The sequence below is a fragment of the Microcaecilia unicolor genome, chromosome 11 (assembly GCF_901765095.1).
Source record: "Microcaecilia unicolor chromosome 11, aMicUni1.1, whole genome shotgun sequence".
In the NCBI taxonomy this organism is placed as follows: domain Eukaryota; kingdom Metazoa; phylum Chordata; class Amphibia; order Gymnophiona; family Siphonopidae; genus Microcaecilia; species Microcaecilia unicolor.
In genome coordinates, this window is record NC_044041.1 from 73,083,129 (window position 1) to 73,371,486 (window position 288,358).

The 288,358-nt window shown below is 45.7% G+C and overlaps 3 protein-coding genes across 11 annotated transcripts in view; 2 read left to right on the forward strand and 1 right to left on the reverse strand.

Annotated features, from left to right (window-relative positions):
• The first annotated feature begins 23,747 nt into the window (after positions 1-23,747).
• FCHO1 (FCH and mu domain containing endocytic adaptor 1) lies at positions 23,748-118,020 on the forward strand. 5 transcript variants are annotated; one of them, XM_030217910.1, is made up of 29 exons: positions 23,748-23,835; positions 39,354-39,429; positions 40,176-40,268; positions 71,867-71,958; positions 72,796-72,870; positions 74,674-74,815; positions 75,452-75,604; positions 75,787-75,891; positions 76,775-76,873; positions 80,360-80,456; positions 81,755-81,799; positions 82,242-82,314; positions 83,481-83,505; positions 83,616-83,673; positions 88,720-88,898; positions 89,038-89,077; positions 100,868-100,924; positions 101,281-101,332; positions 101,416-101,507; positions 101,934-102,629; positions 103,112-103,230; positions 112,950-113,067; positions 113,253-113,364; positions 113,699-113,854; positions 114,185-114,317; positions 115,244-115,443; positions 116,288-116,349; positions 116,733-116,897; positions 117,690-118,020. In XM_030217910.1, the coding sequence occupies exons 3-29, from the start codon at positions 40,242-40,244 to the stop codon at positions 117,710-117,712; spliced, it is 3,195 nt and encodes a 1,064-aa protein (XP_030073770.1). In that variant the 5' UTR covers positions 23,748-23,835; positions 39,354-39,429; positions 40,176-40,241; the 3' UTR covers positions 117,713-118,020. The 5 variants fall into 5 exon arrangements, with proteins under 5 accessions (XP_030073770.1, XP_030073768.1, XP_030073771.1 ...); XM_030217908.1 differs by lacking the exon at positions 23,748-23,835 and adding an exon at positions 24,016-24,165; XM_030217911.1 differs by lacking the exon at positions 23,748-23,835 and adding an exon at positions 24,016-24,165 and having other exon boundaries at positions 89,038-89,062.
• A 15,843-nt stretch (positions 118,021-133,863) lies between these two features.
• B3GNT3 (UDP-GlcNAc:betaGal beta-1,3-N-acetylglucosaminyltransferase 3) lies at positions 133,864-169,502 on the forward strand. Of its 2 annotated transcripts, XM_030218569.1 has the most exons (3): positions 140,761-140,773; positions 153,135-153,140; positions 167,989-169,502. In XM_030218569.1, the coding sequence occupies exon 3, from the start codon at positions 167,997-167,999 to the stop codon at positions 169,152-169,154; it is 1,158 nt and encodes a 385-aa protein (XP_030074429.1). In that variant the 5' UTR covers positions 140,761-140,773; positions 153,135-153,140; positions 167,989-167,996; the 3' UTR covers positions 169,155-169,502. The 2 variants fall into 2 exon arrangements, with proteins under 2 accessions (XP_030074428.1, XP_030074429.1); XM_030218568.1 differs by lacking the exons at positions 140,761-140,773; positions 153,135-153,140 and adding an exon at positions 133,864-133,934 and having other exon boundaries at positions 167,992-169,502.
• Positions 169,503-191,151: 21,649 nt separating this feature from the next.
• Positions 191,152-288,358, reverse strand: part of JAK3 (Janus kinase 3) — a 102,015-nt gene continuing 4,808 nt past the window's right edge. For 2 of the 4 annotated variants that reach the window (XM_030218806.1, XM_030218807.1), the window contains exons 3-24: positions 286,475-286,598; positions 283,227-283,344; positions 278,306-278,451; positions 277,025-277,319; positions 276,497-276,619; positions 272,535-272,692; positions 268,488-268,599; positions 264,241-264,424; positions 245,025-245,146; positions 241,673-241,804; positions 240,749-240,833; positions 238,532-238,665; positions 236,105-236,243; positions 235,359-235,510; positions 232,169-232,319; positions 227,657-227,796; positions 222,152-222,341; positions 211,988-212,112; positions 207,123-207,295; positions 196,099-196,216; positions 195,811-195,921; positions 191,152-192,056 (exon numbers count right to left, since the gene is read on the reverse strand). In XM_030218806.1, the coding sequence (XP_030074666.1) occupies positions 191,952-192,056; positions 195,811-195,921; positions 196,099-196,216; positions 207,123-207,295; positions 211,988-212,112; positions 222,152-222,341; positions 227,657-227,796; positions 232,169-232,319; positions 235,359-235,510; positions 236,105-236,243; positions 238,532-238,665; positions 240,749-240,833; positions 241,673-241,804; positions 245,025-245,146; positions 264,241-264,424; positions 268,488-268,599; positions 272,535-272,692; positions 276,497-276,619; positions 277,025-277,319; positions 278,306-278,451; positions 283,227-283,344; positions 286,475-286,598 (3,137 nt within the window). In that variant the 3' untranslated portion in view covers positions 191,152-191,951. Of the gene's footprint in view, positions 192,057-195,810; positions 195,922-196,098; positions 196,217-207,122; positions 207,296-211,987; positions 212,113-222,151; positions 222,342-227,656; positions 227,797-232,168; positions 232,320-235,358; positions 235,511-236,104; positions 236,244-238,531; positions 238,666-240,748; positions 240,834-241,672; positions 241,805-245,024; positions 245,147-264,240; positions 264,425-268,487; positions 268,600-272,534; positions 272,693-276,496; positions 276,620-277,024; positions 277,320-278,305; positions 278,477-283,226; positions 283,345-286,474; positions 286,599-288,358 lie in introns of those variants that run through there. The other 2 variants (XM_030218808.1, XM_030218809.1) reach the window with 2 other exon arrangements.

Genomic DNA, 288,358 nt, shown 5'->3' on the forward strand with positions numbered 1-288,358 from the left:
GCAGCTTTGTACCCCTCCCGCTTCGGCGGTGTTAGGGTCAGTCAGCTCCTCCCGCGTCGGCGGGTGTGGTGTCCCTCCCCCGCTCCGCGGGGATGAGCTGGACGGATTCCCTTCCCCCACTTGTGTGGGGATGAGCTGGGTTAATTCCCTTCCCCCGTTTCGGCGGTGGTGAGCTGGGCAGAGTGTCCCTTTGTGGGTGTAATTCTCTAAGTGCTGAGTCCTGCGGATGGAGCTTGGATATCGACATACTGAGGAGTTTCCGGCAGCACATGACTACATATAGGAAGGCAAAAGGATTGCTCTATCTCCACCTGCTGGTAGATGGACACAACCCACCAGTCTATGGATTGATCAGCTATGATTAATGGAAAGAAAATTATCAGGTATGATACATAATTTTACCATTTAATAAAAGGTATTTATTGTGACTTTTATTTTTATTTTTTTTTCTGTGTGTTATCAGACAATTATGGATTTAAGCTCCATCCCTGGCCCCACCCCTAACCCCGCCCCTTTAGCCTCCCCAAACAGTTGGGCCACCGACCGCCTATGGAGCTAAGGAAGTTACAGAAAGCTTCTATGGAAAATTACAGAATGCTTAACGTGATCACATGCTTTCCCAAGTCCAGGTGTGCCAAGCTGGGCCTGAGAAATAAGTGCCATCCTCCCCTTTGCATACCAAATTAGTTAGAACTGTATCTTATCTTCTGCATTCCAACTTGTTTTTTATATTTACAAGAAAAGTTACTTTCGGTCAAAGTCAAGATTTCAAAGTGTATTATCAGACAAAAGCAGAGTTGAAAAGCAATCCTTTAAGGTAACACTTAATCATTTTTAAACAGAATTACTTCTAATCAACAATACAGACCCCGAGTGCACTAGTCGTTCAAGACAGGGTTGAAAAACAATCTTTTAAAATTCACTTCCATTACAGGCCTCCCATTGCTAAGGCAACTCAACTGCTTGGTATAACCTGTTACAAATATAATTTACTGAGAAGAGGTGTGGCAAGGACCCTATTGCAAGTCTCCATCACATATGAAGGACCCTATTGCAAGTTTCCAGCACATATGCAGCACCTATGATTGCTCACCACAGGCTTATAAAAGTACGCTGTAGACAAAGAAACTCTGAAATAGCCTGGCTGGCAGGAGAGCTTCATATCCTTGCCACAGCCTATTTCCTGAGGGGGTATTCCCCCCCCCCCCCCCCCCCCCGGAAGAATAAATTCTTTACAGCTAAGAATCTTTCATTCATTCTTTCTTTCTCTTCTTTCTCTCTGCTCTGTGACCTTTGTATGACAGTGAGGAATAAACTTTCCTTCCTCCTTTTTCTCTTTTCTATTTTCAGCTGTGCTTTATATAATTAAACAAAACAAAACAATAAGATCTGCTGTCATTCCTCTCGGGCATCTTTATATAATTAGCCTGACTTTTTATAATTACCAAAGCTACCAATGTTAGATTTTGTAAGTTTGCTATTATTTTTCCACAACTTGCTACTGATATCTGATCCTGTGCTGGTGAGTAATAAAAGACATTTCCTCCTTCTGATTCCTGTCTTAACTTTTTTTTCCTGTAGTTAGAGAATGGCATAGTCAAATGCACGCAGCAGAACAGATGCTGGAGTGATTAGTAATTATTGGCCAAATTTACCTTTTATAGCGAAGGTGATTGAAAAGAGTGTTCATGATCAATTGATTGAATTTCTTGATATTCATCAAGTTTTACACATATTTCTGTTTGGTTTTCGTAATGATCATGACACTGAAACATTATTATTATCCTGGTTGGATACAATCCATGCTGGATTGGATAAGGGATCTTGCTTTCTGTTGGTATCATTGGATATTTCCACTGCTTTTGATACCATCAACCATGAGATTTTGTTATGCCAGTTAAAGTTGATTAGGATAGATGGTATTGTTTTTGAATGGTTTGTTTCATATTTCTCAGAGAGACAATTTTGTGTGATACAGGGTCAAGAGCAGTCATTGTTTATGAATGTTTCTTCAGGTGTTCTGTAGGGGTCAGCTTCATCAGCAACTTTGTTTAATTTTTTTCTTAAACCTTTATGTATTTTTCTCAGTACATTGAGCTTAGATTATCAAATTTATGCTGATGACATTCAGTTTCTTTGAAGAGCAGGAGAGCCATTTACTGGTCTTTTATGGATCTTGAGAACATCTGTAGATCATTACCTCCTCTAGAGAAGGAAGCATCAGCTTTTATTGCCAAATTCGAACAGATTGCATCAGGACAGACTTTGACTGTGGGAAATGTAAAAGCATTGTTGGCCAGGATAGTGGGGTGCACTACTGATGAACCTTTTAGGATGGCAGGATTTCCAGGGGTCACACTGCAGACCTCCGATATTGATGGAGCTGCTTTTGGGCCCCTGCGCAATGCTTTATGGGGAGTTTTAAGACAGAGATTTAGAGATACCTGAAACTTTGGAAATGTTTCTAGCAGAATAATGGCTCCAGGGGAGGACATACACCTGTTCATAAAGACTATTACAGGATTTATGGATTCAAGAAGTCGGGAGTGCTGGGACCAAGGGAACTCCCACATTTTATTTTATTATATTTTAAAGAAGGGACTTCCCATAGAGGTACAGAAATCATTAGATGGAGTGGTAGCCATAGAACATAAGCCGTGGGCGGAGATTCTGGCCCACACTGACCATTTTATGTAGAGAACACAGTAGTGGCGTAGCCAGAAGGCAGTTTTTGGGTGGGCCAACAGGTTGGATGGGTGGGCAGTAGAGTTGCCAACTTTTTGAAAGAGAAGAAAAACAGTCATCTAATGCACCCATGTTTTGTCCCTACCCCACCCCATACTCCACCTCTACCTCACTCCCAATTACTTCAGTAGCAGTGCAGGCTTCAGTGGCCAACTGAGAGATAAGGGAAGTACTCTTCTTCAGCCCCCATTGAGCCACAGTCCTCCAAATACATTCCGCCAAATACATTCCGCATCCAGAGAACCTCCTGGCCTTCTACCAAAAATGGATGCAGAGCAAGGATATTTCCCCATAAAACTCACCATACAAAGAAATTTTGGTAATCTCAACAATAGACATATTGTAAAGTAATTTTTAAAAAATCTGTAAACGAAAAAGTCACTCAGAATCTACAGCAAATCTACCATGCCAGCACTAACTTCCAAAACAAGGATCCTACCCAGTGGTGTGCTGGAGCCAGCTCGCAAGAGCTGGTTGTTAAATTTTTTGGCATCTTGCAAGCCAGTTGTCGAGGGAGTGTGAGCCGGCTTGCCTCTCCTCCCCCCACCCCACGAGCTGCAGGGTCACAGACTCCCAGCGCCGGCTTACCTGCCCGCCCTCAGCTCCCCGATAGCCCTCCTTTCCTTCCTGCCGCCGCCCTGCCTTTAAATATTTTATTTTACCTTGCATCACAGCGCTGGCACTAAAAGGAGCAGGCTCGGCTTGCCTCCAGCCTTCTCTTCCCTTCCCTCTCAGTGTCCCGCCCACTTCTGATGTATTTCCTGTTTCTGCTAGGGCAAAGGAAAATTGCTGGACATGGAGGGGAGAGGGGAAATCGCTGGACATGGATGGGAGAAGAGGGCAGGGGAGAGGGGAAATCGCTGGTCATGGATGGGAGAAGAGGGCAGGGGAGAGAGGAGAATCGCTGGACATGGATGGGAGAAGAGGGCAGAGGAGATAGAAGAATCACGACATGGATAGGGGGGGAGGATAGGGGCAGAGGAGAATTGCTGGACATGGATGGGAGGGGAGGGCAGAGGAGAATCGCTGGACATGGACTGGATAGAGGAGAGTTGCTGGACATGGATGGATAGAGGGGAGGGGAGGGGAGGGCAGGAGAAATGCTGAACCTGGATGGAGAGAGAAGACAGGAAGGAGATGCACATGAATGGAGGGGAGGGGAGAGAGGAGAAATGCTGGACATGGATGGAGTGGAGGGAAGGGAAGAGAGGAGAAATGTTGGAGGGGAGGAAAGACAGAGGAAGGAGATGCACATGGATAGAGGGGAAGGCAGAGAGGAGAAATGCTGGACATGGATGGAGGGAAGGGAGGGAAGACAGAGGAAGTAGAAAGGCTGGACATGAATGGAGGGTAGGGAAGACAGAGGAGGAGATACACATGGATTTAGGGGAGAGAAGAATTTTTTTTAAATATATTTTTATTAACTGGAGAAATACAACACACAAAAAGTAAAACACAATATAACACCAATTGTGTACAAAAAGTACAAATACATGCCACACAGGGGCACAACGCAATTACAGCATTCTCTGCATTACCAGATCATACTCAACACGTCCCCATTGCCCTTTGTAGTGACCAGAAAATCAAACACTTTGCACAAAGGTTTGTCTCTCTCCTTTTACTTTTAATCCTGAGGGATAGGAATTTCTCCCGCTCCATCTACCAACCCCCCCTTTACCGACCACATTCCACTCCCCCTCCCTCCTTCCTCCCCTTGACTGAACAAGACTCTCATTCCACTGTATGGGATGCGTTTTGTGTGGGAGACACCTATGTGACCGTCGCCTTCCAGTGCCGCCAAAGGCTATTGTACAAATTATCACGCCTATGGGATGGGTTCCTATCCCCCCTCCCACTCCACCATCTGTAGCATACTGGCCTGCCATTTAGTTAAGGGAGGTGGAGATTTATCTACCCACTGCTGCAAAATGACTCTTTTAGCTAGCACTAAGGCCAGAAGGATGAACTTGCAATGATAAGCAGAGAGCCCCTGAGCTACAAGATCAGAATCGGAACCTAATAATAAAATACCATATGACTAATCCATCTGGGCATGAAGAACCCCCTCCAATTTGTCAAGGACTCTCTTCCAGAAATCCCACAAAACCCAGCGTTCTAAGAAATGGTGTACTATGGTGCCTCTGCCCTGCCGACATTTATCGCATTCCTCAGTCCCATAAACCCATCGCCTTACCCTTGCATCTGGTGATATATGCGTTGTGTAATGTTTTAAATTGAATTTCGTGAAGCCCAACATTGGGAGTGATCCTAAAGGCCAGGGGAAAACATTGCAAAAGTTCCTTTTCTGTCACCTCCACCCCCAAGAGTAAGCTTCATTGCTTTGCTAGCTGGGCAAAAAATGGTGGCGGTCGCCAGGCCAATCCTGTCCGATACCAATGGGATAGTCTATTTTGCTCCGTGGGCAACTGCATAAATACTGTATCAAGTGTAGTAAATGTTGGGTACGTATTGCCTGGGCCTCTCAGTGACTGAACATAGTGCACAAGTTGTAAATGGGAGAAGAATAATTTCTGTGGTAAGTGCCATTTGGACTGACAAACCGTAAAAGAGAGGTGGCAACCCCCACCCGTAGCAACCAACTGACCTACATACCGACACCCGAGTTTAACCCAAATCTGAAAGGATGACCTCCATGCCTCGCAGGGAACTGTGGGTTATTCTGTATTTCCAGAAACGGAGAAGCTCCACCTGCCAAACCCCCCCCCCCCCACCCTGGCCCGCCAGGCCAGTTTAAGCGGTCGCAGGAGCGGAGATAATTTAACGTGCGAATCTTTATTATGTATAACTGAAAAAACCGAAAATGGTGCGGCAGCAGTTTCCCACACGCGACCCTGTATGTACCTCATGAATCCATCTTAAGACTGCCGCAACATTGTATAGTCTAAGATCAGGTAATTTGACTCCTACTACTACTACTTATCATTTCTATAGCGCTACTAGACATACACAGCGCTGTACACTTGAACATAAAGAGACAGTCCCTGCTCGACAGAGCTTACAATCTAATTAGGACAGACAAACAGGACAAACAAGAGATAAGGGAATATTACTACTACTACTACTACTTAACATTTCTAGAGCGCTACTAGGGTTACGCAGCGCTGTACAATTTAACAAAGAGAGACAGTCCCTGCTCAAAGAGCTTACAATCTAATAGACAAGTGAACGGTCGGTCTGATAGGGGCAGTCAAATTGGGGCAGTCTGGATTCACTGAACGGTAAGGGTTAGGTGCCGAATATTAAGGTGAGGATGATAAAATAAGGGTTCTGAACAAGTGAACAAGGGTTAGGTGTTAAAAGCAGCATCAAAAAGGTGGGCTTTTAGCTTAGATTTGAAGACGGCCAGAGATGGAGCTTGACGTACCAGCTCAGACAGGAAGTCTATTCCAGGCATAAGGGTCTGTTTATTATACCCAATACGTGCCCTCCGCATCCCCCATATAAAGGAGGAGATTACTCCCCAGAATGCTCTCTCATCCCTACCTGTGATCCATAAAGGCATCATCTGTAGGGAAAAGAACCATTTTCACCAAAGCCACTCTACCCAGAAAGGAAATGGGATAGTCCTTTCATCTACCACAAAAGCCCCCAAATCGCCTCCAGCTTGTCAGAAACATTCTTTTTGTACATTAGGGGGAAATCTTAAGTGCAAGTAGACTCCTAAATATTTCAAAGGGCCCACTGACCAGGCTAGGGGAAAATTTGGCAATTGCCCACATGCACAGTTAAATGACAATGCCAAGACCTCTGACTTCTCAAAGTTAATCTTGAGGCCTGAAAAAGTCCCAAATTGCTGAATAAAGTCAATGAGTAGGGGAAGCCCCCGAGACGCATGGTCCAAAAATATCAACGTCGTCTGCAAAGAGATTAATTTTATATTCATGCGCCCCGACCCGTATCCCCTGAAGGTCCAACGATTGCCGAATCTTACAGACTAATAGTTCGATAGCGAGAACAAATAACATGGGAGACAAAGGGCATCCCTGTCTCGTTCCCCTCTCTAATGCAAACGTGTTTGACAATTCTCCATTTATCAGTATCTGTGCTGTGGGTTTACTATACAGTGCTCTCACCCCCGACAAAAATTCACCAAAGATGGTCCTAAAGTATTTTGTCAAAAGCCTTTTCACCATCTAGGCTGGCAATAATGGCATCTCCAGGCCTTCCCCCTTTAACCTGCATAGCCCTCAAGATGTTTGTAGAAGCATATCTGTTACGTTCCTCACCCCACTGAGGAAGCTCCCGCGACGTGGAGCACCGGCCATGTTGGCAGGCCCGGTGCTCTGGCAATCTTCTGCCTGCCACGACGCTCCAGGGCCGTCCCGACGTTCCGGCGATCTCCTGTCTGCCATGACGCTCCGGGGCCATCCCTGTTCTTTTGCTCTCCTCTGCCACGTGGAGCGCCGGCCATCTTTGCTGCTCCGACGCTCCAAGAACTCCTCTGCCTACCGACAACGTGGGATGCCTACCTCATCGCTCCGCCTCCCTCTCTGCGGGATTGGATCCAACTCCCCCTTCTCCTTTGGCTAGTCAGCCAATGGGAGGCTCGCTCTGCCAGCTGTTTCTGATCTAGCGCCACCCTCTCCTTCGACCAGCCTCCATCCGCGGCCCTCCCCTACATTGGCCCACCCATCCCCCTACATGCACGTTGCCCCCCTCCAATATCGCCAACCCTCCTCTACTACCCTCCCCTGCCCCCCTCTTACCGGGGTCCCGGCGGTAGCAGTGAAGAGCGAGCAGGCTCGGTGAGTCTGCTGCCTTTCCTTCTCTTTGCTCTGACTCTGGTCCCGCCCTCATTTCCTGTTTCCGCAACACTATCTTGGGGATAACGATCCACAAGACAAAGATCCTGCCCCGAAGAATCCACTAGACCACCAGGGATGCTGCCTTCAGGTATGCGCTGGGAGTGGGAACCTTCGGCTCTGGGGATCGGGGAGGAGGTCTGTAATAGGTAGGTGAGGTGAGGTGGGGAGGGGAGGATACTGTGAAAAAAAAAGATAAATTCTTAAAAATTCCGCTGCCTTGTGCATAGGGATGTACACAGAGGAAATATAATAAGAGAATAACTTTTCATAGGTAGAGTAGTAATTTGTTATAAATTGTAATCAGTGTGTCATTTGGAGGGGCTGGTTATAGGGACACCTAACCCTGTTATTGGTGCAGAGATTTTTTTTTCTCCTGGTAAAGGGCTTCTAAAACACACATCATGTTATGGGAATCAGGTGCTCAATGTTCAGAGTTTCTTTTTATTTATTTACTTATTTATGGCATTTTATCCCACATGAATTAGATTGGAGCCTGGAGCATTTAAAAAAAATTGTTCCCAGAGAGAGTAATGCATTGCCCCCCCCCCCCCCCCCAGGCTCTCTCCCCGGGTATAGCCAGCTCTGCAATTTTTTTTTTTTTTGGGGGGAAGCAGAGGTGGACGGGGGGGGGGGGGGGGGGGGTTAGGGGTGAGTACCTGTTGTTAAATATTTACCAGCACACCACTGATCCTACCAATGAAAAGGTAGTGCCCTAAATATTACAGAATACTACATAGAATGACAGAATACCTCGGGGTCACACACACAAAACACAAATGCCAAATACAGAATAAGTGACAACAAACTCTATAAATATAAATTAAATTGAAACCCCAAGAAGCCAGACCTTATATGTAGTACAACATTACAGAAACAAGAAAGCAAGGCATTTCCTCCTGTGCAAAATATAAAGATAGCACATGCCAGGGATGGTGTTTAAGGGGGGAGGGGTGCATCTAGGGCAATTGTGCTTGGCTCTCTGGCCAGAGAGAACCCCAAGCCTGCCAGAAGCTGAAGAAGGCGCAGCCTGGTAATGGACTTTGGGCTTCTCTCCCAGATTTCTTCCCTGGGCCCCTGCCATGTCTAACACCAGCTTTGGCAAGACGTACATGCCAAATCAGACATATTCTAATCACAAAATAGAAAATAAACATATTTTTGTACCTTTTTTGTTGTCTGGTCATTTTATTTTTCAAATCATATTGGTCCCAGTCTCTGGTTTCTGCATCCCTCTGTCTTTCCTGTCCATTTGACATTTCTTCTGTCTCCATGTCCACCATCCATCTCCCATCTCTGTGTCCCTATATTTCCTTGTCCAGCACCTCTCCTGTGTTCATATCCCTGCATCCATTGTCATTCCTTTGTGCACCCATGTACTTCATGCCCAACATCTCCCTTCTGTGTTCTTATTCTCCTCCTTGTCTTGTATCTCCCCTCTGTGTCCATTGTATCTCTATGCCCATATCTCCCTCCCCCCTCCCCGGTGTCCATTGTATCTCTGTTCCTATATCGCCTTCCTAACCCTATGTCAGGCATTGCCCCTCTGTGCCCATATGCTATCCCAATACAGCATCTCACCTGTGTCCCTGTCCCCATGCTTCCACCCAATGCCCATCATCTCCCTTCTGTTTCTCTATACCTCTCTAGGTCTCCTTTCTCCCTTCCACCACACCAAATGTGCCCCTGTCCTCTCTGACCCCACCCTAATCTGCTCCTCTCCTTCTCTCTGCCCTCCTCCTTATGCATCTGGTTCATTCTCCCACTGTGGGTTCAGCATTTGATCCCCTCTTCCTTTATTATCTCCTTGGTTCAACATCCCACTCCCTACCCTCTAACACTAACCCCTCCCCCTCCCATAGGTCTAGCATCTCTCTCCCTTCGTTCTAGCCCCCCTTGCAGATCCACATCTTTCCCCCTTCCCTCAGCCCTCCACTGCATATCCAACACCTCTCTCCCTTCGCTCCAGCCCCCTTTGCATGACCAGCACCTCTCCTCACCTGCCCCCCCCCCCCCCCCCACATATCCAGCACCTCTGTCCCCTCCCCCCAGGGCCGTGCCGACACGGTAAGCGAGGTAAGCAACGCAGGGGGGCGCCGACCTCTAGAGGGCGCCACTTACTTGCAAAATCTTTTACCTGAAGTTGTGATTCTCCTCTCTCCCCTGCCCTTCCCGCATCAGGAAGTGAAGGTAGCCCAGCAGTGCTGAGACAGACACGCTGCTCTACTAAAGCTATTTCAAAGAGTACAACCAGCAGCTATTTATGGCTTTGGTGTGTGAACAACTTTCATTCAGGGTGAGCTGGAACAACATTCAAATTAAAGAGAACAGGTTTGGAGGCAGGTGTGCAAGTGAGACTGGGGAGAAATAAAAAATAAATAGTGTAATTGTTATCTGTAAGTGGTTCAAAGTTTTTGTTTTTTGAGCATGCACACAGAGAGGAGGGTATGACTGCAATGATGTGTACATAATCATCATATCTACAGCTAAAATCCATTTAATTGGCTGAGGTTCAAAGAGGAAGTTTAGCTGACGTATAGTGTAGAATAGCTGGTAAGTAAAAATCTGATTGCTTTTTTTGTGTGTTTGTTTTTATATAAAACATTCTGCTTGGATAGGGAGAGTTTGTGATATTTGAAAATACATTTTGCTTTAATGAAATTGCTAAACTAGAGTCAGAGATTTATCAATGAGGGATACATACAGTGGAAAGGAAGCCCTGGAAACAGAGTTAAGAGGACAGATACCAGCAACAGAATCAGATACTGGGCCAGCATGATCAGAAAAAGAAAGTCACCAGCCAACAAAGGTAGAAAAAAATCGTTTTATTTTCATTTTAGTGTTTGGAATATGTCCACTTTGAGAATTTACATCTGCTATCTTATTTTGCAATGTATAGCAGTCTCCAAGAGACTGGGCTCCCAATGAGCCAGGGAGGTCAGACTATGTAAATAAGATGAAGAGACCCACCCCCCCACCCCCACTGTAACAAAGACAGGAACATGCATAATCAAAGCTTAGGTCTCTGCAGTTACAAGGGCTGGCCATTCCTAATTATGCTAATAGTTTTTAATAGGCTAAGTCCCACTGAAAAGCCTCTTTATAAAGGCAGTGCTTTCTCTGGAGAGCAGTGTTAAGAAACAGCAGGAATTGTGTTTATTTTTTTAAACTGCTTTCCTGTGTAAGCTAATTTACAGTTTTCTAGTATATGCTTGACATTGAAGGGTGTGGTAGACCCTTTTGTCAGGTCTGGCTGGGCCTGTAGTTTTCAGTCTAAAGGAAAGACAGGTAGCAATGGAGAAACATCTAATGAAGAAGCGAGATGGGGGGGGGGGGGTCGGGGGCACCAACTGATAGTCTGCAGGGGGGCACCAGAGACCCTTGGCACAGCCCTGCCTCCCCCTACATCTCTAGCACCTCTCTTCCTTCCCTTCCCTCCCCTCACAGTTCCACATCTCTATCTCTTCCCTCCAGCACCTCCTTACATGCCCAGCACCTCTCTCCCTTCCCTCCAACCTCCCGCATGCTTGCATGTCCAGCGCCTCTTCCCTTCTCTCCAACCCCTACATGTCCAGTGCCTCTCTCCTCTCCCACAGTTCCGGCACTGCCACCCCCGTGTCTTCCTTAACTTCCCCCCATCCCCACCGCAGCGCTTGCAGTTCATGCTATCATCGCCACCCAGCAGGAACTCCACACAGGACTGCCTGCTGCGTCAGAGCCTTCCCTCTCTGCTGCATCCCACCCAGCCTGCATAAACAGGAAGTTGCATCAGTGGGCAACACTTGGTAGAGGGAAGGCCTCGACGCACTATGTGGAGCTTCTGCCTGGCGGCATGATAGCATTAAAGTGCAAGTGCTGCCGTGGCGGGGGAGGGTAAGAAAGATGTGGAAGTGCCAGAACTGTGTGAGGGGTGAGAGGCGCTGGACATGTGTTAGAGGGGAGGAAGAGAGGTGATGTTTTCGTAGCTTTGCCCCTGGAACACAGCAACAGGCAGATAAAAAGGCAAATAAGGAGAAAGGCTTAGAAAAAAAATTCCTCAGTACACAGATAGAGCAGGCAGAGACGCAGCTAGTTCTGATTAATGCCCCCTGGAGTACGAGGTGGGCCGAGACAGGATCAGCAGGGAAGAGGCAAACAGGATTTTTCACAGATACAGTGCTGGAACTGGGGGAAGTTGGGGACATATGAGCAGGGAATGTAGGATGAGGGGGCAGCAGAATCAAAATCAGGTTCTGGGATATCAAACACAGGGAGGGAACATCTAACCCCCGCGGAATGGACCACGGGTGGTCTGACTTTCCAATGACTAGCACAACAGCATGTTCTGAGGGTAGAGATAGGACTCGAGGGCCCAGTGGTGGAAGGGACAATTGCCATTGTGCCAGTCCAATTTCTGATTGACACTAGGGCCACAATATCTGCCATAGGGTCCGGCCAGAACACATATCCTTCTCCTCTCTCCTTAGAAACCACTAGTAAAGTAGGATTTTCAAGTCAGTCCCAGGAGTTAAGCCACACAATGCCTTTGAACTTGCAGTTAGGAAGTGCGCAGGTAGAAGCCAAATTTTTATATGTCCCTGATTCCCCTGTAAATCTGTTGGGCAGAGATTTGGATTTGAAAAGAATGCGTAGCTCCAGTGCTCAGGTGGGAGCCTGAGCCAGGGCACATTGAAATGATGACCCAAGCAGTTGCGAGTCAGTGGAACTTTGAAGAATTGGATATGATTGCCTATAGGACTGGTGCCATGCGACCTCTAGTGGGCCAAGATTTATATGCAGCTCAACCGCAAGTACATTTAACAGGCAGATCTTGCCTGTTGGGAGAAGAGGGAATATTTTTGTGGGCGGCCCTGGTGGGTGGCTGTAATTGGGCAACTGATAGGTACTTCCTCAAGAGGACAGTGGGAAAAGATTAAGAAAGGGAATGTGGATGATTACACTGTTTGGATATGCTCGTAGTGGGACTTTACATGCAAGGTAGTGTCAGCCCTATGCAATTTAGTGGTGGAGCCTAGGAACCAGATGTGTGGAAAGATGCACCACCCTCCGTATGGGTAGCTCCCCAACAGCCCTATGGAAAGGTAAATTCTATAGAAAGTGCCTCTGCATTTCTGAAAAAGGGATGCAGCAGCCCACAGATTAGACAGTACACTTTCTCAAAGCAAACAATAGAAGGGATCTGGGAAGAGATACATACACTTTTACAGCATGGCATCATAGGCCCCACTTTCAGTGAGTATAACACCCCTCTGTGTCCCGTCCGTAAACCTAATGGGAAGTGAAGAACTGCAGGATTTACACAAACAATGAAGAAGTGCAGGCAGAATTTCCTGTAAGGAACCTGACCCCACTACTTTAGCAACACAGGAGATCCCTGAAGTTTTGGACCTTAGCATTGTGTTTTGGTGTGTCCCAGTCCAGTAATCTGTCCAGGAGCTGTTGCTTTCTCTTATGAGGGGCAACAGTACACTTGGACCCGATTACCTCAGGGTTACTGTGAAAGTCTATTTTTAACATGGTTTTGTCTGCAGATTTACAACTTGTACAACAGCAGTTGCCTTGGACAGTGGGCCTGTATTAAAAGGTTGATGACATCCTGGTATTCGCCCCTGACCGACAGCAGTGTATAGCAGCTACTGTTCAGGTACTTAAGTTCCTAGACCATTTTGGGTACAAAGTAAACAAGTCAAAGGCCCAGTTGTGTAAAACACAAGTGCTTTTTCTGGGAACTACAATATCAGCAGGATCACAGCTAGTACATGACAGCTGTAGGTCAGGGTACTTATGGGTCTATTGAACTTTTGTAGAAGTTGGATCCCAGAATATGCCACTGTAACAGAACCCATTCATAGGCTTCTGAAGGATGCTCAGCCTGGGGATGGCTCTAAGCGAATACAGTGGTTAGCTTTTCTCAGTGTCTTGGAAATCCTGGGAAAGGCTCAGCCACTTTTTACACTTGTTGCTGGGCAGCCTTTGCAAGTTTACACTTTTGCAGATGAAATTTCTATGCATGCAGTGGTGACACAGAAGTAGGAAAATTTTCAGAAACGGATTATGTTTTGGTCTGTCCTTTAGGGACTGTGGAGCTAGGATACTCCAAGTGTTTGAAGCAGCTATGGCTGTGCAACATCTGAATGCTCTGTTTTTCCAAATACAATTAGAACTGTATGTTCCCCATTGTGTTAAAGCAGTTATGAAGCAGTGTACAGGATTTGTTTTTTTACTTACACACCCCACAGTAACTTTGCACAGCACCGTGGATGCAGAAATCCCTTGCGGTGCTGGCACATATAAACATCTCAGACACAAAATTGTATATATGTGCTAGTGAGACACCCATCCCGGACAGTATTACCATCTTTATTGATGGATCTGCCTCTGGTTCACAGGATTGGCTTTGTCAGGGCATATCATGATTCCATGCATAGGGACTGGGATTTGGTACAGGTAGAATCTCTGGATCTAGCTAAACATACAGCCCAATCTGCAGAGCTTTATGCCTGCAGGGCAGCACTTAATTCATTCACCCAGTTAACCCTTACGATTTACACTGATTCTCAATATGTGCATTAGGTATTGACCAAGAATCTGGAAGGGTGTTGGTTATGGAGATGTACGCTCACACTGCAAGGTACACGTGTCTCACATTTGACCGTTGTTACTGACATCATTTGGTTGCTGCATCAGAGATTAGAGCATCAGGTTCCAATAGCTGTGATTAAGTGTCAGGCACACAATGGAGACAACAATTGGATCTATTTCATGAATGATATTTGTGATCATGAGGCAAAACTGGCTAGGGAGGCATCCTGGGAGGAGGAAGCTAGGCCTTTACTGTTGATCACATTATGGTCAGGGAAACAGTTTCAGCCTTCACAACCTGTAGATATCATAAAATAAATACAGTCATAGGACCTCCAGACTCAGCTCAGAGACGAAAGTGCAGGAGGTGTCAGTCCCACGAGGGGATAAGGTTTAATTCCTCTGGTAACCCTTGCATTTCTATTCAGGATCTGACAATGATGTTAGGCCAAAGGCATTTGCCACTACATCTACCAGCATCCACCTTGGTAAGTGACATACGACAGAAATGGTGGGCTCCAAATTGGAAGCAAATTGTACAGAATTGTTGTTTTCCTGTTCAGTGTGCCAACAAGCTATCCCCAACACAGGAAACAGATACCTTCGCTTTCTGCAGTTCTACCAAAGGCAGCAGGGCCTTTTCTGGACTTAAACATTGATTTCCCAGATATGCAGACTCAATGCCAGGGCAAGAGATACCTATTGGTCTGTGTATACCCATTCTTGCAGTGGGTGGAAACATTTCTGTGCTCCAATGAATCTGCTAAATGCAGTGGCAAAATGTTTACTAACTGAATTTTTTCCCAGGTTTGGCTTTCCTTCCAGGACACATACAGACAATGGAACACTTCCTTAACTCTCTTTTACAGGAGATAACTGATGGGCTGCATGTCCAACATCACTGCGTATGCATGTACAGGCCCCAGGCTAATGGATTGGTGGAGCGCACCAATAGTATTAAGGAAAATCCTGATGGAAACTCCATGCATGAATTGGTTGCAGGCTTTGCCACTGGCACTCTTTTCCCTCAGAAACAGATGTCTGAGATCCTTCTCACCTCACTTTTTAACCATGCCAACTGCCGTGTGGCTTTCCTTTTGCCTTTTTTAACACATGGAATATATCTGGTCTGGGCTTCCAGGAGGATTTTGAAAACTTCCAAACTTGATGTACATTTTTTACTTTTGCAGCTACTCCTCTAAAGCGCCGACGCACAAAGCTTACCATGCTAGGAACATCCGATTTTGATTGCTTCAATCCAGTTTAGCGTGCCCATCATTCAGTGAATAATGCACAAAGGGGGGCACTGCATGGTTTTTACATTCGCGGTAGGAACCAAGAATTGTATGCAAATATATTCCAATGAGTTGATTAGTATTAAAATGAGCATTCCGAGAGATGCACAGCAAGGAGCGCTTACCTTTAACAAGCAAATTTTTACGGGAGGTTGGGAGCTATTGCAGCATGATGAAGGCTTCTCGGTGGTCCAGTCTGCTGTCATATTTAAATAGTATTTGCACGTGTGTGTGATCCACAGATAACAGCACTGTGAAGTTGTTGTCTTGGGAACAAAAAAGCACATTGTGGAGGCGCATCCATGGCACCCGCATTTAAAAAAAAAAGCTACACATGGTTTTCATACATGCACTTACAAACAACAAATACCCCGGGGCATGAAAGTTGGCATGGAACCCCACAAAAAGAAACTTTCATGCCCTGGGTGGTTTATTGCTCATATGTGTGTATATGAAAGCTATGTGTAGCAGTGGAATTCTGTGGAGGCGTGTCCATAGCACATGCAGTTCTAGACATGCTCATAGCATCGACGCTCAGCGACTCATTGCTCTATGTATGTGCTGATGCTTTTCCTACTGTAATTGTGAGCAGCTCATTTCCATGAGATTTCCTTTGAACATCACTCGCTATTTCAAACTCAGTAACCTTTACTGGGGCTCTTAATGCACACGGTTTTTTATGGGGACTTTTGTGCATCAGCACCTAAGTTATTTTTGTTTGTTTGTTTGTTTTTTTAACCATTTTCCTCATTTCATCATAGTCTCCTTTGTGAAAGTCAAATGCTAACCTACTGGTTCATGTATCAGACATTCAACAATTACAAATAGTACAAAACATGGCTGTAAAACTAGTTACCAATTCACGTAAATCTGATCATATCTCTCCTCTGCTTCATCAAGAGCATCAATTACCAGTTAGCCATAGAAAACATTTAAGATTCTGATGCTAGAACATAGGGTTCATCACTCAGGTCTACAACCATTATCTATCATGATTACTAATTCCATATGCCCCTAGTAGAATATTAAGATCTTCACAACACAACTGTTTAGTTATTCCCTCATTTCGTGTTATTTGTCTTGACACTATTAGAACAAAAATGTTATGTGTGACAGGCCCTTCTCTCTGGAATTTTCCCCTTATATCATTAACATAGTAACATAGTAGATGACGGCAGAAAAAGACCTGCATGGTCCATCCAGTCTGCCCAAAGACTAGAACACTTTCTTCAAACCTTTAAACAAGGTTTAAATTTAAAAAAAACCTTCCTATTTCAAGATACCTTTGGCAGTTAATTATTCTTTACCTCCTTCAGTCCCTCTTGGAGGATAGGAAATATATCACTTATATATTAATTTATTTTAGGGGTGGGCATTTAACGCGTTAATACTGCCATTAATGCATTACATTTTTAATGCAGAGATTTTTAACGCTGGCCCTTTTTTTTAACGTCGACCTGCCCCTCTCCCCCCTTGTTTACATCTGCTGCTGAATTTTTAGTTTCTTGGCACAGTGGTGCAGGAAGTAGGGAAGTCTTTGGTTTTGAAGCCCTGTGAGACTTCCTCGATTCACCAGAAAAACCCTCCTGACCCTGCTTAGAGGCGTTTCCAGCAACTCCTCCAGCGCTGCTTCCTAGTTTCTCTCCCACATGGCGCAGCTTCTGAGTCTCCCATACTGGCACACACACGGTGCATTTTGGTGCTGCTTCCTTGTTTCTCTTTCACATGGTGCAAGTTCTCTCTCTCATTCCAGCACATACACAGTGTATTTTGGCGCTGCTTCCTAGTCTCTTTCTCACGTTATTAGCTATGTTTGAAATGCCCAACGATTTTTCTACATTTTGCTAGACTAACTTCCAAGTTGATTGCTTTAATTGTGGCTTTTACAAAAAGCTGAAGTGAATGTGCCATACATGGAACAAATTGGTATGGCAATGCTGTGGTAAAGTGTGATAAATCACGAGATTAAAAATGTTAATCACATAATTAATTGTGATAATGTCACGTCTGTGGCCGTGACCACCCTCAGCCTTACCTTCTTTCTGGGGGTCAGCAGCTCTGCTGGCTTCTGTCTGTGTTTGTGTCAGTGGCGTAGCCAGACAGCCAATTTTGGGTGGGCCTGAGCACAATGTGGGTGGGCACAAAATTTTCTCTCTCCCCCCCCCAGCCAAGCATCTGTTCCCTCTTTCTACCCTCCTCACCCTCATAGCCTATTTCCCTATACATTTACCTCCCACCACCAGCATCTTCCTGTTCCATCCCTCCCCCATTGTCCAGCATTTTCCCTTTCTCTTCCCTACCATCCATTGTCTATCTTCTCTTCCTGGATCCATCTTCCCTCTTTCTCCCCTCCCCCGCTTGTGCATCTCTCTTTTCCTCTCCTCTTCTCCACCTTCTTCATGTCCAACTTTTCTCCCTCTCCCTGCCTTCAGCCCCTGGTTTAACATCTCTCTCCCCCCCACCCCCATCTCTCCATCCTTCCTTTCTCTCACCTCAATGCCATGTTCAACATTTCCCCTCTCATCTCTCCCTCCCTTCCACTTTCATGTCCAACACGTTTTTTTCTCTCATGCCCTTTCCCTCCCTCTCCCCATCCCACCCATATCCAACCGTTCTCCCTCTCTTTTCCCTTGCAGCATCTCTCCGTCCCTCCCCCTATCTGTCTCACTCCCTCATCCCAACAGTGCTCCTGTCTCTCCCTGACCCCCCCCCCCCCCCCAGTACACACACACAACAAACCTACCACCCACCAGCATGCTGCAGGTTTTTTTTCCCTTCCTTTCCCCAGACACCACTCACTGACATGCTGGCTGCAGGCCTTCTTTCCCTCGGGCCCTCCCTCCCTCCCCTTCGGGCAGCGCCGCAGTCTACCTGTACAGGAAAGCTACACGGCACCGGGTCGTCCTGCCGCTATGCTGCTGCCCTCCGCTCCGTTGTCATCATCTTTCTGGCACAGAGATCTTCTGCTGCTTATCTGCAGCGGATCCGCGCGCTGCCAGGGCTGTATGCTGCTGCGACTGGTTCCTCTGCGCTGGCCCCGCCTTCCGCCTCTTCAAGAAGGCGGGGCCAGCGCAGAGGAAACAGTCGCAGCAACATACAGCCCTGGCAGGTCGTACATAATGTGGAATAAATCTTGAAATCTCTTTAACTTCTCTTACTTTAACTACTCTTTCCTATCACTTAAAATCTGTATTTATTTTTCAGTCTATTTGATTTATTATTTTATCTTAACTCCACTAATGAGCGCTATATCAAATATTTAAGAACATATTAAATCAAGTCTGATCATATTATGATCACTAATCTGTCTATTCCAGTCTCACCCCATCCCCTTCTGTCTCTGCAGACTTCTGTGGGAGTGGAGGGGCTGGATGGAGCAGGAAGCCCAGGGCTGATCTCTGCAAGACTCTGGCTAATAAGAGCTGGGTCAGCAGTTTTGCATTCTGTGAGACAGAGAGAGAGACACACACACAGCAATAGTGCACTGTTCTCTCTAAAGCAGCGATGGGCAACCCTCATACAGAAAGGGTCGCATGAATGTCAGTACTAACCCCTGGTAGGCCATAACATTATGTAATGTCAGAACTGGAAATGCACAAAGCTCCACAGACCTGTGATAAATAATTAAAAATGATGGAACTGCTAGAGTGGCTATTCTGAAAATATTGGCAAAATACAATATTTAAAATAGCCAGAACTCTGACTGATGATGTTTTCTCTGTATACATCCCATGTTCTTGAGGGCCTCATAAAAATCAATGACGGTGTACATTTGGCCCATGGGCTGCAGGTTGCTCACCCTTGCTCTAATGTGTGCATGAATGAACACAATCACACCGCATTTCTCAAATAGCCAGGCATGTTGTACCTCATAGAGGAGCAAGAGGCGCTGCCAGATTTTATCCTGTTGCTGCAGCTGCACTCTGCTGGCACTGCAAGCTTGTCCAAAACTCACAGATGGCATTTTCTGTGCACTGATCTCATGACGTGCCAGACCAGCACACAGAAAATACTATCTACAAGTTTTAAACAATCTCAGAGTGCCAGCAGAGAGCAGTTGCTCAGGATGAACGCTGGTAGTAAGTGCAGGTATGCAGCAGCAGCAGCACAGAAATGATGAGGTGAGACACTCTGGTGGCAGGTGCAGGCATGGTGTGCAGCAGCAGGGGCAGCAATGGTGGAAGAAACTGGTGCTACATGCAGGAACGGAGCAGCAGCAATAGTAGCATGGGCATGGATGGTAGAAGAAACTCTGGTACACACCAACAAATAAGGAAGAAGCAAGGGGAACTAGAGTAGTAGGGAAGGGGTGTGGGCCAACCGATCAGTTATAGTGCTCTTACTTTTCACAGGCTCAAAGCATTTTTTGGCTTGACTAATTTTATCATGCTTGAAGTATACGGATGATTAAAACAGATACTTGACTCATGAGGCAGCCAACTTTATTGCTGAGACACGGTCCATGTCGAGTCCATTGTATCTGGTTTCTCAATAAATGTTACTACAGTCAACCTCTGGAGAGTTGACTGATTGGTTGGCCTACTTCCCTTCCCTACTACTGTAGTTTCCCCAGAAGAAACTCTGGTGTCAGGTGCAGGCATGGAGTAGCGGCAGCAGTACAGGAGTGGTGATGGTAGGCCAGACTCTGGTGGCAGGTTCAGGCACAGAGTAGCAGCAGTGGCAATGGTGGAACAGACTCTGGTGGTAGGGGCAGGTGGCAAATAGCAGCAGGAGTGGTAATGGTGGGACAGACCTTGGTGGTATGTGTATGCATGGAGCAGCAGCAGCAGCAATAGTACCAAGGGTGGTGATGGTGGCAAGTGCAGGCATGGAGCAACAGCAGTTGGTAAGAAATAGCAGTACATGGAAGAGAGTGTTGTGAGGCAATTTACTTTTTTTTTTTAGGAGGAGGTTGTTAAAAACAGGGGAGAGAACATATACTGGGGGAAGCAAGAAAGAGGCCGTGGGGGGAGGGGGAATGTGAGAAAGGGGGTATACACCTGGAGGAAGGGGAAGGAGTCATGGGAGTAATTCTAGAAGGGAAGGAAGGAAAGGGGGCAGATGTTTGGGAGAAGGGAGGAAGAGGATGTCTGTGGAAAGAGGTAAGGGATAGAACGCTCTCTCTTTTCTCTCCCCCCCCCCCCCCCCCCCCGCCCAAGCAAGTAGGGAGGTGTAAAAGAAAGGAGGAGGAAGATGCTGAAGGAAGACAAAAGGTGTGGTACTGGTGGCAAGAGGTGTATGAAAATGGTGGTGATATGGAAGAAGGATAATCTGGAGATGAAAGAAAAATTATTTATGAAAAATCTCAAGGCCTTTTTTTTTGAGCAGGCATTTGGGCTAGGGCCTGAGGCTGAGAAATTCTGATTGAATGACTAGTTTATGTTGTTTGATTTGTTTTGTTTGCTTAATTGTTTATTTAAATTATAAACTGCCTGAATGGGCTGTAGTTTCCAAAGGCGATCTAGAAAATGTTTGTAGTAAAATGTATGGAACAATGGGGAAAGAATTTATTTATTTATTACATTTGTACCCCGCTCTTTCCCACATACAGCAGGTTCAGTGCGGCTTACATAGTAAAAGAAAGCATCTTACATGGAAGAAAATAAAGCAAAACAAGAAAATGTAGGAAGAGTATTATAAGCTGGGATGATCATAACTACTTACATAGTGAAAAAGCATTACAAAGGACATGTGAAAAGAATATTATGAGCTGAGAAAAACACATTGGCAACAGTGCCCAGGAATGTATGAGTTGGAATAGGGAAGGTAGACAAGGATAGGATAGGTGAAAGGGAAGGAGATTGGGAGAGAAATGGTAAAAGGATGGAGGGGAGAAGATAAGGGATTGATTATAAGGAGATTAGTGAATAAGGTCAGATGTATCATTGGGGTCAAAGTTAGTGTCGATGTCGTAGTAGGAGTATCGTAGGTGGGCTGGTAGAATTAAGTTGGTCTATTAGGGTAAGCTTGCTTGAAAAAAATGGGACTTTAACATTTTCCTGAAAGGTAAATAATTGTTAATTGCTCGGATGGGTCTTGGAGAGCATTCCAAAGTTGACTACCCAGGAAGGAGAAACTGGATGCATAGTATGTTTGTATTGATACCTTTGCAGTTGGGGAGGTGTAAATTGAGGTATGTTCGTGATGACGTTGTTCTATTTCTAATTGGAAGGTCAATCAAGTTGTTCATATAGCTGGGGGACTCTCCTGATATGATCTTATGGATCATTGTATGGACCTTGAAGTGTATTCTCTCTTTGATGGGGAGCCAGTGAAGCCTTTCTCGAAGGGGTGAGGCGCTTTCAAATCTTGACTTGCCAAAGATAAGTCTGGCTGCCGTGTTCTGGGCAGTTTGAAGACTTTTCAGGACTTGGGATTTACAGCCAAGGAAAACACTGTTGCAATAATCAACATGAGTGATGACTGTGGATTGAACCAGGTTCCGGAAAGTGTCCAAGGGAAGATAGGATTTCACTCGCTTCATATTAAACATTTTCTTCGTGATGAGCTTAGCGTGATTCTCGAAGGATAAATGGCTATCTATTGTAACTCAAAGGATCTTTAGACTATTGGAGATGGGGGATAGTACATCTGGGGTGTTGAGGGTGGCCAGGAGAGGTGGGGAGTATTGAGACGAAAGGACTAGGCATTGAGTTTTTTCTTTATTTAATTTATCTTAAAGGCATTAGCCCATGAGATCAAGGTGGACATGCCAGTAGTAATTTTATCGGATATTTCGGATAAATTTGATTAAAGGGAATAAAAATGGTTACGTCATCAACATATATCCATGATTTATTGTAAGCCATATTGTAAGCCACATTGAGCCTGCAAAGAGGTGGGATAATGTGGGATACAAATGCAATAAATAAATAAATATATATATATAAAGGGATTAAGGCCATGTTTGGCTAATAACCTGGCCAAGGAGATCATCATGAGGTTGAAGAGTATCGGGGAAATAGGAGATCCCTGTGGTACCCCGCATTCTGATGACCAAGGGGATGATATATTTGTGGTTCCTTTAACTTGATAAGACCTGGTTGTGATGAAGTCTTTTAACCAATTGATAATATTGCCGCCAATTCCAAGTTTGTCCAAAAGTTTAGCAAGAATGTTATGATCTACCATGTCAAAAGCGCTTGACAAATCAAATTGCAAAAGGAGGATATTGTTTCGTCGCGATTTCCTGTTTGAATTTGGTTATTAGAGTAAGAAGGACCGTTTCAATGCTGTGGGCAGAGCGGAAGCCCGATTGTGACTCATGAAGGATGGAAAATTTCTGAATATAATCATTGAGTTGCAAATGAATGAATGGGAGAGGGTAATAGACTGAAGGGTGCTTGAAAGGTGAAAGTTGTGAGAAAGTATGGGTAGGAGAATAGTTAGATCTTGGGTCCCTGATGGTGGACTAAAGCTAAAGGTAAGTGTTAGTATTATAACATAAATCCTTCATGGAGAAAAGAGGGATGAGGGTAGAACCCTTCCTCTCTCCACCTTTCACTTGTAAACATGATGTACCCACCACAAATGCCCAGGAAAAGATTTGAGGGAACACACTGCAGTAGGGGAGAGAGAGGAGAGCAACTAAGCACCAGCCCTACCTCCCTCTCCAGGGAGCTTGCTTCTTCCTTTCCTATGACAAAAGGGTTAAAGGCAGCAAAGCAGGTAAGCGATATCTTATGCCTCCTGAGGATGGGGAGAGAGGGAAGGGAGAATGAGGGATTTATCAAGTCTGTATTCTGCAGCTGGTTGCAGGGTTGGGGCTCTATCATGGCAGTGCAGGGCACTGAATTACCCTGCTTTATTGCCACCTCACGAGTAGGCGGCACTTTGGGGGAAAAGCTGTTACCTATGTTTGGTCTATTAAAACAAAATCAATTAGATGTGATCCTGCAAACCCTAGGCGGATATTTTACAGGACTGTATAATGCGGAAATGCCTTATAAAAGAAACTGTAATACAGGGGAGGGCTTGCAATTGATTAAAAAAAAAAATATATATATATATTTTTTTTTAATCATATATATTAGTGACCGAGGAGGGAGCACACCGCACCTTCTACAAAGGAAACGAAAATCCAGCAACGCATCCTGTTCTCTCGGTCAGTTTTCAGTAAAGTAGTGCTATTTTCTGACCAATCGGAAGGCAAGAGCTTGCTCACCAACCAATCAAAATAAACAATTTCTTTACCCTGCTCCATTGTAGCCCGCCCCCTGCCAATTGTCAGGGAATAGGAGGCAGGTCTCGGATACTCACGGAGGAGCAAGTTAACCAATGAGCGGGCGAAGGGCAGAGCCTGAGGCCGTCTGCTGTATTTCACGCCTCCCGGTCCGTTCGGGTCTGAACTGAAGTCGATCGGAGAAAGCGCAGGAGCGCGGCAGGAGGTGAGTGCGCGCGCATAGTGGTACATGGCGGAGGGAGGGAGAGGGCAGATAGAACACGCGCGTGTGTAGGTATATGGGGAGAGACGAGGAGATGCACGAGCGTGTAGCTTGCAGGTGCATGGGATGGGGGAGGAGGAAGTGCGCACGCGCGTGCAGGTGCATGGTAGAGGGGAAAGGGAGGTGGGCGCGCGTGCGCGCCTCTTTTGCTGGAGAGATGGATGGCGGCAGTGCGTTGTATCGTGCAGCTCTGTGGCCGGCCCGGAGGCGCCCAGACTCCATAAAGCACTGAAGCAGGTGCACTGGAGCCAGAGCTGGGAACTGAACGCTGAGGTAAAGGAAGTGGGTTATATTGGGCTTTATACGCAGTTATAATATGCCATATTATAGGTGTCAGCTCTGTGGGTGTTTAAGCACCCTCAGTATTGAGTAATTGTCTTCATTTTGTTCAAAGAGAGAGAATTTTGTGATGAGTTTAGTACTCTCAATTATCCTGAGACGTGGGCTCCTATGACAGCTACCCGGTGAAGGGGATCTAGAGCTGTGCTGGGGGGGGGGGGGGGGGTTCTAGAGCTCAAGGACGCAGATTAGATGAGCTAAGTGTCACGCTGTGCTTACGCGAGTTCTAGACGTCAGGATCTTGGTGTTCTTTTTTTGGGTGGGTGGGTCTAGAATTGATAGTGCTCAGGCCTCTAGGTTTCACCACCTCCTTTCTGCAGTGCATTTACTGGGCTGACTTATATTCCTGTTTGGGTTTTGCTGCTCCTGTGGCTCATGGAGGGAAGCTGCAATGTCTGCTATAATTTCAGTATTCGCAGTAAGAGTGTGAAACTGTGAATCACATTTCTTGGCCTTACGGCCTCCTGAGGCAAACGAAATATCTGTCACCTGTGATGAGGCCACAGCATATCAGATTTATATGTTCCAGTCATTGGATACAGTTAAAGCCTGGATGCTTTTGTGATAGCAATAGAGAGTAGTAACACAGGATGATGGGTCTGTTTTAAGAGTTCTGATTATTGTATGTGTGCTCTCCTAGCCCAACTTTCTCTTCTGTTTCATCCTGCAGTAGATGATATGATTTCATAAGCATAATAAACTCTATCACATTAAAGGGTTGAGGGTATTCTGAAGGATACCTCTTGGTGTTCCCACTTTATCTTTATTTGTTTAAATAAAAACATGCGTGTAGAGACCACACATCCAACCGAAGGCTGTACTAAGTGTTTAACAAAAGTTCATTCTAAAAAAAAAATCCCCAGCCCTACACTACTTTGAAAACTTATTAAAAAATTAAAACTATTATTGCAGAGCAACAGAAAAACATTTACATTTCTGAGAAGGAAGATACATCTCTTTCTCTGAAGTAAAATGCTGGGTCAAGACACTTGTTTGAATGGGAGCTGCCTGTCCTGCTTGCTCCTGTCTGATTGTGTTATGCATAGGAGCCAGTTCTGTGAGTGCCAGTGGTGCTCCAATATTGAGCAAGGTCCTTCATTGTCCCCAGTAAGGGATAAATTGTACTCTTTGAGTCTCTCAAGCATTTTGACATGTGACCTATTTGTGCTTATGGAGCCATAATCCCTTCTCGTCTCCTATGTCCACTTGATCTTTTTGCTTTAATACTTCTGTTTTCTGCTTGTTCAGTTCTGCATTCTAAGTGAAGTGTAGAGTTGACAAATAATTATAATGAAACACAAAAGCATAAAAGAAAGAAACCTGTAGTTACCTAAAAGGTCTGTGCTGAGAGGAGGAGTTTGAATTCCCATTTGTGGGGTTTGAAAGTCAGTTTGAGTGGGCCACAGAAGGTCTGAATTTAGGAATAGGTAGGTACATAGAGATCTAAATGCTAAAGGTGCCCCAAAATAAATTTTGCTGTGGGTCACACACCTGTCCTCGTCTCCTTGGTTTTCTGACACCTAGTGCTACATGGAGAAACCTTGTGGTCAAAGAACAGACCTTGGGCAGACTTTTATTTTATTTTTGACAGCATTTCAGGCTTTGTCAAACTGTGTCTGGGGGTGGCAGGGGAGGAGTTAATTCAGGTCTAAGTCCTATGCTTCCCCATGTCCAGGGCTTTCGGAGTAGGTAATAGATATTATTTGAAGAACTTGACACTTGATGTCGTCTTCGGCACTTGCTTGGGTGATATCTAAAGGCTAGGAATCCTGTTACATCTTCCCCCTCCACCACTCTGTTTCTGATAGTCTTGCTGGCTGTTCCCAGTTCAAGAAACAATCATGGCCTGGTGGTATATCCTTGGTTGCCAAAGCAAGTGGTACAGAGAAGACTTACAACATGTAGAGCAGGGGGTAAACAAAATTATTCTAGGTGAATACTTGTTTACTGGACTAACCCAGGGGTGGGCAGCCTGCGAGACCATAGAAGTGTACACCAAAACAATTATTAATTTTTACAATTTTAAGTAAAATATTTGCAAAAATACAGTATTTATCAGAGAAGGTCTAGAGCTATGTGCATTTCCAGTTCTGACATTATGTAATGTTGCATCCCACCAGGGCCCTCTGTGTGTAAATGTTGCCCACTAACATGATGAAGACTTCAGCTACATCCTGTTTTGATGGTATGGGAACCAGAATACTCTAAATGTAGAGAAGAGAAATAGGACAGTTTTGGATTCTGGTGTTGATTGTCCCTGGTCAGGTTGTTTCTAATTTGGTGGTGGGATATATCGTATTTAATGTAATATGCATTTTTATGTATTACTACATACCTATTGCTGAGACCAAAGCTGTGTTTTTACATATAACAAAATCTAGCTTTTTTTTTTTTGCTGCTCTCTCTCCTCCTTCTCTCAGGATTACAGGAATCTTCCTGTTTTTTTTCCCCCCCCCCCCCCCCATGGAAATTTCTTTTCATTCTGGAAACTGCACATCTATTATATTTGTGTTTTGCATAAATGTTTGCTTTTCTTTTTCTAGTGTTGTGCTTCAGGCAGAGTTGGCTTCTAAGGGTTTCCACTTCTGTTCTTTGCACATTTCTATTTTCTAATATCTGATCGCTATTTGGTGAAACTCCTCTGTTTTCCATGTGCTAGTATGTAGTTTCTATGTAGGGATCTCTAGCAAGTCTTTTTTTTTTTTCTTGTTTTCCTCATAGGAGGTGCACTGGTGTTTTAGGAGCTGCAGTAATATTTGCATGTATTGGGTTATTGCTGTTTGGATTCTAGAAATGAGGGCTCTTATGATTTTTTTTTTTTTGTTACAGTTGTACCCCGCGCTTTCCCACTCATGGCAGGCTCAATGCGGCTTACATGGGGCAATGGAGGGTTAAGTGACTTGCCCAGAGTCACAAGGAGCTGCCTGTGCCTGAAGTGGGAATCGAACTCAGTTCCTCAGTACCAAAGTCCACCACCCTAACCACTTGGCCACATATATGGTTCCCAAACCATCCAGAATTGTTTTTTGCTTTTCTCCATAAGGCAAGCATCACAAACTTTTAATAACATAAGATTATGAAAAGCAGTCTGCCATTGTCAATAAGAAGGTGGCATCTCTAGAAGCCAATTTTGAGGCATGTACTTTTTCCCTACAATACTCGCCTTACCCAATAAAGTACAAACCCCCCTCCCCTCCCCAGAGACCCACAAATATCTGACTTACCAAACAAGCCTATCGGAAAGGCTATGAGTGCTCTTTTCAACACTCTGTCCTGCATAACACTACAAATCCAGAAAGCATGTGATAATATATTACTTGCTTCCCCACATTTTACACAAATAACGGAGGTTTAACACATTTTTTCTCCCATCCTACACCCCTTTCTCACTCTTTGTATACCTGATCCCACACCTTGTATTTGCCTTGTAGTCTGTAACCTCTCACCCCTCCCTTCCTCCCTCCTTGTGGTTTGCTGGCCCTGAACCAACCTTCTGGGTTGAGTGGAGGTGCCCATAGCAATGAGGCCTGTCCTCCCATCCTTGGCGAGATCAGCCTGCTTCCTGCACCTTCTCACTGCTCTTACTGTGCCAACTGATGCAGCTTGTCCCAGGGAAAGGTTTGTAATTAGAGCAGTGGTAGCAATAATGCCCTAAGATTTCCACTCTATGGAACAGATTCTGTCTCAGGTCGGAATTCTCCTGGGCTATTTTGAGTACCACGTGTAGGAATTGGTGGCAGCACCACATTTCCTGGTGCCACTCCTGTTTGCCGTGGAGAGTAGATGCTGGTGTCTGTTCTGTGATGCAGTGCTAACAGACCTGAGGAAAGGAAACGGATGCAGTCCAGTAATAGACGTTTGACATTTTAATTGAGGGGGGGGGGGGGGGTCATGGCTTAAGATGCTGTATGCCCTTTTTGTATTTTGAATACCTGTTACTATGCATGGATTGAGGGCATAGTGGGAGGTGTGGGTGCTAGAAGGGAACAGAATTTGAAGTACATGAGGTGACACATGTAATGTCATTTTAGTTATTGGGCTATGATGGAATGAAATCAGACATTTCCACTATTAGATGGTAGTACATGGTAGAACTGCTGGTCAAATTGTGTCCTAAACCTGTCTGGAGACTCCACAACCTGTTGAGGATATCCATAATAAATATGCATGAATTCAATTTACATACACTAGAATCCATTTGTATGCAGACTTACATCATGTTTAGTTGTTGTAAATATCCTGAAACCTGACTGGCTGTGGGGGCTCCATGACGGGTATAGAGCACCCTGCCCTGACTGTGCCACTGCACCTGTGTTTGCATGTATTGGTACATGGGACTGAGCGTTTGTTTTGTGTTGCATGCTGTTTGAAAGTATGCATCACATCTGTACCAATGTCTCATGTGCATATACACATTAGCAGGGTATTGTCTCTTACCACAACCCCTTCCTCAAATACTTGGTGCCAGCTATCCCAGAGCATAGACACTAACATTTCAAAATAATTGTTGGTGCCCAAAAACAATTTACACCTCGTGGGATACAGTGAAAGAGTGGGTAAACATGTCCTGCTGCACATACTGCAGCAGGGCATGTTTATCTACTCCTACCCAAGCTGAGATAATATTTAATTACTTCTCTGACCTCATGTGCAGCTTTCTTTAAATTAGTCTACTTATTTTCTAACTCCTTTTACTTTCTGATCTATGTATGTTCCATCTTTGCTTATACCCTATGCTATTAAAATGTTTTATTATGCTTTGTGTTGAACATTGTAAGTAGTATACTATGCCATACGTTGTATTATTTGAATATTTTTACTTCTGTAATTGTTGCTTATGTTTTTTATTCTTACTGTATACTGCCTTGAGTGAATTCCTTCAAAAAGGCGGTAAATAAATCCTAATACATAAATATGAATAGTATAAAACAATGCAATTATGCATTTAGCTTAATTAGGGAAAAGATAAAACTTGAATCTCTTACGGAACTGTGCCAAGGTGATGTGGAGGGGCATTTTCGAAAGAAACGTCTAAGTTTAGATTTGGACGTTTTTGTAAAACGTCCAAATCCGGAGGCGGGGAAAAGGTCATTTAAAAAAAAATGGATGTCCATCTTTCGTTTGGAAAATACCTAGGACGTCCTTAGATTTAGATGTCATTGACTTTCAGCAATTTTCGAAACCAAAGACGTCCAAGTCAAAAATGTCCAAATGCAAGCCATTTGGACGTGGGAGGAGCCAGCATTTGTAGTGCACTGGTCTACCTGACATGCCAGGACACCAGTCAGGCACCCTAGGGGGCACTGCAGTGGACTTCATAAAATGCTCCAAGATACATAGCTCCCTTAGCTTGTGTGCTGAGCCCCCCCCCAAAACCCACTACCCCCAACTGTACACCACTACCATTGCCCTTACAGGTGAAGGGGGGCACCTAGATGTGGGTACAGAGGGTTTCTGGTGGATTTTGGAGGCTTGCTGTTTCCTCCGCAAATGTAACAGGTAGGTGGGTATGGGCCTGGGTCCACCTGTCTGACGTGCACTGCACCCACTAAAACTGCTCCAGGGACCTGCATGTGCTGTCATGGACCTGAGTATGACATCTGAGGCTGGCAAGTAATATTTTTAATAATGTTTTTTGAGGGTGGGAGGGGGTTAGTGACCACTGGGGGAGTAAGGGGAGGTCATCCCCAATTCCCTCCAGTGGTCATCTGGTCACTCAGGCACCTTTTTGTGCCTTATTCATAATGAAAACATCCAAGTTGTAGTCATGGACGTCTCTGCTTTTTTCAATTGTGGGTCAAAGACGCCCAAGTTCCGCCTTCACCATGCCTCCGATACACCCACTTGAAATTTGGATGTCATTGCGATGGACTTCAGTTAGAGACGTCCAAAATCGGGTTTCGATTATACTGATTTGGAGTCTCTGAGAGATGGATGTCCAAGTACGGATTTATGTCAGAAGATGGATGTCCATCTCTTAAAATGTGCCTGATAATCTCTTAATTCATGTGCCAATTTATTGCACCACTCAGCAGCCGCAAGTCTAAATTTTTTTCTCCCTTTTTGTCTCGCTAGCATTAGAGTTGAACTTAAAAGAAAGTTCCTTTGAGAAGACTGTAGTGGTCTGAAAGGTCTATAGGCTAGTAATTGTTACCATAATTGATCTGGTCTATGATTATGAATCAGTTTAGAAGTCAAAACTAGAGAGCTACATGGGAACAGGGATTGTGGATTCCCAAAGGAATGGAAGAAGTTGCTGCGGGGATCCCTGCGGGAATGTAGTCAAAATCTCTGGTGACACTAGAATGAGGCTTGACTTTCACTGAATGAGGCAGTTGGAGTGGCAGAATGAGGCTTGGAATTTGCAGAGAGGCAGACAGAGCACTGGCTTGAAATACTCTTTGGTTGGATAATGAATCCCATGCAAAAAAAACAGCTGGGGGCTGTTGGGGTTGGGAGAAAATGGAAGGCTGCAAGTGAGTAAGTAATAGCATTGACTCTGCTTCCATCCTCAGCAGTACCCACAATTAATTGTGGTGTTAGGTTCGGATGGAAATGGATCTTAGCAGGTATTGGTGGGTGTGGGTTAGATTCCAGTTGGGATAGATTATATTTCTGTCCCTGTGCAACTCTCTGATCAAAACCATCAGTTTAAAAATAGTGTTCTTTGCCGGTAACCAAAAACATTTTTTCAGCAAAGGCCTTGCGGTAGCCCTTTATGGCTAACCCAGCTGTGATATTTTGCACCATTTGTAATTTATGCATTTGGAGGCATATTTTCAAAGCACTTAGACTTACAAAGTTCCATAGTAACTTATGGAAATTTCTAAGTCTAAGGGCTTTGAAAATTGAGCCCCTTGGTCATTTACATTTGGCACCTTTTCTCCTGGCGTCCAAAAAATGTTCCATCTACCCCATTATGTTTTTCCCTCGTCCCCCTTCCATTGGTGTACCAGCCAGCCTCAAGCCTGTGATTCTCAGATTCAGAAGCAGCCACCTTCCAGGTAGAGCTATTCTGGGTTACATGACTGCATACACCATATCGGCTTAAAAAAAATAGCTCTTGTTACCCTGCCCTCTAAAGTTGGTTCTGCATGAGAACTGGCACTTTTATTTTCTTAGAAAAAAAGCAGTGGGTATTACCAACGAGTACCAAGGCTTGACTGTATTAAAAGGATGCGCTCCCCACCCCCAGCAGCTCAGGGAAATAATTTTTGCTTTTTATTTATTAGGATTTATTTACTGCCTTTTTGAAGGAATTCACACAAGGCGGTGTACAGTAAGAATAGATCAAACATGAGCAATAGGCAATTACAGCAGTAAAAATATTCAAGTAACAATCAAACATATAAATGGCAAGTGACCGACTCACCTGCAAATGCGCAGTACAGCCCGAACGTTGAGACGTCAAAAGTCCAAGCCCCGCCTCCAACAGCTCCAGAACCAGAAAGGAGGAGGAGTCAGAGGCGGGGCGAGGGGCGGAGAGTACACTAAACAGCCCCAAAGGTACGTGGAGAGGACGGGGTGTGGGAATCGGAGGGGGCGTGGAAATCAGAGGGGGAAGGAGGAACGAATGAAGGCCCCCCTCCCCGACGTTGCCGATGCCGCTGCTCCTGCCTCCCTGTCACAGTAACACCTATACAACACGGCCGAGACCACAATCAAGTCAAGTGCAACGGGATAACAATTACGCTGCGCGCGACACAAATGCGAGAGGTTCGCCAACCCACGCGACTCTTCCATTCATACTTCCACAGCCGGCCAGCGCCCTGCCTTCCTCTCCTCTGATTGGCGGAGCCCCGAGGGGAGGAGCCATGGCGGCGGTGACGTTTCACCCCAAGAGGCGTGGCCCCGGACGCAGACATCGAGTGCTGCGGTTTCGGGGGGAGGAGCCATGGCGGCGGTGATGACGTTTCACCCCGAGAGGCGTGGCCCGGACGCGGACATCGAGTGCTGTGGTTTCGCGTGGGGGTAGGGGGGGAGGCCAAGGGAAAGAGGAGGGTTGCTAGACATGGGGGGAGGGCAGGGGAGAGAGGAGGGTTGGTGGACGGGGGGAGGCCTGGGGAGAGAGGGCTGCTGGACATGGGGGGAGGGCAGGGGAGAGAACAGGGTTGCTGGACATGGGGGGAGGGCAGGGGAGAGAGGAGGGTTGGTGGGGGGGGGAGGCCAGGGGAGAGAGGGCTGCAGGACATGGGGGGAGGGCAGGGGAGAGAACACGGTTGATGGATGGGGGGGAGCCCATAGAAAAAAAAACTCGCCTGTTTTAACAGGCTTAACGGCTAGTACAAAATATGGCATGGTATACTACTTGCAATGACAACACAATATGTAATAGAACATTATAATTGGTAGTGAAGGGTAAGGCAAAGTTGTAACATATAGATGAGTAAGAAAGTAGGAAGACTTTGAAAGTAAGGTGACTGATTTGAAGAAAGTTGCACATGAGGTCAGAGAGATGGTTAAATATTATCTCAGTTAGGCTAGGACTGGATAAACATGTCCCGCTGTAGTATGTGCAGCCCGAGTCAATCCTTGTGTGTGTGAGTGAGACTAACAAGTTAGTTACTTCTTCCATTAAAGGCTTGGTTGAAGAGCCAAGCTTTCACCTGCTTCCTGAAGTAGAGATAGTCTTGTGTTAAGCGGAGCCTTTCAGGCAATGCATTCCAGAGTGTGGGGTCTACTCCGGAGAAGGCTTGCTTGTGGGTATTACATTGTGTAATGTCTTTTGGAGAGAGTGTAGTTAGTGAAAATCCTTGGGAGGACCTTAGTGTCCTTGGCGGTGTTTGAAGGATCATCCTATTCTTCAGATACTTGGGGCCATTTCCTTTCAGGGCCTTGAAGATCAAACATAAGAGTTTTAAATTTAGCCCTGTATTGTACTGGTAGCCAATGAAGTTTTTGCAAAAATGGTGTGATGTGGTCATGTTGCTTGCAACCTTCTATGAGTCTTGCTGCTGCATTCTGAATCTACTGGAGCTGTTGCAGGCCCTTTGTAGTCAGACCATTGTCTAGTGCATTGCACTAATCCAGTCTTGTTATCATGGCATGCACAACTGGGATAAGATTTACCTTCTCGATGTAAGGAGAGAGGCAGCATAGCTCTCACAAATAGTAGAAGCAGCTCTTGAAGGTTGCTTGGATTTGGGGAATCAGAGTAAGTGTTAAATCTAACTGTATTCCAAGGTTCCTGACTTGTGATTTGAGGGGGGGGTTCATACTTCCCAAAAGGGATTTTGATGTCAGTATGTATCCACTTGTGTTAGGGACCCAGAGAAGCTCGGTTTTACTTGGGTTCAGGCAAAGCTTGTTGTGTTTAGCCCATTCTTGAATTGATGTTAGACAAGTAATCAGTTTATTCAAGGCTGTAGGTAAGTCAGGTTCAATGGGTATGAGTAGCTGCATATCATCCGCATAGATATGGAACTGAGTGTCCATTGACCGAATCAGCTGAGCTAGTGGCTTGAGGTAGATATTGAACAGAATAGGTGACAGTATCGATCCTTGTGGTACCCCGGTGGTGATGAGTTGCTGCCAAACATTATGGATTGTTGCCTGTCTGATAGATATGATCAGAACCAGGCAAGTACTGTACCATTGATGCCTGTTTCTGTCAGTCATGCTAGCAAGATATCATGATCCACAGTGTCAAAAGCTGCTGAGAAATCTGGCAGTACTAACATCGAGGCGAATCCCTTGTCTCGGTTTCTGTGAAGATCATCTAGCAGGGATATGAGGAGCGTTTCTGTTTCATAACCGCGTCTGAATCCAGATTGACATGGATCTAGCCAGTTACTCTTTTCTAGCCATTCATTAAGTTGAACACAGACTGCTTGTTCTATGAGTTTCCCTAGAAACGGGATGTTGCTTTGTTCTGAGGGGTCTGAAGGAAGCCAGCACATGGCAGGATGTCCCTTGACCATTGCATGAACTAGGTGGGTTGTCCAAACTATTGTCTGGGTGGGGGGGGGAGGGAGGAGGAGGAGGAGTGCTGATTGCTGATTCTGTCTATCCCACTGCTAGCAATAAACAAGCTGAAGGGGGTGAAGAGAACTGCCTTCTTCATTGTAAGGTCAGCATCTCTACACATCCCCAGAAAGAGGAACTAGCAGCCTTGCCCACTGCAGAGATGAGCAAGCAAGCCTTAATTCCCCAGGGAAAGTCCAGAGGCTGTGCACAGCAGGGAGTTTCTGCTTTTGTTAGCTCCATACAAACTGGAATGCCCATACCATGTGAAAGAAGGGGTCCAGGCAAAGCATTTATCTTCAGTCTGAAAGCACTAACGTATGTCTGGATGAGAGAAAAGGTACAGAGTGGTGCATGGCACTTGGGTTTGCTTAATGGCAAAACTAATTCTGCAATACTTCAGTCAGATGTTTCCTGTTGGGGCAGTGGGGAGAGGACACAGACTGTAGAGCACAGTGCCCCTCCCTCCCTGCATTACTGGTCACATGCTGGGGGAATTCTTCCTTGTTTTCTCTTTTTGGAAATTTGACAGGTCTGATGTCAGTATGCAGCGGCAGCCCGTTCCTCGCTCTGCTGTACCATCCGAAAATGAGACCCAGGTGGTCTTCTGATATCATATGACATCACCATCTCCTGAGCTGTTCTTGCATTGGTCCAGTCTGCAGGATCAGTCTGCACAGGATTTTCTCTGGTCAGAGCTGCTCTGCTATCCTGCTAGTGTGGCTCAAGTCTGTTCATCCAGAGTGCTATGTGGGTTGGATTCTCCGTGTATACTCAAACGTTATTTGCTTGAAATGGCTGACATTGTTGGGGGGGGGGGAGGGTAATTTATACTGTTCTGTTATACACAGAATTGAGAAGGAACAGTTGACATCACCAGATTTGATGAAACATAGTAACATAGTAAATGACGGCATATAAAGACGGTCCATCCAGTCTGCCCAACAAGATAAACTCATTTTACATGGTATGCAATACTTTCTTTATATGTATACCCGAGTTTGATTTCTCCTTGCCATTCTCGGGGCACAGACTGTAGAAGTCTGCCCAGCACTCTTATACTAAGGGCCAGATGCACTAAACTTAACGAGCCATTAACGAGCAAGTAGTAAACCCTGGCATGCACTAAAGACTTTTCCGACAGTAGCAGCTAACGAAAATGGAATGCAGATGAGCAAATTGTGTAGAAACCCTATTGTAATGAGATGCAGTAACCTTTTCCGATTGCCTTAACACTGGAAAATTTAACGAGAGGTCTGTACCTCTCATTGAGGCTGCGCAGGATTGAAAAACTGCTACAAAAGTAAAAAAACAAAAAATCGGGGGAAAAAAGTCAAGTGCTCGTCAGTGCAATAATAAAAACGTCTATTTTGGCCATCATTCCCCCTCTGCAATAATAAAAACTGTCTTTTTTGGCAGTGCTTCACTCAGCTGAGAGACCTAGAAGTCCCTGAGCCAATCACAACGTGTTTAGCTGAGCTAAACGTGCTGTGATTGGCTCAGGGACTTCCAGGTCTCTCAGCTGAGTGAAGCACTGCCCAAAAAGTTGATTTTATTATTGATTGGGGGGCGGCAGGGAGGCTGGGGCTGCAAGGAAGCTGTCATTTCAATGCAGGGGGGAGGGGGAAGCGGCAGCGATCTCGGGGAGGGGGGCGGCGATCTCGGATGTCCTTGGCATGCGCAGAGCAGCCCGCATAATGCTTGGCTGCTCTGCGCATGCTCGACTGGCTGACTGTTTAAGACGAAATACAGAATGCAAGTGAGCTGCAACGAGCAGCTCATTTGCATTCCTGTTCCTTGATGCATGCCCGTTCCTTACCGATTCGCTAAGGGAATCGGTAAGGAAAGGGCTTTAACGAGTCTTTAGTGCATCTTGCCCTAAGTTCTGAAGCTAAGAAGCCCCTTAAAATTTACACTCCAGCCCATTCTTATCTATTCAATCACACATTAGAAGTTAGTTCTTCTGCTTTAGTTGTGCTCCTGACCCCTGCCTGTGGAGTGCCTGCCTAGTTCATAGGTGCTTCTGAGACCTGGCCTTTAATTGATGATGATTTAATTATGGATGTAGGTTGGCCTGTCTGGGGTGCACTGGTTTGAGATTAGTGTACCAGCAATTGAACTCAAGATTGTCACATGGCAACTAATCTGAGGTGCAGCTCAGGGTTTTGTTTTGTTTTTTCCACTCTATACTGCAGAGAGGAAGTGCTTCAGATATCACTGCTGTCAACTTGTTTTCTACTGGAAAAAAAATCAGCTGATACATTGACAGCATGGGCAAAAGTGAAAAATTTGGCTTTACAAACGCTGGCCAAATTCAGGGGTCCTTTTACTAAGGTGCTTCGAAAAATGGCTTGCGGTAATGTAGACGTGTGTTTTGGGTGCGTGCAGAATTATTTCTTAGCACACCTACAAAAAAATACCTTTTTTTTTTAATGCAAACGGACGTGTGGCAAAATGAAAATTGCCACGCACCCATTTTGGCCCATTTTGGGTCTGAGACCTTACTGCAAGCCATTGACCTAGCGGCAAGGACTCACGCAGTAACTGGGCAGTAATGGTTTATGCGCGTCAAATGCCACTTGATGCACATAGCTGCCATACGCCAGAAAATAACAAATATTTTTCAGACACACCTAGCGGATGCGTGCCAAAATTGAAATTACCGCAAGGGCCACGCGCTAATCGGGCGGTAACTCAAATTTGGCGCACATTGGGCACGCGTAGGCACCTACGCAGCTTAGTAAAAGGGCCCCTCAGAGAATAAAATGCAAGAAGTTTAAAACGAGAGATATTTTTACTAAAAGATTTAATTTTTAGGGATTTCTGCAGCTTCTGAAAAGGGTGGGGGATCAGATTTGGAAAATTCCTGGAGGAAAAGTTCATAAACTTGTTAAGGTGACTAGCTGTTAGACAACAGATTTTTATGTTCTTGGTATGGGGAGGGGGACAAAAACTAGCAGCTCTGAAAAAACATGCTGGGTAGAGGGGGTACCTCCTTGTCACCAACTGGAGGATATATCTCAAAAAGGATAGATAACCAGAATGGAGTGGGGTCTGCATCTGAAGTCATGAGACTTGGACAGAAGAAATGGGGAGGGGGGAATATGATAAATTAATAATGCTCCAAAATGCAAACCTTTTTCAATGGAAAGGAAGTTCTGGAACTCATTGTCATAATATGGAGTTCAAGGGAGGAGGACTTAGGAAGAACTCTTGGAAATATGGTGGATGCCAGAAAATATCCTCCCAGAAAAGACTGAGACAAAAACTGTAGCAGAATTCAAGAAAAGTATGGGATAAATGCCAAGAATCCCTGGAGGCAAGAGGATGGAAATAAAGCTATGGGTTAGCCATTACCAACACAGTCCTCAGAGCACATCTAATCCTGTCAGGTTTTCAGGATATCCACAATGAATATGCATGAGAGAGATTTCCATTCACTGCCTCAATTGCATTCAAATCTAACATGAATATTCATTGTCGGTATGCTGAAAACAGATGGGACTAGGGGCCAGATGCACTAAACTTAAAAAGCCATTAACGAGAAAGTAGTAAACCCTGGCATGCAGTAAAGACTTTTTTCCGACGACGGTAGCAGCTAACGAAAACGGAATGCAGATGAGCAAATTGTGTAGAAACCCTATTGTAATGGGATGCACTAACCTTTTCCGATTGCCTTAACGCTGGAAAATCTAACGAGAGGTCTGTACCTCTCGTTGGGGCTGCGCGGGATTGAAAAACTGCTACAAAAGTAACAAAACGTCCATTTTGGCCGTCATTCCCCCCTCCCTCCTGAAGATGCCACGCTGCTCACCCCCTCCGATGCGGCTCGATCACTGCAGTTGAGGGCGCCCATCCAAAAAAAAAAACGTCCATTTTGGCCGTCATCCCCCCTCCCCGCAATAATAAAAACGCCTTTTTTGGCCGTGCTTCACTCAGCTGAGAGACCTGGAAGTCTTTGAGCCAATCACAGTGCGTTTAGCTTGGCTGCTCTGCGCATGCTCGACCGGACGATTGGCCGACTGTTTAACGATGGAATAGAGAATGCAAGTGAGCTACAACGAGCAGCTCATTTGCATTACCTTTCCTTAATGCATGCCCGTTCCTTCCCGATTCGCTAAGGGAATCGGTAAGGGAAGGGCTCTAACGATTGTTTAGTGCATCTGGCCCTAGTGGGTTTGGAATGGCTGGGATAACCTGGTAGGGTGATAGTTACAACCATAAAACCAAAGAAACAATATGACTGTGCAAGTTACCCCCCCCCCCCCCCCCCACACACACACAAAATGCTCTGAGTGGCAATTACAACCCTAAAACCAGTGTGTCTGTGAGAAGGCATTAGGGGAGGGTAACTTGTATGGTGTGAGTTAGTCCTAAAACCTGTATCTGTGAGAAAGCATGGAGAATAGGAAGGTAACATGCACGGAGCAGCAGTTACAACCCTAAAACCAGTGGATGTGTGAGACAGCTTGTTGGAGTTGGGGGGACGCTTGACTGGTTGTACCTGTGAGAAACATGGGGGTTTAAGGATTACTACAGAACAGCAGTTACAAACCTAATACCAGTGGATCTGTGAGGGAGCAGGAGGGTAACTTGCATGGAGTGGCAGTTAAAGCCTGAAACCAGTAGAGCTGTGAGAGCATGGGGGGTAACCTGTACAGAGTGACAGGAGCAACCCTAAAATGCAAAGGTGAGACAGAGGAAGAAGGATCTTGGTGTTGTGGTCCATATGGGACTCTGTGTACTCATTTATCCAAAATGGACAACTGCTTGTTAATGGGCAGACTGGATATGTTGACTGACGCCCTGGGCCAGAAGACATTGGATTGGATGGAGTTAAGCTGCAAAATGAAGACTGTCATAAAGTCTAGAATTGAGAACTCCATTGCCAAGTACACCTCCATCCATCTTTCTCCCTCCCTTCTCAGATCTCTCATCTCCCAGTTCTCTCTCCCTCCCACCTTTCCTCCCTCCCCTTCCCTAGAAGGAGTTTTCGTCGTCATACTGCCTGTAAATAATCCAGCTCTGTGTTGCTGTCTCTTTGCTGGCGGTCTTGCTGATGAAAGCTCCCCCCTGAGGTGCTTCCTGGGGGGGGGGGGGGGGGGCAGTTCTTTTTGGCCTGTCCTTACCTGACTTGTTCTTGTTCATGCTCTCCCCAGGGAAGTAGCAGGGAAGCTCTAGCAGCTGGGAGTGGAGAGGATGAGACCAACCCAGCCCAGCAGACAGTTGCTGCCGGTGAGTTCTTGGGATTATTTTAGTGGGCCAGGCTAGCCCTGAAACTTGGAACAGGTTAGCAGGAGGTGAAAGGGACACCCTGAGTTGTGGAAGGCTTATCCTGATTTCTCAACAAAAGCATTGTATTACAGACTGTGTGGAGAAAGGAAACTGACCTGGGGAGCACTGGAGACAAGAATCTTAAGGAAGAGTACCATGTTCTCTTCTAGGAAATAGCTGCAATAGCCCAATTATGTGGGGATCAGCACAGTACTTCATAGAAGGGGGGGGGGGGGAGTGACACAGGGCAGGACTGAGATGTTGAAAGTTGAGCCCCAATATTTGAATAACAGAGGGTGCTCCATAGCAGGAGTGAGATGTCAGCAGGAGTGACCGTATATTGGAGGGGGGGAAGGGGTTGTCTTTGTACTGGACTCAGAGGGAGGGCTGTAAAAGAGGAGTGGGGTATATAAGCATATATTTGCCCTAGATGCTTGGCAGTGTATGGCAGTCTGAGGCCTGTTTGTTTCACAGGCACCACCTTGTAGGGCTGTCTAGTTTTGTTTTTGTGCTTTCCTGACTGGGCTGCAGGCTCTGGTTTCCTTGTCACCCTCCAGTGCTCCCTGCTATCCTCTTCCTGATCCTCTGCTGGCATCTGTTTTGCTGCATGATGGCTGTATCCTGGCTTCTGTGACTGGGTAGGGCTGGTCATGGTTCTACCATTCCAGGATCTGCACAGTTTCTCACCATTCCATTGTTTTTTACAGCATTCCCTCGGCTGAGCCCAGCACACTTTCTCTGTCCTGCGCACACTATCACTGGACACCTTCAGGATGTCATCCTTTGCTGAGAACTTCTGGGTAAGGTTTATACAGAGCTATGGGTATAGAAAAGGGAGGGATGGGACAGGTGAATGTAAAGTCTTGCCCTATCCTTGGTCTGTTCTGCAGTTTTGTTTTGTTTTTTTTTTGGGGGGGGGGGGGGGTATGACTGTAGCACCCTTGCAGGTTCCAACTCCTGCAGAAAGAAATCAAGACCCACTTTCCGTTCCACAGAGCATCACTCACTGTTCAGCTTGTCTGTAATCCCATAACCTCCATTTGTAAGTGATTTGGAGTAGAAATGCTGTAACCTGTGTGCCTCCTGTTGTAGGGACAGTGTCCCCAGCTCACTAGATAGCAAGAAGGCAGATTTGCTTTTCTCCCAGTCTCATTCTGTATGGTCCCGGTGAACAGCAACTACGGATCCCAGACAAACTGGGACACTTGCTGTGCAAGGAGATTAACAGTCTTATTTTCGAAAGAGAAGGGCGCCCATCTTTCGACACAAATCGCAAGATGGGCGTTGTCCTCCCAGGGTCGCCCAAATCGGCATAATCGAAAGCCGATTTTGGGCGTCCTCAACTGCTTTCCGTTGGGGGACGACCAAAGTTCACGGGGGCGTGTCGGAAGCATAGCGAAGGCGGGACTGGGGTGCGCTTAACACATGGGCGTCCTCGGCCGATAATGGAAAAAAGAAGGCCGTCTCTCACGAGCACTTAGCCGACTTTACTTGGTCCATTTTTTCTTGTGACCAAGCCTCAAAAAGGTGCCTGAACTGACCAGATGACCACCGGAGGGAATCAGTGATGACCTCCCCTTACTCCCCCAGTGGTCACTAATCCCCTCCCAACCTAAAAAAAATTTTTAAAAATATTTTTTGCCAACCTCTATGCCGCCTCAAATGTCATACCCAGCTCCATGACAGCAGTATGCAGGTCCCTGGAGCAGTTTTAGTGGGAGAAGTGCACTTCAGGCAGGTGGACCCAGGCCCTCCCCCCCCCCCCGTTACACTTCTGGTGGTAAATGTGAGCCCTTCAAAACCCACCAGAAACCCACTGTGCCCCCCTTCACCCATAAGGGCTATGGTAGTGGTGTACAGTTGTGTGGAGGGTTTTTTGGGGGGCTCAACACCCAAGGTAAGGGAGCTATGCACCTGGGAGCAATTTATGAAGTCCACTGCAGTGCCCCTAGGGTGCCCGGTTGGTGGCCTGGCATGTCAGGGGGACCAGTGCACTACGAATGCTGGCTCCTCCCACGACCAAATGGCTTGGATTTGGTCGTTTCTGAGATGGGCATCCTCGGTTTCCATTATCGATGAAAACCGGGGACGGCCATCTCTAAGGTCGACCTAAATGTTGAGATTTGTGCATCCCCGACCGTATTATCGAAACGAAAGATGGCCGCCCGTCTTGTTTCGATAATATGGGTTTCCCCGCCCCTTCGCAGGGACATCCTGCGAGGACGTCCTCAGGAAAACTTGGGCGCCCCGTTTGATTATGCCCCTCCACGTGTGTTAGTGGATCCATGAGAAAACATAGGGGAACTAGGTGTCAGAAACACCATGTTTCAGATCTTGGCTGCAGGGTTGATGTTCTGTGTGACCTTGTGTAGAACACGTTATGTATTTGTGCCTCAGTTCTAAATCTGGCTCTGCCACCAATTCTGTGATACCGGGAAAGCTATAAGGATCACCTTTGAAACGGACCCTGGAGGGGGAGGGGTTGCTGCACCCTGTGTACCTAAGGGTCTGCAAGTTTTTTTTTTTTTTTAAAGAATATTTTTTGTGGTGCTTCTGTCTGAAAATCTGGCCCTGTGTTGTGTGCACTGGATGGAAGTATCCATGTACTCTTGCACCTACATTGAAGCAGGTACATAGAGGAAGTTCAAAATTAAATCTCAGTATGTACTTTGACTCGCCTGATCTGCCCTCAGCCCTTTATCCCTTTTGCATACAGTTCATCCATTGTGTGTGTTTTTGGTGGGGGGGGGGGGGAGGGGGGAGCTGGGTGTGTGCACAGCCAAATTTAAAAAAAAAATACCTCCGATAAACACTCATTTACTTGTTGAACTCTTTTATTGTTGCCCTTTTGTGGGATGGGGGGAATAATTTTCAAACTGAGTGCATGCACAGATAGTACACACATGCTTTTCCCTTACCAGGTATCAGTGAATTTTCAGAATGAAAGCAGTTATATGCTTCAGCCTTGAAAATTACCCCAGGGAATTTACACACTGACACACCTTCTCTTTGGCACACTGTAATTTTTGGGGTTATTTTACATGCATGCATGTGTATTTTTAAAAGCATGTTTGTATATGTAAACTTCTCCTCCCCCTTCCACTGGGAGTGCCTTCACTCAGGTTAATCTATGCTTGTATAGGCTGTATGCGTTTAACTCATGCTTATACTGGATGTGCAGTTATAACTGCCTGCCTGCTTCCATACATAGTGTTGCTTTATCTGCAAAAATGGTTCTCTTAATTTTCCTCGTGCCTGTTTATTGGTTGTTATAGGACAAGGATGGTATTAGTCCTATTCTGGTTGCTTGGAGGCTTGCCTGAGTATGCAGCTTTATATAAATCCCTGCTTCATAAGAGGACTGTAGCTTGCTCTTCACTGGACTTCGCTTCTTGGTACATTTTTCACCTCTTATCCGAGAGCTTCTTCTAATGCAATGCCTGTGATGACCACTAGGTGTCAGTGAGAGATCAGGGCTTGGTGTTCTTAGGGTCAGGGAGCTGAGGATGGAAGGAAAACCAGGTGACTGCAGAGCATCACCTCTTGGGGCTTCATGTGGGCTCCTTTTGATAAGCTAAAGCAAAATGTTTTGTGTGTTTTTTACCCACCAGGGGACATGTTTCTATTTTTAAATAGAATTATTCCTGCATTATAGCTGAGAACATTTGGAAGATAATTTGAGTTCTGAAAGTGATTTCTGTTTTCTGTTTGCTTTATTTCTTTTTCATGTCATGAAAAAGAAATCTGCTTTCAGAAGAGACTAAAATAGGGAACCATTTTTAGCTGTAAATGCCGAGTTGAGCGTGCACGAGTATTTTTGTTTCTTGTGCCAGCAGTGAAGGTATTTTTACTCTGTCCTTTTCAGCACAGCACACTGCCATGCTTTCTGAAGGAGTTGGTGTGGGAGTAACAGCAGTATCTTTGTAACCATCTGCTGGGTTTGATGCATGTAGCCATTGTGGGAAATGTGGGAGGCGTGTACACACCCACCTGAGTGCTCCCTTACGCTTTGACTCTTTTTTTTGTGTCTCTTGATAGCTCTCTTCTCCCACCCCCCCACCCCCACCACTTCCAGAGCTTGTAACAGTCCAGAGTGCTAGCTATGTATCCAGAGGTTGTCTGTTCTGGGGGTTGGCTGCAGCAAGGCTTTTCAGAAAACCAGACCAGTACAAATTAGACACTACAGACCAGGAACTTGTAGTTAAAAAAACAAACAAACAAACAAACTATTGTGTGTATAAGCAGTTGACAGATTTTTAGCTGCAGAAGTGTGCAGTATTTGTTTTATTTCATAAGTCTCTACAAATAACAATAGGTATAACAGAATTCTCCTTGGGGAACTAGAATATTTATAGCAAAAAGAGTGCAATTGAGACTGTCATAAAACCTCCTTCCCCCACACCTTTACAAAACAGACATTTAGCTATACAGACAGAGGACCTGCAATTTTAAAGCCCTCTCTAAGGCAGCACAGAATATAAAACCCACCCACCCATATCCCCCACTTTCCCTCTTTACCTAGCTCAAGAAAAGCCTCCTAATATATAAAAGAATCCAGTGTAATAAATGTTGGTGAAATCATCCTAGGACATTTAAAATCTGACTTCTTGCCCTTGGTGAAAATGATTGAAGATAATAAAACCCAGGTGTTCATAAATCTTTTTTTATGTCTGTGGGGGCTTTGCACTCTCCCAAAACTCCAATATATAAAGATTATGCAGCCTATTTCTCCACTCCCAGTGGGAGGGCGGGTCAACCATTGTTTATTGCTACATAGTAACATAGTAAGCCACAGCACATAAAGACTTGAATAGTCTGTCCAGTCTGCCCAACAATCGCATTCATACTCAATTCTAGATTAAATCAACAATGAACATGATATTATGTAATGATCACGGTCTGTTGTTTTTGGGACATAGACCGAAGAAATCTGCTCGCGATCGGTCTAGATTTCTGATCCAACAAATGCTGCTTCTTCCCCTGCACTTCTGGAGACCTTTCCCAGCCGAGAATCCATCCCCATGGATGAGACGGGAGGGATTGTCTTATAATACCATTAAGAAAGCACACAGTTGTTCCCAGTAGTCTAGGGGACAATGCTAGAACATGTGCCCCAAATTCCCTTGAGGATGGCCACATTTAGGGCATTGAGGAGGAGTCATGCCTCCCATCTTATAACCGTTCCAACATTCACGTAACCACTATATTAGAATGATGACACCCAAATATTTTTCCAAATATATTTATTTCTCAGAGTATATTTTCTACTCCTTTTTGGTACACAACAGTCCTCAATTAGCTTATCCTACTCATTCCTATACTAATTACACCATTCATTCCTTACTCTCATCATTACATTTGAATTCCATGTTACAATGTACTGTCACAGATTCAAGACTGTTGAGTGACAACTCTTAACAATTTCAACCGGGGAGAAATATGCTTTATGTAAGACCCTATACCATCATTCCCTATAGTCTGCACTGTATAGGCCCTGAGGAATATGTTTGACAATGCTGCGGTAATCTAGATCCCTTCCAACCGAGTTCAACTTAACTTCCTATTTACCCTTAAGACCATCATAGGTTTTAGAGGTACCCAAGTCCAGTAGGGCTTTGTGTAAGACAAAAAAAACAGATGGCGATTCAGGACTATGACTACTAAACAGAGCCCTTAAAAGGATAAGAAAACTGAAGGAAAGTGAATTGGATTTTAAGGATGAAATGTAATGGCACAGCTGACAGTAAACAAAGGCTTCCCCAGGAGGGTGTCCCAGTCTGTCCGTCTCAAAAAAAAAAAAATAATGAATGTAATCATCCATCGTCTTGTGTACAGTGCTCTAGGAGGTTCAACCCTCTGGACTTCCATTTAACAAATACCAAATTATCTTGGCCAGGCGGAAAGTCTAAATTCCTTCTTAAAAGATAGTATGAGTGAATTGCAGGGATCCTGTTTGTGTTAAGATGTTAAAACTACCCAAAGTCTCCTAGGTGGTTGTAACAATATACTGCACTTTAACAAAGATTGGCAGAATCTGTTTTTGCACGTAACAAGAAATTTAAATGCAAAGGGGCCAAATATTCTTTCTCCAAATGACAAGGAGTGTAATCCTGTGTGCCATTTATCCAGTCTCCCAAATGTTGCAACAGATAAGCCCAATTATGAGACCTAAAATTGGACAGTCCCAAGCATCCCTTAGGCCAATTACTGGCTAAGAAATTGAATCAAAGTCTTGGTTTCTTTCCCCTTCAACAGAACTGCCCAAGTTTCCTATGTAGTACTACCAGATCAGTTTGCAGGACATACAGCCACTTAGAAAACAGTGGGGCTCATTTTCAAAGCACTTAGCCTTCCAAAGTTTCATAGAAACCTATGGAACTTTGGAAGGCTAAGTGCTTTGAAAATATGCCTCAGTGTCATTTTTCTTGACATAATTCTGCCAGTAAGAGAGAGGGGAAGATTCTGCCAGGCCCATAATTACGCTTTAGTTTGGGTTAGCAACTTAGCAATATTGAGTTTGTATATTTTCCTAGTGTCCTTGGACAATACAGTGTAGGGTGAAGGGTCTTCTCCAGGTCATCCAGATCTTATCATCTGATGGCAGCACTTTGGATTTCTCCCAGATTTAGTTTAAAGCTGGAAAAGTAACTATATTCCTGGAAACTCCCAAGGGCTCCAGGGAGTGTTCAGGGACTGTCAGATGTACTAGTAAGTCTTCGAATGCAGCTCTTTTGAAGAACTGGGATCCTATGAGGCATATTTTCAAAGCACTTAGCCTTCCAAAGTTCCATAGAAACCTATGGAACTTTGGAAGGCTAAGTGCTTTGAAAGTGAGCCCCATTGTGTACACCCCGGTTTTCCAGATTATTCCTATCTTCCCTGGAGAGGATCCAGCATTAGAACAAACAATAGTGGAGAGAGGGGGCAGCCCCGGTGAGTCTCTCGACTGATAAAAGCACGTTCACCCAGACCCAAGCTTTCGGGGAACTATAAAGGATCTTCACTGCTTTAATAAAGAAATCTTCCAGCCTACAGGCTTTCAAGGAGGCAAGCATGAAAAGCTAAGAGACCCTATCATAGGCTTTTTCATCATTGAAACTAATCAAAAGCGAAGGGGTCCCATCTTGCTGCACCACCTGCAGCAAGGTCAGTATCTTAGGTAGATTTTTAGCCACTCTTCTATCTCTGACAAAAGCCCACCTGTGGGTCTGGTATCAGATGAGGCAGCAATTGAGCCAGATGGTTTGCCATGATCTTAGACATTAATTTTGCTTCAAAGTTGAGCAAGGATATTGGGTGGTAAGATTCGTTGGAATAACCACGATTTGTGCCGTAGAGTTTAGCATTCGCTTCTTTGCTATTAACATATGAAGCATTTCTGTTAAGGGGTAGCAATATAATCCTGTAACCATTTTTCTCCGAGGACAAGCAGGCTGCTTGTTCTCACGACTGGGTGACGTCCGCGGCAGCCCCCACCAACCGGAAAGAAGCTTCGCGGGACGGTCGGCACGCAGGGCACGCCCACCGCGCATGCGCGGCCGTCTTCCCGCCCGTGCGCGACCGCTCCCGCCAGTTCCTTTTTTTCCGCGCCTGGAGAGAGTCGTGCTTTGCCGCTCTCTCTACTTCAGCCGCCGGATTCTTGCGATCGCGTATACGCGGATCGCGCTTCGTTTAATTAATTTCCTTTTAGTATTTCTCTGTTAAAAAAAAAAAAAAAGAAAAAAAGAAAAAAGACTGCGCGTGTGGAGCACGCGCTCCCCTTTTCCCTCGCTTCCAGCGGGGACGCCTCGTTGCGGCCTAGTGGCCGCTCGGTCGGCTAGTTTTTTCGTGGTGTGATTTTAGCCACCATTGCCGACTTTGACTTCGCCGACGCGATTTTTCCGTCGATGTCCTCGAAGGTCCCGAGTGGATTTAAAAAGTGTGGTCGCTGCGGCCGGCCGATCTCGCAGACCGACACCCACGCTTGGTGCTCCAGTGCCTCGGGCCGGAGCACAATCTCAAGTCGTGTGCGCTGTGTCTCGGTCTCCGGAAACGGACTCAGGTTGCGAGGCAAGTTCTTCGGGGACCGTCTTTTTGGAACTTGCGCCGGCCCCTCGACGTCGACCTCGACGGCATCGGTATCGAAGGCCGGATCTTCGGTACCGGTATCGATGCCCGAGACATCGGCACCGATGGCAGCGACCCCAGGAGAACAGGTCCCGTCGGCCCGCCGGTCCGCCGGTGAGAGTGGGGTTGAGAGGCCGCGTGGGCTGTCGGCCCCGGTCACTCCCTCAGCTCGTGAGCCACGGGACCGAACCCTGTCGGACCCGGTACCTCGAGACCGAGGGGGATCGACCTCCTCCTCCTCCATGCCCTCCGGCGCCGGTGACGTGCACCGGAAAAAAGGACAAGAAGCGCCGTCACCGGGAGCCCTCGGTGCACCCTGAAGGGGAGTCGACGCCGAAGCGTCATCGTAGAGAGGAGAGATCTCCGTCGGTGGTGGAGGTACCGACGCGTCGGGGTTCCGGCACCTCGGTGCCGTCTCCTGGCCCCCAGCAGCTTCTGGCACCGACACCCTTACCGGCCCCACCGCCTTTCCCGGCAGCGGGCCTGGACGAGTGCCTCAGAGCCATCCTTCCGGGGATCCTGGAAGGGCTGATGCGCCAGGCTGTGCCGGCGTCGGGGGTGCTTGCGCCCCCGGCGCCGATGACTGTGGCGCCGGCGAGCTCTAGCCCGGCGCCGGGGCTGTCGGACACCGCCGCCGCTTGCGGTGCCGGTCTCGACCGCCACGCAGGTGGAGTCCCCGTCGACGTCGATGGAGGGAGCTCCGTCCCCGCCGGCGCGGGAGTCCACCGCTCGACGACACCGAGGCCTCGGTGCCTCGACGTCGAGCCGGGCCCGGTACCGGACTCAGCTACATGAGCTAATGTCCGATACCGAGGATGAGGACTCGTGGGGGGAAGAGGAAGACCCGAGATATTTCTCCTCAGAGGAGTCTACGGGCCTTCCCTCGGACCCCACGCCATCACCGGAGAGGAAGCTCTCACCTCCTGAGAGTCTCTCCTTTGCCTCCTTTGTGCGGGATATGTCCATAAGCATTCCCTTTCCCGTGGTCTCTGTGGAAGAGCCGAGGGCCGAGATGCTCGAGGTCCTCGACTATCCATCACCACCTAGAGAGTCCTCCACGGTACCGCTGCACAATGTCCTGAAGGAGACGCTGCTTCGGAACTGGGTGCGACCACTAACTAACCCCACCATTCCCAAGAAAGCAGAGTCCCAGTACAGGATCCACTCTGACCCAGAGCTCATGCGGCCCCAGTTGCCCCATGACTCAGCGGTCGTGGATTCTGCTCTCAAGAGGGCACGGAGTTCGAGGGATACCGCCTCGGCGCCCCCGGGGCGGGAGTCTCGCACTCTGGACTCATTTGGGAGGAAGGCCTACCAATCCTCCATGCTCGTGACCCGCATCCAATCTTACCTGCTCTATATGAGCATCCACATGCGGACCAATGTGCAACAGCTGGCGGACCTGGTCGATAAGCTCCCGCCGGAGCAGTCCAGGCCTTATCAGGAGGTGGTCAGGCAGCTGAAGGCGTGCAGAAAGTTCCTGTCCAGGGGGATTTTTGACACCTGTGACGTGGCATCTCGTGCTGCGGCCCAAGGTATAGTGATGCGCAGGCTCTCATGGCTGCGTGCCTCTGACCTGGACAACCGCACCCAGCAGAGACTGGCTGACGTCCCTTGCCGGGGGGATAATATTTTTGGCGAGAAGGTCGAGCAGATGGTTGACCAACTGCATCAGCGGGAAACCGCTCTCGACAAGCTCTCCCACCGGGCGCCTTCAGCACCCGCCCCCCGCGGGCGGGCGTTTTTCCCGGGCCCGGCAGGCTGCACCCTATTCTTTTGCGAAGCGTAGGTACAACCAGCCGGCCCGAAGGCCTCGTCAGGCACAGGGACAGCCCCAGCGCGCTCGTTCCCGTCAACAGCGTGCGCCTAAGCAGCCCCCTGCGCCTCCACAGCAAAAGCCGGGGACGGGCTTTTGACTGGATCCATGGGAACATAGCCGCCCTACAAGTGTCCGTACCGGACGACCTGCCGGTCGGAGGGAGGTTAAAATCTTTTCACCAAAGGTGGCCTCTCATAACCTCCGACCAGTGGGTTCTCCAAATAGTGCGGTACGGATACGCCCTGAATTTGGCCTCCCTGCCTCCAAATTGTCCTCCGGGAGCTCAGTCTTTCAGCTCCCATCACAAGCAGGTACTTGCAGAGGAACTCTCCGCCCTTCTCAGCGCCAATGCGGTCGAGCCCGTACCACCCGGGCAGGAAGGGCAGGGATTCTATTCCAGGTACTTCCTTGTGGAAAAGAAAACAGGGGGGATGCGTCCCATCCTAGACCTGAGAGGCCTGAACAAATTCCTGGTCAAAGAAAAGTTCAGGATGCTTTCCTTGGGCACCCTTCTGCCAATGATTCAGAAAAACGATTGGCTATGTTCCCTGGATTTAAAGGACGCATACACTCACATCCCGATACTGCCAGCTCACAGACAGTATCTCAGATTCCGCCTGGGCGCACGGCACTTTCAGTATTGTGTGCTACCCTTTGGGCTCGCCTCTGCCCCACGAGTGTTTACAAAGTGCCTCGTGGTGGTAGCGGCCTACCTACGCAAGCTGGGAGTGCACGTGTTCCCTTATCTCGACGATTGGCTGGTCAAGAACACCTCGGAGGCAGGAGCCCTCCGGTCCATGCAGTGCACTATTCAACTTCTGGAGCTGCTGGGGTTTGTGATAAATTACCCAAAGTCCCATCTCCAGCCAACTCAGTCTCTGGAATTCATAGGAGCGCTGCTGAATTCCCAGATGGCTCAGGCCTACCTTCCCGAAGCGAGGGCCACCAATCTCTTGGCCCTGGCTTCGCGGACCAGAGCGTCTCAGCAGATCACAGCTCGGCAGATGTTGAGACTTCTGGGTCATATGGCCTCCACAGTTCATGTGACTCCCATGGCTCGTCTTCATATGAGATCTGCTCAATGGACCCTAGCTTCCCAGTGGTTCCAAGCCACCGGGAATCTAGAGGATGTCATCCGCCTCTCCACCAGTTGCCGCACTTCACTGCTCTGGTGGACCATACGGACCAATTTGACCCTGGGACGTCCATTCCAAATTCCGCAGCCCACGAAAGTGCTGACGACGGATGCATCTCGCCTGGGGTGGGGAGCCCATGCCGATGGGCTTCACACCCAGGGTCTGTGGTCCCTCCAGGAAAAGGATCTGCAGATCAACCTCCTGGAGCTCCGAGCGATCTGGAACGCACTGAAGGCTTTCAGAGATCGGCTGTCCTGCCAAATTATCCAAATTCGGACAGACAATCAGGTTGCAATGTATTACGTCAACAAGCAGGGGGGCACCGGATCTCGCCCCCTGTGTCAGGAAGCCGTCGGTATGTGGCGTTGGGCGTGTCGGTTCGGTATGCTTCTCCAAGCCACGTACCTGGCAGGCGTAAACAACAGTCTGGCCGACAGACTGAGCAGAGTCATGCAACCGCACGAGTGGTCGCTCCATTCCAGAGTGGTACGCAAGATCTTCCGAGAGTGGGGCACCCCCTCGGTGGATCTTTTCGCCTCTCAGACCAACCACAAGCTGCCTCTGTTCTGTTCCAGACTTCAGACACACGGCAGGCTAGCGTCAGATGCCTTTCTCCTTCATTGGGGGACCGGGCCTCCTGTATGCTTATCCTCCCATACCTTTGGTGGGGAAGACCTTACTGAAGCTCAAGCAAGACCGCCGGCACCATGATTCTGATAGCGCCCTTTTGGCCCCGTCAGATCTGGTTCCCTCTTCTTCTGGAGTTGTCCTCAGAAGAACCGTGGAGATTGGAGTGTTTTCCGACTCTCATTTCGCAGAACGACGGAGCGTTGCTGCACCCCAACCTTCAATCCCTGGCTCTCACGGCCTGGATGTTGAGGGCGTAGACTTCGCTGCGTTGGGTCTGTCTGAGGGTGTCTCCCGGGTCTTGCTTGCCTCTAGGAAGGATTCCACTAAAAAGAGTTACTTTTTCAAGTGGAGGAGGTTTGTCGTGTGGTGTGAGAGCAAGGCCCTAGAACCTCGTTCTTGCCCTGCACAGAACCTGCTTGAATACCTTCTGCACTTATCGGAGTCTGGCCTCAAGACCAACTCAGTAAGGAATCACCTTAGTGCGATTAGTGCTTACCATTATCGTGTGGAAGGTAAAGCCATCTCTGGAGAGCCTTTAGTCGTTCGATTCATGAGAGGCTTGCTTTTGTCAAAGCCCCCTATCAAGCCTCCTACTGTGTCATGGGATCTCAACGTCGTCCTCACCCAGCTGATGAAACCTCCTTTTGAGCCACTGAATTCCTGCCATCTGAAGTACTTGACCTGGAAGGTCATTTTCTTGGTGGCAGTTACTTCAGCTCGTAGGGTCAGTGAGCTTCAAGCCCTAGTAGCTCATGCTCCATATACTAAATTTCATCACAACAGAGTAGTGCTCCGCACTCACCCCAAGTTCCTGCCGAAGGTGGTGTCGGAGTTCCATCTTAACCAGTCAATTGTCTTGCCAACATTCTTCCCCAGGCCGCATACCCGCCCTGCTGAACGTCAGTTGCACACATTGGACTGCAAGAGAGCATTGGCCTTCTACTTGGAGCGGACACAGCCCAACAGACAGTCCGCCCAATTGTTTATTTCTTTCGACCCTAACAGGCTAGGGGTCGCTGTCGGGAAACGCACCATCTCCAATTGGCTAGCAGATTGCATTTCCTTCACTTACGCCCAGGCTGGGCTGACTCTTGAGGGTCATGTCACGGCTCATAGTGTCAGAGCCATGGCAGCGTCAGTGGCCCACTTGAAGTCAGCCACTATTGAAGAGATTTGCAAGGCTGCGACGTGGTCATCTGTCCACACATTCACATCACATTACTGCCTCCAGCAGGATACCCGACGCGACAGTCGGTTCGGGCAGTCGGTGCTGCAGAATCTGTTTGGGGTGTAAATCCAACTCCACCCTCCAGGACCCGAATTTATTCTGGTCAGGCTGCACTCTCAGTTAGTTGTTCTTCGTAGGTCAATTCCTGTTGTTTCCTCGCCGTTGCGAGGTTCCATTGACCTGGGTTCTTGTTTTGAGTGAGCCTGAGAGCTAGGGATACCCCAGTCGTGAGAACAAGCAGCCTGCTTGTCCTCGGAGAAAGGGTATGATACATACCTGTAGCAGTTGTTCTCCGAGGACAGCAGGCTGATTGTTCTCACCTACCCTCCCTCCTCCCCTTTGGAGTTGTGTGTTTCATCTTTTGCTAGTCATTCAACTGGCGGGAGCGGTCGCGCACGGGCGGGAAGACGGCCGCGCATGCGCGGTGGGCGTGCCCTGCGTGCCGACCGTCCCGCGAAGCTTCTTTCCGGTTGGTGGGGGCTGCCGCGGACGTCACCCAGTCGTGAGAACAATCAGCCTGCTGTCCTCGGAGAACAACTGCTACAGGTATGTATCATACCCTGTAGAATTCAGCCCTAAACCTGACCGTCCCTATCACTTTTGAGTAGGGCTCTATCAGATTACCAGCTTGATCTTGTCCTCGGAGATTGGGAGACTGCACAAATACTTCAACAGCCCATTTAATGAAAGGAGATGTAAGGTGATGAAGTAGGCTACATTATCTAATGCTCCCACCCCTGCAGAACGACAGAGTAGCATAAAATTTCTGGAAGATGGCATTAATCTCTTTATCCTCTTACCATTATTCCCATGGATTTTTTTTTTTTAAGAAATTCCTTCCCATTGCCTTGTCAGTTTGGCTTATAATGCTCCACTTTTATATTTCAACGGTTTTTATTGATGACAAGTCAAGAAGAACAAATCCACTTCAATACAGTAGCCTCAATACAACATTGCAACCTGCATGGTGATTACATAACAAGTAAACCTCTCCACTTACTGTCATCAAACATTTTACATTTTTACCTCCTCCTCCCACCAGTGCCTTGTTGTTTATTTACCACCCCCCCCCCCCACCAATTTTATTAATAACAATATTCTTAGTATAACTGCACCAAAGGTCATCTATAATTCTCTGAAAATGCTCCACTTTTATTACCATGGCTACTAAAATGGTCACTGGTCTTTGTCATTAAGCGTATGGGGACAGACTTCTAAATATGTATACTTTGAAAGAAATGCGGGGGAGGGGAGATATGATAGACATTTAAATAGTTATGCAGCATAAATGCACAGGAGGCAAGTCTCTTTCAATTGAAAGGAAGCTCTGGAATGAGGGGACATAGGGTGAAGGTGAAAGGGGACAGATTGGGAAGTAACCCGAAGAAATACTTCACGGAAGGGGTAGTGAATTTGCGTTACAGCCTCCCGGTGAAAGTGGTGGAGATGAAAACAGTATCTGAATTCCAGGGGGCTTAGGAAAAGTTATTGAGATTTATTTACATAGTACATAGGATCTCTAAAGGAGTGATAGGGAGAATAGATGGCATGGATGGGCAGACTGGATAGATCATATGGTCTTCATCTGCCTATATTTTTCTGTTTCTTTATTATTTATATTTATAGTATAATGGGGATTTCATTGTTCTTTGATGTAAGAAAATATTGAACAGACTGAGATGCAAGTAGCTGCTCTATATTATTCCGAGAAGGCACCACCCCATAAACCCTGCGTTGATGGTGGATTTAAACGTTCCAGCCAAAGGCTTTCCCAATCCTGAACCCTTTTTGTGAGCTACATACGCTATGATCTTGCCTCTCGAGACTGTTTAAGCCCCTTCCCAAAACAGGACTGTTGCATCATGGTGTTTGGAATTGAGATGCTCATAATTTTGCCATTTTGCTGCCAAGAAATCCTGAAATTTAACATCATAATAAAGGTCCAGGGGGAACTGCCACACCAAGTGTTCTCTCCACTGCTCGAGGCCCCCGGGTCCAGACATTCTTTATAATTTAAATAAAAATCCTGTATCTAAGTTTTACATAAGAACATAAAGTATTGCCATACAGGAACAGACCGAAGGTTCATCAAGCCCAGCATCCTGTTTCCAACAGTGGCCAATCCAGGTTACAGGTACCTTGCAAGATCCCAAAACAGTACAATACATTTTATGCTGCTTATCCTAGTAGTGAATTTTCCCCAAGTCCATTTTAATAATGGCTTGTGGACTTTTCTTTTTAGGAAGCTATCCAAACCTTTTTTAAACCCCGCTAAGCTAACGGCTTTTGCTACATTCTGTGGTAACGAATTCCAGAGTTTAATTACACGTTGAGAGAAGAAATATTTTCCCTGATTCACTTTAAAAATAAATTTTAAATAGTTTCCAAAGGAAGGACCGTTTCTGTTCGAGGTCTAGTCCTAATGGCCCTGGGCTGCAGATAGGTGCTGGACGTTTAGATCAGGTGTATTGAAATATGTTGCATGGGACAAGCAAGATCAAGATGAAAACAGACTTTTCTATAGCTTTAGCTTCTTTTGGTTTCACCATATGTTTCCTTGTCATTCAAGTGTGCCATCTCCCAGACATGTGGTCACATGCATCCTCTCCCCCCCCCCCCCCCCCTCAAGCTGGCATGCCAAAGTGCCCTTCCCTCATCATCCTCACGATAAGGCATCTCACTCCATTCCCCGCGGTCCTTTAAAACCTTGCCCTCAATCACTGGTAACCATAGTAGCAGAAGTGCTGAAAAACAGGCTGCCTGTCAGTAGTCCATGGAGCTTTCCTCCTGCCTGTCCCAGCCTCCAGAAACAGGAAGTAGAATTAGATGAGGCGGGACTGGCAGAGGTAAGGTCATGTGGACTGGTGCAAGCATCCTGTTTTCAGTTCTGGCAATCAAGGGCAAGCTTTTAAAGAACTCGGGAAGCAGAGAGATGCCCAACCGGGGGGGGGGGTGAAGGGAGTGAGAGATACAGGACCCCTGGTTTGGGGGGGGGGGGGAATAATTCCTGACTTGCGGAGTAAGAAGGAGAGATATAGTCCCGCAGGTTGGGGGGGGGGGGGCAGGAGAGAGGGACATTTCTAAATTCCTGGAGAGGAGGGGGAGAGAAAGGGAGAGTTGCTGGACAGTTGGGGGAGGATAGGAACACAGACTGGAACCAACATGAGTAGAAACATAAAATGACCAGACAAAGGTAGAAAAATGAATTTGATTTTCTAGGGGTTTTCAACCCATTCCTTAGGGTACACTCAGCCTTCAGAGTGTTCAGGATATTCTCATTGAATTCAATGGGGATATCCTGAAAACCCTGACTGGCTGAGTGTGCCCCGAGGACTGGATTGAAAACCTCTGGATTAAAATGTCAGGTTTTATTTTTGTTTTAATGTACATCTTCAAGAACTGTTCTTGCTGGCCCCAGCCATGTCTAAAATAAATCTCCAGATTTGGGTTGGGCCACTCTTGGCATCTCTGCACCTCGTGCTCAATGCCATAACATGTTAGGGGCTGTCACTTCGAGAGGGTTTCTTTTGCCATGCTCTGATATTGGGGATGGTTAGCTTTGCTTGGTGGTGCTTGTGGGAAATGAGCCTTCCTGGGGTGCAGCTCAGTACCCTTTCTTCTGTTGGACCCTTGACCCTCAGTCCAAGAATTTAGAAAGCAGAAAGCTCAGATTCCCTTGGAGAAAGACACAGCCAGCACAAGCTGGAGCCTGACCTGGAGATAAGGGACAGCGGAAGCCTGACATTGATTTCAGTAATTCATTGCAATCTGATGCCCTGTTAATTCTATTGACCTTAACAAGTTCCTGTGCTGATTGTCATCCAGTCTTCCTGAGCGATTATAAAGTTTTCCAGTGTGAGTTGGTTTTATAATTTAATTTGATTACATTATTTTCCAGTGGCTTCCGAGGTATCATTAAGGGTTGGGGGGGGGGGGGGGGGGGTTGATGGGATCTATCTGTTTCCAGCATGACTTTCTGTTCCCAACTAGCATTACCATGTTTTCTTACTGGCAAATTTGCTGTTTATTTTTAAAAGGTTATAGTCCGCTTAAGCAATGTCCTAGATGGAGTAAATTAAAAACATATAAAATTAAGACACAATCAACAAACAATAGCCTAATAAGAAGCACCAAAAAAAATCATACATAAAGTTCATTTAACAGATGACTATACAGAAAAACAACCCCTCCCTAAAGGAAAAAAAAAGTATAAAACGTACTTGGGCTACAGCCTCCCTCCCCCAAATCCAACCAAGCTATACTCGAGAAATATCAAAGGTCTGCATATACAACAGTGCACTCAGACTTTCTATGAAGTATAGTGTATTCACACCCAATTTTTAATACAGATGAGTGTGGTAGCCGTGTTAGTCCACTTTTAAGGTTATCAATAGAAATCAAACAAAATAAAACATGGAAAAGAAAATAAGATACCTTTTTTATTGGACATAACTTAATACATTTCTTGATTAGATTTCGAAGGTTGCCCTTCTTCGTCAGATCGGAAATAAGCAAATGTGCTAGCTGACAGTGTATATCAATGATATGCTTTGATGTCCCCATGCATACCTCCGACGCACCCCCATCCTCCCACCCTGTCAGACTGTCATAGTAATGCTTGAATGTTTTCACTTATATACACTGTCAGCTAGCACATTTGCTTATTTCCGATCTGACGAAGAAGGGCAACCTTCGAAAGCTAATCAAGAAATGTATTAAGTTATGTCCAATAAAAAAGGTATCATCTTATTTTCTTTTCCATGTTTTATTTTGTTTGATTTCTATTGATAACCTTAATACAGATGGAAACATGTTCAAAAGTAAAGGTCCTGCTACTGAAAAGGCAGATGATTAAGTCATTACTAATGTGGCTGACTTTACCAAATTAGTTAGTTCCAACAGAACAATAGAATAAGTAACTTTACAAAAGATGGACTATCAACCAATAAAGTATGGGAAGTAAGGAAACATATCTTTAACTGCTCACGCTGTTGAATAGGAAGTCGGCGCAAGGCCTAGTTGCAGAGCATGAAGTGGCATCTTCACATGTCCAGGATTCATTTTTTTCCCAGTAGTTTTTGCTGCTGTTTTTAATTCCAGACTATTCTGTATTCCCTCACATCTCTCTTTCCTGGCAGTGCAATGATTTGTACTGTCACACATCGGGGTACCTTCTGGAAAATGATTCCTAACGTAGGGCCAGATGCACTAAACTTTACGAGCCATTAACGAGCAAGTAGTAAACCCTGGCGTGCACTAAATACTTTTTTCCGATGACGGTAGCAGCTAACGCAAATGGAATGCAGATGAGCAAATTGTGTAGAAACCCTATTGAAATGAGATGCACTAAGCTTTTCCGCTTGCCCTAACGCTGGAAAACACTGGGAAATTTAATGAGGTCTGTACGGGCTTAGAAAACTTATAAAATATATAAAAAAAAAAAAATCGGGAGGGAGCAAAAACGACCAAGTGCTCGTCAGGAGCATCCTTTATGGATGGCCTTGCCGCCCCCCTGCATTGAAATCAGAACTTTACGCAGCCCCGGCCCCCCCTCCCTCCCTTCCTTCCTTCCTTCCTTCCTTGAAATGACAGCTTCGCCGCCGCCCCCCCTCCTCCACCTGCCCGCCTCCGTCTGCCACCGGGCCCTCACAGCGCCTCTCACCTCCGTGTGAAGGCGCTGCACCGGCAACAACAGCTGATCGCCAGGGAGGAAAGGAGGGAAGTCCGGAGAGGCGATCAGCTGCTGTTGCCGGTGCAGCGCCTTCATACGGAGGTGAGAGGCGCTGTGAGGGGCGGGTGGAGGGGGGGCGGTGGGGGCGTGGCCACGGGGGGGTGAAGGATGGCGGGGAAGCTGTCATTTCAAAGAAGGAAGGAAGGGAGGGGGCTGGGGCTGTGTAAAGTTCTGATTTCAATGCAGGGGGGAAGCGGGGAGCAGCCAGCATAAGGCTTGGCTGCTCTGCGCATGCTCTACCGGCTGATTATCCGACAGTTTTACGAAGGATTAGAGAATGCAAGTGAGCTGCAATGAGCAGCTCATTTGCATTCCCTTTCCTTCATGCATAGCCGTTCCCTACTGATTCGCTATGGAGTTTGGTATGGAACGGCTCTAACGACGACTTTAGTGCATCCCCCCCCCTCAGCCCGTTAGGTATCTATCTGCATTGCAAGGTGCCTGGGAGTCGCTCTTCACTGCATCTGCAGCTTGGTCAGCTCAAGGGGACCTAAGTTGCAGTCCAGATACACCAGACTCAAAAGTTGTGCTTTCCAAACACCCCAATGTCGGTAAAATGGGGAAATACCTGAAAGAGGAGCTGGCAGGAAATAAGGGAAGTGTGTGGGTGGGGGAGGGGAGGGAACAGGCTAAGGGGCAATGAAAAGGGCAACAGAGCTTCATTTAAGGAAAGTGCTTCTGTGTACAAAAGAAGAGCGGGATTTGGGAGTGATTGTGTATGATGACCTTAAGGTGGCCAAACAGAAAAAGTGATGGTCAAAGCCGGAAGGATGCTTGGGTGCATAAGGAGAGGGATGAGATGACAGCAGGAAAAAAAGGAGGGTGATAGATAAGTCTCTGGTGAGGCCCCATTTAGAGTACAGTTTGCTATTTTGGAGACTACACCTCCAGAAAGATATAAACAGGATGGAGTTGGTCCAGAGGGCGGCTACAAAATTGGTAAGCAGCCTCAGTATAAAACATATAGGGACAGGTTTATGAACCTCAACATGTATACACGGGAAGAGAGGCGGGAGAGAGAGGAGATATTATGGACATTTAAATACCTCAGTGGCATTAATATACAGGAGGTGAGCCTTTTTCAAATGAACAAAAACTCGGGAATGAGAGGGCCTATGATGAAGTTAAGAGGAAATAGGCTTAAGAGAGATCTGTTTTCACGGAAAGGGTGGTGAATGCGTGGAATGGCCTTCTGGTGGAGGTCGTGGAGTTGAGGTCTGTGTCAGAATTTAAGAAAGCATGGCACATGGTATCCCTTGGAGTTAGTGGTTATTGATGGGCCATGTGACCCTTATCTGCCGTCATGTTTCTCTGTTTCTAATTAAAAGCAAGAGGAAAAGGAAACTGATTTGGTTCATCAGTGGAAATTTCTGCAAAAGTCAAGGCAAAAAGGTAAGCATTCAGAAAAGGAGAAACACAAACGAGACTACCACATAAAAGCTGAAAGTCAAAGAAATCAGGATGGCAAAAGCATGGACGGGAGTAAAAAAAAAAAAAAAAAAGGCTAAAAATATGAATTTTTTTTTCAGGTAGGTTGGAGAGAAAAAAGAAGGGCTAGGGTTTGAATTAAACTCAAAAATGCCGAGGGCTGATGTGTGGAAGGTGCTAAATGTTCAATACTTCTGTTTAATGTTCAGGGAAGAAAGACCTGGAGAAGGTCCACAAGATGATTGATGGATACATATGGTGAAGTTGTAGATATTGCCTCATTCACTGAAGAAGGTGTCTATGAAAAGCTTGAAAAACTGGAAGTAGACAAAGCTATAAAACTGGCAGCCTCATGATCAAAAGCCCCGCGCTGTTCCAAATAGCACTCTAAAAATAGCGCTGGAACAGCGTGGGGCTTTACCGCACAGATGATCAGAGATAATGCATGCAAATTTAAGCAGCGCAATTATCCCTGATCATCGGTTAGAAGTGCAGGCGAATTGTGCCGAGCATTCGCTTAGCACAATCCTCCCGCACTTGTTTGACAGGTTGGGCTGTCAAAAACCCAAACCTGTCAAACACCCTGCCCCCACCCCCCCAGGTTCAGGGAAGGCTGGAGATCTGGTGGGTCTCCAGCCCCCTCCCCCGCCCCCCAAAATTGGTCCATGGTGGTCTAGTGGCTACTGACAAAACCCCTTTCCACCCACTCACCTAGTGAGTGACGGAGGGGGGCTGGAGGTCCTTGGCTTGACGACAGCAAAATGGCGGCGCTCAGCCCTGCCCATGGTCTATAGCCCCGCCATTTTGCTGTCAAGCCAGGGAAGAGGAGAGAGGCAGGCTGCATCCCTCCTCCAGCTATAAGATAGGGGGCCGGGAGGGGGCTGTCCTTATGCTGGACCACCAGGGATTGCTGGGACAATGTTTGGGGGGGGGGGGGAGTTGGGGTGGGCTGGAGGTCTGCCGGACCTCCAGCCCCCCTCTGTTGCTTGCTAGGTGGGTGGGTGGGAGGGGGTTTTGTCAGCAGCCACTAGACCACCAGGGACCAATTTTTTTTTTTTTTGGGGGGGGGTCTGGAGACCCACCGGATCTCCAGCCCTCCCTGAACGTGGGGGTGGGATCGTCGGGGGGGGACCGGAGGTCCACCGGACCTCCAGCCCCCTGTTAGCGTTTGCTTTGGGGGGGAATGGGGTCCTGCCAGCATGCAACTGCATGCTGGACAGGGCTCACCATTCCTCCCCAATGATTGGCAAACCCTAATGCCAGCTCGGAGCTGGCGTAGGGTTTGCCGCGGCCAGCGATCCAAATTTTGGCGTGCTGGCCGCTGATCATTGGGGAGGAATACCTAATGCCCTGTTTAGCATACTTTTGCATGCTACTTGCGCTACGAGCCCTTGAGTGCGTTTTCACGCGCTCGAGGGCTCTGATCATGCGGGGCTATGAAATGCCGGCGCTAGTACGGTGCTAACAGCCTCTAGCACCAGCGTTTGCTTTTGATCATGAGGGCCTTGATGAGATACATCCCAGGATACTGAGGGAGTCGAGCTGTTGGCAGGTCCTCTAAAAGATGTTTAGTAGATCCCTATTCACAAGGCATTCCCAGAAGAGGTGGGAAACTACAGACTGCTAAGAACTTTGGTGGTGGGAAAGGTAATGGATATGCTGCTGAAGGAGAAGCTAGTGAAATTTTTGCAATCCAGTGTGATGCAAGATTTCAAGGCAGTATGGCTTCACCAAAGGTGGATTGTGGCAAACAAATCTGGTTGAATTTTTTTGGGTGGTAAAAGAATGGATTGAGGACATGCACTGGATATGGTCTACTTAGATTTCAGTTTCCAACAATTCCACCAGACTAAAAAAATATATAACCCAGCTAAAGAACCTTTTTTTGTTATTTTTAAATTGCAGTGCTCAGTAGTGCTGTAGTGTCCTTTAGACCAAATATCTCTGGTCCAAAGGACACTATAGCACTACTGAGCACTGCAATTTAAAAATAACAAAAAAAAGTTCTTTTAGCTGTGTTATATATTTTTTAGTCTGGTGGGATTGTTGGAAACTGTTGATTTACCCACACCAGGTTGATTTCATTGAAACCCTTACATTTCTACTGACTACTTAGATTTCAGCCAAGCCTTTTAACACTGTTCCTTATAGAAAGCTCATGAATGAATTGAGCAGCTTGAGGAAGGGATTCAAAGTGAATCAGAAATTGGTTAACAGGTGATGGAGGATGGTTGTAAATGGAATTTGCTTGTAAGAAAGAAAGGTGATTAATGAAGTACCTCTGAGATCCGGCCTGGGGCCAATTCTGTTCAGTGTTTTGGCAAAGGGTTAGAAGGAAAAGTGTGCCTTTTAGAGGATGACTCGAGGATTAGCAACAGAATAGAAACCTTGGAAGGTGTGGCAGGCTTAAATAATAAACAACAATTAAACACTTGGGCAAATGCAATTAAGCTTTAATGTGAAGAAATATAGGATGATGCATTTGAGGTGCAGAAATACAAATGATTTGTATGCAATAGGAGGCGAGACTGCAGTGCACAGACCAGGAAAGAGACCTTGGTAATAGTGTCTGAAGATCTCAAGGTGGCAAACAATGTGTTCAGGCAGTGTCAAAGGCAAGAAGGATAATGGCAAAGGAGGTGATGATGCTCTTGTACATGCAGTTGGTGAGATCACATTTGGAGTACTGATCAATGTTGGATGCCCTATCTTGCTAAGGACGTAAAGACTCAAAGTGGTTCAGAGGAAAGTGACCAAAGTGGTATGGAGTCTCCACCAGAAAATAAGAGACTTGAATATGTATATTCTGGGGAGATATGATACAGATGTTTAAATACTTGAAAGGTATCGAACAATTATGCAAAAATGGAGAGACTATAGAACTAAGAGGACATGAGATGAAGTTGCAAGGAGGGAAACAAATTCAGCATCAGGTGATACTTTTTCACAGAGGGGCTGGTTGAATACCTGGAATGCTCTTCCACAGGAGGTGGTAGGGATGAAAACAGTGATACAATTCAAGTAAGTGTGGGATTCACAGAAGTTCCCTTCCTTATATGGGAAGAGGATTGAATAAGTATTAAGTATTTCCACTCAAATAAAACAGAACTGACTCGCACACAAAAAAAAACAAATGAAAAGAGCATAGAAAGGGGTATCATGTATGGAGCAGCAGGTGCAACTCTGGCCACCTTTCTGGGCAGACTGGATGCACCATGGTGGCTTTTATCTGCTGTCATTTACTGTTTTACTGTGGCAGACATCCTTGGCTCTGTGTGTATAAATCACATTTTTAGTAACTAAGTTATTTCACTTCTTTAACCTGCTTTGTTTTCAGATTATAAACTGCTTTGGTGTTCCTGACAAGAAAGATAGTATAGTTTTAATAAACATAATCACATGTATGCAATGTAGAGGCTCTGTGAAGAAACTGTGTTTTAGGCCTGTAAAATGTGTTAGATATTTTCCTGTTTTAATTATGTCGTGAAGTGTATTCCTCCTGTTTTGGCCAGCAGATGGGTTTCTTTGCTGTAAAGCTGTTATAGAGAACTGAGGGGCCCTTTTACTATGCTGCTTAGGCGCCTATGCGTACCCAACGTGCCCAAAATTGGAGTTACTGCCTGGTTACCGTGTGGCCCTTGCGTTGATTTCAATTTTGGTGTATGTCTGCTATGCTCGTCTGAAAATTTTTTTTTATTTTCTGACGCGCGTAGACCATTACCACCCAGTTACCGTGTGAGACCTTACCACTAGGTCAATGGCTTGCGGCAAGGTCTCAGACCCAAAATGAACACGCGGCAATTTTCATTTTGCCGCACGTCCATTTTCGGCAAAAATTTTAAAAAGGCATTTTTTTGTAGGAGTGCAAAAAAATTATTCTGCGTGTGCCCAAAGCATGCATCTACACTACCGCAGGCCATTTTTCAGCGCACTGTAGTAAAAGGACCCAGAGTGTTTTTTCTTTAGTTTTCCACAAACAGGAAACAAGAAGCAGTATGTATTTGAAATCTTGTTTAGTGGGCTCTGATTGGCCCAGGAGCTCATCTCATTTGGACATTGCTGGTTTTCAGTTCAATTTCTGCCTGGGAGAAGAGAGAGAAAGCTCTTTGCTGAAGCCCTGTAAAAATAAAAAACCCCAGTTATATTTGATAACTGGTGAACAGCTGTATATGTCCTAATCTCTATATCATTGGACAATATTTCAGCGAAATGAAGCTCATTATTGGTATGTCCTAATCTCCCCAGGTACTTTCTAGGAAGTATGCAAAAGTTTAGTTAGTTTTTCTAATTAACAAGTAACTGAAAAATGAATCACAGTTTGCTAATTGCACAATTTCTTTGTCCACTGTTCAAGTTCTGAGAATAAACACATTTGTTTGTTCGTTCTGCCTTTCTGGACTGATAAAAGAATCCTGATGGTTTGTGTGTTGGGTTTGTGAGTGCTTTCTGGGAACTGGGGGACCACTGGGAGTGTGGCTTCAGAAACCTAGAACTCACTGGGGATAATTGGAGACTTGCCTATAGGCGGTTGTGACTCAGTTGGTGGGAGGAGGGTACTAGTGTAGAACACAATCGGCAGGTGCAGGCGGACCTGAGCTGTTCTGGGGTAGACCCTCTAAGTGACTGCGGGTTAACCCCAGGCGGGTGGCTAGGCGTTTTATGACAGACCTCAAATGTGCTGTCCCCAAACAATATCTGACTTTGACAGTATTTTTTGGAAAACATGTTAAATTTGATTCAGAAATAAGGGTTAAGTAAGTAATTTCTCAAATAAATATATTGCACACTGTGGCCATCTCCCCTGTCCTCCTATTGCTGATCTCACATGCTGTAGTGCAGTCAGTAGGCGTCAGTTGTTGAGAATTCAGGTGTTAGATTGAAGCTTGGTGATGATCTGTGCTTGTTTCATGCCTTTTTATAAATAGGAAGAAAGGCATGTGAATGAGACACTCGCATCCCCCGACTGCTTGGGTGGTGGAGGCATGTTCTGTGCTGCTAACTTATTTTGGTGAGGCCCCAGAGATGTAGTAAATATAATCTAAAAAACTGGGGGATGGGAGTGGTCAAGATGGCAGTTTCAGAGTTAGCAGTGTGTGAGATATTTCTGATCCTATGTAGGTGCTGTAAAACTTTGATTTTGCTTGTTTGATGTGATGTTTGTAGGATTTTGTTTGTCTCCATGTTGACCAGGTGATGTCTGACATGAATATAACTTTATGAGTTGATAGTCTGTGTGAAAGGGTCTAATAGGTAGCCCTTGCAGTGTAGAGTTCACTGGTTTACTCGTTCCAAAAGTACAAAGACTAGGGGACACTCGAGGAAGTTACATGGAAATACTTTTAAAACAAATAGGAGCAAATATTTTTTCACTCCATAAATAGTTAAGCTCTGGAACTCTTTGCCAGAGGATGTAGTAACAGCGGTTAGTGTATCTGGGTTTAAAAAAAAGTTTGGACAAATTCTTGGAGGAAAAGTCCATAGTCTTCTATTGAGTCAGACATTGGAAGCAACTGCTTGCCCTGGGATTTGTAGTATGGAGTGTTGCCACGATTTGGGTTCCTGCCAGGTACTTGTGACCTGGCTTGGCCACTGTTTGGGAAACAAGATACTGGGCTAGATGGACCATTGGTCTGACCCGGTATGGCTACTCCTATGTTCTTATGTAGTTTGGACTTAACAGCTTTTTTGGAACATTCAGATTCTGAAGTGGTTTTTCGTGCTACGTTGATTACCTTTGTGTTTCCTCGGGACCGTAATCACATTTTGTGTTTATATTTAAAAAGTGAAAATACTCTATGGGACAAAAATTATGGATTTTTCCAGATTTAGCTAGTTACTCAAAAATGGGAAACATTTTTAGTGCTCTGACAAGGAATTCAGGTTCTCAGTAGAGCACTTCATCTGTGTTTTCCGTGTAAATTTGATAATGATTTATTCTATAAGATGTTTTCTTTAGTGCTGAGGGAACTATAATTTTTCGTAGATTGTAAGAAGCAGTTGCTTCCCGTTCAGACTCCAGGGGATGAAGCTGTTGATGTTGGAAATTAAGTTTAGGATTGGATTTTGATTTTCTGCTCTTAGACTACTTTCATTTTTCTATTTTCTATTTTGAAAGTGAGAACCTCCTATAGGCTTTGGAGGTTATTTCTTAGTTGGTGTTTTTCCTCATTTTGTGGGTTAGGTAGCACATTATTATTTATGTAATGGTAATGTAAATTTTTTGATTAAAGATTGTTAGAAGTGCTTTTCTTTAAAGTTTGGTTCTTGTACATTAAAATTATAAGCAAAACAAAAAAACCTATGGTGGTCCTTTTGTGCATGGTGAGGGTGGGGGAGGAATGATGGCAGGAAGGAGTGATGAAACTAATGTGTGACTGATGTGAGCCTAAAGCCTTTTGTATGCCTTGAGGGGGCACATGTAACCAGGCAACTTGTTTCCATAGCAATGGGGCCTGCTGGCACAGTGTTGCCTCATGAGGCCTCTGATGATACTTCTTTCTCCAGTCCATTTCCTTGTCTGCATGCCTTCACTGGCTGGCTCAATTTAGGGCAGCTCCTTTGAGTTTGCCCCAAGCAGGATTGTCTTAAGGTATGAGCCAGTTGAAGCACTGAAGCTCAAGGATGCCAAAAAGCCTGCCTCACTGGCTCACCTTCAGTTCATATTACAATGTAACTCTGGGCAGTACAACTCCTTAAACCAGCCTTGGCCCCAAGATTATTTATTGGGATTGTGGATGATAGGTCTCCCTAATACCTTTTTCCTTGTCTTGTAGGAATTAAGGTTATATCAATAAAGTGCAGAAATAGAGTAGTTCACACAGCACACAGACTTTGGAGTGTATGTCTGACTATTATGGTGTGTGTGCATGGCCCCAGTTAGCTTTCTGCATCAGCTGTTTACTTGATGTCTAGCAGCAACCTCAACCCCTCAGACCCCCCAGGAGCATACCTTTTAAGAGGTAGGAGCATTCCAACTCGGTCCCGTCCCAGCACTGCCATCGTGGAACATTGCAGCACTGACCTTGCCTGGTGCGTCCTGGGATGGACCAAGCAGGACCTGTCTGCTGTATAAGAATTTTTCTCTTATTTGGTTATCAATAGAAATCAAACAAAATAAAACATGGAAAAGAAAATAAGATGATACCTTTTTTATTGGACATAACTTAATACATTTCTTGATTAGCTTTCGAAGGTTGCCCTTCGTCAGATCGGAAATAAGCAAATGTGCTAGCTGACAGGTATATAAGTGAAAACATTCAAGCATTACTATGACAGTCTGACAGGGTGGGAGGATGGGGGTGGGTAGGAGGTATGCATGGGGACATCAAAGCATAGCATACCACAGGATGGGTGTGGATAGGTGAGGAGTGGGGTGATCAACAGAGACATACAGCTTTATGGTTTATAATGGGCTAGGAACCCCAGATCCTTGTTAAGTCCTTTCTGTTGGGTGTTAAAATATTCAATCATTCTGACTTCAAAGGTCTTACGTTCTTGTATGGTTTTAAAGTTACCTTTCAGGATTCTCACTGTGAAGTCACTGGTACAGTGTCCTGGTCCTGTAAAATGTTGACCAACAGGTGTGGGAACCCTACTGGCACCAGCATTGTTCATGTGATGTCTATGTAAATTGAATCTTGTCTTAAGCATCTGGCCTGTTTCTCCAATATAGCATCCTTCATTACATTTTTTACACTGAATGATATATACCACATTGGTAGATGAGCAAGTGAAAGATCCCTTTATGTTGAATATCTTTCCTTTGTGGATGACTTTGGGGTCCTGTGAAATATTTTGGCATAGTTTGCAACTGGATAAATTACAGGGAAGTGTGCCCTTCTGTTCCTTTTCAGTCTGTGATGGAAGTTACTTCTGATTAGCTTGTGTTTTAAGTTGGGTGGCTGTCGGAAGGCCAGTACTGGTGGGGATGGGAATATCTCTTTCAGTAATTCATCCTCCTGGAGTATAGGTTGTAGATCTCTTATGATTTTCCTCAGTTTTTCCAGCTCTGGATTGTATGTCACTACAAGGGTGATTCTGTCTGTGGATTTTTTCTCCTTGTACTGTAGCAGATTCTCCCTGGGTGTTTTGAGGGAGGAGTCTATATTCTTGGAGATTATTTTGGGGTTGTAGCCTTTCTGTTTGAAGGATGCAGTCAGGCTTTTAAGGTGTCTGTCTCTGTCCCCTGGGTCAGAGCAGATACGGTGGTATCTTGTGGCTTGGCTGTAAATGATGGATCTTTTTGTATGTGAAGGATGTAAGCTGTAGTTGTGGAGGTAGCTGCATCTGTCTGTGGGTTTCTTGTATATAGATGTTTGTATACAGCCATCACTGATTGAGACCGTGGTGTCCAAAAAATTGACTTTTTCTGGGGAGTAGTCAATTTTGAATCTGATTGTAGGATGGTATGTATTGAAGGCAGAATAAAATTGTTTCAGAGTTTCTTCACCCTCTGTCCAAATCATAAAAAATGTCATCGATGTACCGGTAGTATTTTAGAGGTTTGGTCTGGTGTGTATTCAGAAATGTCTCTTCCAGCTCAGCCATAAAAAGGTTGGCATATTGGGGTGCTGTCCTGGTGCCCATCGCAGTGCCCATTATTTGTAGATAGATATCATTGTTAAAGCGGAAGTAGTTGTGAGTTAAAATGAATTTGATTAATTTGTAATAGTTTCTGGTGAGTATTGATGGTCCAGTGTGGATTTTTTTAGGAGTCTTCCACATGCAGCTATGCCATCCGCATGTGGAATGTTGCTGTATAGTGATTCTACATCCATAGTGACCAGAAGGGTGTTAGGTGGTAGTTGCTTGATATTTTTCAATTTAATCAGAAAGTCTGTGGTGTCTTGTATGAAGCTTAGTTTTGTGTACGAGAGGTTTCAGAATTCTCTCTATGAATCCAGATATTTCTTCCGTGAGTGTGCCAATACCTGATATGATTGGTCTGCCAGGGTTTCCCGGTTTGTGGATCTTGGGTAGCATGTAGAATGTGCCCACAGCAGGCTGGTTTGGTATGAGTTTCTTTAGGTGAGGTTGCGCTTGTGTAGGAAATGTTTTGATAAGGTCTTTCAGCTGTTTTGTGTAATCCTGTGTGGGGTCCTCAGTTAGTTTCCTGTAGTATTTATTGTCTGAGAGCTGTCTGTGCCCCTCTTCAATGTATTTTTGTATGTCCATAATTACCACTGCGCCTCCTTTGTCTGCGGGTTTCATGATAATGCGTTCGTTAGTTTGTAGGGTTCTTATGGCCGCTCTTTCTGGTGGGCTAAGATTGTACAGGATTCTCTTTTGTTTGTTGGAAAGTTGGGATTTCACCCTATGTCTGAAACTTTCTATGTAATTATCCAGCTTGTAGTTTTGTCCCTCCTGTGGGGTGAAATAAGTGTTCTTTTGTTTAAGACTGTATTCCGGTCTGTTTGGTGTCCCTTTAGTATAGAAATGTGTTTTAAGGCGCATTTTTCTAAAGAATTCTTCTAGGTCTGAGTATAGTTGGAGTTCATCTAGTTTCCTGGATGGGCAGAATGAGAGCCCTTTGGATAGCACAGATACCTCATGCTGTGATAATTGATGGTTCGAGAGGTTTATTATCCCCATTTGGTTTGCATATGTAAAGGTGTGATCAGTATTCCCTGGTTTGTTTGGGCTCTGATTGTCACATGCCTCAGATGTGTCTCCAAGGTGTCTGGGGATGTTGGTTCTGCAGAGCTGTAGCTATTCAAGGATAAGCAGTTTCTCTCTCTCTGATTTTGAAGAAGAGAATATAGCTTTATTTCCTTTTTGCGGATAGCAATGTATTGTTTTTCTCCTTGGATGTTATGTAGGTCCTCTTTAAGTTGGTTCACAAGGTGTTGATCACCCCACCCCTCACCTATCCACACCCATCCTGTGGTATGCTATGCTTTGATGTCCCCATGCATACCTCCTACCCACCCCCATCCTCCCACCCTGTCAGACTGTCATAGTAATGCTTGAATGTTTTCACTTATATACACTGTCAGCTAGCACATTTGCTTATTTCCGATCTGACGAAGAAGGGCAACCTTCGAAAGCTAATCAAGAAATGTATTAAGTTATGTCCAATAAAAAAGGTATCATCTTATTTTCTTTTCCATGTTTTATTTTGTTTGATTTCTATTGATAACTTTAAGAGTGGACTAACACGGCTACCACACTCCTCTCTTATTTGGTAATGTGGGCAGAGACTACCAAATAAGGGAAAAATTCCCTTGTTTGTCAGACTGACTCCCATGTGGTGCATCCCAAGATACAGTGAGTGGGGTCAAGCACCACCATTTTCTAAGATGGCAGTGCCAAGGCAGGAGCGAATAGGTGTTGCCCCTGCTTCTTTTATAGGTACCACCTGTGGAGGCCAGGAGGGGGATTTGAGGGGGGTGCTGCTAGACATGAAGGATTTTATTTATTTTGAGGGCAGGGGTTTTGGGTCAGGGGACAGAGGGGTTGCCGTTGGACACCTGGGACAGTTGGTTGATACAGAAAATGATTGGGGGCAGGAGGGTTCCTGACTTGTGACAGCATGTGTTTTTGTTTTGTTACCCTTCCAGTCAATGAGTGAACCAATTGGCTCTCGTGCACTTTCAGGAAGGGGTGTGTTTCACAGTGAGCTGCAGCTCACTGGAGGAGTGGCCTAGTAGTTAGAGCCACCACTCTTGCAATCCAGAGGTGGCCGGTTCGAATCCCGCTGCTGCTCCTTGTGATCTTGGGCAAGTCACTTAACCCTCCATTGCCTCAGGTACAGACTTAGATTGTGAGCCCTCCTGGGACAGAGAAATATCCAGTGTACCTGAATGTAACTCACCTTGAGCTACTACTGAAAAAGGTGTGAGCAAAATCTAAATAAATACTGCTGTGTGTGTTTCATTTAATGTGTCAGTTATGTGCATACTCACTACTTGCTGCATGGCTGCAGTATCTTTTGTTTTCATTAATTCGCAGTAGAAGCTGCTTAGCTTTCTGCATCAGCCCTTTCCTCTATACCTAAGGTTTGCTTCCTGTATGTGCCTCTTTTCCTGTGGTATAACTAAGCGGGCTAATTACTCCTTGAAAATGTTTTGATGTGGTTCTTTTCTGTCTTGTTATTAAGATTTCAAATGGCACCCTCTCCGCTATTTTTCTTTTGACCGTTGATGGCTTCAAAGTGTGTATGTGTTGTGCATCCCTGCATTTTGTACATATTTGCACAGGTGGTCCAATGGAGGCAAAAGGGAAAAGCAACCCCCCCCCCCCCCCCAAAAAAAAAAAAAACACATCCAGGGGAGTGTTCTTTTTTTTGTTGTTGTTGTTAATATGGTTTCAAGTATGTGCATTATAGAAGCCCGCAAGTGCATTACTTACGTTTCAGAAGGTTCCATTTCAGTCGGGATTACTTAACCTAGGTAAATATTCTTATGGAAATTGATTTCTATTGGAGCATTTTTTAACATGTATGTAGAGTCTGGCAGCGGTGTAAGGGGGGAAACTCCCTATGAAGTTCCCTTGAAAAATCTGGGCTGCCTGGTGCTTTGGAATTCTGTTTACAGGAGATGCAAAGTTTATGCTGTAAAGGAAAATCCTGCAGAATTCCAGCTTTGCCAGCCCCTCACCCCTTCCTTTGTGGTCCTAGTGCTTTTATGCAGACAGTGGGAGGCAGATTTCAGGAGACTCCCCTCCCCCCTGCCATCTTATATTGGTAAAATCCATCTGCAATGCAATCTGTGTGCACCTGTATCTTTATGGGTTGATGAATGCAAGTGTCAGAGATGCACAAACGTGGCGTAATGCACAGACAGGAGGAGACCAATTTACAGAACCCTCTTGTAAAAAGAACTGAAGGAGACCACCATGAATTAAAGCATGGAACAAACTATACTAGGACGGAAGAGAAAGCAGAAGGGGGAAGACCTGCAATGGGCATGTGGCTATATTGAAACAAAGCTTGTGTTCATACAGGGAAAGGAGAGAATCTTTGAGGTGGTGGCACACTGGCTTTCTCTGTTTACACACTTGGGTGCACACAGTAACTAGAAGTAAGAAACCGTTCAAGCAGCCATGCATCTGTCCCAGGTTCCTCCAGGGCAAGCTGTTTCCTGCAGCTGGTTGGATGTTTTGGTTGTCTCTAAGTAAAAAACTGTGGGACAGGGTGAGAAGCTGGACATTATCTTGAGGAGGGAATAAGTGCATGACAGGAGTTTAATATGGGGAGACTGGATGGGTGTGGGTTGGCATCCTTATTAGCAGAAAAGCCAGGGGGACTGAGTTGTGTGCCCATGGGCTCTTGTAATTGCCCAGGCTGTGACTAAAGCAGGGCTCTGTCTGTTTCTGTGCAGGGAGATAAGAACACTGGCTTTGGAGTTCTGTATCAGAACATGAAGCAGGGCCATGTCTCCACCAAGGAACTGGCAGACTTTGTGAGAGAGAGGTACTGTGTTTGATCTTTTGCTTCATTTTACACTGATGTCTTTATCTACTTAGCTTTATGCCTGATATTCAGTGGCTCTTTCCACTGACTATTCTATCCTAAATTTAAATGGGTAAAATGGCTGGCTGTTCATTCTTGCTTAGTGCATAGTGTGTGGATAGCTGTTCACATCACCAGTAGTCACATTCATTTTGGCCTCTTAACTTGCCTTCTTGGAAATATGTACCCATCTATCAGACAGGAGGGCCAACCAAAAGTTATGCTTTTGGCTGTTGCAAAATTTTGGAAAAAAAAGCCCTTGTGTGGTTAGTACCAAAGCTGGCTATGTGAGTCCTTTTGAATGCTGAACCCTTAATATATATCGATAGCCATGTTACATATTATAAATACTCGATCCTCATTTATTTTGTTATTACTACTTAATGTATACTATCCTTCATCACTTTTTGCACTGTTAATTACAATGTTGTTGGCCACATTGATCCTGAACTATTGGGATAATGTGGGATATAAATGAAATAAATGTGCTGTAGAATTTCATTCCTTGTTTGCCTCCAGTTTCCATCCAATACTACCAGTGCACCTCACTCCTGCCCTGCATCACTCCCTGCTGTTCCAGTACTTGAGACCCCCTCCACCCCCAAACACACACAGCTTTCAGCTAATGCACCTCATGTCTGCCTTGTAGCACCCCACTTTCTCTGGGGTAGTATACAAAGCTCTGCCAGTGTATTTCTGTTGGGGTGGGGGTAGGGTGCAGTGGTGGTTAAGGTTTCAGCATGTTTGTTCACTGAGTGATGGTCCTTTTTTTTTTTTTGCCTTTTACTTTCATTAAAGGGCTGCCATCGAGGAGGCATATTCTAAATCCATGGCTAAATTATCCAAAATGGCCAGTAACAGCAGCCAGCTCGGGTAAGACGTGTATTATATGTATGCATTTAATTTGATGATAAATATCGAGTATACAAGGTATGTCTACACAGCATGCATATATAGCTCAGGTAAAAGAAGCATATTACACACATGCACATCCCTTGAGTATCCTTTTCTCTCACGCACCCCCCTTCCCCTGCTTTATTCTGACACACAGCATGCATGTTTAGCTCACAGAAGGAGAGGTGTTTATTTAAAATATTTATTACCCGCTCAATCCATAATGTTCTAGGCGGCTTACAATTAAAACATCAACAATATGTCAACAATAACAAAAAACAATATAAATTGTATAGGACATCATCATATAAACAACAATAAAGCTGTCTCCTTCTTTAAAAGGTATTCATCACTGTACGTTCCAAAATATTTAATCTATCTGCCATCTAAAGATGACTTAGTCACCATATGCTTCCAGGAACAATAAAGTTTTGTTTTTTTTAGTTCTTGCTTAAACTAATCAACAGCTGTTATAGATCTTATAAGTCCTCAGACCTTAAAAGTTGATGTATAACACTTATCTAATTTAATAACCTTAAACGATGGGTCATCAAAAAGTTTGCATGGGAAGACCTCATAGCTGTAGAAGATTGATAACATTCATAAAGTTGATGCAATCAAGGGAGAAACCAAGTTATTCCATACCGTAAAAACTAACAATAAAATTTTAAACACAATTCTCTAAATTGAGGTTGAAAGGGTGCAGACTCGGGAATAATGTTGGAAAGTATTTTTTTCACGGAGAGGGTGGTAGATACCTGGAATGCCTTCCCGCAGGAGGTGGTTGAGATGAAAGTGGTAACAAGAGTTCAAAAGTGTGTGGGATAAACACACAAAGGAAACAGGATTCCTTTGTTTAGAAAGAATGGATCCACAGAAGCTTTGCAGAGATTAGGAGGAAACACCTGTAATTGGGAAGCAAAGCCAGTGCTGGGCAGACCTTCTATGATCTATGCCCTGATCGTGGCTGAATAGATTTGGGTGGGCTGGAGTTGAGCTTTTCAGGGGCTTTGATGTTATCTTCAGAAATTTTAGAACGAAGACAGTGCTGGGCAGACTTCTACAGTCTATGCCCTGAAAATGGCAAGGACAAACCAAGATCAGGTATGCTCATATACCATATGTAATGAGTTTATCTTGTTGGGCAGACTAGATGGACCATACAGGTCTCTTTATCTGCCGTCCTCTACTATGTTACTATGTAATAGGAAGCCAGTGAAGAGTGTTCAAGGTTGGGGAAATATGTATGTGCCAAGGGTAACCCTAAAGAATCCAAGCTAAAGCATTTTGAGCAACCTGTAGAGCTTTTAGAAGACCTCCACACAAGCCTATTAAAAGGCCATTACAATAATGAAAACATGGCATGACTATACTTGGGTCAGTTTAAAGTTAGAAAAAGTAAGAAGATCCTGTAATCGCCTAATTAGCTTCAATCTAAAAAACACTTACACATAGGTCCACATGCATTTACCCCTGCTGTTTCCCACAGTCATGCTACTACAGCATAAGTCCTGATCAGGGCCAGCATTAGGGGGTCCTAAACAGGGCAATTGCCCTGGGTCCCCCATACTACAGGGGACCCCTAAACCTGTCTCAAGCTGAAGAAGTCCTAGGCTGAAGACCAGCTTTGGGGCCTCCTTCCCAGTTTCTGCCCTGGGCCCCTGAATGTCTAACGCCAGTCCTGGTCCAGATGACTCCGGTAAGGACAAGGAGTTGATTCTGTCTGATGGAATATTGTTTGATTTGGATGTAAATGGCGGACTTTGGGGTGTTTTTTCCCAGCACCTTTGCTCCTATGTGGGATGTTTTCCGGGTTTCCTCAGACAAGTTCTCTCTCTGTCACATGGAGCTGATGAAGAAACTCCAGGACTTGATCAAGGAAATTAATCGCTATGGGGAGGAGCAGCTTAAAGTTCACAAGAAGGTATTGGTGGTGGGGAGGGTGGAGGCTGGGTGGGAGTAGGGGGGGTAGTCAGATACGGGAAGGGTGGGTACAATAAGCAGAGTAGCAGACCTGCCAAGTCTCCTGCTTTCATTGGTCATTTCTCGCCAAGAAATCGGGATCTTCTGTTGAGTGGCCTCCTGTCCAGCGACAGCAGGAAGTGCCTTCATAAAGCACCATCTCCTGCTACCACTGATCCCACAGCAGCAGGAAATGTTTTATTGTTGGGCAGACTGGATGGACCGTACAGGTCTTTTTCTGCCGTCATCTACTATGTTACTATGTTACTATGTATGACGGTGTTTTCTGCTGCTGCTGGACAGGGAAGACCACACCTGTATCTGCTGGCTGTGAATCAGCTGTGCTGGGGCAGAGAATTGGGTGGAGTTCTAGGTGCAGCTGGATGGAGCAATGGGTGGGGGCAGGGAGGGGCGGAGCCGGTGGGCTAGGGGTGGACTCTAAATCTCCCGCTGAGTTCGGCCCCTTGGCAGCTCAGGGTGGGGGGGGGGGGGCAATTGGGATGAGTTTAAAGAGAGGGAGGATGGGACGTGGCCAACTATCAATTGGGGATGATGATGTTACCACTTCCTTTGACTCTCGTGCTCTGACTCTGGTCAGTGCAAGGAGGAAGCTTCGGGGACCTTGGAAGCGATGCAGGCTCTGCACAGCAGCTCCCAAGTCCTGCACAAAGCCAAGGAGAACTACTACAGCAAGTGTCTGGAGTATGAGCGCTTGAGGAAGGAAGGAGCCAGTCAGAAGGAGCTGGATAAGGTGAGATGTGCTGTAAGGGTTATAGTAAGGCTGGCAAGATTTGCTGCCTTGGTGATGTACTGTCACTTCCAGGTGATCCGGCTGCATGGCTACCTGTTCTTTGGGCTACTGGCCAAGGCATTTATAGCCAGGGTCCTTCTGGGTGTTAGACATATCTGCCTATGGTGCTCTTTCTCCCACAGGCAGAGCTGAAGGCCAAGAAAGCTGGGTCTGTTCTTGGGGCTTCAGCGCAGAAATACAACATGGTTCGAGCAGAGTTTGAACAGAAAATGGTGGAGTCTGCTCAGGTATGTACAAAGAATGTCAGCTGGGGAATGAGCAGCACCAGCAGTGAAGTGGTTAAGGCACTATCTCATTAATAAGTACATAAGTAATGCCACACTGGGAAAAGACCAAAGGTCCATCGAGCCCAGCATCCTGTCCACGACAGCGGCCAATCCAGGCCAAGGCACCTGGCAAGCTTCCCAAACGTTTCTTCTGTTTCTCCTTTCCCCTGGGTTTTGCAGACTAATGCTCCACCTGTGCCCCACAGGAAGTGAACTCTGAGCCCACCTCCCTTTTTATACTGAAAGTAGATTTCAGTAACCTCAGTTCCCCTGTGCTTCAGTAGCTGAAGTCCTGGCACTGGCAGGCCATCTCTTGGCAGAGTCTCTGGCCTTCTTCAAGGGCTGAGCCTGCACAGACAGACACTGAAGCCAGAAATTGTGTTTATCAGAAAGAGATCTCAGTTGTTGACACAAAGAGACTATGGAAGAACCCTGACAGAGAGCACCCTCTTCTCCTCCCCCCCCCCCCCCCCCCCCCACTCTTTTCTGGGACATCAAGCAGGAAATGTTATACTACTCTAATAAATTGCCTATTACCCCACTTGTTTGTGTGGTCTGCTTATCTGCACTGCTTGACCATTTGCAGATCCCTGCTTCATTTTGTTCTGCTACTCCATGATTATTTGGCGGGAAATATCATTTTTCAGTGGTGATGTCTGACAAGATGCACTCTTCCCCACTATAAACTCCCTTAGGCCTACCCTGCAGTAAGCTCTGCAGTTCTAGTTCTTACACCCCCCTCCTCCCCTAAAAAAACCCAAACCCTGAGCAGTGGGAATGAGGGAGGCAATGAAGTTGCATGTGCTCTCCGTTTTCTCAGGGTCTCCCCTTTTCCCTGTATTAGAGGTTCCAGACAATTGAAGAGGTGAACCTGCAGCACATGAAGGAGCTCATGGGGTCCTATGTGCACTCCACTGAAGATACCCACGTACAGATTGGGCAGGTAAGTGGGGCTAGTCGCTTTGTGGTGATGCAGTCAGGGCTTGTGGCACATGCTTTAGAGTGGAAGTTGACTGTACTCTTGAGTAAAAGCTATAATATGGAATCTGCCAGTGATTTCACCTTGTTTAATTTGCTATTTCTTATCGGCACTCCAGACCAGTCCAGATACCTGGGTTAAGAAACATAGAAACTTGATGGCAGATAAGAGCCAAATGGCCCATCCAGTCTGCCCATCTATGGCAACCACTATCTCATCCTCTCCCTAAGAGATCCCATGTGCTTGTCCCGTGGTTTCCTAAATTCAGACACAGTCTTTGACTCCACCACTTCCACCGGGAGGCAATTCCACGCATTCACTACCCTTTCCTTAGATTACTCCTGAGCCTATAACCTCTTAACTTCATCCTATGCCCCCTCATTCCTGAGTTTTCCTTCATTTGAAAGAGGCTCACCTCCTGTACATTAATGCTACAGAGGTATTTAAACATCTCTTATCATAAGTACATAAGTAATGCCATACTGGGAAAAGACCAAAGGCCCATCGAGCCCAGCATCCTGTCCCCGACAGCAGCCAATCCAGGTCAAGGACACCTGGCAAGCTTCCCAAACGCATAGACATTCTATACATGTTATTCCCGAAATTGTGGATTTTTCCCAAGTTCATTTAGTAGCGGTCTGTGGACTTGTCCTTTAGGAAACTGTCCAAACCCTTTTTAAACTCTGCCAAGCTAACCGCCTTCACCACGCTCTCCGGCAACGAATTCCAGAGTTTATCCCCTCTCTCCTGCCTTTCTTCTAATGTATACATATTGAGAGCCTTTCAATTTCTCTGGCTCGACTACATTTTTTCAAAATTAGAAGCGCAGGCTATGACAGAGTTGTGACAGAATTGGGAAGGTGCATTTCTGTTAAAACGAACAGCCACTTTTTGCTATTTAGGCATACACCTTGCATTGAACCCCGATATTTGTATACTATAAATTTACAGGAACTGCTGGCTTTGAAGAGGCCGCAGCTGGAGTAATCTTTCATTGTCTCAGAGTGAACAGTTGTCTCTTCCGGATGTGTTTGTTTCCAAAATGGTTGAATGCACTCTAGCCTCTCCCTTTAAAACTGTTACATAAAGATATTATGATAGTCTGAAAATAATTGTTGTGATTTTGTTGGGGAGGGAAGAAATATAAGTGAGATAGGAAACAGCATAAGGAATGGCAAGTCAAATGCAAAGCACTGATAAGGAAGGCATATACATGAGTGTTGCCACACTGGGACAGACTGAAGGTCTATCAATCCCAGCATCCTGTTTCCAACAGTGGCCAATCCAGGTCACAAATACCTGGCAAGATCCTCAAAAAAGCTTAATACATTTTGTGCTGCTTTATCCCAGAAATAAGCAGTGGATTTTCCCCAAGTCAATTTAATAATGGTCTATGGAATTTTCCTTTAGGAAGCCATCCAGACCCTTTTTAAACCCCGCTAAGCTAACAACTTTTACTATATTCTCTGGCAACGAATTCCAGAGTTTAATTACACGTTGAGTGAAAGAGTTTCTCCGATTCGTATTAAGTTTACTACTTTGTAGCTTCATCGCATGCTCCCTAGTCCTAGTATTTTTGGAAAGAGTAAACAAATGATTTACGTCTACCCATTCCACTGCACTCATTATTTTATAAACCTCTATCATATCTCCCCTCAGCTGTCTCTTCTCCAAGCTGAAGAGTCCTAGACACTCAGCCTTTCCTCATAAAGAAGTCGTCCCATCCCCTTTATCATTTTCGTTGCCCTTCTCTAATTCCACTATATCTTTTTTGAGATGTGGCGACCAGAATTGAACGCAATATTCGAGGTGCAGTCACACCATGAACCAATACAAAGGCATTATAATGTCCTCACTTTTGTTTTCCATTCCTCGCCTAATAATAATAATACCTAACATTCTATTTGCTTTCTTAGCTGCCGCAGTACACTGAGCAGACTTTGAAAAGAAGATTGTGTTAGAGGCAAAAAAAAACAAACAAACAACACTTAGTGTAAACTTTTCTAGATATATTAGAAGCAAGAAGCCAGCAAAAAAATCAGTTGGACTGCTAGATGATTGAGGGGTAAAAGGAGCACTCAGGGAAGACAAGGCCATAGCGGAGAGATTAAATTAATTATTTTCATTGGTCTTCACCAAGGAAGATGTGGGAGAGCTATCCGTGGCACAAATGGTATTTAATGGTGATGAGTCAGAGAAACTGAAACAAATTTCTGTAAGCCTGGAAGATGTAAGGGGCAATTTGACAAATTGAAGAGTAGCAAATTGCCTGGACCAGATGATATACATCCCAGAGTACTGATAGAATTGAAGAATGAACTTGTAGAGTTATTGTTAATAATATATAATTTATCTTTAAAATCCAGCATGGTACCAGAAGATTGAAGGGTGGCCAATGTAGCACCAGTTTTTAAAAAGGGTTCCAGAGGTGATCTGGGAAATTATAGACCAGTGAGCCTGATGCTGGTGTTGGGCAAAATGGTAGAGACTTATAAAAAAAAAAAAAAATTACAGAGCATTTACATACATAGTATGGATTAATGAGACAAAGCCAACCTGGATTTAGTGAAGGGAAATATTGCCTCATCAGTCTACTACATTTCTTTGAAGGGGTGAATAAATATGTGGATTCAATTGATTCACAAACCTCCATATGATAGAAAATACAAATATTGCAGCAAATTTTCTACCACTAATTCAAAAAGCAAAAAGTACCGTTACATACATAGTGAGGGTAGATAGTCAGTACTATTTAATCAGGTAGGAGAGGCTTCTGTAGTTAAACAGCACTGACCAGGTTGGGGCATAATATTCAGCAGCACTATCTGATTATTATGTTTGACTACTGTTGCCAAGGAGGTTTAATGACAGGAGCCAAAATGAGGTCAAAGACCTGAAGCAACTCTCCTGCACTGCCACCATATTGACCAGAACAAAACAATTGCTATCGCTATTGAAAACAATAGCAAACTTGTAAGGTTTAATTAAACCTTGCTTTTGCATTCTTTGTTAGGAGGGGGTGGGGTGGGGAGTTTCTGAGGGATCTGTGACGAGAGGGGTAGGGTTATATTCAAAATGTATTTGTCAGTGCTCCAGAGCTTGCTTTATTTGCAATGCTGTATTGTGGATTTCAGTGCTGTGCTTATATGCCTTTATTTTTTCTTATGATGACAGTAAAGGTATTTCTAAATAAAAAGGAAAAAATGGTTATGAGCAGTTTAATTAAAGGATAAGTTTGGATTGCCAGCAGTATCTGTCGTGCTGAACAGTGGATACGGTGCTTTACCTGGGACATAGAAATGCAATCCTTATATCTATAAAAGGGTCTTGCCTGCCATTGTGTGATGGTCACAGTTGTTCAGTAGGATAAAGTGTATTAAAGAGGATTTCTGTAATAGCACTGGGATTCTGCTGTATCCACACTTCCACTTTCCTTTATTATCCTTATAGGTACAGGAAGAATTCAAGCAGAACGTGGAGAACTGCAGCATTGCAGACCTGATCCGAAGGTTCATCGAGAGTAAAGGGACTGGCAGAGACAAACCAGGTGATGGAGGGAAGGAAGTCTGGGAACTCCTGGCACTTGGGTAGGGGTTGAGAGGGAAAGAGTTGAAGGATACACTGAGAAACCACTTGAAGGTACAGTGGGTAAGGGGCTGAATACTCTTTGAAGTGTGTGTCTGTGTATAGATGATTTGACATGCTGTATTCTGTGACCACTTGACTGGAGTCAACTGAAGATGAGATTTTGAGAGCACGGTACAGGAAGAGGCAACTGCATGTTTCTGGTTAGACCCTCGGGGTATTTGGGTATCCAAACCCAACAATTCAGAACATATTGCACTGCTTCTGGGATAATATAACTTGCTTATGGCAGTATGTCCCTTAGCTTCCATGGTTGCACTTTGATTATGCTGTAATTAATTTTGACTTCTAGTGTCTGAGACCTATCAGTATTAGTCCATAGGTTCCCAACATGAGGTACGCATACCCTAAGGGGTACATGAGACAACAGCAGGGTGTATGTGGCACCTGGCAAGAGAGAAAACCATCCAATGTAAGTGCCAGTTTGTCGCTGCTGGTCACTCTAGGTCACTCCCTGTTCTCCCTCCTACAGTTAGTTATCATAGGGGGCTTGTATAAGAGGCTTGAGAAAGCTAAGCCTCCTCAACCTGACCTGTGGCCTTCCCCTGTCTCCCTCTGCCTTCTCAGGTGAGCGGCAGCAGTAAAATTAACGTGTGGTACCTCTTCCATGGATGTGCCACTGCTAGCTCTTCTGGTCACCCCTAGCCCCTTGGTGTAACTTCCTGCGTCAGAGGGGGTGTGATTGGCAAGGCTTGCAGTGGTGCGTGGAGGGAAATGGTTCCATGTGCTTTCACGTTGATCTTTCAGCCTATCAAAGTCATTGGTAAAAAGGGGAGTGGAGGGAAGGGGAAGAAAAGAGGCAGTGTGGATTGGGGTGGTGGTGGCGGCTGCATGACAGGGGAGAGATAGATGATTGGCATGGAGAGAAGAAATGTCAAATGTACAGGAGACCTGGCAGGAGTTGCGAGAAGACGGAGGAAAGCAGAAACCAGATACTGGGACCAATACAGTTAGAAAAAATAAAATGACCAGACAAGGTAGAAAACTTTTTATTTCTATTTCATGATTAGAATGTCATGTTTTTTTTTGTTTGTTTTTTTTTGAATGTACGTCTGCCAAAGCTAATTGGAGCTCAGGGGGACTCTGTTGAAATTTGTTCAACTTTAGGAGGTATTTTGGCTTGAAGTTGAAACACTGTTAGTGAAACTTTACAAAGCCTGTGGTGTCATGTAATAAGTGCTCCTCTTCCTTCCACCCCAGGAGTGCTGGACCCTGATACCCTCCCGGTTCCTGCAGCAGTAGAAGGTATAAAAATCTGAAATTTCATGGTAGCAGAGCTGTGAATTGAGGATGGCAGTCGGGCAGTGAACTGGCCCTTGGGAGATTCTTGCTGGTGCAGTCCCATGCAGAGGCAGCAGCTCCATAAGGGAGTGAGCCTTCTGTTGGTACATAGTGCTGCTGCTATGCTAGTTCTGGCTCTGCCTCTTTCCAGGGTGCTTAGGAGGGTGAGTCCATTTTCCTGGGACTGTAAGGTTTGGTGTCATGTCCCACATTCGGTTATATCATTGGGGAGTGGGTAGGAGGGCCATGCCTGCTGATGGTGCGAGAGCTCGTAAGGGTTCTGTTTCCATCACCTAAGTAACCTAAATCCAAACACTTCCCCTCCCCCTCATCTTAGTACCTCTAGAGATGCAGCTTTATGGCATTGATTTTCATGTCTGCCTCTGCACTGTGCTTTCTCCCCCAGGGGTGAAACGGACCCGCTCGAAGCCTTTCCGCATCCCTGGCCTGAGCAGAAAAGAAAAAACCAGTGAAACCCTGTAAGTATTGAGCCAGAATATCATAGTAATAGCCTATCCTGTCCACATGTCTCAGGATATCTCAAAGCGCTAGCCACAGAGTATGGATATCTGCAGGATCTTCCTTCTTATCCAGGATGCTCTCCCCCCCCCCCCACTGTGTGTTTCATCATTCTGGGTAAAAAAAAAAAAGCATACAAGATCCCATATAGTTCTCTAGTAACCACCTTTTTCAATATGTAACCAATAAGCCCAGTAATAATCTAAATGGCCAGCAATGCTAATGAGATGGCTGCCCAGACATCAGTCCTAGGTTTTCTGCATTGCCTGGCAGATAAGCCCCAGCTGCTATCTGACTCTGCCATCATAACCTGTATTAATATTGGAGCATAATATTCCAGCAGCTGCGATAGTTGTTGTTGAATCAGGTGAGTGTAGTACTATGTATGCTAAAAACACGTCCTGCTAGGTTGCACTTTATGCTCCCTCTATTCAAATCCCCCAAAGTCCCTAAAACTAATCTTGATGGTTGAATATTGACTGTCCTGCAGTGATGTGGTGATATTCTCTGGATCTTACCTTGGTGGACCTGGCCCCTCCCTCTGGCTGCTTCCTCTATTGCTTTGCCCCCAACCATGGCCCTGGAGGATGTGTAGCTAGTGTTTCACCCTTGAAACTGTATGGACATTGATAGATTTCCTCGTTCTTGCATACACTTTATGCATTGGTCAGTGGAGATTTTAATAAGAATGTGAATTTCATTTGCATACTAGAAATTAGGGTAGAAAATGAATATCTACAGAAATCGATAATGCCTTTTTATTCCTATTATTATTCAGTGTTAGATCTGCTTAACTGCAGATATTCTTAAAGAAGGTGCTATCCCACACCCATTTGGGGAAGTGGATAGTTTTATGGAGGCAGGAGTGTAAGAAGCTAACAAGATTTTACTTCTAGGGCAGGGGTTCTCAGCCCAGTCCTTGGGACACACCCAGACAGTCAGGTTTTCAGGATATTCAGAATAAATATGCATGAGAGAGATTTGCATACAATCCTGAAAACCTGATTGGCTAGGTGTATCCTGGGTATTGGATTGAGAATCCCTGTTGTAAAATGACCCCAACACTCCTCTCCTGTGGGCAGCACATGACAGTTCACTTGAAGTCTCACTCCTTTGTTCTCTGCAGGGACTGCCCAGATGCTGACTCTCTGGTAAGTAGATTTTTCTGACTTGGAAGTCTTGGGCTGGCTCTCGCTTCTGGACCCTTGGTGATTCTTCCCTTGGCATTTTGCCCTAGTAAGTGTTGCTGCATCTCTTCCAGAGCTGCCGTGAGGTGGATGAGGAAGGCTTTACCCTGAGGCTGGATGTGAATCGGACTGATATCCTTTGCTTGTTTTGGCGCATAAGAACAATCATAACAGATACTTCTGTAGACCTGATGGGGCACAGTGTTAGAAACATGGGTTACAGTATGTTATACTTCTGAGAGGGTACCAATTAATGGTGCATAAGCCACATGAAAAAGTGTTCAAGAGGCTGCCTGCAGGCATGTTCCTGAGGTGAGGATGACTTAATGCCTGTACATCAGAGGGTAGATTTCAAAAGCTTCAGAATAAAATTGTATAGTTTCAGTTGGTTTCAAACAACCACACAAATGTGTGTGTGTGTTTGTATCCCACCTAAAGGGCAATTCTGTAAATGTATGTCTGCATATACATGCCCCTTGCTCATGTTAGTGTACAGAATACGAGCACTTATGTTTAAATATATTTTATTGAAGAGACAACTTCCATTTTGCAACTAACACAGAGAAATAGAACAATTACATTTGCTCTCCAAGAACATTTTACATTTTTCTTCCCTCCCTTCCTCCCCCCTCCCCCAAAAGTCTCCAACAGTTTATTGATGGTACTTCAGAAAAAACATTTTCAAGTAACAAATGGAGATAAGACATACAGTACAAATGCGTATGCGACTCTCATAGAATAGAACAATCTACCATCAAACATTCCTCCCAGTATTCTCGTCCCTCATACACTGCTTTTCACATTATATTGAAGTCCATTTATGACCCTCTAACATAAAACTCTATTGCAATACTGCATTACAAACATAAATAGTGGAGCCTTCAACTATCACAGCAGTATTTAAAAGTCGCTACTCTAGCGGAGTGCCTGAACTCTGATGACACTCTACCCTAATTTAGTAACCATCTATTAACCCCCCCCCCCCCCCCCATGACCCTATCCAAACCCTCACTATGAATGCAATTTCCCATTTTCTGTATCTTTATTCTTCCTGACTGTTCACCAAACCAAAAAAAAAACAACACACACACATCTCTTCCTATCAGAGCTTGTTAAATATTAAACTACGAGCTTTATGTGACAAGGATTATATATAGGGTTCCCACACTGCCAAAAATGCTTTTCGCCTTCTGGGGAAGACCCAACCCCCCTGCGCTCCAACAATAAAAGTTCATGTAATTTGTTCCTCCAATGCCAGTAATCTGGTGGGGACTCACTCGTCCATGCGCCCATTATGAGCTTCTTCCCAACCAGACTAGCCTTGCGAATGAGCTGCTGGGTCCCTCTACCATGAAGTCTAAATACTTCATACTTATCCAATAATACCCCCTGAGGTGAGAATGGTATCCGTAGCTTCACCAGAGACTCTAGATAAAGAAATATCTGCTTCCAAAATGCCTGAATCTTATGGCATGCCCAAAGGGAGTGCACTAGCGTACCCTCCCCCTGCTCACATTTCGCACAAAGCGGATCTGCAACCCCCCCAAATTTGAATAATTGACTTTTGGCCATATACGCCCTGTATATTATACGGTACTGACACTCCCGAAGACCTGCATTAACCGACAACTGAGGAATGCGAGCTATCAATTTAGGGAAATCTAATTGCAAGTTTGGTTGTCCCAAATCTACTCCCCATCTTTGGCGAATAACCTCCGTATTCCTCTGTCCCTCCTGCACCCCTATAGCTTTCTGCAGGCCCGATACTGACAACCTATCTCCGGGGACTATCCCAAAAAAGGCCCTAATTCTACGCCCATGCCCACTTTCCAGCTTACTTTGGTTCAGAGACCGTACGTAGTGAGCCAATTGATGATATGCGAATAGGTGATTCATACAAATGCCTACTCCTAAGGCTCCTAATGATAGGATCTTCCCCCTTGTATCCAGAACATGCTCAAGCCTCGTGATCCCCAAATCCGCCCATTTGCGAAATATTTTATTTTCAGACCCTGGGGCAAATTGTGGGTTGTCCTGCAGTGGCAGTAGGTCTGATACATCTGCCTCCAAGCCCCATATCCTATTCAAGTCCCTCCAAACCTCCCTCAAGGGGCCCAATAGCACACTATTTCGCATGTATATCGGAATTGCTCTCCTTTCGCAATGCAATAAGTAGTGTGGATGAAACGGTTTAAAAAACTCATATTCCATATCCCTTGGTGTATAGTCCTGCCTCCCCATTAGCCAGTCCCCTAAGTGGCGCATCAGACAAGCTTGGTTGTATCTGCGGATATTAGGAAGTCCCATACCTCCCTCCCTCCATGAGCCCATGAGTAAGTTCAAAGGAAGTTTCGGTTTAGCATCTCTCCATACAAACCTCCTCAGGTACCTATAGAGCTGACTCAAGTCTTTACGCCGAAGCCATAGGGGTAGTACCTGGAATGTGTATAGCCACCTCGGGAATTCAGCCATTCGAAACAGATGTATCCGCCCATGTAGCGTAAGCGGTAATGTCCCCTACAAGCTCAATCGACTCTTTAGCTTATCTAACAGATGATTGAAATTTAGTTGGTATAACAGGGACATTCTCATAGAGACTCTCACTCCTAAATAAGGAAGAAAATCCGAAGCCCACTTGAGTGGGAATCCATCTCCCCACTCTGTCTTCACACTTGTGTGAGCTGTCAATGCCAAAGATTTAGAATAATTGATTTTGAGCCCTGCAAAATCGCCGTACTCCTGAAACAATTCCAACAGAGCTCTCAACGATCGAGCTGGGTGTGTTAGATGTACTAATATGTCGTCCGCGAACGCGGAAACCTTGAACGATGAAGTGCCCCATGTCACCCCCTCCGCTTCTGGGTGGTTCTCAATTTCCCTGATCAAAGGGTCCAGAGCTAACACAAACAGCAGTGGGGACAATGGACACCCCTGCCGTGTGCCTCTTCTGATCTGAAACCGTGCCGAGTTCTCCCCGTTGACCCACATGTAAGCCTGTGGGTTAGAGTAGAGCGCACCCACTGCCCTCCGAAAAGAATACGAGCACTTAATGCACATAAATGTACACTTTTATCTGTGAAAAGTGCCAGCATGACACTGAAGCACTGTTTTTTTTAAGAGTATATGTAAGTGTCCTAGCGCAGAAATGCAAGGGGTTTCAAAAAGGAAGCTTAGCTTAGCTGTGGTGTTCAGAGTTGTTTTTGATTTGGCTCTGATGCCAGTGGCTAGCCATGGGGGGCCTGGGCCTCCTCTGCTTTGACCTGGGCCCCCTCTGCTTTAATGGTTGGTGGAATTCTCCCATGCGAGTCCCACTTGTGCTGTCTGAGCATCATTTGTCAGCTGGTGCACATCAGTCACTAATGCCAGTTCTCTAGTGCATGCTCAGTTCAGCAAAACTCTGCCACTGGCTGAATATCGGGCCTATAGTAGGGAATGGGATTTGATATACCTCCTTTCCATAGTCAACAATCAAAGCGGTTTACGTATTGGTGAGAACATACATATATTTCATAAATTTCACTATGTGAGTTTTTACCCACAGAAAAAAGGGGGAAGAGAATATGGGTGTATTAGTTTCAAACATATGCACTCATTTTCTGTCATATAACTTGAGCCACACATAGAGCAATTGCAAGTTCAGACATCATCTTAAGTTTGCTAAAAGTTACATAAGTGCAGAGGTAGTGTCACATGGCCGGATGAATACTTTTTTTTTTTTTTTTTTTTTAATAATGAAAAATGTACAGTGCCATCTCTACACAGCATCATCCCTTGTGGAATTCCCTGTATCTGGTTTCTCCCCCCCCCCCCCCCCCCCCCCCGCCCTCTTCTGCATGGCTTTCTTGTGATGTGGTCAGGGCTGCCGAGAGACACAGCCGGGCCAGGGGCTTTACCGCTGCTCCCACCTGCCCACTTCCTGTGTCCGACTGCTCCTCCCTCGTTTTCATCCAACCTCCTTTTCTCCTGCTCCTGTTTGCAGGGACCCTGATGTTTGCATTAACGCGGTAACTCAGGTGACCCGGGTTATCACGTTAGTACAATTATCCGGGACCTGGCACACAGGAGCAAGAGAGAGACAGACCTGGAAGCAGGCAGGCAGGAAGAAGATTGCCGGCTCCAGGCCAGGGGATTTTACCCCCTCCCCCCTTGGCGGCCCTGGATGTGGCTTCTCTCATTGTTAGCTGATGAAGGAGCGGTGACACACTGACACCCCATCCTGATTGTTCCCCCCCCCCCCCCCCCCCCAACTAGTGTCGTTTTCCAATTTTCTTCTTGCTGATTCTCTCTAATCTGTCACTGCATGTAGAAATATAAGGTCTATGCATGAGCTGTGGCTGAGACCTTTTCATTTGACAAACTGATGTGCTTTCTAGAATTTTGCTCCCTTTACCAGCTCTTTTTAGGACAAGCTCCTGCTGAAAGGAACACATCTTGAAATTGGATCACAAATGTGTGAAACTGGAACAGTGAAAAGATTGACTATACTAAAGTAATCTCGCTTTTAACTTATGGTCATATCAGGGGCATAGCCAGACCTCGCCAGGAGGGGGGCCAGAGCCCAAGGTGGGGGGGGCACTGTTTAGCCCCCCCCCCCCCCCCCCCCCCGAGCCGCCGCTGCCACTACATCGGACCCCCCCTGCCGGCCTGCCCACGATCCCCTTCAACCCCCCTTCCGCCACCAACTCTCCTCCTCCGCCGTCGCCGCCCGCCCCGTCGCCGCAAATGATACCTTTTTTGAAGAGAGACTTCCTTCCGCGCTCGAGTAGCGCCTTTCTTCAACGAAGTTCCGGCGATCAGCTGCTGCCGGCGTCGAAACAGCTGATCGCCGGAACTTGGTTGAAGAAAGGCGCTACTCGAGCGCGGAAGGAAGTCTCTCTTCAAAAAAGGTATCATTTGCGGCGACGGGGCGGGCGGCGACGGCAGGGGAGAGTTGGTGGCGGGAGGGGGGTTGAAGGGGATCGTGGGGCAGGGGGCCAGGGCCAAATCTACGGGGGCCCGGGCCCCCTCAGGCCCCACATAGCTACGCCACTGGGTCATATCCCAGTAGCCAAAGATGGCCTGCCAAGACTTTGTTCCTTTCATGGGTACTGGTGGCACCTAGTGGCCAGCGTGGGGAACTGTGGGTATCTGGTTTACCTGTTATATGTCTTGAGGGTAAAATCCTTAATGGCTGAACACAGGAGCCTGAGAACCACCTCTGCTCCTCCAGTGACTCAGACTTCGATGATGAAGAGCCACGCAGGTTCCGGATTCAGATAAAACCAGTACAGTCCCACCATGAAAATACTAATCCGGAGGCAGCTGTGGAGCAGCTGAGAATCACTGTCGGAAACTTGATCCTGCCCCCAAGCAGCACAGTAAGGAGCCAAGCAGGGGTGACATACTGCGAATATGTGACATAAAAAATGCTATTGTACTGCCCCTATCTATGCTGAAAGTTTTCAGGTTCCAAATGCAGATTGGCTAGTAATACATTTTTCTATTTCTTCCCCACAGGCATCCATCAAGAGGCATTCCTCAAGTAAGTCACCTTCAGGTGAGACACACTTATGCTGTCACTTTTTGGTTTTTCTGTTAGTAGTATTTGTAACAGAAATAAGGGGGGTAGTGGGGAGGGTCTGCAATGATTTTGGATTTTAGAAACCTAGAAAATGACAGCAGATAAAAGACCATATGGCCTATCAAGTCTGCCTATCCATGCTATCTACTATCCCTTCTCTTACAGATCCTATGTGCTTGTCCCATACTGTCCTTGAGTTCAGATACAGTCCTCATCTTGTTCACTTCCACTAGGAGGCTCACACATCCACCACCCTTTCCATAAAGAAATATTTCCTTAGATTATTATTCCTGAGCTTTCACCTTCTTCCAGTGCCCACTCATTCCATTTGAAAGACTCTTCTGTTCATTTATGTCATGGAGGTATTTAAATCTCCTATCATATTTCCTCTCCCTGCCTTTCTTCCACAGTGCATATATATTGAACTTTTTAAAGTCTGTCTGTACACACTTAGTGAGACTACTGACTATTTTAGTAGTTGTCCTCTGGACCAACTCCATCCTGTTATTCCATTTTGGAAGGTGTGGTCTCCAGAATTGTACACTGTACTCCAAATAAGGTCTCAGTAGAGACTTATTCAGAGGCGTTATCACCTCCTTCTCTCCTAAAGCGCACATGCAGCCTTCTGGCTTTTGCTGTTGTCTTTTCTACCTGCTTGGCCACCTAAGATCATCCAACTTGCTTCCAATTCTAACTGACAACTGTTTTATGTTTTTGCTATTCTTGTCAGCTGTCCTGCTTATAAATATTCCCCCTCAGTTCCCTCAGCTGATGTCTTCGTTCAGTATTTCGTCTCGAAGGTTGAATCTTTAACATCTACTCTTTGATCAATTACTTCTAGTTCAGAATTAGCTCCTTCACTTCCCAGTTCTGTGTGGGACAATTTTAACAACCCATCTTTAGATTCACTTTCTCAGTCTGTCAGGTATGAGCATCACTTTTTGTAGTCTTGACCTCATACCTTCTCGTTGGCTTAAGTTATCTCATTTGGGCCTGCTGCCCATACTTCATCAATTTGTAGAACTTAGTTTGACAGAAGGGCAGTTACCTGACACTCTGAAGATGGCTATCATATGTTCTATCCTGAAAAAGACTTCATTGGACCCTTCTCTCCCCTCCAACTAGGGCCCTATTTCTAATCTCCCTTAGATCACCAAAGTTCTTGAAAACAGATTTTGCTAAACTTCAGTCACATTTGGAATCAATGCTTGTCTTTCATCCTCGGCAGTCTGATTTTAGTACTGTGACTGTTCTGACAGCACTTTTAAGTGAGATTTATAGTAAGTTAGATGATGGCTTCATTGCTGTAGCAACTTTGTTAAATCTTTCGGCTGCCTTTGATACGATCGACCATTCTTTTTTATTACAGCAGCTCCAGGATGTTGGTATTGGTGGTACTGTTTATTCTTGGTTTTCCTCTTTTCTACAATCGCAATCGCGTACCTTTCAAGTTGCTGTGTCAGGAAATACTTCAGCCACTTATTCTCTTTCACAAGATGTTCCACAAGGATCTATTCTGTCACTCATTCTGTTAAATTTTTCTTAGTCCTTTAGCATCAATAATAACAAACTATCTTGATTTATCTCCTTTACAAAATTGGCTGTTGAAAGTGGCCAACTGGCTAAAAAAAAATCAGTTGGTGCTAAACCCAGAAAAAATGACTGCTTGTTGGCTTACTGGTCATGTCTCACCGCCTGCTTGGGCCCCTTACTCTTTTCAATTTTGATAAATTTAAACACTTAGGTGCCTGGCTCAATTCTAAGCTAACATTCCATTATGTAGCTTACCACTATTCCAGAACCTGTGGGTTAGTTCTGTCCATCAACCAGCAGGTGAAGATAGAGAACTGAAAACTGAGTTGATATATCTTCCTTGGCATCCAGTCCAGCTCCCTAGAATTTTCTATCTCCAACAGGTGGATGGACACATTTTTCAGCCACTGGATCTGAGTGATTTGCTCCTAGTCCAGTTGGTCAAGTGGTCACCAGTTGAGCTTTACGGGTGGCTTGAGTCTGCAGAGTCATATCTGGAGGGATTCAGATCCTTGTCTGTAGTGTCCTGCAAATTTACTTCTAACTTCCCTTCACCTCCCCCCTGTTTCCTATGGAGCTCTCCTTTTCCAGCACAACAACCTTGAAAAAAGAGAGGTTTGCTGGAGAGGGTGGGACAGAGTATCAGTCCTGAGCCTTTCTCATCTGTATTAAGACTTGTGGAGACTAGGAGTTTGGGGGGGGGGGCATCCAGCAGTGCTAAGTCTGACTAAAGTTTGACTTGGAACCACTTGGAGGGCTGTAAGTTCTAGTTGATGTCGGGGAGGGATCCTGACTCACTGCTTGGGACAATTTGTGCTGCACTGGTGATAGTCGGGATGAATGGTGACTCCTTCGGAGGCAGTTAAGCGATGTTCCCACTGTGAGATCCACTGGCCAGTGTCGGGGCATTGCAGTGCTTGCAAGCTGGGAATCTTGTGGAATATAGAGGAAATGGTCGGTGGCTGCACATCTTTGGATTCGGTGTAGCATCCGAATATGTCTGTTTTTTTTGGACTCTCCAGTAGGGCCAGCATGCAGTTTGACGCAGGAGAGTTGTAAGAACTGTCTCCATTTTGTCAGAGCTGATTGACAGGAGCAGCCTCTAGCTGATCATGTGCGGAGCACAGCCGCCATCTTACAGCTTCAGAGCCTTACAGAACATTCAGCTGTATCGGGAATTTGGTTTTCTACAGAGTTTATATTGCTCTTACACCAGGCCTATTTACTGAAGCAGGTAGAGTTGCAGCAAGGTGCTTCTGTTTCTCACCCCACTGCATCTCCAGCTCCTAAGAGACCCCAGCCTTAGGAGGCTATCTTTGCTTCTCCTTCCTTATGTGATGTGGCCTCGGTCTATTCAGAGAAGCGTTGGAAGGAGCTCCTTCCTGAGGAGGGGGATGAGCCAAAAGTATGGAGGTTGTTTTGTAAAGGGGAGCACAGGACTGTTATTTCTGAGACACTGGCGGTGCTTTCCATTGAGAAGCCTTCGGCATCAGGAGTTTCTTGGGGGGGGGGGGGGGGGGGGGCTTACAGGCCCTTCTAAAGCCTTCCCGATGCATCCAAACATTCAGGATCTGATTTACAGCAGAATGGGTCTCGCCAGACATGGGGCTTAGAGTGGTAAGAAAGTCCCTAAAAAACAACAGGGCAGACGATCCGCAAACTCCAAGATGAAAGGAAAAGGAGCAGATCAGTAATAGATGTATACAAACTTTCTTAAAACAAAAAAAAACAAAAAGGCACACAACTGCTTACAAAACAGTAGATAAAAAACAACAAAGCAGTGGAATCAAATGCATTTATTGGAACAATAAATGCATTTGATTCCACTGCTTTGTTGTTTTTTATCTACAAACTTTCTTAGTCAATTTGCATAGAAAACAATTCCCGACAGGCTGTGTTTCTCCCACCAGGGCTGCATCGGGCTACTCAGTGATCCTCTCTATAAAGCTTTTATTAAGGAGCCATAAACATTCCAACAATCGTTATCCAATTTCTACTTCATTAAGGTCTAAAAAACCAGCACAGATCTTACATATATGTGTCTTATGATCGACTTCTAGTGGCAGTCATTCGTCACTGAGTAGCCCCTGACGCAGCCCTGCTGGGCGAAACACGGCCTGTGTCGGGCATTGTTTTCTATGCGAATTGACTAATAAAGTTTGTATACATCTGTCATTGATCTGCTCTTTTTTTCTTCCGTCTTAGAGTGGTAAGAGCCATGGTTCGCCTTTACTTGTTAGTTCTGGAGGAGAAAGATAAATTGCAGCTTCCCAGGGTGAGCTCCCTGGTTTGGGGGCACTGCCCTAAAAGATCTACAGGTTAAGAAGCTAGAAGGCTTGCTGAAACAAGCCTTTGAAGTGGCCTTTTTGGGCCTTCAAGTAACAGTGTACAGCTTGTTCATTGCAAGAGCATGCCTGAAATGGCATCAGCATTTGGCAACACAAGACAAACACCATAACAGCTAGCTGGAAGTGGGGTAGGCCTACTTGGTGGGTGCCATTTATGACGTGTTATGGCCTATAGTACATCGTTGGCTGTCACGGCATGTTGGCAACTCTGGTTGCAGAATTGGGCAGCAGATACAGCGTCAAAGTCAAGTTCAGTTAAACTGCCTTTTCGGGGTAAGTGACTGTTTGGAAAAGATCTCAGTAACTTGGTGAAACTAAGCCACAGCGGTTGCCGGAGGATAAGCCAAAAGCTTCTGGTCATCTGTCTTCAGAGGGCTCTCGATCTTGATTTGTAGACAGAAGGCTGTGCAGACCTGGTCGTCAGCAATATAAGTTACGTTTTCAGGTACGCCAATCTTCATGTGGACAGGAAGTGCTCCTTTCAGTCATCTAGAGCACCCAGTGCCTCCAGAGCTTTGCAGTGATGCGAGGCTGGTCCACTCTTCTCTTCCTCTGGTGGGAAGGACGTCTTCAGGAGTTACGGAAAGAGTGGTCCAAAATCAAGTTGGACCAGTGGGTTCTGGATATTCTTACAGAAAGTTTCAAGTTGGAGTTTTCTCACCCAGTCACTCTTCTTCTCCGAGGACAAGCAGGCTGCTTGTTCTCACGACTGGGGTTGACGTCCACGGCAGCCCCCACCAACTGGAAGAAAACTTCGGGGGCAGTCCCGCACGCAGGGCACGCCCACCGCGCATGTGCAGCCGTCCCCGCTCAGTTTTTTTCTATTCCGCGCTGGAGAGAGACTTGTTATCGTCTCTCTCTCTGTCAGCCCCGGAAACCGGATTGCGGCCTAGCCGCGGCTTTTTTTCTATTCGCGTACGCGTTCGCGTATTTTTTCTATCGCTTTAAAAAAAAAAGTTTCCTCGTTGTTCTTAGCCGCGAGGGCGCTTCGTCGCGGCCTTGTGGCCGCGCGGTCGTTTTCTTTTCGGGTGTGCTTTTCACCACCACCATTGACGACTGACTTCGCCGATGCGATTTTTCCGTCGATGTCCTCGAAAGTCCCGAGCGGATTCAAAAAGTGTGGTCGGTGTGGCCGGCAGATCTCGCAAACCGATACCCACGCTTGCTGCCTCCAGTGCCTCGGCCCGAAGCATAATACCAAGACATGCACCTTGTGTCTCGGCTTAAGGAAGCGGACACAGGTGGCGAGGCAAGTTCTTCGGGACCGTCTTTTCGGAACTTGCGCCGGCCCTTCGACGTCGACTTCGACTGCATCGGTGTCGACGGCCGGATCTTCGGTACCAGTACCGATGTCGATGAAATCGGCGCCGACTCTGGCACCGACCCCAGGAGTACAGGTACCGTTGGCCCGCTGGTGACGGCGGGGGTGATCGGCCGCGTGGGCAGTCGGCCCCGGCCACTCCCTCTACCCAGGGCCATCGGGACCGAACCCTGTCGCCGAGCGCCGATGACGGGCATCGAAAGAAAGCGAAGAAACACCGTCATCGGTCGCCCACGGCGCACGAGACTGCCAGCTCCGGTACCTCGAGGGATGACTCGACGCCCAGGAAGCGGCAGTGCTGAGAGGAGCGTTCCCCCTCGGTTGAAGAGGTGTCGCTGCGTCAGTCCGCGGGTACTTTGGTACCGTCTCCTGAACCTGAGCAGCTTCTGGCACCGACACCCACACCGGCCCCCCTGCGTTTCCTGACAGTGGGCCTTGACGAGTGCCTCCGAGCCATCCTTCCAGGGATTCTGGATGGGCTGATGCCGCCAGGCTCTGCCGGCACCGGGGGTGCTTGCGCCCCCGGCGCCGTTGATGGAGGCGCCGGTGTGCTCTGGCCCGATGCTGAGGCCTCCGATGCCGCTTGCAGCACCGGGGGCAACCGCCACGCAGGTGGAGTCGACGTCGATGGAGGGAGCTTCGTCCCCGCCGCCGCGGGAGTCCACCGCTCGACGCCATCATCGAGTACGTGGTTCCTTGCAGTCGGGACGGGCTCGGTTGAGGTCTGAGCTGCAAGAGCTCATGTCCGACACCGAGGAAGAGGAGGCCTCGTGGGGGGGGGGAGGAGGAGGAGGACCCCAGATATTTCTCCTCAGAGGAGTCTGTGGGCCTTCCCTCTGACCCCACTCCTTCACCGGAGAGTAAGCTCTCGCCCCCTGAGAGCCTCTCCTTTGTCTCCTTTGTCAGGGATATGTCTATTTGCATTCCCTTTCCCGTGGTCTCTGTGGATGAGCCGAGGGCGGAGATGCTCGAAGTCCTCGACTATCCATCACCACCTAGAGAGTCTTCCACGGTGCCGTTGCACAATGTCCTGAAAGAGACACTGCTTCGGAAGTGGCTGAAGCCATTATCTAATCCCACCATCCCCAAGAAAGCGGAGTCCCAATACAGGATCCACTCTGACCCAGAGTTGATGCGGCCTCAATTGCCTCATGACTCGACGGTCGTGGACTCTGCTTTCAAGGGAGCACGGAGTTCGAGGGATACCGCCTCGGCGCCCCCGGGGCGGGAGTCTCGCACTCTGGACTCATTTGGGAGGAAGGCCTACCCAATCGTCCATGCTCGTGACGCGCATCCAGTCATACCAGCTCTACACGAGCATTCACATGCGGAACAATGTGAGGCAACTGGCGGACCTGGTCGACAAGCTCCCCCTGGAGCAGTCCAGGCCTTTTCAGGAGGTGGTCAGGCAGCTGAAGGCGTGCAGAAAGTTCCTGTCCAGTGGTATCTATGACACCTGTGATGTGGCATCTCGAGCTGCGGCCCAAGGTATAGTGATGCGCAGACTCTCCTGGCTGCGTGCCTCTGACCTGGACAACCGCACCCAGCAGCGGCTGGCGGATGTCCCTTGCCGGGGGGATAACATTTTCGGCGAGAAGGTCGAGCAGTTGGAGGACCAACTACACCAGCGGGAAACCGCTCTCGACAAACTCTCCCACCGGGCGCCTTCAGCATCCACCTGTGCAGGTGGAAGTTTTTCCCGGGCCCGGCAGGCTGCACCCTACGCCTACAGCAAGCGTAGGTACACCCAGCTGGCCTGAAGGCCTCCTCAGGCACAGGGACAGTCCCAGCGCGCTCGTTCCCGTCAACAGCGTGCGCCTAAGCAGCCCCCTGCGCCTCCACAGCAAAAGCAGGGGACGGCCTTTTGACTGGATCCATGGGAACATAGCCGCCATCAAAGTGTCCGTGCCGGACGACCTGCCGGTCGGGGGGAGGTTGAAAGCTTTTCACCAAAGGTGGCCTCTTATAACCTCCGACCAGTGGGTTCTCCAAATAGTGCGGTGCGGATACACCCTGAATTTGGTCTCCACCCCACCAAATTGGCCACCGGGAGCCCAATCCTTCAGCCCCCATCACAAGCAGGTACTTGCAGATGAACTGTCCGCCCTTCTCAGCGCCAATGCGGTCGAGCCCGTGCCTCCCGGGCAGGAAGGGCAGGGATTCTATTCCAGGTACTTCCTTGTGGAAAAGAAAACAGGGGGGATGCGCCCCATCCTAGACCTGAGAGGCCTGAACAAATATCTGGTCAAAGAAAAGTTCAGGATGCTTTCCTTGGGCACCCTTCTACCTATGATTCAGAAAGACGATTGGCTATGTTCCCTGGATTTAAAGGACACTTGTACTCACATCCCGATACTGCCAGCTCACAGACAGTATCTCCGATTCCGTCTGGGGACATGGCACTTTCAATATTGTGTGCTGCCCTTTGGGCTCGCCTCTGCACCACGGGTGTTCACGAAGTGTCTCATGGTGGTTGCGGCGTATCTACGCAAGCTGGGGGTGCACGTGTTCCCGTATTTCGACGATTGGCTGGTCAAGAGCACCTCAGAGGCAGGAGCTCTTCGGTCCATGCAGTGCACTATTCACCTTCTGGAGCTGCTGGGGTTTGTGATAAATTACCCGAAGTCCCATCTCCAGCCAGTCCAATCTCTGGAATTCATAGGAGCTCTGCTGACTTCTCAGACAGCTCAGGCCTTTCTTCCCGAAGCAAGGGCGCAGAATCTTCTGTCCCTCGCTTCCCAGACCAGAGCGTCTCAGCAGGTCACAGCTCGGCAGATGTTGAGACTCCTGGGTCATACGGCCTCCACGGTTCATGTGACTCCCATGGCTTGTCTTCACATGAGATCTGCTCAATGGACCCTAGCTTCCAAGTGGTGCCAAGCTACCGGGAATCTAGAAGATGTCATCCGCCTGTCTGCCAGTTGTCGCAATTCGCTGCACTGGTGGACGATTCGGACCAATTTGACCCTGGGACGTCCATTTCAAATTCCGCAGCCCACGAAGGTGCTGACGACAGATGCATCTCGCCTGGGGTGGGGGGCTCATGTCGATGGGCTCCACACCCAGGGACTGTGGTCCCTCCAGGAACAAGATCTTCAGATCAACCTCCTGGAGCTCCGAGTGGTCTGGAACGCACTGAAGGCCTTCAGAGATCGGCTGTCCTACCAAATTATCCAAATTTGGACAGACAATCAGGTTGCAATGTATTATATCAACAAGCAGGGGGGCACCGGATCTCGCCCTGTGTCAGGAAGCCGTCGGGATGTGGAGTTGGGCTTGCCAGTTCGGCATGCTTCTCCAAGCCACATACCTGGCAGGTGTAAACAACAGTCTGGCCGACAGGCTGAGCAGAGTCATGCAACCGCACGAGTGGTCGCTCCATTCCAGAGTGGTACGCAAGATCTTCCGAGAGTGGGGCACCCCCTCGGTGGACCTTTTTGCCTCTCAGACAAGCTGCCTCTGTTCTGTTCCAGACTACAGGCACGGCAGACTGGCGTCGGATGCCTGTCTCCTTCATTGGGGGAACGGCCTCCTGTATGCTTATCCTCCAATACCTTTGGTTGGGAAGACCTTGCTGAAGCTCAAGCAAGACCATGGCACCATGATTCTGATAGCGCCTTTTTGGCCCCGTCAGATCTGGTTCCCTCTACTTCTGGAGTTGTCCTCCGAGGAACAGTGGAGATTGGAGTGTTTTCCGACTCTCATTTCGCAGAACGACGGAGCGCTTCTGCACCCCAACCTTCAGTCTCTGGCTCTCACGGCCTGGATGTTGAGGGCGTAGATTTTGCTTCGTTGGGTTTGTGTGAGGGTGTCTCCCGCGTCTTGCCTCTAGAAAGGATTCCACTAAAAAGAGTTACTTTTTCAAGTGGAGGAGGTTTGTCGTTTGGTGTGAGAGCAAGGCCCTAGAACCTCGTTCTTGTCCTACACAGAACCTGCTTGAATACCTTCTGCACTTATCAGAGTCTGGTCTCAAGACCAACTCAGTAAGGAATCACCTCAGTGCGATTAGTGCTTACCATCATCGTGTAGAAGGTAAAGCCATCTCTGGAGAGCCTTTAGTCGTTCGATTTATGAGAGGCTTGCTTTTGTCAAGGCCTCCTGTCAAGCCTCCTGCAGTGTCATGGGATCTCAACGTCATCCTCACCCAGCTGATGAAACCTCCTTTTGAGCCACTGAATTCTTGCCATCTGAAGTACTTGACCTGGAAGGTCATTTTCTTGGTGGCAGTTACTTCAGCTCGTAGAGTCAGTGAGCTTCAAGCCCTGGTAGCTCATGCTCCTTATACCAAATTTCATCATAACAGAGTAGTACTCCGCACTCACCCTAAGTTCCTGCCAAAGGTGGTGTCGGAGTTCCATCTTAACCAGTCAATTGTCTTGCCAACATTCTTTCCCAGACCGCATACCCGCCCTGCTGAACGTCAGTTGCACACATTGGACTGCAAGTGAGCGTTGGCCTTCTATCTGGAGTGGACACAGCCCCACAGACAGTCCGCCCAATTGTTCGTTTCTTTTGACCCCAATAGGAAGGGGGTCGCTGTTGGGAAACGCACCATCTCCAATTGGCTAGCAGATTGCATTTCCTTCACTTACGCCCAGGCTGGGCTGGCTCTTGAGGGTCATGTCACGGCTCATAGTGTTAGAGCCATGGCAGCGTCGGTGGCCCACTTGAAGTCAGCCACTATTGAAGAGATTTGCAAGACTGCGACGTGGTCATCAGTCCACACATTCACATCACATTACTACCTCCAGCAGGATACCCGACGTGACAGTCGGTTCGGGCAGTCGGTGCTGCAGAATCTGTTTGGGGTTTGAATCCAACTCCACCCTCCAGGACCCGATTTTATTCTGTTCAGGCTGCACTCTCAGTTAGTTGTTCTTTGTAGGTCAATTTCTGTTATGCCCTCGCCGTTGCGAGGTTCAATTGACCTGGGTTCTTGTTTTGAGTGAGCCTGAGAGCTAGGGATACCCCAGTCGTGAGAACAAGCAGCCTGCTTGTCCTCGGAGAAAGCGAATGATACATACCTGTAGCAGGTGTTCTCCAAGGACAGCAGGCTGATTGTTCTCACCTACCCTCCCTCCTCCCCTTTGGAGCTGCGTTTTACTCATTCCTTTGCTTGTCATTCAACTGAGCGGGAACGGTCGCGCACGGGCGGGAAGACGGCCGCACATGCGCGGTGGGCGTGCCCTGCGTGCGGGACCGCCCGCAAAGGTTTCTTCCGGTTGGTGGGGGCTGCTGTGGACGTCAACCCCAGTCATGAGAACAATCAGCCTGTTGTCCTCGGGGAACACCTGCTACAGGTATGTATCATTCACTTTCTTGCAATCTCCTTGTTGAAAGGGAACCAAGTTAGACGAGGTTCAGGCCACCATAGATTCCTTGCTGATGCTCTAGGCCATTGTTCAGTTTCCCAGACCAGATACTCCGTCTACTTCATTGTCCCAAAGAGGAAAGGCACCTTGAGTCCTGCCACGAAATGCCTAGCCACTTGCCTGGGGTTACCCCACAGTCACTTAGAGGGTTTATCCCCAGCACAGCTCAGGTCCGCCTGCACCTACCACTTGTGCTCTACACTAGCACCCTCCTCCCACCGACAGGGTCTTAACCGCATCTAGGCGAGTCTCCTGTTCTCAAATTATACCCAGTGATTTCTAGGTTACTGGAGGCCACATTCCTAGTGGTCCCACAGTTCCCTGAAAACACTCGCAGACCCAACATGCAAACCACCAGGATTATTTATCAGTCGAGACAGCAGAGGGCAATCAGGAAATATGCGGCTCACAAATTATCAAACATAACTGATCACAGAGCCTCAGCAAAGAGATCTGTCTCTCCTCCCAGGCTAAGACGGGAGTGGGGGGAAGCCAGTAAAATCCAAATGAAAATAAGCTCCTGGGCCAACCAGAACCAAGAACAACAAGTTTTAAAAATAGCTGGTTACATCACTGCAGGCATTTCCTTTATCTGTGTTAACTAAAGTAGGAAAGGTCAGTTCTTTGTAACAGCTTAAAACATAACATGCACCACCTGCTGGCCAAACTGAAGAAGTACACTTCAAGAATTAATTAAGGCAACTTTACAGGCTTAAAACGCACTGTTCTGTCACAGTACTAAAATCGAAATCCAGCAAAATCTGAGTGGTTAGACTTAAGCCTGCCATTGCAGCTAATTCTCTTTACCAGGAGCACACTGATTTTGAATGGCAGTGCATGTAGTTTGAGATACTGATGTAGTCATCTAATTCTGTTAAGTAGTGGCCCTTACAATAATGGTGGTTTTTGTTTTGTGTGTGTGAATGTAACTCAATATTTGTTTCCCCTTCTCTTCTTCCCAAGGTCAGCACTAGTTAAAGCCTGTTGCAGGATCCTCTGTAATGAAGCTGAAAAGTTATTTGAACTTTTGAAGACTGATCCTGCTGCCAGTTGGGCAGTCTGCCCCCTTTATGTATTCATTCTTTTTTTGTAGTATCCTAGGGCAGGTCTAGTAATTGAACAGTTTGTGTAACCTCTGATTGTGTTACATATTTCTGAAGAATCTCTGCTTTGGTTTCTGTGGCACCATTAGGAGAGCCTCCACCTCTGCCGTCTGTAATGGGGGATGTAGATTCAGATGCATTAGCGGGTGAGTTGACATGTATTTGTCTATTGAAGGTGGCTTTGCCTGAATTCTGTGTATGGCTGGCTGTTCTGAGATTAGCTGTTCAGTTATTTTTTGCAAATAAAGTTATTGAAGGAGGCTTCTGATTAATGCATCTTATGGCAGTTGAAGTGGAAATAGGTGACTGATATATCTGTTATCTCTCATGAACTCTGTTCTAACATCTGACACTGACAGGTCTGTAGGTGTCTGTAGTTCCCTATCATGTTCCCCAGTGAGAGGCAGAAGCCAGGGGATGTCCTAATACAGTGCTGGTCAAAGATGGATGCTAGCTCAAAGCAGTTTAGACAGATTAACCCTGTACTCTGATTCCTTTCCAGGCACAGAATCTGGGAAGATTTCAGTACCCCCTCCAGCTACTGACATACACAGGTAACTTGCCTATATATGTATGTAACACTTGGAACAAGCTTGTCTCTTCTACCCTCACTCCTGTTCCTGAATTCTGTCTGCAGCTCTTCAGTCCAGTCCAGGGTGGCGGGGCTGCCCTCCCAGGCACTGTTTGGGCCTCCTCTAGAGTCCATCTTTCAGACGGATGATTTAACAGGTGATGTACTGAGGAAAAGTACATTGTTAAAAGGGAAGGGGACCACCTTTTACATGCAGGAAATAAGGCTCCTATGTGTTTGTCTCCTTACTAGGAAGCCCTTTCCTTGTACAGAGGAAGGCTTGTACCAAGAGTGGTAGAGGGGGATGGAAAGGTTAAAAGGCTTAGTATGGCTAGTGGGGGGTGAAAGGGGCTAAGAGGGGAGGCTTTTTTTTTTTTTTCTTCTTCTAGATGTCCATTATAATGCTTGGCCAGTCCACATTGTCAGCTCTGCAGGAAAACACTTTCTAAAAGTGCCTGCAAGGTCTGCCAGACAGTCAAGTGACTGAGCCACAGGGAGCTTACTTTTTCAAGGTGTTAGAACCTGTAGGTTGAAGGAGGGATTAAGGGGGAACAGTACAGTAATGCTTTTTCTTCTCTCTGTAGCCCGTGGTGTATATGGTTTGACCTCCAGTCCATCCCCTTTCTCCTCCTCCTCTCCTGAGAACGTGGAGGACTCTGGCTTGGATTCCCCTTCACATTTGACCTTGGGTCCTTCCTCTGACTCCAGACCATGGACCCCACAGAGCCCTGTCACAAGCAGATTAGGAAAGAGGCCTCCAAGCTTCTCTGAGACTCATCACGGCGTGCGGGTTCTCTGCAGACACACAGCCAAGTCTGGCTCCCCTCCTGCCTCACCCAGCAGCACTTATGGGGAAGGATTGAGCTCCGCTGTTTCAGAAGCAAACCTTGAGGACTCTGATGCTTGGTCATTGATTGGTGGGACACTGTGTGGCAGATTTCGTGATACCACAGGGCCTCGTGGGATGTGTTCAAGAAATACTTTTTTCCCAGCATTCAGCTCTCCAGAGACTGTTGGGATTTCTACATCCTCCTCAGAGGGCTCCAGCCCCTGGACAGCACGACCTCAGAGCCCTCCAACTGATCAAGTTCTGGAGATCTCCGAGCAAGATACCTATCTGTCCTCAAACCCGACATCCTCCTGTTCACCTTCAACCACTCCTCTGTGTGTGGAAACCTTCATACCTTCTCCATGGACTCAGCCATCAGACCCTCCTCAGACCACTGTCCGCCTGTCATCTGTAGGCAGCTTAATGGCTATGAACACCTCAGAAGATGGAGGTGTGTGAAACATTCAGCAGAGCATCTGCCATTCAGTTCATGTCCCAGAACCAGGATGCAGTCGCATCTAGATCTTGGATAAGGGAGGTACAATGTGATCTGAAGTTTGGTGGGGGGAGGGCAGAAAGAATGAAGGATTTAGGAAAACATGGTGAGCTTTTTACGTGCTGAAGTGCAGTAATAGTAGGAGGAGGAGGAGTATGATTGGAACCTGTGGCCACCTTCCACAATCAGACTAGCCAGCAAGTCTTTGTGTGCTCATTCCATAGCCCAGGAACATTAGCTGGGGCACCTTAATGGAAGGAGGACCAGGATCTTCTAGGGATACAGGCTTGGTTGCTATGTCCTCTCACCTGTTAGGGTAATATAGCCACAGTGAATATGCATAAGAGATGTGACCATTAAGGTTGGTAGCTGCCCTTTAGATCAGGACCTGGGTTCAACAACTTAATTGTATCTTCTCTTGCTCCTCCCTCCCCCAGTCTCTTGCTCCTGTCCAGTGATCTCCACTACAGACCCTGACGTGACAGAGATGGCACCACGTCTGCACTCTTGTGTGAAACTACCCCATTCCAGCCAGCTGGTGAAAAATAGTGAGGCGGTGAGTCAAGCTGAAACAATTCTTTATGGGCCTAGTCAAAGGGTTACATAAAGTACATAAGTGTTGCCATACTGGGACAGACCGAAGGTCCATCATGCCCAGCATCCTGTTTCCAACAGTAGCCAATCCAGGTCACAAGTGCCTGGCAAGATCCCAAAACAGTACAATACATTTTATGCTTCTTATCCTAGAAATAAGCAGTGGATTTTCCCCAAGTCCATCTTAATAATGGCTTATGGACTTTTCTTTTAGGAAGGTGACTGAGAAGGATATGAGGCATACTGGTCTTGCTGCACTTCAGCCTGCAAGTCAGTCACTGAACTCACAGGACTATCCTCTGGAAAGCCCTGTCCTATTAGATATCTCAAATCTGACCCTAGGGACCATCCCATCTGTCCTTTCTGAGTCTTGCAACAGTACTCTGTACCCCTGCTGATCTCAGGCTTCCTGCTGATCTGTGTATCAATCCCAGAGTGTTTTATTAGTATGTCACATACTGCACCACATTGCATGAGCTTTCTATCTTGCATCTGCTGTTCTGAAGGACATTGATCCCATGCAACACCCTGGAAGCCTGTCTCCTGGGAGTGGCCATATTGAACTAGTGTCACAAGCAGGACTTTTTTTGAGGGAGTACTTGGGGGTACTTAGTACCGGAACCTTTTCCATTGTCTGCTAAATTTGACCCATGGTCCCCAAGTTTTAATGAAAGATCTCAGGCTTTACACACCAATTCTGCCTTGTCATAGATTCTGTGACTGGTTGCAGGGGGCCTGGCTATTGTGGGGTGGGTCTCTCAGTGATCACCCCACCCCTGAAGGGTGTCCTGGCATTTGAGTACCGGCACCTTTTTCACTAGAAAAAATGCACTGGTCACAAGTGACATTCTATGGAATGGAATCTGATGGGTGCAAGCTACATGTGCATGTATGACACAGTTCTCCAAACATGGCCACTCCTTGATTTTGAACCAGTGCTGCCACCAGAATTGCAACAGAAATACACAACTGAGAAAAAAAACAACAAGCTGGAAATGTATTCAGGCTGTGTGACTGTTTCCTTTTATTTTTTGAAATTTACATTCCAAACACAAAGATTAGGAAAAATTAAACACCTGTCTCCAAAAACAGTAAGTGTAAAGTAACCCACCTCATGTGGGGTACAAATGCAATAAATAATAAATAAAAAGGAAAAATCAAATAAAGAGAAACTAAGATTCAACAAAATCTCAAGTTCTATATGCTGAAATAATCCCTAAACCTTTTAAGAAACCCTCTGCTAAATTCCCTATAGAAAATCATTTTGAAGACTTTCTCCAAAACAAACTTTTCTGTGTGGGGTAAAAAAAAAACTAATTTCCCTGTTAAGACACCATGCATTTGTATGGGAACCTTGAAAAAAAAAGTCCCCCCTCTTCCTCTCCCCCCCCCCCCCCCCCCCAATTTTCCTTATTTGAGTGGCACAAGCCACATCAGGAAATATTTGAACCTGTTGCTCACAAAAAAAAAGTGTATTTTTGAAATACAGTAGGACGCTGATTATCCAGACTAACTTCTGCAGTCTGGATAATCCGGATGATTTGAATATTCCTGTTTGAAATGAGCACCACTTTGAGCATTACATGTTGAGCATTATTTTGATTTCAATAATAATTGGGAGGGCAAAGAACCAAGCTATTCTTTTTTTTTTTTTAGTTTGTCAGGCTTAATGTGAAAACTATGATGCAGAGATTGCAATAAAATAATTTTAAAAAATAAAGAACAGAAGCAGTCAGGATAATCAGAGTTCAGTTAATCAGTGACCTACTGTAAGTTGATTTTGAAATTGTATCCTCTGCTGAGGTTATGACTAGGAATGTAGCCCTAGTAGAAATAACATCTGAAGAATGTACGGCTGTTTAGTCACCAAAAAATATTTTCCGCCCAGTTTATATAGTGTAGGTAGTAGAATAGTAGCAATTTGCACATAACTTTGTTAAATTAGATGCTAATTGGCACCAACATCCAGCAATAAGCTATAATTGGAGTTAATTGGTGCTAATTTGCAGTTACATATATATCTGGCCTTAGTTATAACTCTGTAACCTTAGGTTGTAATTCCTTTAGCATACAACTGCTGGGAGTGGGATGAAGAAGGGGCCTTGGGGAGGGGGGAGGGGGGTCCAGGGGTGTGACCAGCATTTATGCACTAAAGTTACAGAATATTCTGTTATGCATAAATGTTTACATCGGACTTGAGCTAGCATAAGTGCTGGCACCTAAAGTTACACGGAGAAAAAGCATGGAAATGTCTTCAGGCTTGATTGAGGAGACATGCCTTGATACAGCATTAATTGCGAAACATGAGTTCATGTCGGATTGAGTGGTCTCCGAGATGAGTGATCGTTTTAAATAAAGTAATAGAAACGAAGGAAGGGTGACGTCACAGGGAAGCATGGTCGCCTAGCTTCTTGGCTCCCTCACCCTCCACTGAATCATTGGGAAAAAAAGCGATCTAACGAGAGAGAGGCATATTAAAAGCTAGCGGATTCCTCCTCTAAACATCTGATAACATGAGTAAAACCGTTTCTACGCGGAAAAAAGAAGCGGAAAAAGCGGAGAAAAGCATGGCGAGTAAGGCCGCAAAGCACCGCGAATCTCCTGAGCGCGCCTCCCCGTCGGACTCGGATTCAGCGCTATCCATGTCTGAAACGCGAGCCCCTCCTCCAAAAAAAGGTATGACCGGCGAACTCCGCAAGTTTCTCTCCAATATTCAGATGGAGATTAAACATTCCAAAGACGAAATATTGGAGCGGATGGACACGCTCAGTGCCGACCTTAGGGAGCTGGGGGGCCGAATGGAGGAGGCAGAACTGAAAATAGACGAACACGCTGAAACTATACATAAACCTGCAACTCTGCTACAAGAGATGGAACATAAAAATGCGCATTTGGAGTACAAATTAGATGACATTGAGAATCGGGGACGGCGGAACAATCTTCGCTTTCGTGGCGTCCCTGAGGGCGGCGAAATTGAAAATGTAGTGGAGATAGTGCAAAATCTTTGTTCCACCTTGCTGGGCCTGAGGACGGAGAATCCCGGTGTGACTTGGACAGAGCACACAGAGCACTGGGGGCGCGAAAGGAGCAACAGACACGTGACATTATCGTGAAGTTCCATAAATATGAGACCAAGGAGAGGATTTTGGCATCGGCCAGAAAGAATAAGACCTTGGAATACGGAGGAGCTCAGATCCAGGTTTACCAAGACCTGTCGCAATACACCCTCCAGTTAAGAAGGCAGATGAGACCAGCGCTGGAGATCCTGAACAAACATCAAATACAGTATAGATGGGGATTTCCCTTCTCCCTGAATTTTACGTTGAAGGGCACTAAGCATCGGGTGCAAACCCTACAGGAGGCATGGGAGGCCTTGCATGCTGCTGACCTTGTGCCTGCAAGAGCCCCTCCTGGAGCGGTGGCGCCCGCCACAAGGGCGAAACTTCAACGGTGGCAAAGAGTTCCAGAATCACCTAAGAGAAGCAAGCAGAACCGCTGAGCAGGACTGTGTAGGTTCGATGGGGAAGCAGAGACTGTGTTTTCAAAGATCTGGAGAGTGGAGGGTTGTCGTGAGCGCCGGTTCTGACCGGTGGATTGTGAGGCCTGTGAGGAAACGGCCTCTAGCCATATCCTTAAGACTTATGTGAAGAAATGAATCGGTAATGACATGAATAAGATGTATATTGAACTATAAGGGACCTGGATGGGGGCTCAAGGTGGGGGAGGAGGGGGAATTAGTGACTGTTTAGATCTGTTAAGAGTGGAGGGGGGGGTTGGACTCGGGGCCGGGGACTGTGTGGGAGCTGGGTAACTTCCTCGATTCCCACTTGAGGGTCATAGGCCTCTCATGTGGTGAGAATGATTGGGATGGGGGGAGGGGGGCTTCAAGGGGAAGGGGCGGGAGGGAGAAGGGGATATTGGAAGGGGAAGGGGAGGACAGGGCTGAGAACAAAGCTGATGTGGTACAGAGGGGTCATGGAAAGATGTTACAGGCTAACCCTGATTAATTAACCAGTGATGGGCACAGATTTAAAGATAATATCCTATAATGTAAAGGGGCTAAATATGCCACAGAAACGACAGAAATTTTATACAGAATTGAAACAGCTTAGGCCACATGTGGCTCTCCTGCAGGAAACACACCTGAGGGGTAGACATGAAAGACTTCTCTCCCATTCAGAGTATCCAGTGGTGTACCACGCCTCAGCAGCAGAATCTAAAAAGTAGCGATATTAATCCATGGAGCAGTTGGGGCACAGGTGATTAAGGTAAAGAGGGATCCGGGAGGACGTTATATCTTTTTACATATTAGAATTGAACAGGTGGACCTAACAATTGCATCTATATATGCACCAAATACTGGTCAGGCACATTTCCTTGAGAGAGTTAAGAATTCTTTGGCCACTTTTGCACAGGGCTCCCTTGTCATTGGTGGGGATTTCAATGCTGTGATAGATTCGAAACTAGATCGTACAGGAGTCCCTAGAGCTGAGGGTCAGAAGGACTCAGCGGCATTGAGGTCTCTAGCATTATCACTAGGCACATTGGACTTGTGGAGGGTGAAACATCAGAGAGAGCGGGATTATACATTTTACTCACCAGTCCACAACTCCTACTCCCGTATCGATTATATTTTTCTAGATGCCACACTAGTGGAGTGGGGACCTGCAGCGGGGATAGGTAGCATGACCATTTCGGACCATGCCCCAGTGTGGGTAACTTTGCCAAATATCAGAGCAGAGCATAAGGATAAAAGATGGTCGTTAAACTTAGGCCTACTGCAGGTAGGGGAAGCGGTGGAAGGCTATAAAAAGATGCTACAAGAAGAGTTCAATCTGGAATCAGGGCCCCCGCTTAGCACGGTGTGGGATGCGATGAAGGCTGTGTCTCGGGGTTACTTTCTGCAATTGGCTAGCAAACAATCCAAGACCCGTAAGGCACAGATAACGCGTTGTACGGAGGGCATTCGCCGGTTAGAGGCTCAACATAAGGCTAGCGGGTCTGCACGAGTCTTGTGGGAGCTTACTGCACAGCGGGAGCTACTCGATTCTATCTATTCAGAACAACTTGGTCTGTTACAAGCAAAGATAAGAGTGAGCTCGTATGAATTTGCCAATAAGGCGGGGCGTCTCCTAGCCATCAGAATGCGTCGGCAAAAAGCTGAGCGGACTATTTTAAAGGTACGTGAAGTAGGGGGGAGGGATTTAGATAAATCTGAACACATACGTAGGCGGTTTAGGGAATTCTACCAAGAATTGTATGCCCAAGAACTTAACCCATCTCTGGACTTGGTAGACCAATATTTACAAGGCAGTGAGTTGTCCTCTTTGAGCCATCATCAGCAGACTTTTTTAGAAGAACCAGTAACCCCCAAGGAAATTCAGGAGGCCATTCGTAGCTTGCCATCAAGTAAATCACCTGGGTTGGACGGCCTGCCCAACGAATTTTATAAGAAATTCGCCCCAGAATTAGCTCCCCTTTTAGCAGATTTGTTTAATCAGGTGGGGAGAGGGGGACCTCTGCCGATGTCTATGATGGAGGCATGGATAGCAGTATTACCTAAACCAGGAAAAGATAAGTGCGAATGTGGATCCTATCGACCTATATCGGTCTTAAATGCGGATGTAAAAATCCTGGCCAAGGTGCTGGCCAACCGGCTGGCCCCTATCCTCCCAGTGCTTATTCACCCAGACCAGACAGGCTTTGTCTCATACAGGAAAGCGATGGACAATATTAGGAGAGTGGTGGACATCATGTATCTAGCTAAGCGAAACCAGAAGCCGCTCTGTATTTTAAGCCTCGACGCGGAGAAAGCCTTTGACCGGGTTCACTGGCCCTTTCTGCATAAGGTATTGGAAACCATGGGGTTTGGATTGCAGTTTAGGAGGTGGATTCAGGCTTTCTATGAATCCCCAAGGGCCTGTGTCCGGGTCAATGGTGGAAATTCTGAGATGTTTACGTTGTACAGAGGCACCAGACAGGGGTGCCCACTGTCACCCTTGTTGTTTGCCATGGTAATGGAACCCTTTGCAGCCCGAGTGCGCTCGGATCCTAATATCTCTGGAGTCAGAATAGCAGATAGAACCCATAAAATAGCCTTATTCGCTGACGACGTACTGATGCTGATAACACGGCCTTTAACCACCTTTCCACATCTTGAGAGCATAATAGCGGAATACTCTGCAGTATCAGGGTTTAAAGTTAACATGGCCAAATCAGAGGCCCTGAATGTGACGCTTCCTGAGGATGTGGTGGCAACTCTAAAGATCTCCACTCCATTCCGATGGGCTCATAAACAAATCAGGTATTTGGGAGTCAACCTGACTGGGGATTATTTGGAGCTCTTTAATGCCAACTATAAGGGTTTGGGTAAAATTATTGCGGAGGACCTAGAGCGTTGGGGAGAATTGGGAATATCATGGTTTGGGCGAATAGCTATTCTTAAAATGAACATACTACCACGCCTACTCTATCTTTTCCAGGTGCTGCCTGTGATGATGCCCAGGCGATTTATAGCATCCTTACAAGATAAAATGGTGCGGTTCGTCTGGGCCGGAAAGCACCCTAGGTTGGCGAGGTCTCTGTTATACAAGGAGCGGAAGAGGGGGGGGCTGGGGGTGCCCAATCTTGCTTGGTACTATAGAGCAGCACAAGGGAAAGCGGCACTCGAATGGTATCAGCATTATCCTGACCGTCAGTGGGTGCATATAGAACAACACTCCCTGGGCGAGAAGCCGCTGAGTGCAATTATGTGGTTACCAAAGTCTTTCAGAACTCTGGAGGAGCGAGCCTGCCCCTCTATAACTACAACACTTTATTACTGGGACAGCTTATTCCCTAAGAGACAGTGCATATTGACCCGAGAAACTCCTATAGCCTTTAATCCTGTATTCTTACCAGGTACCACTAAGGGGATATTTACTAAATGGTACGAGACAGGGGTGAGAAATTGGGGTCAAATGTTTGACGGGGACTCATTGCTGTCTTTTCAGGCCTTGAAGGATAGATATCCAGGGGTAGAGGGGGGTGAATTTGCATATCGTCAATTAGCACATTTTCTCCAGACTAAAGCGGTACGAGAAGTGATGAAACGTCAAACGCTGGAGCTGGAGGAAGTGTGCGAGAAGTTTGCTACCTCTCGAGGCCTAATTGGTCACCTGTACCTCATCATAAGTAAGCAAACAATTTGTAGTGAGGAGCACAGGAATAGATGGGAGAAGGAACTGGGCAAGTGCTTGGAAGAGCCTGAATGGGAGAGAATAGAAAGAAGCGTGGTGAGAGTGTCGACACATGTACCCCTGCAGGAGAACGCAGTGAAAGTATTATACAGGTGGTACCTTACACCTGCTCGTTTACAGAGGATATTTCCGTCTTCCTCGGGTATGTGCTGGCGGAGATGTGGCCATAGGGGCACAATGGGGCACATATGGTGGGGTTGTATCAAAATTCGTGCATTCTGGAGAGCGGTCCACTTTAGGATGCAGAAATGGTTGGGAGGTACAATACCATGGGCCCCTGAGGTGTTTCTGTTCTCTGCTCGGATTGCAGGCTTAACAGCATGTAAACAGATCCTGGCGAAACATGTAGTGGGAACGGCAAGGGTGGTCGTAGCCTCACACTGGCGAAGGGAGGGGGTTCCCCCAATAACAAAATGGCTTCGCAAACTGAGGTATGTAAGTGAAATGGAGAGACTGATGGCTGAACGCAAAAATCAGATGGGAAAATGGAAATTGGTTTGGAACAATGTCCCCTCTGAAGATCTATCAGTATAGCATGTTGATTATCCGAATGTACCATGACTGTTAATGGTCAGCTGTGTCCTTTTGGAGGGAGGGTGGGTAGTAGGGGGGGGGGATTGTTAGATCGGGGGGAAGGGAAGGGGGAATAAAATGGAATAAAAGATAAAATTTGAAGTTACGCGATGTTAATAATTGAATGATGAAACTGTTACTCACCACAGTGAAGAAACTGTTATTAGATTCTTTGTACTTACAATAGAGTAGCACTTAATTGATGTTTGTGCAATGTATGTTATGTTATGTTATGTTTCATTGAACAATAAAGACTTCTTTCAAATAAAAAAAAAAGAAACGAAGGAAGAAAAGTATAGTGATACTACATTTTAAGCTAAGTACAGTTTAAATTAAAAATTAAAGATGGCTATGTTTAAGAAAATTAAAATTTGGGTCAAATGAGGAGTATCTGCCCACCATAAAAAGTGCCTGGCTCACACTATAGCCTGAATGATGGTGACAGAGATATCTGATAGATCCTATACAATAATACCTACTAAAGTTATATATAGAGGATGTTAAAATAGCGTGTGAGTTGGGTAATGATATGTGATTTATACATGAGTAACCCCCTCTATGAAAGATAATAGCGATACTGTATTAACTGGATAGTTAGTGGGGTTCCTCAGGGGTCTGTTCTAGGACTGCTGCTTTTTAATATATTTATAAATGATGTAGAGATGGGAGTAACTAGCGAGGTAATTAAATTTGCTGATGACACAAAGTTATTCAAAGTCGTTAACTCACGACAGGATTGTGAAAAATTACAGAAGGACCTTACGAGACTAGGAGACTGGGCAGCTAGATGGCAGATGACGTTTAATGTGAGCAAGTGCAAGGTGATGCATGTGGGAAAAACGAACCCGAATTATAGCTATGTCATGCAAGGTTCCACGTTAGGAGTTACGAACCAAGAAAGGGATCTGGGTGTCGTCATCGATAATACATTGAAACCTTCTGCTCAGTGTGCTGCTGCGGCTCGGAAAGCGAATAGAATGTTGGGTATTATTAGGAAAGGTATGGAAAACAGGTGTGAGGATGTTATAATGCCGTTATATCACTCCATGGTGCGATCGCACCTTGAGTATTGTGTTCAGTTCTGGTAGCCGCATCTCAAGAAAGATATAGTGGAACTGGAAAAGGTGCAGCGAAGGGCGACTAAAATGATAGCGGGGATGGGACGACTTCCCTATGAAGAGAGACTAAGGAGGCTAGGGCTTTTCTGCTTGGAGAAGAGACGGCTGAGGGGAGACATGATAGAGGTATATAAAATAATGAGTGGAGTGGAACAAGTGGATGTGAAGCGTCTGTTCATGCTTTCCAAAAATACTAGGACTAGGGGGCATGCAATGAAACTACAGTGTAGTAAATTTAAAACAAATTGGAGAAAATGTTTCTTCACCCAACGTGTAATTAAATTCTGGAATTCGTTGCCGTAGAACGTGATGAAGGCGGTTAGCTTGGCAGAGTTTAAAAAGGGGTTAGACGGTTTCCTAAAGGACAAGTCCATAAACCACTACTAAATGGACTTGGGAAAAATCCACAATTCCAGGAATAACGTGTAGAACGTTTGGGAAGCTTGCCAGGTGCCCTTGGCCTGGATTGGCCGCTGTCGTGGATAGGATGCTGGGCTCGATAGACCCTTTGTCTTTTCCCAGTGTGGCATTACTTATGTACTTATATGGATGGCACCTAAAGTTAGGCACGTAACTGGATTTGCGATAGTATTTTATTATGATAATTACGCATGTAATCGCTGATATAGAACTGGTGCTTAGGCACTAAAATGCTGGGTGCTAACTTTAAGCAGTCTTTTATAGAATTATCCCCTTTGTGTCTTCTCTGTATTCTTACTTTGTGGTTTTTGCTTATCTGTGTTTCTGTTCAGTGTTGCGCCCTGAACCCTTCCCGTCTGCTCAGCCCCAGTCCCTTTCTGCCACTTCCATCCACCTTGACTGAGAGGGCCTTCCTGGCATCTCCACAGCTTGGGACGGCAGCTGTGCTTGGTACGTATCGAGCTTCTATTTGTGCACCAGTGTGAGGGGCTGCCGTGGTTCTGTACAGAGGCAGTTGCCTTCAATTTCGAATAGATGTCAAAAGATGATATCTTTACGATATAAAAGCTAAGCAAGAGGGAGGATGCCTAGGATTAAGACCATAAAGACAAGTTGACTTCTCTCCTTGCCCCCAGGCCTCTCCAGGGGACCAAGCCCTGTTGTTCTCGGTTCCCAGGATGCTCTACCTGTGGCAGCTGCCTTCACAGAGTACATAGATGCCTATTTCAGAGGAGGAGACTTTGAAAGGTACTAGATGGGATAGATCTGTTTAATGTTTTATCCTTTGTTCTGTGGTTATTCTGTGTTAAAGGGAATGATTAATTGTAGTGGTACTGTTACAGTAGGGAGGGGATGCTGAACACCTGACTCTTTGGACCTGTCTCTGGTGGGGGGGGGGGGGGGGGGGGCATGTGCCTGGGAATAAATTTGGGCATCACTGACCTTAACAGAGTCTGCTGTTCTGCAGGCACGTGGTTGCTGATAATTATCCCAGAACTCATATCTGCATTGCCCCTGTATTAAGGATGTGCTATTAGTGCCTCAAAATGAATATTTATTCACCCTCGCTCTCGTTCTGTAGCTGCCTGACTAGAATCAGTGGTGAGATGGCTATGTCCTTCCCTGCTGGTATTATCCGGATCTTCAGCTCCATTTCTCCTCCTCCTGTGCTCAGTTTTCGGCTTCTGAACACTGCCCAGGTTGATCAGTTTATACCAAATGCTGCCCTCCTGTACAGGTGAGAGCTCAGGTTCCCCGAATTACATTTTTACAGAGAATTACCATTCAGGGAACATACATAATACTATTTCATAAGTCTGTGGCACGTCGGCCTCAGTCCAGAAGTCATGAACGTTCCCAATTCAGGACTGAATTTCCTTTTTCTCTGCCCTCTTCTGCAGTTGGTCTCTCTGTCCTTACAAGGTCACGCAGAATGTTAGTGTTAGATTTTTGAACCATGACGTCCTTGGTTCAACCCATTGCTCTAACCACTAGACCTTTCTTCTCTCTTCTCCTTCCTCTATCTTGCTCTCCTATCTCCTACACTTCGCTCTTTCTGTCTCTACAGTGACCTATCCCAGAGTGATCCCAGCACCAGGGATTTCTGGCTGAATATGCAGGCACTGAGCAACCACCTGCAGAGACAGGCCGAAGAGAGCCCCAGTGCCTCCTACTATAATGTAACACTTCTCAAGTACCAGGTAAGAGGATCTTTTCTCTAGTCATGTTGCTTTTGTGGCCTCCATCCCCCCCCCCCCCCCCCCCCCCCAAAAAAAAAAAAAAAAAGATTCTGTTGCCTGGCAGAAGCTTGGTGACTCTTGTTTGTTCCTGTGACCTGTAGGACATTGACAGTTCCTTGTTGTTGGCACGGTACCTAAGTTTGGATCTGGTCTGTCGTGTGCCCTTCATGTGTAGATACTGTGGTCCTGCCCCTCTCGTCGTGAATAATGATGTATGTTCTGCTGGTTACTCAAAGTTCAGTCAGGCAATCAAAGTGTAACTGTTAATTCCATTTTTTTGTTCTGCATTTTCCAAAGTAGCACAGTGGATTACAAATAAAATTCTACATTAAAGTCCGTAAGAGACCCAGAGCATCACCATTTAAACACATTTAACACTAGGTCATAGGCACAAATATTTTACAAACATTCATGTCACATGGCAAAGTTAATATCAGCTTTGCACAGCTCTTCCCCACTAAAACAGTAGGTCATAGGCTCAAATATTTTACAAACATTCATGTCACATGGCAAAGTTAATATCAGCTTTGAACAGCTCTTTCCCACTAAAAATAGCCTCCATGGAATAGCTCAGAGGTGAGCAATCTTGTATGCAAATAGTTTTCATGCATATTCATTGATGAGTTTCTGAAAACCTAACTGGGTTGCAGCCTTCAAGGACCAAGGTTGCCCACCCCTAGAATAGCTGAACAAGACATTTTTCAACCATACTTTCAACATATTGCAGGCAGGCCTATCCCACTGACAAATACAAATCCCTCCATTGTCCTTGACTGGCTGTAAAAAGCCTTTAAAAAAAAAACAATAGATTAGTGGCTGCCTTGCCTGTGAAGTATTCTCCAGTGTTATTCCTTTTAACATGACTCTGCTTCCTTATTCCCCCTCAGGTCTCTAAGCCGGGCCCCTTGGCAGCTCCTCTAAAGTTGATGGTCTCATGGAAGCGGACTATTGTCTCTACAGAGGTGTCAGTGGAGTACAGATATAATGGGGAGGCTATGGCAAACCCCACCCCACTTACTAACTTTCAGTTCCTGCTACCTGTGGAGGAGCCTGTCGCCAGCATGGAGTTGCAGCCCATGGCTAGCTGGTGAGCTTGAAGTAATGAAGGGTGAGGGGACTAGGATTTTTCATCATCTGTTTGGGGCATGTGATGCTCACGTCCCGAACACTACAGTGGAAATCCATGAATTACTAAAATGATTTATCAAATTTTCAGTTTGATTTAAAAATGCTTCCCATTACCTCGCACTCTCTGATTCAGGAAACTATCTTGGCATCTCCATTTGCACGCAGGACAAGCTCTACCATTGGTTAACTGCTTTTTGCATGTGACCCCCATATTGCAGCTCCTGTTGACTTGTGCAGATAAAGCCCCACCATAGTGTGTCTGCACACGGCCCCGCATCTGCAACAGGCAGTGCCTGTTTGCACATGACAAAAAATGGATAGTTATCACGGTAGTAATTTAAATACAAGGGGCAATTTTCTTTAGTTTTATCTAGGAGCAAAATCCGTAGAATGGGAAATTTGCAAAGGAACCAAGCATTGGATTGTATTTTTTTTTTTTTTTTTACTTTTTTGTTTGTTAAATCTGCTTATACAGTACCTGGTTTATGGGTGGGAGAATTAGAAGGAAGTGTGTGCACAAGAATTTGAAAATGCTGCTATAAGTGTGGCCTTTGTGCTGAATTTAACCATTCTGAGGACAGTTTACATGCTCATATAGTTTTGAAAATTGCCCCGCTCATGTGCAGAGAATGGTAACAGTGACAGTTCTGGGTTCTAGTACTGGGTAGGTAATGTTTCTGGTACTGTGTTTTTTTTTTTTGTATTTTTTTGCTGCTGTTTCTCTTCTTTCCCCAGGGATTAGTTTTCCCTTCTTTTGAGGGAAGTCCTTCTTTTAATTTTCTTTCTTCTGTACTATCCTTTAGGAACTCTGAGGAGAAGCGGTTACTGTGGCGGCTGCCGGATGCCTACGATAGGGCACCTGGAGGTAACGTACAGCTGTTAACCCCTCTTCCTTTTTCCCCCCTTTCTCTGGTGTTAAATGGATCCAAAAGGCTTGTCCCCAGGGTAGCTGCAGTCTGCCCGGACTAAGGACGAGGCCTACCTGCCTCTTAGGTCAGGGCAGGTAATAAGGGGACAGTCTCCCTATTTATACCATCAGGTCAATAGTGCTGGGGGTATCGACCTACCAGTAGTATAAGTTTGGATGTGGTGGTACGTGAGTGGGGGAAAAGGAGATTTGAAACTTACGCTGCTCCTAGGTTAGTGGGGTTTTCCTCTATTCAGGTCGCTGTGACGCTGTGTGCTTAGCAGGTAACTGTTGCCTGCTGGGGACTGCTAAGTCTCGGCCTCTGTGCTTCTCCTCCGCAGGTTCCGGCACCCTTATTGCCAGCTGGGAGCCTCTGTGTGGCCCTACTACACCATCCCCAGTGGCTGCTCAGTTCATAAGTGAGGGCAGCACACTATCTGGCATTGGCGTGGAGCTGGTGGGTAGTGGGTACAGAATGTCTCTAGTGAAGAAAAGATTTGCCACAGGTAATTGAGAAGATTCATTATTTTGACTCGGGTGGTACTTGATTAGTGACAACTCCCAAGACACCAGACCTACCTTCAGTTCCCTTCTGCAGCACCAGTTCTGAGACCCCCTACCTCCCCTCCTCCAAACACACATGTGTAGATAGAGCTCTGTCAATGCACCTTACTTCTGCCCTGCTGCACCCCTTGCTTTTCCATTGAGACTCCTCACGCACTTCTGATATGGCAGGGCATGAGTGAGGAGGTACACTTGCTGCTCATGCAGTATTGCAGCTTACACACAGTTCTGCCAGGGTACTTCACTTCTGCCCTGTAGCACCCCAGCCTTCACACACAGTTCTGCCAGTGCACCTTACTCCTGCCTTGCAGAAGCTGTGTATGTGTGATTGGTGCCGTGAGCTTTCTACAGGCCATAGCATGGCTTATTCAGGACTGGTGCAAGGATATGGGGCACCATAGATGAACTTTCAGCCTTTTGTGTTGCCCCTTCCCCCCCCCCCCCCCCAATAACTTTCAGGCCCATATTTTGTTCCATACACCCGACTTCATGCACATGTTTTGTACCTAGGTCAATGGAGTATTTGAAAATTGTGTACTCTTCCTGCAGCTATAAGTACACATTGCTGGTTCTTGAGTTTGTACAACTTTCATGCTCTATTGTTTTTGTATTGACTGCAGCTTTTCGATGCTGCCCTTAGGTGCCTACCTAGTCATGCCTAATGGTTGGGCTCGTCCTGGGTTTATGCAGGTACTTCTCAGCCCTGACTGTCCCTCTCACTGTCTCTTCTTTAGGGAAGTACCTAGTGGGTTTCTGAACTGTACCTCATTCCAGCCCTCCTCCTATACTGGGAAACCAGACTGTTTTGCACTTTGGGGCCTTCTTGGCGTGTGGTGGTAATTGGAAGAGAAGCTTTCACCTAGGAATGTTTCTGGATCCATCCCATCAGTAGTTTGACCAACGCTTCCTGCCACAGAATGGGACTTGTGTGGTGACAGGATGGGGACCATGAAGCCTGCCCAGGATGAGGGATACTCCTCTCACTGATCTTACTTGGACAAGACACAGAATGTATATAAATTTATTTGCAAAAAATAACAGAATAAAGTCTTGCACTGAAAAAAACTTGCCTTTTTCTTGTTACAGCAGACAAACCCCAGAGCCTGAGGAGCATTGATATCTCCTTTTTAGCTTGCATTTCCTAATATAGTCAACCAGAGATGGTAGGAGTGAGGGAAGGGACATCTGATCTGCTCTAGCAAACTAATAAGGAGTCTGAAGAGTTTATTAAATCAGTGCGGGGAAACACTGACTTTCCCATCTCCCCATGCCTGTACAGTTTGAGCATCCAGAGGGAGTACCTAGTGTTGGTTTGTGCAATATTCAGTCCACTCCACCTTATATACTTGGGGTCAGTGAAGGGTTGGAAAGATTGCTCCTCCTGCACTATCCAAAATTGCTGGGTATGACTCTTGGCAATAGTTGATGTCTGTGTTCTAGAACATTCATAGTTCCTTGGCAGCCAGAAGAGCTCTCCAGGGAAGGGGGAAGTCCATGCTTCCCTGGACTTTGTTATGCAACTGGTCTCTGCTCTTGGCTAGAGTTGCTAAAATGAGAAAGAAAAGGGAGAAAAACCCTAGTGTTTAAATAGTTGGTGAGGCCCCACTCAGAATATTGTTCTGGGTTTTGAAAGCTGTATCTCACTAAGAATAAAAAGACTTGAAGTGGTTCAGAGGAAGGTGACCAGAATGGTATGGAGGTTGCATCAAAAGACTTCTGTGAGAAATGACTTGAAGACCTGAACATGTAAACCCTAGAGCAGTGTTTTCCAAGTCTGGTCCTAGAGTACCCCTTGCCAGTCAGATTTTCAGGATATCCACAATGAATATGCATGAACTCGATTTGCATACATTGCTTCCGTTATATGCAGATCTCTTTCATGTATATTCATTGTGGATATCCTGAAAATCTGACTGGCAAGGGGTACTCTAGGACCAGACTTGAGAAATGCTGCCCTAGAAGAAAGGAGGTACAGGGATGATATAATACAGACATTAAATACTTGAAAGTTAACAGTATACAAATGAATGTTTTTCAGAGAAGGGGAAAAGTAAAACTAGAGGTCATAAGATTCTAGTAGAGGGGAGAGATTAGGAGAAGAGAGGTGGTACTATGGTAATGCAGGGCCTGCTGAAGAGTCAACAGCAGGATCCAATCTAACTCTAGACGGGTAGTAGAAGGGAGGCTAGGACTTGGCTGGGGAGGGGGAGACGGTGTTACAATTTTTGTTGAATGTTTGGTTGTTCCAACTGTTCGTAGAATTCTTTCAGTAAAAACATCTATTGCTTAAAAATACAGGACCTGAACTGAGGTTACAAGATGGTAGACTTAAGAGTAACATCAGGAAATACTTTTTTCATGCAGAGGGGAGGTGGTGGGAACAAAAGTGGTGACCAGATTAAAAGAAACACCACAGAATAAACAGATAATCCGTGTATACACAGCATAGAATCAAAAGCAAAAAAATTAAAATGACCAAATTTATCAGCTTTTAAGTATTGTAACTGTGTGACTCTGAGGCCAGCCCACTCTCTAATTAGGCACGTTATTTTTATTTAAAGATTTTCTTTTTTATTGAACGAAGACACATCAATACAAAAGAAGTGCAATAACAGTTCAAACCAAGAAAAACTTAGGGCCCCGTTTACTAAGCTGCACTAGAAGCACGTTAGCGTGCACTGATTGTGTAGATGCTCATAATATTCATATGGGTGCCTACATAGCGCATACTAATTTTTAGCACACACTAAATATGCCAGTTCACCTTAGTAAACAGGGCCCCAAGTCTATATCAATCACAACATGAAAAGTGCAGTCATATGCATTATGTTCATTCCTTCTAATATTCATCCACCTTCAAGAATTGGTTCCCCCTCCCCCTTTTTTTTTTTACCCCAAGGACAGTAATATGAAACTAACAGAACCAGCTGCTAATAATAAGGATACACAGCAAACTCATTAAGGATTTCTACTCCTTACTCTTGTAAGCAGTAATTGAATGTATTCCTCTCAACTAGACAAGAAGAATTTCCTCCTTTTAAATGATAGATGAGCATCTCTACATTTCAAAGTCATAAGATCATACAACTTACTTCTCCAAAGCCAAAAGAGGGTGGATCTGATTCTACCTAATATTGCATTATATACATTTTGCAATGACACTAAACCAGTCAAGTAGTGAAAATTGTATCTTATTATAGCTTCAGAGGGCATGAGTTGAGGAACAATCTCCTGCTCCACATTTGGGACAGTTTGGGAATTGGGTGACTCCAATTCTAAATGCTTGCCTGGTGGAAAAATATGCTCACATTAGTGTGTGGAAGTGGCATTCCTTCACACTGGCTCAGCAAGAGATAGAAGGGGGCTGTTTTAACAGATGAAGAAATTCTTTGTCACATGCCCAATTCATGATTTCAAAGCCTGAGTCTCTCTGAGTAATTCTTTGGAGGTAGTAGGGCATAGAGCTGTTTGTTCAGCATTGAGATGAACTGATCTCGTAGGGTCTCCATCTGATAGAACTCAGTAAGTTTCCTAAATACCCCTCTAAAAATTGTCCGCTCTCAATGAGACCACATAGTACTCCAGCTGCTTATACACAAATATTGTGCTCCACTCTCTCTCCTCCCTCCCCCAGGAAATTCTGTGACAGGGTAGCATCGAGCCATCTTCCTGATAACCCATCTCTGAAAAATGTTAGTATCCATACCCAGCTGAAAGGTTGCATTGCCCACAATGGAAAGAAGATCACTAACAAATGGATTATATTCCATAAGTTGCATGAGCCTCCTCCAAGTTTCCCTAGGGGGATGTAGAAGAACACTTTCTCTTATATGCAGTGGAAATGTCGGGGAGCAAGCATGCAACAGATAGGTCAAGTGATAAGTTGTAGTCATAGCCTGTTCCACAACCAGTGAAGTATATGTGGAAGTCTGAAGCAACCAGTCTCTTATATAGTATAGTTAAATATGCTTGTGTGTACCATTTAAGATCAGAGAGGCACAGCCCTCCACTTCTCCAGGGGCTGTATATATTTATCTGCTTGTAATTTTTTTTTTTTGTTTTCTCCTACTAAATTTGATAATCTGTTGATCACCTTTAGATCCCTATGTTGAAGGAAAATAGGCAATGTCTGAAGCAGGTATAGCCATTTGGGGAAAATAGTTATCTTAATTAGATTAATTTGTCCACTAAGCGATGGGGGCAGGGTCCTCCAGTTCTCCAACCAACATCTAGTAAAATTGTTGAGCTCTGGTATGTTATAGTGTCTGAGGATCAAGATAAATCCAAGGGTAAGGCCTACGATTTCTGCTTTTTTAGTATAGATCTTGAAAAGTCTCCAAATTCCTCCATACTCTCCCGGAGAGTCGAGAGGGAGCCTATCAGGTCCACTAAATGTACCAGTATATTATCAGCAAACACAACTATCTTAAACTCTTTGGGCCCTAAGCGCAACCTCAAATTTCCAGGTTGACCTCTATCTCCAAAATAAGAGGATCTAATGTCAACACAAAAAGTAATGGTGGTAAGGGGCATCCCTACCACGTCCCCTGCTTGATAGGGAAAGACACACTACGAGCCCCATTTGCCACTATGAAGGCCATTGGAGATTGATATAGGGTTCTAACTGCATTGAGAAACCTCCTCGTGAGTCAATATCTCTCAAGAGTGCTATACATAAATTTCCATGACACTCTGTTGAATGCCTTCTTCACATCAAAACTCCCAAGCAGAGAAGGTGTGTTGTACTTTATGGGATTGTGTGCAATTTTATATGTTGTTTATATAAGGTCTCCTGAAGAAGTTATAAGAAACACGGCCTGTGTTGAGACCAAGAGAGAGGTGAACTGTTGTTGGAACGTGTGGAAATATTCAGATGGAGTCCAACTAAGAGATGTGCCTTTGATGGATTTGGTCTCAGCTGCTGTGAAAAATTAAACGATAATATGGAGGTGGTCTGTGTTTAGAACAGAAGAGTATCAATAATTAAATCCTTTGATTCACCATTGCTGCTTGGATTAGCGATTTGGTGGCACAAGGTGAATACGTTGGGTCGTTAAAATCACCAAAACATTCTCAGTTGGACACACAACGTTGGAATACGCTGTTACATCAAGATTATATGACTATCTTTAAGTTAATATACAGTGTTGAACATTATTACAGCTGTTTGTGGGTAATTTGTTTATGGACAAATCTTAGAAGGGATTTTATCTGGGTAGTATGAGCCGGTGGTGGGAGGCAGGGCTAGTGCTGGGCAGACTTATATGGTCTGTGCCAGAGCCGGTGGTGGGAGGCGGGACTGGAGGTTGGGAGGCGGGGATAGTGCTGGGCAGACTTATATGGTCTGTGTCAGAGCTGGTGGTGGGAGGCAGGGCTAGTGCTGGGCAGACTTATATGGTCTGTGCCAGAGCCGGTGGTGGGAGGCGGGACTGGAGGTTGGGAGGCGGGGATAGTGCTGGGCAGACTTATATGGTCTGTGTCAGAGCCGGTGGTTGGGAGGCGGGGATAGTGCTGGGCAGACTTATACGGTCTGTGCCCAGAAGAGCCCAGGTACAAATCAAAGTAGGATATAAACAAAAAGTAGCACACATGAGTTGTCTTGTTGGGCAGACTGGATGGACCGTGCAGGTCTTTTTTCTGCTGTCATCTACTATGTTACTATGTTATGAGTTAATGTTCAATAAATACAGCATGTGTTGTGGTTGATATTATTGAATGTATACATGTGGAATTTATTTAAGCTAATATTAGTCAAATATTATGGAAAGATGATACTAGCTAAGGGACATCTGTGAATAATGAGAATCCTGAAAGTTCTAAAAGAGCCAGTGCTCAAAACCATGGAAATGCGGAAGGGCCAACCCAGCTCTGACTACTCCCTTATCTAGAAGAGAACAGATGGGTCCAACCCTATGTGTTCTCCTCTCCAGTGCTCCCACAGATTGCCAAAACCCAATCATTTTGGTGTTGACAACATAAAAAATTTTTTGCTGGTCTCAAAATCCCATGTGCACCATCCTGCCCAGGGTCATTCCCCCGTTAGACCACCAACCCCCAAAACCCAAGTCAGCCCTCCCCCACTATACAAACACCATGCCTGTAATAAAACTTCCATGACAGCCCTGAGTCATGCTCCCCTCCCATACCCCTTCCCTCCTCCTGACAACCCAAACAACTAAACAAGATATCTACAATCCCTATAAAAGATTCCACACTAACATGCAGAGGGCTATTAAAAATTTAAATAACTCCTTTCAATAAGAGCCATTAAGCACTGAGAACAGCCTCATCACCACTGCAATTGCAAGAGGTCGGGTAGTTTCACATAGGCCAAGGTCCCCAAGGTCTGGTAGCTCTCTTAAGAAACACCAGGATCCTCTTCAGCAACATGAGTACAGAACAACAAGAAACCTTGCAGAAATAAATACCACACCTTGCAGAAATAAATACCACAAAGGAAACAGCAAAGGTGACTCAGTGAAATGATGATGCTGTATGTGGCCTACAAGGTTTATTGAACAACAGTAATGACTCTAGTGATAAGTGACTCTGGGCAAGTCACTTAACCCTCCATTGCCCCATGTAAGCCGCATTGAGCCTGCCATGAGTGGGAAAGCGCAGGCTACAAATGTAACTAAAATAAATAAAATAAGTTAATACTCAAAGGAGATTGGAGGGGGAGAGTAGCTCAGGTCAATGGCCTCCCTCAATCTGTCCCTTATCAACTAGTTGCTCTTCACCCTGACCCAGAGAATCTTCAGGGCTCAAATTACTTGCTTCAGAGTGAACAGGAGGAAGGGAGAGGGTTCAGAGCAGCTTCAAGGTAGTTAGCATAGAAGTGTGACATATTCAACACAAGGACGAGTTGGAAGATTCTTTTTCACGCTGATCAATTCTGCAAGTCTCACTTTAAGCTAGCTTCATTTCTTAATCTTTCTTATGCTTGCTTAAAATGTTCATAAATTTGCCAGTACAAATACAGTTTCTCCTGAACCTCTCTGGCTGTCTTCGCTGTTTTGTCCTTGTGCTAAAAGCAAGGTATTCAAGTCTCCCCTAGCAGTGATGTCAGCCTCTCAATGACCCGAAGTGCCACTCATTCACCAGGTCCTGGCCATGCTCTCCATGGCTCAATATTACAAATGCAGGAACTGGCTCTCATTCACTGGCATCAGCTCCAAGGGCCCTGATAGGCATCTGGTGTACTGCACCGCTGTATTTCTGCTCCAGTGCCTCGGCCAGTGCACCTGGTCGCTTCCACCAGGCAGCATACCTCTCTGCTGTGGCCTCCGGCACTTGCAGCTGCCTCTGCTGCTGTCTTTTGGGAGCTGCATGGCATGCGGTCTGCTCCATCTCTTCCTCTCGGTGCTACACTGCGGTTGTTTCCAGTCTAGGTTGCCCAGTCTTGCTACTGTGCTGTACACCATGCAGTGGCCCCATCAGTGAGAGGAGCCTGGGGTGGTACAGCGGTGATTCTCCAGTGCCACACTCTGCATGTGTTACGGGTAGGCTGCTCACAGTCCCTGGTGTTGGAAAAAAAAAAAACACCTCATGGCTGTCGGGGACAGCATCATGATGGGGGGGGGGGGGGGGTCATAGCAGAGCTCAGACAACTGTGGCCCTGCTGGAATTTATATTGTTGATTTCACATATATGCTTAAGCCAAGAGTTCTGGACCCAATCTTGGAAATCAGTGGCTTCTCTAGACAGAAATATTTAGGGTGGCAACAGGAGACAAGCTAGATGTGTGGGTGGAGGAAAAGTGAAAGCAACATTTCCAAACATAACCACCTCGCCACCCCCCCCCCCCCCCCCCCCCCGTTAGCAGTCTTCTATATGTAAAAGAAACCCCACCCCCACCCCAGCTAGTTTCAGCTACCCAGTAAAACCACCATTATAATTGATAGCACCATTCAACAAATTTGTTTGTGGGTAAGGAGTTTGGATTCTATAGGACTGGTCAGAATCTCAATATAAACCTTGAAGCTCCAGTTCTGGATCACAAACTCCATATTCCCCAACAATGCTTACAATGCGCCGCACACACACAAAAACATGTGTATTCAAGTCATGATAATCACCTCAGAAACAGCACATGCTCTTTCCACTGCCAGGTACTTTGCTTAAAGAAGGGGTGGGGGTGTTGTGTGGTGACTCTACTGTGGTGCTTCTCAACTCGGTCCTTGGGGCACACCCAGCCAGTTGGGTTTTCAGGATAGCCACAATGAATATGCATGAGAGAGATTTGCATACACTGTCTCTAGACCGCTCATGCATATTCGTTGTGGATATCCTGAAAACCCAAGTGGCTGGGTGTGCTCGAGGACTAGGTTGAGAATCACTGCTCTACTGGATAAGAACATAAGTGTTGCTATACTGGGACAGACCGAAGGTCCATCAAGCCCAGTATTCTGTTTCCAACAGTGGCCAATCCAGATCACAAGTACCTGGCAAGATCCCAAAAGAATACAGCACATCTTATGCTGCTTATCCTAGAAATAAGCAGTGGATTTTCCCAAGTCCATCTTAATAATGGCTTATGGACTTTTCTTCTAGGAAACTATCCAAACCTTTTTTTTATACCCTGATAAGCTAACTGCTTTTACCACATTCTGGCAGTTAAATTACATGTTGAGTGAAGAAATATTTTTGCTGGTTTGCTTTAAATTTACAACTACTTATCTTCATTGCATGCCCCCTAGTCCTAGTATTTTTGGAAAGGGTAAACAAGTGATTCACGTCTATCCGCTCCACTCTACTCAGTATTTTATAGACCTCTAACATTTCTCCCTTTGGCCATCTCTTCTTCAAGCTAAAGATCCTTATCTATTTTAGCTTTTCCTCATAGGGAAGTTGTCCCATCTCCTTTATCATTTTTGTCACCCTTTTCTGTACCTTTTTTAATTTCACCATATCTTTCTTGAGATGCAGTGATAGAATCGCACACAGTATTCGAGGTGGAGTCGCACCTTAATAATAGCAATACTGGGTCAGACCTATGGTCCATCTTGCCCAGTATCCTGCTTCCAACAGTGGCCAATCCAGGTCAGAAGTACCTGGCTGAAACCCAATTAGTAGCAACTTCCATGCTACCATCTCAATAATGGACTATGAACTTTTCCTCTAGGAACTTGTCCAAACCTTTTTTTTTAATCCAGATACGCTAGCTGTTGTTGCCACATCCTCTTTCAGAGAGTTTCAGAGCTTAATTATTCTTTGAGTGAAAAAAATAGTTCCTCTTATTTATTTATTTTTTTTAAGTATTTCCATGTAATTTCATTCAGTGTCACCTGGTCTTTGTACTTTTTGAATGAGGATTTTATAGATCGCAATCATTTCCCCCTTCAGCCGTCTCTTTTCCAAGCTGTAGAGCCCTAACCTCTTTTCCGCATATGGGAGGCGTTCCATCCACTTTATCATTTTGGCCACTCATCTTTGAACATTTTCTAATTCTGCTATATCTTTTTTTGAGATATGGCACTCAAGGTGAGGTAGCACCATGGAGCGATAGAGTCATTATAATATTCTTTGTATTATATTGTATCTCTTCTCATAATAATTCTTAGTATCTTGTTTCCTTTTTTGGCCACAGCTGCACACTAGGCAGAAGATTTCAGCGTACTGTGTACGATGATACCTAGATCTTTTTCTTGTGTGCTGACTCCTAAGTTAACTGATTCGGATTATTTTTCCTAATGTGCATCACTTTGCATTTACATAAGTATATAAGTATTACTATACTAGGACAGACCAAAGGTCCATCAAGCCCAGCATCCTGTTCCCAACAGTGGCCAATCCAGATCACAAATACCTGGCAAGATCCCAAAAAAGTACAAAATATTTTATGCTTCTTATCTTAGAAATAAGCAGTGGATTTTCTCCAAGTCCATTTTAATAATGGTCTACGGACGTTTCCTTCAGGAAGCTGGGCAAACCTATTTTTTAAACCCCGCTAAGCTAACTGCCTTTACCACATTCTCTGGCAATGAATTCCAGAGCTTAATTACACGTTGAATGAAGAAAACATTTCTCCGATTTATTTTAAATTTACTACTTTGTAGCTTCATTGAATGTCCCCTAGTCCTAGTATTTTTGGAAAACATAAACAGACGCTTCATGTCTACCCTTTCCACTCCACTCATTATTTTATAGATCTCTATCATATCTCACCTCAGCCGTTTTTGCTCCAAGCTGAAGAGCCCTAGCCGCTTTACCCTTTCCTCATAGAGAAGTCATCCCATCCCCTATCATTTTTGTCACCCTTCTCTGCACCTTTTCTAATTCCACTGTATCTTTTTTGAGATCCGGTGGCAAGAATTGAACACAGTATTTGAGGTGCGGTCACACCATGGAGCAATACAAAGGCATTATAACATCCTCATTTTTGTTTTCCATTCCTTTCCTAATAATACCTAACATTCTGTTTGCTTTCTTAGCTGCCTCAGCACCCTAAGCAGTAGGTTTCAACGTATCATCAACGACGACACCTAGATCCCTTTCTTGGTTGGTGACTCCTAACGTGGAACCTTGCATTACGTAGCTATAATTCGGGTTCCTCTTTCCCACATGCATCACTTTGCACTTGCTCACGTTAAACTTCATCTGCCATTTAGACGCCCAGTCTCGTAAGTTCCTCTTGTAATTGTTCTCAGTCCTCTCGTGATTTAACAACTTTGAATAACTTTGTGTCGTCAGCAAATTTAATTGCCTCACTATTTACTCCCATCTCTAGGTCATTTATAAATATGTTTAAAAAACAGCGGTCCCAGCATGGACCCCAGGGGCAGCCCACTAACTACCCTTCTCCATTGAGAATACGGACCATTTAGTCCTACTCTCATTTAACCAGTTTTTAATCCACAACTGGACACTACCTCCTAGCCTATGACTCTCCAATTTCCTCTGGAGTCTTTCGTGAGGTACTTTCTCAAATGCCCTTTGAAAATCTAGATGCACAATATCAACAGGCTCACCTTTATTCACATGTTTGTTCACTCCTTCATTTGGATGCTCAGTCTTCCACTTTCCTAAGGTTTTCCTGCAATTGTTGACAGTCCACATGTGGTTTTGACAACATTGAATAGTTTTGTGTCATCTGCAAATTTACCCCCCTGTTTACTAAGTCACATGGCAATGCCAACACAGCCCATTCAAAGTGTTGGCATTAGCACATGGCAGCTGCTTGTGTGGCTTACTAAATGGGAGGGATAATCGCCTTGCATGTTGTTCAGTTTTCCAGCTATCTGCATGCCTACTGATTGAATCTACCGCGTGAATCGATACTCTCATATCACCCCTCTCCTCAAGTCACTTCACTGGCTCCTGATCCGCTACCGTATACAGTTCAAGCTTCTCCTATTGACCTTCAAGTGCACTCAATCTGCAGCCCCCCATTACCTCTCTACCCTCCTCTCCCCGTACGTTCCTACCCGTAACCTCCGCTCTCAGGACAAATCACTACTATCTGTACCCTTCTCTACCACTGCTAACTCCAGACTCCGCCCCTTCTGCCTCGCATCACCTTATGCCTGGAACAGACTTCCCGAGCCCATACGCCATGCGCCCTCCCTGCCCATCTTCAAGTCCTTACTCAAAGCCCATCTCTTCTCCCTTGCTTTTGGCGCCTAACCACCTTCCCTACATAGCTTATAACCTTTAGATTGTAAGCTACCTACATTGACTACATAAGTTGTAAGTTACCTACACTGACTACATAGTTTGTAACCTTTAGATTGTAAGCTCTCTTGAGCAGGGACTGTCCTTCCCCATGCTAAAATTGTACAGCGCTGCGTAACCCTGGCAGCGCTATAGAAATGCTAAGTAGTAGTAGTAGTAATCACCAACTACAACAGCTGTCCTAACCTTTCCCTCCTGGGCAGAAGCTCCTGGAGACGTAACATTCTCATTTATGTTGTCCATTTCTTTCCTAAAAACTCTTAACATTCTACTTGCTTTTCTTAGCTGCTGCACATTGGGTAGAGGGGTTCATCCTATCATCAATGATGACACCTAGATCCTTTTGCTGGTTGGAGACTCCTAATGGTGAGCTTTTTGCATCACTTAGCTTTATTTTGGGTTCCCTTTTCCCCCTATGCATCACTTTGCACTTGCTCACTAGTCCTCACCCCACCACTCCTGAGCATTTTTAAACAGGTCAGACATGTTGCACAGTGGTATTCAAAACCTACATACAAAACTTAACAAACCTTAATCACCCTAACCCACCTATGAAAAACATGCCCTAGAGCACCAATATTTTTGCTATTGGGATTCTGGAACAAGATGGACTGTTAAAGATCCCTACACAGACACCACATGCCAGCAGAATCCATCACCTTAGTTTCATATTCAGAACATGATTCTCACCTGATACAAAATAAGGGACCACAAAAAACTTTCAGACCATAACTGAAACCAGAGACTCTGCACGTTGTTCAACACCAGGACAACGTATGTCCTTCTGTGCAGTGCAAAATAAAGCTGACAGATGTAAATTCTCCACACTACTATCATTCAATCACTAAAATGAAAATAAAATCACTTCTCCTGCCTTTGTCTGGTGATTTTATTATGCTAATCATCTTGTTCCTAATTTCTGGTTCTGTTTTCCTCTTGTCTGTGCTCTTAACTGTTTCCAGGCCCTCCTTTTCATTTGTTATTTCTTTTCTCACTATCTCTCTGTGCTATATCTGGCACTGATTTTTCATGTTCATATTTATCTTTCTTAAATTATTCTGCTTCCTCAAATCTAGTTTTCCTTCTCCCCTCTTCCCTTCCTATGCAGCAACTTCTTACCCTTCCTTATTGTGCAGTATTTTGCTCGCTTTCCTTGTGAGGTATTGTCTCTTTCTCTTCTATGGGTCCAATTGTCTTTCCCTACCTTCCTCCTCCCTCCCCTTTGCCCTGAGTCTACAACCTTTGTTGTGGATGCTGGCAGTGATTAGATCAGGCCTTCCTCTGGCTCCCCTGAGGCTTTCCCTCTACTGCATCCCTGCCTGTGTGACAAAAGTTGTGACAGAGGGAAGGATCCCCTAGAGCTGGCCTCCTGATCTGATTGCTGTCAGTGACTGCAACAAGTTTGCAGACTCTTGGAGGAGACTAGGAGAGAAATCAAAATGGGCAACTGAGCAAACTGTCCTATACTGAAGCAGAGATTACCAACCCTGTCCTGGGGGTACCCCAACCAGTCAAGTTTTCAGGATTTCTATAATGAACATTCGTGAGGTCAATTGGCATACCCCTTTGTACGCAAATCTCTCTAATGCATATGTAAGAGAGGATATCCTGAAAACCTGGCTGGTAAAGGTACCCCCCCCCCCCCCCCCCAAGGACAGGTTTGGGAATCACTATACAAAGGGGATAGGATAGCTTCTCCTCGCACCAAGAAGGAAACCTTGTTAAAGAACAGGAGAGTTATCACATATCCCCATCACCATGCCCATACTACACCTCCCAATATTCCAAAGGAACAAGTCAGTAATTGCAGTTGTACGAATACAGCCTCTCACTTTACCAAAAGTAGAGGTGAGTTACACCAAGGGACTGAATGGAAGAATGCAGGCACTGTTTGAGATTCCGACTGGAATGGAGAGTAGGTGAGGTCTGGCCCAGCTCACTGGCAGATAACTTAATATGAGCAAGTGCAAAGGGATGCATGTGGAAAAGAGGAACCCAAACTATAGCTACATACTGCAAAGTGCCACAGTAGGAGTCACAGACCAGGAAAAGGCTCCTAGGCGTTAGTTGATGATACATCGAAACCCTCTGCTCAGTGTGTAGCAGCAGCTAAGAAAGCAAATAGAATGTTAGGTATTATTAGGAAAGCAATGAAAAACAGAAATGAGGGCAATATAATGCCTTTGTATCGCTCCATGGTGCCATTGCACCTCGTGTTCAATTCTGGTCAAAAAACATATAGTGGAATTAGAAAAGGTACAGAGAAGGATGACAAAAATGATAAAGGGGATAGGACACCATCCCTATGAAGAAAGGCTAAAGCTGCTAGGACTCTTCAGCTTGGAGAAAAGACAGCTGAGAGGAGATATGATAGAGGTCTATAAAATAATGAGTGGCGTGGAAAGGGTAGACATGCATCGCTTGTTTACTCTTTCCAAAAACACTAGGACTACGGGACATGCACTGAAGCTACAAAGTAGTAAATTTAAAACGAACTGGAGAAACTTTTTCTTCACTCAACATGTAATTAAACTCTGAAATGTGTTGTCAGAGAATGTAGCAAAAACAATTAGCAGGGTTTTAAAAAAAGGGTTGGATAGCTTCCTAAAGGAAAAGTCCACATACCATTATTAAAATGGACTTGGGGAAAATCCACTGCTTATTTCTAGCATAAGCAGCATAAAATGTATTGGATTTGGGGGGGGGGGGGGGATCTTGCCAGCTGGGCTTGAGGGACCTTCCGTCTGTCCTGTCCTACCATAGCAATACTAATGTACTTAACTTTCTGAACACTGGCTTGTTTTTCTCTATTTTGTGACAATTCCAACAAGGAGAGGGTAGGTAACCTTAGAGCAGTGGTTTTCATTTTTCAGAGAGGACCTGGCCAGTCCCGTTTTTAGGATACTGACACTGAATATGACAAATATTTGCATGCAATAGGAGAAGGGCATGCTCATACATCTTATGCATATTCATTATGCATAGTCTGAAAACTTGACTGGCCAACTTGGCCCTGCCCTAAAGACGAAATGAAAACTACTACCTTTCACTGGTCAGGGCCCAGGTAAAAACTAAACAGTGTTTCCCAAGTCAGTCCTGGAGTAGCCCCTTGCCAGTCAGATTTTCAGGATACCCACAATGAATATGCATGAGAGATTTGCATACATTGCCACCGCTGCATACAAATTTCTCATATGAATACTCATTGTGGATATCCTGAAAACCTGACTGGCAAGGGGGACAAGTTTGGGAACCACTGTAGGAAATGATAGCAGAAGCCCTGCCAGTCAGTCTGCCTAACATTTAGCCAGAGTATAGCTTAATCCAGCGGTTCTCAACCCAGTCCTCAGGATCCCTGCAATGAATATGCATCCGAGATAAATTTGCATGCACCACCTCCATTGTATGCAAATCTATCACATGCATATTCATAGCAGGGATTCTGAAAACCTGACTGGGCAGGTGGCTGTAGCATAGGTGCAGATACAGGCGGGCAAAATTGCTGAGCAGATTTGATGGGAACTTATCCAAAGTTGCTTTATTCAGTTCCGATGTGCAAGTGGATGGTGAAAGTCCAGAATATTATCACTGAAAAACTGCAAAATATTATCTCCCTCTCCTGTCTTCCCCTAGGGAATGCATTTAACCTTTGATTTATATTGTGTAGTATATTTTCTCCTTATCTCTCAGAACTTTGAAATAGAAGCAAGGTACCTTGGAACAAAGACATCCGAAGCAGCAATACGGTGTAGATACTTTGAAAGCGGTTTCTGAGAAATCTAAACCATGAACCATCGTTGCTGCCCTGAAGAAGAGGGGTTAACTCCTGAAAATTAGTCAAAAGTGTTATCTGCATTAAAGCGGTACTGCCTTAAAGTTTGTATTATCCTTTATTTCTATGCATTCAAGTGGCCTTGCATAGGAACCAAGCTATTTTTGTCCAAAATATTACTTCAAAATGGACAAGCTAGGGTCAGCCCTCAAGGAAGGAGATTGTGCCACCGTGAGCCAAAGTATGCACACGCCTGAGCTGCTGCACACAGAGTGAACTGAGGGGCCGATACAGAAAGCCATGCTGGCTTCTACCTCGAAATTACAGGGGGGGGGGGGGGGGAACCTATGCCACGGCTATTCAGCAAGCAATGAGCATGCAAATTACTGGAAAACACTGTCAGGAGCAGTGACGTCAATTTGCATGCTCATTGCTTGTGGCACATCTGCGCTTGAGGGATGTTTTTGAGTTAACTGTGTGATGTGATAGTAGAACCGCTGTACTAAGCCGGCTCATCCTATACCTTTTTGTGTGGGTCCCTCACTGTAGTGACTGGGAGATATAAGGGGAAAGATCCCAAGCATTTAGGCTCTAAATGTCAGATCTCAGTCCTGCTTTAGACTAAGCTGGAAGTACAGAGGGGCAGGAGGAAACATCAGGAAATAAATAACAGCTGATCACTTAAGGAAAGAAAAATGATTTGGATGAGAGCAGGAACGAACTAAGGTTTAGGTACATTCCGATTTTGTTGAAAACCTCACTCAGATTAATGACACAGGCCAGAAACTCTTCTCTGCCCCCTCCTTTTCTCATTTCTCTCCAGTTTATTTCTGAACTTTTCTTACTGATTTAAGTAGAGAGGTGTGGTAGCCGTGTTAGTCCACTCTTAAAGGTTATCAATAGAAATCAAACAAAATAAAACATGGAAAAGAAAAGTACATTTTTCTTTTCCATGTTTTATTTTGTTTGATTTCTATTGATAACCTTACTGATTTAAAAAGATAAAAGTATGCATCTTCCTTTGTGGTCCCCTGCCTGTATGACCTAAAGCACCCAGGTCTCCTTTCCCGTCTAAAGCTGCTCATACTCCCATCTCGATTCATGCTTTAGAGTACTTTATAATTGCCTGGCGTTTTGATCATGGCCAGCACAGCCAAACACTCTCTGATCGTGACCTTCAGGCCTGGAACCGCAGCTCACACTTTTGAGTTTCCTCCCCCCCCCCCCCCCCCGAGCCTGGGAGAAACCTTCAAAGACACATTCCTGAAACGTATCTTTGGGAATGAATGCTGAAGAAAATGAGGAGAGTCACGGTTACCTCACTGCAGATCAGCCCTGAATTTTCATTTCCTTTATCAAACTGGAATCTCCTTGGACCGCTGGGCATGTTTGGCTCCACCCCGACCTGTTGCCTTTTGTGGGGTTTGTGGTGCTGCTAGTGCTCCAGTTCCTGTCTGGTAAGCTCAAAGATTAGAAGTCGAGAAACCCCGGCTGCTTCCAGGAGGGCTAGTAGCAACATCGTGATTCTTCACACGTAAGTGCCACGGTTCTGTCTCTTTCTCTGCATGTATTTCTGGCTCTTGTTGTCTTGGTCCATACGAGGTAGCAAACTGACTGAAGATGAAACCTTTTTATTGATCTAACTTAGTGCTTGTGCGACCGCTTTTTATTTCTCTGAATAAGTTGGCACTGTAGTTACACAGATAGACTTTCGGGTGGGGGTGTAGATAAGACCACCCTCCACCGCCACCTGTCTTGAATGAGGTGAAAGTAGGGATGCTTCCTAATTGTATATTTCCAGGTTAGAGAGAGATTCATTAGGTAGGAGAGAATTCACACTAGGAACATCTCTCTTTTGCCTGTGTTTATCTTAAAAACCATTTCCCCTGCCCGCATCCCAAACCCCACCACTTGGATGCTTTGTGGGTTGGGGGGACTTTAATTGGGTCGATCTAAGAGAATGCCTTCTTGGACTCTTTGGGGCCATGGATCTCTTTTTCAGGTGTGATACTATTTGCGCCCGCTTTCACAGTCTGCAGGACCCCTATGAGTGCTTAAAGCGTTAATCTTCCAGATGTGGGGGTAGTGAGTCGTCCAGAGGCTGCCGATGTTATTGGTATCAAGTTCGTGTAGGTTTAGCTGGAATGAGCTGTGGACATCAGAGATCTGATAACAATTCCAGCAACTGTTAAATGTCAGAACAATAAGGAAGAAAGAGAGAAAATCAGAGACCCCACCCTGTAGCTCGGGTTACTGCCTTCTGTGACATATGGCCTCCGAATCCCCTGTCCTAGCTCCACACAGACAAAAGGAGGGTGGGAAATCTACCTTCACACAGCAGGAAAAGCCCTGTATCCCAGAGGCGTTCCCCTTAAATATCCCTAACCTTATTCCCTCTGGCTGCCTGGCCAATTGGGCTCACCTTCAGCCTGGCTTACATTCGAATTGCCCTATGGTAAGCCAGACTGAAGGCGCCCCACCAAGTTGCTCTCCCACTGACCAGACCCTTCTTTTGTACCCAGATCTACTGCCTTGACTGCTAGCTGGTATTGAGGGCCCCCATCCTCCAGACAGGCTCTCGGACTAGGTACTTCTCTCCCCTCCCCACTTTGAGAAGTCCCTGCTCCTGAAATGTGGTCATGCCATTTATGCTGGAGCTTGCTGCATCTCCCTAGAACTGTAGTATTCCTTCAGATTAGTCATTTTAACCAAATTTATTCCCAAGTAGGAGACGACAGCTTAGACAATGGTTTAGAACTGCAGATTTGAAAAAAAAAAAAATCTATAGAATGCAAGTCTGCTCCTGGACTGCAAAGGTGACTTTAGTCTCTAGAAGTGTGGTTTTATAGACTGGATGGCTCTGTGGAATTGTGAAACTGGTGTAGCCTAGGTAAGTAGGGAGTTTAAAAGTAGGGAGGGGGCTATATATGCTTAGAAATGCCTAGTGTGCCTTGAGCTACTACCGAAAAAGATGTGAGCAGGGACACATCTATATAAAAAAATATATTTAAGGAGCAAGTGAAACCAATCTGTTTTCAAGGGGCATTAGCAGCAAGCCCAGTGTCCCTGGGATAGTGAGAAGAAATTGCCCCAGTGTGATCCTTCCATCCCCTCCCCCCCTCACAGAGCAGGGGCAGTACCTTGTTTGTGTCTCTCAATGAGGCTGTCAGTTTGGAGCAGGGACTGTCTCTATCTGTATAGCACTGTGCACTCTAGTAGTGTCAGTTGGGTCATCAGATTGAGGCCCTTTAAGGTCAAACCAGGAGAATGAAGGGGATGGTTGAAGTTAGTACAGGGTGAAGCATCAATCTACCTCCATCAGCTGCAAGGAACTGGAACAGGATCACACTGGATCTGTGGCATTGCGAAAAGTGACAGGGGTGTGAAAAAACATCAGGAAGAGCAAGGGAGAGCCCCGCCCCACCCCAAACCAGAAAAAAATCATATAGCAGCCAGCCTTGCATATGGAAACACTCACATCCAGCCCCACACAAATCTGTGATTCTCATCATTGATGACCAAGCTGGATGATGAGCAGGGAGAGTTAAGAGTTATGGGGCTCCTTCCCTGTTATGTACTAGGGGACCAGTTTGACAGGTTTAGATCAAAGAGGAGCATGTCAAGAAAGATTTGTTCTTTTTTAATTTACATTTAAATTGAGAGTAAGCCAATCAGATAACATAAAGCCACGTAATCAATATGAATACTAGATATTTTTTTACAATAACAATACCCACCCCAGCACCCCACTCCTCTCCCTTCCCTAGTTAATGCAAAGTCACGAGGAGTCCAAATACTTTTGTAGTAAGGCCCACTAAGGGCCCAGTTTGTCAGTTTGGTTCCTCTCGAGAGCTATCAATTGTTCCATTACAAAAACAAATTTTAACCTTTGGCGCCATCTCATAGCTGAGAGTGGGTTACAGGGTTTCCATTCAGCTGCAATCACAAAGCGAGCTGCATATCTTCCACACTTTAAGATCTTGCATGTACAAGAGTCCAACCCTGGAGGGAATACTTTAAAAAGACATAGTTCCCTGCTTGATTCAACATACACACCTAAAATAGTGTCACACACCCCTTGCACATAACTTCAGATCCTTGATGAAGCCGGGCAATCTCCCCACATACATAGGAGCCAACTTTTCAAAATTATTGGGGGTGCTAAGCCCAATGGAAATAATCCCTCCCTGGACACATACAAGGAATTTTTCCAATATTGGGGGTGCTCAAGCACCCACAGCACCCACAGAGTCGGCTCCAATGCCCACATATGTAGTAAAGTTCCTCTGAAACTACATTGTCTCCAGCATACCAGGTCTGGCTTCAAGCCTCTGCAGCACAACTATAGAGGCATGACAAATCAGTGCTTCAGTAATTTCAGGCCATTTTCCTTAATGTGCGCCGAGATGGAATAAGAGTTGGTGTTCCGCATTATCTGTTGCCATTTTTGGTAAATAAAGGTGACGGATAGTTCTGTTGACCAACTATCCATAAATGAAGCCTTTTAAATCCATATAATCCTTTTATTTTAAAAAAACACAGATATCAGACCCCTGGTAAGACCAAGCTGGGACCATAAGTCTTCATATGGATGCATCTTCCAGGCTGTGACGTTGTTGCACTACCCAGAGGATAAACAGTGACTAATACACAAATACAGATAAAAATCTGATCATTGTAGCTGAAACTCTGTACATAATAACTCAAAAGATTTCAAATGGAGTGGAGGAGTGGCCTAGTGGTTAGAGCACTGGTCTTGCAATCCAGAGGTGGCCAGTTCAAATCCCACTGCTGCTCCTTGTGATTGTGGGCAAGTCACTTAACCCTCCATTGCCTCAGGTACAAACTTAGATTGTGAGCCCTCCTGGGACAGAGAAATATCCAGTGTGCCTGAATGTAACTCACCTTGAGCTACTACTGGAAAAGGTATGAGCAAAAATCTAAATAAATAACATAAATGACCATTAGAAATCAGTTGCATGGAGCTCATATTGAGGTTTATCCCCCCCCCCCCCCCAATAGAGAAGCCAGTGCCGTAAGCCATGACCTCCAACTTTTACCAATCATAGTACAGGTCACTAACTTCCATCCCTCCACCCTAGTGGTCTTGCATACCCATCCCAACCCCCCAACAGAAGAGGGCTGGTGGTCTAGCACCCCCAAATCCTCCCTGTACCTTGAAATGACAGAGGAAGGAGTAGCCTCTTTCCTTGCAGCACTGCCTCCTAAATGGCGACACCCTGCCCAGTGCATATTGGGATACACTGAGTGGATTTCCCTACCCTATAAGAGAGTTTCTCCCTTATATGGTAGGGAAGTCCCGTTCAGCACATCCCAGGATGCATTGGGCAGGGCAGGGTGCTGCCATTTTGGAGGCGGCGCTAGAGTGTTACTCCTTCCTCTGTCATTTCAAGGTATGGAGGGATTTGGGGGGTGCTAGACCACTGGGGAGGCTTGAGGTCAACAGGACCTCCAGCCCTCTCTTCTGTTGGAGGATTGGGGGTCTTCTATCCGGGGGGGGTGGGGGGGGGGCAGAGGAAGGTCAGGTTGTGTCTTCCATCTAGGGGAGGAGGGGGAGGGGCCATCAGATCTTTCTGTCTGGGGTTGGTTGGGGAAGCCTGCTAGTATGCAGATGCATGCTGGACAGGGCTCCCCATTCCTCCCCAATGCTCTGCAAACCCTAATGTCAGTGCCAAGCTGGTGTAGGGTTTGCAGGGGTAGCAGCGCCCTTGTTTGGTGCACTGCCCACTGCGCATTAGGGAGGAATAGTTGATGCCTTGTTTAGCATGCATTTGCATTCTACTTGCAGTCAGAGCAAGTGAACACGTTTCATGCGCTCGCCGGCTCTGATCATGAGGCAGGAGCAGCCTCTAGCACCTGTGTTTGCTTCTGATGATTGACCTGTGGGCTTTTCCTTACAGCCTTTCATCCCCTGCTGCAATATTTCCACAGGTCAATGAAGGAAGCAAAGAGGTTGGGTTATCACCGTCATGGAAGTAGGCAAAAAAGAGACCTGTTTATTTATTAGGGTTTATTTATTGGCAAGAAATTCACTCAAGCTGTAAAGCAAAACTAAGTCAAATATAGGTAACAGACAATTACAGCTGTAAAAATATTCAAGTAACAATACAAGGCATGGCATAAAGGAGGAATAGCCTAGTGGTTAGAACACTGGTCTTGACATCCAGAGGTGGCTGTTTCAAATCTTTGTTACTTCTCATGTTCAAGGGCATGTCCAATAACCCTCCATTGCCTCAGGTACAAAATTAGATTGTGAGCCCTCCAGGGACAGAGAAATGCCTGGTGTATCTGAATATAACTCACCTCGAGCTACTACTGAAAAGGTGTGCGCAAAGTGTAAATAAATAAATAATATGCTACATATAGTAACATAGTAAATGACAGCAGATAAAGACCTGAAAGGTCCATCCAGTCTGCCCAACAGATACTCATTTTACATGGTATGTAATACTTTATATGTATATCTGAGTTTGATTTGTCCCTGCCTTTCTCACGGCACAGACCGTAAAAGTCCACCCAGCACTGTTCCTGTACTAAAGGTTCTGAAGCTAACGTCGAAGCCCCTTAAAATTTACACTCCAGCCCATCCATATCTATTCAGTCACGATCAGGGCACAGACCGTAGAAGTCCGCCCTGCACCAGTTTTACTCTCCAAATACCGGCATTGCCACCCAATCTCCGCTAAGATTCCATAGATCCATTCCTTCTAAACAGGATAAACAGGAACAATCAAAACATTCCCTCAAAAAAAACAAGAAGAACAAAACTAGTAGGAATGAGCACACAAACTGACCTGGATAACTTTAAAAAATCCTTTGGAGACACTGGAGTACAAGCATGGAACAAAAGTAGAACTGCAGCTGACTCTGGATCCATGCAGGGCCAGTCTTGGCAATTGCAGGGCCCTGTGCAGATCAGTTCAATGGGCTGCCCGTACCCGCCACCATAAGCCACAATTTATCAGAGTTTAATTATGCGGGACTGGAGACGAGCAGATGTGGTCCCTCTTCACAAAAGCGGAGACAGGAAAGAAGTGGGAAACCACAGACTGGTAAGTCTCACGTCGGTGGTAGGAAAAATAATGGGTGACCAAAGAACTGGATGAAAGACGTGCGCTAGATGTAATCTACTTGGACTTCAGCATGTTTTATATTACTAGTCTTTTTACCACCTCCCCAAATTATTGCTCACCAGCCACCCGCAATTTAGAGAGATAAAAGACTAGGAAGGGCACATGTATGAGAAAAGCAATTCTTTAATTACTTACCAAGAGAAAGTTACAATTACAAATCCTAGTTTCTCATGTGGAGAACAGGGGACACAAACATGTGGTCTGCCACTGTATCTCCAACGTAATGCTCTGGTTCAGTTGTTTATATACCTTTTGTGTTAAGCAATGCTTCACATTACTTCAGCACTTATCTTCCTCAGAGATCATTCCATTCTCACAATCTATTTTCCCTTAAGTTGCTAACTCACATTCTTCTGTCCATCCATAATTGCACCTTTCCCATGCCAGCTTGCCCATAAGAGTATCATAATAGATCATAAATTTCTGAGTTTACATAGGCTCATGTTCTTTAATAAATTACAGGCTTCTCAATCTCTGATAGATTCCAGAGTTGCACCGGATTGCCAGCCTCTGCCCTTTTTGACCTGTGCTGGGGTGCTGACCTGTGCTCATGATTCTACATCAAGGTGCAGTATCCTGCTAGCGTGTAATATTTGCAGCCCTTTTTGTTTTGTTTTTTTCACGAGGTAGTGTAATGGTGTTTTAGAGCCTGGTGTAATTATAGTGCTGCCTTTCGACGCATAAGGTTGTAGCTCGTCCTGTCCTTGGAATTAGTGCTGTTATGGTTTGGTAAAGTTATGAGTGTGTTTTTGCACAAGTTTGTGTATAGTGTTTTGCAGTGGAGAGATTGTGTGTCCGCACCTCTGACCCCCACAGGGTTATGAGAATTGGAACTACTAATTGTAGTGTACTTGAACTGAATAATTTCTGGGGGAGGGGGTTCATGATAGCATTGTGCTTATTATTTCAATCAGTTTTTCTGTACAAATTTAGCTTCATTTGTCTTTATTTGAAATTTCATAAATAAAAAATGTTGTAAAAATTTAATAATCAATGGAATGGAGCTGGGGTGGGGGCGGGGCTAGGGTGGGGGCGGGGCTAGGATGGGGCCCCACCAAATTGGTCTGCACAGGGCCCCGCACTTGCTAAGACCGGCCCTGCAGGATGTTATACAGCAGCCAAGAAGTACAAATACAGCAATAATGATTATCAATGTGGTGAAGCATGGTGAACATTGTATAAGCAATTAACATTAGCAGTGCATAAAACAGCTTGTGATGTAAGGTGATAATTCAGTAAGAAAAATAGAATCTTTGGAAAAGTCCATAATGTGGTTTTAAAATGTAAGCAGTTAGAAATCAGGTAATTCAAAGTCACTTAAAATTTTGTTGATCTGATAAGTAGACAATCTTGGCATCAGAGAAATTTATAAGTCAGTGTAGGTTCTGGTATTGTGAAACAGCAGTCTGTATACTGTTGGGAGGCTCACACGGACAGGCATCATGTTGCATCCAGAAGACTTCCACTTAGAGCATCTCATGATTTCTAGCAAGTTAAATAGTCCATATAATACTTGTCCAATTCATTAGTAACATGTCATTAACTTAAGGGTGTTCTCAGATTTTATTCTTTGCAGAGTTCAAGGCATATGTAGGATATAATAAAATTCTTATGTGAACAGAAGCATTATCAAACATGAAACAATCAGTTGCTTTAGTAATATTAAAGCTGATTATGTTAACTGAATAAAGGGATTAACATATGAGTTTACACCTAGTAAGCAGAAAGGATTAAGGGTCAGAAGAAGAGAACCAAAGAAAGAAATCATCATAACTCAAAATGTAACTTAATTAATTAAAGATTATACAAAAAAAGAGTAATATTCCGTCAAGTCAAACCAACAGTTTAAATGCTGGGGTTTAACAATTCACCCAATAAATGGAGTAGGTCTTTAAATCACACAAATGAGTCCAAGTAAACGTCTCCTTCCAGCAATGCAGCTGTAGGTGTCACTGTTTGGATACTATACAGTCCTGTATAGATTGGGTCTTGCCACGTTTTATGGGTGAAATTCTTCTTTTATACCAGCTGGTCAGGCTGATATTTGTAAACAGGATAACATGATGCTTCTGAAAGGTGTCAACTTTAGAGTAAATAAGGGTGCTTTGAATGAAAACAATAAAACAATTAAACAGATCAATGTACTTAATGTCTGCCCAGTTCCGTAACAAAATGCCATTAGCTCAATGCTGTTTTCAGGTTTTATACTTTATGCAATTCTGGTTATAGTTAATTTAGAATAAAATCAATTTGCTATTCTGGTCTTAACTAAAAGAATATATCATAATTCATATACATATCCCTGTTCAAAGACTTCCACATATATATACATTTCTCATTCTTTCTAGCTAACTTACAATATCTTTTCTATACATGCTTATACCATCATGCCCTCCTTCCATGTGACTATTCACAGTATGTACCGTTAAACAGTTCACATAACTTGCCTATTTTTAGCTCATTACAAATAGACCTTCTCATTTGTTTAAACATTTCTGTAACTTTCTACCTAAAATTTTCCAAAACTGATTGGGAAATTGCTTCCAACTTCTTCACAAGGTTTCTCCATTCAATTCAAAACATAATTTTAAATCTTTACCATTGCGGTTTTCTGGGTAATCAGGTCTGCTACAAATAAGCATCTGCTTTAAAATCATTAGACAGGCACATGTCATTAATAGAAAAACAAATTAGGGAAAAATAAAAATACAGAAAAAAAAGAGGAAAATAGTTTAACATAACAGCTGTTTATAATTACCATCAAAAATTGTATATATGTTATTTTAAAGCATCCCTCTTTTCTGAAATAATATGGTGAAAGAGAAAGTAATTAAATCAATTTTCTGGGGCAGTACAAAACATTTTCTTTCAAGGCACATAAAATAACTTCTTAATCTAAACATTCCATCTAGATTCACTTTTCCTGTGAGGTAGTTTCTCTAGAATCTCAGCTACCTGAGGTAAAGTAACACAGATATTAATGAACTAAAACACATTAAGTAAAACAGGATACAAATGTTACCTTGCATTATTAGCAAAACAAAAATTTCAGCAGGACTGTTGCAAATCCTGTGTTGATGAATCTCACTTGCAGGAACCTTACAGTAAATCTCACAGTTAATGTAAAATTTATCCTTGTAAATCAGAATCCAAAAGTGAATGTTAGGTTTTGAAACCAATCTAAGAAAAATCAACTTTAAGAAAAGTCCTGATGAGGCAGACAAAAAGCTGTATCCTTGACTGACCTTTACAAAGATTCACATAAAGTGTATTCTTAAGGAAAAAGAGACCGTAATTCTGTACGGAATGTGAAAACATTACATTTTAGCTATAACTAATACGTTTGCTACCATTCCCCCTTCTGTCTGGCGTTTTCTTGGAAAAGGCAAGACAGATAGATAAAAGGTTGCAAATTAGATCATGCTATTGAAATGCAGTACTGGGCACATCCTTCAAACAAACATGGTGTTATTCACAAGTATGCATGAGAAATTACCAAAACAATGTCCTAGGGCTAGAAGTATATGAGATAGCTACTCCAGAAGGAAGGAAAAAAAATGTACAATAGTACTGTTTAAATGCTCCATTGAGATTCCGTATCTCTGCAGCTGATCAGAAATCTTGGTGGAGTGTATTGAAGTAATTAAAAAGAAAATATTTCTTTATATTCCACTGGTCTAGCTATGTCATTTTTTTTAGGACACACATGTACATGTGTTTGATTATAGTTTCTCAAAAGAAGCAGGGGGAAAATACCATAAATTTTTATAATGAAATGTAGACCAAATAGTTCTAATAGGTTAAATATCCTGAAAATAAAATTGTAAAATTCGTAGCAGAAAAACAAAATTGTTATCTAGAAATTTAATCCTTATCAGTAGTTCTGGATTTCAGAGCTCACACAAAGAGATAGCCAGACTGGGAAAACCAGTTTATCATTTAACTGAAGACAAAATTATTTACAAAGGAATGTTGCTAAGTAAACATGACAGAGACACAAACCATTCATTCCAAACAAAAGAAACAATTCATCTATTCTCGCAGAAGAAAAATAAAAAAGGTATTTAAAAGAAAGATGCTGCTTACAACTAGAATTAAACATATGCCTGGTTACAGTGTGTTAGGGCCATGAAATCGAACAGGAAAAAATGAAGATTTGAACAGAAGTCAAACTACATAAAAATATATTTAACAAGATTTATTACAGCAAATATCAAACAGTTATTCTGAGTTGGCTCTGGGATGTCAAAATTAATTAAAAAGTTAAATTGTGTCAATAAGGCTCTGCCTAGTAAATTTACGGGGCACAGTGCGGCAGACAATAAAAGAACTATGACTTCTTAGCCAGAGAAATGAATTTTAACAACCTCAAGTAGGGACCCCATTAAAACCCATTTTGGTAACATGTTCATTGGATAACTTTAATTTTTTTTAGTAATTTCATAGGGGCATTGGCCAAAACTAAACTGTACGGGGCTGAAAATAATTATTATGGGAACTCCCTCGTGTCTGGGGGCCGCTCCTACATTCCGAAGCATAATGACCAATATTATTGCATTACCAACATTGAATATTGGGTCGGCGAGATGAACTAGGTTGTCCAGCTCTGCCGTGGCCAGAGAAACCAAAGCCTCTCTGTCTCCCATTAAAATGACCTTTAGGTGGGCTATCATATGATGGAGGCGCTGGCGAAGCCATAGCTTCAGGTGGAAGACGTGGGAATTTACCAACCAAAACCCATGTATCTCTGTATTCAGAGGCAAAATGTCCAAAGTTGTTACATTGCTAGCACTGAATATTATGGTGGCGGGATGGACTAGGTCCATCTCTGCCATTCATATAAAAAACAAAATTGTGGTCTTTTTCGCCCTCATCAAGATGAGAACAATTTTGACCTTGGTGGTGTTTGACACGAGATTTGCCCTTCTTATGTTTTTCATTATAATCAATTAATGCTTTTAAAGTGGGCGTATGAAAAGATCCGTGCACCGGCCAACAAAAATCAGGTTGTTTTTTGTTCCATTTATGCAATTTAGTATGGTTCTTAGTAAAATCTTTTTTTTTAATTTTTTTATTTATAACCATTTAAAGTTTTACAAGCGATAAAGCAACTTGCTGGAAATACAGAGAAAGTAATATGTAGGAATTATTTCAGTCAGGTAATTCTATTCTCTTCCTTAGACCACTAAATAGGGAGAGTGAAACAAGATAAGGAGATCAATTAAACAGTAAACAGAAAAAACCCCCATAGTATTAACCTGATTATCCCCAGATATTACTCGTCTAATTCATTATTCCACATTGATCATCTGGTTGGCATCTTCAAGGCCAATACGGTGCATAGTCAAATCATTTCATTGAAAACATACTTATTGTCCAATATTAGTTTTATTTATTTTTATTTTATTTATTGCATTTGTATCCCACATTATTCCACCTCTTTGCAGGCTCAATGTGGCTTACAATATATAGTGGAAAGTGGAAATGAGAGGAGAGTTAATATTAGTGTAACAGAAGTATATTGGGTAATGGAAAGTATGATGAAGATATGATATGGGGCATGTTAACAATGCTTACTAGATATATGTGGGTTTTTCATATGTTTTAGTCATTGTGGTATGTCTTGTCGAAAAGATGTGTCTTCAGCAGTTTTCGGAAGTTGGTCAGTTCATAGGTCGCTTTTAGGTTACGTGGCAATGCGTTCCAGAATTGCGTACTCATATAGGAAAAGGTTGATGCGTGCATTAGTTTATATTTTAGGCCTTTGCAATTTGGGAAGTGAAGATTGAGGAATGTGCGAGATTATCTTTTGGCATTCCTGGGTGGTAGGTCAATCAGGTCAGACATGTAAGCTGGGGCTTCGCCGTGGATGATTTTATGTACTAAGGTACATACTTTAAACATGATGCGTTCTTTGAGTGGTAACCAGTGTAGTTTTTCTCGTAAGGATTTTGCACTTTCGTATTTTGGTTTTCCAAATATGAGTCTTGCTGCTGTGTTCTGGGCTGTTTGGAGTTTTTTGAGTATGTGCTCTTTGCAGCCAGTGTATAGTGAGTTGCAGTAGTCTAGGTGACTGAGTACTAATGATTGTACCAGATTCCGGAAGATGGTTCTTGGGAAGAATGGTTTTACTCTTTTTAACTTCCACATTGAATGGAACATCTTTTTGGTCGTGATTTTCTCGTGGTTCTCAAGTGTTAGGTGTCCCGTTCCGGGCCCTTACCTGGCGGTCCGCGGGCCGAAGCGCGAGGCTGGGGCGCCCGTGGGATGTGGGGCAGCGGGGGAAGGCTGCCACGGGGATCGCCGCGACTGCAGGCTGCTCCGAGGCCGGCGATCCAGAAGAACAAGCGCCGGCCTCGGAGAAGGAGATCCGCCGGCCAAGATGGCGGCGCCGGCGTCGTCGTCCTCCTCGCTACAGCGGGACCAGCGAGGAGGCTCCGCCCACTTGCGCCGGATTGGCGCATCCGCGTAGGAACTCCGCCCATCGGACGGGAGGACCAATCCGGGCTCCCGCTGCCGGCCTGGGCGAAGAGGATTGGTTCCAGCGGTTCCCCAGCCAGGACGAGCGGGGGATTTAAACGGGAACACGGAAGGGGTCCAGTGCTTCCGTTTTGTTGTTTGAAGCCACATTCCAAGCCTGTGTTTGTTCCTCGTGCCAGCTAGCCGTCCTGCTAGCTATTTCCAGTAAAGACTGTGTTTGTTCCTCGTGCCAGCTAGCCGTCCTGCTAGCTATTTCCAGTAAAGACTGTGTTTGTTCCTCGTGCCAGCTAGCCGTCCTGCTAGCTATTTCCAGTAAAGACTGTGTTTGTTCCTCGTGCCAGCTAGCCGTCCTGCTAGCTATTTCCAGTGACGACTGTGTTTGTTCCTCGTGCCAGCTAGCCATCCTGCTGGCTATTGCCAATAAAGACTGTGTCCGTTCCCCGTGCTCAGCTAGCCGCCCGGCTAAGCCACGCTCACCAAGGACTCTGTACCCACATCCAGCCAGGCCAGCCGTCACCCCGCGGTTCCAGCAGTCCTGCTGGCCGCCCGCAGCTGAGGGCTCAACCCTCGGTGAACGGCGGTCGCCGCGGGTGAAGATTCGGGGTGCTCGGTGATTTCCTGGCCCTAGTGGGGCTCGGGAAGACTCGAGAGCTCACCAATACCGGAGTGACATCAGAGCCGCGACAGAAAACGGAAGCCATGAGCTCGCCGACGCAACCTGATATACGGGACCTGGCCAAGGTTCTCCAGCAGCAACAGGAACAGCTCAATGCCCTGTCTGGGGCGCTCCAGAATGTATGTTCTCAGCTCTCCACGCTTCAGGTACAGAACCAGGCCGCTGCGGTCCAAGGGGTCGCAGCGGCTCCCCGTATGGGAGGGTTCCGCGTGGGACCTCGGTTCCCTGAACCAGCACAATACGATGGGACCCCGGGAGGTTGTCGGGGGTTCCTCAACCAGTGTAACCTGGCCTTCCGGATGCAACCGGAGGCCTTTTCTTCGGACCAAAGTAAGGTGGGCTACATTATGGGCCTTTGTGAAGGAAAAGCCCAGGACTGGGTGGCCCCCCTGAACGAACAACATGACCCCATTTTGGATGATTATAGCGAATTTCAGCGCCGGTTCCGGATGGTGTTCGACCTTCCGGGAAGACCTTCCTCCGTGGCATCGGAACTGCTCCGGATTCATCAGGGAGAAGGTACGGTGGCCAATTATGCCATCCGGTTCCGTACCTTAGCCACGGAGCTGCGTTGGAATCCGGAGTCCTTGATGGCCATTTTTATGGAGGGATTACAAGAACGAATCAAGGATGAATTGGCGGGACGGGAGATTCCCGGACAATTGGATGCCCTCATATCACTCTGTATACGGGTGGACACCCGATTCCAGGAGCGAGCCAGAGCCCGGGCGGAGCGGCAGAAGTGGGCACGAGGGACCTCCCGGACGAGCAAAGGGCCGTCCTCTCGCCAGGGGAACCGGGACACTACGGAGCCCGGGGAGGAGCCGATGGTGATGGGCCGGCAACGGTTGACTCCCGCCGAAAGACAGCAACGACAGTCAAACGGACTGTGCTTCTATTGTGGGAAGGCTGGGCATTTCCTCCGGACTTGTTCCATCCGGCTGGGAAATGCGCTCCCCAAGGCACCCTGAGGGGAGGGTTCTTGGGGCACTCCGCTCCCCTACCAGACACCCTGATCATCCTACCGGTGACCTTACGGTGGCAGGAAGCCACGGTTCAGACCCGAGCCCTGGTGGACTCGGGGTCAGGGGGCAATTTTATTGGGCTCGAACTGCTGCAGCAAATGGGCTGGCCCACGCTCCCCCGGAGGCCGATGCTGCGGATAACCTCCATCCAAGGAACTACCCTTCCCCAGCCGGTCACTGAGATTACTCCAATGTTGGGACTGCAAGTGGGGGAGAACCATCGGGAGGAAGCCGAATTCTTAGTATTATCCCGGACCATCCACCCTGTGGTTCTGGGACTGCCATGGTTACGATACCACAACCCGGTTATCGACTGGGCCGGGGGAAGAATTCAAGCGTGGGGTAATTCCTGTCAAGAGACCTGTTGTAAGGGTCGGGCTGGCAGCTGTCCGGCCTTAAATACGTTGCCCGAGGAGGGACCGGGTGAACTGGGCTCCTTGCCTATAGATTATAGAGACTTTGCAGATGTGTTTAATCCCAAGGAGGCGGAGGTACTACCACCGCATAGGTCTTTTGACTGTGCTATCAATTTGAAGACGGATACGGTACCCCCACGGGGCCGACTGTACAAACTGTCCCGAGGAGAGTTCAAGGCAATGCGAGAATACATCCATGAGAACCTACGGAAAGGGTTCATTCAGCCGTCTACATCCCCAGCCGGGGCAGGGTTCTTTTTCGTTACCAAGAAGGATGGGTCGCTGAGACCTTGCATTGACTATCGGGGATTAAATGCCATCACCGTGAAGGATCGGTTCCCGCTGCCGCTCATTCCCGAGCTCTTGGACAGACTGCAAGGAGCTCAGATCTTCACAAAGTTAGATTTGCGGGGGGCCTACAATCTAGTACGAATCCGGTCCGGGGACGAATGGAAAACGGCTTTCAACACCCACGAGGGACATTTTGAATATCGGGTGATGCCGTTCGGTCTCTGCAATGCCCCTGCGGTGTTTCAACGCCTTATCAATTGTGTATTAGAGGATTTGCTAAATTCCACGGTGATTGTATATCTGGACGACATCCTAGTTTACTCTAAGGACCCCCTGGAGCATCCGGGCCATGTTCGTGCAGTACTGCACCGCCTACGTCAAGCCCATCTATTTGCTAAGCTGAGTAAGTGCGCTTTCCATCAGCGATCCTTACCCTTTTTAGGGCATATCCTGCTTCCAGGGGGGTTACAGATGGAGCCAGACAAGCTCCAAGCCATTCGAGAGTGGCCTCAACCGAAGGGCCTGAAGGCCTTACAACGATTCCTGGGCTTCGCCAATTACTATCGCCAATTTATTCCCCAGTACTCCCGGTTGACCACCCCGTTGACGGCGCTCACCCACAAGAACGCGAGGGTCAGGGATTGGCCGCCCGAGGCGCAAGCGGCTTTTCATCGGGTAAAAGAGGCTTTTGAGTCCGCGTCCATTCTGTTGACCCCCGAACCTGAGAAACCTTTCCTTGTAGAGGTGGACGCGTCCGCCCTAGGGGCCGGGGCGGTCATTTCTCAAATCAACCCCGAAGGCCGGCGCCAACCGTGCTCCTTCTTTTCACGTAAATTCTCCCCAGCCGAGCGGAATTATACGGTAGGGGATAGAGAACTCTTGGCTTTGAAACTAGCACTGCAGGAGTGGAGACACTTGCTGGAAGGAGCGGAACACCGATTCACGGTCATCACGGATCATAAGAACCTCCTATACCTCCAAGAGGCTCAACGGTTGAATCCCCGACAGGCTCGGTGGTCATTATTCTTTGCCAGGTTTCATTTTCAATTAGTGTTCCGGGCGGCCTCCCAGAATACCCCGGCAGATGCGCTCTCCCGGGCCTTCGAGGTACCAGAAGAGACTAAGGAGACTCATCCGATGTTAGACCCCGCTTGTCTCAGTGCGGCCACAGGGGAGGTTGCACCGATCCAGAAATTCGTGGCGGCCGCCGATCGGAAAGAGGTTCTGCAATGGGGGCACTCGTCTAGATGGGCCGGGCACTTCGGGTACCAAAAGACACTCCGATTCATCACACAACATTATCGATGGCCACAGATGAGACGAGACATCCTCCAGTTTGTTACCTCGTGCCCGGTATGTGCCCGAACCAAGCCAGTAGGAGGACCCCCCGTGGGAGACCTACAGCCACTGCCCGTGCCGACCAGTCCCTGGTCGGAGATATCCATGGACTTTATCACTGACTTACCTCGCTCCCAGGGTCATACCGTGATCTGGGTTGTGATAGATCGGTTCTCTAAAATGGCTCACTTTGTTCCATTCGCGAACCTCCCGTCGGCCGCCTCTCTAGCTCAAGCCTTCATTCACCACATTTTTCGACTACATGGACTACCCACTCGGATCATCAGTGACCGAGGACCCCAATTTACCTCCCGCTTCTGGAGAACTTTGTGCACGGCCTTGGGGGTGGAGAACCATTTTTCATCCGCTTACCATCCTCAAACCAACGGCATGGTTGAGAGGATTAATCAAACCTTGAAAGGATTCTTACGAGCTTTTGTCAACCAACGACAAGATAACTGGGTTTCTCTACTTCCCTGGGCCGAGTTCGCCTATAACCAAAGTGACCACTCGTCCTCAGGGCAGTCCCCGTTCTTCCTGGTATATGGACGACATCCTCGGCTTCCAGGGCCGTTCCCGGCTACCGCCATAACCCCGGCGGGGGACCAAGTCGTGGCCGACCTACAAGAGGTCTGGAAGATGGCTAGGGAACAATTACAGAAGACCGCGACTAAGGACAAGATCTTTGCTGACCGCCATCGGCGGCCCGCTCCCGTGCTCCAACCAGGACAGAAGGTGTGGCTAAGCACGAAACATCTGAGATTCCGAGGTTCTTCCCGAAGATTGGGACCTCGATATGCGGGACCATATGCAATCCAAGAACGAATTGGGCCAGTAACGTATCGGTTGCGGTTACCCGGCACCCTACGAGTGCATAACGCCTTCCATATCTCGTTATTGAAGCGGTTCCGGGGGTCCGGGTGGCACCCGCCCCCGGCCCAAGAAGAAGATCTCCAGGTGGCCCCGGACCCGGAGTACGAGGTAGGAGAAATTCTCGACTCAAAGTGGCGGCGGGGAAGACTGCATTATTTGTTATCATGGAAATCTTTTGGCCCCGAAGACAATTCCTGGGAACCCGTGGCTAATGTTCATGCCCCAGAATTGGTCAAAGCCTTCCACGCCCGATATCCGTCCAAACCCGGGCCCCGGGAGAAGGGGTCATCCGGGGAAGATACTGTCCCGTTCCGGGCCCTTACCTGGCGGTCCGCGGGCCGAAGCGCGAGGCTGGGGCGCCCGTGGGATGTGGGGCAGCGGGGGAAGGCTGCCACGGGGATCGCCGCGACTGCAGGCTGCTCTGAGGCCGGCGATCCAGAAGAACAAGCGCCGGCCTCGGAGAAGGAGATCCGCCGGCCAAGATGGCGGCGCCGGCGTCGTCGTCCTCCTCGCTACAGCGGGACCAGCGAGGAGGCTCCGCCCACTTGCGCCGGATTGGCGCATCCGCGTAGGAACTCCGCCCATCGGACGGGAGGACCAATCCGGGCTCCCGCTGCCGGCCTGGGCGAAGAGGATTGGTTCCAGCGGTTCCCCAGCCAGGACGAGCGGGGGATTTAAACGGGAACACGGAAGGGGTCCAGTGCTTCCGTTTTGTTGTTTGAAGTCACATTCCAAGCCTGTGTTTGTTCCTCGTGCCAGCTAGCCGTCCTGCTAGCTATTTCCAGTAAAGACTGTGTTTGTTCCTCGTACCAGCTAGCCGTCCTGCTAGCTATTTCCAGTGACGACTGTGTTTGTTCCTCGTGCCAGCTAGCCATCCTGCTGGCTATTGCCAATAAAGACTGTGTCCGTTCCCCGTGCTCAGCTAGCCGCCCGGCTAAGCCACGCTCACCAAGGACTCTGTACCCACATCCAGCCAGGCCAGCCGTCACCCCGCGGTTCCAGCAGTCCTGCTGGCCGCCCGCAGCTGAGGGCTCAACCCTCGGTGAACGGCGGTCGCCGCGGGTGAAGATTCGGGGTGCTCGGTGATTTCCTGGCCCTAGTGGGGCTCGGGAAGACTCGAGAGCTCACCAATACCGGAGTGACATCAGAGCCGCGACATTAGGTGCCGGTCGATGGTGACTCCAAGAATTTTCAGGTTTTCCGAAATTGGTAGAGTTAGTTTTGGGGTATCGATGGTAGTTAGAAATAATACATCTGATTACATTCTTTCTCTTTTAAAAACCAGAAGTTATTTAACAATACATATACTTAAGTCTCTAATTCAAATCCCACTGATTAAAGTAATCCCAGTTTTCAAAGGCTTCACTCTTTTTAAAGTAATAATTTGAGGAAATATTTCTGAGGAAAACTTTAGGAGTCATACCTGGAACGCTGGGAAAAACAATAATCTCAATATTAATCATCTATAATAATATTCATTTTATTATTCAAAATTTCTGGTCTATTATCATTTTCAAAATCATAACCACTTCTTGCTCATGTAGAATCATTTGTTATATCAATTTTTTACTCTCAAAGGGTTCAGTTGAATTGTCCATGTAACTCTCTAATAAAATTATATCTGAAACAAAATTATTTACTGCCACCGTTAGGTCCCGAAGCGCCTTCCAGATGGTATTCAATGTAACCTCAACGGGAGCCAAAAACTCCAAGTTGATTTCTCATAGGTGTTTAGGAGTCGTTCTGCCGATTCAGGTTCTGCTGTAAACGTCCTCCGTTTCAGCATATACCTCTAACTCACTCCTCCACTCCTTTGGACATGGTGGTTGAATAATTCAGGAGCGATGGAGTTGTTTTTTCCAGGTGCAAGAGCGTTGACACTCCTTCGCCGGCGCTAATCAGAGGACTTGCCAACCCTTTCATCTGTGGGCAGTTCGTCGCGCAGCGGTCTCGCTCTTGCTGCTCAGGGGATAAAACGCTGGCCATCGGCGGCTGACCGCTGGTTCTCCCCTTCCTCTCAGTTAAGGTAACTGCAATTGCAGAGAGGAAATTTTATGTAAAGAAGACGAAATTTCAGAGGGCAGCTGGGCCGTTGGGCATACGAACTTCAGGTCACCATCTTACCACTCTCCCAGTTTGGGACAGTCTTCGTCTGGTTTCTCCTCAGAGGCCTGTCTGATATGGGTAACCCTTCAGCATAGCCCTCTAAGTCATTGAAACACACAAGCCCCTCCACCACTACAAGGTGGTGTCCCTTCGGAGGGGAGTAAAAAATTTTTTTATCTAATGGAAAGCATTTAATTACCATCTCACAAGAAATGGCCATCTTACATTCAATACTGTGAACAAAATATAATAAAAATAAATGTTCTATTTACCACTCCATCCTAAGGACAGCATCACCCTGGTGAAGTAGGAAGTACTCCTGTAGCCAGGACCTGCCCACCAGGGGATGTACTATCCTCTCGCACCAGGGATAAGTCTCCAAGTGCTGCCCGGGAGGGAAAGGTTAGGACAGCTGTTGTAGTTGGTGATTCGATCATTAGGCATATAGATAGCTGGGTGGCTGGTGGACGTGAGGATCGCCTGGTGACTTGCTTGCCTGGTGCAAAGGTGGCGGACCTCACGTGTCACCTAGATAGGATTTTAGATAGTACTGGGGAGCAGTGGCGTACCAAGGGGGGGGCAGTGGGGGCGGTCCGCCCCGGGTGCCAGTGGGTGGGGGGTGCTCCGCTCCCGCCGCCTCCCGTGGCTGTTCCCGCGGTGCTGCACATTTAAAAAAACGGCGAAGCAGCGTCGCAGGCAGCGCCTCATGCCCTGCTTGTAAAAAAAAAAAAAAAAAATCAAATCTCCTTTCTTCTCCTCGTCTTGACGTCTTGACGTCGACTCGGGCCTTCCAATCAATTTGATTGGAAGGCCCGAGTCGACGTCAAGACGATTGGAAGGCCCGAGTCGACGTCAAGACGTCAAGACGAGGAGAAGGAAGGAGATTTGATTTTTTTTTTTTTTACAAGCAGGGCACGAGGCGCTGCCTGCGACGCTGCTTCGCCAGTTTTAACGGGACTGAGGTGGGGAAGGAGAGGGGCGAAAGGGACTCAGGTGGGGGTGTTCAGAGGGGAGAAGGGGACTGGGGTGGGGGTCTCAGACAGGGGAGGGGAGAAGGGGACTGGGGTGGGGATCTCAGAGGGGAGAAGGGAAGGGGAGGGGAGAAGGGGACTGGGGTGGGGGTGTTCAGAGGGGAGAGGGGGACTGGGGTGGGGGTCTCAGACAGGGGAGGGGAGAAGGGGACTGGGGTGGGGATCTCAGAGGGGAGAAGGGAAGGGGAGGGGAGAAGGGGACTGGGATGGGGGTGTTCAGAGGAGAGAAGGGGACTGGGGTGGGGGTCTCAGACAGGGGAGGGGAGAAGGGGACTGTGGTGGGGTCTCAGACAGGAGAAGGGGAGGGGAGAAGGGGACTGGGGTGGGGGTGTTCAGAGGGGAGAAGGGGGCTGGAACTGGGGGCTGAAAAAAGGGGCAGAGAGAGAGAGAGGGGACAGATCCTAGATGGAAGGGGGAGCGATAGGGAGGGCAGACCCTGGATGGATGGGAGAGGGAGGGCAAATGGTGGATTGAAGGGGCAGAGAGAAAGGGCAGGCAGTGGATGGAAGGGACGGCAGAGAGGGCAGACACTGGATGGCAGAGAGAGAGAGAGAGAGTGAAGACAGATGCTGGATGGAAGGAAGACGGTGAAAAGAAGATGAGGAAAGCAGAAACCAGAGACAACAAACTGTAAATAAAATATATATTTTTATTTTTTTTGCTTTAGGATAAAGTATTGTAGATGTGTTAAATGTTTATAATAGAACATGTAAATAAGGTAATCTTTTTATTGGACTAATTTTAATACATTTTGACTAACTTTCGGAGAACAAAACCCCCTTCCTCAGGTCAGGATAGGATACTGTAACAGCACTATACTGTACTGACCTGAGGACGGAGGTTTTGGCCTCTGAAAGCTAAATGTATTAGTCCAATAAAATGGTATTATTTTACTTTCTATATTTGTTTTATTTCTATTTGTTAATTTGTAAAGTGGTGATTGGTACTTGTTAGGTTTTTTTTTTCAAATTTACATCTGCTGTCTTTATATTTTGCACAGTACTAGGGGACAGTTTCTGTTTCTGTGGTGTTGCATTGTATGCAGAGTCTGGCATTGGGGGTTCAGTTTAATTTTTGTCTAAATAGAAAGTTTATGATTACTTATTCTATAGTGGATTAGGGTGTATCTGTGTTTGTGAAAAAGACATGGCTTTCAGTTGGCATTGACTGTGCAGGATCTACGATCTGTACTATTTTGTCTGGTTTCATTTTACAATAGGTGAATTGATGTTCTAGTGCTCACTGTAGTGTTTAAGATGCTTTCCTTTTCCTTGTGTGACTCGTAGACATGACTGCTTATGGTATGGTAGAATTGCTCTATAGGTCCTGAGTGTTTTGTATTCTCGGCATGCCTAGTACTGGATTTGTTGGGGGGTGTTCAAAAATGACCGGCCCCGGGTGTCAACTACCCTAGGTACGCCACTGCTGGGGAGGAGTTGGCTGTCTTGGTACATGTGGGTACCAATGACATAGGAAAATGTGGGAGAGAGGTTCTGGAAGCCAAATTTAGGCTCTTAGGTAGAAAGCTCAAATCCAGATCCTCTAGGGTAGCATTTTCTGAAATGCTACCTGTTCCACGCGCAGGGCCAAAGAGACAGGCAGAGCTCCAGAGTCTCAATGCGTGGATGAGACGATGGTGTAGGGAGGAGGGTTTTAGATTTGTTAGGAACTGGGCAATATTCTGGGGAAGGGGGAGCCTATTCTGAAAGAATGGGCTCCACCTTAACCAGGGTGGGACCAGGCTGCTGGCATCGGCATTTAAAAAGGAGATAGAGCAGCTTTTAAACTAGAAATGGGGGGATGGCCGACAGTCGCTCAAAAGCGCATGGTTCTGGATAAGGTATCTTGCAAGGATACCTCACAAACAGGGAAGATAGGGTTTCTGGATAGTGAGATTGCACAACAGACCGTGGTAGGCCAGGTGCCCTTAAATACAACTAAAGATCAGACAAAAGATGGCAAATCAATAGTGCCAAGTACTAAGCATCATGCAAATAGGAACAACAAACTGAAATGTCTGTATGCAAATGCCAGGAGTCTAAGAAATGAGATGGGAGAGTTTTTTTTTTTTTTGTTACATTTGTATCCCGCGCTTTCCCACTCATGGCAGGCTCAATGCGGCGGGCAATGGAGGGTTAAGTGACTTGCCCAGAGTCACAAGGAGCTGCCTGTGCCGGGAATCGAACTCAGTTCCTCAGTTCCCCAGGACCAAAGTCCACCACCCTAACCACTATATTGCACTAAATGAAAAATTGGATATAATAGGCATTACTGAGACCTGGTGGAAGGAGGATAACCAGTGGGACACTGTCAAACCGGGGTACAAAGTATATCGTAGTGATAGGGTAGATCGGACTGGTGGAGGGGTAGCATTGTATATTAACGAGAGCCTTGACTCAGATAGATTACAAATTCAGCAGGACACAAATCACACCTTTGAATCATTGTGGGTTGAAATTCCATGTATAAAAGGGAAAAGGACGGTGATAGGAGTGTACTACCGTCCACCTCGCCAGGATGAGCAGGTAGACGCAGAAATGATAAAAGAAATCAGAGACGCAAACAAAATTGGCAATGTGATAATAATGGGTGACTTCAATTATCCAAATATAGACTGGGTAAATGTAACATCGGGACACGCTAGAGAGGTACAATTCCTTGATGAAATCAAGGACAGCTTTATGGAGCAGCTAGTGCAGGAGCCGATGAGAGAAGGAAATTCTAGACTTGGTCCTTAGCGGAGCGCATGATCTGGTGAAGGACGTTATGGTACTGGGGCCACTTGATAACAGTGATCATAATATGATCAGTTTTGATATCAACCTTGAAGTAACTATACACAGGAAGTCAAATACGTTAGCGTTTAACTTTAAAAAAGGAGACTATGATAAAATGAGAACGGTTAAAAAAAACTTAGGGGGGCAACTGAGAGGGTAAAAACTGTACAATAGGCATGGACGCTGTTCAAAAATACCATCCTGGAGGCCCAGACTAAACATATTCCGTGAATTAGAAAAGAAAGATGGAAGTCCAAAAGATAGCCGGCATGGTTGAAAAGTGAGGTGAAGGAAGCTATTAGGGCTAAAAGAAACGCCTTCAGAAAATGGAAGAAGGAACCGTCTGAAAATAACAAGAAGCAGCATGTCAAAGCAAATGCAAGGCGCAGATAAAGAAGGCCAAGAGGGATTACGAAAAAAAGATAGCATTAGAGGAGCAAAATTTTTTTCGGTATATTAAAAGCAGGAAGCCGGCAAAAGAATCGGTTGGGCCGCTGGATAACCAAGGGGTAAAAGGGGCGATCAAGGAAGATGTAGCGGAGAGATTGAATGAATTCTTTGCTTCGGTCTTCACCGAGGAAGATTTGGGTGGGATACCGGTGTCGGAAATGGTATTTCAAGCGGACGAGTTGGAGAAACTTATTGACTTCACGGAAAACCTGGAGGACGTAATGGGGCAGTTCAGCAAACTGAAGAATAGCAAATCTCCTGGACCGGATGGCACATATGTAATGCCACACTAGGAAAAGACCAAGGGTCTATCGAGCCCAGCATCCTGTCCACGACAGCGGCCAATCCAGGCCAAGGGCACCTGGCAAGCTTCCCAAACGTACAAACATTCTATACGTGTTATTCCTGGAATTGTGGATTTTTCCCAAGTCCATTTAGTAGCAGTTTATGGACTTGTCCTTTAGGAAACCGTCTAACCCCTTTTAAAACTCTGCCAAGCTAACCACCTTCACCACGTTCTCCGGCAACGAATTCCAGAGTTTAATTATGCGTTGGGTGAAGAAAAATTTTTTCCGATTTGTTTTAAATTTACTACACTGTAGTTTCATTGCATGCCCCCTAGTCTTAGTATTTTTGGAAAGCGTGAACAGACGCTTCACATACACCTGTTCCACTCCACTCATTATTTTTTATGCTTCTATCATGTCTCCCCTCAGCCGTCTCTTCTCCAAGCTGAAAAGCCCTAGCCTCCTTATTCTTCCTAGGGAAGTCCTATCAGGATTCCAGAAGTCCTGCAGCTTGAAAACTGAAGACTATTTTTACTTGTCACATAGTCAGCTAGTCGGATGACCTTGTCTAGTGTCCAGATCGAGGTTCTATCCAACCCTATCCAAATATAGAACTAAAAACTTGGATCCACTTTTTATTGTCTTTTTCCTATTTTTTGGACTTTTTATGGTCTTTATTGTTGTTATATATATATATATATATATATATATATATATATAGGTACCTTGACCTCTCAGGGGAGTCAAGCATCCCTCCTATCGACGTCGGGGGTTACCAATGTTTTATATTACTAGTCTTTTCACCACCTCCCCAAATTAGTACTCACCTGCCACCCGCAATTTAGAGAGATAAAAGACTAGGAAGGCTACGCGTATGAGAAAAGCAATTCTTTAATTACTTACCAAGAGAAAGTTACAATTACAAATGCTAGTTTCTCATGTGGAGAGCAGGGGACACAAACATGTGGTCTGCCACTGCCTCTCCAACGTAATGCTCTGGTTCAATTGTTTATATACCTTTTGTGTTAAGCAATGCTTCACATTACTTCAGCATTTACCTTCCTCAGAGATCATTCTGTTCTCTGTTCTCACCATCTATTTTCCCTTAAGTTGCTAAATCACATTCTTCTGTCCATCCATAATTGCACCCTTCCCACGCCAGCTTGCCTGTAAGGGTATCATAATAGATCATAAATTCCTGGGTTTAGACAGGCTCATGTTCTTTAATAAATTACAGGCGTCTCAATCTCTGATAGATTCCAGAGTCGCTCCGGCTTGTCAGCCTCTGCCCTTTTTGACCTGTGCTCATGATTCTACAAGCAAAGCCTTTGATACGCCCCCCCCCCCCCCCCCAGAAGACTCGTGAATAAGCTGAAAGGGTTGAACTTAGGACCGAAAATGGTGAACTGGATAAGAAACTGGTTGACCGACAGGTGGCAGAGGGTGGTGGTAAATGGAATCCGCTTGGAGGAAAGGAAGTTGAGCAGTGGAGTTCCTCAGGGGTCAGTGCTGGGGCCTATTCTGTTTAATATATTTGTGGGAGATATTGCTGAAGAGTTGTAAGGAAAGGTGTGCCTTTTCGCGGTTGACACAAAAATAGCCAATAGAGTGGATACCCTGGAGGGAGTAGAAACAATGAGAAGGGATCTCCGAACCTTAGAAGAATGGTCGAGGGTCTGGCAGTTAAAATTTAATTACTATACTTCTTAGGGATCAAATAGATGCTAAATTGTGCTAAAAGTTCTAATGTAGAGATAATATTCACACCAGTATATAATGCCACACCTTCTACTCTTCAAATGTTTGCTCTATTTAGTTTTTTAAGTATGCAGTGCTCAGTGTTTGCTATTGTGCCAAATTACCATGGTATACGGTAACGGCATACTGCACAACAACTCTAGACCATCACAGCACTGTTCCAGCCTGCCTGCCTGCCTCTTTTAGGTATAGATGAAATTCACCGTCCTTAAAGTATTATAAGTAAGAGTAGCACTTATCTCTTAGGCATCTTCTGCCAGTGCAGGGTCTTGTTGTGCTGCTGCTGTGTACACCCATGTGTAGATGCTCGAAATGTTTAAAATCAATGTCCCATTGTTATTCCCAACGTGGGGCCACGTTTCACCATGACGGCGTCTTCAAGGGAACTTATCTACAAAACTGTGAAACACAGAAAATTGGCATTTAATTACTATCTTCTCTGCCTAGTGCAACTTTCTCAATATTAAATACATTTCAGACTACAGTGTATCCCAACTACTCTTGAATTGTATTTTTAAATTAAATCTTTTACGGTCTTACCGGGAGCAAAACCCTGCTTTCAGATTGGCCACTGTTGGAAATAGGATGCTGGGCTTGATGGACCTTTGGTCTGTCCCAGTATAGCAATACTTATGTACTTATGTACACAGCCTGATGGTTAAGCTACAGACTAGCTCCTTTCTGTTTCCCCAGAATGTGATGTACTTTTGGTTGAGCTGGACATTAGAAAGGGGGTTCAGACTGCAGGGCTGCCGAGAGACTGAGCCGGGCCCAGGGCAGGTCTGCCGCCCCCTCCCAGGATCGCCACTGCTGCCGCCCCCTGGAACTGCAAATACCTTGGCTGGCAGGGATCCCGAGGGCCCACCAGCAGAGGAGGTCTTCCTCCAGCGCTGCTCTTTCCTCTGTCGCATTGCCTGCCCCTGCGGCTACTTTTTCTCTCATGTCACACATGTTCGGTTTCAAAACCAAGCTTGTGCGGTCTGAGGGGAAAAGCAGCCACTTGGCAGGCAATGTGGCAGAGTGAAGAGCAGCGCTGGAGGAAGATCTCTTCTGCTGGCGGGGCCTGGAGGGAACACCTGCCAACCAAACCAGAGGTCCTGTTGTGTCTGCTCCTCCGGGTCTTCCTTAGCCTCCAAGGGGGACCTGGCTCCTGAGTTTTCTCTCTCCTCCTGTTGGGATGCAATCACCCAGGTCCCATCAGGAGCAGGAGAGAGAGGGAGGCCCAGGCCCGGGGAATTTTGCCCCCCCCCCCCCTTGGTGGCCTAGTCAGAGTGTAGGATTGCAGGTGACTGTTTAAAACGTCTGAGGAGAGACATAAGATGGCTATACACAGTAAGAATTAGTGGCAGGTGTGTGATTGGTTTGGCCTGGTGCCCCTGGTGCTTTTAGCACATATCTGCTTGGAAGATGCTTTGACAAGCTGTGTGAAACTAAAACATACTTTAAGAACATCAAAGAGCCAGAAAGCTTGTTGGATTCTGGGTAAGTGTTGCTCTTTCCTTTTGTCCCCTGTTCTCTCTGACCTTGCACCCTTTTGTACTGTTGGGTTGTGGTTTCATATTTGATGTTTCTGAGAACTGTAAAGACAGCTCTCTAGCCTTACCTGTTAGTATAAATATTTGTGTAGCGCTACCAGGTGTATGGATCATTTCAGACACACATGGTTGATAGTCCCTACTCTCTGAATCTTGCACAGTCATTCCCTGGGTTGCACTTGATGCTAGATGGTTCAGAGGCTTGCCTAGGTCTGGAGTAGCAGGTTCTTCCTGTCTTTTTGACATTTCTGTCTTTTGTATAGAGCTGGTGCTGCACCTTGGCATTACAAAGCTGAGCAATGTTTGCTAAACTCCTTGTTATTTCTGCCTAGCAGATCAGTCGTAGCTGTGAACTTGTCCCACATCTAATGATCTCGAGTGCTTAGGTTAGGTACCAGTTTATGCTGACAGGTGCCAGGCACCCTGCAGAGCAAGAGAAATCTGTCTGACTCCCAGACTGTCACCTGCTGCACTCAGGGGCCAATGATCAAATTCCCCATGCTGTTCCAAACAGCGCTGGAACAGCACGGGGAATTAAAGCCCTGATGATCAAAACTAATAGTATGCAAATGTATACAGAGGGCTGGAGGTCCAGACTCCCCCTGCAATAAAGATCAAATCCCTGGTGGTCCAGTGTGACCTCCACCCACCCTGGTGGCCTAGTGCCCCCTCCCAAGAAACCTGACCCCCCTGTACCTGTAAGCTGGCACCCTGCCCTACCTAGTGCATCCTGGGATGCACAGGGTGGGGCTTCCCTAGTAAGCAATATCACAGATTAAAAATTCACATAGTAACAGGTTTAAATGAATCTTGGCCAGTGAGGCAGTTGCCCGACAACATCCCACTTGATGAATACTGCCATTAAGGGTGACCAAGAGCAGAAGCTGAGTTCACCATGCCTCCACCTCATTTTTTATATGGCTTTCCCAAGACTACCCCTACCATGGTCTGAGTTAAACCCCTTCCCCCCCCTCTCCAATTCTGTCCCATGCCTGGAAATCTAAAATACCCATGGATATAACCAGGCTAGACATCCTCCAGTCCAGTGGCACCTGAGCAAACCTCTTGAAGTTGCAACCTTTCTTGTGCTGGTAATGTGCCTGCCATGGGAGACATTGGTAAAGCGTTACTTTGTCCCACCCTCTGCTCCCAAACAGTATGCTCCTCTGGCTCCTTGTAAGGACTGTTGGTTATGCATCTAAGTTTTTCACTGGCTGGTTGAAGTTTACATCCAACAGGTGTGCCCTCTAGAGACTCGAAGCATGAGCATATAATCACCAGTTGCTTAAGATGAAACTCCCAAGTGTCTCAACAAATGCCCCTCTTGTTTAAGTAACTTCTTCCTGCTCTATGCTGAATTGGTGCCACCTCCTCACCTGCTCTTCCTCTGCATTGCTTGGGATCATTTCTTGTCCCTTGTTTAGGTTCCTCCTCATCCCCTCCCCTTCTACACACAGTCTTGGACTGCAGCCTACATATATTATATGGCCATGTCTGATGGTGGCTGAGCTTTCTAAACTAGCTTGTGGATTGATGGGTACTGGAAAACCTTTATTTATTTTAATTTGATTTTGATTTCTTGTATATCACCTGCAAGCTTGAAAGCGGTGTACTTTCAGGTGCAGTATTTTCCCTATCCCAGCAATACAAATGATCAAATTCCACGTGCTGTTCCGAACAGCACTGAAAAATTAACGCCAGAACAGCACGGCAAATTAAAGCCCTGATGATCAAAACTGAGAGCATGCAAATATATGCACGCTATTAGTTTTGATCATGGGGGAACTCCTGCAAGAGGATTGTGTCTGGGCACACGTCCAAGGCACAAGTCTCCCGTAGAAGAGTTGTTAGACAGGTCTGGGCTGTCGGTCCAGGCTATCAAAATAATAATAAAAAAAAGCCCAGACCTGCCAAACAAACCTCCAGATCACTCCCGCTACCCTACCTCCCCCAATACAGGGGTCTGGAGGTCCAGACTCCTTTGCAATAAAGATCAAGTGGATCCTGGAACATGTGTGTGTGTTTAAACTTAGTTTGTACAAGATTATGTCTAGGACTTGCTTTAATCACTAGGCAATCCTTCCTGACAGCCAGACAAACTCAAAGAACAATCAGAGCATATGTTTATCTGTAGGGAGAAAGGTGGGGGGTGGGAAGGTGGACCGGCTAGGGGCCTGAAAAGTTAATTGAGGGGGTAAGGCTGAAGGTTTGCCTATGGTGCCCTATACCTTTACACCAGCTCTGCCTAAGCCACCTTATCCTGGGTTCCTGGATGGCTGCCCAAGTTGCTCAATTCCTGGTCGCAGGTTGTAAGAGGATTGACAGAAGGGTCTACAGTGTCTTAGTCCCACATTTGGGTAAAGAGAATGAGGAGGGATGTTTATTCATTCTAGCCCCTCTAACCCTCCCTTGCATCCCCCTAAAAAGCCCCTAGTGGTCCGGTGGGCCGAGAATCAAGCCCCCTCCCCATCCTGATGGTCTAATGGCACTCTTCTCGGCCCCCCACCTCGTACCTTTATTGGAGGAGGGAGATAATACACTCCCTCCTCTTCTAGCACCATCTTGAAAATGGTGGCACCCAGTCCTGCCCAGTGTATCCTGGGATGTGCTGGGCGGGGCTTCACACCATATAAGGGAGCCGGCAGTATGGTTTGCCAGTGTTTGGCACGCTGCTTGCTGATCATTGGGGAGGAATATGTTTAGCATGCATTTGCATGTGTCAGACTTGTGAGAGTTCTTGTACCAAGTAGAGCGCTGCTGAGCTTGGTACTCGGACCAGGTTCTGCTTGGCAGCTGGACAACCCCGGGTTTCACCTGCGCTAACTGCCGTTCCCCAGAGATTGAGCCCCTAGGTGTGGGTGGCCTGCAGGACATACAGGATGGAGCTGGAAGCGGGGTGATGAATGTATCAGCCAGGCAGGCAGCAGGTCAAGAGAGTAATCCAGGTACAAACGGCAGTCAGTAGGCAGGCGGCAGGCAAGAGAGTAATCAAGGTACAGGCAAGTCAGTAAGCAGGCAAGAGAGTAATCCAGGTATTGGCGAAAATCAGTAGGCAGGCGGTAGGCAAGAGAATAATCCAGGTACAGGCGAAAGTCAGTAGGCAGGCGGCAGGCAAGAGAGTAATCCAGGTACAGGCAAAAGTCAGTAGGCAGGTGGCAGGCAAGAGAGTAATCCAGGTATAGGCAAAAGTCAGTAGGCAGGTGGCAGGCAAGAGAGTAATCCAGATGCAGGCGAACTTCAGTAGGTAGGTGGCAAGCAAGAGAGTAATCCAGGTACAGGCAAGTCAGTAGGCAGGTGGCAGGCAAGAGAGTAATCCAAGTACAGGTGAAAGGCAGGCAGAAGAGTAAACCAGGTACAGGCAAAGTCAGCAATGAGGGACTAGTAGGTAAGAAGCAGACTACAGAGTTAGAAACACCAAAGTAGAAGCCAAAGCAAGGAGTCTAGGGAGAGCTCAGCTGATAAAGTGCTGGCATCTTACATCAGCAGGTAGAAGGGGCACAGCCATATGACAAGAGCAGGGGAAGTTGGAACCGGAAGACCAATAGGAGAGAAGCAAGGGAAGCCAGGCAGAGGAAGAGCAGACACAGGTGGGTGGAAGCAAAGCAATCAAGGAGCCTGGAAGCCAGGTAGAAAGAGAGAGAGCAGACCAAGGTGGGTGGAAGCAAAGCAATCAAGGAGCCTACAACCACCGCTTTCTGAACAAACCCAGAAAGGACTACACACACATGGCTCAGGCAGTGCCAGTCAAGTGTGCGTGTCAACGGGACCCCGCACAGCCCGAGGACGCCGCTTGTGTTGAGGTAGGGGACATGACAGTATGCTACTTGGCGTGAAGACTCCTGTTCATTTGCATGCTAGTTGCGGTCAGAGCCTGTGAGCACATTGTTTCACACGCTTAGGGGCTCTGAGAAGGGGGTGGACGCTAATGCAGACACTAGTATGGTGCTAATAACCTCTAGCACCTACGTTTGCTTCTGATTATCGGGCCATCGGTGAGGTTGTGCTGGTTTTGCCTCCTTTGCCATGAATTTCCTGCTGTTGAGGGATAGGGACTAGCAGAGCCTTGCAGAGTGCTTCAGCCTGATGTGCTGCAGTGTGCTCTAGTTTATTTTACTGTGGACACTTGTGGCTGCAACAACAGACATAAAGAGGTTTTTGGTTGGGTGAACTGCAGGCAAAGGAAGGGGGTAGGGGAAGGCAAAAAGGGAGATGCTGGACGAGGGGGAAGCAGATAATAGAGAGATGGCTGATATTAGGAATACAGAGAGAGAGAGGAAAGATGCTGGACTATGGGGGGGCAGGGAAGAAGAGAGAGAGAAGATATTGGATACAGAAACAAGATAATAAGGAGACAAGAGAAGATGCTGGATGGGGCAGGGCAGAGAGAGAGAGAGAGAGAGAGGAGGAGGCTAACTTGCAGGTGGTGCTGGGAGAAGGAGTCATCATGTTAAAAGAAGGGTGTGATGCTAGGGTTAGAAGAAGGAGGCTGAGGGTGGGGAAAAGGGGCTAACTGGGAATGGGAGAAGGGGGTTTGCCAGTAGAGGCTGAGGATGGGGGTTGAGTTGGGAGAAGGGTCTGATGATGGAGCTGGGAGCTGACATAGCAGCTTGGGCTCGGAGAAGGGGCAGATGCTGACAGGTAGCAGTGGAAGAAGGCGGCGTGGGGGGAATGAGAAAGAAGAGCAGGAAAGTAATGGTGGGAGGAAAGGGGGTACATGTAATAGAAAGTATACATGGAGGAGAAGGGAATGGATGATGTGGGCAGGAGAGAGGAGAAGCAGGATAAATGAATATCGGAGAAGGGAAGAGGCTTAGAATGGATAGGGGTGTGGGAGAGGCAGAGGCAATGGATGCTGTAGAAAGAGAATAAGGAAGAGGGCTATGGAAAGGGTGAGAGACAAGGAAACGGGACAGGCCTTTAAAGGAGGTGAGAGGATGGAAATAGGGAAGTATTGGGGAAAATGGGAGCCCAGATAAAGTGGTAAAAGTATGAAAGTTAGTGGAGGCGGATAGGGGGTGAGACGGGAAAGGAACTGGGGATGGTGAGGTGATTAGAGGCCTAGGTAAATGAGGCTGGTGTCACGTCTCTCCCGGAATCTCCCGGGTTAGTGAGCCCTTGGGCCACTGCCGAGGGGCGGCAGCGGCAGGAGAATCACCCAAACACAGACAAGGCAGGACAGACGTACCAGCAAAACCAGGACAGGAACTACCAGGTGAAGACTGCAGCCGAGGCAACTCAAGCTGGAGCAAACAGGACAGGAATTCAGCCCAAACTTCACCTGCACTTGACCGTCGTTCCTCAGGAGTTGAGCCCCTGGGTGCAGGCGGCCGACAGGACTTACCGGACAGGGCTGGAAGGCAGAACTGCAGGAAACAGCAGCCGGCTGGTGAACAGCAGGAAACTTCCAGAAAGCACACCGGGGTTCCAGGCAGCAAGCAGCAGAATAAACCAGAAAACAAGCCGGGTCTGGGCGGGCAGCAGACAGAAGAATAAACCAAGAGACAAGCAGGGTCAAAGCCACAATCAGGAAAAAGCACAGCAGCACTGCAACAAACTCTCACCAAAGGAAAACTCCTCTGAGGACCTCTGTTGCAAGGCATACTAGAGACCTTCCCAGGTGGTTAATAAAGGCAGCATACCAGGGAGTTCACCAGGTATGGGTACTGCTTAGTTCCAAAAAACTCCCAAAACAATCTGGAAGGCTGGAAGATCCGGACCGGACCAGCATATTTTCTGGAACAAGGGAAACGGTAAACCATCAGTTCACAGCAGCCACCAGCTTTAATCACCGGGGGGGGGGGGGGGGCCAGGTGACTGCGAGCCAGGAACCTGGGCACAACCGTGACAGCTGGAGAGGGATGAATTTAGAGGATGGAAATGGGAGACTAGAAATTGACAAAGACAAATGGAAATGGGAGGACTAGAGAGGTAAGAATAGGAAGTGAAAGGAGAAGAAAAAGAGGTGAGAGACGAGAAAATTATGGAAAGGTGGGGAAAGGAGAGTGAGTGGAGTGTGAGAGCAGAATGGAAAAAGTATGAGTGGATAAAGAAAATGAGAAAAAGGGGAAATAAAGGAATTCAGGAATAATTGAAGCAAAAGGAAGTTGACAATAGGATGCAGTGGTGTACCTTGCTTGGTTGCCGCCTGGAGCAGAGCACCCCCTTCCTCTGGGTAGTAAGGGAGTGCATCGAGCAGTCACAGTGCCAACAGCCACACAAGCATGTAGACTTCGGCTTCATGACTGCTTGATGCACCCCCTTATTGCTGGCACCTGGGGTGGACCACACCCACAGCCCCACCCTTATACACAACTGATAGGATGAAAAATTTAGAAGAGATACTGAGAGAATAAAATGGGTAACAAAAGAAGAAAATGTAAAAATCAAAGGAGACAGGAAACGTGGAAAAGATGAATAAGGAAAGGCTGGAGAAATAAATGAATAAAATATATATATAAAGAAATCCAATGGTTTGAAAATATTTTGTTGTCACCCTCCTGCACCTACAGCTGAACAAGTGGGAAGTTGCCCTAGGGGAGATCTCTGAACACAACTCCCCTTCCCCCTTTCTGGTTCTCTCCCCCTCCCCCCTACTCCTTTCTCATCGCCTATGCCCTACACCTATTGGCCCTCATTCAGTCTCTCTTTCTTTACTATTTTTAGTATTGTACACCGCATAGATGATTTCCTGATCTGCAGCATAGCAAGCTCTGAATAAACTTGAAACTTGAGACTGGTAGTGACATATCTAAGAGGAGGTGGTGGCTGAGAGAGAGAGTGTGTGTGTGTGTCGGTGGTGGAGAGAGAAAGCAAATCAATGTCCATCTGATGGATGGGGAAGAAAGTGTGTCCCCCCCCCCTAAATGAACTCCCTACCCCTTGCCCCACCAAATGAAGCATTTATTTAGTTATCAAAACTTTTTTTTACTCATAAATAATGATGTTCTCAGAGCAAGATACAACTGTGTTTAAAAACAAAACAGAACAGCATAATGATAAAAGCAGAACCTGTTAGATGTAAGTAAAAGAGCCTAAATAACACATCTAAATAACTGAAATCAAACTTTCCTTTCTTTGTAATAGGCAGTGACAGCTACAGAACAAAGAAACCTTGTAGCATTGGTGGTCTGTCCCATGAGGCTGTATATAAACAAAACATAACATTTGTTGAAGGCATGAAGGGATTCAGGCAAGAAAGCTCCTCATGGAATTGATCTCTAGGAAATCACTTAGGGTTCACACTGGCTGAAGGAAATTCTCCACTGTCCTATATGTGGAAAGTGAAGCTAATTCCTACTTGAACATTTTAAAAATTTGCAGAAAACCTTCTGTGATGCTGGTTCTCAGGTTTTTGTAGGTTTATTTTAATGCATTTTTTTTCTTTGGTTTTGCAGAGAGAATGAGGTGCAAGCGTTCTGGCTTGGAAATCTTCACTCTTACTGCTGTGGGCTTCCTGGGACTTATCTTTCTCTTGAATGAAAATGATAGGGACCCAACCCTAATACCCAGACAAGAGACGGCAGAAGAAGACAGAGTATCCCATGTTCTACCTACGGTGCCTCCTACCCGAGACCATAAGCCAGTCCTAAACTGCAGAGAAAATAGTGCTGTGGTGAATGTCTCTGGCTTTGCACAGCTACCTGATCACATCAAGGACTTCCTGCGTTACAGACACTGTAAGGAGTTCCCCAGGATCCTAGATGTCCCGAACAAATGTGGGGGAGCTCAGGCCTCCAAGAATGTTTTCCTCCTCCTCGCTATTAAGTCATCCCCTGGAAATTATGAGCGACGAGAAATCATCCGTAAAACCTGGGGTGTTGAGAAGGTATACCAGGGGGTTCAGGTCCGCCGGCTCTTCCTCACAGGAGTCTCTTCCAATCTTTGGGAAGCCAAGAAGACGAACAGACTCCTGCGATTGGAGAGACGGGAGCACATGGACATCCTGCAGTGGGACTTCTATGACACCTTCTTCAACCTGACACTGAAGCAGGTTCTCTTCCACCAGTGGATGGAGGAGATGTGTCCTGGTGTCAGGTTCATCTTCAATGGTGATGACGATGTCTTTGTCAACACATACAATGTGGTCCAATACCTGGTGGGACTGCCCAGTACCAACAATAGCCACCTGTATGTTGGCCAGCTGATTTTCAATGTGGGTCCCATCCGGGAAACATGGAGTAAATATTATGTACCAGAGCAAATCACTAAGTCCAATTCATACCCACCGTACTGTGGGGGTGGAGGCATTCTGATGTCAGGCTTCACATTTCATGCCATCTACCAGGCATCACTAGATATCGAGCTCTTCCCCATTGATGATGTGTATCTGGGCATGTGCTTGGATAAGGCTGGGCTTGCCCCTGCTTCTCATATGGGCATGAGCACAGTGGGGGTCAGCATACCCTCATCTAAGCTGGAGGCCTTTGACCCCTGTTACTACAAAGAGCTGTTGATGGTGCATCGGTTTATTCCCTACGAGATGCTAGTGATGTGGCAAGCACTCCAAGAACCCAACCTTGTATGTGGACAGATGAACAAAGTCTATGTGGGCATGTGAGGGCTAAATTATTGCTCTGAACTATTAGATATGAAGCTGTGCTTTATGGTTGATTTCAGTTTGATTTTACCCTCTCATTTGCAAGTGTTTTGGCAGCCCCTTTGCTTCCAGGAAACCACCTGAGCTTTGCTTCCTAACCTCTGACGGATTACTATAGTACTAAGTTGGCAGCTGGAGCAAAGGCTGTTGGGACACTGTGACTATGATTGATGTGGTCTGGAAGAGGAATTGTGGGAAGAAGTATCCATGGTGTCCTGGCTAGAGAATGACTTAGGGACGGGGAACCACAGTAACTGCAGGGATGGGAACGAGGACAGAGCTCGTGGGTTGGGGGCGGGGAGAGATCCAACAGGGATGGGGTGGGCATGGGGATAGGGACAGATCCCACGGGGACAAACTTTGTCTGTGTTTCATTTTCTAGTTGGAAGGGTAGAGAGTTGTGGTGGGAAGGAGGGTTATTATAGCTGCTCATTGTTATTATTGTTTTCTATTTGTAATTTTGTACACAACAGTTGCACAGCATATTGCTCCTTTTTATACTTTAATAAAAAGATTTAAATATAAAATCATAAGTGATCAAAGCTTCTGTAGATGAGGATAGAGCGCACAGGGATGGGATGGGGACAGAATCTGTGGGGGTGGGGACGGAGAAAGGGCCTGAGGGGACGGGGACGGAGAAAGGGCCTGAGGGGACGGGGCAGGGATGGAGACAGAACCTGCGGGGATGGGGCGGGGACAGAGACAGAACCCGTGGGGACAGGAACAAACTTTGTCCCCGTGTCATTCTCTAGTTCTGGCCTCATGATTAGGTGGAGAAGGATAGCTGACTGTTCTGCTGTGGCTGAAGCTTCCTGCACTGTGCATTTTCCACTTGAAATGGATTCAATACAAGCTGCATAGCTGGAAAAGTGACATTTTTGCACATACATAGTTAGACTCTATGAGAGACTAGCAACAGTAACTATGAGCATTAAGAATTTGTTAATCTGGAAGAATGATCAGGAACTGTGCATAAGAGAGACAAAAATGAGTCCTGCTATAGGGCTGTTTGGGCATTTTAAAGAGCAGACCATAACCAGCGAAAGCCTATCGTGGTTTCAGTAAATTACTGCCTGTCTGCGTGTTGGTACCATGTTTAGAAAGAGCAAATTCCAGGAAATGTGCTGTGAAGGGTTCCAGCCTTCTCAGGAATATAATTAATGTGTTACAGTGCAGGTAGGGCTGAGACCTGGAGCTGGAGGCAGGCGTGTGGTTAGAGATGGAAACTTGTCCAGTTGCCAGGTCATAACCCTGTTGCAGGTTGTCTGCTAGGGAAACTGTTCTAAGCCCCAGCTCTCTTGCTGACCATGTGTGTGACTTTGGGGTTAACCACTTATCACTTGTTCTTCAGAATGCTGTTTCCTCCCCTCCTCCTCTTTCATTTGGGTTTTAACAGCAATGTCTCTCTTTTCCTTTCTTTTGAAGTCCAGGTACTTGAAATGTGCCAGTAAGCCATGCACCCCCAAAGTTACTGTATGACCAGTTGTAGAATGCATTAAGGTCCTGTTTGGACACTGTGCATTGCAGATTTTTAAATATTTGTGATTTGTATTATTCAGAATAATAAATAACCTAGTTTTACAATATCTCGGAGGTTGGCCCTGATTTACCATTGTTAACAGGTAAGGAGATGCTGGTCATGGGTCTTAGTATTGATTTCACAGCCTCACCAGTGATCTCTGATCCATGTGGGTAAGTTGGGGCCTCTGTACACTTTTGGTTTTCTGGACTAGATGGGCCTTTGACCTCACAATTGACAAAGCACCATGGTTCAGTTGTGTGGAAGCACCACTCAGTATAGATGGAGCTACTGATTGAATGTGTCTGCCTGTGCTCTGTGTGTGAAAGAGAAGAGTTAGCAGTGCTGCTGCCTGTGCAGAGCTGTGGAGTCCTAGTCTGAGGGGCCCTTTTACTAAGCTGCGTAAGCGTCTATGCACACCTAACGTGCGCTAAAATGGAGTTACCGTCCGACTACCGCATGGCTCTTGCAGTAATTTCATTTTTGTCGTGCGCCCGATATGCGCGTGTGAACATTTATTTTTATTTTTGGATGCGTAGGTTATTACTACGTGAGTCTTTACTGCTAGGTCAATGGCTGGTGGTAAGGTCTCAGACCCAAAATGGACGCATGGTAATTTTCATTTTGCCACACGTCCATTTTTGGCAAAAATAAAAAGCCTTTTTTGTTTTAAGGCGTGCTAAAAAATAGATCGGTGCACGCCCAAAACCCGCACCTACACTACCACATGCCATTTTTCAGCGTTGAAGGCTTGGTATACCAACTCCAGAGCCCTGGCTCTGGGTGTGTGTATGTGAGAGAGAAGAGATTGCACTACTGCTGCCTATGGTCTGCATCTTTGAGAGAACAGCTTGTACTACTTCTGCCCATACTTGGAGATGGGTTCATTACTTTTTAAAAGTACTTAAGTACTGGCTTCAAAAGTAGTAAAAGTAGAAAGTCTTATCCAAAAAAATAAAGTCCCTCAAGTAAAAGTAATAAAGTATAACTCTTAACATTACTTTTTCACTACAAAGAAAAAAATATTCTTAACAAGTTGGGCCACTGAATCTAGTATGCTTACAAGCAAATTTCCAGGGGGGGGGGGGGGGGGGTCAGACAAGGTCTGTCCTAGAAATAAAAAAACCCACCTGAGCATTGCAATGGAAACAAAACAAACCGGATTAGTACTCTTACACAGACACTTGATGTTAACAGAATACCTGGCCTTTTTCACACATGAACAGAGGTAGCCCCTCATGAAGTATAGATTTAAGTTACCACACACTAAAAATAGAAATATGTAGACAAAAATTAAACTGAACTCCCAAGAAGCCATACTCTGCATGCAGTGCAAAACCAAAGAAATAGAAACAGTGTCACATCCCTTTGTACCTGCTAAATATAAAGAGAGCAGATGTAAATTTCAAAAACTTACATACTCCAATTGATACCTTAAAAATGTAACAAATAAAACAAAAACAGAAAATAAGTGATATATTTTTATTAGACTAATTTATTACATTTTTTACTAGTTTTTGAGGCGAAAACCTCCTTCCTTAAGTCAGGACAAGCAAACTAAGAACATAAGTATTGCCATACTGGGACAGACCAAAGGTCCATCAAGCCCAGCATCCTGTTTCCAACAGTGGTCAATCCAGGTTATAAGTACCTGGCAAGATCCCCAAACAGTCTAATACATTTTATGCTGCTTATCCTAGAAATAAGCAGTGGATTTTCCCCAAGTCCACTTTTAATAATGGCTTATGGACTTTTCTTTTAGGAAGCTAGCCAAACCTTTTTTAAACCCCGCTAAGCTAACTGCTTTTACTACATTCTCTGGCAACGATTTCCAGAGTTTAGTTACACATTGAGAGAAAAAATATTTTCTCCGATTCTACTTTGTAGTTTCATTTCGTGCCCCCTAGCCTAGTATTTTTGGAAAGAGTAAACAGTTGATTCATGTCTACTTGTTACACTCCTCATTATTTTATAGGCCTCTATCATATCTCCACTCAGTCATCTTTTCTTCAAGCTGAAGAACCCTAGCCGCTTTAGCCTTTCCTTATAGAGAAGTTGTCTCATCCCCGTTATCATTTTCGTCGCCCTTCTCTGTACCTTTTCTAATTCCACTATATCTTTTTTGAGATGCTGTGACCAGAATTGAACACAATATTCGAGGTGCAGTCGCTCCATGGAGTAATACAAAGGCATTATAACGGCCTCATTTTTGTTTTCCATTCCTTTGCTAATAATGCCTAACATTCTATTTGCTTTCTTAGCCACTGCCGCACACTGAGCAGAGGGTTTCAATGTTTCATCAACGATGACGCCTAATGTGGAACCTATAATTCGGGTTCCTTTTTCCCACGTACATCACTTTGTACTTGTTCACATTAAATGCCACCTGCCATTTAGATACCCAGTCTCTTAAGGTTCTCTTGTAATTTTTCACAATCTTCTTGCGATTTAACAACTTTGAATAACTTTGTGTTGTCAGCACATTTAATTACCTAACTAATTACTCCCATCTCTAGATCATTTATAAATATGTTATAAAGCAGCGGTCCCATAACAGACCCCTAGACAATCCCTGCTATCTACCCTTCTCCATTGAGAATACTGACCATTTAACCCTACTCTCTGTTTTCTATCTTTTAACAAGTTTTTAATCCACAATAGGACACTCTCTCTTATCCCATGGCTCTCCAGTTTCCTCTGGAGTCTTTCATGAGGTACTTTGTCAAATGCCTTTGGAAAATCCAGTTACACAATATCAACCTACTCACCTTTAACCATGTTTGTTCACCCCTTCAAAGAAATGTAACAGATTGGTGAGGCAAGGTTTCCCTTCACTAAATCCATGTTGGCTTTGCAGTGCCGTAGCGAGGGTGCTTGACACCCGGGGTGGGTCGCTGCTGCGCACCCCCCCCAGGTGCAGGGCATGGCGCCCCCCCCCCTCCGGAGTGCTCCCCCCCGAAACACACCCTACCTTTCAGCGGGGGGCAGGCGGGAGGGCCGATCCGCCCCCAGTGCACGTCACTGGGAGCTGCGTCGGCTCTGCTGCTTCCCTGCTTTCTCTGCCCCAGAACAGGAAGTAACCTGTTCCGGGGCAGAAAGAGCAGGGAACCAGCGAGCTGACACCCCCCCCAGCGCGTGCACCCGGGGCGGACCGCCCCACCGCCCCCCCCCCTACCTACGCCACTGTGGCTTTGTCTCATTGTTCTATGGTTTTGAATATGCTCTGTAATTTTGTTCTTTATAATAGTCTCTACCATTTTTCCTGGCACAGACGTCAGGCTCACCGGTCTATAATTTCCTGGATCTCCTCTGGAACCTTTCTTAAACATTGGCATTACATTGGCCACCCTCCAATCTTCTGGTACCATGCTTGACTTTAAAGATAAATTACATATTACTAACAATACTTCCGCAAGTTCATTTTTCAATACTATCAGTACTCTGGGATGAATACCATCTTGTCCAGGCGATTTGCTACTGTTCAATTTTTCAGATTGTGTCATTACATCCTCTAGGTTTATAAAGATTTCATTCAGTTTCTCTGACTTGGCAGCTTTGAATACCATTTCTGACACTGGTATCTCTCCCAAATCTTCCTCTGTGAAGACCGAAGCAAAGAATTAATTTAATCTCTCTGCTATGGCTTTGCCTTCCCTGATTGCTCCCCCCCTTTTTTTAATTTAATTTAATTTTTATTAAATTTTACAACTACAGAAAACAAACAAAAACACTTACATAAATGCATTATACCGCAACTAACACTGAGTTCTGTATACAACCCAGCACTATATAACTAAGCATTACAAGAAAAATAAAAATCCAGAGTTTTCCACTTCTTAAGACCAGCAAAATGTCCTACTGAAGAATAAGAAACAGATTGTTCATATTTCTTGTACGATAAAATCCAGTTCCACCAAAGATATACAATCACTTGAGAGTTGTCTTTCCAATGTGATATAATTAATTTTAAAGAAACAGTTCTAAGAAAGTCAAACAATAATTTATCATCAACTGAATGAAAGAATGGAATACAAATGGACTTCCAGATTATATATTTTGGTAAAAATGATGCTTGAAAACCAAAATATTTCTGCAACTTATCCCATACATCTGACCAAAACATAACTAAATTAGGATATGCTAGTAAAAGATGTATTAGCGTACCTGTGTATTTTTTAAATGACCAGCAAAGGTCAACATTTGAAGAACCAGATAACTTACTCTTTTTTGGAGTCCAAAGAGCTCTATGATACATAAAGAAAAGTGATTGTATCAAAGCAGCTGACAAAGAAGCTCTTGGACCTCTTGACCAAACTTGAGACCAATGAGTATCTGATAATGAGTCATTAAGATCCAATTCCCAAACTTGCTGAGTGGATCTGCAAGAAGTACAGACTGGAATGTTTTATAAGATCCAAACTTTGCATGACAAAATGGAGCTTCCAGCTTTTGGATTTAATTACACTACGTAATTGGTACCATTGTAGCAAATGAGAATTTGGAATGCTGAACTCTGATTGTAATTGAGCAAAGGGTTTAAGACTACCATCAGATACCAATTGGCTCAAACCCCAGATATTACACTTCTGCCAAATAGGCCACTTTATGGTCCTATTACCAATCAATATTTTTTTATTATTCCATATAACAGTATTATAAAGAAAGGTTGAAGGTTTTGGAAAAGAGTTGCTTAAGACTGAAAAAGCTGTTATAGTTGTAGTTATAACAACTATAACAGCTTTTACCCCCCTTGGTCATCTAGTAGTCAAATTGATTCTTTTGCCTGCTTCTTGCTTTTAATATACCTAAAAAAATTTTTACTGTGTGTTTTTGCCTCAAACACAACCTTTTTTTCAAAGTCCCTCTTTGCCTTCCTTATCAGCACTTTACATTTGACTTGCCATTCTTTATGCTGTTTCTTATTATTTTCAGTTGGAGGATTTTCTTTTAGCTCTAATAGCTTCCTTCACCTCACTTTTTAACCATGCTGCCAGTCATTTGGTCTTCCTTTCTCCTTTTTTAATACATGGAATAAATTTGGCCTGGGCTTTCAAGACGGTATTTTTGAACATCATCCTGATGTAAATTGATGACCTTTCGCAGCAGCTGAAGTTTTTTTTCCACTGTTTCATTTTATCATAGTCTCCTTTTTGAAAGTTAAATACATATTGGATTTCTTATGTGCACTTCAAAGCCGATATCAAATCTGATCATATTATGATCACTGTTATCAAGTGGCCCCAACACTTACTTTCTGCACCAGATCATGCACTAAGGACTAGGTCTAGAATTTTTCCTCCTCTTGTTGGCTTCTGTACCAGCTGCTCCATAAAGTAGTCATTGATTTTTGTCAAGGAATTTTACCTCCCTGGCATAACCTGATGTTACATTTACCCAGTCAATATCGGAGTAATTGAAATCACCCATTATTATTGTGTTCCCCAGTTTGTTAGCCTCCCTAATTTCTGATAACATTTCTACATCTGTCTGTTCATACTGGCCAGATGGATGGTAGTATACTCCTATCAATATCCTTTTTACCTTTACACATGAAATTTCAATCCATAGGGATTCCAAGATGTGTTTTGTTTCCTGCAGAATGTTCAGTCTATTTGATTCAAGGCCCTCCTTAACATACAATGCTACCCCTCCACCAATTCAGTCTACCCTATCACTATGATATCATTTGTACCATGATATGACAGTGTCCCACTGGTTATCCTCCTTCCACCAGGTCTCAGAGATGCCTATTATATCTAATTTTTTATTTAGTGCAATATATTCTAACTATTACTATTATAGCAGTATACTGTCCCTGCCTGAAGAAGTAGATCTTATTCTCCAAAAGTTAGTAAAAATATTTATATAGTCCAATATAAAGGTGTCACCTTAGTTTTTTGTTTTTTTTCTTTTATTTATATTTATTAATGTTTAAATTGGACAGACAGCTACTGTATTACTTTATCCTAAATGAAAAATAACATTCTTTTTTCTACCTTTGTTGTCTGGCCATTTAATTTTTCTAATGTCTGGTTACTGCTTTCCTGTCTTCTTTTAACTCTCTTTCCAAGGGTCTCCTGTCTATGTGCCATTTTTTTTCTCTTCTTTTGTCGTCTTCACCTCTTCCACTATAACCAACTCCAACGCTGATCTGTTCTTTAAGTGCTTGAGCACCCCCAATATTGAGGAAACATTGTGTGTTAAAGGAGGGGGAATTTCTATTGGGTATAGCATCACCAATCATTTTGAAAAGTTGACTCCAATGTCCCCACCTAACCAGTTTTGCCCAATTTCTCTCATTCCCCAGCCCATAGCATCTGTCTCTCCCCACCTTTATCCAGCATCGCCCCATCTCTATCTGTCCCTCTCTCCCTCCCCTTCCATCCAGTCTTGACCAATTTTTCTCTCCCCCAGTCCATATCATGTTTCTCCCTCCCCTTTTATCCGGTATCACCCATCTCTCTCCCTCTCCCCCCACCCATTTCCCTCCCCTTCCATCCAGTCTTGCCCAATTTCTCTCTCCCCCCAGTCTATAGCCTCTGTTTCTCCCTCCCCTTTTATCCAGTATCACCCCAGCTCTCTCTTTCTCACCCATCCAGTCTTGCCTAATTTCTCTCTCCTCCCTCCCATCCACTTTAGCCCTGCAGCACACCCTCACTTCCTCCCTCCCATGCACCTTCACTGGGCCCGTGATAATAAACTACCATGGGAGACAGGTGGGACCCAGCTCTCTGCAGCAATGCTAGTGCTTCTTGCGCCAGTCCCGGAAATGTATAACAGAGGAGGCAGGCTTGGTGCAGGAAGCAGTAACGGCACTGCAGAGAGCCATCCCGCACATCTCCCATGGTGGTTTATTAGTGCGAGCCCGGACGTTCAGGCCCAATCAGCTGCAAGCTGCATCTGAAATCACTTGGAAATCCTGTCGAGGGGGAGAAGCAGAGAGATGGAAACATTTTTTTTTTTTTTTTTACTATTTTCCAAATTTGTACTTTTTTTTTTTTACTAAGTACAAAAGTACAGCTTAAATGTAACTCAATTACTTTTTTTTTTTTTTGCAATACTTTTTACTTGTAATGCCTTACAACTAAAAGTACTGCTAATTGTACCTAAGTACTGTAATAAAGTACTTTGTTACTATTCAGCTCTGCCCTTGCTGCACCCATAAATAGAGTGCTTTGTTCTACTGCCATACTCCTTTCTTTACAGAAGTTGATGTAACTACTGCAATTAAGTGTCATGTATCACTGTAATTAGAAGCTGACATATTATTAACTGGGACTATAAAACTGTTGCTAAGCTTTTGTTTGCACAGTGGCAGGAGCTTGCATGGAAAGAGAGTCCTAACAGATGGGCATGGATCTATTACCCTGGTAACTAATCTGTTCAACTCTTCAGCCAGGGCAACTTCCCTTTATCTGCATGGGTTGAGGGCAGGAGGCGGGTGTAATTGGAGTTACACTAGCCAGCTACTGATGAAAGATTTGTTTTAATGCATTGGTGGTGGTGTCTTTCCTTGCTGTGAACTGCACAGCTGGAGTCACGTGAAGGGGAAAGGGGGTCTATTCCTGTCCTTTTTCTACCTATCATCCTCATTTTTGGGGAGGTTGAGATGCTGATTTTTCTTTTACAGGAATCTCCCAGCCAGAGCCGATCTTATGCAGAGGTGACAGGGGCGGTCGTACAGGGTCCTGTGAATCCAGGGGCCCTGCAGCGCTCCCTCCCGCTCCCCACCATTGCCGCGATCTGACTCCTTGCCTCCCCTTCCCTGGGCCACAGAGTGACTTCCTGGCACATATCCAAAGCTACCCTGGTGGTCTAGTGGAGTCTTCGTGGCAGGAAAGATCCCCAGTCTTTCCTGTCCGCTGCTGGTGCTGACCCCCCTGTTGTCACATCACTCTTTAAAAATGGCTACTGAGACTTCCAGCGGCAGCCTCACAAGACTTCTTGCGAGGCCATCATTGGAAGTGTCGGCAGCCATTTTAAAGAAGATGCAGCAGCAAGAGGGTCAGCGCCAGCAGCGGGCAGGAAAGACTGGGGATCTTTCCTGCCCTGAAAAATCCACTAGACCACCAGGGTAGCTTCATGCATTGTGCCGGGAGGATACCCTGCAGCTCAGGGACCAGGGAGGAGGTCTGGAATAAGTAGGTGGGAGGGAGGGGAGGGGAGGATACTGTTAAGAAAATAATTAAGGTAATATCTGTGTCATTTGGAGGGGCTGGTTAAAGGGACACCCTAGTACTATTATATTCGTGCGGATATTTTTTTTTCTCCTGGTAAAGGGCCACTAAACAGACATCATGTTATGAGAATTAGGTGCTCAACATTCAGAGTTTCTATCTATGCATTTATTTACTTATTTATGGCATTTTATCCTACATTAAACATGAATTAGATTGAAACCTGGGAGCATTTAAAATCTTTTTTTTCCCCGTGCTTACATCAAAAGAAAAAAAGATGGCATGTAGGAACTTGCTCCTTTTCCTTTGTGGAATGCAGTGGCATATTATAAAAATGCACTTGCCTTTTTTTATTACTACTATTTCACAGAGAAGGTATTGAATAATGAGGGAAGGGCATCCTTCATGCAGAAGTTCTGTCCAGTCAGTCTAAATTACTACTACTACTTAACATTTCTAGAGCGCTACTAGGGTTACGCAGCGCTGTACAAATTAACAAATAAGGACAGTCCCTGCTCAGAAGAGCTTACAATCTAAAGGACGAAATGTCAAGTTGGGGTAGTTAAGATTTCCTGAGAAGAGGCGTAGTGATTAGGTGCCAAAGGCGACATTGAAGAGGTGGGCTTTGAGCAATGATTTGAAGATGGGTAGGGAGGGGGCCCGGCGTATGGGCTCAGGGAGTTTGTTCCAAGCATGGGGTGAAGCGAGGCAGAAAGGGCGAAGCCTAGAGTTGGCGGTGGTGGAGAAGGGTACTGAAAGGAGGGATTTGTCTAGAGAGCGGAGGTTACGGGTGGGGACATAAGGGGAGATGAGGGTAGAGAGGTAAGGAGGGGCTGCAGATCGAGTGCATTTGTAGGTGAGTAGGAGAAGCTTGAACTGTATGCGGTAGCTGATCGGAAGCCAGTGAAGTGACTTGAGGAGAGGGGTGATATGAGTATATCGGTTGAGGCGGAAGATAAGACGTGCGGCCGAGTTCTGGATGGACTGAAGGGGGGATAGATGGCTAAGTGGGAGGCCGGTGAGGAGTAGGTTGCAGTAGTCAAGGCGAGAGGTAATGAGAGAGTGAATGAGAGTTCGAGTGGTGTGCTTGGAGAGGAGGGGGCGAATTTTGCTAATGTTATAGAGGAAGAAGCGACAGGTCTTGGCTATCTGCTGGATATGTGCAGAGAAGGAGAGGGAGGAGTCGAAGATGACACCGAGATTGCGGGCAGATGAGACGGGGACGATGAGGGTGTTATCAATTGAGATAGAGAGTGAAGGGAGAGGAGAAGTGGGTTTGGGTGGGAACACAATAAGTTCCGTCTTGGCCATGTTTAGTTTCAGGTGAAGGTTGGACATCCAGGCAGCAATGTCGGATAAGCAGGCCAGTACTTTGGCCTGGGTTTCCGCAGTGATTTCTGGTGTGGAGAGATAAAGCTGGGTGTCATCAGCATAAAGATGATAGTGGAAACCATGAGAAGAGCTTAGGGAGCCTAAGGAACAGGTGTAGATTGAAAAAAGAAGGGGCCCAAGGACAGATCCCTGGGGAACTCCAACAGAGAGCGGGATAGGGGAGGAGGATGAACCATGAGAGTGTACTCTGAAGGTACGATGGGAGAGATAAGAGGAGAACCAGGAGAGGACAGAGCCCTGGAACCCAAAGGAGGACAGTGTGTCAAGAAGTAGGTTGTTATTGACAGTGTCAAAAGCGGCGGATAGGTCGAGGAGGATGAGGATTGAATAGTGACCTTTAGATTTGGTGAGGAACAGGTCATTGCAGACTTTAGATAGTGCTGTTTCTGTTGAGTGTAGGGGGCGAAAGCCGGATTGAAGCGGATCGAGGATGGCATGAGAGGAGAGGAAATCAATGCAGCGGCTGTGAATGGCGCGTTCAAGTATCTTGGAGAGGAAGGGTAGGAGGGAAATGGGGCGGTAGTTGGAGGGACAGGTAGGGTCAAGCGATGGTTTTTTGAGGAGTGGTGTGACTATGGCATACTTGAAGGTGTCTGGGACAGTTGCAGTGGAGAGAGAGAGGTTGAGGATATGACAGATGGTGGGGGTGATAGTAGGAGTGATGGTGTTAAGTAAGTTGGTGGGGATGGGGTCTGAGGAACAGGTGGTGGATTTCGAGGAGGAGAGGAGATGGGCGGTTTCCTCTTCGGTGATAGCAGGAAAATGCCAACATTGTCCGGTTCAGCACACTATTAGCCACCAAGTTTATACAACGTTAATTATGTTCAGTGGAAAATAAATCTGTTGGCTCAGGCTGCTTGCTAAGTGAATATTCAATCACTGTTTCATTATTGCTACCAAGTATTACATATTAAGGGGATTTGTTTTAATTCATTTATCCAGTCCTATGATAGCACCATGCATATTTGAATTAGTTCTGCTTGATTTGTCTTTATTTGAAATTTAAAAATGTTTAAAACACATCTTGTCAACAAGGGGTGGGGCTAGGTGGGATGGGGGGCCCCCACTGATCTAGTCTGCATAGGGCCCCGCAATTGCTAAGACCGGCCCTGCTCCCATCAGGCAGTAGAAGACAAATGCATATGCAAAAGGCCTTACACTGTGATACTGTGCCCCTACTTGGTTTTAGAAGGTGAGTTGGTGGAGGTAATCGAATATGAGCATGGGTGTCCAGGTTCCTTGGCTCTGGTGTTAATACAGAAAACTACCATGCACTAAGGTGTGAGCACACAGCTTCTAATATGAATGTAACACCAAAGTGTTGCTTGCCAATGCAGTAAGTTAATCATATGCAAATTTGAATTGTGTGGTACTTATATGCTAATGTGTGTGAATGCATCAGAAGCACGTGTATGAGTTTCCGCACTAAGAGCAGCTAGTGCTGTGCACATGGCCAAGCAAAAGTGTTGGTACACATCTGCACATGTGCTAGAATATTTTTCCGCAGATGAAATTTTGGCATCAGAAAAGATTTTTTTGTACATAAAATTTTTGTAATGTCAGTATTTATTTATTCCAGCACATGCACAGATATTTTTTTATTCCAGCACATGCACAGATATTTTTCTGTTTGGACCTGTGCACAAAACCATCACCTCCCATCTGTCCTAAAGAGTTGTAGTGAAAAGAAAAAAGTAACATAAAATCCTCACAAACGCCACTATAGAAGAATGAACTAACCCTTCTACACCTCCTCAGACCTGGCAGCCAAGTTCTAACAATGTTCTCACCTTCAAGTCATCTGTACACTTTTTGGTATTGGGGCAGGGCCACTGAAAGACAGAGCCAGCTGCCCCTCACTTGCTCAGGCTGCCACTGCCCACCGCCTTCTACCTTCCTTCATCAGTGCATCTGCTTCTTCCTTCCCGGCCTGGTGTGGAGGGGGGCTGAGTTATTGCATTAACACAATCACCTGGGTCTGATAGGAGCAGGAGAGAGATGGACCCCAGTGCCAGGCTTAACAGCTGTGATTTAAGTAGGCAGGAGCGTCTCCTTAAACTGCTTTGAATATCAGGCCCTATACGTGTTATGTATTTAAACAAAGACAGAGGAAACATGAGAGTACTGAGGTTCACCACAGTTTCAATTACAAAACAGAGAACAAAATATCCCCTTCCAGTTCATCCATCTGTTCCCCCATTCTGATCAAGGTCCTTCATGATGTCAATCTATCTTAAACCACTGCATCTGCACCTTGTTATTGTCTAATGGTTAGAGCAGCAGGCTGAGAACCAGGGATTAGTCAGGGTTCAAATCCCATTGAGACTCCTTGTGATCTTGGACAAGTTACTTAACCCCACATTGTATGGTTTTTCCATAATTCATTTTGCTATGACTATCATGACTTCATTATTTTACACTGATCTTGATGTAATTAGTTAAAAACAGATCCACTAATTTCTGAAATGACATGCAGGTTTAATTTTTGTGTGTGCCAATTTCTAGGGATGGGCAGTTGTTTCAATCAAATGTTCGCTGTTGAAGAGTGAACACTATACACACATTCCCCTAGATTCTATACATGGTGTCTAGATTTGCGCATCAAAATTTGGATGTGCAAATTAATTGGCTAAACGAGTCAATTAGCATCAATAATTGAGGGCTAGTATCCAATTATTGACTAATTTGCACCCATTAAAATTTGCATGCACATCTGGGTATGCCAGTGGTTCCTAAACCTAGTCCTGGAGCCACCCCAGCCCAGCCAGTCAGGTTTTCAGGATATTCAGAATGAATATTCATGAGAGAGATTTGAATGCACTGCTTCCATTGCGTGCAAATCTCGCTCATGAATATTCATTGCGGATATCCTGAAAATCTGATCGACTGAGGTGATTCCAGGACCAGGTTTGGGAACCACTGGGCTAGGCACTGTGCCTTATAGAATAGCACATAAGTCAAAAGGGGAGGTGGCCATGGGCATGTCGAGGTGTTCTGAAACGTTTTGTGCATTGTTACAGAATGCTACCCCAGCGTCCCTAACTTAGGTGCTGGCGTTTACACCAGGTTTCAGCAGGCATAAGGCTGAGTCCAGTGTAAGCGTGATTCTTTAAGGGGTTTGTGCCTTTTATAGAATCATGCTTAGTGCAGATTTTTTCTGGCACTGAATGTTGAGCACTGTTTGTAGATTTCCTCTCATAGTACGCATTCTTTCCTGATACTATTACTACTACTATTTAACATTTCTGAAGCGCTACTAGGGTTATGCAGCACTGTACAATTTAACACAGGACAGTCCCTGCTCAAAGAGCTTACAATCTAATGGACAAATGTACAGTCAGTCAAGTAGGGGCAGTCAAATTGGGGCAATCTAGCTTTATTGAAAGATATAAAGGTTAGGTGCCGAAAGCAACATTGAAGAGGTGGGCTTTGAGCAATGATTTGAAGATGGGTAGGGAGGGGGCTTGGCGTAGGGGCTCAGGAAATTTGTTCCAGGCATAGGGTGAGGCGAGGCAGAATGGGCAGAGCCTGGAGTTGGCGGTGGTGGAGAAGGGTACTGAGGGTACTGAGAGGAGGGATTTGTCCTGTGAGCGGAGGTTTTGGGCGGGAACGTAAGGGGAGAGGGTAGAGAGGTAATGAGGGGCTGCAGACTGAGTGCATTTGTAGGTAAGAAGGAGAAGCTTGAACTGTATGCGGTATCTGATTGGAAGCCAGTGAAGTGACTTGAGGAGAGGGGTGATATGAGTATATCAGTTCAGGCGGAATATAAGACGTGCAGCAGAGTTCTGAACGGATTGAAGGGGGGATAGGTAGTTAAGTGGGAGGCCAGTGAGGAGTAGGTTGCAGTAGTCAAGGCGAGAGGTAATGAGAGCGTGGATGAGAGTTCGGGTGGTGTGCTCAGAGAGGAAAGGGCGAATTTTGCTGATGTTAAAGAGGAAGAAGCGACAGGTCTTGGCTGTCTGCTGGATATGCGCAGAGAAGGAGAGGGAGGAGTCGAAGACGACTCCTAGGTTGCGGGCAGATGAGATGGGGAGAATGAGGGTGTTATCAACCGAGATCGAGAGTGGAGGAAGAGGGGAAGTGAGTTTTGGTGGAAAGACGATAAGCTCGGTCTTGGACATGTTCAGTTTCAGGTGGCGGTTGGACATCCATGCAGCAATGTCGTATAAGCAGGCCGATACCTTGGCCTGGGTCTCCGCGGTGATGTCTGGTGTGGAGAGATACAGCTGGGTGTCATCAGCATAAAGATGATACTGGAAAACATGAGATGAGATCAGTAAGCCCAGGGAAGAGGTGTAGATTGAAAAAAAAGAAGGGGTCCAAGGACAGATCCCTGGGGAACTCCAACAGAGAGCGGGATGTGGGTGGAGGAAGATCCATGGGAGTGTACCCGAAAGGTGCAGTGGGAGAGATAGGAGGAGAACCAGGAGAGGACAGAGCCCTGGAACCCAAATGAGGACAGTGTGGCAAGAAGTAAATCATGATTGACAGTGTCAAAAGCGGCGGATAGATCGAGGAGGATGAGGATGGAGTAATGGCCTCTGGATTTGGCAAGGAACAGGTCATTACAGACTTTAGAGAGTGCTGTTTCTGTCGAGTGTAGAGGGCGAAAACCAGATTGAAGTGGATCGAGGATGGCCTGAGAGGAGAGAAAATCAAAGCAGCAGCTGTGAACGGCGCGCTCAAGTATTTTGGATAGGAAGGGTAGGAGGGAGATGGGGCGGTAGTTGGAGGGACAGGTAGGGTCAAGTGATAGTTTTTTGAGGAGCGGTGTGACTACGGCATGCTTGAAGGTGTCAGGGACAGTTGCAGTGGAGAGAGAGAGGTTGAGGATATGACAGATGGAGGGGGTGACAGTATGAGAGATGGTGTTAAGTAAGTTGGTGGGGATGGGATCAGAGGAACAAGTTGTGCATTTCGAGGAGGAAAGAAGGCGGGCGGTTTCCTCCTTGGTGATATCAGGAAAGGAGGAGAAAGAGTTGGGTGGTTGGTTGAGGGAGAGGGTTGAAGGATGAAGAGGAGGAGGTGGCTTGGTAGTGAATTCAAGGTTGATCTTTTGCACCATGTCGCGGAAGTAGTCAGCCAGAGATTGAGGAGAGAGTGAGGGGGGTGGGTGGGAGCGGAGGGCACTTTGAGGAGGGAGTTAAGGGTGGCGAAGAGACGACGAGGATTGGAGCTGAGAGAATTGGTCAATTGGGTGTAGTAGTCCTGTTTGGCAAGGAATAGGGAGGACTGGAAGGAGGATAGCATGAATTTGTAATGAAGGAAATCTGAATAGGTGCGAGATTTCCTCCAGAGGCGTTCAGCAGATCGGGCGCAGGAGCGAAGGTAACGGATACAAGGGGTCAACCAGGGCTGGGGATTAGTACGCCTTGTGGGACGGGAGATGGATGGTGCGAGGGTGTCCAGAGCAGAGGAGAGAGTGGCATTGTAAGCGGAGACAGCCTCATCGACAGACTCGGAGGACATGATGGAGGGGAGGAGATTAGAAATACTAGTGGATAAGGTGGGAGGGTCAATAGCCTGGAGATTCCTGGAAGTAGTGGTTAATGTTGGGTGGGGCTGAGGGGGGGTGAAGAAGTGTGAAGTTGATCAGGTGATGATCAGAGAGAGGAAGAACTGAGGCGTGGAAATTGGAGGGTGAGCCGGAAAAGGAGAGGACGAGGTCAAGACAATGGCCATTTTGGTGAGTAGGGGTGGTGGAGCACAGCTGGAGGTTGAAGGAGGATGTTAGAGTGAGGAACTGAGAAGCGTGAGAGTCGGATGGGTCATCAGCATGTATGTTAAAGTCTCCGAGAATGAGGGACGGAGATGAGGGATCAAGAAAAACAGAAAGCCAGGCATCGAAGTCAGTGAGGAAGGAAGAGAGAGATTTATCAGGGGGCGGTAAATGACTACAACTCTGAGTGGCAGCGGGTAGAAAAGACGGATGGAGTGAACTTCAAAGGATGAGAAGCAGTGAGATTGCAGTATGAGGGGTTGAAAACTACAGGCGGGTGAGAGTAGTAACCCGACACCTCCTCCGCGGCCGACTGGGCGGGGAGTGTGGGAGAAAAGATAACCTCCATGGCATAGGGCCGCGACTGAGGCCGAGTCATCGCGGGTGAGCCAGGTTTCAGTTAGGGCGAGCAGATGAAGGGAGCAGGAGATGAAGAGATAGTGGGTGAAGGAAAGTTTGTTGCACACGGAGCGGGCATTCCACAGGGCACACGAGAAGGGGAGGAAAGAAGTACATGCATGAGGAAAGAGTGCACACTAGGTGCTAATAGCATTAATTTCCACATGAAAAACAAAGATTAAAACTGAACACAAAAACAATGTCTGGGTGTCCATCCCTACTAATTCCTGCCTGCAGCACTGGTCACAGGAGTCATGCTGGCTCCTGCTTGTGGTGTGACACGATCCATGTCTGCCTTTCTGAGCCACTTGGAGCTTCGTACGGGTCTTGGTTAGCAGAGAATTGTTTCTCCAGAAGTACAAAAAGAGGAAAAGCCTTTTAGTACATCCACCCTTGCATGTGCCTTGGTGCACCAAACCTCATACAGTGCAGGGTATTTCTCTGTTTTGACTTGAATTGCTATGTGACGTTGCACCTGGCTGCTTCGGTGGCGGTGGCAGAAAGACTACTCTAATATCTGCTAAAGCAAATAGCTAGTTTTTAGCCTCATTGCTCTAGATGCTGCTTAGCTACAGGTTACATAGAATTAATTCTTAGATGGCTATTCCTCGTTCTCTCCCTTTGGGGTAAAAGCAGCTTCTGTCATTTTCATTCAGCTCATTTTGTGTCTTCCACCACTGCTTAATGACAAGCTATTTTCTATTTTTCCCTTGACTGTCCTCAGCCAGTGCCTCCTAATAAGCTGCCACCAGGCTAAAGTTCTTGACAGTATTTTAAAAAACCCCTGTGGGTATGCCAGGTGCTGTAGTGACAGGAGACAGGGCTGTGACTCTTTGTTTGGTGTCTTCCAGGATTAAAAAATCTTGTGTTACTGTCCTTTACAAATCAAAGAGATATCAGGGATCAGGGAAGTGACTAGGTACCTATTAAGTCCCTGAGAGGGTGTTGCCACCAATTTCACTCTTCTTTCAGCAGGGTTTTGAAATTGTGCATGCCTCTCCTCAAGTTTTGTGTATTTTGGACCCAATATGTTTACCATGACAGAGACTGAAGCACAAGACCACAGACATAACTTCTGGAAAACTGAGCTGAACAGAGATCGGTCCCAGAATGGTTTAGCAAAATTCTTAAAGTAAAAAGCTAAGTAGCTATATTCCAACATTTGGGAGAGTTTTATCAAGTTTTCTATAAAATCTTTAAAATTATATGTAGCATGATTAAAGATAATTGCTTGGACCGATGATGATGTCAGTGAGCCATCAGGCTGAGTCCTGTTGTGAAATGAGTCATCGCTGAGGTCCGCTTTGGATGGAACACCATATTGTATGAGATGCTGGGTTAGAGATTGTAGTTTTATGATTCCCCCCCCACACACACACACCTTTGAGATTATTGGACTGTTAAATTTTAATGTGTCTGCTTAAGGTAGCTTTCACAAGATGAATTTGGGGAGAGGGAGTATGAGGAAAATATCTTCCCAGGAAGAACAGCAGATGTATGGCATGGCCCCTGGGGAAGGGAAAGTATAGTATTTCTTTCTTAGTAAAATTCTAGAAGGCTGCAGTAGAGTCATCCTTTATAATAAAACGTACCTCCAATGTTCTGAAGCCGAGAAAGTGAAGCCTTCAAGCCTTGAAGCATTCCTGCAACGTTCCGGAACTACGTGTCGTCAATTGAGGAGATGTAGTCTTACAGAGCGCATGAATGCTTCAAGGCTTGAAGGCTTCACTTTCACACTCACATACACTCTCACACAATCTCTCTCACACACAGACTCACACACACACTCTGTCTCTCACACACTCTCTCTCTGACACAAACACACACTCCGTCTGTCTCTCTCTCTCTCACTCATTCTCTCTCACATACACACTCCATCTCTCACTCACACATTCTCTCAAACATACACACTCCGAGGAAAGGGGGACATGGAACATGCTGGGGAGGAGAGGGAGGGGGCATGGAACTCGGAGGGAAGGGGGGGCCAAGAACTCGGAGGGGAGGAGAGAGAGGGAGGAGAGGAGAGGGAGGGAGGGAGGGGGGCCTGCACCTCGGACAGAAGGGGGGCCTGGAACTCGGAGGAGAGGGAGGGAGGGAAGGAGGGGGTCATGGAACTCGGAGCCCCCCCCACACTCACTCACTCTCTGACTCTCATATAAACTCTCTCTCACACTCTCTCTCTCTCTCTCTCACACACACACTCACACACACATACACTCTGTCTCTCACACACACTCTCTCTCTGTCTCTCTCTGACACAAACACACACACATACACACACTCTGTCTGTCTGTCTCTCACTCATTCTCTCTCTCACACACACACTCCATCTCTCACACACACTTTCTCTCTCACACACACACACACACACACACACTCTCTCTCTCTCTCTCTCTCAAACATACCCACTCCGAGGAAAACCTTGCTAGTGCCCGTTTCATTTGTGTCAGAAACGGGCCTGTTTTACTAGTAAGAATATAAGAACAGCCATACTAAGTCAGACCAATGGTCTATCTAGCCTAGTATTCTACTTCCAACAGTAGCCAATCCAGGTCACAAGTACCTGACAGAAACCAAAATAGTAGCAACATTCCATGCTACCAGTCCCAGGGCAAGCAGTGGCTTCCTCATGACCCCTTAATAACTTTTTAGCCAGGAGCATGTGCAAACCTTTTTTTCAACTTGGCTACACCAACTGTTTTTACCACATCCTCCGGCGACGATTCTAGAGCTTATCTAGGCGTTGGGTGAAAAATAAATTTCTCCATTGTTTTAAACAAATTACTTTGTAACCACATGGCGAGTTCCTTACCCTGTAGTTTTGGAAAAGTAAGCAATTGATTTTCTTTTACCCATTCCATTCCACTCATATCATAATGTGTTCTTATCTCACCCGTACCAGTACCCAGAGTATGACCTCATCCTGACTGAACCCCCTGGCTTTGTTCCACTGCACACGTGCATTTTGAAGTTCTGATTTCCTTGAAGTAATCAGTGGGAAAGGCAGAACAGCTCCTTCCTGCATACAGTAGGACAAAACCATGGCTGGAGCAGATTTTGCAGCTGACCTGGGATGAGGTTCCAACCTTGCTACCACCAGTAGTCTAGTGCTTCCACCTCATTCTATCCTGCCGGCACAGTCCTGAGCAGCAGAATGGGGATAATTCAAAGTCATGGTGCCTCTTTCCTGCATGACCTTTCAGTGGGGGCATCCTTGCATGATCAGCAGAGACAGAAGGCTTATTGTTTGGTTCCTGGAACCCTGGCCAACTGATAGCAGCCTATCTGTTCTCTCTCCAGCTGGGAGACTAGTGTTGGCAGAGGAGAAGAAAAACACAGTAATATTTAATTAGGTAAATATTAAATAAACCAAGGAAATGTGCAAGCACAACAGAGTATTATATTCTAGCTAGGGTTGCTGAACGGTCATCCACCAGTATGGTCAACAGGTACCTTCAGGCCTCCATTGCATGGGGCTTTTCATTTAGATTTGGTGCTTTTTTCTTATCTAAATACTCAGTGGATGATTCTAGATAACTATCCAACTTATTTTCAAAGGAGAAGGGCGCCCATCTTCTGACACAAATCAGGAGATGGGCGTCCTTCTCCTAAGGGCGGCCAAATCGGTATAATCAAAACCCGATTTTGGCCAGCCTCAACTGCTTTCCGTCGCAGGGACGGCCAAAGTTCAAGGGGGTGTATCAGCAGTGTACCAAAGGCGGGATGGGGGTGTGGTTAAGAGATGGCCGTCCTCGGCCGATAATGGTAAAAAGAAGGGCGACCCTGATGAGCATTTGGCCGACTTTACTTGGTCCCTCTTTGTTCACGACCAAGCCTTGAAAAGGTGCCCAACTGACCAGATGACCACCAGAGGGAATCAAAGATCATCTCCCCTTACTCCCCCAGTGGTCACCAACCCCCCCCCCCCCACCCCCCCAAAAAAAAATTTAAAAACATTTTTTGCCAGCCTCTATGCCAGCCTCAAATGTCATACCCAGCTCCATCACAGCACTATGCAGGTCCCTGGAGCAGTTTTTAGTGGGTACTGCAGTGCACTTCAGGCAGGCGGACCCAGGCCCATCCCCCCTCCTACCTATTACACTTGTGCTGGTAAATGGGAGCCCTCCAAAACCCACCCGAGACCCACTGTACCCACATCTAGGTGCCCCCCTTTACCCTTTAGGGGCTACGGTACTGTTGTACAGTTATGGGTAGTGGGGTTTGGGGGGGGCTCAGCACCCAAGGTAAGGGAGCTATGCACCTGGGAGCAATTTGTGAAGTCCACTGCAGTGCCCCCTAGGGTGCCTGGTTGGTGTCCTGGCATGTGAGGGTGGATCAGTGCACTAGGAATGCTGGCTCCTCCCACGACCAAATGGCTTGGATTTGGTCATTTTTGAGATGGCTGGCCTCGGTTTCCATTATCGGCGAAAACCGAGGTCAGCCATCTCTAAGTCCGGCAATCTCAACATTTAGGTCGACCATCTCTAAGGTTGGCCTAAATGTTGAGATTTGGCTGGCCCCGACCGTATTATCGAAACGAAAGATGGACGCCCATCTTGTTCAATAGTACGGTTGGCTCCGACTCTTCCCAGGGCCATCCCCGGAGGTGGGTGCCCTTAGAGATGGGTGCCCCCATTCAATTTTGCCCCTCCACGACATTATGTATTTGTATGTACATATGTGAAAACCCATCTTTTAAATGTTTTATTTACAATTAGTTTGATGTCAGTTATTTGGATTTGTCTTAATCTTCCCAAGATATTGCTTTGTTGTTTTTTCTTTTTTTGTTTACTTATTGTAAACCACTAAGAACCTGGTGGTTTTAGTGATATAGAAATATATTATAATTGGAAAAAAATTGTAATTGGAAAGGGGACAGTTTTTATTTGGATTAATTCCAAACATTTCTTTACTAGCTTCTGAACCTAATACTCCCTTGAATCAGCTAAGGAGGAAGTACATGCTTGATCCTGAAGAAAGACATAGCTAACAGCATTTCAGTTCATAGCTTAAGCTTCCAGCTTTTAATAGATAACATTAACATTACTGTATCTGTCATAGGAGTGAACAAATCATTAATCTTGTTAATCTATAGTTTTGGGTGGGAAAAGAGAAATTGTGTTTAGCCTTTGAACCATTCATCCAGTTTCATGCAGCTCTTTACCTCAGTAGCTTGCCCAGAAGAATCTGCCTCACCTTTTTCCTGTGCCCTTAAAGCCACACAAATGTATATTTTTATTTTAGGCTGATTTCTTTATTCGCTCTCATTTGCATATCCTGGGACCATTATGCTGTTTAAGTTCGTAGATTAAGAGTCACTCATATCCACAGTGAATGTATTGGATCACAATTCTTTCTATGAGAAGATTTCATTTACAATTTTTCTGAACTTTCTCCTGGGAAGCTGGATACTTTTTAGAGACAGTTACATGAGGTTGCATCCATTACCCCATGCTGATCCGGACTTAGCTCAGGCAAACAGGCAGGCAGCCTTGTTGAGGCACATGATGGACCACTGGTACCTGGGTGGGACTTTTAAACTCAGCATTGCATTAGCCCCACCTGCTCTCATGGGTCTCCATCCTTTGCTCCAAATCGCTGAAGGTTGGCCTCACAGCTGGTTGGAGGGCCCAGCACTGCATCATCAGACCATAAACCTGTTAGACAGACAGCAAGCATGTCACTTCCTTCTCTCACAGAGAGTTTCGTCATCCCAACTTCTCCCACACTCTACTCATGTAATGAGCAGCCTTGGGTTCATGCCCAGGATGAAGAAAATTTGTCCAGCTTAGGAGAATGGAATTGCCACTCTGACATCATGAGTTTCTTCTCAGAATAAAGGGAGGGGTTGAGAGGGGAGGCAAGGCCAGTGTTAGAAATGATGGAGCCCTTGGCAGACACTGAGGAGGGAACCCCAAAGTTTGCCAACAGGCTATGCTTCCTTGAACTTCAGGCAGGCTTGAGACCCCTTGTGACATGGGGGCCCTGGGCAACTGCTCTGATTGCCCACCCCTAACACCTGACCTGGGGTGGGGGGAATTGATGCACTTAAACAGCCCTCTGCTGTGCTCTTATCCTCACAAGAGAGATATTCTGGTTAAGGTGACCTGCATGGAATGACCATGGCTAGAACCTGGCATCAAAGCAGAAACAAACAGGACACAGACTACTGCAGAAGTAGAACAGACAACCAAACAGCAGCAGCGATCCAAGGAAGGACAAACACAGGAAGAGTTTATCCAAATATCAACTTTAATGGAAACAGGGCCCAATGTGGCCAAGTTTCGGAAAAACCTTCATCAGGGGTCACATAGGTTTCCACAATACATTCACATGTTCAAAGCATGTACTGCAATAGAAAAAGCTGCTGCTGTTTGGTTGTCTGTAGAACCTAGCATCAACAAGTATGAGGAGGCCATTTTTTTACAACAGCCTCTCAGCCTTGGAGAAGGAGGTCTGGCTGTAAAGCTTATGTATTGGTCCTGTAAAAAGCAAAGGCCTGAAGCCCACTAGGCAAGAGTGTGGAGGCAGTGCTGTAACAGATCGTGGGTGTGTTAGGGAACGACATGGAGGGCAGAGGTGCGAAAAGGGGTAAGAGCTTGCATAAAAGAGAAGGGGATAGGGAGAGCTGCTGTTCGATCGCACATGAGAATTTGTATGTGCATCATCTCAAAGTGGATGACTGTCAGCAAAGACTGGATGCATCACTTTGTTCTTTGAATGCGGTTATGAAAAGTGGAATATATAAGTAAATAATTTAGCACATTTGGGTGCTCATTTTCAAGGCACATAGACTTACAAACTTACATAGGTAAACCATGTAGCTTTCTAAGTCTATATGCTTTGAAAATAAGCCTCTATGTTCTTTCAAGTGAAAAGAAAAGTTGTGACTCCTTGATCATTAGATGTAATGCACAGTTTGGAATCTGGAATGATTGTATAATGACATAATATTATAAATACTAGTAAGAAAGGCCCGTTTCTGAGGCCAATGAAACGGGCACTAGCAAGGCGCTTTCCTTACCATCCCCCTCCTCTTGTTGCTGGACTTACTCTCTGTGGTGATCGCGGCGGATCAGGTGTTTGGACGGCACTCCGTGTGGGGGGGGGGGGTTTGAGGATCTGCGTAGGTCGCTGTTTTTCTGTGTGCGTCGGGGGGGGGGCGGGGGGTGGAGCGTCGGAGGGTGGTGGAACTGGGGATTCGTTGAGTGTCATAGCCCCCGAACGTCATCACGTTGTGACGCGAGGGCGGGGCAAGCACTCATGGTGGAAAACTGATCTGGACCATGACAACTTAACTTGGAATGCTGAGTAAGTTTGCCTCACAGAACGTTGGCAGTGCGTTTTATATAGAGAGATTTGCAGGCCAGGGCATAGCGATGATGGGCATTTCTTTGAAGCAATATGAGAAATGTCAACAACATATCCCATGACGTTGTCCCCATGATTCTATAAAAGTCGCAAAAAATTGTGTGTACAAATTTAGGCACAGCCCCAATTTGCACATGCAATTTAATAGAATAATGAGCCAATTAGTGCCAATAATTGGTTTTTTAACAAGCAATTATTGGAACTAATTAGATTTAATTGGGACTTATGCATGTAAATTTAGGCCTGGGTTCCTGAAAAAGGGGGCGTGGCAATGGGAGGGTCATAGGTGAGTCAGGGTGGATTGGGGGCGTGGCTTTGAGTTATGCATGTAATTATAGAATAATGGTGCTCTGCGTGTATATTTAAGCGTGGGCATTTGCACCACGTTTTTATTGGTGGAAATGGCAGTGCCTAAATTTACACATGACCTGTCTGCTCAAATATTTATTATATAAACCACGCCAAAATTTAGGCGCAGCTTACAGAATATCGCTTATGTGGGGGTTTTTTTCAGTGCCGGTTTTTTAGGCGCCATATATAAAACCTAGCCATGTATGTTGTAATCAAATGAAAATGAGCAGAAAAACATGAGAATGAATGTTTTATCATTTACTGATAACAATGAACATTCTTTCAAGAGTGCACGCTATTTGCATGCACAAACTAACACACGTGTGCAAACCACTGCACATGCATGTATGATGTGCGCTCTTTCAGAATCTGCACCCTGCTTGCACAGAGTGAGGCCTCTTTCAAAAGAGTACACACTCAGTGGGGCCGATGTTCAGACCATGGGAGTTAGCACAACCCATGGTCAGCAGTCAGCCCAGATATTCAATACCAGGCCGCTTCCAGAGTCTGGCACTGAATATCCGGTTTATTTTTGGCCAATTTAAACTTAACCGGCTAAGGGGCCCTTTTACAAAGGTGCAGTCATTTCTATGCACGTGCAGTACACGCCAAAATTATACTACCGCCAGGCTAACGGGCCCCCTGGCGGTAATTTCAGATTTGGCTCATGCCCATATCACTGGGACAAATTATTTTTTAAATTTCCTACCATTCACGGCGTTTCTGGCACTAATCAGCAGTCGGCACGCGCCAACCAGTCACCGTGTGTGTAGCACATGAGCCCTTACCGCTAGATCAATGGATGGTGTTAAGGGCTCAGGTTCTTTTCCCGGTCCATTGAAAAAAAGCTCTTTTTCCCAGATGTGGTAAGAACTGGCCCGGCGCGTGCCAAAAACACAAGCACACACTACCGCAGGCCACATTTGCCGTGGCTTAGTAAAAGGACCCCTAAGTTAATGTTGAGAGATATCTGGTTACGTTTAAACCAGCCAAAGATATTCCAGGTATTTAAGTGTCTTGATGTGACTGTTTACAATAGCCAGATATGTGCTGAATATTCACGGATAGCTGGATATATCATGCGATATATCCTGTTATCTCCTAGCCGCTAACCGGGAATATTCAGTGGAGAATTGCCAGATATCTCCCGCTGAATATCACCAGATAACCAGTTAAGTGCCATTTAATCAGCCAGGTGCTGTTCCTGGCCGGTTAACTGGTTTTGAATATCGGGAAACATGACTTTGCTCCGTGAGTAAAAAAACGGCCAGACAAAAAAACGAATAAAACAAATATTCCTGGAAACCACACAGGAAACAATATGATATGAAACTGTTCTGGCTGCCCATCCCTACTTCACTGCTCTCTGGCCACATGCTTTGAGGAGAGGGGAACCTTCTCTTCCTGGGCCACAGCTGGGGGTGGGCTGTTTATCAGATTTAGCACCAAGGACAGTGTTCTTCTCCAATAGGTAATGTCTTTATCTATATCAATCTCAGACGGCTAAATTAAAGTGAACTTCCTTAATGCCCAGAGTAGGAAGTCCCAGTCTCTACTTTGACCTCAGCTTGGGGGAGGAGTGAGGGAATGGAATATATTTATTTATTGAGATTTATTAACCATCTTTATGGAGAGTTTTTATTTATGTCTTGCCTGATAAGAAAGTCTTATCTTCAGCAGACTCCTTACCTCTGCATGGCATCCTGGGGGTACAGTCAGTCGGACACCCTTCATCAGCAGGTCCAGCATCTGGTTAACCAGCTGCAGCTGGTTCCCAGACCCCATCAGCCGCAGAAACTCCTGGGTAAGAGAGAGGGAAGTTACGAGTACACTAAGACTTTGCAGACTGGAGGCTTTCAGCATTCTGAGAGGAGGAGGAGGAGGGATTCAGGAGGAGAGTCTCAGGGAAACCAGTGTAGGATCTTGGGCTGGAAACCAGCAGTGGCAGGGGCTGGAGTAATGCGTGTAGTCACCTACCGAGGGAGGACTGCTACTTTTTTCACCATAGGTAAACAGCTCATAAAGGAGGACCCCAAAACTCCAGATATCCGACTGGCGGGAGAAGATGCTATCTGCTAGAGACTCAGGAGCATACCTGGAGACAGGAGACAGGAGAGGGGTGAACGGAGAAATAGGAAGGAAGGAAGATGAATGGAGAAACAGGAGACAGAAACAAAGATATAACAAGGGGAAAGAAAAAGGAGAGATACAGGGCAGTTGCAGACGACATAAGCACTGTATCGTTACAGCTACAGACAACCTAGGCACAGCTACTTCACAGTTGTACATGCACCAATCCTGTGGGAGGGGGAGAACAAACCCATCAGATGAAGAATCTTCCCCACCTCTCAGAGTTATTGCATGGGGATTAGATGCCCTAAGCAAACTTTTAGCCTTGCCCACCCCCTATGTGTGTAGTTTGGGGTGGGTATGGAGGGGAGTGTTCACTACTCAAATTTTGGGGGGCTAATTTTGAATGGGGTCCCCTTCTCTCACTGCCATTGCCCCTCCACTCACTCCTGCTCCTGCTTTCCAAAGTAAGTAGGCAAACAATTATGATTATTCCAACATAAACCTTCCAGGAACAATCTTGTGAAATGCTATAATGAGATAGCACACATTTAATTATTAGCCTTTGCTAATAATGCAAAGGTTAATGCCAACACTGCTGCAAACAGTTCAATGTTCCTGTGTACTGTGAGAAGGTAAGAGGCTGTCCTATACGGTGTAGGCCACTAGAGGGTGCTAGAAATAAGTGGAGGTCGCTAGGACCCGGGGGAGCCCTGGGAGGTCCACAGGTGCAGGTGGTTATGGGCTGGGTCCGGTGTAGCTAATTAACCACTTTATACCCCACCTTAGTTGTGAAAGGAAGGGAAGTGAGCTAGCAGCAGAAGAGAGGGCCCCTGAAAGATACTGGCTAACCTTATGGACTTGGGGTGGACTGGGTGTCCAAAGGAGATCAGCAGGCTGAAAGTCCTGGGGTAAGAAGTCCCTAAAGCATTAGTGTTTGACTGTGTGTCTAGAACTGTGTGTTCAAAGAGGGACTGTGTGTCCGAAGAAGAAAAGACTGTGTGTTCAAAGAGGGGACTGTGTGTCCAAAGTACTGAGAGAAGCAGGCTGCAAAGCCTGGGGTGAGAGTCCCCAAAGTATTGGTATAGTACTGAGCCCATGTATCTGTGTGGGGTGGCTCAAGGTGAAGATCTATGAAAGCATAAAGTGTTAAGCTAGAAGAAGTATGCCCAGGGGCTGGAATAAAGAGTTGCCTGAGAAATATGCAGTTGGTGAGACCTGCTTAATGTGCTGAGTGGAAACCAGGTCACCCTGAGTGGGAAGGGGTAGCACATTAATCTGCATATGATTTGCATATTGAGAACCAGGTCACCCTGAGTGAGAAGGGGGATATCACAGTACGCAATAGCTCTGGTTGGCTGTGCCTGTTTACACATCATCATCCAGTTTTGGAATTGTGTGACTCCTGATGTTTTGCCAAAACACGGCCGTGTCAAGTCTCTTCAAATTCCCTTTCTTTGCCATGTACGCATATTGGTGAATTGTGAATACCAGGGCCACCGAGAGGGGGGGGCAGGGGCACAAAATTCCCTGGGCCTGGGCCTCCAAGGGGGGCTCGGTGCCGCAGTCCCCTCCACCCACCCCACCCTCCATCCACCACCGGGCTGGGCCCTCCTGAATTCAAATCATAGCGCCTCACCTTGATCTCGCTCAGTGTGAAAGAAGCGCAGCAGTGGCAGTCTGCAGATCGCCTCCCTTTGGCCCTTGCCTCCCTATGTCCCGCCCTCGTCTGATGTAACTTGTGCGAGGGCGGGACACAGGGAGGGAAGGCCCTAAGGGAGGCGATCTGCAGACTGCCACTGCTGCGCTTCTTTCACACGGAGCGAGGTCGAGATGAGGCGCTATGATTTGAATTTAGGGGGGCCCGGTTTGGTGGTGGATGGAGGGGGGCGGTGATGACAATGACCTCGGGGGGGGGGGGGGGGGGGCGGTGGCTGCGGCTGGACCTCGGGGGCGGCCTTGCCCCGGGCCCGGCCCCGGCTCTCGGCGGCCCTGCCGAATACATGCACACATTTCAGGGTGGGTGTACATTTGTGAGACATAATCTGTGCACAGTCAGAGGTCATTGTAGAAGTCAATTTTATAAACTCATGTACACACGGGAAGGTGCTAGAATCAGTGGACATGAATTGAGGTTGTAGGGGGGCCAACTCAGGAATAATATCAGGAAGTACTTTCTCATGGAGAGGGTGGTAGATACATGGACTGTTCTTCCGTGGGAGGTGGTGGAGATGAAAACAGTAACGGAATTCAAAAATGCAAGGGATAAACACAAGGCTTGAAACCGAACAAGCTTAGTGGTAATTAGATGGCAACACCAGTAATTGGGAAGTGAAGCCAGTGCTGGGCAGATTCCTATGGTCCGTGCCCTGATCGTGACTGGACAGATTCAGCTTCAGTAACTGGAGAACAAGGCCAGTGCCGGGCAGACTTCTACGGTCTGTGCCCTGAAAATGGCAAGGACACATCAAGGTAAAGTATACGTTATGTAGTATCACATCATACCTTATATTGAGTTTATCTTGTTGGGCAGACTGGATGGACTGTACAGGTCTTTATCTGCTATTGTCTATTATGTTACTACTAGTAAAAAAGGCCCGTTTCTGACACAAATGAAACGGGCGCTAGCAAGGTTTTCCTCGGAGTGTGTATGTTTGAGAGAGTGTATGTGAGAGTGACTGTGTGTGAGAGAGAGAGTGAATGTGTGAGTGTGTGTGTGTGTGAGAGAGAGAGAGAGTCTGGGTGTGAATGTGTCTGTGAGAGAGAGTGTGTGTGTGTGAGAATGAGAGTGTGTGCAAGTGTGTATGTGAGACACAGTGTGAGAGAGAGAGTGTGTTTCACACAGATACAGTGTGTGCGAGAGAGAGAGTGTGTGTGAGACACAGAATCTCTGCGAGACTGAGTGTATGAGACCAAGAGAGTGTGTGAGTGACTGTATGACACATAGAGAGTGGATGTGATACAGTATGAGACATAGAGTGTGTGAGAGACAGTGTGTGAGGGAGAGAAAGACATTGACTGTGAGAGAGAGAGAGTGTGAGAGAGAGTGTGTGGGTGACAGAGATACCTCCCCCCCCCCCTTTGGTGTCAGGCCCCCCCTCCCTCTCTGGTGTCTGAGCGTTACTGTGCAGGACGCTGAGCTCTGGCTGTGCTTCAAGGAACTGACCAATCCTATTTAATAGAATGCACCTCCAACATTCTGAAGCCGAGAAACCTCGTGTGGTTGGTCACTTCTGCTTGTGACGAACCCTGAAGTACGTGATGTCAATTCAGGAGATGGATACAGAGAGCAGGAATGCCTCAGCCATGCAGTCACCTTCAGAATGTTGGAGGTGCGTTTTATTATATAGGATGTTACAGAGCTGTTAAGTTGGCCAGTTCAGGTTTTGAATTTATATCCAAAAGTAGTGTGATATTTATAGTCCCTGATTCTACCCACTGAAAACAGTGCACCAAAATGAGGTTCTTAGAAATCCAGAAATGGATTTGACAGCTGTGCATCTGTTTTGACTTTTCACATGGGCATCCTGTTATAAAATTAACCCAAGTGAGAGCACTTTCCAAAAAACATTTATCTGGATAATGGCTGGTTATTTGTATAAATAAACTATAGTATTTGAAAATGTCTCACCCTCCCTGTGAGTAAATATACATTAAGATACTTTAGGTTTGCATTGCTTTAAGTGCAGCTGCTCCCCTCTCCACTTTCCCCCTCCCCCGGCTGCTACTCTTGGTTACTGCCTGCTTTGCCTCATTGTTAAACTGGTCCTGCATCTGTCCAATTTTTGAGCACATACAAACTAACATTTGGACATTTATCACTGGTGGCTGAGGAAGTGAGGTTGAGCTTTGGGGCTGCTTAAGGCTGTACCAATGATCCCCCCTCGCTTCCTCTCTGGGGCTAGAATAAGGCACTGCTTTTTGCACATCATCTTACGGATGGACCTTTTCCCCTCAAAACAGGAACTGGAAAACCAGAGAATCTAAAATTAAAACTATGCATTCTCTGACTCTTCCTTATCAGGCTGCGTTGGAGTGGAATTCTCTTCCATTAGATTGTAAGCTGACTGCACATGTTGTCCATTAGATTGTAAGCTCCTTTGAGCAGGGACCGTCTTTCTTTGTTAAACTGTACAGCACTGCGTAACCCTAGTAGCGCTTTAGAAATGTTAAGTAGTAGTAGTAGTAATACATTAGATGTAAGACAAGAATTGGATTATATGAAGTATCGAAGTGAATTGAAAACGTTTCTCTTTTGTAGGCGTTTGAGATGGTATTGTGATAAACTGGAATAGATGACATTGCAATAGTCAATCTAGAAAAAATAAGTCGTAGAACAGGGTCTTGGGAAAATACATTAAGATAAGTGGGTACAATTTGAAACTGACATAGCACAAACAAGCTATCTGGGGTGCAAAGGAGATAAAGATACAGTGGCGTAGCCAAGGGTGGGCTTGGGTGGGCCCAGGCCCACCCACTTTGGGTTCAGGCCCACCCAGTAAAAACATACCTATGATGTGGCTGGCAGGGATCCCCAAGCCCCACCAGCCGAAAACTCCCAACAAGTGTCCCTCCTGCATACCTTGTAAGTAGCAGACCTTCGCCTGCAGTGAGCAGTGACATACATACTGCTCACACCGGCCCCACAGCCTTCCCTCTGATGTATTTCTGCCTAGGTGGAAACAGGAAGCTGCATCAGAGGGAAGGGTGTGGGGCCAACATGAGCAGTGTGTATTAGTTGCTGCTCGCTCCTGGTGAAAATCTGCTATTTAAAAGGTATGCGGGGGAGGGGGATGTTTGAGAGGCCATATGGCATGCAGGTGAGAGGAGAGACCAAATCACCTGTGGGAAGGGGCGAGGTTCTTCTGCCCACCCAACTTGGGCCCAGGCCCACCCAAAATTGGGTGTCTGGCTACGCCCCTGTAAAGATACCTAAATATTTAAATTGCTTTACTAAGGTAATGGGGGAACCTAACAGTTGTGAGGCCTGAGAAGGAAAGAAAGGTTTACCAGTAACCCAAGAAGCAGTGGCCTTTGATGGATTCAAGACCAAATGATTCCAAAGAAGCCATGTGAAGACAACAAACAGTCTTCGAGTTTTGAAATATCAGGAGCTAGGGAATCTGTGTAATACATCAAAAGAATGTCGTTTTCATAGAAAAAGTCTCGCACACCAAGTTCTTGGATCAGGTAGACAAGTGGACTTAGAAAAATGTTAAAAAGAAGAGGATCAAGGATTGAATCTTGAGGTCAGTGTGACTGTCAGAGTAGTAGATTGGAAAATAAAAGAAAAGGACCTTTCTGCAAGGAAGGAAGTGAACCAAGAAACACCTCACCTATGTCAATGTCACACAAGTGATTTAAAAGAAGGGAATGATCTGTCAGGTCAAGGGTCACAAGTAAGGCTATTTTGCAGTCGTCCAAGGCTGAATTAACATTACTTACTAGGCCAGCAAGGAGTGTTTCAGTACTGTGTCCCAGACAGAATCTTAATTGATATGATGGCCCAGTGGTTAGAATCTCTGCTTCCAGTTAGCAAGTCTGTTGCTTCAAATTGGATTGAACTACTACTACTACTTGACATTTCTAAAGCGCTACTAGGGTTACGCAGCGCTGTACAATTTAACATAGAAGGACAGTCCCTGCTCAAGGAGCTTACAATCTAAAGGACAAATGTACAGTCAGTCAAATTGGGGCAGTCTAGATTTCCTGAAAGGTTAGGTGCCGAAAGCAACATTGAAGAGGTGGGCTTTGAGCAAAGGTTTGAAGATGGGTAGGGAGGGGGCTTGGCATAAGGGCTCAGGAAGTTTATTCCAAGCATAGGGTGAGGCGAGGCAGAATGAGCGGAGCCTGGAGTTGGCGGTGGTGGAGAAGGGTACTGAGAGGAGGGATTTGTCCTGTGAGCGGAGGTTACGGGCGGGAACGTAAGGGGAAATGAGGGTAGAGAGGTAATGAGGGGCTGCAGACTGAGTGCATTTGTAGGTAAGAAGGAGAAGCTTGAACTGTATGTGGTATCTGATCGGAAGCCAGTGAAGTGACCTGAGGAGAAGGGTGATATCAGTATATCGGTTCAGGCGGAATATAAGACGTGCAGCAGAGTTCTGAACGGATTGAAGGGGGAATAGATGGTTAAGTGGGAGGCCAGTGAGGAGTAGGTTGCAGTAGTCAAGGTGAGAGGTAATGCGAGCGTGGACGAGAGTACAGGTGGTGTGCTCAGAAAGGAAAGGGCGAATTTTGCTGATGTTAAAGAGAAAGAAGCGACAGGTCTTGGCTATCTGCTGGATATGCGCAGAGAAGGAGAGGGAGGAGTCGAAGATGACTCCGAGGTTGCGGGCAGATGAGACGGGGAGGATGAGGGTGCCATCAACTGAGATAGAGAGTGGAGGAAGAGGAGAAGTGGGTTTTGGTGGAAAGACGATAAGCTCGGTCTTGGACATGTTCAGTTTCAGGTGGCGGTTGGACATCCATGCAGCAATGTCGGATAAGCAGGCCGATACCTTGGCCTGGGTCTCCGCGGTGATGTCTGGTGTGGAGAGATACAGCTGGGTGTCATCAGCATAACGATGATACTGGAAACCATGAGAGGAGATCAGTGAACCCAGGGAAGAGGTGTAGATTGAAAAAAGAAGGGGTCCAAGGACAGATCCCTGGGGAACTCCAACAGAGAGCGGGATGGGGGTGGAGGAAGATCCATGAGAGTGTACTCTGAAGGTGCGGTGGGAGAGATAGGAGGAGAACCAAGAGAGGACAGAACCCTGGAACCCAAATGAGGACAGTGTGGCAAGAAGTAAATCATGATTGACAGTGTCAAAATCGGCGGATAGATCAAGGAGGATGAGGATGGAATAGTGGCCTCTGGATTTGGCAAGGAATAGGTCATTACAGACTTTAGAGAGTGCTGTTTCTGTCGAGTGTAGAGGGCGAAAACTGGATTGAAGCGGATCGAGGATGGCATGAGAGGAACTGTCGATGCCTGTTTCATAGCTGAGTCCAGGAAAGGGGAAGAAAAAGCAGGCACTCTTTTTCTGACTGAGGCCCAGATGCACAAAACTTTAACAACCCTTTAACGACCATTTTTCGAAGAAATCGCCAACCGTTTCATGTACTAAAGCCCATTTTTCGAGGACCGTAGCAGCTAACGAAAATGGAATGCAGATGAGCAATCAGTGTAGAAACCCTTTTCAAATGACATGCACTAACCTTTTCCGATTGGTTTAACGAAGGAAAACGCCGAGAAATCTAACGACAGGTCTTTACCTGTCGTTAGGGCTCTCCGGCTAAAAACTGTAATGTGAAACTCAAAAAAGAACCAATTGCAGCGAAGAAGATACGCGAGACGCGCTGTGATTGGACAAAAACACGTTGTACCTGTATCGTAGCCTGTTTTGCTTTTAATAAAGCTTATAGAAAACGTGTCATAACCACGTTAATACAGCGCGTGCACTGCAGACATACGCAGTATATTAACGTTGGTACGAGTTGGAAAAGTAATGGCAGCCAGAGGGAGAAAGCCAAACTTTTCAGACCTTGTCCTCTGGCTTGCTCAACTTTTAAATGGGATGAACAGCAGAATTTTTGCTAACAACATTTCACACTTACAGATTGAAAATCTCAATCTCAGGAAAAGCTGCGTGAAATCAGCTCCGCTAGTACTCGGCAGGAACCTGTGATTAAAAAAAAAGTGCGGCGACTTGATTCTTTTATACTGTCGACGCACGCCTATGACATCACAGGCGTGCGACAGCCACGCCTACAAAACACGCTTTCCGAATGGACCAGTGCGCATGCGTTCCGTATGCTGCTACGGCACATTAGTGAAACTTTCGGGAATCAGGGTTTGCAATACCTGCACCAAACTTTTTGGGGCTGTGTTTTTGGAGCATGCTTCGTTATTTGAGATTCGGTAAAGGTTTTTACGTTTCTGATTTTTTTACGTTTGCTTGATGCATCTACCCCTGAGTGGGGCCCAGAAGCTACAGGACTCTGACTGAATCCAGGAGATTGTGGGTTCTACCCTAGCTTACTCAGAAGCTAGGTGGGTCAGTGCAGACAAGTGGAGGGGGTTAGATAGACCTCTGTTCCAACTATATTGGTTAAAATCTTAATAACTGCTTGGGCCACAAGCAGCTGGGGTTATGCTGCATTTTCCTATGAAAAATGACCAGAATTTGACTAAAACTACCTCTTGGTGCTCAGTCATACAAGAGACCAAGGCACTTCTGCTTCAGAGGGAAATGAACCCAGAGCCTTGGTGTTACTAACTCAATACCCAACCCCTTCATCAGCAAGGCCTTCATACTGGGAGCTCTTCAGAAGTTCTCTTTCACCTTATCTAAACTCAGAGATCTGCAGCCTTGTCTAGACACCCTCCCCTGCAAAAAAAAATGGTCTTTTAGGCCCTGGGCCTCCCCTGAGGTTTTGATAAACCCAACAATCATCCCAATACTGCCCCACCTAGAACAATCCTACAAAAAGGCATAGATATCATACTTTAAAATACTAAGCTTTGTTTTCTATAGCTCTCTATATATCAGGGGTTCTCAACCCAGTCTTTGGGACACACTCAGCCAGTCAGGCTTTCAGGTTATCCACAATGAATATGAATGAGATAAATTTGCATGCACTACCTCCATTGTATGCAAATCTCTATCATGCATATTCATGTAGGTATCCTGAAAACCTGACTGGCTAGGTGTGTCCTGGGTTGAGAACCCTTACACTACAGATATAGACAAACAGACACAGGGGTCCTTTTACTAAGGCGCGCTAATGGATTATGTGCGTGCTAACAATTAGCCTGTACTAAATGCCATGCAGTCCATTATATTCCTATGGGCTGTGTGGCATTTAGCACATGTTTATCCATTAGTGCATGCTAAACCCATTAGCGCCCCTTAATAAGGGAAAATTCCAAACCCTATGCATGCAAGTAAATGACTTAGCTGAAGATGTCTCACCCTCCCTGTGGATATATGTACAGACTGATGCGTCTGTTAGTCTGGCTGTCATCACCTAGGGGTCAATTCAATAAAGGATGCTTGAGCTAAGGCGCCTAAACTTATGGCACTCAGCTACTATTCTATAATGAGTGTACCTAATTTGTTAAAGAATACTAGTGTAAGTGGACATTTAGACATGACCTCTTATGCCATGTCTATGGCTGGTGTAAATGGATACACACAACTGCTGGAGCTGTGCACACAAATGGGAGTCCAGTAGATTCTAGTTAATCGGGACACATCGGGACTACAGTACTTTGTCCCGATTAAGCAGCTGCCCCCCAAAAATGAACTTGCCCAGAATCACAAAGAGATACAGTGGGAATCAAATCCAGTTCACGCCCACTCCAGTTACATTACTGTGCAAGGTGGAAGTTAAAGACCACATGGAAGGAAGTGACACTACGGGTCGGAGGTGGTTGTTTTGGGTTGTAAAAAGGGAACGCTAGGTGGTCATGCCTTCTATGCACCTGTGCAGAGATGGAGGCGGAGAGTAATGTCAAGATTATGGAAGAGTACTGGTGAGATCACGAGCCCCATGTCTGATTCAGGAGTAGGGCACGATAATGGTATGGGGAAGAGAGGGAGGACAGAAAAATTCACACTGGCCCGGAGAATAACAGACTAGAAAGTGCAAATGCAGATGTTACTGGCCCAATTAAACGGTGCAGTGTCCCAAGTAAGTGAAACTTTTCCACCTTAAAAATATGATTAACTGGTACCCCAATTAACTGGAATCTACTGTATTCTTTTTAAAAAATATATTTTTATTAACCGGAGAAACACAGCAGAAACACAGTACAGACACCAACTGTGTGCAAATAAAACATTTCACACAGAGACACAATGATACTTTGATACTCACAACATTACTATACAACTTGATGCATCCCCATCGCCCACTATTGTGACCAGCTGGTCAGACATCATTCACAAAGGTATGTCTCTCTCCTTTTATTTTCCCACAAAGAGTAAGAAAAAAGGACCCCCCCCCCCCAGGCTACCACCCTCCCTCACCCGACCCCCTACCTCTCCCCTCCCCCCCCCTGACTGAGGAAGACTCTCATACAACTGTGTGGGATGTACTTTGTGCAGGAGACACCTGCAATAATGGAATCTACTGTATTCTATAAAACATGCAATAAAGCTAGAATATGGTAGATTTAAAACAAATAGGAGTAAGTTTTTCTTTACTCAGCGTGTAGTCAGACTCTGGAACTCGTTGCCGGAGAACGTAGTGACAGCAGCTGGCCTTACGGAATGTAAAGGGGGTTTGGACAGATTCCTGAGGGAAAAGTCCATTGAACAGTATTAATTAATTTATTTTTTTTTGTGGGGGGGGGGGGGGGGGGGGGGGGGGGGGGGGGGGGTTGCCGGGTTCTTGAAGCCTGGATTGGCCTCTGTCGGAGACAGGATGCTGGGTTTGATGGACCCTTGGTCTTTTCCCAGTATGGCGGTGCTTATGTACTTATGCAATGAATAGTGGGAACGCCCCCTTTGTATTTACACACTATACAACTATAGAATAGCACCTAAATGCACGTACGTGCTTACCTTCCATTTTACCCGTCTTGGCACTCGACTACTATTGCCTCTTATTTGTGCACCTACAGTTGGGTGCCTAACATAGGACACCCTAGTGTTTTTCTTGGACTGTGGCTGCTCCGTTTCTCTCCCCACCCCCTGGAAGCTGCTGCCCTAGACAAGCATCTAGTCTGCCTAATAGTTAAGCTGGCCCTGTCCCCTCCATTGCCATGTGAACAAAATGCAGTTACAAATCTTTTATTTCCAAAACTTAAAGGCATTAATCCATCCGTGCACAAAAGCAGATAAAGGACAGGAGAGATGAGAGAGACGAAGAGAGAGAGAGAGAGGGGTTCAGAGTCAGAAACAGACAGAGTGAATGAAAGCAGAAAGAACATTAAATCATACCAGAAGATGGGACTCTCTCCCCTCTCATGTACCACATAGTACTCTTTGTCCTGGGGGAGGATCTTGGCCAGCCCAAAGTCTCCAATCTTCACATGGTTGCTGTTCTCCACCAAGATATTCCTGGTGGCCAGATCCCGGTGTACATAACGCTTCTCTCCAAGGTACTGCATACCCTGGAAACCAGAATCTATTGTTATACCATCAAGGACTAGAGCCAGGGCTACCAAGAGACCCAGGATAGGGCAACCCAATTTCTGGTGCCATAGGGAAAGCTTTGATATGCTCTACTATATTTTTGGTCAGATAAATTTTGTCTAGACAACAATTTAACCACACAAAACTTAGCTAGTAAGTGAGGGAGCAGGGTGTGTATATCCCACATAAGATGAATTCTGTCATTGATTTGGCTCCCATACCCTCTGTTGGAGTCTGCTCTGGGTGTCTGCCACTCTATAGTCTTTCATGTTGTTCTTGCACCTCCCTCTCTCTGCTTCAGGGGAGTTTCTCATTCTGTGGATTATCAATAGAAATCAAACAAAATAAAACATGGAAAAGAAAATAAGATGATACCTTTTTTATTGGACATAACTTAATACATTTCTTGATTAGCTTTCGAAGGTTGCCCTTCTTCCTCAGATCGGAAATAAGCAAATGTGCTAGCTGACAGTGTATATAAGTGAAAACATTCAAGCATTACTATGACAGTCTGACAGGGTGGGAGGAGGGGGGTGGGTAGGAAGTATGCATGGGGACATCAAAGCATATCATTGATATTCTAACAGGGTGGGTGTAGATAGGTGAGGGGAGGGTGATCAACAGAGACATACAGCTTTATGGTTTATAATGGGCTAGGAACCCCAGATCCTTGTTGAGTCCTTTCTGTTGGGTGTTAAAATATTCAATCATTCTGACTTCAAAGGTCTTACGTTCTTGTATGGTTTTAAAGTTACCTTTGAGGATTCTCACTGTGAAGTCACTGGTACAGTGTCCTGGTCCTGTAAAATGTTGACCAACAGGCGTGGGAACCCTGCTGGCACCAGTATTGTTCATATGATGTCTATGTAAATTGAATCTTGTCTTAAGCATCTGGTCTGTTTCTCCAATATAGCATCCTTCTTTACATTTTTTACACTGAATGATATATACCACATTGGAAGATGAGCAAGTGAAAGATCCCTTTATGTTGAATATCTTTCCTTTGTGGATGACTTTGGGGTCCTGTGAAATATTTTGGCATAGTTTGCAACTGGATAAATTACAGGGAAGTGTGCCCTTCTGTTCCTTTTCAGTCTGTGATGGAAGTTTACTTCTGATTAGCTTGTGTTTTAAATTGGGTGGCTGTCGGAAGGCCAGTACTGGTGGGGATGGGAATATCTCTTTCAGTAATTCATCCTCCTGGAGTATAGGTTGTAGATCTCTTATGATTTTCCTCAGTTTTTCCAGCTCTGGATTGTATGTCACTACAAGCGGGATTCTGTCTGTGGATTTTTTCTTTTTGTACTGTAGCAGATTCTCCCTGGGTGTTTTGAGGGAGGAGGCAATATTCTTGGAGATTATTTTGGGGTTGTAGCCCTTCTGTTTGAAGGATTCAGTCAGGCTTTTAAGGTGTCTGTCTCTGTCGCCTGGGTCAGAGCAGATACGGTGGTATCTTGTGGCTTGGCTGTAAATGATGGACCTTTTTGTATGTGAAGGATGGAAGCTGGAGTTGTGGAGGTAGCTGCATCTGTCTGTGGGTTTCTTGTATATAGATGTTTGTATACAGCCATCACTGATTGAGACCGTGGTGTCCAAAAAATTGACTTTTTCTGGGGAGTAGTCAATTTTGAATCTGATTGTAGGATGGTATGTATTGAATGCAGAATAAAATTGTTTCAGAGTTTCTTTACCCTCCGTCCAAATCATAAAAATGTCATCGATGTACCGGTAGTATTTTAGAGGTTTGATCTGGTGTGTATTCAGAAATGTCTCTTCCAGCTCAGCCATAAAAAGGTTGGCATATTGGGGTGCTGTCCTGGTGCCCATCGCAGTGCCCATTATTTGCAGATAGATATCATTGTTAAAGTGGAAGTAGTTGTGAGTTAAAATGAATTTGATTAATTTTGTAATAGTTTCATTTTAACTCACAACTACTTCCACTTTAACAATGATATCTATCTGCAAATAATGGGCACTGCGATGGGCACCAGGACAGCACCCCAATATGCCAACCTTTTTATGGCTGAGCTGGAAGAGACATTTCTGAATACACACCAGACCAAACCTCTAAAATACTACCGGTATGATTTGGACGGAGGGTGAGGAAACTCTGAAACAATTTTATTCTGCATTCAATACATACCATCCTACAATCAGATTCAAAATTGACTACTCCCCAGAAAAAGTCAATTTTTTGGACACCACGGTCTCAATCAGTGATGGCTGTATACAAACATCTATATACAAGAAACCCACAGACAGATGCAGCTACCTCCACAACTCCAGCTTCCATCCTTCACATATAAAAAGATCCATCATTTACAGCCAAGCCACAAGATACCACCGTATCTGCTCTGACCCAGGGGACAGAGACAGACACCTTAAAAGCCTGACTGAATCCTTCAAACAGAAGGGCTACAACCCCAAAATAATCTCCAAGAATATTGCCTCCTCCCTCAAAACACCCAGGGAGAATCTGCTACAGTACAAAAAGAAAAAATCCACAGACAGAATCCCGCTTGTAGTGACATACAATCCAGAGCTTGAAAAACTGAGGAAAATCATAAGAGATCTACAACCTATACTCCAGGAGGATGAATTACTGAAAGAGATATTCCCATCCCCACCAGTACTGGCCTTCCGACAGCCACCCAATTTAAAACACAAGCTAATCAGAAGTAAACTTCCATCACAGACTGAAAAGGAACAGAAGGGCACACTTCCCTGTAATTTATCCATTTGCAAACTATGCCAAAATATTTCACAGGACCCCAAAGTCATCCACAAAGGAAAGATATTCAACATAAAGGGATCTTTCACTTGCTCATCTTCCAATGTGGTATATATCATTCAGTGTAAAAAATGTAATGAAGGATGCTATATTGGAGAAACAGGCCAGATGCTTAAGACAAGATTCAATTTACATAGACATCATATGAACAATACTGGTGCCAGCAGGGTTCCCACGCCTGTTGGTCAACATTTTACAGGACCAGGACACTGTACCAGTGACTTCACAGTGAGAATCCTCAAAGGTAACTTTAAAACCATACAAGAACTTAAGACCTTTGAAGTCAGAATGATTGAATATTTTAACACCCAACAGAAAGGACTTAACAAGGATCTGGGGTTCCTAGCCCATTATAAACCATAAAGCTGTATGTCTCTGTTGATCACCCTCCCCTCACCTATCCACACCCACCCTGTTAGAATATCAATGATATGCTTTGATGTCCCCATGCATACTTCCTACCCACCCCCCTCCTCCCACCCTGTCAGACTGTCATAGTAATGCTTGAATGTTTTCACTTATATACACTGTCAGCTAGCACATTTGCTTATTTCCGATCTGAGGAAGAAGGGCAACCTTCGAAAGCTAATCAAGAAATGTATTAAGTTATGTCCAATAAAAAAGGTATCATCTTATTTTCTTTTCCATGTTTTATTTTGTTTGATATCTATTGATAACCTTAAGAGTGGACTAACACGGCTACCACACTCCCCTTCATTCTGTGGAAAAAGCTTCCTATTGGTACCTTATCAAGGTCCACTCTTCAAGACAACTTCCCCTTGTTCTACTTTACTTGAGAAATCTCATTTATAGCTCCCTCAAGTGTGGATTACATCCAGAGCTCTAGGAGTGTAGTGACTAATGAGAGAACAGATAATTTTGTAAGGACTTCTTGTGAGCTCAAGGCCAAGAGACTAAATTTATGGATGCTGCTATTGATTTCAGCAGCTGCATCTAGGCACATGACCGAGGCTCCATGTGGCACAGAAGCAACTGGATGCAAAATTAAATTGGAATACTCCCTGAATTCAAAAGAAAACAGTGACTTGTGATGATTTCTCACCTGAGAAGGTCAGAAGGGACGCTTTGGAGCAGGTTGCAGGCAGCTTTTGTGTATCTTATCGAAGCACTGTCGCTGCCCTCTAAAAGATGATTTAAGGTACATCCTGGAGAAAGGGAGGGGGATTGAAAGAAAGAGCGAGATGCCAAACCACAGGTGGGCGAGAATGGAGGGGAAGAATAGATACTGGATTGCGCATGATGGGGGGTGCAATTAATTTTATTAGCTGTGATTTAAAACAAATTGTGACTAATAAATAATAAGTTTATTGCATTGTTAACTGCAATAAATGTGCAGCCTTAATTTAAACCCCTTTCAGGGGAAAGAAGAAAACAGCGGTGAACAAGGAAGGGGAGAATAGGGTAGAAGAACTTGCACTTCTCAGAATATCATTCCTGGTCCAGATCAAATTAAATTTGCTATATGTCCCTGCTTTTCTTTTTCAGCTTAAAACCTCATGAGGTACCCCTCTGCTCAGTTGATACCCATTTCTTCAAAAGGTTCAAGAGCTGCTTAACTAACCAGTCCAGGATTTGCACAGTCTGCCCCTCATCATCCGCTAGAGACAGAGAAATACTGAGCATCTAAGGCTGCACAGAGCACTTATTGGGCAAAACATGCAGAACTTCTTTTTTTTCTCTGTCTCCATCCATTGACCAACGGGCATCCACAAGATCTGGACTGGTCTGGTGAAGACGCTAAGGAAATCCCATATACAGGTAGGTATAGGTATGTACATGAGGGTGTGTGTGAATGTCATGTGTAGGACTAGGTATGTGAATGTAGCTGTGAGCATCTCCCTTCCCTAATGCTCAGTACCTTGCAGATTTGCCTTGCGTAGAGCAGTAGTTTTCCCTGGTACAGGTGATCTCGGTGGTTCTGCAAATATTCTCGCAAGCATCCATTTGGGAGGTACTCCATGATCAACCGGAGGTTCTTTCTTCCTGTAACACACCAGTGAGACAACATAGGAAACAAAGCTGCCAGCTTACTTTTCATGTTCATTCTTTATTTGATTTATGGTCTGTTCTTACATTTTCAGATAAATTCCTAAATTTAGGGGTCTAAAAAGAGGAAGGCAATCGAGACAGAGTAAGAATAGTGAAAAAATGTAGGTGGTTAGTACAAGCCACTGAATTTTGAAGCCTAAATCTCAGCAAGTGAATTGCACATCTAAATTTGTCATCCTAAGCACTTAGAGCAAATATTTAGAGCACTGAGACCAAACTTCTTCAACATAAGAGTCCATGCCCATCATATAGGCTTAATTAATAAATGAGATGAAACCCTTCTTGGGAGACATTTTGCGCTCGCATGAACCAAACAGTAAACAGTCAGATCACCTCCTATGAACTGTTTGAACTGCACATCACAAAATTCAGAGGTTTCAAATATCCAGTCTCGGACATAACTTAATTGAGATGGAATACAATAAGCTCTTAAGTCAGGCAGGCCCAGTCCACCATCAGTTTTATGGCATTACATATGTTGTATACTAAGTCATGGCCTTCTAGATTCCCACAAAAGTTTTCTCATTACTATATTCTAGGTCTGCAAATCCCTTGGTTTCAGAATGGATAGCAGGTGCTGCAACATGTAAACCCACTTAGGCAGAATGATCAATTGCTGCCACGATTGATAAAAGGTTTGGGTCTCCTGATGCAAGCGAGAAACATTAGTGTGATAAAGATGAGACAAGATTTTGGGGAAAATATAACCCCAAATATTTAATCATATCCCCTGCCCATTTAAGGGGAAAAGACCCTCCCCATTGCTCTCTCAACCCTGGTTTCAAACTTAAAACTTCTGACTTTTCCACATTAAGGCACAAACCAGAAAAGGAGCCAAAGTCACTGAATATAGTGACCTCCTTTTCACCATGTAGATTTAGGCATAGAGGGTATCAAACATATAAATGGCAAGTGACCGACTCACCTGCAAATGTACAGTAGAGACTTCCCTCTCTGTCCCACCCTCGCGTCAAGACGTGATGATGTCAGAGGGCGGAACAGAGAGGGAAACGGAGTCGGAGTCACTGTCAGATGCTGCCGCTGGAGCCTGGAAACGAACATCGCACGCACCAACCTCCCCCCCATCCCTGCTGCCGTTCCCGCCCCCCTCCGTATCGGGCCCCCTGCACTGACCTGACAGCGCCTCTCACCTCCGTGTGGAAGAGCTGCAGGCAGCAGCAGAGCGATCTGCTGCTGCCTGCAGCGCTTTCACACAGAGATGAGAGGCGTTGTCAGGTCAGTGCAGGGGGCCCGGCACGGAGGGGGAGGAAGCGGTGGCGAGGAGGGTAGCTGGAAATCTCGTCTGTTTTAACGGGCTTAACAGCTAGTATTCTATAACAGTGCACCTAAATTTTGGAATGCCTATGAAACGCCCAGTTGCCTGTTCATAACCACGCCCCTTTTTGGCTCCATGTATTAGAATTTAGGCACTCTGCATTTTAAAATACTCACAGCGAGTTATGCGTGTAAATTCTAATTATTGCCAATTAGTGTTCACTATTGCTTGTTAAGTACTGTTAAAAATGCTGATTGGCTTGTTAAGCCAATTAAGTTACATGCATTGTTATAGAATATGCTTGGATTTCAGCATGAAATGCTAGACGCGATATATAGAATCCGGGGGTAAATGATGTTGTCAGATCGTAATGATTTCAAACATCAAACTGACATTATAAGGAAATTTGTTTTTTGATAGGGGCCGTTTTTCGGCATACCTTAGTAAAAGGACCCCTCTCTTTCTTATAGATCACAACATACACAATAGAGTTCAGTGTGATTTACAAATAATCAAAAGAGATTGGGGCATACCAGGAATTACAAATAATTAAAAATACATCATAAAAGATTAAAATATACTTTCCCCTTCAAATGTACCTAATAATATTTTTGAAATACAAATGTTTTTAGGACTTTGCGAAACATCTTATAAAAAGGGATGGATCAAATTGGAATAGCATTCCAACATTTTGCTGTCAAATACAGCAAGGTGGATACATGAATCACCTTATATCTACTACTACTACTAATCATTTCTATAACGCTACTAGATGTACGCAGCGCTGTACACTTGAACATGAAGAGACAGTCCCTGCTCGACAGAGCTTACAATCTAATTAGGACAGACAAACAGACCCCCTTAGGAGAAGGGTAAGTCAGATTCAGATAGTTTCTACTCAGTCTTTGCTTCCCAGAATACTAGAGCAGAAACTAACTGCTCAAGTATTCTGGTGTAATTCCATACAATGATAAAAGACCAGAGTATGTAGCTTAAAAATTCTCCTGGCCTCTACTGACAACCAATGCAACTCTATATAAAGTGGAGTCACTCTATCATATCTAATTTTAGAAAGGACTAGCTTAGCAGTAATATTTTGACCAGTTTGCAATCTCTTTCTTACCATAGTGGTACACCCCACATATATTATTTATTGGGTTTAATAATATGACTGAATGTAATAACGAAGATGTTCTGTGTCTTGATCACATACAAGTGTTTTTTTTAATTCATATCTAATGAATCTAACTTGCTTTTGAGTTAATGATGCTTTCTAATTAGTTTAAATACAGTTTCTGTGCAGAAGATGTCATTGGAATGCTTATGCGTCACTGGAACATATAGCTTTTTAGCGATTTTAAAGCATTCTGATTTTGATGCAGTTAAAATGGGCAACTATTCCTCTGCAAGATTCATTCTTTATATTTGATTTTGAAAGTCATTTCATTTTTTATCAAATTGGGCTTTCTTTAAAGAGAAATAGCTGCCTTTGTACACTTAATCCCTCGGTGCTCTTAAAAGTTGGAGTGAGGCATCTAAAATATTTTGGGGCCCTTTTATTAAGCTGCATTAGATGCTAATGTGCACCTAACACAGTTTAAAATGGTGTACCTTGAGACACACTCAGGTATCCCGCGCTAAGGGCTAGATTCCATATAAGGTGCCTAAGACATCCGCACGGTAAACATTCCCGCCTAAGCATATTCTATAAGCGCCACCTAGATTTAGGCACGGTATATAGAATACGTTTAGTTGATATCTCAGCGCCTATCCCTGCACATAGATTTAGAAACACAGAAACATGATGGCAGATAAAGGCCATATGACCCACCCAGTCTGCCCATCCTCTGTAACCCCTAATTTTTCCTGTTCCTAAGCGATCCCACATGCTTATCCCATGCCTTTTAAAATTCTGGAACAGTCCCACCACCTTCACTGGGAGGCCATTCCACGCATCCACCACCCTTGCTGTGAAATAATACTTCCATAGGTTACTCCTAAGTCTATTCCCTCTCAGCTTTGTCGTATGCCCCCTCATTCCAGAGCTCTCCTTCATTTGGAAAAGGCTCTCTTCCTGTACATAAATGCCCTTGAGATTAAATATCTATCATGTCTCCTCTCTTCCAGCATATACTTGTTGAGGTTCATAAGCCTGTCCCTATAATTTTTGCATTCAAGACCGCTTACTAATTTCTTAGCCGCCCTCTGGACCGACTCCATCCTGTTTATATCTTTCCGTAGGTGCGGTCTCCAGAACTGCACGCAGTACTCCAAATGAGGCCTCACCAGAGACTTATACAACGGCACTATCACCTCCTTTTTCCTGCTGGTCATGCCTCTCTTTATGCACCCAAGCATCCTTCTGGCTTTGGCCATCGCTTTTTCTACCTGTTTGAAAGTTTATGCACACTAGACCATCCTATATAATAATTTGCACCTCCAACGTTCCATGTCTGGCTGCCTGGGTTCGTAACATCTCCTGACGTCAGCCAGCCTCCAGTGTTCCATTCCACCTCACTGTCCCGCCCTCGCGTCAAGACGTAATGACATCAGAGGGCAGAACAGTGAGAAGGAAGGGAATGCTGGAGGCGAGCTGACATCAGAAGGGATGTTACAAACGGAACGGAAGCCAGCGCCAGCCAGCCAGAAAACGTTCAGGTACAAATCAAGGGGAGGAGAGAAATCACGGGACATCGAGGGGAGGGGGAGGGAGGGCAGGGCAGAGGAGAATTGACGGATATGGATGGGATGGGAGGACAGTAGAGGAGAGAATCACGGGACACTGATGGGAGGGCAGGGAAGAGGAGAATCGCTGGACATGGAGGGGAGGGCAGGGGAGAGAGAAAAAAAAGCTTACATGACAGCCTTTCTAGGGCCTGTTTCATTGTTGAGGAAATGGGCATGGTTCCACTAGTATTCTATAACTACGTGTGTAAATTTTGTAACGCCCACAAAATGCCCATTTCGCTGCCCATAGATATGCTCCTTTTGAACTGCGCACATTAGAATTTAGGCACAGCACTAAAGTTCACTTAGGGGTCCATTTACTATGATGCGCTGAGAAATGCCTGCGTTTGTGTAGGTGCGTGTTTTGGATGCACGCAGATCCATTTTTCAGCACGCCTGTAAAAAAATGCGCTTTTTTGCCTGAAAATGGACGTGCAGCAAAATAAAAATTGGCGCGCATCCATTATGGGTCTGAGACCTTACTACCACCCATTCATTTAGCGGTAAGGTCTCATGCGTCAATCAGCGGTAATTGTCAATGCACATACACTGCAGATTACTGCCCGGTTAGCGCCAAGCGTCCGAAAATAAAAAATATTTTCAGACGTGCGTAGTGGACGTGTGAAAAAATGGAATTACCGCAGCCTAATAAAAGGCCCCTTAGTGTGCGTGTAAATTCTAATTATTACCAATTAGTGCTTATTATTGCTTGTTAAGTGCTGTTATCAATGCATATTAGCTTTTTAAGCCAATTAAGTTATGTGTGTTGTTATAGAATATGACTGGATTTCGGCACAGATCTCTAGGCGTGCTATATAGAATTTGGGGGTAAGTGTGAAATGTGTGTGCATTTACCATGCACTAAAAATTCTTTAATTTTTTTTTTTTGAGAGGGCATGTCTGGAGGGTTGGAGAATGGTCATTCCTGTACTAATCAGCTGGCACAGCTACATTACCGTGTGCTAACTGGTCAGCACAGGAATAGCGCTTGAGCTCTTACTGCCTTCAAAATCAGTGGCGGTAAGTGCACACGTGCTAATTTTTTTTAAATGGTCACACATGAATGGCAACATTAGCACATGTATAAAATAAAAGTGGGAGGACGACCAAGGATACCAAAGACTGAGAAGATCTACAATAATAAAACTCACTCTCAACGTTCTGAAGACAATGTTCTGAAGTCACTCAGACTCCCAGAATGGTTCGTGGATTCATGGTGGTGAAGCCACTCCACTGACCCGTGCCCCGCCCTCGCGTTAAACGTCATGACGACGAGGGCGGAAAATATACAGTAAACTAAAGGAAGGGATCGCAACCAAGCAGGTGGAGGAGTAGGGATACTCCTCCCCCTGCCTAGCAAACGCAGGCTACCAACCTCCCGACCCACCCGCGGAAAAAATCTGGAGGGAAACCTCATCCAAAGCTCCAGAGTCCAAATGACTCCAGAGACCACTGTTCGACGTCCAACACCATCCCCCCCCAGGCCACCCACCAAAGCTCTGGAGTAGAAGCCCCGCCCACAGAATGCTGGAGGTCCAAACCCCACCCCCCCGCGCCGCCCCCCCAAGCTGCAGTTCAAAACAAGCCCCACCCACAGAATGCAGGATGTGCAATACCCCCCGCAACACCCCTCGCCCAAGCCACTCACCGTCGCGTTGCTTTGCCGGCGGAGGACCCGAAACCCCGCCAGCACAAGTCCTGTCTGCTGAGTCTGACTACGGCGTGATCTTTGGTGTTGCTAGCCTGTGCAGGCAGGGCTTCTGTGCGTCTGACGTCCTGCACGTGCAGGACGTCAGACGCACAGAACCCAGCCCTTCACAGGCTAGCAACGCCGAAGATTGCTGGAGTGAGACACAGCAGACAACACAGGACTTCTGCTGGCGGGATTTTGGGTCCCCCGCCAGCAAACCTACACAAGGGTGGGTGCGATGGCGACGGTGGGTGGGATGGCGGCGGGCGGGTGCATCGCGGTGGGTGGGATGGCGGCGGGTGCATCGCGCGGAGGAGGCGCTTCCTTCATTCTTCTTCAAAGCAGGATCCCGCCCCACAAAACTGAACTATACAACACACACACACACACACACACACACACACACACACACAAACTCTCATCTGCCAGCACTTCCTGAAACCCCTGCCCTCCCCACACTCACTCATCTGGCAGTGGTTCCTGAACCCCCCCCCCCCCAACTCTCACACACACACTCACTCTCATTTGGCCACACTTCCTCAACGCCCCCCCCCCCCCCCAACACACACACACTCTCTCATCTGGCAGCGCTTCCTGAAATCCCTGCCCCCCACACACACACTCACTCACTCATCTGGCAGCACTTCCTGAACCCCCACACCCCTCTTCTTCCAAGCTGAACCCCCCCAACATACCCACACAACACACACACACTCTCTCTCATCTGGCAGCGCTTCATGAAATCCCTGCCCCCACCCCCACACTCACTCATCTGGCAAACCCCCCCCCACCACACACACACATTCACTCAGTCATCTGCAAGCGCTTCCTGAAAACCCTGCCCCCCCCCAACCACACACACTCACTCATCTAGCAGCCGTTCCTGCCCCTCTCACACACACTTACTCACTCTCATTTGGCCACACTTCCTCAACGCCCCCCCAACACACACACACACACTCTCTCATCTGCCAGCGCTTCCTGAAACCCCTGCCCCCCCACACTCACTCATCTGGCAGTGATTCCTGAACCCCCCCCCCACTCACACACACACTCACTCTCATTTGGCCACACTTCCTCAACACCCCCCCCCCCCCAACACACACACACGCTCTCATCTGGCAGCGCTTCCTGAAATCCCTGCCCCCCATACATACACTCACTCATCTGGCAGCGCTTCCTGAACCCCCCCACACACACTCTCATGTGGAAATGCTTGATAAAACGCCCCCCCCCCCCACCACACACACTCACTCACTCATCTGGCAGCACCACACACCCCTCTTCTTCCAAGCTGAAACCCTCAACACACACACACCCCCACACACCCCTCCAACACACACACACACACACACACACACACACACACACACTCTCTCTCTCACTCTCATCTGGCAGCGCTTCCTGAACCCCCCTCCCCCCACACACACTCTCTCTCTCTTATCTGCCAGTGCTTCCTGAAACCCCGTACACACACACACAGACACTCACTCTCTCTCATCTGGCAGCGCTTCCTGAAACCCCTGCCCCCCCCCCCACACACACACTCACTCACTAATCTGGCAGCCGTTCCTGAACCCCCCCCCACACACACACTTACTCACTCTCATTTGGCCCCGCTTCCTGAACCCTCCCCCCCCCCCCCACACACACACACTCACTCTTCTGCCAGTGCTTCCTGAACCCACGCCCCAAACACACACACTCACTCTCATCTGGCAATGCTTAATAAACCGCCCCCCCACACACACTCACTCACTCATCTGGCAGCACTTCCTGAACCCCCACACCCCTCTTCTTCCAAGCTGAACCCCCCCAACATACCAACACAACACACACACACTCTCTCTCATCTGGCAGCGCTTCCTGAAACCCCATACACACACACACTCACTCTCTCTCTCATCTGGCAGCACTTCCTGAACCCCCCCCCCCCCCCACACACACACACTCACTCTCTCTCATCTGGCAGTGCTTCCTGAAACCCCATACACACACACATTCACTCTCTCTCTCTCTCTCTCATCTGGCAGTGCTTCCTGAACCCCCTGCCCTCCCCCCCCCACACTCACTCTGTCATCTGGCATCGCTTCCTGAACCCCCCCCCCCACACACTCACTCTCTCACTCGCATCTGGTAGCGCTTCCTGAACCCCCCGCACCCCTCTTCTTCCAAGCTGAACCCCCCCAACACATCCCCCCCCACACTCTCTCTCTCTCTCTCCCCCTCCTCCAGCACACCAATTGCTTGGGTGCAGTGGCGGGAATCTCAGACAACAGAGAGAGGGGGGGGGGGGGGGCTGACACCAGAGAGAGAGAGAGAGAGAGAGGAAGGGAGGTATCTCTGTCACACACACACTCTCTCTCTCTCACATACAATGTTTTTCTGACTCTCACTCTCACACACTCTGTCTCACACTGTATCACATTCACTCTCTATGTGTCACACAGTCACTCACACACTCGCTTGGTCTCATACACTCACTCTCACAGAGAATCTGTGTCTCCCACACAATCTCTCTCTCGCACACACACACACACACTCTCTCACACTGTCTCACATACGCACTTGCACACACTCTCATTCTCTCACACACACTCTCACAGACACACTCACACCCAGACTCACTCTCTCTCACACACACACACTCACACTTTCACTTTCTCTCTCACACACAGTCACTCTCACATACACTCTCCCAAACATACACACTCCGAGGAAAACCTTGCTAGCGCCCGTTTCATTTGTGTCAGAAACGGGCCTTTTTTACTAGTGTATAATAATAGAAAAGTTTATTTTGCCATTTGAAACATTTAGCTGTGAGCGTGTAGTCAAAGGAGACACACGAGCAAGCTTGCTCCTACAACGGTCTTTTTAAAGACCATCCTTTCCTGAAGATTTTGCCATCATCATTTGTTTAGAAGTCTACAGATAAGACTCCTGATGCAGGCCTAACGGCCGAAACACAACGTTGTGTCGAGTCTCCATACGTCAATAAACTTTTCTATTATTATACATCTTCTCAGTCTTTGGTATCCTTGGTCGTCCTCCCACTTTTATTTTATATTGTTGTTTTTTGTGGGGTGTCTTGAGTTCTCCGTCTTGTGGTAGATTTTTTTCTTGAACATTAGCACATGGCCATTAATACAAAAAACAGAAACAGGCCATTTTTATGACACCGGTAAAAATAGCCTTAGTATGCAGTAAAAACTTGCACAGGGGGGCGCATTAAGGCCACTTTTTGCCACAGCTTATTAAAAGGGTCACTCTAGTGTTTTATTTTATAAAAATGTTTAGAGTTCTTTTAGAATTATTTAGTTTTGTATTTTATAATAAAGCACCCTTGACCTTTATGGGTGCATATAAACTTGTTGAAGCACAGGCGAGAATTCCTGTTACAACACTGAGCGTGGAGGGAAATTCCACTGGTGAGTTGTATAGATTCTGCCAGTGTGTACCCGGCAGTAATCAGGCAGTGCCTTGTGCTGCCTGGTTACCGCCAGGTTAGCGCGGGAGCCCTTACTATCACCTCAATGGGTGGCGGTAAGGGCTCCCCCCCTTCAAAATGGCTGCGTGGCGAGTGCTTCACTTGCTGCAAGGCCATTTCCTCAAAAAAAGAAAGACCTACCTTTTACCCGCTGCGGTAAAAGAGGGCCCCGGCACACGTCAAAAACACACGCCAATGCCAGCACAGGCTCCCTTTTGCCACAACTTGGTAAATGGGGCCCAGAGCTTCTTTTGTTTGACCAGGGCCGCCAAGAGGGGGGGCACAGGGGTGACAAAATTCCCCGGGCCCAGGCCTACGGGGGGGGGGGGGGGGGGGCCTGGCGCCGCCACCACAATCCGGCCTGCCCGCCCTCCGTCACTCCCTGGCATTGAACTGGCCCTCTGCACTGACCTTAAGTGCCTCACCTTCAAAAGCGCAGCAAACAGCAGCAGACCACTCCTTCCTTTCGTGTCCTGCCCTCGCCTGATGTTACTTCCGCGAGGGCAGGACACGGAAGGAAGACGTGGTCTGCCGCTGCTTGCTGCGCTTTCGAAGGTGAGGCACTTAAGGTCAGTGCAGAGGGCCCGGGGGTGGAGAGAGGGCCCGGTGGAGGGGGGGCCCGGCGACTTCGGGTGGGGGGGCCCCGGGGGTGGCCTTGTCCTGGGCCTGGCCCAGTCTCTCGGCGGCCCTGTGTTTGACTCTCCTACAGTTTACAATAAATTCTATTGAACTGTCATTTGGTTTGCATTTTGTGTTCTGCTGTTGTGCACAGGAACACAGGGTCTCCTTTTACCTGTATTATAACACACGCCTCTGTACTGTACAATGAAATCATTATGCAGGGCCCGCAGGATCTCAGTTTCTCTCTCAAAGTCCTGCAGATGTTCAGCTGTATTCTGTTGCAGCTTCTTCACTGCTACCAGGTCACCCGTGTTGTCCCCAAGAGGGTCATAGCGGCACAGATCCACACTGCCAAAGTTGCCCTTACAGAGAGAGAGGAGAGAAAGTAGAGTAAGACTATTGGTAAGTGGGGGCAGGGAAAAGGAAGTGTAAGATCCCACTCATTTTCTGATTCTTATGCCAGGCTGTCATACATGGCTGGGGCTCCCAGGGCCCAGTGGGAAGAACTGCCTCATTCTCTTCTGAGGTAAGACTCTGGGATTGGAGCTGACAAGTTCAGACATGTAAAGAAAGAAGAAGTAGGAGATAAAAGTCATCACTCACCACTGACATGAAATGTCAGGACCTGCAGCCCACTATGCTTATCCCTTATCAAGCAGTAACCCTTCCACAAGGGATACCGACAAAGGGCGCCTTATCCCCAGCAGTCACAAAAGAAGGGGGGGGGGAGTTATCAATGTGGGCTACTGTTAGGTTGGATTATTTTAGCACAGTGTCTCATTTTATGAAACAAGACTGTGCTAATGTAATCTCTCCCTCAGCTGATGATAGTAGTCGAGGCAGGCTTCCGAGAACACAGTACCCAGAAATGAAGAGATGACACAAAAAAAAACTAACCACGTCTCTCGCCCTCAAAGAGCGAGAGAGGAATTTAAGCTAATTTTAGGATTGTCTCCCTATTCTTGGTAAGAAATAAAACCCCACAATTTATTATTTATAAGTGAATAACATTTAATGGTGAAATTCCTTTCTAAGTGTACTTTAAAATAAAACAGTAACTCTCGGACATTTGTAATTCAACTGGAAATAAGTAACAATGTTTTTTTCTCTCAACTAAGCCTTTCCCCTATTTTCAGAATATAACTACATAAGGATGAAATTGTAGCAAATCCCATTTGTTTTTCTTTGTATTCTCACAGGATGACTACACCCACCCCCACTGATCAACATACATCAGATACGTATCTCCTTTTTACAAATTTTTGTATACCATCTCAAAATTATTAACATTTGTTTCACTTTGAATTATTTGTTTTTCCTATGTATAAAAGGAATTTGATCCTTTGTGCACCAATTATGTTTCTACAGGACCTTCATGTTCACTCCACCGGAATTTAGGACTCATCTAATCCAGGTAAGTAGTTTTTCTTGTATTAATATTTGATCAAATATCATTTAGCTGAGACAAATTTTTATTCAGTATCTCTGGCCATGAGAAATGAAGCTTGCTTGCGTGGGGGCCCAAGTAAGTTTCCAGACACCAGTTCCTAGGGGGCTTTTTCCTCTTCTTCCTACACCTTACTTAAAGAACTAAAACAGGAGACAAAACCCTATCTCCCTATCTTTTTAGGATACCCTCTTCTATGGGACATTTAATTAGTTAAACCAAAACTGTGGCCACTTACTAATTAAAACAAAATTTAAATAAAATACAGTTTCCTTCCAAACCTATCCTCATTTTGTTTCCCTGTTCTAAAAGAAGCGGTGCAGGAACTCACTCACCCTATTTCTCAGGCAGCGTCTCTCTCAGCCTTCTCTTCCACAGAACATTCTATCCTTTAATCCCCATACCCTTTCACACCCTATTAAACACTGATTTCCTCCTTAATTACACCAGTGTCAGAACCTTAACTCTGCAATATTAAAGTTTCACTATATCACACCCAACCCTTCCTAGTGTTACTATTCTGTCACTCATCAACCATACATAACACAATGTTGCTACCTTTCAGTCCCAAGAAGGAAATGAGACTTTAAACCTTCAGAAACTCACACTCAGATCAATCTCCCCCCCCCTCTTATTTCACACACTTCACCACTTCTATTAGTGATTTAATTCCTAACTCAGCAATCAATCAGATACTGACACCCAGCATCACACAGCCTCTCACTCCCTCAGCTTCAGCTCCTTCTGGCAACTATCAGTAGCAGCATTGCCAAGCCAACAGAAGCCCAACTTGGGCACCAGTGGTTTCCTAGCCAATAAAAGTGCCCCATAGAATTCTTTTCCCCCCCCCCAGGCCGTTGACATTCTAACTGACCCAGCCAAGTCTCTATTTTCTTTTTGCTTTTCCCCATAGGAATCAATGTAAAAAATGAAATTTCTTTTAAAATTACATCCTAGCTTATCCCAATCTGTACCCAATTCTCCACCACAATTAAACACTTCACTCCCCACTGAATCATGTTTTTATTTTTCAAAAATAATATTTTTAATGTCCGCCTCACCATTTCCTAAAAAAACCATATAAACATCCCCAAATTAAATTAATTCCTATTTCAAAAATTAAATCAATCCCTCCTGCACCTTCACCGTCGAATTTATAATTTTAAACCCCAAAATAGACCCTTTTTTAGCCCCCCACTGAAACCACTAATTAAAACCTTATTTAACAAATTTAAACTCCGCAGAAAATACTAATAAAATTCTCAGAACCCAAAACTACAAAAAAAATTAAAATCCAATTAACCCTTTCCTTACCAGAACCAAAATTCCCAAAACTCGCAAATTAAAAAAAAAACTAAATAAAGTTTTGAGCCACTTGACCCCTTACCTTGTTCCTGTAGGTCCCCTTACGTTTTGACCTCCAACCAATCCGGTCCCGATGGATTTTTCCGAAAAACGGAGCAAAAACAAAACAAAAAATCACAAAAACCACTGAACTCCCTGGAACTCCAGCCGGGCCCACATAAAAATTTAGTCCCAGGCCTCAGTGAGGACTACCGGAGCTCCAGGGATGGACGCTGCACACAGCACGCACACACATGCTGCATCCTCCCCCCCTCTAGGCAGGCTATGCCGCAAGCCAGTCATTTCCCTGCTGGAATCCGGACTTCCCTCTGCCTCCTGCGTCCTCACACAATCGCGGTCAGACGCAAAGTCACAGCGCTCCCCCACTGAAATGGCCGGAGCTTCCCGGACCACCTTTGCCAGCCGCCACTCGCCCAAAACGGGCCCGAAGACACCGGGGAGGTCCTGCCCACATCTCGACACCCGAGGACGTGTCCAAATGTCCCCAGGCCACTAGAAACAGCAGTGTTGCTTCCTGTGGCACTGCCTCCTGCGGCGGCCCTCCCACTGACCAGCGACCTCGTCCTGAGTTGCCCATTCCGCCACCCCATCCTCCGGGCCCTCCGAAGCCCCCAAAGACGACCCCAGGTAAAAAAAAATCTCTTACTTCTAAATTATACTAAAATAAACTGATTTGTGGTAAAAGTTAACAGTAGCCCAAGGTAATCGCTTCCCCCCCCCCCCCCCCCAGATGATTTAAGATCTTTTAAGATCTCATAGCTATACATATTCCCCTGGCATAAATGACAAGTGTGTTAAGATTAGTGAATGATTGTGAGGGAGAGTGAATGACAGTGTGTGAGGGTAACTGAATGACAGTGAGCAAGTATGAGAAGATGATTGTGACGGTGAGTGAATGACAGTATTTCATAGTGTGTGAAGGATATGTGAATGACAGTCTGTGATGGTTTGTGAATGACAATGAGGAGGTGAGTGGGTGACAGTGTGATGATTAGTGAATGACAGTGAGTAGGGGTGAGTGGGTGACAGTGTGTGATGGTTAGTGAATGACAGTGAGGAGGTGAGTGGGTGACAGTGTATGATGGTTAGTGAATGACAGTGAGGAGATGAGTGGGTGACAGTGTGTGATGGTTAGTGAATGACAGTGAAGGGGTGAGTGGGTGACAGTGTGATGGTTAGTGAATGACATTGAGGGGGTGAGTGGGTGACAGTGTGTGATGGTTAGTGAATGACAGTGAGGGGGTGAATGGATAACAGTAGGTAAGTATGTTATTTGCCGTATTGGAGATTCAGAGAAACAAAGAACATGAAGGCAAATAAAGGTTTCGGGTCTCTCTAATAATTCTTGCAAAATCTGGGCAAAATATGATCTAAATTCTCCTGATTTTCACCTTTTCAACCTTCACCCTTGTGTCTAATTGTGCCATTGAGGATTTGTACTTCTACACAAGGTCCTCTTATAGATACAATAACAGTCTCTTATGTAGTAAATAGAAATAAAAAGGTATCACCTTATTTTCCTAACATTAGTTTTTTTTAACAAGTTTCTAGAGGCAGAACTTTCTTCAGGTTGGATAAGAAGGATCTACCTTCAAAATCTTGTCAAAAGTGTATTACGTTATGGCAGTCCAAGGAAAAAGGTATCATCTTATTTTCCTTTCTTTTGTGTTATTTTATTTGTTTTATTTCTATCATCAAACATATAAACGGCAAGTGACCGACTCACCTGCAAATGCGCAGTAGAGACTTCCCTCTCTGTCCCGCCCTCGCATCAAGACATGATGACGTTAGAGGGCGGAACAGAGAGGGAATCGGAGTCGGAGTCACTGTCGGACGCTGCTGCCTGGAAACGAACATCGCACGCACCAACCTCCACCCCCCCATCCCCACCGCCGCTCCCACCCTCCTCTGCCGGGCCCCCTGCACTGACCTGACAGCGCCTCTCACCTGAGAGGCGCTGTCAGATCAGTGCAGGGGGCCCGGCATGGAGGGGGAGGGAGCGGCGGTGAGGAGGGTAGCTGGAAATCTCGCCCACGGGCTTAACAGCTAGTATTACCTTTAAAGTAGGCTAATGTGGTAGCCACACTACTTTCTCCAAGTCTCTTGTGTATGAGGCACCCATATTGCCAACGTCTTTGAGGTAATCCAATCACTATCCTCTCTTCATTCAGTACATGTAGGGTTACCATATATCCGGTTTTACCTGGACGTGTCCTCTTTCTGAGGACATGGCCAGGCAGCCGGGCGGATTTTGACAGCCAGCTCGTTTGTCCGGATTTCTGGAGAAATGGACAGGCGCGCGAGCCTAGTGGTGTCCTATCCTCCACTCCCCTTACCTTACTATACTGCCCTGGTGGTCTAGTGACCTCTTTGGGGCAGGAAAGAGCCCCCTCTTTCCTGCCCGGAGCGCCTGCATACTACTTCCTTGCTGATGGTCCCTGTGCCGATTCAAAATGGCCGCTGAGAGTTGAAGTCTCGCGAGGTCGAGTCAACTCTTGGCGGCTATTTTGGATTGGCACCGAGACCGGAGTCAGCAAGGAGCAGTATGCAGGCACTCTGGGCAGGAAAGAGGGGGCTCTTTCCTGCTCCGAAGAGGTCACTAGACCACTAGGGCACTATAGTAAGGTAAGGGGAGGAGAGGAGAGGACACCCTTAGGGGTGTGTGATGGGGGAGGGGGAGTGAAAGGGGTAGGGTGGTATGTGACAGGAGGCGGGGTGGTGTGTGTGTGAAAGGGGGTGGGATGGGGCGGGGCATGTGTCCTCTTTTTTTGAGGAGCAAATATGGTAACTCTAAGTATATGATATGGCAGGTTTGAGACCAATGGATGCCTCATATGCCCCACCCACCCCTCTGCCCATTCCTACCTTTCCCAGAGCAGATATGTATTTTAAATGACGTTCCTCATAGAATGGGGGGTACAGGAGGTCTGTGAGACTCATACATCGCCAAAAATTGTCCTTAACGGGCAGGTCTCCAGGAGACAGGTCTACTAGGAGCTCATAATCTGAAAAAGGACAGGGAGGTGGTAATTTAATATGTCAAGCACAAGGAGTCCACAATTGTGGAGGAACACCAGAATCCCACGAGAGAACACAGAGAATGGGTAGGAGCGAGAAATAGATAATGGCACTTCGAAATCAAACCCAGGGACATCAAAGATGAGGAATAAATTTTTATTGATGACTCAGGAGTCTCGGAAATTAATGAAATTTTAAAATCATACGCTGTCAGCTATTACGGCTGATTGCGTATGATATTAAAATTTCCTGAATTTCTGGAGTGGTCTTTTTCAAGACCTTCCTTCATCTCAGCCATTTTTGACTGGTTCACCTGCTGTCTGAAATATTCTTACCATTCTGAGAATCCTGAGGTAGGCACATTTAAGCCAAAACACGGTGCCATGTCGAATCATCAATAAAGATTTAATCCTCATCTTTTATGTCCCTGGGTTTGATTTTGAAGCGCCATTATCCGTTTCTCACTCCTACCCTTGCTGGTAATTTAAAATGGACATTTATGTGCCACTGTACCAATTTGGTTCAAAGCAGATGACATCATAATAATCAAATTAATCATCACATAATAACATTTCCAGCTAATGTCATAGTTCAATTATATACCAATTATAATCTAAAACATCATTAAATCAATACAATCATCCCAATAAAAGTAAATGAAAGAGTCAAAGCTTTAAAACATTCCTGAATTCTCTACAAGCAGTTTTCTCTCTCATTACTCAAGGAGAAGAATTCTACAATGAAGGTCCACTACCTACAACAGTCCTATTTCTTATATTCCACAGTTTAATATAAGAGTCACTAGGCAGTGTTAATTGAATTTCAGTTTCTGATCTCAGTCGCTAGGCAGGAATATAATACTTTACAAAATGGGTTAAACAGGGCAGAGCTAGACCATACAAACAAAAATCATCAATTTAAAATTAACTCTTGCTCCTATTAGGAATCAATATAAGTTTATTAAATATGGTATATTTTGTCAAATTTGTTTTTCTCAATAAACTTTTCAGTGAAAAAAAAATATGGTATAGCCTGTTCAGACCAACCCTCTCCCCCAACACCAATGTAGTTGTTACATTCTGCAAAGTCCTGTAGGAAAGCGAGACTTCCCTTTTACTAGCTGCGGTAAAAGGGGGTCTCGTTGCGCGTGTAGAACACGCGTCGACACCAGCACCAACCCCCTTTTGCCGCAGCTTGGTAAAAGGGGCCCTTAGTGAGTTGTGCATGTAAATTCTAATTATTGCCAATTAGTTCTCATTATTGCTTGTTAGGTGCTGTTATCAGTGCTGATTAGCTTGTTAAGCCAATTAAGTCACGAACGTTGTTATGGAATACGCTTAGAGTTCAGCGTGGAACACGTGGAGGGGGATAATCGAACGGGGATGACCATCTCTAAGGGCGCCCATCTCTGAGGACGACCCCGCGAAGGGGCGGGGCATCCCGTATTATTGAAACAAGATGGGCATCCATCTTTCATTTTGATAATACGGTCGGGGACACCCAAATCTCAACATTTAGGTCGACCTAAGAGATGGTCGACCTAAATGTTGAGATGGTCGACCTTAGAGATGGGCGACCTTGGTTTTCGCCGATAATGGAAACCGAGGACACCCAACTCAGAAACGACCAAATCCAAGGCATTTGGTCGTGGGAGAAGCCAGCATTCGTAGTGCACTGGTCCCCCTGACATGCCAGGACACCAACCGGGCACTCTAGGGGGCACTGCAGTGGACTTCACAAATTGCTCCCAGGTGCATAGCTCCCTTACCTTGGGTGCTGAGCCCCCCCAAACCCACCACTAACAAGCTTTTTTCTGATAGGCAATGCAGGTTGGGAGAGTTTGTGATAATGCTAATGAATATGCATTTTGTTATTTTTGTATTTTAGTAATCATGATTTTATGGAAACTGCTTAGTTTATAAGTGGGTTAAAAGTGGTTAAAATAAATAAATAAACATAAATACAATAAAAGAGGTAAACGAGACCTAATAATAGGACTACCATGAAAACAGCATTAAAAATATACACATTTAACAGCAATAAAATTCAAACAACAGAGATATAATGCAATGTCTATTAGATTGTAAGCTCTTTGAGCAGGGACTGTCTTTCTTCTATGTTTGTGCAGCGCTGCGTACGCCTTGTAGCGCTATAGAAATGCTAAATAGTAGTAGTAGTAGTAATGTCAGCATAATACTAATGAGACATCTAATAAACACACATTAGAACATTCAAATAACATAGATATTATGCTAATGCTTTTCTACAATACAGCTTACCATATAGCTGAGGGGCCAAGTGCAGATATATAGATGGGGATAAGGTGGGTGGTACAGAGTCAGTTGGGATAAATAGATGGGTGGCTAAACTCAAGGCAAGTTCTTTGTATAGTTAAACAAGAGATAAAGAACTGGTCTAAGCACTAACTGTCCATGCAGTGCCTCGTTGGTGCCGGAGTGGTCCACGGGCTGAGATGGTACTTAACTGGTTAGCAGCAATATACAGACTGCTATCCAGTTAAGCAAGTGAATAAAGTTAGGACAGCCAAAAGACTTTCCTAACTTTATCTGCCAAGCTAACTGGGCACTGGTCTGAATATTGGCCAGCCCGAAGGGTCTTCTGATCCCCTCTCCTTCCCGATCCTCTCTCCAGAGCAATGGCCACCCCTCTCAGATTCAGTCCCTTTTTCCTTCCCCCCTCTGAATTTTATCCCTCCCCCTCATTCAGATCCCCCCTCCCTAATCCCCCAAAGCAAAAAACATGCCTGATGAACCCCACCCCCAACCCCTGTAGGCCTCCTGGGCCTACCTTTAACAGGAATGATGTCACAGCGGCTATTTTGAGCCTACAGCTGCAATGGGCAGTCATGAGTGGGCATCGCTCCTGCCCTTAGGACCTTCTAGACCACCAGGGCTATTAAAGGTAGGCCCGGGGGAACAGCCTACAAGGGTTGAGTGGTTGAGGGGGGAGTTTGTTGGGCATATTTGTTGCTTTAGGAGGGATTAGAAAAGGAGGGAGTGAGATCAACTGCTTCCTCTTATGCAGGTCCTAGTCAATATTCAGTTGGGGGTCTGCCTAAGATCCGGTAGACATCACATGCTGGCATGGCCCCGGACATTCAATATCGATGCCCCGATATGGCCCAGCATTGAATATCAGGGCCTAATTCTTCCTGGAGCAGTCAGCTTTTAAAAAAACAGTAAAATAACATGGCTTAATTTTAATTTTTAATTTTTTATATTTGTACCCCGCGCTTTCCCACTCATGGCAGGCTCAATACGGCAGGCAATGGAGGGTTAAGTGACTTGTTTATGTCTTCACCCCAAAACTTTGCAAAAAATAATCTGACCACAATATTTCAGTTAAAGAAGATGATTAATTATTTTCCATCCTATAATATCTAAAGAGGAAATGATTACGTCTAACTTATGACCTCCCACATGAAAACAGAATTAATTCACAACTTTCAGATTTAAACTGCTTAAAAAATATAAAATGCAGTCCCATCCTGATCCTCTGTATCATCTAAATGAAGATTAAAATCGCCAGCTACAACTACTGAGGAAAGCTATGTTGTAGCCTGCAACTCTTCAATTATGGATGCCCATTTCCCCAGAGGCCTATAAATCACTAACAAGCCTAACTCCATTATTTCTTGAGATAACCTTACTTTTAGTAACAAGGATATTCAGCCAGCGGCAGTGGGCATTTTGCTCACCGCTGACGGCATTATTCCAAGATAATCAAAGTCAGGACCTGTGCGGGCTTTGGCTTTGAATATCCAATTATTTTGAAGCTGGCTAACACATAGCCGCTTAAGTTGATATTCAGCACTTAAGCGGCCATGGACATTGCCTTCCATACTCATGGAGTTTGCTTTCCATACCTACACTGCCAAAAGCTTACAGCAGGGGGCATCAGTGGTATTCCTTTTAGGCCTCCTCCCTAGGAGCTCACCAAGGATGTGTGTGTGTGTGGAGGAGGGGGGGGGGGGGGCAGTGTGCTCCTTACATATCCTTCCCCAGCAGCATACATAAAGCTCCTTCTGTATGTCCCTCTCCTGAAACTTATTGCAGACTGACTCCACACCACCAGGCCTCTATCCTATATTTAAAGGATCTCATCAGCAAGACAATTTGGGTATACAATGAAAGAATAGCCTTGAAAAACCCACCAACTTTTCAGCTGCTGCTTTTGTAGTAATGTGACGAGAAACAATATAATAAACATTACATGACCCGAAGAGAGCCAGGATCCAGGGGCATGTAATAACTTTGTAAGTGATTTTGCTGGATGCTGATGGGATGAAGGTGCCAGGATGTGGTCAGGCATTCACTGTAACTGTGCAGTAAGACCTACCAGATGTGATGAGATTATTGAGGTCTCTGATAATGGCTCGGAAGGACGGGCGCAGGAAGGGTCTGTAATCCATGCAGCACTTTATGAGATTAGCCAGTTCTGTCCACTTCAGGATTGGCAGCTGGAGCTGATCCTGGTAAAACTTCAGCTTCTGAGGGAGAGGGAGAAAGATGTGTCAGTCACTGGTGATGAAAGGTGTGGGGTGTGTATGGGGGAGAACAGCATCAATCTCTTATTAGGGGATGGGGATGGTTGTGAGGAAACAGACTCACTTAAAATCACCCTCCTTGATTAGAATACCTTGGCAGATCTACAGCTGTGAGGAGGGGGCAACACAGGGTAATCCCAACCCCACAAATCAATTCCCAACCCCAATCAATTTTAGGAAAATGTGCCGCAGAGACCCCAGGATCTCTGGCTCTGTTGTGACAATAATGGATGTAGAGCAGTGCTTTGTGTCACTTCAGTAACAGCAACACAAATTTCCCTCCACTACCAGCACTTTGTGCAAAATTTCAAAGAGATTCTACATTGGAAAATTGAAGGGCCCCTTGGAATTTACTCTCCCCCTTTTGTGGGGAAAAGAGGTGAAACTGAGGGTGGGGCTACAGGGGCAGTGCTTACAGCTCCTGGGGAGAATGAAGCCCTTATATAATGGTGATGCCTAGTGTCTAGATTTAGAACCTATAATTGGGAAGAGGGTCTACGGCATGATCCTTGGCCAAAGACTCCCACTATAATCAGAACCATCTATTTCAGTTGATAAGATGGTCTTCTCCTGGGACACCATGCAAAAAGGGGGTGTGAGGGGAGCACTGAAGGACTGAGGAAAAGGGATGTTGTGTACCACCTGTATTGGCGCCCGACCCCTGGATGCATTCATACACCCCCTGAAATTGTAGATCGCGGTGAGCCATGAGATCTGCACAGTCATAGAGGGCAAGGGTTGGTTTTAGATTTTAAAGGGTTAAAAAAGATCAAGATTTTCTGACATCATTATTTATTTATTGCATTTGTATCCCACATTTTCCCACCTGTTTGCAGGCTCAATGTGGCTTACAATACATCATGAGTAGTGGAAATATAGTAGAAAATAGGCGTTTAGTGTTACAGAAGAATCTTTGGTAACATGATAATGATAAGACATGATAGTAGTATAACAAGCAGATATTATAAGACAGTTCTAACTATGTGTGGAGGAGTTTTGTATATTCACATTGGTAGATCTTTGTGGTAAGCCTTGTTAAAGAGATGCTCCTTCTCAGTTTCACGTAAAGAAGTGTCAGCGTGCACAGGAGGAGCAAGAAGAAAGAAGAGCAGGGCAGCGAATGTGGCTGCGCTGGAGACCAGCGCTGAAGAAGGCTTCAGCTGGCGGGGGTTGGGGACCCCTGCCAGCCAAACCAGGGGCCTGGATGAAATTTGCTGGGGCACAGGACCCCGTGGCCCTCTGCAGCCACGTCAGGTGCTTGTCGTGTCTTAATAAAACTGCATTTTCTCTTCATATTGTCAGTCTGCTCCATGATTTGCTGTTTTACTTTTGCAGATCATTGCCTCTTATTGTTTGTTAATGCAGATTTAATGCACTAAGCGGTCCTTTTACTAAGGTGCGCCGAAAAATGGCCTGTGCTGGTGGAGACACGTGTATTGGGCGTGCGCAAGTCCATTTATCAGTGCTCCTTCAAAAAAGGCCTTTATTTTGGGGCAAAAAAAAAACTTGAGGCCAAATGAAAATTGGCGCGTGTCCATTTTGGGCCTGAGATCTTACCACCACCCAGTGACTTAGCGGTAAGGTCTCACGCGTTAACCAGGCAGTAATCGTCAGCACACATACAATGCCGATTACCGCCCAGTTAGCGCCGTGCACCAGAAAATAAAAAATATATATTTTTGGTGCACTTAGCGGACGCACGTCAAAAATGAAATTATCGCCTGGGCCATGCGGTAGCTGGGCGGTAGTTCAAAATTGACACATATATACGTCTACGCGGCTTAGTAAAATGGCCCCTAAGTGTTCCTATGTTAATTTTCTACAAGTACAACGCGCTAATGGGAACAGCAGTGTGCAACCTGCAAATAAAACAAAAGAAAAAGTCCTTAAAAAGTGCTGTGCTAAAATCTGGGCTTAGCAAGCGGTAAAGTCCTGTGTTATAACACTTTAAGTCAGATTTTATCATACTTTAGTAAAAGGGCCCCTTAGCTTGGTTATTGAGTGGGCTTTGTTAGTATTACCCAGTGTACCTGAATGTAACTCACCTTGAGCTACTACTGAAAAGGTGTGATCAAAATCTAAATAAATAAATAAATTACTGCACCAAGGAACACTAGTGCTGTTTGATTAAAAGATGTGCTGTTCCTCAATGAGGATTGAGGGGCAGTGTTCTTTGGGTATTTTCCAATCTAAGCACATTATTTTCCATAGAATTTTTTCCCCAAAGAAAAACCTGATATAAAAGTATGTGGATACTTTGTACCTGAGGCAATTTCCAAAGGGTAAGGAAAAATATCTCCTCTGTGTACAGTACAACTTTGGCAATAATAGTGTCTTAAAATTGTCAAACCAATAAAAATTTCCTGACTTCAAACCTACTTGTGTGATGGAGCAGTGCCCTCTTGTGGTGAAATATAGAAGTAACATTTATTCTTCGGCAGGAAAGAGAAATGCATGATGGGCTCTTGACGAGAGCCAAATCAGAAGGAATAAGAAGAAAGAGTTTCTACAGCAAGTAAGGTGGAAAGGAGTATGTCAAGAGACCATGCTTAATGGCTCATTAATGAGAACCAGACAGGGAATAGTAAACAGTTAGAATGGAAACACTTAGAATGGAAAGACTTATACGGTCTGTGCCAGAGCCGGTGGTGGGAGGCAGGGATAGTGCTGGGCAGACTTATACGGTCTGTGCCAGAGCCGGTGGTGGGAGGCGGGGCTGGTGGTTGGGAGGCGGGGATAGTGCTGGGCAGACTTATACGGTCTGTGCCAGAGCCGGTGGTTGGGAGGCGGGGCTGGTGGTTGGGAGGCGGGGATAGTGCTGGGCAGACTTATACGGTCTGTGCCCTGAAGAACACAGGTAGAAATCAAAGTAGGGTATACACAAAAATTAGCACATATGAGTTATCTTGTTGGGCAGACTGGATGGACCGTGCAGGTCTTTTTCTGCCGTCATCTACTATGTTACTATGTATGTTACTTTACCACTATTGGCTCCAGGACACTTAGAGATATGCTCCCGCTGTTGAAGATCTCCCAGAGTGTAGCACCAAAACTCCAGCGGTCTGACTCCTGAGCCAGGCTCCTAGGATCACACACACACTCCGGCGCCACCCAGGGGATGCGGTCCATCAGCACTGCAATGAAAGGATATCTGAGAGGGACTTTGGCAGCTACTGACCCAGGGAAGAACAATTCAGGGGCAAAATCTCTTCAAAACCTATGCCCAGACATCTTTCTGGCTTCTAACAGGCTGAGGTTGGTGCTCTTCACTGGTTTTCTCTATGAAGAGAGAAGGTTGCCTTCACCATACTTCCTATCAGGGTGAGGGTTAAGGTTATACTTAGAAAAGATAAGAGGTAGTGAAGGAGGGTTAGAGTGAAGTGTGCTTCTATGTGACAATTTCCAGAAATGCCAATGTTTTGTTACAGTCTGTTCCTGGCGTTCTGCCATGCACAGATATTTGCATTAGGATAACTATGTGTGTTGTGGTGATCCAGAGGAAACCCCCTAGATAAAATAAATTCCTTCCTCATTCCTAGAAGGTGATGAGAGTCAAGGAGGCTTGGATTTTTGAGGACATAATATGTGACTGGAATTATTACAGTCCATAACATGCTCTACCTAATCCTTTCCCACCACTGCCCTTATATATTTTGGTATTCTGTACTGTATCAGTGCCTGGGATTGTCCAGCTCTGCCTTGCCACACCACAGGTTTTCTGCACTCACATTCCTTGGTCATGACCGTGATACTGACTCCGGAGTCACTGAGTTTAATAAAAGGGGGGCTCCCAGTGCTGACATCTCCCACCCGGCTGAGCAGAATGTTCTTGGCTGACACATTTCCATGGACGATATTCTTGTCTCCCTATGAGGAAGAGAAGGAAGACACAAGGACATAAGAAGTACAGAAATGGATGAGATTGAAGGTCTCTCCAGGGGCTCTCAGAAACTGTACATCATGTTGACATGAGCAGTGTAAACGTAGTGTGCTGACATGATAAAATGCACTTTACTGGTGATCAGAGCAATTGTACATGTGTTGACACGATGGCGTGCACTTTACTGGTGATCAGTGTAATAAATGTACGTGTGCTGACATGACGGTGTGTACTTTACTGGTGAGCAATGTAAATGTATGTGTGCTGATATGATGGTGTGTATTTTATTATTATTATTATTTATTGCATTTGTAACCTACATTATCCCACCTATTTGCAGGCTCAATGTGGCTTACAGAGTATTGTTATGACATAGTCATGACAGGATCTTAGATACAATTAGTGATAAGCAGAGATTGGATGAGGAATTAGAGAAGAAGGTGATAGATAGGGTAGTGTTAAAGGTGTATTTTGGTATCTGGGAGGGTTGGTGTGGTGATTTTGTGTCGTTAAGGGTTCTCTTTGTAGGCTTTGTTGAAGAGATGTGTCTTCAAAGATTTGCGAAAGTTACTTAGAACATCCATGGTTTTCAGGTTTGTGGGTAGTGCGTTCCATAGCTGTGTGCTCCTGTACGAGAAGGACGTGGCGTATGCCTGCTTGTATTTAATTCCTTTACAGCTGGGGAAGTGCAAGTTGAGGAATTTGTGGGCTGATCTTTTGGCGTTTCTAGGAGGTAGGTCCACTAGGTTTAGCATGTATAGCGGGGCATCTGCATGAATAATTTTGTGTATGGTCGTGCAGATCTTGAACTCTTCGCTTTCAAACAGTCATGGTTTAGGGATGCACTGAAACCAATGTGGTATCGAAAATAACCTATGACCAGTCTGGCATGCATACTTTTACTTAATCCTTTTCCTGATCTCAGTTATGAAACATCCTGTGACAAAGTCCACAAGGTCTAAATGTGCCTTGTATAATGCATTTCCTTCTGCTTTGAGCAGGTGCTTCCTAATTCTTCCATTATGAGACATAGGTTCAGATGTATTAAAGGGGTTTTCCCATAGAAAAGGATAAAGCTTGCTACACCTGAGCCTCTAGTGCAGGGATGGGCAACCAAAGTTGGGCTTTCAAGATTTCCACAATGAATATGCATGAGATTGATTTGCATGTACATTTTCTATTGTCTGCAAATCGATGTCATGCATATTGATTGTGGAAATCCTGAAAACTCAACTGGGTTGTGGCCCTTGAGGACCATGGTTGCCCACCCATCTCTAGTGAATAGCATCTAGATTTTATACCCCTTTATCATATCTCCCCTCAGTGTCCAGTTCAAGTTTTTCCTAGTTTTTTGAGTCTCTTTTCCCATGATAGATCTTCCACATTCTAATAGCCTTGTTTGTCCTTCTCTGACCCTTTCAACCTTTTTTGAGATGGGGCAGCTAGATCTGCCCACAAATGTAAATATTCAGCCACAGAGAGCAGTGCATATAATTTGAAATATCTAATTTAGAAGGTTTCAAATCATATGTATATCCATTTAAGCAGTGCCACTAAATATACTCACACTGCAGCTTGGAATGTCCAAATTAGACATTTCAATTATTCCTGCTAATTGTATGGTTCACATACACAGGAAATTTAGGGGGTAATTTTATAAAGTGATTTTCATGTATATGTGGCCTTAGGTTTGTATAAACAGCCTGTTGTACATTTACGCATTATGGCATGCACTTTACTGGTGAACAGTGTAAACGTACGTATGCTGACATGATAATGTGTACTTTACTGATTAGCACTGTAAATGTACATGTGTTGACATGATAATGTGCACTTTACTGGTGAGCAGTGTAAATGTACATGCGCTGATATGATGATGTGTACATTGCCAATGAGCAACGTAAATGTATGTGTGTAGACATGATGGTGTGGACATTGCCATTGAGCAATGTAAAATGTACATTTGTAGACATGATGGCGTGTACTTTACTGGTGAGCAGTGTAAATGTACATTTGTTGACATCAAGGTGTGTACATTGCAGGTGAGCTCTTTAAATGTACATGTGCTGATATAATGGTTTGCTGGTGAGCATGTATAGGTGTGGAGTTTGGGTGGAGAATGGCCAGAGTTTGCAAGTACAGACATAGTATATCAGAGACTTTGCACTTAGCCAGGAATTTGCAAATTTCCTCCTGACCCTCAGTCAATGTTTATAGGGGACTCTGCAGCTAGTCTGTGATCTGCACTGATGGATGTGTGCTTCTGCTGACTCACCAGGAAACTGAGGGCATATGCAACCTGCTTGGCCACTTCAAGCTTCCACCTTGCCGTGAGCTGACTGCTGTCCTTCTGTTTCTTCAGATAAATATCCAGAGGTCCCAGTTTTACATATTCTTGAACCATGATGCCTGTAAAAAGGAGAAGAAGCAGAATACCTGAGGCTGAGCTGCAAATACACCTGCATCAGGTTATCTGCAATCCTGGAGAAGCAGCAGACTGAGCCTCAAACACACCTGCACCAGGATATTTGCAATCAGGGAGAAGCAACACAGCTGAGCATGAGCCTCAAACACACCTGCACCAGGATACCTACAATCAGTGAAAAGCAGCACAATGAGCCTCAAACACACCTGCACCAGGATACCAACAATCAGTGAGAAGCATCACACGGAGCCTTAAACACACCTGCACCAGGATACCTACAATCAGTGAGAAGCATCACACGGAGCCTTAAACACACCTGCACCAGGATACCTACAATCAGTGAGAAGCATCACATTGAGCCTTAAACACACCTGCACCAGGATACCTACAATCAGTGAGAAGCATCACACTGAGCCTTAAACACACCTGCACCAGGATACCTACAATCAGTGAGAAGCATCACACTGAGCCTTAAACACACCTGCACCAGGATACCAACAATCAGTGAGAAGCATCACACGGAGCCTTAAACACACCTGCACCAGGATACCTACAATCAGTGAGAAGCATCACATTGAGCCTTAAACACACCTGCGCCAGGATACCTACAATCAGTGAGAAGCATCACATTGAGCCTTAAACACACCTGCACCAGGATACCAACAATCAGTGAGAAGCATCACACAGAGCCTTAAACACACCTGCACCAGGATACCTACAATCAGTGAAAAGCATCACACGGAGCCTTAAACACACCTGCGCCAGGATACCTACAATCAGTGAGAAGCATCACACGGAGCCTTAAACACACCTGCACCAGGATACCTACAATCAGTGAGAAGCAACACACTGAGCCTTAAACACACCTGCACCAGGATACCTACAATCAGTGAGAAGCATCACACGGAGCCTTAAACACACCTGCACCAGGATACCTACAATCAGTGAGAAGCAACACACTGAGCCTTAAACACACCTGCGCCAGGATACCTACAATCAGTGAGAAGCATCACATTGAGCCTTAAACACACCTGCACCAGGATACCTACAATCAGTGAAAAGCAGCACAATGAGCCTCAAACACACCTGCACCAGGATACCAACAATCAGTGAGAAGCATCACACGGAGCCTTAAACACACCTGCACCAGGATACCAACAATCAGTGAGAAGCAACACACTGAGCCTTAAACACACCTGCACCAGGATACCTACAATCAGTGAGAAGCATCACACGGAGCCTTAAACACACCTGCACCAGGATACCTACAATCAGTGAGAAGCAACACACTGAGCCTTAAACACACCTGCGCCAGGATACCTACAATCAGTGAGAAGCATCACATTGAGCCTTAAACACACCTGCACCAGGATACCTACAATCAGTGAAAAGCAGCACAATGAGCCTCAAACACACCTGCACCAGGATACCAACAATCAGTGAGAAGCATCACACGGAGCCTTAAACACACCTGCACCAGGATACCAACAATCAGTGAGAAGCAACACACTGAGCCTTAAACACACCTGCACCAGGATACCTACAATCAGTGAGAAGCATCACACGGAGCCTTAAACACACCTGCACCAGGATACCTACAATCAGTGAGAAGCATCACACGGAGCCTTAAACACACCTGCACCAGGATACCTACAATCAGTGAGAAGCAACACACTGAGCCTTAAACACACCTGCGCCAGGATACCTACAATCAGTGAGAAGCAACACACTGAGCCTTAAACACACCTGCGCCAGGATACCTACAATCAGTGAGAAGCAACACACTGAGCCTTAAACACACCCGCACCAGAATATCTGCAATCAGGGAGAAGAAACACAGATGATGCTGAGCCATAAACACATCTGTACCAGGGTAGCTGCAAGGAGGCAGAAGCAACACATAGAGCCTTAAACACACCTGCACCAGGATATCTTCTATCAGTGAGAAGCAGCATATCTGAGCTTGTATCAGGATACCTGAATGAAGTACTGATATGCTGCAGCTCCCACTGACCTGCGATTCTCTATATAAATGCAGAAGGGATGAGGGGGGTTATTATCACTTACTGTCTGTCCCCACGCAGACTCCATGCAGCAGGACGAGATGTTTGTGGGAGATCTGACTCATCACACTGGCTGCTTCCAGAAAGGACTGTCCCAAAGAGTTAGAATCGAAAAACAAAAATCTTCAGGACAACCTTTTACACATCTCCCACTCCCCCTCCCATTTAGCAAATCTCTCTCTCTCTCTCTCTCTCTCTGTTCAGCCCCCCCCCCCCTCTCTCTTTCTCTTCCTCCCTCCCACCTCTGCTTTACTGTGTTACTTGGGAAACAAACTAGGACAACCTTATACAGCAATTTCCTAGGCCCTGAACAGGAGGCTGGCAAACAGAAGATAGATTGACGAAGCTGCGTTGGAAGCTAAGGGAGTAGGAGGTTGGAGAATGGGAGAGGAGGCTGGAGAAGGTAACATGGAGGTTGGAAAAGGGGAAGCGGGAGCTGGAGAAGGTAAGGGGAAGGGAGGCTGGAAAAGGTGAGCAGAAGGGAGGCTGGTGATGGAGAAGGGGAGGGGAGGCTGGAGAAGGTAAAGGGGAAGGGAGGCAGGAGATGGAGAAGGGAAAGGGAGGCAGGAGATGGAGAAGGGGAAGGGAGGCTAGAGAAGGGAAGGAAAGAGAGGCTGGAAAATGTGAGTGGGAAGGCTGGATATGGAGAAGAAGAGGGGATAATGGAGAAGTTAAGAGGAGAGGGAGGCCGGAGATGGAGAAGGGGAAGAGAGGCTGGAAAAGATGAGTGGAAGAGAGGCTGGAGATTGAGAAGGAGAGGGGATACTAGAGAAGGTAAGAGGAGAGGGAGGCTGGAGAAAGTCAAGGGGAGGCTGGAGATGATGAAGGGGAGGGGAAGCTAGAGGAGGGAAGAAGAAGGAGAAGCTGCTGAACTTAAGAGAAGGGGAGAAGATAGAGAAGGGCAGGGAACTCTTAGTCCAGACCCCACCTCATTGAAGTTCCTGTATGTGCTGTCCAGCACCTTCAGCAGTACGTCCGTCTCATAACACTCTTCACCGTTTGTGTCTCGCTTGATGCCTCGGAATATCTTAGTGAAGGATCCCTGCCCCAGGCTCTCACCCTGCCAGGTGTAGAAGAGAAAGAGACATGAAATCAAACACATCTGTATGTGCACATGGCACTTCAGCCGTTCCCCCAGATACACAATGCACTACATACACAGCATAACCTGGTAGACATAGTACACATAGGAGTGATGTTCTACAGCATTTCTGCGTGTAAAGCTTATATTACATGCACCCAGTGCTTTTCTAAAATTGTGTGACTGCATACTGTACGTGCGTGTGAAAGTCAGCACCGGCTTTTCAGTGATCTGTGCGTGAGCACTCCCGGAGCAGTGTGGGTGGAGTGGAGGTGAAGCTGTGCTATATGTGCGTTTTTTAACGAAATAAACAGGAACACACCCTTTTCAGAGCAGGTGCAAATTTGTGTCAGAATTTCTGCACATACAGCACATGTGACATGCAGCACATGCAGTATATTCATATATACACACAGCACATGTAACACACAAAGAACATACCTGATATATATATATATATATATACAGTATATATACACACACACACACACACACACACATATATATATATATATATATACACACACACACACACACACACAGCCAGCACATGTAACATACACAAAGCACCTCTGGTATATACATATGCACATTGTGAAGAATAAGGGGCTGTCCTATCCTGGGTAGGCCACTAGAGGGCGCTGGTCCCATAGAAATAAGGGGAAAATTTCTAGGTCATGTCATTACTGAGGAGTCACTAGAGGGAGTCAGTAGGGGAATGTCCAGATGGAGGCTGCTAGGACCAAGGAGAGTCCTGGGCTGGAAACAGGTGTAAGTTGTTATGGGCTGGGTCCTGCCTGGAATTAGGGGGAAGAGCCTAAAGGGGTGGATAAGCTATTCAACCTCCTTATACCTAGCTGAGTTTGTGAAAGGAAAGAAAAGAGAGAGGAGCTGGAGACCTGGCAGCTGGAGGAAGAAGATCCCCTTGAAGGTACTGGCTGGACTCAGTGGACTTTTGGTGGACTGTGTGTAGTTAGCGCTCCTATGTATTAAGAACAAGGAACTAGCAGCCAGGGGGCTGGAGGACAGAGCTGCACCCTCAGAGTGAGGGAAGAACATCCTGTTCACGCCAGAGGGGCTGTTAGCACTGGGCCCAGGTGCCTGTGTGTGAGGGCTCAGTGGGAAGACCTGTGGAAGTGTTTAAGCTGGAAGAAGTGTGCCCGGGGGGCTGGAATAAAGAGCTGCCTGATGAATATGCTGTTGTTGAGAACTGTCTAATCTACATCTAATTTGCATATTAAGAACAAGGTCACCCTGAGTGAACAAGGGACCCAGGATCCTGAAGGTTGGTGTGGGAAAAGACCAAGGGTCCATCGAGCCCAGCATCCTGTCCACGACAGCGGCCAATCCAGGCCAAGGGCACCTGGCAAGCTTCCCAAACGTACAAATATTCTATACATGTTATTCCTGGAATTGTGGATTTTTCCCAAGTCCATTTAGTAGTGGTTTATGGACTTGTCCTTTAGGAAACCGTCTAACCCCTTTTTAAACTCTGCCAAGCTAACCGCCTTCACCACTTTCTCCGGCAACGAATTCCAGAGTTTAATTACACGTTGGGTGAAGAAAAATTTTCTCTGATTTGTTTTAAATTTACTACACTGTAGTTTCATCGCATGCCCCCTAGTCCTAGTATTTTTGGAAAGCATGAACAGACGCTTCACATCCACTTGTTCCACTCCACTCATTATTTTATATACCTCTATCATGTCTCCCCTCAGCCGTCTCTTCTCCAAGCTGAATAGCCCTAGCCTCCTTAGTCTTTCTTCATAGGGAAGTCGTCCCATCCCCGCTATTATTTTAGTCGCCCTTCGCTTCACCTTTTCCAATTCTACTATATCTTTCTTGAGAGCTTTATCAAAACGAAAGATGGGCATCCATCTTTCGTTTCGATAATACGGTCGGGGACGCCCAAATCTCAACATTTAGGTCGACTTTAGAGATGGTCGACCTAAATGTTGAGATGGTCGACCTTAGAGATGGTCGTCCCCGGTTTTCAGCCGTAATGGAAACCGAGGATGCCCATCTCAAAAATGACCAAATCCAAGCCCTTTGGTCATGGGAGGAGCCAGAATTCGTAGTGCACTGGTCCCTCTCACATGCCAGGACACCAACCGGGCACCCTAGGGGGCACTGCAGTGGACTTCACAAATTGCTCCCAGGTGCATAGCTCCCTTACCTTGGTTGCTGAGCCCCCCCAAAACCCACTCCCCAGAACTGTACACCACTACCATAGCCCTAAGGGGTGAAGGGGGCACCTACATGTGGGTAGAGTGGGTTTCGGGTGGGTTTTGGAGGGCTCACATTTACCACCACAAGTGTGACAGGTAGGGGGGGATGGGCCTGGGTCCGCCTGCCTGAAGTGCACTGCACCCACTAAAACTGCTCCAGGGACCTGCATACTGCTGTCATGGAGCTGGGTATGACATTTGAAGCTGGGATAGAGGCTGGCAAAAAATAATTTTTAAGTTTTTTTTTTTAGGGTGGGAGGGGGTTGGTGGCCACTGGGAGAGTAAGGGGAGGTCATCCCCGATTCCCTCCGGTGGTCATCTGGTCAGTTCAGGCACCGTTTTTGAGGCTTGGTCGCAAGAAAAAATGAACCAAGTAAAGTAGGCCAAGTACTCATCAGGGACACCCTTATTTTTTCCATTATCGGCCGAGGACGCCCATCTTTTAATCACACCCCAGTCCCGTCTTTGTTATGGTGCTGACACGCCCCATGAACTTTGGTCGTCCCTGCGACGGGAAGCAGTTGAGGACGCCCAAAATCGGCTTTCGATTATGTCGATTTGGGTGACCCTTAGAGAAGGATGCCCATCTACCGATTTGTGTCGGAAGATGGGTGCCCTTCTCTTTCGAAAATAAGCCTGATAGCCACACACAGCACATGTAACACATGTAGAGCATTACTGGTGTGTGTATATATATGTATGTATACATATATATATGTATATACACACACACACAGCACATTTAGAACACATACAAAGCATCCCTGGTATATACATGTACACACACTGCACCTGAAATACACATAGAGCAACACATGTAGCACAGACAGAGCGCCCCAGTATATACATGTATGCAGAAAGTACATGTAGCATGTACATAGCACCCCTCGTATATACATATTCACACACACAGAGCTCCCCTGGTATGTATATACATGCACACACATAGCACATGTGGTACACCGGCATACCCAGATGATGGTCTCTGGCCTGATGTTTTGGAATGTCATCTGACTGATGTTGCGTCGGCACTTGGTGGGTGAGGTCAGGGGCTGGGAGCAGCTGCCCCTCACAATCAACAAATTTGATTTTTCTAGGATGAGAGTGAAAAGCAGAGCAGAGGAGGAGAGAATATGTCAGCATGTGGTCAGTACAGCATGTCTATCAAACATATAAATGGCAAGAGGCGTACTCACTCGCAAATGCCCAGTGGAGACCCTCTCTGTCCCGCCCCCGCGTCAATACGTGATGACGGGGGCATGACAGAGAGGGAACCTGCGCACCTACGAGTGAGGGAACCGCCGTCGCCACCGCTCCCCCCCCCAGGGTTGCCGCTACCGCTCCCCCCAACCACCCAGAGTCGCCGCCGCCGCCACCCACCCTCCACCCAGCCCGAGTACCTGGCTTCACTATTCAAACCGCCGGAACGCAGCACACAGCTCATCTAAGCTGCCGTTGGCCTTCCTTACCTGCCTGTGTCCCGCCCTCGCCGACATTACATCACACGAGGGCGGAACATACGCAGAGAAGAAGGAAGGCCAATGGCAGCTCAGATGAGCTGTGTGCTGTGTTCCGGCGGTTTGAATAGTGAAGCCAGGTACCCGGCCCGGGTGGAGGAGTGGCGGAGGAGACTCCAGTGGGGTGGGCCGGCGACCTATCCGGGGGGGGGGGCCTTTCAAACCCCCCCTTCCTTTACTAGCCTGTTTTTATGGGCTCAATGGCTAGTGTTCTATATATCACAGGAAGAACCGTCTGCTACAGGGCCCAAGATCATGGATTTGAACCAAGAAATGTCTGCTGGATCTTGCTGCCTCCCTCTCCATCTCCTTTCTATACTGTGAAATGAGATCTGGAAGACAGAAGTTGTTCAGCCCTCCAGCCCCTTGTGTCATTCAGTATTTCAGTTTATTTACTACTACTAATCATTTCTATAGCACTACTAGACATATGCAGCGCTGTACACTTTATATGCAGGTACTTTCATCTGTCCCTAGAGGGCTCACAATCTATGTTTTTGTACCTGGAGCAATGGAGGGTTAAGTGACTTGCCCAAGGTCACAATGACCTGCAGTGGGAATTGAACCCAGGCTGCCAGGCTCAACGCCTGCTGCACTAACCATTAGGCTACTCCTCTGCTCCATATACTAATTTTGTGGCATAAAGCTAAGTGCTCTTTAAATGGTAAAGATTCCTTGTCTGCTGGAGGAAGGTTCTTTTCAATATCATCCTCAGTTACTCGGGTGGGCGGAAAGGGGTTTGAAATTTATTTATCAGTTATTTGAGAAGCGTGTTATGAAGACCTCTGCTATTTTAAAAGTACATTATGGCATCCCTCAGATGGATTTTTATTTATTTTTGTGGATCCATCATTGTTTGCAGGCTGCTCCGATGCAGGATCTTATAAAGGGGTTGTACCTCCCTTTAGAAGATTTGAGGGGGTCTCATTTTGGGCCTTTATAAAATCATTCTTTGGAGAGCTTTTAAGAAAGTTAAGTTCATGGACTCTTGGGAATGGGAGATGGGGATGGTTTTCACAGACGTTCAGTGAGAACAAAAAGTGTCTGCGAGAATCAAAGAGAGTAATGTGAAGCTGTTCCAAGTGCTATATTACACCTCAGTTGTTATGTCAAACGGAGGTTACAGGCTGATTCATTATGTTGAAAACAATGTGGAGAAGTGGAAACTTTATCACATGTGGTAGACTCCTGTTCATTTTTTTGCAGGAGTTTTGGAACTTTGTTCAGTCTGCTTTTCAGAAAATGATGTGATTTCCCTTGCTATTTACTCCTGAGCTTTGTTTAATTTGTGCCCTGAAAATTTTACAGCCTTATTGGTGCTGAAATGTTGTCTATATGCTGCTAGATTTGCTATAGCTATTGACTGGAAATCTCATACTCCATTTTCACTCACTAGATGGCAACAGAGATTATGCTATGTTGCTTTAATGCAGAGGTTCTCAGCCCAGTTCTCAGGACACACCTATCCAGTCACGCTTCCAATATGCACAATGAATAGGCAAGAGATAAATGTGCACACCCTACCTCCACTCTATGCAAATCAATGTTATGCATATTCATTTTGAGCCTCCTGAAAACCTGACTGGATAGGTGTGTCCTGAGGACTGGGTTGACAACCCCTGCAATACCTAACTGCTCTTCGAAGAGACACATTGGACAGCTTTATTCGTGTATGGACTATACTTCAAGCCTTTACTTTGGACTAATTGGTTTGCAATGTGTATGTGTGTGGGGGGGGGGAGGGAGGGGTTTGTTTACTCTCTTGAATTAGTTCTGTGGATGTTATGCTTGTTTTGTAAGTTATATTTTGAATAAAAATTTAAAGATAAAAAAAAAGGTGGGGAAAGCCCCAGGTTTGGATGGTTTTGAACCTGAGTATTATAAAATACTTAAGTCTGGGTTATTGAGAACACTAACAGATGTGTATAATGCTGCGTTGCAGGGGTTCCCACTAACAAAGGTGGGGCAAGCATAAATAGGAGTGTTACAGAAGCTAGGATGGGACCCTCAGGAGGTGAGTTTATATCACTCGATATCCTTAATTATTGTGGACGTTTAAATGCTGGCGGCAATTTAAGCAAGCACTTGGGAGGAGTAGTTCCAGACCTGGTAGCGGCAGATCACATCGGGTTTGTGCAAGGTTACCAAGGGGACACAAAAGTACCCAAGCTGATAGTGGCACTAAGGAAGTAAGCAAGGCTTATACTAGGTTTAGATTCCGAGAAGGTTTTTGGTAAAAGATGGGGATGGAAGGGAGTTTTATTGTGGGGATGGGGTACTATATGTCGCTCCCTCTGCATAGCTTCTCATCGACGGAGGTTCCTGTTGTGCGGATGCACCAGACAGGGCTGGCCACCGTCACCTCTGCTTTTTGTTCTAACACTTGAACCACTGGCAATCAAATTAAGACAGCTAGATTGATTTGGGGGGGGGGGGGGGGGGGGTATTGGAATAATAGAGGGAAAGGAAGTTAAACTTTGCCTTTTTAGGGATGATATATTATTTATTGAGAATAACCAAAAGGCAATCCCAGGGCTCATGCAGGCATTTACAGGCTTTGAAAATTTTGCAGGCCTCCATATTGATTTCACAAATGGTCATGCTGGTGGACAAACTAGTAAGAAGACAGATCATATATATGCCCTGCAGGGCTGGCTTAAGGCATGAGCCAAGCGAAGCATTAGCTCAGGGGCCAAAGCCCGAGGAAACCAACAGCATGGCTCACTGCTGTAGCACTATAACCACTCTTCCTCCACACACACAAATGCATGCCAATGTCCTCCCCCCCCCCCCCCCCCCCCCCATGGGGCTTCCAGTGTACACATACCTCTCCTGTGATATCCCCCAGCTTATCCTCCATTTTAACTCCCTTTTCCCTCCTGTGCTTTTCAGTGGAAGAGGAGAATGGCTGCATCCAGGCCATGTCCTCCTAATTTGCCACGCAGGTTCTGACTCCAGAATTTGAACCACACAGGACACCTCAGAGCCCTGAAGTTCAAATTCTGCAGTCAGAGTCAGCACAACAAAAGAAGAGGACCTGGCCTGGCAGGCAGTTTCTCTCCTCTTCCATTTCTACTGAAAAGCAAAAGAGAGGGAAGGGAGAGAGGACAGGAGAGTAAGCTTGGGGACGTCAGGATGGAAGTGTGCACATCAGGGGTACCAAGGGGGGGGGGGGTGGAGAGAAAAGAAGAAAGCAAGATTTTTTGAGGGGAAAGCTGGCTGGTTGGAAGGGGGCTGGCTGGAAAGGCAGTGTTGCTTTGGTAGGGGGGCTGGCTGGGGGGGGCGCTGATGCTTTGGGGGATGCTGGAGGGAAACTGATGCTTTGGGAGGGGGCTGGCTGGAAGGGAACTGATGCAGGCAGGTGGAGGGTGGCTAGGGGGAAGTTGGCTGGAAGGGAATTGATGCAGACAGGGGGCTGGGTGGGAGCTGCTTGGATAAGAGCTGATGCAGTGGAAAGAAGCTGCTGGATAGGTGCTTATGAGGGCAGGGGGTACACCAAAGCAAAAGTTGGCTCAGGTGTCACAACCTTTTCAGCTGGCCCTGATGCTCTGAATATATGAGACAGTGTGATCAGACAGTGAGACAATAGGGAAATCTGCATGAGTTTCTCTTGTCTCTGTGATCCTTCCAAGGAAACTACAAACTTCAGATGGTGCCAAGGTGGATGTGCTTGAGTAACCAGAACATAGTAACATAGTAGATGACGGCAGAAAAAGACCTGCATGGTCCATCCAGTCTGCCCAAGACAAACTGAAATGTGTATACCTTACCTTGAATTTGTACCTGTCCTTTTCAGGGCACAGACCGTATAAGTCTGCCCAGCAGTATTTCCCGCCTCCCAACCACCAGTCCCGCCTCCCATCACCGGCTCTGGTACAGACCGTATAAGTCTGCCCTCCCCTATCCTAGCCTCCCAACCACCAACCCCTCTTACGGCACAGACCGTATAAGTCTGCCCAGCAGTATTTCCCGCCTCCCAACCACCAGTCCCGCCTCCCATCACCGGCACTGGTACAGACCATGTAAGTCTGTCCTCCCCTATCCTAGCCTCCCAAGAACAGTATCAAAAGAGTAGTAGTACTGAAATGTTTATAGAGAGGGCAAGGGGCTCAAGTTAGTTGGGCCAAGTTGACACAGGGTAAGAGGAAAGCAGGGCTGGGTCTTTCAGACTTTAGTTAGTATAACTCAGGTGTCAGCTACATTTTATCTGGGGTTGGATAACGGGATAGACAAGATTATGTGCACCAGGGATGGTACAAACCACATTCACCTTTATACTTACTTATTATCTACTGCTTGAAAGTGTAAGGAGAGCATGGGATATCTGAGGAAGCTGGGGGGACTGGAAGTACAGGTGTTACTATGCTTACCCTTGGTAGGCAATATGGAGTGTGTGCCAGGGGCGGAGCAAAGGGTATTTCAAGAATGTGCAGAGAAGGAAATTAGGAAACATTTGGCAGAATGGGGGCAAGTGGCATGTTTACTCTTTTGAGGAACTCCAGGGCCAGTTCTTCAACCTGCAAAAGCAGTGTTTGGATACTTGAGCATGTGACTCACATCACCACCATGCACCGGGGCTTGTAGAGAATGCAGGCAGAAGGGGAGTTTTGAAATAGATATTTCCCATCTGCAGTAGTGTATTTCAAACGAGAACCAATTATGTAGGGAAATGAAGAATGGAATTGCTGTGGGGTCTTGGAAACATACTGGAATGGGGAGCTGGGCTGCAGTGCAGCAGAAAGGGATATAGAGAAATATTTTAAAGAGGTACCTTCTATTCCTCCCAATGTTAGCCTTAAAGAGACCCACCATAAAGTGTTCCATTATTGCTACAAACAGTGTGAAAAGATATAGGATGGGGTCAGTGGACATAGACAATGAAATAAGGGCCAGATTCAGTAAATGACATTGAAAAATAGGCGCTGGGAAAAATCAGCGCTATGCACAATTCTATAAAGAGTGCTACGGGAAAAGCCTAGCAGGAATTGCCTGGTGTAAATCTTGCTGCTCGAGTTGGCCACGGATCCCTGGAATTCTATATTTCTGTGTACATCTTTTGAGAACGCCCCTGACCTACCCATGGTCAAGCCCTCTTTTGGGTTGCGTGCTTTGGGATTTCAGGATGATAGAATAGTGTCCCAAGTCCACCCAAGTTTCCAACTTAAATATGAATATCCAAACATGCAGCCTCCGTGGCTGCAATTATACTACTATTTTGCCAATGCACCCGATGCCACTTACTACTACTACTACTATTTAGCATTTCTATAGTGCTACAAGGCGTACGCGGCGCTGCACAAACATAGAAGAAAGACAGTCCCTGCTCAAAGAGCTTACAATCTAATAGACAAAAAATAAAGTAAGCAAATCAAATCAATTAATGTGTACAGGAAGGAGGAGAGGAGGGTAGGTGGAGGCGAGTGGTTACAAGTGGTTACGAGTCAAAAGCAATGTTAAAGAGGTGGGCTTTCAGTCTAGATTTAAAGGTGGCCAAGGATGGGGCAAGACGTAGGGGCTCAGGAAGTTTATTCCAGGCGTAGGGTGCAGCGAGACAGAAGGCGCGAACTCTGGAGTTGGCAGTAGTGGAGAAGGGAACAGATAAGAAGGATTTATCCATGGAGCGGAGTGCACAGGAAGGGGTGTAGGGAAGGACGAGTGTGGAGAGATACCGGGGAGCAGCAGATTGAGTACATTTATAGGTTAGTAGAAGAAGTTTGAACAGGATGCGAAAACGGATAGGGAGCCAGTGAAGGGTCTTGAGGAGAGGGGTAGTATGAGTAAAGCGACCCTGGCGGAAGACGAGACGGGCAGCAGAGTTTTGAACCGATTGGAGAGGGGAGAGGTGACTAAGTGGGAGGCCAGCAAGAAGCAGATTGCAGTAGTCTAAACGAGAGGTGACAAGGGTGTGGATGAGGGTTTTGGTAGAGTGCTCAGAAAGAAAGGGGCAGATTTTACGGATGTTGTAAAGAAAGAAACGACAGGTCTTGGCGATTTGCTGGATATGAGCAGAGAAGGAGAGAGAAGAGTCAAAGATGACCCCAAGGTTTTGAGCTGAGGAGACAGGGAGAATGAGAGAGCCATCAACAGAAATAGAAAACGGGGGGAGTGGGGAGGTGGGTTTGGGGGGAAAAATGAGAAGCTCGGTTTTGGTCATGTTTAATTTCAGGTGGCGTTGAGACATCCAGACAGCAATGTCAGACAAGCATGCTGAAACTTTGGTTTGGATGCAAGGTGAGATATCAGGGGTAGAAAGGTAGATTTGGGAGTCATCAGCATAGAGATGGTAGGAAAAGCCATGGGATGAGATTAATGAACCAAGGGAAGAAGTGTAGATAGAAAAGAGGAGGGGACCAAGAACAGAACCCTGAGGTACGCCGACAGGCAGAGGGATAGAAGTAGAAGAGGATTCACCAGAGTGAACACTAAAGGTGCGGAGGGCGAGGTAGGAAGAGAACCAGGAAAGGACAGAGCCCTGGAATCCAAGTGAGGACAGGGTATCGAGAAATATGCTGTGATCGACAGTGTCAAAAGCAGCGGAAAGATCAAGAAGAATGAGGATGGAATATTGACCTCTGGATTTAGCCAGTAATAGGTCATTGGAGACTTTAGTAAGCACAGTTTCGGTTGAGTGGAGAGGGCGAAAACCAGATTGTAGTGGGTCAAGAATAGCATGTGAGGAGAGAAAATCAAGGTAGCGGTGGTGAACAGCACGCTCAAGTAATTTGGAGAGAAAAGGGAGGAGGGAGATGGGTCGGTAATTAGAGGGACAAGTAGGGTCGAGTGAAGGCTTCTTAAGGAGAGGTGTGACCACATCATGTTTAAAGGCAGCAGGGACAGTTGCAGTGGAAAGTGAGAGGTTGAGAATGTGACAGATAAAAGGAATAAGAGCAGGTGAGATGGCATTAAGAAGGTGGGTGGGAATGGGATCAGAGGAACAGGTGGTACATTTTGAGGAAGAAAGGAGAAGTGTAGTTTCCTCTATAGTAACTTCAGGAAAGGAGGAAAAGGAATGAGGGAAAGGAAAGAGAGGGGAACGGACTAGTGGAGGGAGAGGTGGCGAGGTAGAGAATTCAAGGTTTATCTTTTGAACCTTGTCGTGAAAGAATTCAGCAAGGGTCTGAGGAGATAATGAAGGGGGAGTTGGGGGAGGGGGCACCTTGAGGAGAGAGTTCAATGTGGTGAAGAGAAGTCGAGGGTTAGAGCCAAGAGAGTTGGTCAGTTGGATATAATAATCCTGTTTGGCGCGTAAAAGAGCAGATTGGAAGGAGGTCAGCATGAACTTAAAGTGTAAGAAATCAGCAAGGGCCCGAGATTTCCACCAGAGGCGTTCGGTGGATCGGGTACAGGAACGTAGGTAGCGGATATTATAAGTCAGCCAAGGTTGGGGTTTTGTACGCCTTATAGGGCGGGTCATCAAAGGTGCAAGTGTGTCTAAGGCAGAGGATAGAGTATTGTTGTAAGAAGAAACAGCCTCGTTGACAGACGTGGATGGTGCCACAGTAGAGAGGAAGTTTGAAACATGGGAGGATAGAGATGAAGGGTCAATATCGTGAAGATTCCTAGATAAATTAGATAAGATAGGACGGGACTGGGAGGGAGGAGATTTAAGTGTGAAAGTTATAAGATGGTGATCAGAGAGGGGAAGATCAGAGGCAAGGAAACTAGAGGGTGAACAGTTGGAGGAGAAGATGAGATCAAGACAGTGACCATTTTGATGAGTGGGGGAGGTGGAGCAAAGTTGGAGATTAAAGGAGGATGTTAAAGCGAGTAACTTGGAAATATAAGAGTTGGAAGGATCATTAGCAGGAATATTAAAGTCACCAAGGATGAGAGAGGGGGAGGAAGGATCATGGAAGAATGCAAGCCAGGCATCAAAGTCACTGAGAAAGGACGAAAGGGACTTATCAGGGGGACGATAAATAACTGCTATTCGAAGAGGCAGAGGAGAGAAAAGGCGGATAGAGTGGACTTCAAAGGAGGAAAAACAGTGAGATTGAGGTGGAAGAAGGGGTTGAAATCTGGAGGAGGGAGAGAGAAGTTGTCCAACACCGCCCCCGTGACCAGCAGGGCGAGGAGTATGTGAAAAAAGATAACCACCATGGCAGAGGGCTGCGACTGAAGCAGAGTCATCAGGGCAGAGCCAGGTTTCTGTTATGGCGAGCAGATGGAGGTGATGCGAGATAAAGAGGTCCTGGATATAGGGGAGTTTGTTACAGATACAGCGGGCATTCCATAGGGTGCAAGAGAAGAGGAGGGGAGTAGAGGAATAGAGATGAGGTTAGAGAGGTCGCAGTGAGATCTGTAGAGTTGGGATAATAGTTGGTGAGGGGGGCCAGGATTGGGATTGATGTCACCGGCTGAGAGTAAGAGAAGGAGTAAAAGAGAGCGGAGGAGAGTAGGAGAGGTGTGGCCACGAAGGCGTCAAAGGCGAGAGGTATTTAGGTGAAATGGGGAAGGCAAAATGTGGGGAAGAAAGAGATGGAGATTAAAAGCCAAGAGGGAGGAAGAGGGTAGGAGAGAAGGTGAGGTGATGAAGTCGATGGATGGGCAGTGAGTTCCTGTAGCGGAAAGAGGTAGGGGGTGAGGGAAAAGATTAGGAAGGGACAGGGCTAGGAAGAGAATGTGAATAGGGGCCATAAATGACTGAGGTACTTTAGCAACTGGGAAAAAGATTAGATGTAAAGAGAAAAATGCCCCACCTGGAGCGGAGGCCCTGCGTGGATCGGAGTGGACCTGGGTGTCACCCCGGAGAAGGCTGTAAGGATATGCAGATGAGCTGCAAGTCCTCCACAGCACCTGAAAGGCAGCCGGTGGTAGAGCTGGGCACCTCTCAGCTGAGGAAAGGCTTACCAGGGGTTAGGCCGAAGCCAGCATTCCTCCCCCTGAGGGTCGCCCTTAGACCCACAAACGCTCCCAAACACACCTCAAGGTGGAGAAAAAAAGGCTTCAGTAATACCTTTCAGTCAGCCTGCATACACAGCTGTAAGACATGGCTTAGGTGTACCATCATCTTGCCTAAAAACACTCCACAAATTCGAGGTATTTGAGTGTATATTAAAGAGTCCCAGTGACAAGCTGTGCATATAAAGCGGACACAGAATGCCAAAATTCAATCATACAGCTCAGGTGTCGCAGCCCCTCACACTTATCTGATACTCGACTCATCCTTGTCAATGTCTCCAGAAATTGGGATGCAGGAGTAGAACCCCTGAGGCAGCTTCTGGCGAAACGGGGACTCCCTGTCAAAGGGTGAATTGGACTCAACTTGGTGGTGAATTGGGCAGCACAGTGCACCTCGAATTTGTGGAGATTTTTTTAGGCAACATGATGGCACACCTAACCCATGCCTTATAGCTGTGTATGCAGGCTGGCTGGAAGGTATTACTGAAGCCTTTTTTTCTCCACCTTGAGGTGTGGGTGGGAGCGTTTGTGGGTCAGAGGCCCAGATGCACTAAACAAAACGAGCCTTTAACAACCCTTTAACTAACAAATTTTTAACCGTGGCATGCATTAAAGGCCATTTTCCGATGACGCTAGCAGCTAACGAAAACGGAATGCAGATGAGCAAATTGTGCAGAACCCTATTGTAATGAGATGCATCAAAGTTCACCGCTTGCCCTAACGGTGGAAATCGCCGGAAACTTTAACGAGAGGTTGTACCTCTCATTGGGGCTGCCTGGCTAAAAAGTTAAATGTAAAAAAAAAAAAAATCGCGAAGGGGACAAAAACGCACGTCTGGAGCGTCCTTTATTGACGCCCGAGGTCGCCACTGCTCCCCGCTCTCCCTGCATTAACATAAAAGGAAAAAAAAGGAACGGGAGGGGGCAAAGGCGCTTGTCAGGAGCGTCCTGTATGGATGTCCTTGCCCCCCCCCCCCGCCCAAGATCCCTGTTGCTCCCCGCTTCCCAAAAATCAAAACTTTAAGCTGCCCCGGCCCCCCCTCCCTTCCTCTCTCTTCTCCCCAGCTCCGCCTCCTGCCATCCTCTGCCCCCATGCCCTGCCCCCACCGCCCCCCCTGAGGTCGTCACCACTGCTCCCCCCCTCCACCGGGCCCCTCTCTCTCTTACCGGGCCCGCACAGCGCCTCTCACTTCTGTGTGAAGGCGCTGCACGGGTAAGAAGAACAGCTGATGCCTCTTTGCGGAGTCTTCGGGTGTCCCTCTTTTCTTCCTGGGCCCGCCCCCGTCTGACGTAAGGACGTCAGACTCACAGAAATAGTAGCCTGCGCGGCCGCATTCCTGATCTGCAAGGGCAGGCTTCTACATGGAATGTTGCTAGTGGAATAGCAACATTCCATGTAGAATCTCAAATACGGAAAGGGAAATGGGACTTAATATACCTCCTTTCTGAGGTTTTTGCAACTACATTCAAAGCGGTTTACATATATTCAGGTACTTATTTTGTACCAGGGGCAATGGAGGGTTAAGTGACTTGCCTAGAGTCACAAGGAGCTGAAGTGGGAATTGAACTCAGTTCCCCAGGATCAAAGTCCACTGCACTAACCACTAGGCTACTCCTCCACTGCATGTAGGAGTAGACATACCTCACAAGGGTCAGTTTATGATCTTGCGGGACCTTTGGGAATATCCCCAAGGAAGGTCGGAAACAAAATGTTTGTGAAGATGTTACTACCGCTGGCAAAGAAATGTGTGCTAATGAACTGGGTGGAGGAAAATAGATCTTTTACAGTTGGAAAGGATGTCAGTAGATGAGTAGAATGTGGAAGCGCCGGTACAAAAGATTGGATTCGATGCAGCAGAGTGAACCATTAAGGGGCCGTGAACATTGTGGACATTGTCAATGGTGTACGTTGACTATAGAGGAAACGCAATGGAACATTGTTCGGTATCAACATCTAATAATAGCACATACCAATACAAACGTGACACCAATAATGTTGTTTTATTAAATTCCTCTGTGATCTTATTTATGTGGGCTGCTCAGCTAGGCCGGTGAAAATCTGACTCACTGAACATAAATCTAGAATTCAAAATCAAGTGATGCCAGTGTCATTAGCTGTCCATTGGGTGGACTATAAGCATTCAGTTAATGATACAATGGCAGGTTATTGACAAGGCTGAAATGGGAGTGGAGGGTGGTAATGTTCAAGCATTTAAATATGGACATGGATTGGCTGTCTTTAATTTAAGCTTTTTTTTTTGTTTAAATTTGTTTATTAACACATTTTCAAATAACGTAATACAGCTCAAGAACCACAGTTCCTTCAGTCAGGTGATAGGATATAAAGGAAGTTCCTGTTTGAAGCGTCATGTTGAAATAATATGAATATGTGACGGCGCCCATGTAGGTATCTTATTGTGAATGAAGTAGTTTGGCAGCTTTTTGTTTATTTTTCTAATAATCCTTTTTTGTTTATTAGAATTAAAGACCAGCCTTTGAAGCAGCAATTGTGAAACACGGCCCATGTTGGCTACGGGTCCTGAGGGGGGGGGTTCAAATTGACCCAATTAAGATAAGTTGAATTTTTTAAAGTCTTTAAGTGATGTGTTGTGGTAAATAAAAGTGAGATTTAGACCCATGACAATATTGGTGAGTCATAGGTTGTGGATAGTCATGTGAAAGGAGTCACCACTGAGCTCTTTATTGAATGGAATGGCATGTAGATTAGTTGACATAAAAGTCATAAATACGCTGCAAAACTAAACAAACAGCACCAGTGTTAAGTTTCTTTTGTGACCTAAACTCTGGAACACCCTAGCGCTTGAACTTAAATGGCTTTTCAGTCGAGCCTCTCCTTTGTGGTGATGGGGATATAAACTAACCGTCTCTGTATTCTCTCTTTTCTCTTCAAAGCTTTACTTCACTTCACTTTCCCCCTGTTTACTAAGCTCCGCTAACGGCTGCAATGCGCTAATGCCAACACAGCCCATTCACTTTGAACGTGCTGTGCTGGCATTGCCGCGTGGCAGCCGCTAGCATGGCTTAGTAAACAGGGGGGGGGGGGGTTATTTCTTACTAGTCGCCAATATTTCCACAAAGAGTTCAATGCGAATTACATCAAGAAACGAAGAACATTCTTTGGAATTACAAATTTTCATCTTGAGCTTTTTTTGTAAACTGCCTTGCTGCCATTTTGGCGATTGGTGGTTTATCAAAATAAATAAATAAAGATAACAGTTTGTGGACTTTACCTCCAGGAATTTATCCAAATCTTTGCTAATCTCAGCTACACTAACTGCTTTTGCAGCATCCTCTGACAATGAATTCCAGACCTTGACTAAGTGAAACAAATATTTTCTCCTATTTGTTTTAAGTGTACATACATTGCATTGATTAATAAAAAAATACATTTAAAATAAGATCAATTTCTTTCTAATACCTCAGCATAGCTGACTAAATCTACACAGCCCCAATTCAATCCCCTATTAGGCTAAAGCCCAAAAAACTTGAATAAATCAAGTTGAATCTTCCTCAGCTCCGATTTCACCCTTCAGTATTGTAAAATATGTCCTAATGCTAAAACATAAGAACATAAAAATAGCCATACTGGGTCAGGCCAATGGTCCATCTAGCTCAGTATCCTGTTTCCAACAGTGAGCAAGCCAGGTCAAAAGTACCTGACAGAAACCCAAATAGTGGCAGCATTCCATGCTCTACCCATTCAGGCCTGTCTAAGCACTGCAAACACATCCTGAATTCAAGTAATTCCATAATCTACGGTTAAAGCTTCTTAGAAATCCAACTCTGCAGGGTAACAAAGTAACAAATTAAAAGACTGACAAAATAAACATGCTTTTTAACACCCTGTGTCAGAGCTGCCAGGCTATTCAGTTTTGAGGAAGAAAACGTTTTTGGCGAGTCCTGGTTTTGAACTCATACCCCAAAGCAGCATGAGATTTTTAGTTCTTGACTGCAGTCATTGAAATTAGAGCTGCAGGTCTCATAATGCACCAGGATGAGGTAGTCAGAAATCCAGGACTGGCCCAAATTTTCTCTCCCGGAACTGATAAGTTGGCAGCTCTGGGTTTACAGAAAGTAAGAGAGTTGGTTTCTTGACATCAATCTAAAAACCTTCTGACCGATATTCAGCGTTATTTAACTGGTCAGGAGCCATTCCAGGCTGGTTAAATAGCACTTAACTGGCTAAGCGCTAATATTCTGCGTGAGACAGCCAGTTATCGTCACTGAATAATAGCGTTTAGTGCATAGCGGCTAAGCTGCTATATTGCATGATATAACTGGCTAGCCGCAAATATTCAGTGCTTCATTGGCTAAGTTTAGCGGCCAGATTGGACCACCTAAATAGAAGTCCTAGCTTTGGCCACTATAAACTTAACTGGCCAGCACTGAATATTAACTTGACTGGTTAAGTTGAAGCTAGCCAAAAAAACAAAATAAAACAGATATTTAATGCTGGTCACCGGAGATGGCTCAGCACTGATCGCGGGACATAGCTGGCTTGCCTCCCACAGGCTGAGGGGCAGAGCATCCCCCCAGGCAGTGCACACCCCTCTCCTCCAAGCAAGGAGGTGCAGGGAGCAGGTGTACGGCTGTCGGCTCTGCCGGTCCCCTGCCCCTCCTCTGACGTCAACTTCCTGTTCCAGAGCAGGGGACTGGCAGAGCCCACAGCCGCGTGCCTGCTCGCGCACCCCTTTGCTGCCGGCACCCGGGGCGGACCACCCCCACGCCCCGTCCTAGGTACACTAGAGTCAGCTGTGATGATGACCGAAGGTCTCTTGAAAGGGTTATAATGGATCAAAAGGTCACACAGATACTTTTGCACACCCTGAAAGAGCAATCTAAAAAAACACTAGGGGCCTGATATTCAGCCAGCAGCGATCAGTATTTTGCTGACTGCCACTGGCCCTAAACCTGGAAATTCAATGCCAGGCCATGTATGAGTATTGAATTTCCAGGTATAGGGAGCTGGTTAAATGTGATATTTGCACTTAACTGGCTATAAAGAACCACATAAAGATAGGACTGCGTTTTACGTGGTCCTATTCATGCGGTTATTTTAACTGGTTAAGTTCTGAATATTGGCACTTAACTGGCTAATTGTCGACTCTACCACCGGTTTCAGCTTGAGTGCTAATCAGGCATTTTTACTGGCCCTATCTGGTTAAATGCCACTGAAAATGCCCAGTTATCCCTGGACAGGCAAGTTAAATGGTCAAGGGCTTCTCCTGGCTGCTTAAATCGTTTTAAATATCAGCCGTAGGGTCTTAGATTAAGCCCACAACTTAAAGGGTGACTACTGCAGTTCTTTGTGATCCATTTTCTCCTTCCCCATCAATAACCAAGCTGCATTATTCTGCAGTAAGTGGACGTTTCTTAGGATAAACCTCTGTACAGTCAATTCTATTCTGTGTCATAAAATGGATAGCAAACGGCAACAACATACTACTGCTACAATTTGACATGATGTCGAGCGCATTCGACATGGTCGACCATGGAATTTTATTACACATCCTCGAATACTTCGGAATCGGAGGTAACGTTCTCAGATGGTTCAAGGGTTTCCTAACCACCCGCTCATATCAAGTGACATCAAACTCGACAACATTAGCCACATGGACACCTGAATGCGGAGTTCCACAGGGATCCTCCCTCTCACCGATTATATTCAACCTAATGATGACACCCTTCGCTAAGCTATTATCGAATCAGAATCTAAACCCACACATATATGCTGATGATGTAACAATCTTTATCCCTTTCAAACACGATCTAAGAGAAATCTCTGACGAAATCAACCAAAGCCTACACACTATGAACTCCTGGGCAGATGCATTTCGACTGAAACTAAACGCCGAAAAAACCCAATGCCTAATACTCACCTCGCAATACAACAAGAAGGAATTCACCACCATCAACACACCTAATCTAAGTCTACCAGTCTCTGACACCCTAAAAATCCTTGGAGTCACCATTGACCGACACCTAATACTTGAGAACCATGCAAAAAACACAACTAAAAAGATGTTCCATGCAATGTGGAAACTAAAATGAGTCAGACCATTTTTCCCAAGGAACGTCTTCCGATACCTGGTACAATCGCTGGTACTTAGTCATCTGGACTATTGTAATTCACTCTACGCCGGCTGCAAAGAGCAAATACTCAAAAAACTCCAAACAGCCCAGAACATGGCAGCCAGATTTATATTCGGCAAACCAACATACGAAAGCGCAACTCCCCTTCGCGAAAAACTACACTGGCTCCCACTCAAAGAACGCATCACGTTCAAACTCTGTACCTTGGTCCATAAAATCATCCATGGCGACGCCCCAGCCTACATGTCGGACCAAATAGAACTACCACCCAGAAATGCAAAAAAATCCTCCTGCACATTCCTCAATCTTCATCCTCCCAAATGTAAAGGCTTGAAATACAAATCAGTGCATTCATCAACCTTTTCCTATACAAGCACACAGCTCTGGAATTCACTGCCACGTAACCTGAAATCGGTCAATGAAATGACCAATTTCCGCAAACTCCTGAAAACTTATCTGTTCGACAAAATATATCATAAAGAACAACACGTGTAACTCTACTTTCTTTAAGTTACCCAGGAATCAGTGGTGTGCTGGAGCCGGCTCTCACCGGTTCTGCAGAGCCGGTTGTTAATTTTTGAACAATTTAGAGAGCCGGTTGTTCTGCTCTCAGCTGCGACCGACTTGAATGGGGTTTTTTTTCCCCCCACAAATTGCAGCAGGAGGCTGGAGGCACGCATGCCCAAACACACCAGCTGTCACCTGATATTGGTGCATGCGTGGTGTGTGGCAACCCTGCCTCCTCGTGCTGCACTGCAGGCAAGAGGTTCGTGTGCATTGTCCGTCCGAGTTCCTGATTCTCTCTCCCCTGCTGCTGCCCTTCCCACTGCCCCATGCATTGAAATTTGTTTCTTCCCTCCCTATCTGCTTCCTCTCCCTGCCTCCCTCCTTCAACCTCTCCCCCCATCCCCCGCCGCAGTTCGACCGGATGGTTACTTACTTGCAGGCAGGCAAAGGACACTGTCGGGACCAAGGAGGCAGCCGATCTACTCCAGGGTAAGAAAGGAAACCAATTTGTTTAATCTTTGTTTTCACTCCCCCCCACAGCTGTCCTCTAGTGAACCAAACAAAGCAAACAAACCTACGATCTGCTGCATCCACATTCTCGTTTTTTTTTTTTAATTCTTGGTCCATCTGTAACAAGTCTAAAGCTGTTTCAATTGGATAGGCAGTGCCTTAAAAGGTGGCGGACAAAAGTTTTTGTTTCGTTTTTTTTTTTAACTTATTGGACAGATTTTTTATTTGAAAGCTTTCCATATAATATAAATATCATGAAATAACAATTGAATATCACTAAAACATCTTTAAAAATTATTATAGCTGGTAGAAATAGCAATCTTAAACTTTGTATTTTGTGCTCATTTTTCTACACTAAAAAAAATAAAATAATAAATACACTGTCTGTGTACAATACAGATGGACAAATTTCAGTGAGGATATCCTGTTTCCTGATGGGTTCATCTTAACTGTTGTTGTAATCTACCTTGGGAAGCCTTGTGTTATAAAGATGATGATGGAATATATTGAAATTAAATGGAAGTAGAATTAAACTCTCCTTTCATTGGGGCACATGGAATCAGATCTTAATCTGTTTTGTAGAAGTTTACCTTTTAGATACACAAATGGATTATTCTATTTTGAACATGTTTCAGGGGCAAGTGGTTTTATTAGTCAAAATAAAAATATTTTGTTTCTTGCAGATTTCTTTTGTTTAAACATAAATGGGCCATAAGCCCCTAATGCAGCCCATTGGTTTTCTTATATTTTGTTCTTGTGATAAATTATTCTGTGTCAAAACTGAAAACTCTTGTCTCTATCTGGTCGATAATAAAAGGAGCTCATTGTGAACACTATCCACCCTAAAAGGTTGTTTTGTGGCTGTACATGAAGAATTATGATATTGGCTAAATACCTGTATGTGTGTGTCACTAGTCCTGCATCCTAAGTTTATATAATCCTTCAAGAAATCCAGTTAATCTTTTAATTTATTAGTGGAGCATAACCGCAGAGTCATTGTATGGTCGCATCTTCAATATCGTAATACTAGTGCCCATCTAAGGAACAGCCAGGTTATTTTGAGTTAGTCTTCACTTGCTTTCCTTGTGCCATCACTATCCAGCAGGTAGGCAGTGTCTTAAAAGATGGAGGATAAAGGATTTTTTTTTTTTTTACATTAAAAGAAGGTAAATTTGGATGTAAGGATTGTTTGAAAGCACGCTCCCTCCCTGGGTATAGCTAGCTCTGCAAATGTTTTTTTTTTTGGGCGGGGGCGCAGTGGTGGACGGGGGGTGGGGGCGCAGAGGTGGACCAGGGAGAGAGCCTGTTGTTAAAAATTTACCAGCACACCACTGCCAGGAATGTTCTTTAAAGTCTTCCGCTTTCACATTATCATGCACCTAATATCTATGGCTTTAACACTATCATGTATTTTACCATCATGTAACCAAAACTTCTGCTAAAACAAATGTATACTCTTTTCTATTTCTAATATTATATATTTCACCATCATGTACCCAAAACTCGCTGTAAAACCAAATGTACATTCTTTTCTATTTCCAGTATCCACGATGAATTGTAAGCCACATTGAGCCTGCAAAAAGGTGGGATAATGTGGGATACAAATGTAATAATAATAATAATAATAATAATAATAATAATATGACAGCAAGGTCCTTTCTGCAAAAAATTGTTCAAATGTATCATATTTGTCACAGTTTGGCAGAAGGGCAAACTTATGAAAACATTTGATATTGTACTATCCAGTGGCATAGCCACAGGTGGACTCAGGTCCACCCAAAATTGTGGCAGCCTTGTTAAGGCTGGCAGGGATCCTCAAACTCTGCTAGACAAAGAGGTCCTGCTTTGGTGGCCCAGAACACTCCCGTATTCGCTGCCAATGGCACTTTCTATGGGCTGCTGCTGCAACGGCTCAACCCCCCTTCCACGCATGCTCAGTTTTTGCACATGCGCAGGGGGGAGGAGGACTGGTTTGGTGGCAGCCCATAGAGAGTGCCAACGGCTGCAGCAAACACAGGAGCATTCTGGGCTGTCAGAGCAGGACCTCTTTGGTTGGCTGGGCTTGAGGATCCCCGCTAGCTCAGGTATTTATTAAATTTGGGGTCACAGGGGCAGAGGAAATAGTGTGTGCCCATCCAAATGATCACTTCTGGCTAAGCCACTGGCACTGTCAATCCTAGATCTAGCAAAACCCCAAAGCTTCTTACAAAATTGAACCCTGCTGACTTGGCCGTCCATCGATAGTAAGTGGCACTTAACCGGGTAGCAACGCTGAATATCAGCTCTAACTGGCCATAGTGAAACTGGTCAGTTGAGGGGTGGTCCCAGAATTTATGTGGGCACCAGTGATATTCAGTGCTGGGGGCAGCATAGGTAACCAAGCAAGTAGGACCATGAAAAAAGCAGCCCCAACTTTGCCCAGTTAGCTATGCCATACCTATATAACTTCCAGGTATCAAGGCTAACCTGGATATTCAATGCTATTGCCCAGACATGAGATATCCGGGTCTAACTTTGCCAGCAACAGTCAGTGTTTAAAGAAATGCTCACCGCCGGTGGCTGAATATTGACATCTTCATAAACATCATCCATCCTCTGAGGAGCAGTACAGTGCCATGCCCTTCCTGCCCTATAATTACCTTTAGGCATGGGTGGGTAGCAGCTCTTGAGTTGGATGGTGACTTTCTTGGCATGCAGGGTGGCACTCTGATAATACTCCAACAGTTCCTTCAGGCTGTAGAAGTGACGGGTGACGCCAAGCAGAGAGTAGCTGGAGTCTGTTTTGGTGATTAGGCAATCTTTGTAGTCCCTGCCCAGGGCAGTCTGGCAGCAGTTGGAAAGAGACACAAGGGAAATAGTTTCATGGTGTAATCAGCCTCAAACAAGCCAGATAGGCTCATGTTCTTTCTCCAACCTCCTTGGATGTCATTGGGCAGAATTGGGGACTACAAATCCCACACAGCTTTGAAATGTAAATCCAGAACTAGGACTGGTCAAAAAGACTTTCTTTTGGAAGTGAGTTACTGGGCAGCTCTGACCAGGTGGGTCAAGTCTCAGATAGAGGAAAGCAGTGTGGAGGGGAGATAAGTGAACAGCAGTGTCACTCAGGAAAGAAAATGAAATCCAAATGTGCTGTTTGTAATAGGAGGAGAGAGGATGATGTACACAGACTAGGAGTGGGACTTTGGGGTGATACCTATGATATTTAGCCAACAGCAGGCAGCGTGGTTAGCTGCCGCTGCTGGTGCTAACCCTGAATATTCAATGTTGAGCTGTATCCAGCGATCAGCATTGAATCAGTGGCGTAGCTATGGGTGGGCCTGGGTGGGCACAGGCCCACCCTTTCGTAGCTCAAGCCCATCCAGCGGGGGCACCACACTGCTCTCTCTCTCATCTTTCCTCTGTGGCATCCCAGCATTTGTGCTCCTGTTTCTGACCCCTGTCCCTCCCCAGTATACTGTACAGGTGTCCTTGGTGGCTGCAGCGAATCATTCTTGTTGCTTGCATCAGCCTCGCAGGCTTCCATCTGCCACATCCCGCCAAATAAGAAACGGGCAATGATGTCAGCAAGGGTGGGATGCAGCAGATGGAAGTCTGCTGGGCCAACACAAGCAGCGAGAATGAATCACTACTGGCACCAAGGATTTCTGTATGGTACACTGGGGAAGGACGTGGTTCAGAGACAGGAGCTCAGATGCCTGCACACTGCTGAGGAGAGGGGGAGATACAGGGTAGGTAAAAAAAAAAATCTGTATTTAAAAAAATATTTGGGGGGGGGGGGGTCCTGGAAGGGCCCATACAAGTTACCTCTGGCTGGGCCCATCCACAATACTGGGTCTGGCTACACCTCTGTATTGAATATTCAGTTTCAGTTTTGCCACAGCAACTTAACCAGCTAAGCGAATATTCAGTGTTAGCTGGTTAATAGCAGTTAAAGATAGGCCTGCTATTTAAGTGAGGCAAACCAAAAGAGGAAGTGATCTGCAAACCAGCAATGTAGCAAAACAAAGAGCAGACCAGCAATCTGAAGAACAATGCAGTTTATTACACGAACAGACACCTGACATGGCCACGTTACACCCAAAGGCTGTGTCACAGGTAAAACTACTACAGAATAAATCATAAACTTTCCCCAAATAGTCAATTTAATTCCAAATAGCAATACAGCAGTCTGTCTTCAGACTGGCAGCATCTCCTCCATGTGTATTTTAACTGCTCAACTTAGCGGGTTTAGCGTTAAATATTCACGATATAGCCGGTAAGCGTTAATATTCAGCGGACATAACCGCTTATCTTGTGCTGATTATTAGCACTTAGCCAACTAAGCACTATGTAACCGGCCACTTAAATAGCGCTGAATATCGGGCCCATAATGTCCAAGGACCTGAAGGTAGTGAAATGATGTGACAAGGTGGCTATAGCCAGAAGGATGCTAGGCTGCACAGAAAGAGGCATAACCAGCTGAAAAGAGGTGTTAATGCCCTGTGCAGATTATTGCTCAGGTCTTGCTTGGAGTACTGTGTTCAGTTTAGGAGGCCTTAGCTCACTAAAGGGAGGTGTGGCCTAATGGTTAGTGCATCAGGCCTTGATCCTGGCAATCTGGGTTCAATTCCCACTGCAGTTCTTTGTAACCTTGGGCAAGTCATTTAACCTTCCATTGCCCCAGGTACAAAAAAAAATTTAGATTGTGAGCCCTCTAGGGACAGAGAAAGTATCTGCATATAATCTGTACAGTGCTGCATACATCTAGTAGCACTATAGAAATGATTATTATTAGTAGTAAAGATATAAAAACACCTGAAGCAGTTCAGAGAAAAGTGACCAAAATAGTATGGGGTCTGCCAAAAGACATATAAGAAAAGATTTAAGGAGCTGAATGTGTATACCCTAGAGCAGGGGTTCCCAAACTTTTTCAGTTTGCAGCACCCTCTCCCCAGTCACATGGGTCTCTGCAGCACCCTCTCCCCAGCCACATGGGTCTCCACCCCCCGCCCCCACATGGGTCTCCCTTTCCCTGCAGCCCCTCTCACACCAGCAAATCTCTGACTCCCTGCAGCCCCCTCACTCACTACCTTCCTTCAGGTTCAGGCTCATTGCTGCTTCCTTCTCTTTTCCCCGCCGCCTTTCAGGCCATCTGTGATTCACATGGACATTCTGGGGCCTTCCCAGTTTGCTGTGTCCAACCCTTTCTGATGAAACTTCCTGTTGCGAGGGCCGGACATGGAAGAGGGAAGTCCCCGCAGTGCCTGTGTGAATCGCAGACGGCCTGAAAATTTAAGCTGCAAGCACTGCAGCGGCGGCGGGGGAAGAAGCAGGAAGCGGCAGATGCTGGACCTGCAGTAGGGGAAAGTAGGGAGTGATGCACCGCAGCACCCCTGATAGTTCGCTGTGGTGCACCAGGATGCCGCAGCGCACAGTTTGGGAACTGCTACCCTAGAGGAAAGGAGGGACAAGGGAGTTATGATACAGTTATTTAAATACTTCAAAGGAATTATTGAACAAACAAATCTGGATGGGGAAGCAGTAGAAATTGAGAAAATTTAAATGAAGCTACAAAGAGGTAAACTTAAAAGCAAAATAAGGAAGTACTTTTACATGGAAAGGGTAATGGATGCCTGGAATGCCCTCCCAATGGATAAGGTGGGGACAAAAACAGTGCTGGAATTCAAACAAAAAGTTTGGGATAAACACACAGGATCCATATATAACAAGAAAATGGAATCAGAATAAAACTTAAGTGATTTTCAAACTTCAAAAAAGGCATTGAGGGGTGTAACATACGCAGAGTGGCAGGTACAGCCCTGAACAAAGGCATTGAGGGGTATAACATGCGCAGAGTGGCAGGTACAGCCCTAAACAAAGATATTGAGGGGTGTAATATGCATAGAGTGCCAGGTACAACCGTAAACAAAGTCATTGAGGGGTGTAACATGCATAGAGTGACAGGTACAGCCCTAAACAAAGGCATTGAGGGGTGTAACATGCTCAGAGTGGCAGGTACAGCCCTAAACAAAGATATTGAGGGGTGTAATATGCATAGAGTGCCAGGTACAGCCCTAAACAAAAGCATTGAGGGGTATAACATGCACAGAGTGAGAGGTACAACCCTAAACAAAGGCATTGAGGGGTGTAATATGCATAGAGTGACAGGTACAGCCCTAAACAAAGGCATTGAGGGGTGTAACATGCATAGAGTGACAGGTACAGCCCTAAACAAAGGCATTGAGGGGTGTAACATGCATAGAGTGACAGGTACAGCCCTAAACAAAGGCATTGAGGGTGTAACATGCACAGAGTTGCAGGTACAGCCCTAAACAAAGGCATTGAGGGGTGTAACATGCACAAAGGGGCAGGTACAACCCTAAACAAAGGCAATAAGGGGTGTAACATGTGCAGAGTGGCAGGTATAACCCTAAATATAAGCACTGGGGGGTGTAACACATACAGAGTGGCAGGTACAACCCTAAACAAAGGCATTGGGGTGTGTAACATGAACAGAGTGGCAGGTTCAACTCTAAAGGTACATGTGACTTAAATTGGCTACTGCTGGAAACAGGACACTGGGCTAGATGGACCATTGGTCTGACCCACTATGGCTATTCTTATGTTCTTATCTCCATGAAGCAGCATTAAGGGGTGTAACCTGTATGGAGCAGCCAGTACAACTCTGGCCACCTTACTGAGCAGACTAGATGGACTATGCTGGTCTTTATCTGCCATCATTTATTATGTTGCTATGAAGAAGGAAAGCTGAGGGGAAAGGGGATAAAGAAGGGTCAAGGACCAAGAAGGCATGTGGGGAGGAGAAAGGACAGTACAAGGTCAAGGAGGAGTGTAGGGTGATGGGAGAAATCGAGGACATGAGAGGCAGGAGTCATGGTCCTACCTCAATGCAGACGGTGAGGAAAAATCGATCAAAATGCTGTGGGCTGCAGCGCAATATGTACTGCCCCCCATGGCTCTCCAACTTCTTCAGCTTGTTCACTGCAAACTCGGAGCTGAGAAACAGAAATAGAGAGGCTGAACCCAGATGGTACCAGAGTCCTGAAGCACAAATACCCTGGTCTAAAACCTACTTACATTAGCCACAGAGTCACTGCATCACCCCAGGTCAACCAAACAGGTTAATTCAGTCCTGCTTTTGCCCCACTGCATGCAGGAAGCTGTAGTTTTGAATTTCTTAGGTCAATTAGTAGAGGAGTGTGGTAGCCATGTTAGTGCACTCTTAAGGTTATCAAAAGAAATCAAACAAAATAAAACATGGAAAAGAAAATAAGATGATACCTTTTTTATTGGACATAACTTAATACATTTCTTGATTAGCTTTCGAAGGTTGCCCTTCTTCGTCAGATCGGAAATAAGCAAATGTGCTAGCTGACAGTGTATATAAGTGAAAACATTCAAGCATTACTATGACAGTCTGACAGGGTTTGAGGATGGGGGTGGGTCGGAGGTATGCATGGGGACATCAAAGCATATTACTGATATTCTAACAGGATGGGTGTGGATAGGTGAGGACCATCAATACTCACCAGAAACTATTACAAAATTAATCAAATTCATTTTAACTCACAACTACTTCCGCTTTAACAATGATATCTATCTACAAATAATGGGCATTGCGATGGTCACCAGGACAGCACCCCAATATGCCAACCTTTTTATGGCTGAGCTGGAAGAGACATTTCTGAATACACACTAGATCACTACTACTACTACTTAACATTTCTAAAGCGCTACTAGGGTTACGCAGTGCTGTACAATTTAACATGGAAAGACAGTCCCTGCTCGAAGAGCTTACAATCTAAAAGACAAATGTACAGTTAATCTGATAGGTCAGACAGATAGGGGCAACCTATATGTTCGAAAGGTTAGGTTCCGAATGCAGCATTGAAGAGGTGAGCTTTAAGCAAGGATTTGAAGATGGGTAGGGAGGGGGCTTGGTGTAGGGATTCAGGAAGATTGTTCCAGGCATAGGGTGAGGCAAGGCAAAATGAGCGGAGCCTGGAGTTGGCAATGGTGGAGAAGGGTACTGAGAGGAGGGATTTGTCATGTGAGCGGAGGTTACGGGCAGGAACGTAGGGGGAGATGAGGGTAGAGAGGTAGTGAGGAGCAGCAGAGTGAGTGCATTTGTAAGTAAGGAGGAGAAGCTTGTATTGGATGCGGTATCTGATCGGAAGCCAGCGAAGCGACTTGAGGAGAGGGGTGATATGAGTATATCGGTTCTGGCGGAATATAAGACGTGCGGCAGAGTTCTGAATGGATTGAAGGGGGGATAGATGGCTGAGTGGGAGGCCAGTGAGGAGCAAGTTGCAGTAGTCGAGGCGAGAAGTAATGAGAGCGTGGACGAGAGTTCGGGTGGTGTGCTCAGTGAGGAAAGGGCGAATTTTGTTGATGTTGAAAAGGAAGAAGCGACAGGTTTTGGCAGTCTGCTGGATATGTGCAGAGAAGGAGAGGGAGGAGTCGAAGATGACCCCGAGGTTGCGGGCAGATGAGACGGGGAGGATGAGGGTGCCATCAACTGAGATAGAAAGTGGGGGAAGAGGAGAAGTGGGCTTAGGTGGAAAGACGAGGAGCTCGGTCTTGGACATGTTCAGCTACCGGTACATCAATGACATTTTTATGATTTGGACGGAGGGTGAAGAAACTCTGAAACAATTTTATTCTGCCTTCAATACATACCATCCTACAATCAGATTCAAAATTGACTACTCCCCAGAAAAAGTCAATTTTTTGGACACCACGGTCTCAATCAGTGATGGCTGTATACAAACATCTAAATACAAGAAACCCACAGACAGATGCAGCTACCTCCACAACTACAGCTTACATCCTTCACATACAAAAAGATCCATCATTTACAACCAAGCCACAAGATACCACCGTATCTGCTCTGACCCAGGGGACAGAGACAGACACCTTAAAATCCTGACTGCATCCTTCAAACAGAAAGGCTACAACCCCAAAATAATCTCCAAGAATATTGCCTCCTCCCTCAAAACACCCAGGGAGAATCTGCTACAGTACAAGGAGAAAAAATCCACAGACAGAATCCCCCTTGTAGTGACATACAATCCAGAGCTGGAAAAACTGAGGAAAATCATAAGAGATCTACAACCTATACTCCAGGAGGATGAATTACTGAAAGAGATATTCCCATCCCCACCAGTACTGGCCTTCCGACAGCCACCCAACTTAAAACACAAGCTAATCAGAAGTAAACTTCCATCACAGACTGAAAAGGAACAGAAGGGCACACTTCCCTGTAATTTATCCAGTTGCAAACTATGCCAAAATATTTCACAGGACCCCAAAGTCATCCACAAAGGAAAGATATTCAACATAAAGGAATCTTTCACTTGCTCATCTTTCAATGTGGTATATATCATTCAGTGTAAAAAATGTAACGAAGGATGCTATATTGGAGAAACAGGCCAGATGTTTAAGACAAGATTCAATTTACATAGACATCACATGAACAATACTGGTGACAGTAAGGTTCCCACCCCTGTTGGTCAGCATTTTACAGGACCAGGACACTGTACCAGTGACTTCACAGTGAGAATCCTGAAAGGTAACTTTAAAACCATACAAGAACGTAAGACCTTTGAAGTCAGAATGATTGAATATTTTAACACCCAACAGAAAGGACTTAACAAGGATCTGGGGTTCCTAGCCCATTATAAACCATAAAGCTGTATTTCTCTCCACCCCTCACCTATCCACACCCATCCTGTTAGAATAGCAATGATATGTTTTGATGTCCCCATGCATACCTCCGACCCACCCCCATCCTCCCACCCTGTCAGACTGTCATAGTAATGCTTGAATGTTTTCACTTATATACACTGTCAGCTAGCACATTTGCTTATTTCCGATCTGACGAAGAAGGGCAACCTTCGAAACCTAATCAAGAAATGTACTAAGTTATGTCCAATAAAAAAGGTATCATCTTATTTTCTTTTCCATGTTTTATTTTGTTTGATTTCTATTGATAACCTTAGGTCAATTAGAAAATCCCTATAAATCAAGGCTTGAAATGGAACAAAACCAGGACTAGTTCTAGCTGATCTGGAGTGAAGTGGTGATCCTCAGTCCAAGTATTTCCCATTTCAGTTCAACGAATCAGCTTTTTATTCTTCCCTCCTGCCAACAATGAATCCACCATTCTGAGGACTCCTGGTACAAACCCATCCCATTTCACTCCACCTATAATTGTGGGGTTTCAGACTGGCTGCAATGATTAGGCATGAGATCAGTTTGTCTGCATTAATCATTAACTACTCTTAATGAAAATGCCTTACTGCAAAATATTATTAGCTGATGTTTTTAATTTTCTGTGTGTGCCTTTTAAAAAATTGTTATATTATGAAATGTGATGTCATTTCATCTTTCAATGTTTGTTGGAATCTGCCTAGAACTTCAGGACTGGTGAAATATATATTTTAAAACTAATGATATCTCATTTTAAATCCAGTGAGAGCCATATTCACAAGGATTTTTCCTCCTTCCACAGCTCAGTGGTAAAATTTATCTGGTCAAAATAACAGTGATGCTGGAGGCATTCCCAGAAAGAAATTTCACTCTTGCCACAGTAACTCAGGCCAACCAGAAAGCAGATAATGTTGTGCAGTTAACTTAACCAGCTGAACGTAAGTCTCGGTGTATGTAAATTGTTTTCATGTATTTTCATTATGACTATCCTACAAATCAAATCACAGAGACCTCTGGGACTAGACTGGGAATCACTGGTTTAAAAGCAGTGTGACCAGCTGATTCCATCTTATCAAGACAGGCAGGTTTAGGTCTGGTTTTATCCCACTGCATGCAAGGATTTCAAATTTTCTTAAGAAATGGACCAGGCAATATAGAGCAGGCCAGACAGCTCATATAAAGGTTGGTTATTCTGATTGGATATGGATAATCTCCTCACGTGATTGGCCCATGACACTGGTTCTCAATGCTCCACAGCAGCCGAGGTGGTGCCACGTTCCCACAGAAATAATGGTAGGTATCCACGGTCAGCCGATAGTATCCGTCCACAAGTGAAACAAAGGACAGCGCCTCCTTTTGAGAAGGGAACTCGGCTTCCTGCGGGGTGAGAAACACCATGATTGCAGGGCTGGAAACCAAGAGGCCTTACTCCAGGGGGCAGCCACTAATATTACCCAGGAACTCCCATCCAAAAAGATAGCAGGGCCTCTGTAGGTCAATCAGTGACAGGCTATGCCTGACATTCTTTGGTTTGGGGTTGCTTTCAGATTCCTGTTCCATTGTATTCTGGGATTTCCACTTCCTTTTGGAGAAGGAGAAAATATAAGTCCCTGCATGCCCTGGAAATTCTGAGACAAGGACTGTCCTAGCCAGTTACAGAGCTGCCAGGTTACCCGGTTCACGAAGGGAAACTTTATATCCTGTCCTGGTTTTAAACTCACATCCCAACCGTTCCATCCACATTACTTATTGCATTGTGAGAGGAGAGCAATTCCGATATACATGCGTAATAGTGTGCTATTGGGCCCCTTGCGGGAGGTTTGGAGGGACTTGAATAGGATATGGGGCTTGGAGGCAGATGTATCAGACTTACTGCCACTGCAGGACAACCCACAATTTGCCCCAGGGTCTGAAAATAAAATATTTCACAAATGGGCGGATTTGGGGATCACGAGGCTTGAGCATGTTCTGGATACAAGGGGGAAGATCCTATCATTAGGAGCCTTAGGAGTAGGTATTTGTATGAATCACCTATTCGCATATCATCAATTGACTCATTACGTACGGTCTCTGAACCAAAGTAAGCTGGAAAGTGGACATGGGCGTAGAATTAGGGCCTTTTTTGGGATAGTCCCCGGAGATAGGTTGTCGGTATCGGGCCTACAAAAAGCTATAGGGGTGCAGGAGGGACAGAGAAACACAGAGGTACTATTCGCCAAAGATAGGGAGTAGATTTGGGACAACCGAACTTGCAATTAGATTTTCCTAAACTGATAGCTCGTATTCCCCAGTTGTTGGTAAATGCAGGTCTTCAGGAGTGTCAGTACCGTATAATATACAGGGCGTATATGGCCAAAAGTCAATTGTTCAAATTTGGGGGGGTTGTGGATCCGCTATGTGCGAAATGTGAGCAGGGGGAGGGTACGCTAGTGTATTCCCTTTGGACCTGCCATAAGATTCAGGCATTTTGGAGGCAGATATTTCTCTATCTAGAGTCTCTGGTAAAGCTATGGATTCCATTCTCACCATAGGGGGTATTATTGGATAAGTATGAAGTATTTCGACTTCATGGTAGGGGGACCCGGCAGCTCATTCGCAAGGCCAGTCTGGTCGGGAAGAAGCTCATAATGGGCGCTTGGACGAGTGAGTCCCCACCAGATTACTGGCATTGGAGGAACAAATTACATGAACTTCTATTGTTGGAACGCAGGGGAGTTGGGTCTTCCCCCAGAAGGCGAAAAGCATTTTTGGCGGTGTGGGAACCCTATATACAATCCTTGTCACATAAAGCTTGCAGTTTAATATTTAGCAAGCTCTGATAGGAAGAGATTTTTTTTTTTCATTTGGACTTTTGTTGATATGGTGAATAGTCAGGAAGAGTGAGGACACAGAAAATGGGAAATTGCATTACTAGTTAGGGATTGGACAGGGTCAAGGGGGGGGGGGGTTAATAGACGGTTACTTAATTAGGGTGGAGTGTCATCAGAGTTCAGGCACTCTGCTAGAGCAGTGACTTTTAAATACTGCTGTGATAGTTGAAGGTTCCACTAGTTATGTTTGTGATGCAGCATTGCAATATAGTTTTATATTAGAGGGTCATAAATGGATTTCAATACAATGAGAGAAGCAGTTTATGAGGGATTTTTGGGAGGGGGGAGGAGAATGCTGGGAGAAATGTTTGATGGTAGATTGTTCTATTCTACGAGAGTCGCACACACATTTGTACTGTATATCTTATCTCCATTTGTTACTTGGAAATGTTCTTTCTGAATTACCATCAATAAAACTGTTGGAGACTTTGGGGGGGGGGAGGGGGGAGGAAGGGAGGGAAGAAAATGTAAAATGTTCTTGGAGAGCGAAGTTAATTGTTCTATTTCTCTGTGTTAGCTTGCAAAATGGAAGTTGTCTCTCCAATAAAATATATTTAAACATAAACTCACATCCCAAAGCAGTGTAGGATTTGTAGTCCCTGATTCTACAAATTGAAATCAGTGCTGCAGGTTCTGTAATGCACTGGGTGGGGCTGTCAAAAAGCCAGAAATTACCTAAAATCTCCCTCCTGGAACTGGGTAACTTGGAAATCCTGCAGCTGTTGGTGGTGGTGGTGGGGAGAGGGGTGTTGGGAATAGGGAACTGCAGAAGGGAGAAAAACATGTTAACACCTTACCCCTTCATGGAAAATAAACAACCACTATGACAGAGGTTTCCCAAACCGTCCTGGTGACCTCACATTCAGTCAGATTTCCAGGATATTCACAAGGACTATGAGGACATAAAGTTAGGGTTACCATATTTTGTCCCCCAAAAAGGAGGACACATGCCCCGCCCCACCACACACCCCGCCCCCTTTCACTCCCCACCCTGCCCCATTTCACGCCCTCGCTCTGCCCCTGTCACATTTCCCTTCCCCCGTCAACCCCCCCTCCCCATCACCCCCCTCCGCTTACCTTTCTACTGCCCTGGTGGTCTAATGACCTCTTCAGGGCAGGAAAGAGCCCCCTCTTTCCTGCCCGGAGCGCTGCCCTGCATGCATCCTTCCTGTTGCTGATCTTGGCGCCAATTCAAAATGGGGAGGGGGGTGTGACATGTCCGGGTAAATCCGGATATAAGGTAACCCTACATAAAGTACTGGATTCAGTAAATGGCACTCAAAAATCAGTGATGGAAAGAATCAGCACTTAGTGCTATTCTATATAGGTCGCTCCGGGTTGAGCACTCTTTATAGAACAGCAAGTAGTGCCGATTCTCATGCCCATATTTGGGTGCCAGGACTTATGCCTACTGAAACCAGGTGTAATTCCAGGCACCAGTTTGCGCATGCATCCCTGGTATTCTATAACACTGCACGCAAATTTTTGGAATGCCCCTGATCTGCCCATGGCTCTCACATGGCCACGCCTCCTTTTAAGTTGTGCTCTATGTGATTTGGGCACCAAAGAGCCGATATTCAGACCATGGGAGCTAAACCGGCTAACGCCCGCGGTTGGCACTAAGCCCGGATATTCAATGCGGGGCTGTTTCTGGTCACCGGCATTGAATATCCAGTTTATTTTTGGCCAGTTTAAAGATAACCGGTTAAGTTGATATTCAGACTTAGCTGGTTATCTTTAAACCGGACAAAGATATACCAGGTTTTCACGCCATGAAACCTGGTGTAAAAAAATCACCAGATAGCTGGTTATATCGGCCGATATAACCCGCTATCCACTAGCAGCTAATCGGGGATATTCAGTGGGGGATCCCCTGCTGAATATTGGCGGATAGCTGGTTAAGCACTATTTAACCAGTCAGTGGCCATTCTGACCGGTTAAATAGCGCTGAATATTGGGGGGGGGGGGGGGGGAGACAGACAGACAAGTGTTTTAGAATAGCGCACAGCATGTGTAAATCCTAATTGGTGCAAATTAACTTCAATAATTGATTGTGCCCAATTATTGCTGTTAATTGACTCGGTAACTGACTAAGTTGCACATGCAAATCAGGATCACGCCTAAAGTTTGGCAAGCAAATTTGGGTGCCCTTTATAGAATCCAAGGAGAAGGTGTGCAAAGAGTGGAGATCCAGTCTATCTGATCCATGTTCACTGCGGGAATCCTGAGACTGACTGGGATCACTGGCATAGAGTTGGGAAGCCCTGTGCTGTTCATAGAATACTATCCATACTCTCCCTTAGTGACGTACCAGCACCTTGTTTTCCTGCTTGGTGATGGTGACAATTCTGCTTTCCACAGGCCTCTTCTCACAGTACGCCTGTGTTATGCCAATATCAGTGATCTCCGGAAAGTCACAGAATGCCTGCCATATCTATATGTAAAAGAGAGATGCATTAAACAGCTAAAATGGGAAACCTGGTTAATTAGTGTCCCCTAGTGACTGAGATCTGTGCAAACAGGATAACTGCAGCACTTGGGGAGTGGGGGGCAAGTAGAAGATTTCCAGCCTGGTGGCAGGATTAGGCATTCCTTGGGCATTACCTCTGCTTTACAAACAGGAATAGGTACAGCATGCTGAAGAGTTTAGGAATGCACAAACTCACTTCCTTGTCCCTGGATAATGCTTACAAAGTACAGTCATTGGCCATAAATACCAAACCATCAATTCTGAAGAATTCTAAAGCTACAGAACTGCATGAATCTAAGTGGAGAGACAGCACACGGACACATACAGTCAAAGGTCTCTCAAAATTTCATGCTAAATGTGTCCACCAACCTCGCTTTCCTTGTAACGCCAATAAATTCCACTTCCTCCACACACACGGATGACCTTTTCTGTACCATGTACCCATCCTGCACTGGGCGTCTGGACCAGGAATGTCTCCTTCCCGAAATTGGGCTCCAGCTTCTCCAGGTCCAGAAGATATTTGATCTTCAGGTGCTGACTTTGGGCATTGCAGGTACTGATTCTAAGAAGAGACCTCTGCACCTTCCGTCGGATCCGTCTGCGTGTCAGGAATCTAAGCTGCTGGATATGATGTTGCAGACTCTTGGGGATGCAGCTCTTGTAGCTGGAAGGGAAAAGGCACCATTAGTCTTAAGGAGTTGTGAGGACAAGGGAGCCCATGATTCCTCCAGTAGGGGCAAACATACTAGACCAGACCCACGATTAATCTTGGAAATGTAAGGACAGCGATTGGGGGTGGGGTGGGGTGTATAGAGTTGCCAACTGAATTCAGATTTGCTTGACAGAACTGATTCGGTCCTGGGTTTACCCCAGTACATGCAGGAACTTGTAGTCTTGCTTTTCTTAAGAAGGCAATGGGGAAATCAGTACTACAATTTCCTGTACGCAGTGGGGTAAACCCACGACTGGATCAACCTTGTCAGATGAATCTGGAGCTGACAACCTTCGGGATGGGTCTACAAGTAGGCAATAAAGAGGCAGTGATGGGGTCAGCCCCTGGTGAGATTCAGTCATCTGAGGATTCAAGCTCAGCTCATAAAGAAAAGAAAAAACAGACAGAAAGCTTCTATGGTCTTTCTTCAAAGCTAAATTGCCACATGGTGAAGGTCACCTATCTCACCGTCTGTAGAAAGAGTACAGTTTGGTCCCCTCTGCCACCAAATCTACCAAGATCAATAACTTATTGATGTAGAACTTATACTGAGCCTACCACATTATACCTACAAAAGACGTCTGAATCTGATCCTCTGATGCTACAGTGAAGAAAAAAGCGATGCAGCTGGCCTGTTTGCTGTTGATGATAGAACTTTAACATGAGACACCCCAAATATGAACACTGCTTGGCCAGGGGAGAGACTGGCCTCACAGTGAGGTCATCCATTTGCTCTATGTCCTCTGTTCATGGAAAGCAGGACAAATGTCCAGAAAGATAATAGGGAAAAACCAAGACTGGTTCAGGCTGTGTGGGTGGCCTGGACCCAGCTGGCCATCCTGTCTCAGTGGAGATGCTCATCTAATTTAAGAAGCACATCTTTCATCCCTCCTCCCCCTTGCTGTTTTAGACTCCTCCTAGCTGCTCTATCTCCTCACCTGATGCTGCTGAGGAGCTCTGGAAGGCTGCAGTCACTCTCCTGTTTTATTCTCAGCATGTCCAACACAGCTAGAGCCAGGCACTCTTGTTGCACCTTCAGGCTCATTGTGATGTCCATCTGTCCGGTCACAAAGTCACTCCGGCACTGGAGAGAACACACAAGGAACATCCTCCGGGGTCAATGGAGAATGCAAAAGGAAAGTAGAAAGAAATTAGGTCTTACCTGATCATTTGCTTTCCATTAGTCCTTTCTACTATTTCAAAAATTGTGGGATAGTTGTGTCCATCAACCAGCAGGTGGAGATAGAGAACTGAAAACTGAGCTGAGGCATATCTCTCTCTTGGCATCCAGTTCAGCTCCTCGGTATTTACATAGACAAACAGTAAGGAGAAACTCAGAAAAAACACAAACCTTAAACAACTCTCTAACCTAAAACTAACCAGATGAGCAAACATGTGTGGACCTCTCTCATCTCTGGACAACTTGTAGAGAACAAAAGATATGCAGGAAACACCATGCAAGGTGACAGTCATTATTTGACTCATTACTTTGCACTGACTAAACATCTCAGAAAAATCGGACAGGCCTCAGGAATAGTGGGACTGTCTCATGGAAACAAAATGATCAGATAAGACCTCATTTCTTCTTCTTTTGCATAGCTTTCCACTGTTCCAGAACCTGTGGGGTGTTCAAAGCAATCCTAGAGTGGGTGAGATCCTGGCGCCGCTGCCTTGAGAACCGAAGCTCCAAAATTGGCTTCCAAGCAAGACACAATGTCCACCATGTAGTGCTTGGCAAAGGTATGCAGCATCGACCACATTGCAGCTTGCACTGTACACCTTGTAGAATGAACTCGCAAAGTCATGAGGAGGCTTGTTCCCCTCAAGCAAATAAGCTGACGCGATAGTCTCTTTCAGCCATGTAGCAATTGTGGGCTTGGAAGCTATGAGGCCAAGAATCAGTTTACCATAAAGCACAAACAGTCTGTCCGATTTGCGAAACTCATTTGTGATTTCCAGATATCTAATGAGGTCTCTACGCACATTAAGAAACTTCAAGGAAAATATTAAACCTCTTTGTCCTCTGTGAAAGGATGGAAGCTCCATAGATTGGTTGAGTTGAAATGCTGATACCACTTTCAGAAGAAAGGAAGGAACTGTGTGCAGGAAGACCCCCGCCTTCGAAAAGTGATGAAAGGGATCCCGACAAGAGAGAGCCTGAAGCTCCGAAACCTACTAGCCAATGCAACAGCCACCAAGAATGCTGTCTTTAGCGTAAGATTTTTCAAGGAGACCTTCAGAAGTGGCTCAAAAGGAGGCTTCTGAAGAACCCAAAGGTCTAAATTAAGGCTCCACTCTGGACATGGCATACAATAAGGAGGTTGCAAATGGCGCACTCCCCTCAAAAATCAAACGATATCCAGGTAAGCCACATGAGACGTTTTCAGTAGTCGGACCCTGAAAGAGGCCAAAGCCACAACCTGAACTTTTAGAGAATCGAACGCCAATCCTTGCTGAAGACCTGCCTGGAGAAAAACTAGAATATGTGCAATCTGAGCACAGAAGGGAGAAAGTTCGTGCTCAGAACACCAGCCCTCGAACATCCTCTACACCATCGTATACACCTTGGATATAAAGTGTTTCCAAGCCTGAAGCAAGGTAGTAATGACCGAATTAGAATAAAATTTTCATCTCAACTGACCTCTTTCAATGGTCAAGCCATAAGACCAAAGGGGCATGGACAGAAGCATAGCAAGGTTGAGGGTGCAGGGGGAGCAAAGAGCAGACTGTTGACGGCACCAGCGTGTATTTTAAATACAACAGATCATGTGAAAAATAGCCGCTGATGCCATTGGAAATCTGTTTGGGGGAGCGGCAGCTCACCTGGTGACCCACCTAGCTATGGGCATGGATCCTCCATGAGCACTGGACCTTGCTTCAGTAGGCCGTTTACCAGTGGAAGATAGAGAGGACCCCCGTCCAGCAGTTGAATCAAGTCTGTATACCACTGCCTCCATGGCTAATCCGTGGTTACGAGAATTATTTGACCTCAGTGCAATGCGATCCTTTTCGTCACACATCATTCCATGGGCCAAGGAATGAAGCATACAGTAGACGTGTCTCTGTCTAGGACTGCAGTAGGGCATTGATCCCCATCGAACCTGGTTCTTTCAAACTGCTGGAAAACTTGGGCACTTTGGCATTGTCCAGAAGCAGAGAACCCCATTGGTCCACTAAAAGCTGAAAACCCTGGCTAGATAGTTCCCATTCTCCCAGGTCCAAGGAGTGCTTGCTAAGAAAGTCCACCTCCACAATCAAGGACCCAACAATGTGAGCTGCTGACAAGCAGAGAAGAATTTTCTCTGCCCAACTCATGAGGGAGGTCGCCTCCACCACCATCAGACAGCTGCGGGTCCTGTATTGCTTGTTGATATAAGCCACTGCTGTCTCATTCACAGAGAAAACTCAGACCAGGGCCCCCGCCAGAAAGGGAGCGAAGTTGCGTAATGCATTCCACACTGCCCTTAGCTCCAAGCAATTTATCAATCACTGAGACTCCTGTTCTGTTCAGGTGTCCTATGCCAGATGAAACTTGTAATGAGCTCCCCAACCCGACTTGCTGGCATCCATTGTCACCACCTCCCATTGTGTTATTTTTATTTTTTTTTGTTACATTGGTACCCCGCGCTTTCCCACTCATGGCAGGCTCAATGTGGCAGGCAATGGAGGGTTAAGTGACTTGCCCAGAGTCACAAGGAGCTGCCTGTGCCGGGAATCGAATTCAGTTCCGCAGTTCCCCAGGACCAAAGTCCACCACCCTAACCACTAGGCCACTCCTCCAGCGGTCAAATTCCTGGGCGACAACCACCACTGCATACTCCATCTGGCAACCAGCATCCAAGGAAGATGAAGGTTGTATTTGTGTGACACTGGAGAACAGCAGCTAAGAAGAGATTTCTGTCATGGCTGCATATTAGCCCTTGCCCATAGCACCACTTCCATGCTGCCATCATTGACCCCAGAACCTGGATGTAGTTCCAGTCCCTGGGCCTGTATTGTCTGAGGAGAAGGCAAATCTGTTGAACCAGCATCGACCTCCTGCGCTCCATGAGAAAGATCCTCTCCTGTTGTACGTTGAATGGAATGCCCAGATACTCCAACATCTGCAATGAAGTCTGCTTTTCTTGAAATTGATAACCCAATGATTGCAGAAAACAGACAACTTTGTCCATTGCTGCAATACTGTCCGAATAGGACGAAGCATGAACGAGCCAGTTGTTGAGATATGGGTGAACTCTGATTCCCTGGTGCCAAAGGAAGGCTCCATCACAACCATAGCTTTGGTACATGTTCTTGGAGCCATGGCTTGACTGAAGGGCAAAGCCCTGACATGGAAATGATGGCCCAGCACCATAAAACATAGAAACCTCGGATGCAGCGGCCATATGGGTATATGCAAGTATGCCTCCTTGAGATTGAAGGTGGTGAGAAATTCTCCCATTTGAACCGAGGCTGGTGATAGAAAATACTGAGGAGCTGCACTTGATGCCAAGAAAGACATATGTCTCAGCTCAGTTTTAAGTTCTCTATCTTCACGTTCTGGTTGATGGACACATCTATCCCACAGGCTCTGGAATAGAGGGAAGCTACGTAATAGAAGGACAAGTTAATAAAATGTGGACAGGTCCTTAAGGAACACTGAATGTTAAATGAATGGTAATGTTCATCACTAAAAAGATCTCATTTTTGGAGAGACTGAACAGGAACTCAGAAACCTTGGTCACTTGTAGATAGTGTTACTTGTTAGAAGTTACAGCTGGGATATGCTCAGAATCCTCTTACAACAAATAGTAAGAGCTTCAGTAGACATCTCTACTCCACCTCAGGGAAATCCAAAGGGAGCCTAGAGGTGGGCACCTGAGAGTGAAAACAGAGAAGGTCCAAAATTTCCACAAAAATCCAATATCAAGAAAGAAACAAGTGGAAAAACAACTTCAAGAGATCAATCCAAGACAAGGGGTAAGATGCTCCAAAGAAACTTTATTAAGGACCCAACACGGTCCGTGTTTCGGTTTTTAAAAAAACCTTCATCAGGGGTCTATAAAATAACAACAAAACATATATATAATTAAATAAAAATTGGATCAAATATATCACAACCAATATGTCACAACAAATATAAAAATTATAAAAAAACATAATTTAAAAGTCATTAGTCATTCTTAATATAAATCAAGTTCTCTGACATAGAATCTGATATGTTGACAAAATCAATACATATACTATTATTATTTCATCAGACAAACATCATAGAAAAAATTGATAAATAAACTATATATAATTTAATTAACATTATAAAAACAAATTTCCGAAAGTGTTACATATAAAAATCACATACAGCTGATAGACTCCGTATGGTGTATAGCAGAATAGATTATATATTGTTAGAAAGCATTAACGTGCGGCCTAAAGGTCTATGGCAGATAATATCTTAATACATACAAATTAGATAAAAATAGTAATAAGGATAAAGATAAAATTGAATTAAATTAAATTAAACATACCAATTTAACGACTTTTAAATTATGTTTTTTTATAATTTTTATATTTGTTGTGACATATTGGTTGTGATATATTTGATCCAATTTTTATTTAATTATATATATGTTTTGTTGTTATTTTATAGACCCCTGATGAAGGTTTTTTTAAAAACCGAAACACGGACCGTGTTGGGTCCTTAATAAAGTTTCTTTGGGGCACCTGAGAGTGAAGTCATAAAGAAAAGTACCTCTGGGAGTGATGTCACAAAGAAAAAGAATGTTTCTTGGAGTGATGTCACAGAGAGAAAAAAAGCCTCTGGGAGTGATGTCATAAACTCCCTAAGTGGATAACCAGGATTTGTTTGCTGAAAGAACTCACCTGTGCAAAGAGATAATCGATAACAGCATAGTCCAGAACAGCACCTGGCCTATCCTTCTGCAGGCTGTGACGGTAGGACTTCTGACTCTCTAGTCCAAACCAGTTAGGAAAAAAAAACCTGGAAAGCAAAATCTCGCATTAGCATTAGTCCACTCACCGAGCAACTAGGGCAAGTAGTACACAGAGCAGAATTTACCAGTGCAAGTAACCCAAGAATGTGCAGTGTGTTTGTGTGTGTGTGTTGGGGGGGGGGGGGGGGGGCACAATATAGAGCAGCAGGTAACCCAGGAATGTGTGTGGTGGTGATGAGGGGGAGGGGGAGGATCAGAATATAGAGCAGCATTAATCGGTGCAGGTAACCCAAGAAATGTTTGTGTGTAGGGAGGGGACTCTATATTTAGAGCAGTGTTAATATGGGCAAATAACCCAAGAATGGTGAGAAACAGTGCATACAGGGGCAATAATCTGTGTAAGAAACCAAGAAACGGGAAGGAGGGGGAGAGATCACTGTACAGAGAAGTATTAATCTGTGCAAATAATACAGCAACATGGGAAACAGTGTACAGAGTGCTATAAATCTGTGTCAGCACAGGCAGTCGGTGACTCAGATGTTTTAGGAAGCTAAGGTAGGGCGGGGCTGGGGTAGGGCCAGGGCGAGGCAATATGTGGTGTGGTAGTCCAAAGTTAAAATCCTTGGGGTGGTGACACATTCAGCCCTGTGTCAGCAGTAAAGGGACAGTGGGGGCACTTTTGAATACAACTACCTTCCCCCAACCTAGTAGCTCTGTTACTGATAGTATTATTTATTTATTAGGATTTATTTACCACCTTTTTGAAGGAATTCACTCAAGGTGGTGTACAGTAAGAATAGGGGACAGGGAAATGATATACTGCCTTTCTGTGGTATTTTGCAACTACATTCAAAGTGGTTTAGATATATACAGGTACTTATTTTGTACCTGAGGCAATGGAAGGTTAAGTGACTTGCCTACAGTCACAAGGAGCTGCAGTGGGAATTGAACCCAGTTCCCCAGGATCAAAATCCGCTGCACAAACCACTAGGCTACTCTTCCACAATAGATCAAAATATAGATCAAGAATAGATCAAACATGAGCAATAGACAATTACAGCAGTAAAAATATTCAAAAACAATACAAAGTATGGCATGGTATTATATAAACTGAACACACTCCAGGAAAAACCATCAAAATAATCCACCAAAATAATACATCAGATTAAACAAAGCAATGTTTGCAGCATTCTGGAAATATATGGAGGTACTTTAACACTTGACTCCCAGTCAGCTCTAGTTCCCAAGTCCAGCATCTTCCTATTGGCCATGGGAACAGTGATGTTCAACAGCACCATAACAGAAATCCTGTGGTTACTGGCAACCATAAACTGATTTCCCTATCAATATTTTTAGTAGGTTACCAAAAGACCACCAGGTTTCAGATCTGCTGCCCTTGAGTTAATTGTTTATTTACTTATTTTATTTATTCGTGCTTGTATCCCACAGTTATCCAAAAATGAGTTTCGGTTGAATGTGGCTTCCATTGAACAGTTATTGGAGATTACATTGATGTGTTTTAATTACAAGGTTGTGTGTTACATTGTGATAATAGAATGATCAACGAGATATTGGTAGTGTTCAATTGTTGCATTACCAAACATTTTTGGTATTAGCCGTAAATAATGGTTAGAGCAGTGGGCTGAGATTCAGGGAAGCTAGGGTTCAAATCTGCTCCTTAAGATCTTGGACAAGTCACTTAACCTTCCATTGCTTCAGGTACAAACTTCAGTTCTAAGCCCTCCAGGAAAATACTTTCTGAACGTGACTCACATTGAGCTACAATTGAGAGTGACGTGAGCTAAATCTAAATCCAAAATCTAGTATTAGGCATACACAATTCCCCTTCTACACAATCACTGGCTGACTGCTTTAAGGGGATGATATAAATCAAAATATATTCCCCTATATTTTTGAGATAGACTCAAGCTTGGAGTCCGTGTGGGATCTCTCTGACCCTATAGGTCTCCTTAATTGGAAGGAAAAAGGCCTCAAAGAGCTCTGGATACACTGTATCTGCTGAGCTTAAACGGATCAATTTGAACCTCTCTTCATCATCGGCCAAAACATTTACTCCCTTATTTCAATATTTCCAAGCTCCTCTAACAAATGGTGAGCTATAATGGTGAAAAGGACACTTATCTTTTCTTGTGCCTGTTCTTTGTTGTCGGCGTTGAACTCTTCCGCTGCTGTCTTTATCTCATCAACACCTCAAAACTCTCGTGTTGTAACTTGCTGTCTTCACCCCTCTGTCCCAAGCCCCTCTATCAAATGGTCGCATAAATGAAGGAAGTGGAGGAGTAGCCTAGTGGTTAATGTAATGGACTTTGATCCTGGGGAACTGAGTTTGATTCCCACTGCAGCTCCCTCTATGCACAAGTCTGGCACACCTTTGAGTCCTGGTGCTTGGCAACAGGACTTTCAGTGACTTTGGCCTCAGTAAATTTCATTCTGGCCTTCTTGCAGGATGGATTGACAGGTCCTTTGTCCCTGGCCACCCTGAACGTTCAGGTGGCTGCCAGCAGTTTCCCTTCTCCTCCTTTCTCCCCTGAATGGCAGCGGCATGCATAAGGCTCTGGCCCTACGCATGGTTTAATTTTCTTTGCAGAATCCAGTTTCAGCAGGCGTAATTCCTCGCATCAAAAGTTGGACGTGGGAATTGATGCTATGCATTATTCTATAAAGGGCATTCAGCCAGGAGTATCCTTTATAGAATAGCTCTGAGTGCTGTTATTTTCCAGCACCAATTTTTGAGCACCATTTACTGAATCTGGCCTGTAACCGTTCCAGAGCTCTGTAATCACAGGCCCTAAATCCAGGGGTTAGTTGTCACCATTGCATGATGTTAGGTGCTGCTTCTCTTTTTATCCCAAGTAACATGATGGTGTTTTAGTTCATGCTGGAATATATGGACTATGAAGTCATAATTATTTATTTATATTTTGCTCACACCTTTTTCAATAGTAGCTCAAGGTGAGTTACATTCAGGTACACTGGATATTTCTCTGTCCCAGGAGGGCTCACAATCTAAGCTTGCACCTGAGGCAATGGAGGGTTAAGTGACTTGCCCAAGATCATTAATTTGTAAGTTAAATTAAATAGCACAGGTAAACCTATAGCTGCACAGTGCGAACGGGATTGGCTGGGAGTGCTGCAGGGCTAAGCATCAAAACGTACCTAATTCTGTAGACCACAACTAGAGCCACAGATTCATCAACTATGAAAATATGTTTTGGAGAAAACCAAGTTGACAGGTCTTCTGTTGCCAAGGCAAAGAGGGGATGATACACCGGCAGAATACCTGTGTAGGAGAGAGCAAGACAAAGAAGTGAAGGTTTAGTAGGTTTAAAGACATTTACCTAAACGGAGATTTATCGGATCTGATTGAAAACTACCTTCCTCAGCAGAGGCTGACTGAAACTGCTTTTTTCTGTTCCACTCAAAACTGAAACTGTCACCGAAACTGTCTGAAAGCTTTCAGACGAAACTCATGATTTGGTTTTGGCCGAAGCCGAAACCTGAAGTTTGGTTGAGTGAATATGGACCAGTGAGAGCTGCGCAGGATTGTCAGAGCTTACAGTCTGCATCTCTCAGCTAAACCCACAGTATCCAAGCCAAAATATAATAATTTAAATAATGAAAGACCACATTTTACCTTCAAGCAAAATAACCTCCACACACATGGACTGCAGCTAATGAAAATTGGAACTAAAATCCATGGAGCTTTTACAGTGGCTAACTTTGTGCCATGCTCGGAGTGACAGTTGACATCAATAATCCACCAAGATGTTAATTCCTAAGGAACTTATCATCCCAAATTTAGGGGGTCTTTTACTAAGGCATGATAGCGTTTTTAACATGCGCTAAAAATAGGCGAATGCTAAACTCTAGAGACGCCAATGTATTCCTATGGGCATCTCTAGCATTTAGCGCATGCCTATTTTTAGCACATGCTAAAAATGCTAGCACACCTTAGTAAAAGACCCCCCTCAAACTCCTGCTATAATTTTATATCAAAAACATTTATTTGGATCACTCTGAGGGGCATAATCGAACGGGGACAACCATCTGTAAGGACGGCGCTACGAAGGGGCGCCCAAATCTCAACATTTAGGTTGACTTTAGAGATGGTCGACCTAAATGTCGAGATGGGCGAACTTAGAGATGGTCGTCCCCGGTTTTCACCCATAATGGAAATGCCAGGACACCAACCGGGCACCCTAGGGGGCACTGCAGTGGACTTCACAAATTGGTCCCAAGTGGATAGCTCCCTTACCTTGGGTGCTGAGCCCCCTAAAACCCACTCCCCACAACTGTACACCATAGCTCTTATGGGTGAAGGGGGCACCTAGATGTGGGTACAGTGGGTTTGTGGTGGGTTTTGGAGGGCTCAACATTTACCACCACAAGTGTAACAGGTAGGGGGGGGTGGGCCTGGGTCAGCCTACCTGAGGTGCACTGCACCCACTAAAACTGCTCCAGGGGCCTGCATACTGCTGCGATGGACCTGAGTATGACATTTGAGGCTGGCATAGAGGCTGGCAAAAAAAGTTTTTAAAGTTGTTTTTTTGAGGGTGGGAGGGGGTTGGTGACCACTGGGGGAGTAAGGGGAGGTCATCCCCGATTCCCTCCAGTGGTCATCTGGTCAGTTCGAAAACTTTTTTGAGGCTTGGTTGTGAAAAAAAAATGGACCATGTAAAGTCGGCCAAATGCTCGTCAGGGACGCCCTTCTTTTTTCCATTATCAGTCGAGGACGCACATCTCTTAATCCCAGTCCTGCCTTTGCTACAGTGCCGACACTCCCCCGTGAACTTTGGTCATCTCTGCAATGGAAAGCAGTTGGGGATGCCCAAAATCGGCTTTCGATTATGCCGATTTGGGTGACCCTGGGAGAAGGACTCCCATCTCCCGATTTGTGTCGAAAGATGGGCGCCCTTGTCTTTCGAAAATGAGCCTGTCTATTTACCATATAAACTATTGGGCAAGATCATAACTGCATTACTTGCAATTGCAGTACAAAAAGAAGAATAGAAAGAGTAGCCCCCACCTGGACTACCTTAC

Excerpts from the sequence above, each read along its gene's own strand:
- FCHO1 (XM_030217910.1), top strand. The coding sequence starts at position 40,242 with ATGTCATCCTTTGCTGAGAACTTCTGG. Across the intron at positions 74,816-75,451 it reads AGCTTAAAGTTCACAAGAAG|TGCAAGGAGGAAGCTTCGGG; the intron begins GTATTGGTGGTG and ends GACTCTGGTCAG. Across the intron at positions 75,605-75,786 it reads GTCAGAAGGAGCTGGATAAG|GCAGAGCTGAAGGCCAAGAA; the intron begins GTGAGATGTGCT and ends TTTCTCCCACAG.
- B3GNT3 (XM_030218568.1), top strand. The coding sequence starts at position 167,997 with ATGAGGTGCAAGCGTTCTGGCTTGGAAATCTTCACTCTTACTGCTGTG.